Below are 288,358 nucleotides of genomic sequence, written 5' to 3'. Positions count from 1 at the left end.
AAAATACTGTTTCCTTTTACCCACTTACAAAATCCAAACTTACTGTAATCCATTCCTCTGATCAAAAGCAGGGATCATAGAACTGGGATGCTCTGACATCAGAGCAACAAGCAACTGCAAGACATCCATTAGATTGTCATCCTGTTGAATAAAAGTTACAAATTTGAATTAAAAATGCATGTATGCTAGAACATTGTTTTGGTTAAAAGAACCACTACAAAACATTTCAAAATGATCTGGAGAGTAATAGTAAACTAAGAACCAAAACAATTAGGCCAGGATCAAAAGAGCTATAGATCTGGAAGGCAAGTGCAGGAGAAAATATTACCAAAAAAACCCCACTTTATTTTTTAGAGTGAGAAGTGATACATCTGTGTCTGGGATGTAAGCCTTTGACAGGGAATGGACTATGCTATTTCCTTCCACACACATGCTCATCTGTTTGCATGTATATTTCCCTCTCTTTTACTGCACAGGAGCTAGAAATAAACTGCTGCACATTTTCTGGGGCACGGGGTGGTGTTTAATGCAAAATCTCCACTAACAAATGTCCACCCCAGGAAAAAAAAAAATACCACCACCTGCCACAGGCAACATTTAAAATGGGTAATTCAAGCTGCTCAGTAAAGTTTTCCATACTACTAGTCTAAAGCACTCCAAACTACAGTTTATTAATTTTTTCCAAGTTAATTATAACTAAAATAACCTACGAAGTAGCAAATGCAACTGTCTTCTTTTCCCATTTTTTGTGGTATTAAAATGAAAGCTTATTTAAAAAAAAAAAAAAAAAAAAACAAAAAACCCCACACACACTTTCCAACGCTTTTGAACAAATATTCTGATTCTTTCTCTATTAGAAAATCAGTTTTAAACCTCCTGAACAACTGTGTTCACCTGATGATATTATTAGCTTACATTACAGACGCTGTCACTGATGAGTGAGCCCTATGAGAAGGCTGAATTTTACTTTTTTTGTTGATGTTTTTCTGAATTTACAAGTAGATACCTAATTCCATGGGATTCAGCATTCATGGATCTTTTAGACTCGACCATGCAAACTGCTAAGATAGTTAAAATATCACCTCCTCATCTGAAGGCTATATAAAGCTTCTGCTATTTTGGTTTACTCTTACATGTTACCACAAGTCTTATTTTTTACATCTCCATATAAAATAGAATGACTTAAATTGTTTGACCATGGTACTACCAAGTAGTAGTAACCAGCACAGAGAATAAAAGGAAAATATAGGTGTAAACAAAAAAAGAAAAAAATCTATACTGCTTGAAGTGAAGTTCAATTAATTCCTTATTTTACCCATTTCAAGCACCCTTACAGAGATGAGATCAGTTAGATTTATGTCCCCATTTCCCTTGTCTTTGATGTTGCATCTGGCATAAAGTGCCTTTTCCTGGTGCTAAAATATGAAGATGCAGATGTATCAGTGGTAACCAACATTTACTCCCAATTAAGTTTATATGTTTCTCTTAGATGTCATTAACATACATCTTTATTTTTTAATGCATGTTTTCAATTTTATTGCTTTATTTAAGAAGTAAAATAAAAAGGAGAGAAAAGCAGAACAAAAAATATTACTTAGGCAGCATAAAACAAGGTTTTGTCTTTTTTTTAAAGTCAGTCCACCATCTGTTTTTCTGCTTGGTAAATCGGTTTGCAGAACAACATAAGAAACCATTTTGACTTACTGGCTTAATGAACTTCAATCTAACATTGAACATAGTGCTTAAATCACTGCAAGAATATTGGCAATTCAGCATACTACACTAAAGAGTTGGACAATGTTTGCTACTTCCTCTACAGAGCCATCTTGTGGCATAAAGAAGGTAACATTTGAAAATATTCAAATATTTGGTGGTCACAAACAGCAGTAGTAGTACACCTCTCCTCCCACACATCCCCCAAATTAAAAATTACCTCATGTATAGTGAGCAGATAATTGAGGATAGCCTGCAATTCATCTTCTTTTATTCCATAGTCCTTTAAAAACAATCAGGTTTTAACTATCATCTTTCAAGTACAAAAGTACTGTTCCCAAAAGAGTATTATTACAAGCAATGGTTATATACAGAGCAAGTCCCACAAGACAAATTTGTTTTCACTTGGTAGTATAATAGCTTCACAGATGGAAGGTAGCTTTTTCCCTGCCCAAAAAATACCCACTGAAGGTTACAAAAGTACTTTAAGACAAGTCCAATACAGGCATAAAAATAAGCTAGACAGTAATATAGTACATGAAATTGTTAGAGTAACACATGTTAATTGATAGAGACAATTTGAACTGAGAGCTTCCTATTAATAGAAGAATTAAGGTGGCAAAGAGGATTCAAAAGTAGACCTGGATGTTTAATTATAAGCCTGTTAGCTGTGCCTATAGCTGAGTTTGCTTCTTATTTTCCACTACAAAATCCTATCTTCAGTTGCTATCAACTTTGCAGAAATTTAAATCATTTATGGCGTCTATGTCAGGAATATGCCTTGAGGTCTTTTTGGTGAAAATAAAATAAAACCCAACAGTTTAAGTACAGAATGAGGGTAGGGAAAAGCAGGCTTCTTCATTTTTTAGGGCTTTTACTTTTTAAAGCAAGCCTCTCATTTCCCGAAAAGATTTTGCACCACTGTGTACAAACAGAAAATTTGCAGAAGAATCAACCTTTTATGACGGACATGCTTTTTACTGTCCTTGTGGAACTCTATACAAAACTATCCAAGTTACAAATCTCTGACAGAAATTTAAAAAAAAAATAAAGAAAAAAAGGAAGCTAACACTTAATGAAAGTCTTTCAGAGTTTGATAGCTAAATTCTCCCTGATACTTCAACTGCAGAACATCCAATTTAAAGAGTACAAGAGATAAGAGCAGAACTTTTCTGGTAGTTAATCCTCCATACTGCTGGGGCTAAGGGTAGCAGCACAGAGAGCATACTGGTCCCTTAGCAACACAGGGGAAGAAGGGAAAAGGGAGCTATATTCAAACACAGAAAAGTCAGTCTACAGAAGGGAGAGAAGAAGAGAGAGAAGAAGGGAGAGATCAGAGCTTACAATAGGAAAGGGTTAAGAAGAGTCCATAAGCAGTAGAACTGCTAAATTTCAATACTCCTCTAATGTCTAACAAACAGTTGTGAAACTTATTGATAGAGTCTGTCTTATCCTCCTCTGTCCCACTGGCCCACAGCATATAATGTCAAATGTTGCTCTTTAGTCTTTAAGCACTTCTGATGCAGGTGATATTGTTCTTGTCAAAACAAACAAACAAACAAACAAAAGAATCAAATACTTATTTCCCTAGTAGAAAACATGTCTAAGTTAATGACTTAACAGCTCCACTTTGATAAAAACAGCTTTAAAAGGGAGAAAAATGCATCTTTAGCACTGCTGCCTGTGGCAAGAGCCACAACAAAAAGACGCACCTTACATGGTATTTCTATTTACTTGTTTACAAAATTCAACGTGCTTAGAAAAAAATGCTATATTAAGAGCATTTCTTTATGAAAGGAAACTTAGATATGCTATCATAACTTAAAGTTATCCTACCTTCATCACTAGCTGTTTAATGAACATCAACAAGAATGCTCGCAGAGATAAAATCTCTTTTTGAGTAGGCCGTGGCCCATCTACAAAAGAAGAAAAGTAGATATATGAAATGCAAATTGACAATTGTTATTAGCATAGTATGTATTTTCATATAAGGAAAAATAAAAGGCATTTTCTGGGTGAAGAGGGCACAATTCTAAGTAAAGTTATCCTTCCTCCACTTCAGACTACAAAACAGTAATGCATTTTATCAGTGTTTATTAGCAAAATGCCCAACCAGTGAAGTTCTACTAAGGCTTTTATTAAATAGTTTTCTAAACCCCTCTAAATTCTTTTCATGATTTTACCACTTCCTTGTAGTGTCTATGAACCAACTTCATGCAAGGAATAAGACTGATATGAGAACTTTATGTCAGAATTTCCAGATTTCAAATTTTTGCAGTTTACAATTGTTTTTAAAGTTCTTCTGCTAAAGCTCAAAGGAAGAACTACATGGCATTATTACACATTGGCCATATACACAACAAAAATCAATCTTACAAAGCTATATATAAAGATTACCTTGAAAACCATGACTTAATTTGTTAACTCAAAGTCAAAAGGACTTGCTTCTGCCATTCCTGTGTAAAGCAGACTTTCACTGAAACATTTTAAATACTCAAACACTGAGTAGTTCCCAGGAGAGGCAAGGTTAAAAAAACAGGTGCAACCAAATGTCAAAGCCAAGTAAAAGTTTTCATACAGAAAGCAAATGAACTGTTGCAAGTACATTTTTAGGGATAGTTTTTACATTTGCTCATAGGTTCACAGTTCTTATGATCTTAATCATCAGGGAAAAGCAAATCAACTAGCAAATGTAAGTGATCATACAAGTCTGGTTTTATACAGAATAGGCCCACAGGCATATTTGGTTTAAGAACAGTTATTTTCAATATAGACCAGTCTAGTCAAAATAAGCCATTAAAGTGTATTAGTAAGACTATCCTGCACATACACTTGCCTCAGGCTCAATAAATCAGTTCAGAAACTAATTAAGTAAATCCATGTCTTCACTAAAAAGAAAGGAGAAAACACACATGCTTTGCTCCTTACAGGATGCAAAATACTACAAAACAATCTTTGCAACCCTCTAACAGGAAGGGTTGATAATTTTGAGAAGTTGGTGGCAGGAAGTCAGACACATCTAAGGAGCACTCACTCCCAGTACATCTAGCACTCTTTCATCACCTGCTTCTCTCTCTGAAGCACAGAAGGCTCTCCAGAGCCTTTCTTCATTACAGGAGAGAGTAGAGATATAAGTTATTCTCCCTTTGCCAAGGCTGTGTGCCCAACCCCATAAAACACAGAACAGTCGTAAAGTCATACTTGCAAACAGCATTCATTCCCTTATCTGTGCCAGTTCCATCTGCACATGTTTATGTTATGCTGCTGCACATTTCGCTTCTCCCAGTTCCTTTTACAGTACTGGATTTCTTAGTCAAGCAGCTATTCCCTTTGCTTTTTTCTTAGGATCAGTATTCTTGTTCTGTGTTCCGTGTCAGTGACAAGTACTAAACACCCATTCTAAATTTCTTATTACTTCTTTCGCCATGAGTTCGCTGTCTGGATTAAGCATGCTTATTAAGCAGTTTTCCAACAAGTTCAGATCCCTACGCCTGTCAGATAGACTCAGTATGCTTGTTTTCAGCTATACTGCTATTCTCAGTAGATCTTACAAGCTCTTAAAGACTGTCCAGTACTTGAACAAGTTCCATAAAGAGACCACGTTCCCAGGCACAGCTCTACACTTCCAAAACCCTACCATTTCTCTGACCAGTTCTATCTAGGATTAATTCACGTAGGTCTTTCTTTGATAACAGAGGAAATGACTTCTGAAGAAAGTTTCCATTAGATTGTGAAAAAAAGCTTTCAAGAATATCCTATGGACAAAACCACACTGCTCGAACTGTTACAGTGAACCCACCCTATTAAAATAAAATTCTTTCTGAAACATTTACAGTTCTATACATTGTATACAACATTTTTTTAAAACAAACATCAGCTTGTGAGAGTAGAAATGAATACATACCTATACCCTTGGGAGTTATACCACTGCGATCCTGAGGATTCACTACCCAGTAATAATACTTTAGGGTATGCATGACCAAAAGAACTGTCCCAACCCGCCGGATTGCACCATATATGTTAACAGTGCCAATGAACTCAGTAGATAGGTAAGTGTACAGGATCAGCTGAACCTACAACACCCAATCAGGAGATCAAAAATCATTACAGCAAAATTGCAGCACATCAGACAACTGCATTCTTAAATTTCATCTATTAAAATGTTTTAAAGAAATAGATTTTCTCTGCATAGCTCAGTCACAAAGCTCTTAAAACCCTTGCAAACTGATGAAAAATTTCATTTTATTTCTAAAACTATAGCATGCTGTGTTTTTTTTAAGTTGGTCCACACTCATAGGAGCATGAAAGCATGGTATTCACACAATCACAGATAGCTGAGATCAGAAGGTACCTCTGGAGATCATCTAGTCCAACCTCTCTGTTCAGAACAGGGTCACACATGAAGTATTATAGAAAGGTGCTTATTTATTATAGGCTTAAGTATTCGTTATAGGCTTAATTATTTACATATCTTCTTTCCCTTTTTCTTCTGAGAAATAATGACTTAAATAATACTTAATAATTTAATTTAGCTGCAGCAAACATAAATGTTTTACAATAACTTCAACAGTAGCATTACTAGTGCTGTCTCACTTTTTGAAATGCAAAACAAACCCTTACGGAGGGGAGCAAAAAATTTGGTAAGAAGGTTTCAAGTAGAACCAACTGAAAAGTTTCCATCCAAGCTGTTCACTCTCAGAGAACACAGATTCACCAAAATAAGAATACTCTGCAGGGAATATGTCAGTTTAAATGAAGACTTCAAATCTGACACCCAGGATAATTTCTCTTAAAAACTGCTGGGTGTTTGCCAACTAACTCATCCAAAATTCCTTCTCAATCTACAACACTGACTGGGTCAGGGACTCCAGAAGTCACTCCCAACTCTGCTCTGCAGAATGCTGCAGGTTTCCAAACTCCCTGAAAAACCTTGTGAGTCTGCAAAACTTGACAGCTACATGCAGAAAAGCAGTCTGAAAAGACCTCCTGTATGATTTCTGCTGGGGAGCCAGGACCTATAATTCTCAGAGTCCAGGCTTAGTCTCAAAACTCCCAAATCGATACCTCATAAGGTATCATACCTCATACCTTATTCATAAGGACGAGCAATTTTACCTGTGCTGGGATATGAATCCATATTGCAGGATTAAGGAGAACATGATCACACAGCTGCTTCAGCAAGGGCACCCCATTGTGTAAGTTGCTCAGATATTTCGAAAAGGCAAGGCAAAGTTCCAGTACAGCTTGGGTAACATGGGCTTTGGAAGACTGTAAAATAAGATCTGCTTAAGGAAGAGCCCTGCAACAGTCTAGGAAAAGTATTTATCTCAAAAAAATTCAACATTAATGTAAGACATCACGATAGATTTGCTTTACCTTTTCTAGGCTATATCCTATCACAAGGAAGCCCTTACAGGAAAGCATCTGTTCTTGCATAGCGATGGAGTTCTTCAACAACTCCATAATGAAAGCCAATAAAGTAGAACTGAAAAATACAACGTTTAAGTAAAGAAAAACGTTTTAAAGGGTTATAATGAGACAGAAAGTATTCCCAAATTAAGACTTCCATCACACAGCCCAGAGATACATTTAATGTGTTATATAAATGCTCAGATCAGAATTTTTAAAACAAAAAGCAAGACTAAATTTTGAAAGCTCTAACTTCTTGCTTTTAATTAATGCATTACTAACTTGAAATTCTGGATTCTGAGATAACCGTGCAATAGCAAAATTCTTTGGAAAATACGTTCTTACAGAAAGGCAACAGTTAAGCGTGCACTTCTCTCTGCTTCGTATTTCACTTACAAGCTTCTGCAAGATCAGTAACAAATGCCATTCCACTTTCTACTGCTTTCAGATGAGCAGATATTGGAAATATTTTTCTAGACACAGCGTTACTGTTGGTTCAACTCTGTGCAGCTGCCAGAAGGAATGTTCATGCCCCTCCCCTTGTGTCACAGCACTAGTGCCTATGAATCAAGACCTTAGCCAGCTGAAAACCTCCTATTGCCAGGCCAGTTTGCAAGTGAATCAAATCCCTGACTCATCACATAGATGCCCAAGTCTGAGCCAACTCAATAGAGGCTCAGGAATGTACAAACAGGCTGAAGGAACATTGGGACAATGCCTTCTTAGCAACAATACGGATGTAGATCATCTTTAAACAGTCATGAAACTATAATTGCAATGAAAATGAGCAAACTACACCAGTATTCTAAAAAACAAGCCCTTTGCTATGAATACTACTCTTGAACTTAGGAGCTCCACCAGTTTCTGTGCCTGGATGTTTAGAAGTTGGACTGAGTTGAAACAGAGCTGAAACCAGAGGAAAAGCCTGGCAGTAACACTGAATAACAGTATCTTCCAAAAAGTCTGAAGGCAAAAAAACCAAAAAAATTCCAAGGAATAACTTCACGTAGCTGAAAAATTCATCCTTCCTGGAGTTTCTCTTGAAGCCTTCCCCAGTAGATTTTCTCCATGACAGGAATAAGCTCAAGAGAATTGTCTGTAATTCTGTTACACAAAAAAATTGTGAAGTAGAAACGTGTACATTTAGATTGTGTGTGAAAATTTGGTACAAATAAACACTTCACTTTGAGGTCCTGCCTGTAACAAGGCTACCTTTTTGTTGTTAGACATAATTCATTGTTGCACAAGACAATTTAAACCACTATGCCACTTAATAAAGCAAGAGGTAATTTCCTTTACTTAAAAAGAAACACAGAACAGAACACAATAAGAACATGCACTCACCAAACAGTTGTGTCAACGTGGTCTGATGAATATTGCCTATAGTCTAACTGTGCAAAGAGAGGGAAAAGTACCTGCACCCCTCCAATGGAGTGCAGGGCACTTTGGATAGAATGCGTTAAGACTGCTTTCACATCCTGACAAAGAAGAATTAAGAAATATTGAAATCTCCTTCAGAAACTGTTAAAAAGTTTGTTAGAAATAGTTTGAAATATCTTCAATATAAAAATTCTATTGTTACCAAATAAAAAGAAACAGGAAGAAGTACAAACTGGCTGCCACAGCCACACTAAATGCCCAGTCTGGGTGACCTACTGCTTTAGATACAGTCTACAGTGTAGATCCTCAGATGAATATACAGGAGGTGGCTTGCAAACTCTAAAACAAGTCTTTAGTAATAGAGAAACTCTAGAACAGAACACATGAAAAGCTTCTGACAAATTAAAAGATTAAGGCGTTCAAAGCATAGCGAAGAAAAGGGTATCATATCAACCGGGCAACAGACAGGAGATAGGTAGTATCTGTAGGGGAGTGAACATATGTCAGAAATGTGTAAGAAGGATTTTTTTGAAACGCTAACACAGTCTTTGTAATACTGACATTTTTTAGGTTGTAACTTTGATAAAATAAACTTTTTTCTTAGGATTCTTGTGCATCCACATTAACTCAAGAAACAGGGGAGGTAGCAGCAGGGACAAACCAAAACAACTAACCTATCAGCAGTTCCCTATCTTGCCCAAATCCTTATAAAACTTGATTTTTAGATTTTCAATTAGAAATCATTTGTATCCTCCCAATCTATGAAAATGTTGAAATACCTGCAGCATGAGGGCATGTGGTGAATGAACAAAAATAGAAGGGTTATCCTTAGGGGATGACTCTAGACACAGCTGTGCATCTGTAGCCCTTGGGTTGTACATAAAAGCAATAGCACTGGATAGTTTGCCATCGTATAGCAACAATTTGTGATGTTCAGCAAGGAAGAGATCACTTTCTGCCTTGAATTTGAATGTTCCCTGGATTGGGGAGCAGGGTTGAGGAAGGAAAAAAGAAAACAAAATTAGATTACACACATTGAGAACACGGTTCACAACACAACTATTGCCAAAAAATGACTAAAACTTCTCCAATCTAGCAATATTTCAGAAAGAAGGGGTCTCATAAAAGCATTGACTCAAAGTCAATTTTACAGAGTTAGAACTGCAGAAATTTTTTTTGACCCCTGAAGAGTGACATTGCCAAAATGGTGGGTAATGTAAAAGAAACACAATAGCCAGGAAACAGAGTGACAGTCAGCAATGTTCACTCAAAAGGAACTAATAATTGAGGAGCAGACAGAATAGGAACCTTCTTTTTTAGTGTATGTTTGTACAGCTGCTAGGGAATAACAGTCTTCAATTAGTGCCCCTCAGGCTATGACAAAACAAATAATAAATCACCGCAACAAAACTAATCCTCAGCACTAACTTCATACATTAAAAAAAACTGACTACTACAATCAACTATAAAGCTACGTTTCTAAAACAAATACATCATACTTGATCTAAAGTTTTCAGCCTCAATGAAAAAGTGAGCCTAGCCAGAGATAATATGGAAATTTTGAGAAGTAAACAGGAACACAAATTTATTTTTTATAAGAAATTAAATAATTGAATTAATGCTTACTTGCAGTTTGTGAGGTGATACATAGGCTTATAGAAGAAACATGGAAGAGTTTAATAAAAAGATTACACAGTAAGAACATTTTTAGAACCACATAGAGATGTCGCAACATTCTTAAAACCCACCATAAAGAGTCTTACCAGAACTAAACTTTGGAAACTTTACAGTCAATTCTAAGATACCTTATATCCCAGACCAAGCTGATAAATGGCAAAGATCTGAGCAGCATTGAGAGCCTCACTAAAAAGGTAAACGGACGTCATTTGCCCACAAAACACTCGATTGGCATCTGCTGTTTCTGAAGAACCCAGGAAACATTTGTCAAATGTCTGAAAATGAAACAGAACCCAGTAACAGGGTTTAACCTACGCTACGCAAGCAAATTATGCAAAGAATATACATATTATCAGGGAATACTATTTTTACATAAACAAGCATTTGAGGATCTCAGCAGAAACAAATTCTAAGTTCTGAGATGTATAAAAGCAGAATCTACTCCTCTACCAAAAAGTTATTAATTTTATTTCAACATTTTTTAAAAATGCATAAAATGGGGTAGGTTTATTAATAAAATGGCAAAGGATGTCTATTTAATCAATCAAGATGATCAACTATAGATATTAGTACACAGGGAATACTTACATCACTGGTGTTGACAAGCCATGTTATTTCTCCATAAGATGCCAGTTCCCCATTCACATAACATCGAAGTTCACTATTCTTCCAGCGGTTATAGATGTGCACTATAGTAACCATATACCACTAAATGATAAGAAAACAATTGATACAATTCTATAGACACTTAAAGTAGCTTAAGCATTAAAGTGGGGCATAGTAGAACGATTTCAATTATTTATGTGAATTAAATTAAAACTGAAAGATTTATTTTAAGTCGAAAACATTAAGTCATTGGTGAGTTTTCTTGCATAGCTATGTCAGAGGATAATACACCATTTTTTCCACAAAAAGTAGACACAGAAGCTTAAAAGATATTTACGGCATAGAACTCAAAAAATCTTCATGGCAATGCTGAACCAAATTTACACTGAAACCACTGTGTAAATAAGTTTTAAGCTGGGTTACTCTTAGCATGATGGACTACTGCAAATGTTGTCATTCCAAAGAGCAAGGATGGCTCCAGACTAAAGACTTTCAAAGGCTGTGCATGTCAAATTATCACAAACAGAATCCATATTTACAGCAAGGGATTACTGATAAGAAATTCCTGAGGAGGCCTGTTCTCCCACAAAATGTTTACACCAGTTGCTCCAGAAACATTAGCAGAATATCTAATTGAAAAAGAAAACATCTTCAACATAGCATAATACTACTTAATATGCAAGCAAGTCTTGAACATCAATAATAAAATCAACTCCTATTTTAATTCTTACATTTAAAAAGATACATAGAATAAAGCACCAAATGTAAGGAGACTATTTTGTGGACAATCTGAATGAACACGAAGTAAAACACTCTTTCAGGAATGAATCTGTTGTTCTCCCACATGTAAGAAGACCAAACTTCTATTAATAGTCCTAGCTTGATTAGGAAAACAAAATGTGGGTTAGTAATCACGCTTTCTTAAAATAACACTGCATTTGTCCACATCGAGTAAGTAATGACATGAAGGGGAGCCTTAGCAAAACCCTTTAGGAAAAGGAGGAGAGAATGTCTGGAGGTGGGAGAAAACACAGTATAAACAGAGAAGAAAAAATCACAAGCCTTGTAACTTTCAAACTGTGTATATGTACTAAGAGTTCTCAGAGAACTCACACAAGTCTTACAAATTCACTTCTGGTAAATTGCATTTTCTAGCTCTTTCTTATACATTTCATAAGTAAAATTAAAAAGAAATAAGAATTCAGAACATAAATTTATTTTGCTCATTCCAGTGTAACTGTTCTTATACAGAAAGACAAGCCTAATCAATAGCTACAACACTCCCCCTAGGCTACATTTTTAAATTCATGAAACCTATTCGAGAGATTTTGTTATTTTTACTCACCTTTTGTGGCTTGAAATCAAATTTTACACAATGCTGGAAACCTTTTCCCTTTGATTTTATGGACGTTACAATCAAGCAGCCTCCAACAAAGTGAGCAGAATAACCAAGTCCTTTGTTTGTTCGAAAACTAACAAATTAGAACAAAATCAGCACATACACAGATAGAATCAGAAATCATTGAACAATTAATAGAAATTGAACATCAGAAATACAGTTTTACATAATACTCACCAATATAAGTAAGGCTTATCCTTATCGACATTAATATTATGTACAGGATCCATTCTTAGCCAAGTGTGGAAAGTAAACCCATTCTGGTATGGCCACTTGGCTATAGGAGGTAAGGCAATAGCCTAAAGAAAGCAAAAAGTTATTCATGTAGAAAGATCAACATCACAATAGTAAGAGTATACAGCTTAAGATATACACTACAAATGTATACTGATATACAGACACACACTACAAATGTGTACAGTTTCTCTATACTAAAAAAATCTGGCCTAATTTCTGTGATTTTGTACTCCATTGTTAAAATATTTAATTAATCTAAATATTTCAAAACTGGTCTTTGTATCTCAAAGAAGATTATTAATAGTAACCTACACTTCAAAAATTGAATGCTTTAGTGGAAGCCTTACAGCATAAAAACCTCAAAATGCAAATTCAAGTTGATTTGATTTTGTGGTAACCCGACAGAATAATCAAATTTATAAACTTATTTTCACATAGTGTTGGTATTCAGGAAAATAACTGATTATGAAAAGAAGCTGGCCACAAAAAGACAATCATATACATTTCACTTAACAGATTCTTTTCTCTCTTGAAACTCATGTCTATGTAGCCTTCCAGTTAGAATATGACAGACTTACAAACTTCCTTAAAAGAAAGGTAATATAATCCCCACCAGCCAAAATCTTCATATCAAACACTGTGTTTATGTTAGCTCAAAAGCTCTTAAGTTATAAACTGTGTGGCGGGGCCCTTTGTTTCAAACAGCTGGGTTTTATTGTGTGGAGTTTTTTTGTTTGATTGGGGTTTTTTTAACATTACTATTAACTTTCCACTGTTTTGCTGCACAGATTTGCAATACACATTTCAACTAAGACTGCCATAACCTCTGATCAAAGATGCTGTCCAGATGATCAATACCAATGAACAAAAAACATCAAAGAACTTGAGTGTCGCCAGACTCCTTATTACGTTCCCATGCTCCATTCAACTATCCCCGTCCAAACAAAATGCTATAAATCCTTCTCTATACCAGCTAACTAATCAGTCTGCATATCTTTGAGCCCAACTTTTGGGAACTGGTAGCACTATCATTTGGTTTAACTCATAATGGATCTTGGAGTAATTATATTAAATACTTAATTTCTAAGACTACTTAATTTAAAAATATATAAGAATATTCACATTAAGGTTACTGAGGCACTCCAGTACCACATACAGTTGAAGCATTCAACACAATTATTAGAAGTTAAATACAAAACAAGTACATGAATAGCCAAAAGGAACAAAAACATGTCTGCCTATTGCCAAGTTCTGTTGCATGTGATAAATGTATAACTGCAGAAGCATTTTTCTAGTAGTCTGCATTTTTCAGTCTCAAGTTTTCATTCAAAAAAAATTCATTATGTCATCAAGTTGGTGAAATTTAATCTCAGGCCACTGAGGCAGAAAGGTAATGGGTTTATGTGAAGAAAACTGGAGTCATCTGATAATCTTATTCAAATCTTATTTTTAATTAAGCATGAAATTTTGAACATACTATGTCATCCCACGATTTTAGGAGCAAAAGTGTTGATATACTTAAATTCCTACAGAAGATTCTGCACAGCGTTTTCCAACTACCTATTTAGTTTCAAATTCTTTTTCAAGTGAACACCAGAGAATTTAAAAATGAATCACTCATCTAACAATTACGAAAAGACTAATCATTGTTAAATTTAATCCTCTTTCAGTATTATTCAACCTATACATGTCTAGGATCCACGTTTTCTCAGAGAATTCCTAAGCAATATATGTTATTCACATCATCTGATCATTAAAAGAACTAACAAATGGTGCAAGTATGGTCATTTTAGTTCAACACTTCCTGTGGTTTTCACTAGCAAATATTTCTAGATGTAAGGCTGTATTGGGTTTGCGTGGCAAAGCTTTGGTAGTGGGGGGGGCTACAGGGGTGGCTTCTGTGAGAAGATGCCAGAAGCTTCCCTCATGTCCGATAGAGCTAGCTCCAAGATGGACATGCCACTGGCCAAAGCTGTGCCAATCAGCGATGGTGGTAGCGCCTCTGTGATAACATATTTAAGAAAGGGGGAAAAAACTGCTGCACAACTGCAGATGGAAGAAAGGAGTGAGAATATGTGAGAGAAACAACTCTGCAGACACCAAGGTCAGTGAAGAAGTAGGGGGAGGAGGTGCTCCAGGCACCAGAACAGAGATTCCCCTGCAGCCCGTGGGGAAGACAATAGTGAGGCAGGCTGTCCCCCTGCAGCCCATGGAGGTTAACGGTGGAGCAGATATCCACCTGCAGCCTGTGGAGGACCCCACGCCGGAGCAGGTGGATGCCCAAAGGAGGCTGTGACTCTGTGGGAAGCCCGCACTGGAGCAGGCTCCTGGCAGGACCTGTGACCCACGAAGAAGAGCCCACGCTGGAGCAGGTTTGCTGGCAGGACTTCTGCCCCCGTGGGGGACCCATGCTGGAGCAGTCTGTTCCTGAAGGACTGCACCCCATGGAAAGGACCCACGCTGGAGCAGTTCATAAAGAACTGCAGCCTGTGGGAAGGTTCCACATTGCAGAAGTTCATGGAGGACTGTCTCCCATGGGTGGGACCCCACGCTGGAGCAGGGGAAGAATGTGAGGAGGAAGGAGCATCAAAGACAACGTGTGATAAACTGACCGCAACCCCCATTCCCTGTCCCCCCTGTGCCGCTCGGGGGGAGGAGGTAGAGAAATCGGGAGTCAAGTTCAGCCTGGGAAGAAGGGATGGGTGGGGGAAAGGTGTTTTAAGATTTGTTTTTAGTTCTCATTATCCTACTCTGATTTGATTGGTAATAAATTAAACTAATTTTCCCCAAGTCAAGTCTGTTTTGCCCGTGACTGTAATTGCTGAGTGATCTCCCTGTCCTTATCTCACCCCACGAGTCTTTCATTATATTTTTCTCTCACCTGTCCAGCTGAGGAGGGGAGTGATAGAGCAGCTTGGTGGTCACCTGGTGTCCAGCCAAGGTCAACCCACCACAAAGCCACTCTCACACATACTGGATACTAACACAAGCACCATTCCCACAGAAACATGGGAGTGAAAAGCAGGCAGATTCTCCTTACAACTAGATTTAACTGAACCAGTCGGGGGGGGGAAGCCTCATTTATATCCATTCTTTATGTAATAGTATTTGTCCTTCTATAGTGATAATGCACATTTATTGTAAGCATGATTTATTTAGGCATAATGTAGGTGTCGGGCAGAGAAAAAAAATCTGGTTAAAACTCTACGTCTAGGACAATGACAGATGAGACAGAAGAACACCACAAATGAAAATAACCAATGGCTGTAATAGAACAACAAAACGAACAAACATGAGACTTAAAATATCTACATACTGCAGCACTTTTTCCTGGAAAGTTGAAGAAGGCATCAGGTCCATACTTCTGAGGCATGTGTTTTAACACAGACAATAACTTCCCAGCATGTAGTGGCTGACAAAGAGAATTATTACACTTGTAAATAAATAAAACACACCTATAAGAAAGAAAAGACTATACACACAAAAAAATGAATTTTGACACGTTTTAAAGCTTTGCACATGGTTGAGTAATACTCTGCTAAGACACTTAGCACTTTCAATAAACAACATTAACAGAGTCATGGATACCTTCACACAATACGCAGTAGGCGCACTGAAATACAATTAACTGGATAACTAAATTAAGGACTTAAAGGCCAGAGCCACTTTCGTGCAGCATAAACTAAACTGACCCTGAACGTTGGTTCCCGCCTCTATCTGTTCATTCCCATCAGCGCTACTATTTGTGTGGATTTGCAGTGAGCTAAAAAAAAAAAATTAACTGATCCAGCTGAAAACTAATTTAGGAAAAACAAATGCAAACCAGTTTTCAGTTACAGCAGTTTTGGATTGTGGCTGCGTGAAACCTGTGCCAGCACAAGGAAGTTGGGGAATACCTAGCAAAAGGGAGAGGAAGGATCAGCAGACAGGACTATTTTCATCAGGGCTACAGTCATATACTAGATTAAAGTGTCTTTGGTTACATATATTCCTTCATATAAGTCCATGGAGAAAGAGTCAAGTCTCAAGGGCAGTTTGGAGCTCCTAAACTGAGTGCTCAGTTAGTGTGAGTACTTAACACTTCCCCACCATCACCCTAATTCTGCATTGATTTTGTTGTAATACAGAGCAACTATAAACTCCAAATCAAGTATATGAGCTCACAACAACAGAAGTACAGCAAATACTGGTCATAGTGACAGAACAATTTTGTGCGTCTTCTTTTACCATTTCCTAACTTTCCAGTAGATCTATTTCTAAACTACGATTTCACACTTCTGATCTTTTCCTGAAACTGCCCTTTTTCCCCTCTCGTAAGCAGCTACCCTCTAAAAACTAAGCATTGCATGATCTGTTACAAGTATTTCAAATGTACCAAAATTATAGTCAGATAAGCAGTGCTTCATGAATATGAATTAAAATTGAAGAGAAAACACTGAGAACTGCTTAGATGTCTTCAGCACTACAGAATTCAACTAGGTAATTTGTGTTGTAGACAAATACTTTGTATCTTTACAGCACTGCTGATTTTAAGATTTATGGAGTTGTGCAACTCCTTAGCAATGCAACTGTGGCATTTGTCTTTTCCTTTCCTCTATATTTAGTCTTTAATAAAGGAAATTAAATGCAAATAACAGAGAGACAGGAAATGAAAAAGTTAATGTTACAGAGACAACTAGCTCATCTATGGTTAAATACCCTCTGTATGTTCATTTACTAAGTTTAAACCCTCTATTAAGTTTAGAGTATTTTTATTTGCACAAGTTAAGATCTCCAAAGTTATTTATTTCAAATGGTCTTTTAAGATTTGCTATATTATTTGTGCATACTGGCTTTTACATTGAATAATTTTTTTTAAATTATTTGAAGTTGACAGAGACACTGTGCTACCTTTCATCTCCACTAGGCAGAGTATTTAGAGATAACAGGAGCTGAATTAAAATTCAAAGCAGGTAAAACAATTGTTACAATAGTTCCCAATTCCAGCAAAACAATTTTGTGTTAAAGAAAACTTTATCTGGTGGCCTCTACAACTTACACATTTTTACTTTAGGGAAGGAGGTTCTCAACAGTAAAAGGAGATCCTCTTCTCCCTTTCTAGTTCGCACAGGAACACGAAAAAACACGATACAATTTTTCAGCTGGAGCTTATTTCCTTCATTTCAATTTCTGCCACAAATTCTCACCTCTCTAACTAGGTAATTTTTTTCAATTTTCAGGTAAAGAAGAACAATGTGAAAATAGAAGTACACTGAACTGCCTATGTAGACATTTTTTATTTATTTCTCTCTTTTGTCTTAAAAAAATTTAATCCTTTTTCCTTCAATTTACATAACTGGATTTATAAAAATAAAAACATGCATAAAAACACTTGCTTAGAGTCACCATATTATTCCCAGGTGTTCAAAAAGACCAATCCACTCCATAGATCCAGGAGGAAATCTAATTTCATCACTATTCTACTCTATTTTAATTGTTTGCAAGTAGAAAGATTCATTGATATAATACCAGAAAGCATCCTGTATTTCTTGGTACATTTAAAATTTGTTTATTATAAAGGTTATGAAACAGCCTTTTAACTTGTGAACAGTAGGAAAAATACAAGCAACACTACAAAAATGGTTTCAGTTTTGTGTTTTCTTTTACCCATCTCCCTTTTTCTCCTTGAAGCTTGCTGAAGAATAACTTTAGCTCTCGAACTGTCAAGTTATAGCTAGCCAGCACACCCAGCATATCCACTAAGAGATCTGAAAAGGAAAAGAACAGCAATATAATTGCTTAATAAAATGCAATGTCAAATTTCTATCACTTAATAAATGTTTCCATGAGATTTTTATATAAAAGGAATACAGTTTGAGTCATACACTGGGTGAAACTGTACCTGCAATCATGTTGTCAGCTCTATCAATCCTCTTGAGCACTTGTTCAACGAGCCCCACTTCTGTGCATGCTTGTAGATTGCGTATACTTTTCTTCAAGATTGCTGTAAACATGCTCCACACCTCAGCCTGGCAGGTGATGTCACACTTGTCCAGCAAGTCTACCATGCAGGTGATGCCCTCTCCTTCTTGGATGATAAAGTTCATTTCCAAGTCAAAGTGGCCCCCAACAAGCTGTCAGACAAAAGATTAAAAAAACCTTAAGACAATTGTATTAAAGTACCATTCCATGTTTAAAGTTATTCATTCTGCAAGAAGAAAGATATCAAAGATGTAAGCTAAAAAAAAAAAAAGTCAATATCAATATATCAAGTCTTATTCTTCCTCTGTTTCAAGTTCTGTTGAGTAACTTCGACAAAGGTGCTTCTAAGGTGTCATCTGCTATCAGACAATTGCTGCAGAAGAACATTTGGGTAGTTTAAGATACAGGTGTCATGACCTGCCCCATACAGATGAAAAGTGAAGAGACCAAGTGAGTGTTCCAAAACAGGTGAGAGAGCCAAGTCAGCTAAGATACCTTAAATGGCCTGGAGTGGCCCTTAAAGCTTTCCTTCGCATGTGCTTAACACTCCTCAAATAAGAGGGTAATACTAGCCAAAAGGAGCTGATGCACATCAGAAATATTGCCACTTATAAACACTTAAGAGTCATTCCTGAGATACTGAATAAAGCTGATTAAGTATTAACTGCCAGTTTCCTTAGCAGCCACAGGTACTAAAAGGAAGCAACGGCTTGCTGTATTTGCACGAATGTGAAACAGCAGCGCTGTTTGAAGCCTTTGACTACGCTTTGGCTAAGGCACTTAAACCCTGTAATATTTCAGGTCTCCTAGATGCATGCTTTGTTTGAACGTACACTGAGTAACTAACCACTTATGCATGTGCCAAGGAGGTGGAGGGGGGAAGGAAATAACCTACTTCATTCTCATTTGTGTACTCAATAAAATAAAAATTCCAGTTGAAGGAAAGATGGATTGTACTAACCTAACTCCTCTACCCCAGTTCCCCCCTTCCACTTTTTACACTTTTCTTGGACTTTAGAACTGTATTAAATGTAATGCTTGTCATGCTTGCCAAAATACCCATTATATACCAGCATACAAATAGGAATTCAGATAGCATTGACTCAAATGATCAACATGGACTCATGATCAAAAGTATTTCAGCTTGTTCTCACTTCTACAAGTTTGTCTAATAAAAGACATTATTTCTGTCCTATATGGTGTTCCTTTCACAGGCTTTGACCATTAACAGCTTCAGTACTGTCACTTGCCAAAGTCATACCATGTCACAACTTCCCAAAATACATACACTAACTTGCTTCCATATTAGCTCCGACAGCTTCTCTCAGCTAGTCAGGATCTGAAGACAAACTTACCCAACGGAACAGAATACATGCTCTTCATTAACTACTGAATTACCATACATTTTCCTCAAGTCTAAATCTTGTCACTTTGAAGAAGCAATCTTTGGTCTTCTGGGCATAAATCAGTAATGCCAAACACCACAAGAAGCAGAGAAAGTTACTGCTTTTATGACAAAATAGACAATGTCTCATGGCAACAACTTCTAAACAGTAATTTACACTTTTCCATTTTCTCCCCTCTTGGTCATGAAAAATAATTATGCAATTTACTATCAGATGCTTCCTTAATATCTAGGGAAACTGCAGGAACTGAATGGGGAGACTTGAATTATATTCCCAGCTTCTCTATATCAACTCACGCTGTCAACTCAAACAAATCTATCAGTCATTATCATTCTCCAAGCCTCAGTTTTCCCCTTCCATAAGATGGAGCAGAGGCATACCTCAAGAAAGCTCTGTAAGGTAGAATTCAAGGAATAATGCTGAGCAGAACGGATTAACACAGAATTATTGCAAAACAAATGTAAAGGAAAAAGTACACCCCCCTTAAAAAAAAAAAACAAAACAAACCCTGAACAAAACATTTGAAAACGTAAAATACATAACCAATGTTACACTTTATTTTACACTAAATTTATCATCCTCTACAAAACTGAGGTATTCCTCAAGAAGCCACTCTCTTTCCCACCATCAAGGTAAGAAGCAAAGAAAATACTGCATTCCGTGTACAGACAAAATAGCTGAAGGTTAAATTCTAGCCACGAAACACCTGCTAATTCTTAACAAGATATTCAACTCTTTATGCATTTGGTTTTAACTATCAGCCAACCATCAATTATCACACCAAAACCATATACGGCAACTAGAGGTGACCTTACCTTCACCCTATAGTCTACACCACCAATCTTTCATTTTTGGCTAGATACACTATTATCAGTAACCACCCATCCAGGAAGCTGTCAAATTAGGTTTCCAATCTAATCTGCAAACATAAGCATTTCAGCAAGTACATTCTAGAAATAATATGCTATGGTAGAAGTAATTATCATTTTAACATTTCCTTTAAGGGAAGTGAGGACAAAAAAATTGACAGAGAAAGCAATATACCAAAGGCACAGTGCAGTTGATGTACTACTATATGTATGCATACCCATTAGATACACATAAGCACACACACACACCCCACAGTATTTCATATTAACCCTTTCTAATGGTGATTTGAAACTGATCAACCTTCAAAACACAAATTTGTTTCCAATGACAGGGATCATAATCCAGGTCCATGCATTGGCTAGTTATTATCTGAGCTGCAGTAATGGCTGTGCACAGCAAAATGTAATCTTCCCAAATGTCACAGTAAGTTATGAATATCTGAGCAGCTTAATGCACCTTACTAGCCATGAAGTGTGAGAATGTAATCTTATTACCTTTTTTATGGTTGTATTTTTTTGAATAATGTAGCCTTTGAACTGATGTATAGTCTTTCCTTGCACTTTAGTATGATTTGGTCTCCTATGTCGCACAGTACATTTTTCAAAATTCTCCAATTCAACGTATTTTAAGTCCTATGCTGAGCTGCATAAACAATCTTTATAGCAACCTACAGGGTGGCATAACGTTTTCTTTCTTTGGCACGTAAGTATAAGCTTACAGGAATGGTTTTAAAGTGCAGTATTCAAAGTATTCAAATACATCCTCACAAATTTTACATTTTGCCAGTTATATTTACCTTTGAAAAATATATAAACTAAACCAATAGCTCAAGCTTTTTGGTAAAATGTTTCTACACTTAGCTGATTGAGAACAGGGAGAATACTCTATAGCAATTTTTAACTACACACTCAGAGTGGGATTTTTTTTCCCCCCCTTAGAGAACCAAACTAATGAGTATAATTTTATACTATAAAAATACACTAATTTTAAATATAAAATAGCACTACATCACTTCTAAACAGAAGCAAAAAGCCAATTTAAACACATGAAACCTCTCTTTGCAATGAACCTTTCATCTAACATAAAATGAGAGAAGTGATCCAAGATATAAAAGAGATGGTGCAGTCTTCGGGTAAGCAACTACCAAACCACAGTATGCAGAAAATAGCTCAGAATAAACACAGTCAAGCTCCACTTTCCTGAAAGATCATGATCTAGATTATGAATCTAATTTAAAGTCATTTCTCCCAGTGGCAGATAGAAAATATTTCAAAAGCTTGTAAGAAAATGTGAGGAAAAGTATTTCCCTGAACTATAAGAGAAAAAAAGAAATCAAGTCCAAGACCACAATCAGCATTTCTCCTGGAAAAGCCAGATTGGCTGTACTTGGGAGAACTATAGGGCTGGATCTCCACAGTTTTACCTCAAACCTCCAAAAAAGACTTCACTTCTACAGAGCTTCCTCACCCTTCTGGTTACTAGATAACCTACACATAAAGACAAACGTACTTGTTTTGTTCCTGAAAGCCAGGATGAAAGAACTGTTAACCAAGCAAACTGTGACCTCCCTCTTCCTCAAGATGTTGATTTTGTTATTTCAGAATCGTTTCTTTAGTATGTCCAAAACAACAAGTATGGACAATGCCTATCCAATGGAAAAGGCCTATCCCATGAAGAAAAAAAATGCAGTCAAATAGGCCAGCTCTATCTCATTGGAAATTTTAAAAGTTTATGCTTAATAAGAACCTGCAAAGCTCTGTGTACAAAGCTGATAACTGCCCAAAATCTTCTGTTCATAAGAGTAAGGTACTTATACAAGACAAAGATCAAGAAAAATGTGCTGAAGCTAAACCAGTTGCCATTTCAACAATTAAAGGTTTGATATACACCCTACATTTTACCTCTGTTCACAAAATAGCTATGTTATCCAAAAATGGCCCTGTTCTTACTGCAATTTTACATCATGTCAGTCAACCCAAAGTTAAAAAAAAAACAACCAACCAAAAAAAAACCAACAAAAAAACCCCCATGTTTTTCATCCCTCGATGATGAAGTCTGAATGCAGCTTCTGGAGAACACAAACACAAAAAAGATTGATTCATTTTAGCCATTATGCTTCCAAGTAACAATAAACATAATATTCTTTGCCTACATTTACTCTTATCTTCCACCAAAGTAATAACCCAGATCCTGGACTCCATCCCCACTCACGTATTCAAAAACTCAAAACAAATGTATTGATCATCAAAAATACATGCCAAAGATTTGGGAAGTATAAGAACTAAAATCTCTTTAGGGCAAGGATCTCATAGGATCATGAGTGATCCCAAGCCAGTCAAATCCCCTGAGGGCATATGATAAACAGTAAAAGTCAACACCGTGGTACACATCCTCAGTGGGATAAAAAAATCGTTCTGATTTGGAAAGGTCTCTACAGACCAGAAGAGGAAAAAGGTGGGGAAAAAGAATAACTCATACATACTAATTTGCAGCAATCCATTCTCTGCCCCTCACCCCTGACTTTTCTTTGCAGTCTTTTCTATCACTAACACAACAGTTGGAGGTGAGAACATATTAAAATACGAGCCCTAAGAGGAGATTTGGTAGGAAAGCGTGTTGATAGTTTGGGTAAGTATATCAAATGGTGACATTAGCATGAATGTGAAGTCACTGAAATCATGACAAACAGGGCTCAGGCCCAGAGAGGTTATAGGGAGGCAAGAAAGGGACAGAAAAAGCCTGGATGTCAACCTTTTTGTCTTCAATATATTGCCACTATATCAACCATAATGCAACCAGAAAAACTAGACAAAGCACAAAGAACTGTGGGAAGACCCACTCATGAAAGGCAAGGTCATAACCTTCCAGCAAGACGCAGATGATTTAAAGCCATTTGCTACCTTAGCAGTAGCTCAAAGTTTAAAGTAACATGAGACCATGAATACACAAGTGACCAGTGACTCTTTCACAGAAGGAAAGGTTCTACTCCAGCCTCTTCCGTAAGCATCCTCTTTAACGTTGCTCCAACTTCTGAACTTGCTTTCTTCCATGTTCAAAAAGAAACAAAACAAAACAAAAACAACCCAAAAACCCCAAAACAAATCAGACAAAGAGCAAACAGGTATTTCTTGAGCAGAAAACCACAAACTTTTCCTGCTGAAATCTCAGGCTGAAGTCACCAGTTTCCCCCCCCATCCAACACTACTCAACAGTTACACTACAAAAAAAGAATACTAGTAGTACCCATCTCCCCTGCTTTCTAAGGGAAAAAGGATGGTAAGAAAGAAAAAAAAAAAAAGAAAGTACATTTTCTTCTTAATTAGCTGCTTTCTCTCCTGTTGCCAAGTTCCTAACAAAGCTTACACCTTCATTTACCTGGCAAATAAGAAAGGTCCATTTTAAACCAGGCATATCAATAGTGGCATTGCACAACAGCACTGCACCCACTTTAACCTTGATGCTTTCATATGATTCTGTTCACTACTGTTATTAACTATGATCAAAGCTGGATCATTCAGGAAAAATCATTCCCATTGCTTCCCTTCATAGTGATGTAACATGAATGTTCTATATTAAAATAAAATTTCTTCAAGTCTGTCTCTTATTTGGAAAACTTCCTAAAAGTAAATTTAACAAGCACCCACAAGGTGTTAAGAGTCCACTACTGCCACCTAATGTTGTATTTGAAACCGTTAGCCCAGCATTACACAGTTTTAATATAGTGTCTCAGCACGTTATAATTCTCTTCCTCCCCAAGACAGCTTTATATCAGCAGCTTATACCTCATGATCTGTCACAATGAAGAAGAAAGCTGTATCTCCAGGAAATAAGACTGGGTAAGATTTCAAATTAGCGGAAAAGTTTACATTTAAGTATTGGTTTATATAAAACCAGAGTTTCTTCAACTTCACAATTGCTAACTACAGAAGGCACACAATTTACCCAATTTAAACAGGAAAGAGTAGCAAATATCTCCTATCCAGTTAATCTGAGACATAACACAGTTCATTAAAACTTTTCTTTAAAAAGGCACTGAGCTATGTCTATGTGTACATTAAAATTACTCTCCCAGCCAAAACAACAAATGTAAAAAAGTAGATCTTGTCCAGGTAGGTACAATACATCTGAAGCATCCTTATGGTGGTGACATTTACCTATGGGTTTCTCCTTCCCAACAGAAGGGGGGGGGGTTCAGGAATCAAACCGTTTTAGAAGACAATTATGCTGTAATCAATGATGCTGTATTTACCATAGCTAATAATCTAGTATTTTCACTCTGCTTGCAAGCATTTTTACGTCAAATTAGTTCACTAACACAATTAGTTCAGTTTGTAGTGTGCAGTTGAAGCCTCAGTGCAAGCAGAGCAATGCAAGGAAGAATTAGCTCCATGCAATGTTTTTAAGCACAGGGGCAGGGGGAGCAGCACTATGAATTTCAGATTTTATACATTTTGGTGTTTAATCTATTTTAGAAAAAGCTTTTAGAATTTTTTTTTTAAAGTACGTACCAAAAAATGAAATTCAATCTCTATCTTATAAAGGGAATAATTCCAATTTTAAGCAAAATGATTAGCAAAGTTAAATTTTATCCTACAAAAACAAACAAAAAAAGACCAAAAAAGCCTACATTTATTTTATCAGTTTGGTATCCATTCAAAAAAATGATCTCAGTACAAACAGTTCAAATTAAAAACAAATACCATGCTTGAAGTCAAAACAGTTACAGCACTCCATACCATGGTGCACAGTGCTTCTGTCTTCCCTTCTGGAAATTCAACAACAGACTCCAAAAAATGAAAGACATAGACAAGTCCAGTATTAGGAATTTTACTCTCCTCCCAACCCATCAAGAGGTGGGACAGCTGATATAAAAAGAAGGATTGCCAAGAACATGACACAAAACACGAGTACTAGAGGCCCAGGGAACCAAACTCTGACACAGACCAAACAGTGGATAAACCCAGCAAACCTGCAGGCCATTAGACAAGTCTGGAGAAGAAAACAGGAGACAATATAAAACTGATTCTCCACCAGCTTTTGTCCAAAGCACGACACTGAGCATAGAGGCCCTTTGCTCCTGAGGAGTCCATGCGACTATAAGCTTTATTTCAAATCCCTGAGGAAACAAAGGACTACCAAGTGGAATTTTTGCAAATCAAACAATTTCAAGACAAAATTTCAACACACTCCAAATAGTGGCTGAGGGTGTATTTACAAAACCTGGCAGTTTTCTGAGTTTGGCTTGTATTACAGATCTCAATACGTATTAACATAGATATAGACTATATCTAAATCCAGCTGAAATTCACATCTTTCCAGTATCCGTATTAACAGCATTAAATTCTACTTTTGTTTTAATTAACTTTTTTCAGTGTACCTTAACCTGTGATACCGTTTAAGACATACAAGAAAGATATGACTCCAAGAGATGGTTTAATAATATGCAAATTTGTAGCTCCATACAGGAAATGAAATATCCTAAATCTTTACATCACATCAGATTCATATGTGCATTGAAAGCAAATAAATCATTTAAACCATGATACAGAGAACCTTTTTAAATTTGCATTTATCTACAGTAAATACTGCCGTGTTCTTTAATAGCTTGCTAGTGCAATCTTAGCAAACTAATGATTTATGGGTTTGACATTTTAAAAATCAGAAATCTGTCATTTTATGACATCCAGTAGAAAGTAAGCTCGAGTTACATTACTCTGAATTTAAACTCAAATACATGAAATACACATAGCAAAGCACTGTACCATACTGTCCATTTCATTATCCCAGCACTTCCCTCCCTAGCTATGCTTCTAAAAGTTATCTAACATGTTTATTTGAATTTACAAGAATATTAAAAACAGATTTTTCTCAGGATCTAGACACATGTAACTTCATCAAGCACATAACTTTTTGTCAAGTCTGGAAATATCACCCATCAGCAAACAAAAACAATCTGCTATACACTGAGAGAAATAGACTAACCGTATCTCAGTCACCAAGCTGCCCAGGTCTGCATCCTGTCCTATCTTAATCCTTCCTCTCAAGGAAGGAGCCCAAAAGATAACATTTAATACCATATGAATCAACAAGTCCAGAGTGGGGAACAAACCATACGGTCAGGATTGTGCCTACCTCCATCAGTCAGGACATTCACATTGTATGCCGCAGGCAGAAGCAAATTCATTTTGCCCATAGGCCAAATCAGAAAAAAAAACCCCAACTATACAACACTAACATCACGCCCAAGCAAATATAACCGTAAGTTCACATAAACCTAAAAATAAGGGCCCACACAGAAGTTAGACAGGTAGGTTAAAATGAGCAAAGTAGATTGACTCCCACTGGCAGAGAAGACAGTCTTCTCTTGCAATGACTAGCAAAAGAAAAAAATTTCAAGTCTAATAATACGTTTGGATACACCTAAAAAAACACTTACCTGAAACAATTTGCCCAGGCTTTCTTGTCATTAGATTACTTTTTCTAACCTGCTTAGTATTCAGCATCTGAGAAACTAATAGCTAGCTTTTTTTTTTTTAAATTACTTAAATGTAAAAGATTACCAAAGGTATCTGTTTTCCTTCAACCAAACTGGTGTGCAAAGACAGTAATAATAATTCAATAAGAAGATGCTTCCTTTAAATATTTAGTTTTACTAATGATTCAAATAATTAATTATTGAATTTATTTCAATTTGACAAGGAAATCACAGGTGTAGTAAACCCCTTCCAATTATAAAGAAGCACAAACAATTACACGGTTATTCTTATGTATACCACATATACTGAACAGGAATACTTCTAAAAATTTATATATATCCACAACAGGTTACTAATGTACAATAATATATTATATTTGACCTTCTGAAAATTGCAGCTTCCTATGCTAAGAAAACTAGAAAAAATGTAAAGTAAGTAATTCTCAAAAAGTGTCCCAGTGCATCCAAAGTGAGGTACGTGCACTTCAGGGTGTGTGCAAGACAATCCTCTGGGGTGTGGAAAGAAAATATTTTTTGTATCATTACTAAATAAAATTTAAAAATTAAAAATAGTTTTTATTTTATCTTTATCTCACCCTTTTTAATTTCTATTTTTGTATTATTTATAACATACATAATATACTAATACAGCAGTACATGTATATAATTTATAAATAAACAGTTATACATTTATCGGGGTGCATGCTCAAGATTTTTTTACTGATGTGATGTGCAATCAAAAAGGTTTGAAGACCACTTCCCTAGATGCTGGAGAACAGACAATATATCCCAATATTTTTCTACAGAAACAATACATCTATCTGGTATTTTACAGTGGATTGGGGGTGGGTGGAAGGAAGCCACTACTCTTTACAGAATCTGAAGTTTGCATCCTGCAAGTCTTATACAAGCAATCCTTCACATAACTTTATAACTTTTGACTTAAATTGGATATCCACTTTGTAATACTTGCAAAGTACATTATTAAAAAACTGTGAAACAATGGAATTCTAGAAGTAAAACAAGGTTATGAGTTTTGTCTAGGAAACATGTTTGAAAGTGTTTTGCCAGCCTGTAGAGACTAGGGGATAACAGCAACAAGTAAGGGAGAAAGGCAAAAGGGACAAAGGAAATCACAGAAGAGGAACAAAACAGAACATGTTCCAAACACGGAATTGTGTAAGAATAGCAAAGAATAACCTTACAAGAGAATAAAATTAAGCTCAAAAAGCCAAGAAAAGAATACAAGATGAAGTGAGTAATCAGTTTACTTGTAAAGCTCTGGCAGGTTTTATCAGATTTAGCAACCATAATGTTAAGTATTTCCTCTCCTACTGAAAGTCACAGCCCTCATATAGCACATGCTAGAGGCAAATGTGTGCCAGCTCCTCAACTGCCATCACATTTCATAGCTCAGCAGATTAATTGCAGAGAATTTCAGCACAACTAAAGGCAGCGGGTTACAAATTCCAATAGAAACCAAGAACTAGCACATCTGTTTCTGTCATTTCTGACACTGCCTCGATCCAGAACAGCTGGAAAACACCGCACTTGCCTTCTCAGAATTGGCAGAGATTGCTGCCACAGCTAAAGCAGAGACGGTTAAGAGTTTGGATGTAAGAAATACTAAATGACATGCTACAGGAAACGTAACACTCAGCTTTCCCTGTTGCCATTTTTTTATCTTCTGTAGCTGTGATCAACAGGGGAGAACCATGCAGATGATCCTGGCTAGAATAGAAGGGTGCCTAGAATAAATAACAGCCCTTCATTTACCCTTACCAAGAAATGACTTTTTTTTTTTCCCTTCAGATTCCACCTGCCGCCCTCCTCCAAATATGCCACTACATTGTTTAGAGTTTAAAAAAAAGATACTACTGGAAGTTAGTGTATTAAGTGTATTGAAATAATAAGTATCTTAAAGAAGGAAAGCACAAGACTGAAGTGGCATATCAAAAGGATCAAGAGATTCATTTTCTTACCAAACAGTAAATCAGTAATACTTGACTGAGCTCAAAGATCCACTACCAGCACTGGTGCTCAATTCCTCTTTTCAATCTAAGCCATGTCCACACACAAGAAGTCTAGCCAGCACATCCATACTGCTCATGGGGGCAAGAGCGAAGGCAGCGATCAAACCCACTACAGTCACAACTATGTTCAGATGACCTCCACCCACCTGGGCTTTTATAACAGCAAGACTGTCATTGCTAAACTGATGATTTCTACTAACTACACCAGAAGCAAAAGGTGCCTTCGTGAGAACAGACACAACAGTAAAGACTCCACGACTAGCCCATTTTTTCTTTTATTTCTTTCAATTCCCGCAAAGCAATACTGAAAGCAGGGACAGAAATGTGACTCTGCCACTTAATGTTTGTTACAAGTGGCTTACGTTTCTATGTTTGCAAAAACATTTTAAAGCTTCCCCCCCCCCCCCCCTTTACTTGCCACAACACTGTTTTCTGTTTGGTTGGGTTTTTATCCCCCTAGTACAGAAGCTACTGCTATTACTCTAAGGCTCTACCCCACCTCAATTTGTGTCTGTCCCTTTTCTCAGCATATAGGCAATGACTGAACAGAAATCGTCTCCAAGGAATAGTTACAACAGTAAAGAGGGAGGGACGGGGGGATGACAACCACACAAAGAAACAAACAAGGCAAAGACTACTAGTGTTGCATATGTTATCGCTATCGCCTACAAATATACCCTCCTGTTTATAATGTCCCCACTCTCCTCCCGGTAAGTGCTTCTCCTAATAAATTCCAGTTGTTCTCTTGATCACCCTGTATGACAACTCTTTTCCCCCTTGGCTTTTTCCATTTCCATAGAAAACAAGGTAATTCTGACTTAGCTATACAACATCTGCCTATACATTTAGCTAAGCAGCTCTACCTATCCAGTTCATGCCACAGTTTCCCAGTTCCTCTTGGAGAGCCACCTCCTACATAGGCCAGTGTGCAAACTACTTATGCAACATTCCATATGCACAGAGGGGGACTATGTTATGACCAAGCTCATTTTAACTGTTGAGCAGAGCTGCAGTTGAAGTTAGACCTAAAAAGACAAAAGCATCCTCAATTAATACAATTGCAAATTATGTTCTGTTTGATTTTTTTTTTAATTTTGCAATCAAATACTACCAACAGCAACTGTCAGGTATTCTTCAGAAAACCTGGCAAGACCCTCCCACTCCCATTCCCCTGTGACCGACTGCAGTTTAGACTGGAGGGAAGCAACAACTGTTAGACAAAAGGGGTTTGAATTACACATTGAAGCAAGCATTCAGCCAGTAAAGCTAGCATTTGCTAAGGCTTGGCTTCCGATATTTTTAACTTAAAAATAATTTTTTTAAACACAGATTCAACAGATTTGTCAAAAATTAAGACAAAAACACAGCACTAATGGAGTTCTCAACATTCCTTCATCAACATTGTCACGTCATGTATTCGGAATACTAAGGCAAAAAGGCTTATTCTGGAATTACTACACTCGTAAGGATTTAAGAATTTAGAAGGATGCTTAAACACCTTCCCCACACACAAATCTGTGAATCAAAACTAAATTATTATCCACGAGTGATAATATACATAACCTGAAAAAGGCTACATCCAAATAATGTAGCAGTATGTGAAACGGTGTTTCTTAGAATACTCTTTTCTCTGTGAAAACTGTGACTAACTGAACAATAAATCTTGCTTCAGTGAGACAGTGAAGGAAAGAACATCTGCCACTATGAAAAGCTACTCAACTTGAGCACAAAGAACGTATCATTATAAAGGGAGAGGTTAATGCCATCAAAACAAAGAACAGTATAATCTTTTTAGCAAAATCTTCTATTTCATTCCATATCCAAATTATTCTCCCTTTCTTCTTTAGAGTTAACAGCCACTGTAGTCCTACATAATTTTCTCCAAAGTCTATAAGTAGTAAAAACCCACAATAATAAAAGAGCAAGTAACCATCTTCCTAGTTTCTTAAAATCTGTCCCTCCTATAAAAATTATATTTATTTATCAAAACAAGTTTCAAAGAAAACATGTAACGTCTATCATAGTCATGGATTCTGGGACTGCAAGGGTAACTACAGAATTTATAAATAAAAAACCTTTTGGAAATGATTGAGGACTTCAATATTTTTCATCTAAACAAACAGAAAAATATCTTCAGCTTGTAAGTAAACCACTTTGATTTAAATTCTAAACCTGGAGATTCGGTGAAGCCTCTAACAGAGGAGCTATTTCATTTTCTTTCCTTCTACTGGCACATTATCTCTAGAAATGAAGTTTTGCCAAGCAAATTCAGCACTATGGAGAATCACAGATGCATCCCTCAATTTTTATCAAATCAAGCTCTTAATAACAATATTTCCTGTGGCTTTCCACACATGTAAATATTTACTTAAAAGAGATTTCCCAATACAACAACAAAAAAAGTAATTACCACAAAAATCATGAAACAAAAAACAAGTTTCAAGACAGTAACCCGGTAACAGTATAAACTGTGGTCTCTTAGGTGTGAAGGCAAAGACTGGCACGAGTCTCACTGCATACATGAATACATGTGCCTTTAAGAGTGGAAAAAAAAAAGAAAATAAAAAAGGCAAAAAAAACCCAGAACAAAAGCCTTTAAGATTAGAGTTTCCTTTTCCTTTCAATCAGTCTACACATTACCTTTTGTTCCAGTGTAACTGTGGAGAACAATGCCAAAAGAGCACTACTAATTACCATCTGCCCTAGCAAAAACACTGTTGTGTACATATATACTCTTCTGCATAGCTCACCACACTTTTCCAAGTAGAAAGACAACTTTAAAGTAGTAGCTGCAACTTCATGAGATTAAATTACCATTAAACTTATACCAACTTTATCTATATACTAAGCTTTAGTGGGGTTTTTTTGTCAAAGATTAAGACGTATGGCACTGTTCCAAAACTTCAGAGTTGTTAGTGTGCACATTTCTGTATAAAGCCTATCCAAATCCACTAGCTTCTTTCACACCACACATTCATCCAACTTAAAGTACATTTCTCTATTCCCCTTAATTCTGCAACAAAGTATACAGCTCACAGTATTTGTAGTTTTTCCACTCTTCTATTTCTGCACAGAAAACATATGTTAAAAAAAATAGTAATTTGATCAGTACTATTTCTGTTGCAGTTTTGGAATTCAGAAAATTCTTCCCAAAGCCAAGACAAATGCAAAAAGAAGTTTCCTGAAGCTTACAATTCCACAACCTTTTCCCACCACTTTCGAAAAACGGGGGAAAAGAACGTTGCTAACTGAAACTGATACCATCATTGCCACATTTTCTGCTGCTCATCATTGACTGAATTATGAACTTGTCCAAGATAACAGCCCTGGTTTCCTGTGATATTAGCCAGGAGACACCTGAGGACCCTACAGCTCTTGGACTCTTCAGTTGTGAAAGAGTTGTAACACGTGCACTGAAACTGCAGTCCTCAGGACTTTCAAACTCCCAGGCCAACCAGCTACTCTGAAACCCAGAGTTCAGAGCTGCAGATTGCCTGGACTCGGTCTCTCACAGAAGGGAACAAAAAGCTCTCCAAAAGTTTCTATGCTTTTAAGTCACTAGTGATCCATCAGATGAGCTGGCACAAAAATCACAGAAGTATTTGATTACAGTGGTAACCCTGTCAGATTGTCATCACACTTTTTTTCTAAACAGAAACATTTCTTTTTGTCAGAAAAGTCAATGGAACAATGGCTTGCTTCATTATAAAATTCTGAAGTGAAATGGTGAAAATAACTTATAAAAGGCTGTTGCATATTTAAATATTGGCTATTTAAATATTGTGTATTTATTAAATATGCTGTTGCATATTTAAAGCTTAATTTCTATACTTTAAAAAGTGGAAGAATCCACAGTCTCATCTCTACTACTAAAAAAAGTTAAAATAGGTATAGCAGAAATCAACTATCGCAAGCAATCAAACTTTTTTCAAGCTACACAATGTCCTGTCATAGGGAGACATTGCCAAAAGCACTTTTTTTATAAAGTGAGGATGGTTTAAAACGGTTAAAACAAACCTGTATCAAACTTGAGAGATTGCACACAAAAAATAAACTCAAGTAAAAGCACAGCTATCCAGCTCTGCTACCTGTGCTAATTCTTCCATACAAGTGATCAGCTCAAGCTTCTATTTATGCAGTTAAACTGTAATGTGACAGCAATCTGAGTAACTGAAAAGATAATCACTTTGTATTGTAAAGATTTAAAAGGGGAAATTATCAAATTCTATGTAATGTTCTCCCCCACCTCATTCTTCATTAACCAATAATGGTAAGAAGCTTCATCTCATATCCAAATTCCTCTAAAACTTTAAGCAGAAAGTGTATGTGCCATTGTATTTCAAATTTCTATTGCCAACATAAAGTCAGTGCATTTCATTACGTAGTCCCTCTTATTCTTTTCATAATGTCTGTCTTATGACTTTCATAGTGTCTCGACATGGTATTAGTTTAATGACTGCAAATAAGAGAAATAAAAGGAGGTATTCAAAGAATTATTAGTGAAGTGTCACATGTGGTCAAATCCAGAGACACTTTTTTTTTTAAATATTGATTAAAAAGTACTGTACCAGCAAGGAAGAATACAGATTGCAGAAAATAAGTTCAAAGAAGCAAACATGAACCTGATCCATTTACACGCTGTTTGAGGTGTAGGGAAAACTACAAGGTCTTTAAACAGGTTTCCTAAAAAAAGAGTCAGTTTAATTTATATGGATGACAATCAGGATGTAGTACATGAAAAACTGATACTACCAGCATACTATGAACCTCTTTACTTTATACTCATGTTTGTTTTCCTCTATTATAATAATTTATTCACACTTTATCATGAACAATTTTTTTCAGTGGACTCTAACAAAAACGACACTCACTTCTACTTCACCTATTTCTTAAAAGTCACAGTCACTCTTGTCTCCTAATATCATGTATTCTGAACAGTCAGAAAATTCTGCCATTTGAGTTTTTTACATTTTAAACTGATGAAAAACATTATTTAATTGGCAGTGAAAGATCCCCTATCACTTATTCTACACCTGCTTAACTTGATCTCTCCAAAAACTAAACAGGCTTGAAATCAAACACATAGGTCAGATGCCTTCTCTGCTTCTCAAAAAAAGAAATAATTAATGCTGACAGCTGAGTACAGGCATAGTGGTTGGAATGGCAGGTTAGCTGCTGTTTCAATGAGTAATAAAATATTAAATTTCAGGATACTGCCTTCAAAAATTTGTTACTTTTAGTAAGGTAATAATTCATTTTAAATAGTTGATTAAGAAAAGAATAATCATTTGTTGTATCTAGGATAACATTGTTTCACAACTGGTGAACAGGATGGGATTGTTTACTCCAAAACCTATTTTCATCTCAACTACAACATATTATATGCATTGTTTCTCTCCAATGTTTGAATCATAGAAAAAAGCAGTTCTTAGTGTAAAGCAAAACCCACACAGGTACTTCAGCAATCATTTCAGTGTATAGTAGTTATCTTAATGTACAATGAACAGAAAGTGCAAATTAGGTATTTACATACCCACAAAACTTAAGACTTTGTGTCTTAAGTTGTATTCTTAACAAATTTAAAACTTCTATCATCAGCTCAGTAAAAGGTGATTTATTCAGACAATCTGTTTATTGATTATGGACCCACAAGTTTACATACAGGAAGCTGTTTGTTTGTTTGTTTCACATTTTTCTGTCTTTTTTCCATTTGTATGGAAATGTCCATACAAACAATCCTGTGTAAACAGCATTGCATTCTAAGCTGTGTGGTATTCCAAGCTGTAAAACATTCATTTCCCCAGAAATACAACTGCTGTCTTTTTAGAATTATTATTGCAAGACCTCTGGCTCTCTTTACACTCTTCTATGAGAATGAAAATACTGATTCCTGGCGAACTGCACTTAATTTTCTGAAAATATACTTTCTTGGAATTGTTCAAGATGAGATTTGTACTCTTTGAGAAATACCAGTATCTGACAGGAGAGGAGTTTTTCTGGGCCATGAAATAAAAACACTTTTTGGAATATAAAGATTTCTTATAAACATCATTTTTAAGAATGTCAAAGTGTTTTAGGTTCAAGATTTATATTTTTATCATATGAGTTGTAGTCCCACATTCTCCTCGCTCATACTGGCCCTACTTTCAGCTGAGCTATTTTTTTCTGACACCAACACAACAATCCCCAGGATTTCTTTCCTAGTCTATCTTGACTCCTTCCATAATCAGCAACTTCCCTGAAGCACTGTAGCATTATTTCATGTTAAAATGAAACATTCCAAAATGAAATCTTTCAATTCAGTTTTCCAAAATGAAAATTCAATCAGTAATTTTCTTAATTTCCTTTCATAGGAATTTTTTTCTTCCACTTGAAATTGTCTGACCTGGAACTGGCACAGCTTGCTACAAAAAAAAGCTAAAGTAATTCCATGACGAAGTATTTTTTTATTTGAAGAATTAGAAGTATAAAGACATACAAGACTGAAGAGGTGGCAGACAGGAAAACACACAAAGAAGTGAAGGAGAAAACAACAAGAAATCTGAAGACACAAAGAAAAAGGAATTATATTTAAGGGAGAATAAATAGAATGAGAATTACAGACTCTCATCTCAGTGGAACAGTATGTTGAGAAGACTAAATCTGAAAGTAAATTCCCTAGATTCCTCAGAGAGAAGGAAAGTTTGCAAGACACAAACGGTTTCAAGGGAGCAATGCTGGAGTCTGAAGAGGAGAAACTAAGACTGCTTTTCTGGAGAGTTATCTTCTGTTTGTACCTCTCCCTGGTTTCCTCTTCTGTGTACACTGGTACTTACTACTCCTATCTTCATTCAGCTTTTCCATAAATGTTCTTACAGCAGAAGTCTCCTTTGTATGGGCTTGTTTGCTCAGTGTGAAGTAGGGTTAGAAAATCATTTGCTCCTACCCCCCCTTTTCATCCTTAAATCATATCTGATCTTCAAATGCCACTCATTCGCATACATTATCATCCCAACACAGATGATTCAGCATCAATACACAAATGACAGAATTTCTTCTTTCACCATCAACATTATCATCAAGTTGAAAATAGCCAAAAAGACTTTCAGAATCCTCTTTGCTCCTCTCTCAGCCTCCAGTAACTACTATGCAATGCATCATCTTGGACTGTAATTTGGCATCACTTTAAACTCTTTGTCCCACTCACTTCAGCATATCCAGAACATGTGCAAATCCTTCTGTTCCAGGTGAAGTTAAACATTCCAAAATGATACCTTTTAATTCCATTTTCCCAAAGGAAATTCAGCCAGAATTTACATTTTTTTTTCTTTTTCCCTTAAAAAAGGAAGAAACCCTGCTTTTCAGTTGGTACTTGTCTTTAGTTTCCTCTATGTACAGTGCTGCATCCACTTCTGGTTTTGCCTCCATTTTCTGTCAAGGTGCTTTTCTCAAGCACTTTAGTATCTTCTATTCTATGCTGTCCTAATACTGCTTTCAGCAGTCACTGATAGAACAGAACATACAGGCAATCATAACTCAAGTTTCTTATTTGGCCAAAGTTATAGTGCTTTCAAAAAAGAAAAAAAGAAAAAAAAAAAAAAAAAGAAAAAAGCCTATAAAAACACACAAAAGAAACATTGATCATAGCACCATTCATAGAATTTGGAAGGGAAAAGAAGCTTCCAGAGGAAACAGATTTTCCTATGTTCTCTTGGTCTGATCTAATCGGAGCAGCCTGTACAAAGACGATCTTTGTACAAAATCAATCTTTGAATACCTCCGCTAGATAACTCATCAAGTTTAAAGCTGTCCTCATTTTCAGAGGCCTGTAATCTCTGCTAATAATACTTAGTAGACAATTTCTTTGAGTGTTGTCTTAGCTTAGCCAATTATAACACTGGTGCTAGTCACTTCATTCCAGTTTTCATACAACCAACTTTTGTTTTCATACCCATCTATCAATAAAATAACTCCTTCCTTGGGAGTTCATCTATGTCAGTTGTGTCCTCTTCCAAATCTACTGCCCACGCCCGCAGGCCATTCAGGTTACTCCTCTCAAAATACCAATAAGAACAGTCTGAAACAGAATGTAAAATAACACATTTGGCTCTACTGTGCTGCAGCCTGCTATAAGTATTTCTGTAACCTTACTTCAGAAAGAAGACATTATACTCTAATCTCTTCCTCTTATTTTGCTATTTTTCTCCCCATCTTGCATCTGAAGTTACATAGTAAACTCTTGAAAAACAGCACTGGAGCTTCTAACACTCCGAGTCCAGCTCAGAGAGAGTATCCTCCCTGCCTTAGTTAATAAGAGTTTAACATTTCTGCCAAGGCCCACTGTTCTGTGTTGCTTGCTATAGACTCTCTGCATAAGTCAAGGGGAAAATAAACAAATCAAACTAAAGAAACTCCCACAGAAAGACATTACAGAACACACTAGTGGGGATTAGTAGCAGAATGTTTTCTATAAAGAAAACTTTCATGGATCTTTGAAAAAAAACAGAAGGAAACAAAGCAGCACAAAAAGAACAGATGTCTAAAAACTTCTTTATCCTTTTGCTATTTAGAAATTCATTTTTAAGAAAGAAAAATTAAGTGGTAATCCATAATTTGTGTAAATTAGCATCAAATCAGTCTTCCCAAAGATAAGCAGGGATATCAAGACTGTTTTTACACACACTTCAAAATAGTATAGTAATAGGCATTTTGTATATTAATTCAAGATATTGTCAGTTGTTTTTCGTTTTTCTTTCTCTTAGAAAGACAGCAATGCTAACCACTGCATCCTTACTCGTAAGTCAGAACTATGCACAGATCTGCTGCTACACAAAAACAAGACTGATGAGCACCATCTCATGGGCATCTCAGGTAACAGATTTTGAATAGAAAAAAAGAACTTTGTGAATTCTCCAGTATATGGATCTATCTTCCAAAACAAATACATTGAAATTGAATGATACACAAGTACAATTTCAAAGTTTCAGATGCTTAGATGTGAAAATATGGCACAAGTTAAGGACTTCTCTAAAGATTAGTGACTACAAATATATCTGACAGGAACGTTGTCACATCCACACAGAAAGAATTTTAGAACTATTTCGACACCTAAAATAAGTATTTATAAGCAGTTATATACATACAATTTACCCCACCCCCATACCGAAGAATCCACTTTCTTGCACAGGGACTCTAAAATAAGTTTTTAAAAAATAAGATGAGAGCAGTACCAACAGAACTCTTATCTTCCCTTTTAAGCCAGTACATAATTCAAAAAATAATTTAAAAAGCATGATTGCATACTTGTATGTTTTCTTTTCAACTTTACAATAGTCAATGAGATTCTAACCGATTGTTTACATCCATTCCTGCAGATCCTACGATGACTAAAACATGACTCCTTAAAAACTGTCTTATGGACCATATTACTTCGAGTACTTGACATTCGACAATATAGTTCCTCTGTGACCTGAAATTTTACCCAGTAATAGTAATACCTCAGAGAGAACATCCCCTTTCACTTGTCTACTAGTTCAGGTTACAAAGATACTCCTGTTATACCAAATAACATTTTGATCTTTCTGCAGTTAATTGAAAAGTTTAATACCAAATAAATTTATGGACAACTAACCTCATTAAGCACATTTCTGATAACTAAAAGTTTGTTCTTTATGGTTTCTGTAAGATTTATTGGTAAAACATCTTGTAATAGTCAGTCACAGTCAAACTAGTTTTACTCCTTTGAGTGCTAGCTTTCACCAGCCCTGCACATCAAATGAAACTTTGCTTACTGGTTTTTATTTATTGGATACCACTAACAAACAAAAAAAATTCAAACCAAAAGAAAAGATCACAGCATTTTAAGCATCATTGCAGAAATGAAATTAGAGTGAATGCAGATTCTGCTAGAACATACAAAGCTGCTCCTGGCAAAGTACTCTACTACGAAAACGAGATTGTTAATTGTAGAGCAACATCATTTTTTGAAAGATATAAAGCACCATTGTGTCCCTCCCTGCCCTGAACACAATCTAATCTAGCTCTGGGAAAGGCATTAATTAGAACAGCGTGGTCTGCACCTGGAAGAGGAGGCCACAACTCTCCAACGAGACCCTGTATTGTGTCACTTGCCTGCACCACCTTTGCAATCATTTCACAGCAGCTGAGGGTCAAATCAGAGCTAATATTTCAGATGCAGATCAGAATGACTCTGTGTAATCCTTCTGACCAAACCCTACAGTGTTTCCTTGGCTTCCTTCCAAAACTCACCACGGCGATCTCTACACACAGCCTTCTCAGCTCTGAAGCTCAGCCAGCTCCTACTTACAATATATTAGTAAATTAGCCAGTCGAGATCCTCTGGAATTGATACAAAAGAGGATAATATGTTATAAATTCCTGTTACCCTATTTGTCTTGTCACCACATAAATCTCTGTGAAACTATCAGGATCAAAACAAGGTGCCTTTTCCCAAGTTCACTTTGACCAGGACAAGTGTATAAACTCTCAATCAGCTGAAATAATTCTCCTAGTTATGATAGTAGCCAAGACATAGCAACCGACCTGTCGAAATTCACCACAGAAGAAACTACATTTGGTCACCAATCCTGCCTATTAACAAGGGTTACCTGCCTGGCAACAAATATTTCCGCTTCCTCCCAAGATTCACATCTCACATAAAGTTAACACTAGGGCAAGACATATTTTGTATGAAGCAGAACATAATTATCACAGCCAAGACACTTTTCAACATCCTTCTGTTCCTGACCCTATCAGGTCCGTACCAGTTCAAATATCACACTACCTAGGTTTCCAGATTTCCCTAACAAAGATGAGCCATTACTGTAAGGTCAAGCACACAAAGTAAAGTTCCATCCAATGTATCGAGTCAATTTAAGCATCTTTGGTTGGGCTTTCATTAGAGCACTGAATTTTCTTCCCTTTGCAATCAAAGTTTATGCATCATTTATTGTAGTATTTCACAAAAGCCAGCTTTTTTTAGTTAGTCTACAAGGTTGAGCTGCCCTCCATAACACTCAATGGTTCTCATTTTAGTACAGCATTTCCAACATCTTCCAATCTCTAGCAGAACAACTCATACAAGAAACACTTGGCTATTTTTAAGTTTTTGCACTGTTAAACTTACTGCCACTCAAACTTAAATGACTGCAGGCTTATTGGCAATTGTTGTAAGCTGTCCCCCAATCCACTTTGTGAAGATTTATTATTTACATTTAGTCTGTAGACTAACTGCATAAAATATTAGTTGGCCTTATGGCTGATGTTATGCAGGAGGTCACATTAACACATTGATCGCTTGGTCTTATAATCTATACTTGACAGTCTTTCAAGGAAAGCTTTTATTGGCAACTGTAAATTTTTAAGCACTATTCCAAGATAAGCCTTTCAGTATCTGAATTTTAGGAAGAACTTTGCGCTTCTCTCAAATATTTGTATCTTGGTTTTTAACACTTTACATATTTGATTGGTCCACTATTGCAATGCAACAAGTCCTGCCTCGCATCTTTTTAATTCAACCACCACAATCATGTCACAAAATACTATACTTCTTACTTGTACCATGCTGCTTCAATGGAATTCTAGTAACTGGTTTTGTTATACAATATTATAGTTCTCTTATACTTCTATGTAGGACCACAAATTTTAAAAATCCATAAGCATACCTATAGACAGCGTGTGTGCAACACTATAGAGAATAATACTGTTCTTGCATATGGTGCAAGTCTTACAGATGACCAAAAATTGAGACACAAATCAAAGGGACAAGAAAAACAGAACTGAGGTGACACTCAAGAAAAGTGTAATAAAACAGAAGCTGTGAGTAAATAATAAAAAAGATATATACAGTAGAGGTAAGAGGAACAGGAAGCCCAGCAATAACTCATGCAAAATTATCTAAGCTGAGAAATAGATGTTAAAGGTATATATCTCTGCAGCCCTACCGCTTTACAGTATAGCCCTCTCAAACTCAATTGTGGGTTTTTGCTAACAAGATGAATTTAAATAGAAAGCTAAAAAATGTCTGTAAAACTTACTATATAAGTTTTTATCTTAAATTCATAAGGTTTGAAAATAAATACTTTCAAGTGTAAATTGGTATGTCTTAATATGCACTAAGTTCATTGCAGGTAGCTTTTATACACTTCACTGCAAACCTAACTCAGGTTGGTCTCTAAATGTAAACATCCCCATTGTGTTTTCCAGATTCAGTTAATATAAAAACCCAAAGTAAACCTCTCATGTCCTCCTACTGGCATTACAGGTGAGCACACAATTTGTGTTACAGAACATTTCACTTTTTGTAACTGAAAAAATGAAGCAAGAAATACAAATACACGTTTTGGCATATCCACCACATTATTTCAACTCCATCAATTGCTAAGTTAAACAGAGGCAGGTTTTTTGTCTTGCTGTTTTTACTCAAACACTTGCAGCAAGTGCAACAAGGTCCTGAAAATCCAATTAAACTTATAAACCCAAAGTTTTCTGCAATACCTTTAAGATGTTTGGAAAGCAAGGTATTTTCTGCCTAGCAAAGTCTTAATTTTCCTTCTGAAATTCATGATATAGCTGACTTTTTCCTATTTAGTATTTACTGAAGACTGAATTATGCAGTATGAGTAAAGCAGATAAACATTTTATTCACATTAAACCCTCTTCAAGGGAATAAGTCTGTGGAGGGACATCGTGCCTCATGTATGACTACTTAGCCATACAATTGTAGCATTCTTATTTTATATGTTAATATCACTACTTGAATATATTTATACTGTGAAATTGTAGCGTTACACGTTTACTTTCAAAAAATCAGGTTGTTTTGGTTTGGTTTTTTTAACACATGTAAACTGAAATACTGAAAAAAAATCATTCAATTACCAACATTGGGGAAAATACAGTGACAGTGCATGGAAGATGAAAGGAAAAATAGTATGACTTTCTTCATGTATAGTTTTAAAAAGGGGTGGGATTGTCTGCTTTTTAGTATTGGACTCTTTCTGCAAAGCATTCAGCACAGAATACAACACTTGCTTAAGAAACCATTCTTATTTCAAGATGAACCTAAAACTTATTTCATCCTTGCTGCCATTCACCTGTTTTCTTTTATGTGCAATGCTGTCTTTGGCAACACTTTCACCTAAACACAGCTGGTCAATGACAGATCTGGAATATGAAAGGCTGCCGTGATACAAATAGAGACACCATTATTCATAACTTGAAAAGTACTTCAATATAAAAATTTGAACTCTATCTTCTTTCCTTCCTCTCATGCAAATTTTGAGACAAGAGACAGGAAAGGGACTTGTGGAACATGTTTATGTTCAGCACAACCAAATCCTAATGAAATTTTTAAGGAAATGTTCAGGAAGGAAAGGAAAAGTTATAGAAAGAAGAAATTCAAGTTACACTTATTTGTAACTTATCGAAGTATAAAGCTAGTGTCAATCATACTCTGACAAAATATTGTCAGCTAAAGTTTGTAACCTTTGTACAAAGCAATTTACAGACAAGCCAGAAAACAGCTTTCAGCATCTAGAATAATTCTAACAAATAAGCATTTGACTGCAACACTGACAAAAGAATTTTGATAACTATCCTATTCTAGTGATTCTACCAACTCAAAGTTCCCTTTTTTTTTAAATAAGGTAAACAAAGCTTTAAGAAGAAATCAAAACTACTGTAAACATAGTTGCCAACCTAGTCCTTTAGTGAATCACAAGTATCCTGCTGAATGTCACCACCCTTCAAACTCAAAAGGTCATATTACGCAAGGTTCTCTTTTTGTTTTAAAAATTTCCCATTAAGACAACTAACTAGAGTGCTGAGCGCTATATTCATCACCTAGTTTCTTAAACAGTCCATGTGCTGCTTGCAAAAGTTTGGAGCTAATTTAGCTGTTTAACTCTGGAGACTGATAGAACTCCTGATGCCACTAGAGTAAAGAACAATCATCACAGCAATTCTCTCTCCTTCTGTATGTGGGCACCCCAGGCAAAGAGGAGAGGCTGCAGCAGAGGACAGCTAAAGCAATAACACAGTTCTTTACTGAGCAGAAAATACAGATGAAACAGACAGCAACAACATTTTCTCAGAGAAAACATACCAGTGGCAACCACTTCATTGACACCATAGTTCTGCACTGAGAGAACCAAAGAGGAACGCAGTGGGTTATGGAACATAAAGCTACAGATAAAAACCCCTCTCGACATAAGACTCTTAAATTCCTAAAATATTACGTACTTGTTTGCTCAGCAACCATTTTTAATTTAACTGTGTTTATCCTCAGCATCTATTATACTACTTGAACTGTGTTACACATGGCACTACAGATGGTGCTAAATGACTCCAGGTAATCAGAAGAATGCTCTTGTGAGATAATAACATTTAAGAAGTGATAAAATTAGATTTCTTTTTCTTATTATGTTCCAGTCCCATTTCTTATTGTGTTTAATACAAAACTAATTTCAGATTTATAGAGCAGTAATATTTTTGGAACCCAAAAATATGTGAAGTCAGTCATATAAAAAACAAGACTTTATAAGACTGTCAAAAATAAACTGAGAAATGCATCCATTTAAGGGAGAATTTTAAGGAGTTTGGTGGGGAGACAGGAGTAAATTTCTCTGTGTATGCCTCCTATTACCCCAAAAATTAATCATAGTTTTTATTCACACTGCATAAGAATGTTACATTTATAAAATAATCCAGTTTACATATTTCAACATTTAACATGCATTTGGTCCATGAATCACCCTACTAGCATTAATTCTTTCCATCAAATCCACAAGAAGATTCTCATAAATTTAAGATCATCATCTTAGGGGACAAGAGTTCTTAATTTTTTCAAATTAGAAGCACTAGTCCAGTTACCAGTTTAAGGAGCTTTACACATTGGGAGTATATAATATAAAAGCTTTTGTTTCTAGCCTCAAATGGTTGTTGGCAGTAACCGTGGTTATCGCCATCTGCAGCGATGGCAGTGACAACAGCTGCACCCACAGCAAAGCAAGCCAGATACTTCAAATTATAACACATCCGTGCTTCCTCAGACATCATCCTTTGCACTTGGAGTCTGCTGCACAAAACCAGGCAACTTAATTTGTCCACAGCATATCGCTGCCTCAGGTAATGTACCGAACTCCAAAGAGCTTTAGCTGAAAATAGTTACACATTTCTGACTTCAGATTTGAAAATCCAAGAATGTTAATTTCCATCTTGAGATCTTCCTCCATTCAAAGCTTCTTCAGTACCTGCATTCCAGAGAATTAGCAGATAAAACAGAAAAACAATGCCCACTGTCATTTTCAGGGCCTAGCAAGTAGGACCACCTCAGTATTTTCAACATGCCTTCTTTAGTTGCTCTTTGTATTGAAAAATAATTGCTATTATTTCTACTGCTACGTGTTATTCTTCATTTTTTTTTTAAATAAAAAGAAACATTTTGCATTCATACAACTACTATTGCTTGATTTCAAGCAAGTATTACATCGAAGTTCTGAATTGACTTCAGGTTTTAGGACATCCTGCTTCAGAAACTTCTGTCTGCACAACACAGCCTGTCTCCTGCCTTTACAGAAACAAGCCTCTCACTATACACTGCCAGTCATCAAGAACAGCTTTTGTGTTCATTTCCTCTTTCATAACTAAGCATTATGTAACATAGCAGTTGGCAATGAGGTCTCAATATGTAAAGGTGCTAAAATCTTCTCATCGTTCACTGCAGTTGGCAGAAGGTTAACTTTAGGGGAGAAGAGGTTGTTTCAACAAAACACAGAAGTTTGTCATCTTCCCAATAGATTAAAAAATAAAATAAAATAAAATAAAATAAAGTTGTAGATCCTCAGCCCCAAGTCTACCAGAGGACTTGAGTATTTACAAATTTTCTGCAGTGAGAACAGCTGTTATGAGACAGGTCACAACCATATCAATTCAAAATCCCAGACAACACAGCTTCATATTCCACTGTCTAAAGCTGTAGAACAATACCACCCTCACTAGAGCTTTAATATCTATAACCTTATTTCAGGTTTTAGGTCATTGCTGATTCAGCTAAATAATACTTTTCTGAAGAGCTAAAGTCACAGTTGTAACAGTTTACAGACAGCTAAAAAAACACCTATATAGTAAATTATATGCCTTGAAAACTAAACCTCCCCTGCCCCCCTTTTTTAATATAGGGCAATTACAGAATTATGACAACAATGTCCTACTGGTAAACTGGCTTTTCAGGAATATTGTTCTTACGTTGTTCAGGAGGTCATCAATAGAGACACCCAGATTGTCTTAGAACACTAAGTTTAGCTCATCTGATAGCTTCTCAATTTCTAGTTTTCTCATTTGATAGCGTCATTTCAGTTTTAAGACTTTAGTTCTTCATTCTAGTTTTCTCATTTGACAGTTTCACTTGTTACTTTCTTGTTTTTAAGCAGGTTTCTACTTTCTGCCACATACTCTGCTCTAGGAATTGGAAAACAAACATCTAAATGGCAACCTACATGTACCAAGTACCCCTCAGTGGATGTTTCATGACATTAGCTAACAGCAGCGGAATCCTGGAATATATCCTGAAATATATTGACAGATTATCCTGAAATATATTTACAGATCATCTCATTATCATATGATCAGTAAATCATCCCACTTGCTTAAAACACAGGGAGACTAGAAGACAAAACAAGGAGAACCAGCCCTTCATAAGAAGGACAGCTTGTTACTCTTTCAGAATGAGAATCCAGCTTCAGCCTTCTAGCTGCCTGGTAGCAGCAATCCTGCTCTTACAACAGGCTTTGCAGTTGAAACAGAAGGCACTCCTTGTAGACAAGGTACAAGAAAGATGGATGCTGCTGCAATTTTATTATTTCATTCTAGCTTGTAAAGGTTGTGTGGCTATTTATCAGAAAAGTCATGTTCTGAGACAATTAGAGCCTTAATTCAACATTAGCTACCAAATTCAGAAAGGTACCAGCACAATTAGTTTACTGTTCTCTTTCCAAAAAAGATCAAGACTGACACTACTCTGCTTGTGACTTCTAATTAGGAATTGTAACCACTTACAACTTCTAATTAGGATAATTTTTATGCTACAATACCTTTTGGTGAAACACAGGAAAACCAGTTTACTAGGACAAGCACACTGATAAAATAAAATATAATTTTCTCAAAAATCAAATTAGTCTTTGTAATACAAATGCACATACAAAGCATAACTGAAAACACTTTCAGCTGTTTCCTGAAAGAACAGGTTGTTTCCAAGGAAGGTTGACCAGTTCCTTCTCTCAAGCATCAAAAACTAAAATGGAATATGAGGATCCCCTCACTCACTAAACATTTCAAATTGTAAAGATAATTCCATGTCTCTGCACATACGATGAGGATAAAGAGTCCAATTCCCTAAAAAGGGCATTCTCCCTGTCCAAGCAAAGTTGTCTTTTTCAGTACTATTTGGAATGACAAAGAATGCTGAAGTAATGTGAAATGAAGACAGTAGCAGAAGGCACACAGAGGCTACTATTGGCTCATGGAAGCAGTAAAGCTATCAAAATTTTGAAAAATATGACAGGACTTTGGAATGAAACTTAAGTCAGGGTTTGAACCCTTTAAGTGCCACTGGAGTTACAGAAACAAGCACCCCAGCAGGTAACAGGACAAAGATAACATCCCAGGTATCACTGGGATCAGACTACATCATGGTAGGCCCTGCCTCCCTCTCTCTTCTCAGGAGTTGAGGCAACTGCAGAAGAAGGAAAGAGAAACATTAATAGAGCTACACACTATCCCACGAAGATGGCCGTAAGATGCCTGAATTGGATATAATTTCCCTTCTTCCTTTTAAAGGCAAGAGGAGTTCAGGCTTCACATAAAAACACAATGGAAGAAGCATAATGAGGCAGCTCTAGAGCCGGCTAGAGTCTTAACTCTCCTTGATTTCCAAGTAGGAAGCATAGTATAACCTGCTGGGCTGAGAAGTGGGAAGCCCAATATGACTGTCCTCCTTTTCTAGCTCCCAACTCCATTTCCTAGGCACCTGACTCCGCCCAGCAGAAAACACACATTTGCTGCTGCTTTGAAAGCAGCAAGAGTCTGTGTGTTAGAAGAGTTTATCTGAACAAAGGCTGAACCCACACGTGTCTCTGGGGCACAGTATCATACAATGGCTGCAAAAAACAAGTAGAACTTCAGAGAAAATCCTTGAAGATTGCTTAAAACGGAAGACATCAGGTAATCTTAATGTATGAATCACTGACTCTTGAGAGCAACTCTTCAATTATTTTAACATCTTTTCTAGTTTTCATTTTAAAATCCTGAAATTCCATCGTGAGGAACCAAACTGATTCTTCCTCGTGTTCAGAGCTTAATCCTGAAGAGTTGTAATTTAACCCAAGTGATGCAGTCCAGTAGAAGTAAAATGCCATTAACTTATATCTGGACCAGTTCACAGCGAGAAGAAAATGGACATCAGCTTTCCAAATGTTTCTACTAAATAGTTTATTTATGAACTCATAAAAGCTTTTAAAGCCCAAGCTTTTTATTGCCAACACTGAACCTACATTGTAGATTGTAAGAACAAATGATACAAAAATGTGAAGACAGAACTTCTCATTGACTTATGTTGCCATTAGAACAAAGGAGCGATTGTGAAATAGCTCTTGATGGAGCAGCACAGAAAGCACAGTCCAGCAGGAAGGTATCTTCCAATAGCAGTGACTGTTGCATGCAGTTCCCCTGAGGCACTTTAGTTTCCATCACCTATCCAAAATTACCACTAGCTTCAGTTCTGCCAATTCTCTGCAGTCCTATACATGAATGCTTCCAAAGCAGGTAGCTCCTGCACAGTAGAAGTAGCTTTTTCTAGTCCTTTGCTACTCTATGCATCCTTACAATCTTGCAGGAAAATCTGGACCTTCATTCTTCTTCCTAGGAAACTTAAATTTAACTAAATGTGCCGTATCAGTCATGACCACCTACTTGGAGCAAGTAAGACTTGATCCAGTCTGCAGAAACTTTGTTGCACCTAATGGATGAAAAGGAAAGAGCCCAGCCTGACTCTTAGGGGCCTTGCTATGTTTACAGAATTAGCAAATAAAAATAACACTTTCTTCTCCTTGCTTTTATACCACCTATCTTTGATACAGAAATCATTCAAGAAAGATGCATGAATATATCTCAGAGAGGAGCATGCTACTTCGTAATACCAAATGCAGTGACTGTATAAATACCTTACTGGTTCACAGCACCACAACATGGAACCACACCATACAGAGATCATGACTACAGCATTACACATAACAAAGCACTGCCTGAAGACAAAAAAAACATGCCTGGGTAACTAATATTTAATTAATATAGTTGCCATACATACATTTCATTATTACATTTTCTTTGGCACCACAGTTATTTTAATCAGAGATAGTTAGCTTGCCTGCCGGTAATGGACAATAGCTCCTCTTGGCCAAACTATTAACATTTTTAAACAAAGTCATCTTGGCCTTCAAAATTCTGGATGAAGTTTGAAGTTTAGGCATCTTTTAATATAGTAATTTGCACATACGATTACTGCAATTGAGAAATCCTTTACCTGCTTCGATTCCATCATTATAGTGATCGATACCTGTTTCAAGAATCCATATGTGCTTTCAAGCATTTTTTCCAATGCACACGGTAAGGTCACAGGCAAACAAACCCATTTAGAGGTATCCCTGATAAACAAAACTCCTAGACAGAGTTGAGAAACAGAATTCTAACTCTAGCCTCATATATGTAAACAATAGATCTATACAAAATATTAACGCTGACTCTTAAGAGTTGTGAAATTGAGTACTCAACTGGAAGAATATAAATAAGCATTTAAAGCTGTTCATCTTCTTCCCTGTATACCTACCTTTAACAGGAAATTTAAGCATCAAGATCACTTCTAACTCAGTGCTACAGAAGTCAAAAGCACTGCCAACCCACAGAAGACATACAGTAAGTGTATTCCAAAACTGAAGAGCTACTCCACAAAATAGGTGTCACACATGCCAGAAAATGGTCATTAAGCCTGTGTCTGACCAGTCCTATTGTCAGTAATATGCGACATTACTACATTGAAATGCACGGAAATATCCTGTTCAGGATGATACTGGGCTTCAGCTACCAGAGTGGGAACTTCAATACGAACAAGCCATGAAATTCTCATTAAACCCTACACGTCAGTTAGCAACAGCTACAGGACTAACATACAGTGCCACACTACAGAGCAAATGAAAACAGATACTAAACAATACATGACAGAGACAGGACAAGTCAAAATCCAGTGAAATAATTCTCCATCCCTCTGCCTCCAAATGTAAGTTTAGCTTAAATTTCTGGCACTCTTGTGTACTTCAGAGTTATTTTTCCCACAGAAATTAACGAAGAAACACAGAAGAAACACAGAAGAAACACAGAAGAAACACAGAAGAAACACAGAAGAAACACAGAAGAAACACAGAAGAAACACAGAAGAAACACAGAAGAAACACAGAAGAAACACAGAAGAAACACACACAGAATGGTTTGGGTTGGAAGGGACCTTAAAGATCATCTAGTTCCAACACCCCTGCTGTGGGCAGGGACACCTTCCACTAGTTCAGGTTGCTCAAAGTCCCATCCAGCCTGGCCTTAAACACTTCCAGGGAGGGGGCATCCACAACTTCTCTGGGCAATCTGTTCCAGTGTCTTACCACCCTCACAGTAAAGAATTTCTTCCTCATATCTAATCTAAATCTACCCTCTTTCAGTTTAAAACAGTTACCCCTCGTCCTATCACTACAATCCCTGATAAAGAGTCCCTCCCCATCTTTCCTGTGGGCCCCCTTTAGGTACTGGAAGGCCACTATAAGGTCTCCTCGGAGCCTTCTCTCCTCTAGGCTAGACCACCTCAACTCTCTCAGCCTCTCCTCATAGGAGAGGTGCTCCAGCCTTCTGATCATCTTCGTGGCCCTCCTTTGGACCCACTCGAGCAGGTCCATGTCTTCCTTATGCTGGGGGCCCCAGAGCTGGATGCAGTACTCCAGGTGGGGTCTCACGAGAGCAGAGTAGAAGGGCAGACTCACCTCCCACGAACTGCTGGCCACGCTTCTTTTGATGCAGCCCAGGATGCAACTGGCTTTCTGGGCTGTGAGCACACATTGCTGGCTCATACTCAGTTTTTCATCAACCAACACCCCCAAGTCCTTCTCTGCAGGGCTGCTCTCAATCCACTCATCGCCCAGCCTCTATCCATGTTTGGGATTGCCCCGACCCACGTGCAGGACCTTACACTTGGCCTTGTTGAACTTCTTGAGGTTCACATAGGCCCACCTCTCAAGCCTGTCAAGGTCCCTCTGGATGGCATCCCTTCCCTCTAGAGTAGCAACCACATCACACAGCTTGGTGTCATCTGCAAACTTGCTGAGGGTGCACTCCATCCCACTGTCCATGTTGCCAACAAAGATGGTAAATAATACTGGTCCCAATACAGACCCCTGAGGGACACCACTCATCACTGGTCTCCACCCGGACATGGAGCCATGGACCGCAACTCTTTGAGTGCAACCATCCAGCCAATTCCTTATCCACCAAGTGGTCCGCCCATCAAATCCACATCTCTCCAATGTAGAGACAAGGATGTCAGGCGGGACAGTATCAAATGCTTTGGACAAGTTCAGGTAGATGACATCAGTCATTCTTCCCTTATCCACCAATGCTATAACCCCATCGTAGAAGGCCACCAAATTTGTCAGGCATGATTTGCCCTTAGTGAAGCCATGCTGGCTGTCACCAATCACCTCTCTGTTTTCTATATGCCTTAGCATAGTTTCCAGGAAGATCTGCTCCATGATCTTGCCAGGCACAGAGGTGAGACTGACCAGCCTGTAGTTCCCTGGTTCCTTTTTTCCCTTTTTAAAAACAGGGGTTACGTTTCCCCTTTTCCAGTCACTGGTAACTTCACCAGTCTGCCACGACTTTTCTAATATGATGGATAGTGACAAGATCATGACATTTAGACAGTCAGGATTTGATTTCAAAAGTTTCAATTTGAAACAAATAGTTTATAATTAAGTTTCACTACAGCACAGTTACAGTGATTAAACTAAACTGTTCATTTGTGATGTTATTTATAGACAATTTCTTTGGGCAGAGTCAGGTTGCTCCTCTAAAATTTTACCTCTATGTCTATTCATGTGACTGGAATTGAAAGAGTTCCCAACAATTCTTTGCATATCTAATTAAAAACCCCTACAGACATATCCATCTTTAAAGTGCTAAGAACAACAGCAAAGGCATCAAGATTAAGTTAGCTCTCAAGTGAAACTTCAATTTATTTTTTTCCCCAACTTCCACTTTGTATCCAGTTTTCCAGGCTTCTCAATTTGCCACACAAAACCTAGCTGAGGGAAAGCCTGAACTGACCAGTTTCTTTGTTACAGTCATCTACATCATCTGACAATGTGAAAATTATTTTTCCCCCTTTTGGGGGGGGGGGGGGCAGACAATACATGACACTAACTTGTATCTAGAAGTGTTACATGACATTTGTCAGCTTGCTCATGGCTTCTCTCAAGACAGGACATAGAAGTACTAAGCACACTCCTAAAACAAGATCTAGTTGGAAACAGGGATATCACTTTTCTGCAAAATAACAGCACCATCCAGAAGCAAGAAACCCAAGCTTCTATCGCCTAAATTCTATCTTTTTGAAATATGTCTAACCAACTCTGGTGATCTTTCAGTCACCGGACAAACCCCTTCACCTGAAGATAATTCACCTTCCAGGAAGAAAATGAGGATTCTGTACAGCATAAAGGAAACTTTACTAAAGCCCCAACATGTGGGCAAGAAACCCACTGTCTTCCAGCTCCAAACCTCTCCTGTGATATATGACTGACTGGAGAACCTTATTCAAACACCTTAACCACAAGGTCTGAGACTTATTTCTTTCTGTGCCATCTCTCCATACCCATGAATCTGGCATTCTTTACTGTATATGAGCCTAGTCTTCACAGAAGAGGTGTTACAAATGTCCCCTTACAAGTCACTTACAACACCATTGCTATGCACTCCTGGCAAATGGCAATTTGAATCTCTTCCTACTAAGGACAGAAATCAGGGTGGCTTTCATTTCCTGCGTAGGTGAGACTTTACTAAGCCAGCAAAATTCCCAAAGAGCAATATATATTTCATTTTAAAAGCATTACACTGGAAGGGCACAAGCCTTTAGTGCCAGGTCTCAGATGAGTCATGGAATAAACATCTCTTCAAAGGCAACACCCCTGCCAATCAGCTGATCCATAGCAACTGCAGCACACAGCGGCATTCACAGCTCCCCAGCCCACTACAGAACCCAGTGAGTGCTCAGGGCTCACTTTTGCAGCCCAGGACGACAGCAGCAGGTGCCGGCTCACAGAAGTCGCAGGGTGGGTGGGAACACAGAAAGGACAAAGCAGAATGTCCTAGTGTGAGGTTCAACAGTAGACAATCTAGCATGGCACAAGATTGGCACCGACCTTTTGAGGAAGAAATGGGCAAGGAAACACGGCAATCTTTTCCCCATGAGCATTTACTGATTTGCATAAAGACAGGAAGCTGCCGGTACAGTTTCTGTGCCTCAGAACCCTTTTCACAGCACTTTATTGTTGAGTTGGGCACCACTGCTACCTCATTTAAATCAAGGAAATCTGAAGTGTTAAGAACACCATAGCTTCAGAAGGTGACCCTTGGCTATAGATTACAAAGTGGACAGAGAACTTTTTGCAATCCCAATTGGAACATCCATTCCCAGCATCTCAGTGTTCTCCCATTCTGTAACATCAGCAATATATTAAATATACATAGCTCCCCACCTCACCTTAGCTATTTCAAAACATATTTTAAAAATGCAGTCACAGTTACTCCGTTTCATATTCCATATCAGATACCTAAAAGTCAGGCATTACGGCACCTAAATTATACACTGGAACCAAATCCTACAGTATAACTAAGCTCCCATTAGAGAAAGAAAAAAAAAAGCTTGCAAGTTCTTTTCAATCAAGTTCACAACCAAAACTACAGACAAATCACGTGCTTAGTTTCAACAAAAACATTAGCAGGAGGCAGATGCTGACTGGACTGATAGTTTCCATTTGTTTATTTAACAGTCATGCACCATTACCAACATTAGTCATTTGGTTCCTATTCTCCCCCCAATTGCATTGTTTTAAGGCTCATCAGCAATTCTACTTCTGTATCATTGGACATTTTTTTGAACTTATGTGTATGATTCTGCATAAAGAACCTTTTTGGGGTTTTTTTGTTGTTTTTTTTAAACACTACTTGATTCCAATGTCCACCTGAATCATTAATAATCCTGCAAAAAACAATTGTCTTTAGGAACACAGTTTTAATCCTGAGAAATGCAAACAGCATAACTTAAAGATTTCTCTAATAATGGACTATTAAAACTTAAAAGTTGCAGGATCTGCAAAGCCTTTATTCAGCAATTCTACAGCAACAGAGTTTACCTTATTCTACCAAACAGCTCCCACCCACCCCCATCCCAATCACATTTGGGAAAGCAACCAGTACAATTCCCACCCAAAGCTGCACAGTTTGATAAAGGAACCAATTTGTGAGAGATTTATCAAGCAAACATTTAGCATCCTGGACTCCATAATCACATACTTCCCAGTCCACTGCAACATGCTACTGGTTCTCTTGCTGCTTTTTTATAAGAGAAATTGCTCTCCCACTGTAGTGACCATCTTACCTGCTGCTTACTGGTGCCTCTAGCCTTTCAGCATTCCCAAAAGAGAGAATAAATAAGCTACAGGTCACCCTATGCACTGTTACAGTTACTGTTTTACAGGGCTAGTATAGTATAAAACTAGAAATTTGGAGTATCTAAGTGGGGCAAATAGAATAGACTTCATTTCATTAATTTATTTCTGTAACTTCTGTCTATACCACAGAGAACAACTGCTGATGGCAAAGGGGGGACGTGGAGGGGGTTGACACGAACACACATAACACGCTTCCATAGAACAGATGAGTCCTAAGTGGTTACTCTGGTTTTGATTTTCAGTTGCAAAGGAAAGCTAACCTAGTAGCTCTTCAAGTGTCGCTTTCTTTAGTTGCATCAACAAAATATAACAGGTTTTTGCCTGAACAACTCACTTCCAGCTTTTCAGTCACACCGAAAATAATCTGAATTTGCTGTATAGGGCATAGGAAATTTTTTTGCTAGATGCATGTAGAATATAAAAACATTAACAGAACTACTCATATGCAGGCTGCAGTAAAGAGACTTGCAGATCAAACTCGCAGAGCACTTGACAGGAAGCAACAGAGCACATCCTATTCCCACTAGCTATTTTCATTACATATCATCTCAAGGCAGCTATTAACAAGAAAATCGTGCCTGGGACATGGCTGCTCCCAGCTCCCCAGTTATTACTAGAGGAATCCACTGCAATGGAAGGCATTAGGCTTTCTTCTCCACAAATTAGCTTCTATTTAGAAACTACTTATGCCTATTTGCGAAGCTTTGGAATCTAAAGCACTGTAGCAATGCAAGCTCTTCACAAATTACAAGCAGCTTCCAGTATTAGCACAGACTACAGTGTCTCAGGAAAAGGTACAATTGCAACTCATGCAGCATCATTATTTAGCGAATTTGATTACAGCAGTTGTGCAAGGGTGCATCTCGATTGCTATCTGCTCTAAATATGGAGCACTGCATACTGGAAACTACAGTCTCCACTGGCCACACGTGGTATTAAAAAAGCAGGTGGCAATAGTATCCTGTTTTACACAAATTAGAGCCCTCAGATTCCTGGCAAATGGCCAGAGCTCCCAGACAAACAAAGTCTGAAGGTTTCCCAGAGGAAAAAAATGACCAAACTAGTTTTTGGCCAGGCAATAATATGCTCTAGCATGATACCGAGTCTAATAGAAAAATCCAGAATTAGTTAAAGCAGAAATGTAATCTAAATTAGGATATTAGTAATTAGGTCAAGCTAATACCAAAAACCATCATGCAAAATGTTATTAAGAGGCCAGCAAGGCCTCTAGGGGCTGAGGAAGACACCTGAATGGCAGAAAGTTAGCTAAGCTAACTGTAATTAGTGATTATGAACAAAAACTTTCTTCCAGATTGACCCATTTAAAATAAATAGAAGTTCTTTAAAAAGATATGCATAAATTTAATGCATGCAAGACTGAATTTGACAGAAAAGATTCTTAAAGGGTTTTATACACAGAAACACCAAAGGTAGCAAGTAGCTATTTCACATCCAATGACTAAACTGTAGAGCTTATTTAATCTGTGCAACAGATTAAAGCTTCCTCCTTAAGGTTCATAAAGAACTTCATGAACGCATAAAGACAGAAGCTATAAATGCTTTAAGTTACCAATTTATCAAGTTAAAAAAAAGTCAGAACACCATGTCAAGTGGGATACAATTCAGAATGACTGCAGGTTCCCCAATAGGTGGTAAAACAAATATACAGATAGTGAAAGAAACCACAGAGAAAGCTCATTTTTATCTTTCATCAGACTTGAAATCTTAACACAAAAAAACCCACTCAATTTTCAGAAGACTGAGACTTCTCCGCAAGCTTCAGCATCTGAATGTACAATTGACTAGCCACTGAGTACTGAACACCATACCAAACCAACACTGCCTTAAAAAAGAACTAAGCAAATACCTCATCTCTGGTTTTCCTCAATCTCCAGTATTTGTCCAATACAGCCACTTCAAAAAATTTCTCTTTACTCACACTCCTCTTGAATCTGCACACTTTGGTTCATCCCTCCAATAATCTCTTTCAAAGGACACAAATAATTATCTATTTTTATCTCACTCTGCAACATTCAGCCTTTGTAGCAACCTTGACATGCCATCCACTGATTTCCCTGATGCTTTTTACTAATTTCATTCTATTCCCTAATCCACAAATACTTTTCCTGAGCCAGTCCATATGGCCACTACGTTACTGTGCTATCTGCACTACTGGGTCAGGCCAATGGTCCATCTAGCCCAGTATTGTCTGACAGAGGTGACAGAAAATACTGCTTAAAGAGAGCAAAGCAACCACAGTAGATACCTCACTCTCTCTCCTTTGTTACAGGAGATCAACTAGAAAAATCTGTCATTAAACTGATGTGTTCCTCTCTAAAGGGGAATTCTAAAGTATGCTACGAACACATTTTAAACAGGCTTACTTGTAGAACGGACTGCTAATTAAAAAGTGCCTATCAAATATTGCATTATTAAGACATGACATATGTAAATGCCTGGTTCAGCCTTGCTTTTTTAGCTTTATTTTAGGTTTGTACAGAGCCTACTAATGGCAGTACAAGATGCCAACACTTCTGGAAAACACAGAATGCATGTCATTCACAGGCTTTCACAGACACTTGAAACTTCAGATTGGTCATGAGAAGCTGTAAAAATTGGCCAGTCAGAGGATGAGTGAAAAAAACTGAACATTTTCCTGTGTGGTCTTAAGATTTTGTCCTCAATATTTTGTCATCCTATAGTGTGTTTTAAGTTCCAGTCACAGAAGTGAGTTGATACCACAGCCAAAGTACAAATCAGCTCCTCTTCAGAGTCTAGACAATTTTCTTCTAAATTGTCAGCATGTCTAATTCAAGACTGCCATTACCATCTCACTTACTATATTCCACACCTTTCTCAACTGACCACAAAATTTCCCTAAATTCCCACACTTACTATGCAGAATGCTATTTCCACTAACTACAAAGTAATGTTCAAGTTCCCTCAATACCTGAAAAAAAAACCAAAAACACATCACTTCAGTAGTAAGTGTATCCATAACTACACAGAATACATTCTAACAAGATGGATGTCTGTAATTCTTATTTTAAGTGAAGGACAAGTGACTCCCATTACTCAACAATTTTGAACTAAGTCTGGTGAAAGAGATCTCAGCCTCATTTAGTCAGCTAAACTTACCAAAATCATCTTTTACTGTTACCAGATCCCAAATTGGATGTCTTCAAAACCATGAAGATGACTTGGAATCAAGGAGTCTAAATTCGTTCATCAAACTGGGCACAAGCCTCCCACTGTGAAGGGGCCAGCAAGAAGTAAGTTTGCATTTGATGTATTTTATAAAAAGGACATTGAGGCAGATTTGGAAGCATTACAGATCCTTTGCTGAATTCCACTCATTCACCAAGAGTAAAACCATGCACGATCACTAAGACAGCTGACTATCCAATTTACTATGATTTTTTAAGAAAACTACAAGCTTGACCCAGCTAAAGCCACAGATGTACCTTATCATCTATACTGTAAATGGACAGAAGTGACTGAACTAGGATAACTGTAGCCAGAGGTGTACTTACTGGGAATCTACTAGGGAATACTCCATATATTACGAAATGCACAATGTTCAGTGATGCTCTAGAAACTATTTGGTTACTCTCACTTGCCATCAGCGTTGATAAGTTTATATAGAAAATAAATCCTAGCATTCTCTAAAAACATACAGTAAGGTAATGAAAACAATGCATTGTTATGAAGACATTTATGGTCCATTTTTACTACTGTAATACATTTAATTCTATCAGCATTAGCTTTGAGGGTTTTCTACAAGAAGGTACATGCAAAAAAAGTCTGTGACCAGAGATGAAAAAAGCGGAATTTCTACTTCATAAAATCCATTGTACTAGTGTTTCAGAAGCATTCATACCAAATTAGAAACCTGTTGTATCAGCAGGTAATACCGTTTGCTTTCAATATGAATAATGATAAAGACTTTATAGTGCAGAAACCATAGCAATGGAGATATGACAAAAAGAGCAGAAGGCACATGAACAGAAGGCAAACAAGTGGCAGTCCTGGCATTTATCTTAGATTCATTCTATAAAACAAGCCAAGGGGGGTTGGGGAAGAAGGTTACTTTAAGAAGAAGAAACAAGGAAAGTAAACAGTAAGAATTTTAAAAAGTTACATTGATTTTTGTTCGTGGTTTTAGTAAGTCTGGCAGAAGTGAGAGACGTGACAAATGAAGTCTTTAAAGTAATTTTAGTCTTTGCTCCTCAGATCCTGTTATCTTTCCTCCAAAGGTGATAAAAACTAAGATTTCTTTCTCATTTGCACTTTGTCACCAGGGGACTCTTGGTGAGGACCTCATAATCCATGAACAGAATCAGAAGCAACAGCACATTCTCCTCACCAAAGAGACAGACAAAACACTAAAAAAAAAGTCTTTGCAACATAGACTGAGAAGAAAAAAGGAACCTAAACAAATAACTGAATCGATACTATAGTCAATAGAACAATTAGAAGTGCTAAAGTTTTTTAAAACAAAATTGGCTTAGACCAAGGCATGACATTTCTTTAGAGAAGAGCAGAAAGTCTAGAATATCTGTTGTCTCTATACACTAATCAACTTGAGACCTGAGTAACTTCTGGCTACCAACACCACAGAGAAAGACAATAGTTGTACAGTCATCTGCTTGAAGCATAGCAGAATTTTGCCAGAATATCCATTTCCCACTGCAAGCCTAATAATGCAGCATAGTTAACCCCTGCACATACAGCATTCATTACGAACAAAACACTTGTCAGTGAGAGCCCTTTACCTCCAGCAAGACAAGGATATCCAGTGACCTAAGTTTTATATATAAACAAGAAACTTGCAATAACTTGGAAACAAGACAACATTGACATATGATACAAGACAAGCCCGTTTAGAACAGAGTAGACCAGAAGCTCCACCCAGAATTTTCATCTAGAAAAGATTTTGCAGTACCTCCTATATTTCCAATGCAGGCTGTATAGCCTTCAGAACAGAATTCGTTCTCTACACCTGAAAACTTCAGATCCTAAAAATCTTCTCTGACACTAGTAGCACAGTACTGTAACTAATTTTATATATATATATGTTTTTAAAGCTTTGCCAATTGCTGAATTATTTCTACTACTCTATCTGAAAGTTTCTTCATTACTAGGTCAACTTGCCTTTCTGTTTTACTATGAAAAACACATAGCTATTTAAAGTTAGTAACAGATCCCACTGTAAATAATTTATTTTTCCATTCTATCACCTTCTCCTACCAGGAGGGTTTTTATTTTAATAAACTAAGGGGGGGGGGCATGCGGGGGAAGCAGATATGAGGTAATGAACAGGAATTCACCTGATCTGTATACAAAGGAAATTCAAAGAGTTATTGCTGCCCAAAGTCAATTAAAAACATAATTCACAATGCACGAGCAATATATACCCATAGTTTAGCTTACTGTTTGTCAGAAAGGTAACAGAACAGACTAATACTTGAGCAAGAATGTGCTTTCAACATTTTTCACAGAATAATAAGCTTCCTTAAAGTCAGTATTTTCCCTCTTAATTTTAAGAAGTGCTGAAATACACAAAGCCATATCCAACATGGGCTGGAAAACTAGGTTCTCAGAGAATCTTGACCAAAACAAAGCAGATCAACTTGAGTATTTCTAAGAGTAGAATTTCCAAAGACAATAAAATGACACTACTAGGTTTTTGATGCAAGCTAGAGGTGAGCTCACTAAGCATTCGGTTATACTGCTGGACAGAGAAAATGTTATAGGTGGTTCTCAGCTCCAAGATCCAACACTGCTGGACTGAACAAGTTATTTGCTCAAGTAATCAGGACTACAGAAGCTTAAATTTCTTTAAGAAGCAGCAGGTCAATTACTGTGCACTTTAGATTTTTGACCTTCTAAGTCTTTCACATATAAAGCATGACCACCTCTTAAATCCTTAAAGATGAGGAACATCAAGACAGCACTTTGGGCTTCTCTTGACTCTCCATCACAAAGAAAGAAATTCACCTTAACCTCCAAAAGCTACAGCAAGCTTGAAGAGCATTATTAAGAGCAACATGTTTGCTCAGGAAATAAAAATTAGGTCAGCTAATGTCCCTTTTTAAAGAATAAACTCTTCACGTTTGAGGGTGGTTATGCTATGAAGAATAAGTATATAAAAACACCTTCCGACACAGATTTGCCCAGCCCTCCTTTCACTCTGGTCTAAAGATGTCTCACTTCAGTGATCAAAAAATCCCCCAAATACCGTACATCTCCTCCTTTCAAAGTACAAGAAGCGAGCCAGATGATTTCTGCTAACACTGCTGAGGTAGTGCAGTTATGAGTCACCAAACCGTATGAAACCCAACAGGAGAGGATATGTTGGGCTTAACCCCATTAGTAACAACAGATCACAGCATGATTTTCATACCCCCAACTGAACCTGCACACACATGAGTAAACTCACTCTGAAAGCTATGGGGAAACAAACTACCAGAAAAGCCATAGCTAAGAATCACTTTTTCATATAAAAGTTAAATCTTTTCTGCATACAAGCACAGAAAAGTAAGTACAACATTGCTAAGCAATACTTCACATGCCTTAAATTCTGATCAGAAGTATTAATCGACAAAACGAAGAGGTCACAGCTAATGACTGAATGGAGACAGAACTCAATGACGGATGGATTGCTTTGTAGGGAGACCTCATACTCCAGAAAGCCATATTAAAAAGTCAGCTTAACAGTCTTTACCAAAATAAATAAATAAATAAATAAATAAAAAATCTCCAGAAAATAGATGCTCTCTGTAACAAAAACTATGATTTTGTTGGCTGGTTTGGTTTTTTTAAGCATTCCAGTTTTAATAAAACCACAGAACATCGAGACATCTTCTCCTTCCAAATTAGTCACCAGTAGCTGGTATGTTTTCCTGGGACTCAGAGAAACCAAGGAACTTTTTTTTATATTGCCCAAAAGTTTGGATTTTGTTCTCACATTATCCAGGTAAAGTGTCCTTACTACCAAACTACTGGTTGTTTCATGATAGCTATCAATTGACGACTACTGCTCTGATTAACATGGTGCAGGAGCATGAACTTTAGCCTCCCATATTGTAGACAGGTGTGCTAGAACGGTTGGGGAATCTTCTCAGAGAGGTCAGGGATGTTGTTTCACTTGCAGAAGAAGTGAAAACACAGTTTCAAAAATCTCCAGGGCCAGAAACTCTCCCCTACTTCTATATGGGAAACGAAGATCCAGGAGAATGCAGTCCACAGGGTCAAATTCTCCAGACCTCTTAAATCTAAAATCGAGGATTCTCTGAACCAAGCTGAATTTTTCGTTCCTCTCTTGTCCAAAATGTAGCAGAAAAGGAATCCCAGGATCAAGGAGCTTTTACATTTTTAATTATTCTGCTGAACCTCTTTCCACTGTTGCCATAAAATACACCTCCAGTACACCACTCAAAAGACCATGCTAGAAGCAAAGTAAAATTTAAGACGCACATGAACAATTCCCCCTCACACAAGTGTCTTAAATCGTAAACTATTTACCAGAATTTCCTTTTGAATCTCATGTCCATATATCTGAGCACTGGGTTTTGTCAAGGACAATTCTCAAGTGGACTCTGAGTAACTTAAATCACTTTCTCAAACTTGAAGCATCCATGAAACCTCTGATCTGCCCTTCATTTTTGCCAGTACTGCAATTCCTCTGTATTGAGACTTTCATCCAAACAATTTAGAGCATTACATTCTGTTAATACGAAAATATTCAAAAAATAAACATTTATCATAACCCAAGAAGATAACACCAAAAAACATTAAACAGACACAGCACACATAAATATTTAGTGACCATTAAAACTTCCATGTAGCAAAGAATACTACTACCAAAATAACTGAAATGCAAATAGCATCTAAAAAACAGTATACCTTTTGCACCAACTTTCCTTGTTACCGAGCTTTATACTATTACATGCTCTCACTTCCTGGTTTGTCAGAAACCACACTGTTTTAAAGTCAAAGGTGCTCAGTAGAAGGAAGGAGGAGGAACAATGAGTATTTTTAGAGATGTTTTGAGACCTCTGATAATAGCAGAGCATCTTTGTAAACTTAAAGACAGTTTTTCTCCTAATGTTCGGTCTCCTTCAGCAAGCAAACATTAACAACTAGCTTAATTGTTTTAAATGTGGCCCGAGAAGTTCAACAGTATATATTATGTTTGCAGTTTCAACAAGAAAAGTTGTATCCTCAATTTTTAGTGAGATCTGTTACGAAGTATTAAATACATCCATACTGTATTCAAAAAATAGCAGCCGACTACCTAATTCATTAATAAAAAAAGGACATTGAAACCACGTTCTACTCTTCCCAACAAGCAGAGTAAGTAAAGCATTTGAATGAACTGCTCCCTGACACCCCCACCCCCTGTAGACAAAACATGAAAGTTCTGCCTACTTCCAAAGCAAATGAGAAGCAAAAAGGGACATAAACATCTTCATGGGAAAAGTTGTTACGGCTTAAAACAACAACGTGTGTGTTTTGATGACAGTTTGAGTTACTAAATCAACATTTAACTTTCTTGTTGAGTACACTTGTTGAATGTTTAAACATAACAATACACTTCTCAGTTCTAAATAAAGCAACAATTTCTCTGAGGCAAACTAAGGAGGATGCTGTTTAGAGTTGTTTCAAGTTTAAATATATAGAGAGAGGCTCACATGCTTTATTTTCAGCTTTTGTGATAAGTAAAAAGAAACTAGCTGAAATCTAGTATGCTGAAAGTGTAAACATGTAAAAAAATATTGACAGAAAAATAACATCAAAAAAACATGGGATTCTTCTGCACGCATATGCTGTTCTTTCATCTCATGCCCAAAAAGGCAATCAACTTACCAGATTAAATACAGTGTCGACTATGTCTCTGTTGGACACTTCACCAACTTCCACCAGTCCTGTCAGCACAGCAAATTTCATCTTGATACCTCGGATGGGGACTCCTGGATTCAAAGGCTGCAGCACACTTCCCCCTTCAGCAGCATTTCCTTCTTTTCCCGCTCCTCCTCCTCCATCATCACCTGTTGGCTGAACAACTTGTTTGTCTTCACTCGCCATGGCTAGTTCACTTCAGGTTACGACTCGAAACGCCAGCGGCACAGTCGCCGCTCCGGGAAGGAGCGACTTGGGCTCCCGGGAAGGTAACCGGCGGCCCACTCCTCCTCTTCAGCTCCGGCTCCCGAGGAAACCCGCGTCCGGCGGGGGAGGGAGGCAGGCAGGCAGGGAGGACGCGCCCTCGGAGTCCCAGCTCTCTCCTCAGCAGGAGGCGTCTGTCAGCCGCTCTCTGCCCTAAGGCAAAGTATTTACAGCCCTGAAGGACAACCCGAGATATTTTTCAGTTCGTGGAGAGGCAGGCGCTCCCCGCAAGCCCGAGGGTCCCACCTCCAGCCAGCGGCCCCCGTCCCCTGCCCCGCGCCGGGGAGGCAGCAACGGCGGCCGCAGGAGCGCTCACGCCTCTCCCCGCGGAAGTGCTCGCTCCCCGGCAGACCCGCCGCACGGTGAGAGCCGCGCTCCGAACATGGTCGTGAGGGGTTTAAATTTTTTTTTTTTTTTTAAAGGGAATACGCTCCTCCTTCCCGCCCGGCTCCTTGTCTGCCGCGTCTCCGGCTCCTGCCCTTGTACCGCGGCCGCCCCGGCTGCCAGCGCGGACAGGTGCAGCGACCCGCCGCCGAGCAAGTTCGCACTCACCGCTCGCTGCCCGGCGCCGCCGCGGAGGGGGCGCGGGCTGCCCTGACGCCCGGCTCCGGGGCCGGGAGGCGGCTGCTCTGCCCCGCTCGCCGGCTGCGGACGGCGGGCTGCGCAGCGCCGGCCGTCCCTCTCTCCGAAAGGCGCCCGAACTTTCAGCCGTTGCCGCTTCACGCCGCGGTCTCGATCAGCCCCATCTCTTCCTGCCGACGCTGCCGCTCTCTGCCGCCATGACAGCGCTGAGCCCCCGGAGCGCTGTCGGGCGAGGAGTCGTGCGCCTGCGCGGCCGGGCGCGGGCGGGGCGGGCCGCCGCCGCGCGGGGCGGGCGCCGCCGGCTCGCGCACGCCCAGGTGCGCCCAGGTGCGCCCAGGTGAGCGGCGCGCGCGCCCGCCCGCCCGCCCGCGCGGGGCGAGGGCGGGCGAGGCGGGAGCCGCGCGCTCGGCGCGGGAGCGGTAGCGAGGCGGGAGCGCTCCGCCCTCTCCCCTGCGCCTCACGAACTGCTTCAGCCCCGCCGCTCCATCCTCCCTCCCCCCCCGCCCAGCCTCCTCAGGGGGCGCCTTCGGTGATGCTACTCACCTGTGGAGATTCAGCGCCTGTGGGGACCCGGGCTGGTCCTAACGCTGTGTACAACAACTTGCCCCAAACTTTATTGGACTGTTCTATAACTGTTGGAAGTCTACCGTTCCCGAAGCATTTTTTTCTTTTGGGAGGTGGTTTGTTTGGGTTTTGGGTTTGTTTGTTTGGTTGTTGGTTTGGTTTTTTTTTTAAGAATAAAAGAAACCATATGCCAACAGCAGAACCGGCGTGCAGGAACGAAACTGGCTGCGCGCTCTGCGTTCAGGGCCCCAAACCGGAGGAAAACCGCAAGCGGGCGGCACAGCAGGTAGCGCCTTTGCAGGGAGAGGGAGAGGAGATATAAGGGCTCCCGCTACAGCTCCTGCCGCCGCAGGGGGGAGCGGAGCGGCTGGGGCGACTCCCCCGCCCCCGTCAGTAGCGATTCTGGGGCGGCGAGTGAGCTGCTTCCCCACCCTAACCTCCAGCCTGGGCGGGCGGGCGAGCGGGCGTCCTTCCTCCTCCTCCTCCTCCTCCTCCAGGCGCTGCTCTCTGGGGAGCGCAGAGGGCGCGAATATAGGTCATGCGAGACGCCGCCCAGATTTGACGAACTGAGGTAAAAGGGGTGCAAGAGGAGGGAGGAAAACTCGCTCTCTTCCTTCAGGTTAAAAGCCTTTGAAGGTAGCGCTGGTTGTTTCGGGTTGGCGTCGGAGGCAACTCGGTTTACTGAAGGTCTTGCGGCGTCCCCGGGGCTTGCCCCCGAGGAGGCGTTTCCCGGGCCGCACCCCCTGGGCTGGCCGGTGGCCTGGAGGGTGTTCCTCTCAGCCGCTCGGTTTCTCGGCAGCCTGGTGGGAAGAGGCGCTCCTGTCAGACGCGGCTCCTTCGAGCCGCCGCAGGTCCCTCGTGGTCCCAACTAAGGGGGCAGCAATGTTAAAAACCGGCGCCCCTCAGCCGCCGCCGAGTACCAAAGTCCGCTGACAGCGGGACCGTGTCCCGAAGTGGGGCGATCTCGTCCCCGGCGGGCGGGCGAATGCGCGGCCTGCCCTCCCCGTCCCTCGGCCGGGCTCCCGTGCCGCGGGGTGGCCATGTCCAGCGGGTAACTGTCGGGTAAGCGGCCGCGTTAACTCTCCTCCGCTCGCCCAGCGGCGGGTCGGGGGGCCGCGGGCGAAGGGGGATTTCCCGCCAAGCGGTCGTGGCCTGCGCAAGCGGCGGCCGTTGCTTGGTCAGGAGCGGCCGTTGGCCGGCCGGGGCGCCAGCAGCGCCTGGCCGTCAGAAGGGAGTGGACGAGCTGAGGTGGCGGGGGCGGTCGGGCAACGCGGAGCGAGCCTGCGGCTGCCAGCGGCCGGAGAGGAAGGTCGGGCGGGTGAGCCTGGCCCCGAGGTGCCCCTCCTGGCACCGCTGCCGCCCCGGGCGCCGTTCCCGCAGCACCTGCCTCCTCAAATCCCCCTCTTCCCTTGTCCCTCCCATCCCGCTTCTGCTGGGACCTGCCGTGAAGGTGAACTAGTAATACCGATCAAATAGCATCCGAAAATAAGTTGGATGCTCGCTACGAAAGGAGAGTCACGTTTTTAAACGTGGGGACCAATCTCTGGATGCAGTAACTTGTACCTGCCGTTGCGTGCATACGTTTGCACATGCGAATTGTTAGCTAAATATCCCATTGGTAACCTCCACGTAAAACTGCGGGTCCTGCTTCCTGGTAGTTGTAAAGCACGAGAATGGGTGCCCGTTCTGTGCTTCCTTCTAAGGTGACTTGAGCTACAAATACGGGTGTATGTTATCTCAGATGCAAGGAACCTTTTGTTTGACCTTTTAAATAAACCTATTTGTCTGATATTAATCTGAATATCTGGTAATAAAGAATTAAGAGGGTCTGCTCCTCCGAACTCTTCATTCAAGGAGTCTTCAACTCTGCACTTTTAACGAGACTTCCTGTGTTAATAAGGATTATACATCCTTCTAAGGACTGCAGGATCTACCAGCTGTTTAACACGCAAACAAACAAGTGTATGAATTTTTAACAAAGTATCACAGCAACAAAGATTTCCAACGGAAGGATCATTTCAACGATGTGGGCATAACTTGCAGATAGATAGATATAGGAAAAAATATGTATGTGTACATTTTAACGCTTCACAAATATGCTTAACATCCTCTGTGATATAAAAAGCTGTCATTTATTTAATTCTATGGAGGGAAGGGGAATGAATGTTTAAATAGGTAAAAATTTCTGTGCTTTGGAATCTGACTCCAGTGAAACTCCAAAGAGGCCAATGGGTGTTTTGTCTGGGAAATAAAAATTGCACCTTATTCTTGATATTGCACCATGTTTGGGACAGAATTGTTTGCATGTACACCTCCCTCACTGTGTTTACACAAAAAAGGTACAAATGAAAACAAACAACAGTTTTTCTGGAAAATGGCTTTCTGAAGTGACATGCAGTGTTCCTGATAAGCATGCTAAAGAAGACTGTAATTATTAAATATTAACTATTATTCTAACTGGATATATTATTGAATAGTACTTTAACTTGTCTGTGGCCTGATTTGGGAATGCCATACTTTGTGTGTGTTGGTATCAACTTTCCCATGGTTTTTGGGCAAAAAATAAAAGACACTCTGGAACATGTTCCATTATAATGCTTGTTCCATTCCCTTCCTACATAATTTTCTTACATTGTTACATTTATCTATAGAATGTATGTCAAGACTAGAATATTTCGTAGCTGCTTTCCTGTTTGAATTTCCAAGTCCTAAGAAAGGAGTAAGCTCCTTTTTTTTCTTTCTTTCCTTGTCTCCCTTAGTTACATACATATCTTATTAAAAGGAGATAATAATGTCTAATTTGAGTAGCAAACATCTGCAGTTTCTTCCTCAGAATTAGAAATGTTTAGAACTGTAATGCTGACAAGTTCAGCAGTCTCTACAAAGCTACAGTGAGCTTATGTGGTTATACACATGCTGTGTAATCTTGACATTTTAATCTTAGAGTTTCCTGATGCCAGCGTTTCTTACGCATGTTTTAGACTTCTCACATCTATTGCTTGAGCTTCCCTGTCTTTCTGAGTCACCTGTAGTTTCCTGAAGTATTGTCTTCCCTCTTGTAAAGAAAATATAATTTTTATTTGAGCCTTTAAACTGGCTAAGTACACATTTTTGCACATCAGTTTTACCTGCCTGCTTTTAAGTATTCCCTGCCTCCGCAGTTGGCCTTTATCTTTAAGCTCTTCATCAGGCTGTCCGCCACCAGGCAAAAGCAGAAATGAAATAATGTTTGGAATTTTTTCTGTACCTAGTGACTTGGAGTATGAGTTCTATTTGTGGCCTCTCCTGTTATCTGCATAGAATGCAACATTTGTTGTTAATCTTTTTCTGCTTTCTTCTTTGTTTTAACATCACATTAGAAACAAAATAAATAAAAGAAAATGAATTGCTAAAATCCAGCTTAATGGATTTCAGATGTTTTCATCTGAACTGCATACTCCAATAGCCAGCAAATCCAGTTTGCCAGTGAAGACAGCACTGTCACGTTGAATCCTGTCAGATCTTCCTATATTTTCTTACAGATAAATAAATACTCCTTGACTGGTCTTGATTGTTAAAGGCAGTGGGGTATGTGCATCAGTCAAGGCAGGTAGGTAATGTTCAGCAGACTGCCAGTTTAGGGTTCCAAAGACAATTGTTTTAATCTGATTTTTCAGCCAGGTAAAACCAACAGGTGATCTGTTCTCCATTTGGGCTGGTTTTATGTTCAAGCAACCATGGTAGTTACCAAAAACCCACCACCCAAGACCTGGGGAAACAGACTAGGTTAGATAAAAGTTATTTAAAGTATAGCTGAGAATTGGGAGTAAACTCTGTCTTAATCCTTTGCCCTGAGCTTCCCAAGTGTGGTTACAAGTCTAATGCTGGTTCTGCCTTCCACAGTCAAACTGGAATTGTTGAGCTAAGGGAATAAAAAATGACAGAAAGTTTTCTCTAAACCTTACAACCCAAAAGAAAAATCACAAAGCATGGATTAAAAATGAACTTAAACCTCAGACTGGGAATGAACTCCATAAGATTTTATGGGAAGTACCAGTAAAGTCTCTGAACTCGATTTTAAGAAAAATATACTTTCTGTTTAAATGACGTTTTAAAGTATTACCATGTGTGCTGGTTTAGAGGCTCTATTCAAATCTTCTGAACCCTCTATTCAGCACTGATCAGACCCCATCTGGAATGCTGTGTCCTGTTCTGGGCTCCCCATGTCATGGGCATACCTGAGCAGGTCCTGCGATGGGCCACAAAGATGGTGAAGAGACTCAAGCATCTGATGTAGGAGGAGAGGCTGAGAGAGCTGGGACCGTTCAGCTGGGGGGAGAGAAGACTCGGGGGTATCTTTTCAATGTGCATTAATAGCTAGTGGGGGGAGTGAAGTATAGCAGCTAAGGAGTGGACCCACTGCCAGCTTCATTGTATCTGTTGCAAGAAGAGTAATTTTTGGCAGCTGGAGTCACTAACCTTTTTAATTGCTGCAGCTAAATCTGAATAGTGCTCAGGGATCAGATCTTTTACATCAAAACCCCCCATTTACTTCATATAGGATAAGAAAGCAAGTGTCCATAATAACTCATAACTTCCTTCTGCTTACACAGTCCAACTAAATTGATGTGTTCAGTTTTGTTGGGGTTTTGGGGGGGCCTGAAGACATCCAGCAATGTCAGAAAAAGTTTTGAATTAAGTACATTTTAGCAACAAAATAGCAAAAAAATGCCTTTAAGCAAAGTGAGGGAAAAGAAATAATATATAATTTTATAACTTTTTATGACAAAATGCTCCTTGATCTTGAGTATTGGAGAAGAAATGGCCTCAAGTTGCTCCAGGGGAGGTTTAGATTGGATATTAGGAAAAATTTCTTCACCGAAAAGGTTGTCAAGCACTGGAGCAGGCTGCCCAGGGAAGTGGTTGAGTCACCGTCCCTGGAGGTATTTAAAAGACAACTAGATGTGGTGCTTAGGGATACGGTTTAGTGGTGGACTTGGTAGTGTTAGGTTTATGGTTGGATTCGACGATCTTAAAGGCCTTTTCCAACCTAAATGATTCTGTGATTCTATGATTAAGAGCTGCTTTAAAAGTCCTTGACTAGAAATTAAAATCCAAATTAAAAACTGCTTATAAATACTGTTGACCTTAAATATGAGAGGTCTTCTCTGTTTCTACAGAGAACTAATACTACAGAGATCTAATACTTCAAGAGAGCAATGTAATCCCAAAATAAAGATTAGCCTTGCCTAAAGAGGAAGTTTTCTTTTGATTAGGTGTGAAGGTTTTTGCAGTATGTGTTAGATGGTATTATTTTTTAAAATATATTTCAGTGCACTTTTATAATGTAGAATTTTTTTTTATAATGTATTTTTTAAAATGCGTATGGTGAATTTTACTCACTTTTGTTTAGAAGTGTAATCAGTATATCTCTTCATTTGTCTGCACCACATGTTCATGATCGGTGGATTGCTATCAGTGTTTTTAAAAGCACTAAATTAATAAATGAATGCTTAATGAGTCTCAGATAGGTGGCATTAGAAAACGCATTTCCATTCTTTAAGGAAATTATGCTGGTACTGAGCTGAAGAAGCTGCTTTAGCTCATTTCTTCGGTTCCTTTAGCTTAGAAAGGATCTTCAAAATGTCAGTGTAATTCCTTGCACTATCCAAGCCATGTCAGTAAATATCTCAGTCAAAGGAAATATGAAATTTTACCACAGTAAATTCTGAATAAACTTATGAAACAACTCATTGTCCGCTATTAATGAGCACTCCTTACTTTTCCTTTTGAGTCATACACCCTTATTTTGTTAGCCTTTTTTCCACTCCCTCATTTGTACTAAAAGATGTAATTGTTGTTGTGAAAGTCCTCTTAAGAATCCAGTTTCTGGCAGCACTCTAAGACACGTTTACTTTGTTTTCTGCTTTGGTAGTAAGCCCTACGCTGCGTTTGGGCAAAACAAAGGCGTATGACGTTAGCATACGGAAGACATTACCAATCATGTTTCTTCACTAAGGCCCTATTCACCGAAACCTGAGTTTAAATGCCATATTCATCAGATCAGGTATCTTTACACTTGCAGAGTGTGCTGGAGGGAGGTGGCCCTGAGCCTGCGCTTACCTGCCTTGCTGGGCTGGACCCAGAGGGTTCTGTGAGCTTGTGGAAGCAGCTGCTCCCAGCCCGGCACTGGCTGTACCCACCCACCTCCTCACACCCAGCTTGCACTGCAGTCATTTCTCACGTACTGTTCAAACTCTCCAGCCAAACCCGGGTTTGCTATTTAAAAGGCAAGAGTTGAGCGCAAAGAGTCCAAAAGAAGCAAAAGACCTAGAAATTGCTCCATATTAGAGTTTTGAGAGGGATTATGAGTGGTTTTCTGTATAAAACTCTAGTATGACCTCAGAGGATGTTTTGAAATCCCCAACAAATTGCTTCTCGCAGAGGCTGGATTAAGCTCTGTGGAGTAAATGCAGTTATGGGCCTGTGCTACACCACAGAAAGGAATGAGTAACAAAAACTTGAAATATCATTATTGTTATTATTATTATTATTATGGAAACAGCTTACTGTTGGTAGGTATTGTGATGCTTCAGTCTTTCAGCTCTATTGTATAGTTAAAACTACAAAGATTAGAGATGCTCCTGCAATGAACACATAAGATATATAATCTCCCTCTGGCTTTTAGTACTGCTTTGGATCACAACGCTGAAGTCAAAAGAACAGACAAGCCTGAGGATTTCGGCTAAGTCATTGTTTCCCAGAGACTGCACAGCAACTGGTGGCTACACAAAAAGAAAATGAGGGGAGGGGGGTGTCTCTGAGAATTCATGCTGTCTTTGTTTTACTTCTTTTTAAATAGCTTTTATACATTTTGGATGCTGTATTAATTTTGGCTTACTTGAAACTTTTATATTATAACTACTAACTAATTAACTTTTCTTTTAATCTGTCATGCATTTTTTTTATTATCTCATTTTCTTTTCAATATAGCTCCCCCTGAAGAGATACTTGTGTAGGATTCAGAGGGAGGAGGTTCTGTTGGAGGGAGAAAATTTCATAGGGCTGTGTGTAGGAGAATGAGCAGGACAAGGAAGAGGAGGTGCTCTTCATCTTTTGGAAGGAAGGAGAAGGACTGTATCAAAACAGTGAGGTGAATTAAACAGAGAACAGAGCAGCAGAAAGTGAAAGGAATGGGGACTAAGAGACTGTTTTAATAGACAGGGATCAATGGCAAGGAAGTGTACAAGGAGACAGTCCATACAGAGCAGTAAAGAATCAAGGGAATCAGTGTTTTAGGAACGGAACGAAAACAGAAAGAAAAGATTTAGAAGATTGCAGCATTTACCAGGCTCTTCCAAACTGCAGTGTCTTTCATTAGTATATTATAATAGCCGTGTACCGAGGAACATTCTTTTACGTATTTTCTTACTTTAAGAAATCACAATAAACTAAAGTGATCAAGGATTGTCTGAATCGATTAGCTGTGGTATTTTGCATATCAAGGCACTCAAACTGACTACCTCGCAAGGCAGCCAGGTGCTAGAAGACAGTAGCTTACTGTTAAGCATCAGGCACTGTGGAAGTTAGTATTTCCTGAAGATACAAATCTTTTGCATAATCCTTTCTATATTATCCCCTACATCCTATCCCCACTACATTTATGAAACCAGAGATCCACCACTGATCCGATTACTCCAGTTAGCACCAACTGAAAACAAAAAAATCATACCTCCACCTCAAAATGCTGTGAGCCTCTAGCTAACTCTGGGGAAAATAGGAGCTCCGGAAAAAATCTGGAATTTGGCAGCAGGGGTTGGCTGTGGTATTAGGACACAGTAAAACTTTGACTGAACTTAAGAAATTAATTGAGCAAAGGTAGATCTAAACAATTTCCATGGCATTATGTTCACCTTGGTTTGGTAACACTTGACCAGATGGTAATACGTTGATAAGTGTATAGCAATTAATCTGTTGGAAATGCCAATATGGAGCACAGAGCCAGTCACGGCTATTACCTAGATGAATACTCTGTGTGAAATTTATCTTCTTTATGTTAATAGGAGGTGAATTGTGGGACAAGTCGATTGATTTGTGTAGTGACTTAAATATGATGTCAAATTATCACCCAAAACTGTTGATTATAATGTTACAAAGAAAAGCTAGAACACTATATCTCTGCAGCTGCCAGCCACCTACTCACCTGCCTAAGAGATAAGCTGATCTGTTTCTGTTAATAAGGATTAGCCACCGTTATGGAAACTACTGATTTGCATATGTACTGATAAATGAAACTAAACTTGTGATATGCTATTGTACTTTATCTTAAAAAATCAGCAGTATGCTAGCATTTGGAAAGCTTGCAAAAATTCTGAGCCATACTGATATGCTGCAGCCACATTGTCCTGATTGAGTATCTAGAATTATCTTTCATTACTGCTATCTACTGCAGAGTTTCACATACATGCTTAAGGATTGTTTCACTGCACTGGTACTACAACCCTGATAAATGCAAAAAGGCCCCAAAGATGCAGAGTTTTTTCAAAACTTAGTCTAGTGCTTCTCATAAATCCTAAATTCACACAGAAATTTTCAAGAGAAAACTTTCCTGGGAGACTTTGGTTTTCAAATTCATGTCTGGAAGGCTAGAGAGATGTTCAATAGGATTGTTTTAATCAAGGATCTGCATCAGATGAAGAAGCTGTACACTTCAGATCAGTGAAAAATGCCAAAGGAGGAGGAAAAAAAGAGTAGAAGGTTAGCAATGCTGTCGTGGTTTAACCCCAGCCAGCAACTAAGCACCACGCAGCCGCTTCCCCCTTTCCCCTCCTGGTGGGATGGGGAGGAGGGAAAAAAAAGGTAGAACTTGTGGGTTGAGATAAGAATAGTTTAATAACTAAAGTAAAATAAAATACACTACTACTACTAATAACAATATAATCGTAATGAAGAGGAATATAACAAAAAAAAAAGAGAAATAAAACCCAAGAAAAGACAAGTGATGCACAATGCAGTTGCTCACCACCCGCTGACTGATGCCCCAGCAGCAATCCACCCCTCTTGGCCAACTCCCCCCTGTTTATACACTGGGCATGACGTTCCATGGTATGGAATACCCCTTTAGCTAGTTCGGGTCAGCTGCCCCGGCTGTGCTCCCTCCCAGCTTCTTGCACACCTGCTTGCTGGCAGAGCATGGGAAACTGAAAAATCCTTGACTTGGGGTAAGTGCTACTTAGCAACAACTAAAACATCAGAGTGTTATCAACATTATTCTCACACAAAATCCAAAATACAGCACTGTACCAGCTACTAAGACGACAATTAATTCTATCCCAGCTGAAACCAGGACACAATGCACATCTTAGTTTCTTTATTTAGGAAGAAGGTCCGTTTAGGAATGGTAATTTTTCATATGGGAGAAGAGAGATGGGAGAATGTTGCAGAAATAATCGCACAGTTGTGATATTATCTAACAGCCGAGTAGGCACTGGAAATCTTTAGACAGAGCTTCACAAATCGTGGCACATGCCAGTGGTAGCACACAGACCATTCTGAGCAGCATGCCACCCAGGGAAGAGCCAAGAGCTGCTGCTGCAATGGTGGCTTTCAACAGCAGCTTCAGCTATTGCGCTTCCTCCTCCTCAGGCCTGGCCAGGGTCCCCAGAGCACACTACCAGAGGTCTTTGTATAGGTACTTCGTGAATCCTCCTTTGGTTAACACTGTACGTCTGATCTACTTCCAGATACCCCATGTATCTGAGGGACGATTAACAATCCAGGCTATTCCACATTCTACACTTCAATAATTCTGAGGTAAAATCATTATGCCCAAGGTGGATTTCTTTTTCAAGTATAGCTAATGTTGCACTACAATATTTTTATTATTCTTAATTAAGACTTTTGCCTTTTTTGAATTCTAATTTTTTAATTACCCTGTCAAATTCACCACTAATGGGTTCCCCTTAGCATAAAAAAGCTAGCTTTCTTCTTCATGTTTCCATTCCTTTGTTATGTTCTTATGAGCTTGCAAATCTGTAAGCACTTTTCTCCATTTGCAGGCCAATGCAGGGAGGTCAGGATGCTTATAAGGACATGGAATTCCAAAAAATTCATTTTGTATTTTAGTTTTGATTATTGCCACTTAAGCATAATGACAACATCCATCCAGTTAAAAGTTTAGTTTCATTGGAAATTGCTTTTTTTTTCAGTGAACCACTGCTAATCAAAAATGTATGAGCAATGCTTTCATAAGTAAAAAAATAGTAAAATAGTCTCATAAGTAAAATAAAATAAAAAATGGAGAGTGAACAACTTTCTGTTCTAACGTGGCCATCTGTCATTTATAAAGACATCACCCCATTAACCTGTCTAATCAACTCCATTCTTTTTTCAAAGTTGGTTAAGTAAGTTTATGAGGAGACATAGATGTTCTCTTGATTAAATCTGTTGTAAAACGGCCTCCCTGGTGTTCTGCTTTGTGTGCATTTACACATATAAAGGTAATTACAAGTACATATCACTACTGTAAATTCCATGCTTGTCATATTACAGTACATGACATTTTCATTTCCTCCTGGTGAAAATGAAATCTGATATTTTCTGTTCAAGCAATAATGACCAATTAGAATTTGTTATTATTAATGTTTGTCCTAAAGTGCTCCAAGTCATGAGGTGGTTTCCTCCTAGGCAGTTGAATTTATAATGTGGAAAAAAGGGGTTTGACATGTTGCTATACCACCTTCAACCATTCCCTCTCAAGCCTGGTTATTCCTTCAACAAACTGGGAGATCCCTATGGAAAACCCACAATATAGGGAAGAATATTACTGAGTTCGAGTTTAAAGTGGAGAGTTGAAATAACTGATTCTCCTCAGCGGAAGTTTCTGAAGTCTGTCTCTGACCTTCCCTCCCTGACATTTTGCTTTTATCGCAGGGACCAGAGCTTAGTTCTCTTGCAAGTGAACGTAGCTCTGCAGAAGTCAGAGTCAGTTAAGTTGCATCAGTTCTGACGCAATGTGGTCAGCTATCTTCATCGGGATTTCTTCAGTGCCTTCAGATTCTGCCAGTAATGGGGAAACTATTGGGAACTGACCCTTTGAAGAACTGCCCACGGAATGAATTCAAATCACTGTGCTATACCTGGGAACCACAATAGGAAGGCTTCTATAATATGCAGTCAAAGTTTATGTAAATAGCTGAAATGCTGAGTATGTTTTAAATGCTTTACTAGTCACTTAGGTAAGTTCCAAATAGGTTATTTTTGATAAAATGCCAGTTTTATCACTGCCAATTTTAGCATTTGGATAATTTTTTTATTGCCTGATTCTTCTTTTATTTAAAATAAAATATGTGTCCTTAAATCCTGAGATGAGATTTACACATATGGAGAATTTTTTGTAAAGACCTTTCAATGGTGATGTAAAGCACGTTTATTTTTCGAGGAGTACTGACCATTTGGTTTGAGAACCAAAGCTCTTTACGTTATATGTGAAATCTTTCCTCTAGAAACTTTCCTCTCTAGAGGTAACCGGAGAGACAGGCAACACACAAATCCACAGTGAAGAGAGGAGGAAAGACAATTCTATATCATACGTGGAGGGAGAGAGGGTTAAAAAAGAGCAAGCAGTTGGAATTATGTCGTGACACATCATATGATAGAAAGCAGATGACAGCTTTTGGGGTGCTCCATTTGGAAGATGGAAACGGATCTGCTCTACTCGCACTGAAATGCCGTGGAGGAGGCTGGTAAAGAATGGTTGGGGAGTATTACAACTCAGGGAGTGGCCAGCACATCTCTTGACAGATCTCAGGCTATTAGAAATTCAAAGGCAGCCTAAAAAGATTCAGACAAAAAATAAATACCCATAACCTTGTCTCAAGCACAGAGACAGAACAATGGAGAATTCATTTCTGAATCTGGCTGGCCACTTTTTCCTCTTTCCCAGTTCATAAGCACGTGTAGCATAGTCACAGACATAAAGTGGCAGCTGTTTCATTACCTTTTTCTCTCCTTGAAGAAAACTGACACTTTGAAAAACAAGGAGTAAGCTTATGCCACCTTTACAATCTGAAGGCAACTGGATGTAATACCATGCAGCAGCTAAAATTCTAATCCAATGCTGGCAATTTTAAAAATCGAGTGGTTTTGCGCAGTTTGAGATCTACTTTACTGGCTCTTGCCTTACAAGTTTTTTTTTTCTCAAAAGCAAAGGGAGCTAGTAGTAGCAGTAGCAGAGAGTAGAAGCAGCAACGGCAGACTAAGAACTCTGACCTTCAGCTTGTTGGGGCAGCTAGCAGACAGGATCTCATGGGAGGGTGCTCTGAAGGGCAAACAGGCACAGAGAGCCGGTCAGTCTTCGAGGCCAGCCTCCTGAAAGCACAAGGACAGGCCATCCTGAACTGCAGGAAAACGGGTGTACGTAGCAGGCGGCCAGACTGGCTGAACAGGAAACTCCTAACTGAGTCCAAATGCGAAAAGGAAGCATATGGGGCTGGAAGTGGGGATGGGCTGCGCAGTAGAAACAGAATTATTGTGGATATGCAGGGATGGAGTTGGGTGTTAGATGCTGTTACATGTTGCCCAGAGAGGCTGTGGAGTCCCCAACCTTCAACATTTAAAAAACTTGATTGCGTACGACCCTAAGCAACCTGACTGAACTTTGAAAGTAGACCTGCTTTGAGCAGGAAGCTGAAGCAGATGACCTCCTGAGGTCCTTTCCAACCTAAACTCATCAATGATTCTATATTCTTCATAGAATCAAGAGTTGTACAGGCCAACCTAGACCAGTTTGCTCAGGGCACTGTCCATCTGAGTTTTTACTACCTCTACAGAAAGGCTACTTGCAATTTTAGCTTAGACATATGGATTGAACCTAATTTAAACTTAATCCTTACTGTTTCATTTCTGGCAGTCTTTCTTTTCAAATTGTGTGAAATTTATGTACCACCATGTGGGTTTCTTTCTTGGAGGGGATGTCAGTTTTCAAAGCAGAATCTGCATTGTCATGAGGATTTTAAAGATGGAATCAATTAACAGACAGATTTAATGTAGGCTAAAATTGTTTTTCTAAAGAAATACAGACCAGAGGATACCTTTTAGTTGTTTCTTTCTATGTGTATAGGCAGTTTATAAAAGTATAATGTGATATTTTGAAATGAGAGGTACTTCAGGATATTGTTAAAAATTGTCTTGTTTTGAACATTGGCAGTTATAAAAAAAGAGGTTTACAAATATTTTCCGATACCCAGTCACATCAGAGGAAAAAAACCCCCGTGTGTTAGCATAATGAAAAATACATGATATAAGAGTAGCAGGGATTTTCTACAACATTCACTGCACTCTTTATTCAACAAGTTACATACATGGGTCTAAAAATATTTAAAGTAGGGAAGCGGACTAGATGACTTCTTGATGGCATTTGCTGTAAAATATTTCTGTAATTTCTTTGTCAGGATATCACATTATTACAGACCTGAGCCCCGGGTTGAGAAGTCTTTCTGCATAAGCCCACGCCTATTGAAATGCACTGAGGTATCTTTAGTTAGAACATCATATTTAGCTGAAAGAGATCCAAAAAAGAAGGGCTAGGTGCAGAAATAAAGGTTTACATGTTCTGGTAGTGCAGCTGGACTGGTTGTGATGACAATGCGATGGGTGGTTTTTCCCCCCTCTTTTCTTTTGAGTACACTTCCAGTAGAATGGCAAGGGTATTTACCCAGTTTAGAAGGATCTCTCTTTTTCAACTTAAGTTTGTATCTTAAAGAGATACAAAATTAAAATAGATGTTATCATTCAGTTGCATATAACCTCACTGTTTGAATTTATAAATATTGCAAATTGGAGTCTTGCTTAAAGAAAGGAGCAAAAATTGAATAAAGGGTTTGGGATTCAGTTGTAGAAAATAACCGTAAGTATCCACACATTTTTAGAGGCTTGAATCCCAATGTTACAAAAGTATGAATGTTGTTGGGGACTGGATATAATATTATTCTAGTGATAAGTCTATTTTCTGCTTTTTGAAAAAGAATTTTCCACTAAGATTATGACTGCCAGATTTCCTACACCACTTGCTACCCTCAAATATTTTGGAGACTCCCATCATCTTAATAAAAGTTGTAAAAGGGATGACTTGGCCCTAGGACCATGTATCTGCCAGTTACTATGACACTTCAGACAGCTGGTAGTCTGAAGATCACGATTTGAAAACACTTATGTGAGCAAATAACCGTGTTCTCCACTTACTAAATTAATTTAACTAGCCACATTGTAAAATTATACTGCAAGCCACTCATGATCCTTGAGATGAAACATGTTACTCTTCAAATAATGCTTTACAGTGAAATATTTATTCCTTGAAAGGGAAAAAAAAAAATCACAGAAATATGTTAATTTAACTGTGGTATCTGATCTTTCATATTTTTAACATATCCACTTAGTACAACTGATGATTGGATAAATAGACATTGAGACATATGCATTTTAGACAAAAACTTTTCAAGTCACATTTTCTTAATTTGAAGTGGGTGATGGATAAAATGCATGAGGAAAGAGATTTTTCTGCCAACTACAGCATAGTGGAAATCTTCTTGCATAATGAAGTGTTAACTAAGTCATGCTTTTGCAGAATGATTTAAAGTGTGATTCCACCACCAAGAGACTGTAAAAAAAGCAGGGCTCCATGGTGTCTCAGTAATTTCAGCATAAGGTATGCTGAGTTTGCAAGGAAAAAAGGTGGGAATGTTTGGTTTGGGAATTTTTCCCCTCCTAATTTCCAGTCCCCCAAACTCCTCCTTTGGGCTTTTTACATCTCATGCATCATTAGCTGGAATAAATTATCATCAGACTAAATTGCATGATTAACTATAGCTGAGTTGGCAGTAGAGGGAGAGAGACTTTAACCTGCACTGTAGGTGAATTTGGTAGGAAATAACTGAGAAAGAAAATGCTCAATCACCTCACTAGGGCACTTTTACGAAATAATCTTTTATAAAAGAATTAGAGCTTTAATAAAAGCATAATAATGAGATAAACCAAGCTTGTATAAAAAGATGCATGATATCCCAGTTTCAGGAAAACTCACTACAGTCAGAAAATTACCATTTTAAGGATAAATTTCAGACTGTTCTATAAAACACTGGGAAAAAAAATCAGAGAATTGAGAAACACACAGATAAATAAAATCTTGATAAACAATTATTTGTATAGCAAAAAAAAAAGTAGATATTTTGCAATGCAAATATTTTACACAGAAATGTCCTAAAACAGGTAAGTCTGAATAATCCACCGCAGTGTAATCTAAAAGGGCAGAAGATCATAGAGCGCAGACACTAGCTGTCCCCCCACCCCGTTTAATTTGCAGAAGTAAAAAATTAAGAGGCAGCATGTAACATCTGGTCTCTATTCCCGACAGAGACCAGCTTTAATTGTACTTGCATAGAGAGACCATGATTTTTGTCTAAACAGCTTTCTGCTCTTTAAAAACCTCCAGCACTCTCAGAATCTCTCCCATCCACCCTCCAAAGGAGGAGGAGGAGGAAATGAACGGGGATTTTCTGGGGGGAGGGCAGATGTGGCCCATTGGCACCTCCTTTCCCTGCCCGTTCCCCGCTGCCGGGGCAGGGGGAGAGCCGCAGCACAAGGCTGTGACTACAGCAAGTAAGACAAGAGGTGAGAGGGGCTGGAAATGCAGCGTGCTACCCTGTTATTATGAATGCTGGGAAGTGATCCATGCTAGCAGTAGTTTTTTCTTTGTAATTTATGTTATGCCATCATGTTTTGCTACAGTGGGATTCAAACTATTCAAAGTATTTTTAATTAATGAGGACCCACAAAGGAAGAAAGCTGTATTCGCACAAGGAAATAGGACAGCACGGAGGTTCTCATGTGAGCCGAGGTTCTCATGCGAGCCAAGCTTCTAAGGAAAATATTGCCAATGAGGCATAAGGCTGCCTGCATCTAGACTTACACTGCAGTGTAAACACTTAGAGCTAGCTAAATAATGTAAATCTGAAGCAAAATCAAAAGCGGAACATTAAATAGGCTATAGCAGTGCTGCTGAAAAGTATATACTCACCAAGCATGAACTCTGCTGGCAAAGCACTCAGACCCTGATTTTTTCTGCCTAAATTACACCTGAACTGTTGACTAACATTACTCCAAATGAAATTTAGGTTTGATTAATCTGTTCCTTAATATCTGCTTGTTGTAGGCAGGAGAGTTATACAGAACAAACCTAAATATTTTTCCTAAATTAGAGGCTTTTACGTATAAAGTTAACTTAAGTGAATTTGCCATAGAAGCAGGCCATCAGGCTCTAGCGTGCTCTGCAGAGATACGGAGTTGGTTTTGCTTTTTTGCTATGCAAGCTATTTTTGTAGATTTACCTTGTCTATAAGATTTGCTAAACTGGAAGTGCAAAAACTGTTGTAGAAGTTATCTGAGAAGGGGAGAGGGGAATTTAAAACAAAGAGCTTGTGTGTTACTTTACTTGTAAGGTAGAAGCAAAGGGAAATTTAGAAGTAGTGTGTATTATGTAAGCTTTATGAAAACGAAAACAAAAGCAGAGATTGCTTTTTTACATCTAGAAAGAATAATTTTCCTGATTTAGATACTAATTAAAATGCTGATAATTCCTTCCTCAAACATGAGTACATAAATAAGTTATGCAAGAATACTTACTTTGTTGTGCAGTATGTTCATAAATATTAGATAGGAAAAAAAACAGTTACAGAAAGCAACAAAAGCTAGCAAGGTCTTTTGAGTTTTCCTTTTATTAAAATAAGTCAGTAGTCTTGCTTGGATTCTTAAAAATAAGTTATGTCCAGAAGTTAAACATGTTTAAATAAATTGACTGCATAGGTCTTCCGAAGAAAGAAAGGCCCAACACTACAGTCAGATTTCTGGAGAAAGTTTCTTGGCTTTACTCTGGTGGGTTAAAAAGTTTATGTTAAATAAAGCATGATTTCTGTTGATTACTTGATAATAGTTTGTATGGTCTGTGTATAAAAAAAATTGCAGGTTTCTATAAAAGAGGCTGTTTTGGTAGGAACTGCTAGTTTTCACTGGTGGTTTCAAAAAAAAAAAAAAAAGGTACCACAAGGTTAAATTTCTTAGGAACACTTTAAAAAAAAATATCTTTGACACATGTAGCAAGAAGGAAGTGTTATTAAAAGGATGATCATTTAAATAGAATTAATCAATCCATTTTGTTTAGACTGGAAACCTGGAAGGACAAGACCAAACAAGACACTCTGCCCCCCTTTTTTTTTTTTTTTAAAAACAGTCATACCCTGAAGTGTTGACTGAGCTGTACGCTGTTAGCTCTCCTTGACTTTAAATGTGCCCTTCACTTTGTCTGTGCTGTGCAATGAGGATAGTGACTTCTCTTTTCTTCTAACCTGTAGAAAGATCCTTGGGACTGATTTGATTTAGGGAAGCTGAGAACAGGCAAGTTTCTGATACTTACATTGTCCTTATCTTACATAACAATTAGTAGAAAAGGGTACTACAGAACCCCTTCATGTTGAGGAAACTGATTGCAAAGGCCAGTAATGTTGGGTGGTAGAGACAAAATCTCAAAACGGTTAAGCAGTTTCATGGGAAACTGAGAAAGCTAGAGAAGACAGATGTTGCTTCCTCCACATTTCCAAAGATTACAGGGAGCTACATAAAACATCCTGGCCTCTGAATTACAAAACCACATTTATTCCTAGGTGGAGGTTGTAACCCTTTATAAGGAGGGAAATACTCCCTTTTCCCACAAAGCCTTCCTGCTACAAATAGAGATGCTAGACCTTCATAATTAAAGTGAGAACTTCTTTCCATGTATCTTTCAAACCCAGTTCTAGTATGGACAGACATGTCTTTCGTAACCAGTTCTGGCCACAGGAAATTATTTCATTTTACAAGGTGGATATAAAAACCATGTTGCACAGCTCACCTCCTCTTCTTCTGTCTCCTGCCAGTTGCCAGGCATCTCCCTCATGGGCCAGTCTGATGGGACAGTAGACAGAAATACCTCTGCTTCTTACAGTCTCTGGTGAAGCCACCTTGCTTGGGGTGGTACCAAAGCCTAATGATCCTTCCCCTCTACTCAGCACTGGTGAGGCCACACCTGGAGAACTGTGGCTCAGCTTTGGCCAGCGGCAGGTCCCTCCTGCAGCCGGCTGGAACTGGCTCCGTCTGCCATGGGGACAGCTCCTGGTGTCTTCTCACAGAAGCCACCCCTGCAGCACCACTGCTACCAAAACTTTGACACATAAACCCAATACAGAAATACAGAAAGAGAATTTAAAAAGCAAGAGGGTACAAGAAACAAAGGCAAGAATTAAAAAATAGGGACATTGAACCACATAGAGGGAGATGCTGAAAGAAAATTTAAAAAGCGACAGGTGACAAGACACAGCAGGAGGAATTAATCAATGATCTGGATGAGGGGATTGAGTGCACCCTCAGTAAGTCTGCAGAAAACACCAAGTTGGGCAGGAGTGTTGCTCTGCTTGAGGGTAGGAAGGCTCTACAGAGGGATGCGGACAGGCTGGATCGATGGGCCGAGGCCAACTGTGTGAGAGTCAACAAGGCTAAGTGCCGGGTCCTGCGCTTGGGTCACAACAACCCCATGCAACACTACAGGCTTGGGGAAGAGTGGCTGGAAAGCTGCCCGGCAGAAAAGGACCTGGGGGTGTTGGTCAACAGCCGGGTGAATATGAGCTGGCAGTGTGCCCAGGTGGCCAAGAAGGCCAACAGCATCCTGGCTTGTATCAGAAATAGTGCGGCCAGCAGGACTAGGGAAGTGATCGTCCCCCTGTACTCGGCACTGATGAGGCCTCACCTCGAATACTGTGTTCAGTTTTGGGCCCCTCACTACAAGAAAGACCTTGAGGTGCTGGAGCGTGTCCAGAGAGGAGCAATGAAGCTGGGGAAGGGTCGAGAGCACAAGTCCTATGAGGAGCGACTGAGGGAACTGGGGTTGTTTAGCCTGGAGAAAAGGAGGCTGAGGGGAGACCTTATCACTCTCTACAGCTACCTGAAAGGAGGTTGTAGCGAGGTGGGTGTCGGTCTCTTTTCCCAAGTAACAAGTGATAGGATGAGAGGAAAGGGCCTCAAGTTGCGCCAGGGGAGGTTTAGACTGGATATTAGGAAAAATTTCTTCACCGAAAGGGTTGTCAAGCACTGGAATAGGCTGCCCAGGGAAGTGGTTGAGTCACTGTCCCTGGAGGTATTTAAAAGACGAGTAGATGTGGCACTCAGGGACATGGTTTAGCGGTGGACTTGGCAGTGCTAGGTTAACGGTTGGGCTCGGTGATCTTAAAGGTCTTTTCCAACCCAAATGATTCTGTGATTCTATGAATTAAAACACACGGACAGGGAGCTGCAGAGGAGGAGACAGCGGATGAGACATTCACTGCCGCAGTGCCGCCTTTCCGCCACCAGGCGGCGGCAGCGAGGGCGGCGGCGCGGCTGCGCCCATGCGCGGGGCCGGCGCTGCAGTGCCGCGTTCCGCCACCAGGCGGCGGCGGCGTCAGCAGCAGTGAGCACCCGGCAGGCGGCGCTTGCGCGGGGGCGGCACCGGCGCTGCCTTTCCGCGCTCTGCCCGCCGAGCGCCGGCAGCGAGCAGCCGCTGACACCGCACGTGTGGGGCGGCGCCGGCGTTTCCTTACCGGGAGGCGGCAACGAGGGCGGCGGCGTCGCCTCCCAGGCACCGCAGTACCGCATTTGCCGTTACCGGCGGACGGCAACGTGGAGCGCGGCGCCCCACCCGCAATGCCGCGTTTCGGTCGCCAGACGGCAGCAGTGAGGGAAGGGGCGCGCCATCGCGCATGCGCGGCACCAGACCACACCACCCCACCCCCCACCCCACCCCCCCCCCGTACAGCATTTCCGCGGTCAGGCGGGGGGCGGTGCGCGCCACTGCGCATGCGCTCTAGGGGTGCGGGTGCGCTGCGTTTAGGGGCAGGGGGGCAGCGGGAAGCCCGCCGAAAACCACAGGAAACCGGCAGCGGAACTACACCGGGGCCGCGGCGGTAGCAAAGACTACGCCTCTCCGCACACACCCCAGAGCGACGCGACCACCAGGCGGCCAAGTGCCGGAAAACTACACCTCCCGGCATGCCCCGGCAGCCAGCATGGCCGCCCGCAGCTCCGCGCCCCCGGACTACGTCTTCCGGCATGCCGCGGGACGCAGCCTTCCCGGCTCTCCGACGCCGCTGGGACACACTTCCCCGCCGCGGCCCCCGCCGCCCTCCTCGGGGCCCGCCGGTGCATCGCGCGGCCCCGCTACCGGGCCCAGAGCCCCCTCCCCGCCAGTCATCCCCCAACCGGCCCCGGGCCCTGCCCGCGGGACGCTCGCAGTCCAGGGGCCGCGCGGCCCCGGTCACCTACTCCCTCGGTGCAGCCGCAGCCGCGGGGCCGCTGGGCCCGGGGGTCAGCCCCGGTCGGGGCCCGGCCATTACTGACAGCTGCCAGAGCTGCTGACCTTACCCGTTCCCACCGCTGCTCCCTGTGAGAAGGAGGGTATCAGAAACTGGCCCTTGACAGCAACAAGTTAACCTGCAACAGCCTCTAGACTGTCCTGCCCTAACCTGACTTGGAGAAGTGCGTTATTGATGAGAATTGACACATGGAGCTCGTTCCAGCACCCCACCGCAAGACATTAAATGTCAATTGATGCTATTTCATCACCTCCTCGGGGCAGGAAAACTTCCAGGACCCCAAGGCCAAGATAGGAGGCGAAAGGAATGAAGTCACAGGTTTCACAGTGGTCACATAGCTCAAGTACACTACAGGTAGCTTTGCTGGACAGCATTAAGGGAAATAAATACAGCCTGGTCTCTCAGAAAGAAAGATGCTGCTTTTCATCCTACGTTAACAACTTACTGAGAAAGCTTGCTCTGGCATCCTAGGGAGGCACTGCAGAAAAGCAGCATCTCAGCTATTTCTTTTTTCCTTCAGAATACCTAAGCAAGGCAGACAAGTGTTACAGTGCTAAAGGCAGTTCTTACATTTACTCTGAGATACGTAAATCAACTTACTATTATGGTCTTAGTCCCTTTCCCATCTAAGGCGTTGAAAAATTCCTGTTTCTACTAGAGTATCATCAAGTGCTTTATAAACTGCTGCTTGCTACAGAAGCACACCACAACACTGCAGGAGCAGTGTTTCTGTCCTGTTACTTTACTCGCTGGGGAGTTTTGTTCTCCACCTTTCTTCCATAAAGCAGACAGCGCAAGACATGCCATCCAAGCAACTTTTTGGGGCTTACTGCAGCTTCCTCTTGTCTTCATGAGCCAGCTGTGTGGGATGCGGACCCTACGCGTGCCTCCCATAGACCGGAAAGCCTGCACGCAGAGATCACCGTGCAGCAGCTGACCTTCAAGTAGCTTCTTCCCAGGTGACGCAGCATCTTGCACTCACCTGTCCTTAGACTGGTACTTGCTAGTACTGGGTGCGATACAGGGATCTATGCTTCTGGGTCAAACATACATCTCCAAGGATTGGCACGGTATTCCATTCTCCTCGCACCTGTGAGGATGGCTTTGGGCCTGCAGTCCACAGAAGGAAACCTTTTTCAACCTAATCCATAAAAAAATGATGGAAAATAACTACAGGTGGTAGGTACCAGTACTACTCGATATTCTTAAAGTAAAAATGGCTGGTAGGCATGTATTAGTGACCCCTAACAGTCCGTCTCGGCACATCTGTATGGAGTGAAACACCTCATTTCTTCAGGCCAGGAAATCTTTTTAGTCTCAAAATGAAGACCTAGCCTGGTCCACCCGTATGGAGACATTCATGTGGAGGCATGATGGCGTTGGCATGTCTTTCTCCTGGACTGTTTTCTCCAGGATGAGTGTGATACGGTCAGCAACCACCAGCTGGTGCGCAACCTTCCCCTTTCTCAGCAGGTCTGGTTCATGACCACATGGCATCAGCCTACATCAGTCTTGGAGGCTCTAACAGGGAAGCTCCAGGCTGCTGACCCATGAGTCCAGAGCCCATGCGGTACAGAAATGCCCAAGCAGTCAACCCCACTTCATAGGTGGCTCGACTGATGTTTATTTGCGCAGCCAGGCTTTGTAATGCTGAAAGGGCTGCTTGACTCAACATCAGCGTGCCACTTCCCAGCACAGTAGTTTGCACCTCTAGCCAGAATTTCTCCATGGGGCATGGCACAGCACTGAGCTGTTCATTTGGCTTAACACAGGGCATGCGACCTCACACTGAAAACACAGCAAGACATACAGACCAGGAGTAAGTTTCCTACCTAGGAGCCATAAGGGCTAAGAGTATGGTGAGTGCTGCGAGTGTTTTTCCTCCTTCATTACTGAGTTGCAGTTCAACTGAAGCCACTGTTGGACTACGAAACAGGCTCCCTCTCCGGCTATCCATGGGTTCTTCAACATGGACCCAAAAAGCCTGCATGATACAGGCCACAGGTTTGAACTATTTGCCCCCGTGTGAGTCCGGTAATTTCCATCCAATTAAAACGCCTCTTCGAAAAAGGCATCCAATTTCTCTGTGAAGAGGCAGACAAAAGCTGGCATGCATCTGGAATTTGTAAAACAAAAAAACAAGTGAGAAGCTCAGGAGCGTGTAACACAATGCACCATCTCAGCACACACAGGTAACAGACCCTTTGCTTCCCAACCTATCTGCCAGAGAGATTTTAGTATTAAAAGCTTATTACTGCTATGATTAGCAGTACTTAGGGTTTGTTACAGTAATCATGGATTCTGTGACTTTTTAAACATTTGGAATTTTTATAGAGTGCCAAAAAATGCTAGTTTACTCCCAAAGCCAGGATTTTATTTCAAACCTTGTGATGGAAATCATCGTCAGCTGGGCTTTTTGCATGCATGTTCCATGAAAATGCAAAAATTCACAAGTGATCACCTAGTGGTGTTAGCTTTCTTTAAAAAAAAAAGAAAAAGAGTTGTTAGAGTAGGAAATGAAAAGGCCAATGAGCTAGATAGTTTTACCTCTGTAACATTTTTTAATGGGTTTGAGTAATTCCTTCTTTAAGAGATGGAGCAGAAATACTGCAAGTTACAGACTTTCCCCTTTTGTGGTTTTGCAGCAGGCAACTATGCTGAGGAGAAATTGTGGTCTCACTCCTCTTGGGGTGGACTTGCACCACCTCCAGCTGCTCTGAAGGAGAAGAACAAGTCAAATGTTTACATCAAAATATCCCAGAGAAGAATCTCATTTTTGAGCACTAGACAGGTAATCATCTTCTATGAGAACCCAAACCCAAAGGCAAATGACTCCCTGACTGGGCTGGCACTTACCCAGGCAGTGGTCCAAGGCTCTGGTGCCACCAAAAAGCACCACTGCTGAACTTCAGGGATGTTTCTGCTGCACCTGAAAAGCAGCAGGAGCAGGTCAATGCACAATACCGCTTTTCCTCAGGCTTGCAAAACTGATCACAAAATGAATCCCAGTTCAGTGAAGCAGCAGCCAGCAGTGTCAGCGAATGCCAGACATCTTCACTTCGCACAGGAAACTGAAGGAAGTAAAAACATGTTTGAGTGCCTCAAAAAAATCAACTCACATAGGGAAGAGTGAGCAGGCAGTCTCTGACTCCCTTGGGTCTGCTCTCCGCTCTCTGAGGGATCCCGTTTGGACTTGGCTCACCCAGGAGTTTTCAGCAAGCCTTGAGCCGACCTCAACTGTTCTGCTACCTGACTTGGTCTGTCTGTCCCCATAGGACAGGCTTGAGCGCGTCCCAGGACGCAGCAGTGTGAAGCAGCCCGCCTACTGTATTTGGGTGCCCCAGGGGACAGAAATACCTCTGCTTCTTACAGTCTCTGGTGAAGCCACCTTGCTTGGCGTGGTAGCAAAGTCTAATGATTGCCCTTGCACAGATGGAGACCTGAAGCACAGGTTTTGCTGAGGCAGAATTGTCTGAGAGTGGGATATCTGGGAACCCAGATACCTGAACTACTGCTGCCTGCGGGCAGCAGTACTGCCTGTGGGCAGCACTACTCCAGCACCACCCTGGGGGTTTCCCTCAGAGACCAAACTGGAGCAGGGCATTTAAAAATGGGTTTTCCAACCTTTGGCTCCTGTGGCACTGTATAGCAGATCCCTATGAGAGCTGCTGGTGGGGGGAAACCACAGCCCTGGCGAGGCACAGGACGCAACAGCAAAGATCTCGTCTGTCACCCGTGGGCTGCAGAGAGTCTCAGCAGGACTTGGCCGGTACTCGTGCTTTGTGCTCTTTTTCTTCGTGGAGTTTGCATTTGCAGAGTCTTTTCAATAAAAGGAAAATACTTTCTAACACGAATCAGTGCAATAGAAATTGCAATGCGACTTACTTAACTGACATGCAGGTCATGTTACATGTTACATGATTTATTTCTGTACCAGAGTCTGAGGTTATATTTAATGCGCCCTTTGGATTCTCACTGGGAATAAGGAAGGCAGATGAACAGACACACGTCTTTTAGAAGAACTGCTGTTTTCAGAGCTGGGCCCAATGACTAGCAGCAAGACATAAAAGTAATTTTGTCAGTGAGTAATGCATTTACAAAAATACTGCGTTTCCAATGGAGCAGGCGATGACTCCCCTGTACAGACAAGGGCACAAGGGAGCATAGCTCTGTGGGGAGACAGATTGTTGCCCATGTGATGATTCAGGGAAAGCGCATTAGAATAACTTTGCAGCCCATCTGCCATCTCACCCCCAGCTTTTGCTATTGCCCAAGGTGTGTACGAGCTGCAAATACTCAGATACCCCTTCGTCTGGCCTTTGAGTGGTTTTTGCTTTCTTCCTTGTCAAGGCACTTTTGTCTTCAAACAGTCTTCCCATAAAATACTTCCCATAAACTGTGATTTTGATTGCAGCAAAGAGGTGGGCGGGGAGCTGGTGTTGTCCAAAGGTGTGAAGTGGGTGGCTCTAGCACTGCTTTGCCCTCAGACTGCAGGTAAAGCCAGCGGTCTCATTTTGGTGAAGTGCCAGTGACTGGACCAGCCTTCAGACTAGCCAGGGAGCACTTGCTGAACGGGTAGGGAGGCACATGATGAAAAGCTGACTCAATGCCACCGTGGTCCTGCATTTGTAATTCTACGCCTGGTTCTATGAAAGGCCCCAATTCTTGAGAAGAAGGTGCAAGGAGGTCCCCTAACCGCAACGTCCTAACCAAACCTACTCTCCTTTAGCACCCGAGAAGAGACACAACGTGAGAACCAAAAGGCAACATCTTCACCCATCAAGCCTGCAAATAAAACCAAATGGGTAAGTTACCTGAAAATCTCCACAGCAATCTAGTCATTCCAGATAAACACCTGCACAGCACGACAGACAGGTTTTCTTGGTGTCAGGCAATTAAATCTCTATCGAGGTATAAATCAAAACACCAGCTTACAATTCATCATCATAAAACGTTGCTGGAGGTTATGTTTCCCTTTTTCTTTTCTTTAATTTACTAACATTGGATCTTTCTGGAATATGCTCTTTTAGATTTGTCAGAGAGTAAGTCAGAAATTGAATTCAGGTATATGGACAAGTCTTAAAATCTTGAAAATAATATTGTGAACATTTGTTGAAGCTGCTTGTGCTTTCATTGGTTGGATATTATATTCACTTGAAACGGTTTCATATTATTATGTGGATGTATGCACAGACGTAAAGCTATCAATCAGATGTGTTACAGCTACTCATTGCTTTTGCCTTCGAAGTGTCTGAAGGTCTGTCCTGTCAGCTGGATTGTCCACCTGTAACTGATACCCCCCCCTCCCTGATTTATACATGTTGGGACAGTACCCAACAAGGAGCTGGGCCATCTGCAACAGGTGTCTCATGTCTTGATTTCTTACTGTCATAGACTGACGTCTGTGAAATTCAACTTTGCTGCGCTACAGAATTACTTAAGTGCATTACCTTGCCCTTTGAGGCAAACAAATTAAATTTGCTGACGATGACGTATATTGTGTTGTACTGGGCACTCTGCCTTTTCTTTATTCCAGCCTTACAACATCAAAGCATTCATTGAAAGAAGATGGTATCATACTGTCTGCATTAAGTGACATTTTACTGTGCAGGTCACGCTGGAGTCCTGTTAATTTCCATCTCCCTTATGTTGTTTCTAGTCAGATGTTTTAGAAATTCCAGTAAGAAATACGGATAATATTTTGTATGGCTTTGTCAAATATTTTGAATGTAGTTTGTGCAAAGGTCAAGTGTTCCTATGTGGTCAACAAGTGATAAGCGACGCTTAATAACGTGCCATTTAAAATGAGTTAGTTCAAAGACAGTCTAAACAGGTACACTGCCACTGCTGTGGTAAGTGAAGGCCTCAGACAGCGCAGAGGCCAAGCAAAAAGAGACAAGAGGCGCCTGGGGAGAAGAGGAGGTATAAATCTTGCAGAAACAGCAGGCAACTCAACTTACCTTGAATAGGGTATTAATGGTGACCCTAACAGCTCGGTTTCTGGTCTTGGCTCCCCTGAAATGAAGACCCAGGGTCCATGTCTCCTGTGTGCCTGGAGTACTGGTTATCAGCCCCTGCAGAGATCTCTTGGGGAACGGCTGAGTCTCCTTCTCAGCTGCCCAGAGTCTGCTTAGGGACACTGCAGCATGCGGAAAGGATCCTCCACTCCGGCTCTGCAGTTTCAGCCCAGACTTAAAGCAGCATGATGCACTCTAGCATCTCATTCACTGTTCACACTGTGATTTAGGATTGACAGCTGTTAAGACAGAAGCAGTGTGTGTACACGTTTCTGTTTGTTGCCAGGGCGTTTAAAAACAGACCTTGTAAATCCTCAAACCATGGTGGTGATGGCAGGGTGCAACAGCAACACACTCTGCTCTGTGTAAGAGCTCTGTCCAACCACAGCCGGAGCATGATGATCGCAGGGAGGAAGGAAATGGGGCTGGAGAGGGGGAAGATTTAATAAAAGTTAAATGTACTTTCATGGAGCATCTTGGCTGGTTCTGTTCTACGGTAAAAACTTTACTGGTGTCAGTAAGAAAATTCCCATTGATTTTATTGCTATGAGACGACTCCCCCCACGCCCCCAAAAAAAAGAAAGTTCTGGAAAAAAACAGGAGGTACTGAGTGTCATTAATTCCCCACAGAAGTACATTGTTGAAGAAGCATCATGGCTTGTGGACTCAAGTGCTAAATAAAAGCACTATACTTACAGTTGGGCAAGATACACTGGATGTGCCTGACAGTACTGTGTTTTGCTAAAGAACGGTTGCACTTCCGTATGTTCTGCACCTCTCCAAGATCTCACCTGGATGTGGGCCGACCCATTCATGCATTTCCTTATTTGTGGCACCAAGCATAAAATATGTTTTTGCTTATTTCAATACATGGATCAAGCCATATTAGAAAAACAGTTGTTTCACGGTAGTGTAGAAAAAGATGAGATCTTGAATACAGGCTGGGGGCAACCTGAAACCCCAAATGAGAGAGAGAACATAATCATGTGCCGATGCAACTGCACAAAATGACTCACCTGGAAGGCAGAGACAGAATGGGCCGAACAGCTCACAAGGGTCTGCAGGAGCAGAGACCCGAGATGTGTGGAGTTAGGACCTATGAGAACCCATGAGGGAACACTTCTGTTTACCCAGGTTTTCCCAACTGATCGAATAACCTCCAGCATTTCGGTATTCACCCAGAACTACATCTGGGCCAGACTTGCCCAGATTTAGAATACAACAGGTGACAGACTGAATCAGGATGTGCTTACCTCCTTCAAATTAGCATTCCCTTAGCTAGATGCAAAAAACAGGTAAGCTCTGCCACCTCCTGTCACAGTAGAGCCAAGAATTAAGGAGCCATTCTTCATTTTCGTTTTCATCAATACTTACTATCGTATGTGCAACTCTCTTCAAAACTGGCTTCTGAATTACCTTCCACTTGGTCTTGAAAATATTCAAATAATATTCCTAAATATCGTCCTAGATAGTTAATCCTGCTCAGGTGAATAGATGCAAGCGGACTAAGCACAGCGTGACATTTAACAGTGTAACCATGGCACCTCCACTCCTTGAATGAAGCTGAACGTAAATATTATCTCTTTCCTCTCTCTGTGTTGTGTTGCCCTAAAAACTAAACAGGCCTTTTCCTTCAAATGCTGACAATATCATTCATTTCTTTGTGCTGAAGAGATTAGGTGAAAAGGCAGAAGCAGGATTAATTTACCGCTGAGGTAAGGGGATGGAGTCCTGTTGATTTCAGCTGAGCTGCGTGCTCTCTTGCATCAGTGGGGGGTTTGAACCAGAAGCTGAAGATGCATTTTTTAAACTGATCTTCTGAAAACGGTGAAATGTTTCCATAGAAAAATAACTAACTGCATGGGGCTTGTATGACTTGGCCTAGCCATCAGCATATCCTTCCAGCTTCAAAACATTTTCAGGAATTTATTTGCCCATAAACAATCACTGTTACTTACTACCACAATTACCATAACACCTCAAAGACCTGGAAGACCATTGTCTTCGGCACTGCACAGAAGGCCACTCGGAATAAATCCCAAGCTAATGCCTGCTCCCTGTCATCCATCAGGATGAGAGCAGCTCCTTTTTGGCAGTTTTTTCCATGTGACACTATGCCTTTCTAACAGGAAAGGGTTGTCTGGCTGCGGCTGGAGAAGGCTGGGACAGTTTTGTGTCAGTGGGCACCAGGGAAGGATCAGCACAAACGCTGGTGCTCTAGGCAGCCCAAACAGAGGGCAGCCATACACATTAGACAGGGCACTTCTATAATCCTCCTCACTTCTTGAAGAAGACTGATAGCGGCAAGGAAGGTGCCCTCACATTTCCGCAAAGCTTCATATTAGCTATGCACAACGCTGACAATATATGGAGTTATGTGCGATGCAGCAATGAGCTGGCTGCTCAGCCTTACGCTGCTCGTGGACCAGTACCCTCCTCAACAGCTAGTCCAGGAGCTAGTCCAGCTTCTGCTGAACTCATCACAACTGCTCCTGTGATCACCCTCACAACACTCCCAGTGACGCTGAGAAGTCTTCTTGCCCCTGCTTTGCAGATGAGAAGTAGAGATAAAGCCATGACTATGAAGTAAAGTGAGGACTCAGACACAGGCTTGGGTCATTTCACTGAAAGAGCTTTAAGTTAACGCGTCACACCTCTGATATCCTAGAAAAAGAGCTTGTCATTGCAACTGAACTGACAAAATAACCAGTTTATGTGTCTTACCTTAATCAGTAAAAAGTGCAATTCCCCATAAATATTCTCTCAGCGGTAGACTCAGTTCTGGTTGTTCTCAGCATCCTTACTCCATGTGCATCCAGCTGTTTGTCCCTACCATCCACCCTGTCCCCCAATGATCATCATCCGATTCATGCACTAAACTGATCTGAGTTTTAAAATAACCAAAAATGGCAGAAGATGTCAGCAGCAGATAGTCTGCGAGTGCAGAATCACAGCAACTACGCTGCACCCCAGATTCCCGCTAACTGTAATGGGCCCATACAGAAGGTAGATGGCAAAGTAGGCAAAGATCGCACATTGAATGCAGCGGTATGTTGCTTACACCGTGTTTCTACGTGGCGCTCTCATGCCAAAAACAAACAAAGATTACACACTGCTGAAGCTTTCGTTCAATGCTGGATGTGATTTTGAACACATCCATCTTCCTGTGGACCCAATGCAGTCCACACTAAGTCAACATGAGGATTCTCAGAAGTTTCCTTATGCTTTGGGTCAGACCCTATAAGCTGACAGGTTCACTTGTAAACACAGGATTTCATGAAACCATCTACATTCCCAAATGATGCTACAGGATTTCAATTTGCATGTAGGCCCTGTGCTTTTCGGTTTTTTACAAACGCGTATTTTAACTTGAATATTGCCTCAGTTTTTGTCTTACAGAAGAGCCATGGATTTATAACACTGAATGCCTATTATCCTATTCTTCCTGTTTGCTCTTAGGCTGAAGTAGTAACCCTTTCCATAATAGCAGGCAGTGGTTGTATTAACAACAACTAAGCAAAGATGAGCACAGCATCAACAGGAAATAAAAACTGCTATTAAGTACAATAATGCCACAGACTGGGTCACACATGAGCTGACTTCTGCATGATTTCTACCTTCAGAAATTCCTGCTGATTTCTGCCTTCAAAACCACAAACACAAAGTAGCAACCACTGTCAAAAAGCACTCTCTTTTCCTGTGTAAGTTCTAGAAAAACCTTTCTCTTGAGAGTTACAGAAAGAAAAGGACGGCCAAGCAAGAAGATATTCCTACAGAGCAGGCTTACCTAAAGAAATACAAGTACCAGAATACTCTTAAAGGATGCTTCTCAGGGATTACCACCCTATTTTCCAAGTTGCCCGAACAAGGCCACCACAGCCTGGCTCTGAAGGTCAACAGACATGGGCTATTTCAGACCAACAATGCAGTGACTGTCAGAGACGTGGGCACTGGCAGCCTCTCTTCTTCCCTCTTGAATACCTGCTCCAATTTTAGCTCAGGCACAGAAGCCAGAGAAGCTGCCTGGCTCTCAAAGCAACACCCTGATTAATTCATTTAGGAGTCTATCGGTAGGACTGGGCATTTCCCACCACACACAGAAACCCAGACCTCCTGGGTGCCAGGGTAGAGCGAAAGAACTCACCGTACTCAGCGCTGTACATGTTGAGGGCACGGTGGGCAGCTTTCACGTGCTATGCTAGGTCTACCTCTGTGCTTCTGAACAGTTTTAGAGAGGAGCCTCACATAGAGGCTTTGCAGCAACAAAATCCCAAGGTAACAAAGGCACAAAGTGAGAAGGCATCAGGAGAAAATGACTCTTACTCCTTCCTACTCTATGGCAGCAGGAACAAGCTCTGACCTTCCAGCCAGAAACAGAGAGAAGTCTGCCCCTAGAGATGCGAGCGCTGCTGGGGCATCTGATCAGGCTCTCACAGGGCTGATGACAAATGCCAGGCAAATGCCCTCCATTAGGATCACTGTTAAACCCATTTCCCCTGAGCAGCATTTATTTTCTTTAAGATTCTCAGGTCAGTTCTGCTAAAGCTGCCTTAAATCCCAGATGTCCGTAGCAAATAGGGAAGGTAATCCAAAGCAGAATAAATAAATAACTGTAAAGCTTTGGAGGAGAGCAGAAGAGGTGCTTCTTTATATTAAAGACACCTCCTGTATTCTCCATCATTAACCCTGCTAATGGCTTTACGTTCCTGATGATCATAAACACTGAATATGGGATCAAAGGATAAATTATGTGATGCCCCAGACACTTGAGATAAAAGACAAAAAAAAAAGAATATGAGCTGTGCTCAGTTAAAAGCTGTGCTTGATGCCTCTTTAAAAGGGAATCACAAGTCACTAGCATTTTCTTGGGGCCAGGGACGGAGGGGTAGGTGAATGAGAAATAAAACCCCCCATTCCTCACAGTTGCTGGACGAGAGAGCAGCCAATAGTGAGCAGGGCCAGCTCCTCCACCCATCGGGGCGCCTATGCTAGCTCACCACCAAGAGGTGTGTCCTTGCGTGTCTGGAAAAAAGTCTGGCAGGCGGCGAGCTTCCCTCTACGCTCCGGGGCTGTTGGACAGCAAGGAACTGTGCATGACCTGGCAGTGTTTTAAACAAGTGTCTTTAATATCGCGAAGCTGATCCGAACCCAGCATGAAACTTAACAGCATGCGTCAATCTCTAATGAAGAGTGGTTGCTAAGGAAACCACTTAAAAGCCTGCTTTAAAATATTTGCCACATATTCAAAAGCCAGAATAATTTCCTGCTGTCAAATTACAACAGCTCTTCAAAGGTCATTGGGAATATTCTTTAATCATTGAGACAGAAATATGCTTGTGGTTCCTCTCAGCAGACAGACAACTGAATTCTGATCTGGGATATTATCTTTGTAAAACTGAAGTCACGTCACTGAAACGAAATCAGCTGTGCTACTGCGCAGCCATTCCAAAGATCAGATTTTTCAACTACATATTTCTAATACAAAGTTACCATGTCTGACATCCTGATGTTTTGAAGTATCACAACTTCTAGCTTATGATACTTCACAATAGTTCAAGTTCAAGGACAAATTCAATTTGCACAGCTGAAATGCTGTAAATAGAGAACGCCAAAGGCATAATGTGAAGGGCTAGGAACATTCTGTTCTAACTCACTTTTTCCTGCATTTAAAAGGACAGATTCTTCAGTAGGCGCACAAAAAGCTCGACAAAAACCTTTTTTCTGTTTCCAGATAAACTGCCTGAATACTCAAAAGCCATTTAAAGTTTCAGGATAAACAAAACAACCTTTTTTTTTATTTTCAGAAAACATGGTGTATTGGTTCTGGCTGGGATGTAGTTAACTTTCCTCATAGTAGCCCCCATAGTGCTGTGCTTTGTATTTGTAGCTAAAATGGTGTTGAAAACACACCAAACTGAGGAGAGGGAGTGATAGAGCAGCTTGGTGGGCACCTGACAGCCAGCCAAGATTAACCCACCACACCTGGCATCACTAAGTACAGAAACCTGCCTTTTGTTTTAATGACTACAGCTAATCCTCTAGGCATGCTTTTGATCTGACCTTCCCAGAAGGTGTATCGTGTTTAGATATAGGAGTTTATTTTCCATCTTTACCGGGACAGAAGTGAGCCATGTCATCTGAATTGAGAGGAGTCCTGTGGCAACAGATATGCAGCTGACTCCCGTCTTTCCTGCGAATGAGAACTGGTTTAGAGCCAGCAGTTTCTTCTGGGTGCTCCTGTGGATCTGCTCGAGTTGCACCATAACCGTCCTGTTTCAGAATGCCTTCTGTCTCTGTGTAAGTCATAGGTCCCAAATGAGACAGAAACCTGTCGAGTAAGATAACCAGGGGAAACAAGACTATCATATCCTAAAGTCTAAGCACACAAGGGATGTCACATCACCCATAAAAGTATAGAGCATGGGTTTGAGAATTAGGCATTGCACGTCATTTGAACAGTGCCAAAAATCATACGGTTTCACTTTTCTATTTCTTGTTTCTAATCAGAATGCTTATCAGCTTTCTTAGCCATCTTTCGATGTTAACACTATTATTATTTATGCAAGGACAATACCTGGCAAGAGTGCCAAAAAGCGCATTTCCCTGGAAGAAGGAAGCTGCTTTTTACCCACACCTGAGAACTGTGTGCAGTCCTTGCCAGCAAGGAGAAGCATGGCTGCTCCACCAGGGCAGGCAAGCTGGGGATAAGGGTGACAGTGAGGCAGGCAGGGACCTCACTGACAGCCCCACAGCACCCGAACAAGGAGAGCCAGGCCAGCTGGTGACAGCAACAGGCGTCAGCGACAGTCCAAGGACCACCAAGCCTGACCACAGAGACAAGACAGGTTCGAGGTCAAGCCGGGAAGTTACATCAGCCAGGGAAGCACAGGATCAGTGAGGTACAAGGCCAGGCATGGGCATACCTACAGCATAGTTTGGGCAAGGGCCTGAGCTTAAATTTGGCTCCCAAGCCAAGGGACAGAGATGCCCAATAAGCAGCTCCTTTCCCAGCATCAAGGTCTGTGCTGACAGCTGCACCATGCCAGGGCTGGCCACGAGCACAGGCAGCCAAATGCCCACAGCAGGCGTAGAGCCTGTGGAGCTTCTCAGCGCCTTTACACACACGCCTTTCCCACATCAGCTCACCTGATTTTGAAGGGCTGCCTTTAAAAAGTGCCATGAAAAATGGTAGCTGTTGCCAATTATTTGAAGGTCAGTGTTAAGAGGGTGGCTATTTCCCTTCACCACAGCCACGGGATGTTTTCTGGTCTCTTCTGATCTGCTAGCTAGGAGTGTATCATAGGGAACAATGCTTCACTTATGAGGATAGAAAGTATCGTTCTCCCACTTGTAATGTCAGGCATTGCAGAGCACATCGTGCTAGTGAGAAAAGCACGGCGGTACAGAACCAGTTTGCTCTGCATTTCTACCTTGATCTGAGATCTAATACATGGAAATTACAATGGACATTTCTTTTCCACCCACCCAAGAATCACAGCTGGTATGTGTACAGTTACAACACTGGGCAGGACAGCACGCTAGCACACCAGCAACCAACCTCCTCCTGCCCCCGGTAGTTTGGTTTGTTTTCCAGTCACACAAGACAGTCAATTAAGGTTTTAGAATCTGAAGATGGAAGCATGCAGGAAAGAAGGATGAGTGAAAAAGGGAAGAGAGGTAGCAGGAGAGAAATAATCACAGAAAAATATGTGCAAATTGTGAAGGAAAAGGAGAAGAAAATAACGCAGAATGGGCTGCGGGGGAAGGAAAGGTCAGGAACATGATGGAGAAGCAAAACTAGAGGCAGTAAGACAGAAAAGAGGAAGGAAGATAATCTTGCAGGAGCAGAAATTCCTTGTTAGGAGAGCTGGAATCTAGAAAACTTAACTCATCCTTCAGGGGAAAAAAATGTAAGGGGAAGTCCAAATTAACTGTTTGCAGTTGCAAACAAATGTTGCATAGTGCAAGTTCCTGCCCTTCCTGTTTCTGAAATTTTTTTGCCTCCAGTCCTCCAAGTGCTGTCAGAGGCCCCTCAAAGTACCAAGTGCTGCTCCATAGCCTATCCCCCCCCCCCGTGCCCTGATCTGTTCCCCTGCGGATCCTTGCCATTGCGCCCTGGCCTCGTCTTCAAGCCTGCTGCCTTCTCACAAAGCTCTTCTTACGCCTGCTGCCTCTTTTCTCCTGCCACCTCAAACGCCTGCTGCTGCCTCTTCAGCTGCCTCCAACTTACCTTCCAAAACCCTGTAAATATAAGAGTAGTTCCGCGGCACATAAAGGCTCAGCATGAAACATTTATAATTTCCTTGCTGGCCTTCACTGCAAACTATCACGGGCAGAAATTGTCTCTCAGCACTTGTGCCTAATATCACATAGGTCCCTGACACTTCTGGGAAGCCCCTGCTGGTACCGCTCTGTAAACAGCAATACCTGTTTTACAGGTAACGTACTGTTTTCATTCTCAATAAATCACTGCACTAGTTTGGATACACTTCTGTATGGATCACTTCTGCTCAGGAGAACTGCTGCTCTTTGCCTGATGCCAGGAGAGCTGGTTTCCACGGAGCATTGTTTTTCCTTTGTCTCACTGAGGACAAATGGGAACCAGGGAACAACCTGCAGTGACAGATGACAGCGTTGCTATCCCCAAAAGACTCATAGGGTCAAATTTCATTCTAAATGCTGAGTGGGACACCACACATCTGGAAATCAGAACAATCTGGTAGGTGCTACCATGCTTACCTAACTCCTTCTTCTACAAGTAGACCCGTACAGTGAGAGCTCTGAGGGGTTTTCTTGCTGCTTTTCTGGCCAGAAGCCAATGGATTTTGCAGTCAAGGCACATCATGCAGTGGGCACTAGGACTGCTTAGCTGTCCCCTACTGAATACAGAAGGGAGACAGCTGACATCAAGCAAGCTTTGTTCAGAATACAGTAAAGATGACATTGCAGCGGATGATAAATATTAATGGCAGCTTTTACAGATTAAGGATGCCACCTAATAACAGCACTAGATACGGATACATAGGTCCAAGTTTTTAAGAATCTGTACTTACAGTCAGGAGACCAAAGAACTTGGTTTCCTGAAATATTGGTGCCTTTGTGAAGTCCCTAGTTGGGAAATTGAAATCGTCAGTCTGTAAACCTCCAGGTCCAGTACCACATTTTAAAGCACTTTTTATAAGGTAACGTCAATCACAAAGAAAAGTTAGAGGAGATAATACTTTTGAAATTTAAAAAAAAATGCAAACCAAAACAAAACCCCCAAAACTTCCTTACCTCATGAATATCTGGGATAAACTTGACAGTGACCTCTTTAAGCTCCTATGGAAACTACGTCGGCTGACATTTTTCTCTTCAGGTTTCTGTTTTCAAGTACTCGTCTCTAGTGGACAGTATGAGGTCAATGGGAAGGTGTGTTTCCAAGGCTTCTGTAACTCGAGTCATTTGATCTGCCAAATTGCGTCAAAGGTCAAAGACTGTCAGTAGCACAGCACGATGCAAATGATCTCTTTAAACCGCCGTTTGGACACGGGTCAAATAAGGAGGAGGTGGCAGGGTTTTTTTCATAGAAACAGCCGCCTTGGAGCAGCACACTCACCTGTATTTTAAATCTATTGCTCTATTTTTCCTTCACAACATAAACACTTTTTTCTAAGACCCTCCTGAGAAGCCCGTGTGTCGTAGCTGCAGACACAGCCCGCCTGTCCTTGCAGTCGGGCTTTCCACCTGGCCGACACTGGCTTCGCGGGGCGAGGAAGGCGGCGGAGCGCACAGCGGGGGCTGTGCAGGGACACCGCCGGGGCACCCCCGCGAGCCCGACGCCTTCGCCTCGGCCAAGGCCATACCGGTCTCCCTCCACCTCCTCCTCCAGCCCCTCGCCCCTGCGAGGGGGAGGACGCAGACAAGCAAGAGCCGCCTCCGCTGGAAAGGCGTGGCGCGGCGAGAAGGCAGGCGCGGGGCCGCCACAACGCCCGCGGCAACAGCCGCCTCAGGGCCTTGCTCTCCCCCGGCCCGCCGGCTGCCGGCCTCCTCTGCCGGGCCCGGCGGCGCCGCCCCCCCCCGGGCCCCTGGCGGCAGGCGGCTCTCAGCGGCCCTGGGCGGCCCGTCACGGCCAACGGCCGCCCGCGCGGCAAGCGGGGCGGGGCGGGGGCGGCGGGGAGGCTCGGCCGCCGCGGCGGCCGCCATTGGGGGCGGCGGAGGGCAGGGCTGCGGCGGGACGGCCCCCGTCGCCGTCTGATTGGCCCGACGGGCTCCGGCCGGTCGGCGGGGCGGGGCCGGGGAAAAAGCCAGCGGGCGGCAGCGGGGCCCGCGCCTCGGCAGCCTTCGTCGGGGTGAGGCGCCGCTCTCGCACCGCTGGGGCGCAGCTCTCCGCCGCCGGCGGCCGTCCGGGCGCGGAAGGAGGTAAGGGCCGCCGCACCCCCGGGCCGGTCCCCCGAGGCAGCCCGGCGGCCGCGCCGACGTTTAACGCCGGGACCCCTTCACGGCCCAGCCTGCCCGGGGCCTGGGGTGGGGATAAGGGAGGGGAGGGCGCCCCCGGCTGCCGCGGGGAGCGGGGTGGGGATCCAGGGCTCGGAAACTTCTCCCTCCGCTCGCCCGTTTCGGCGAGGGGAGCGGGATGGGCGGCGCGGGGCTCCGGGCGGTGGCTGGGGCCGGGCCGCCCGGCGGGGGGCAGCGAGCCTGCCCTGTGGAGGCGGTGTGCTCTCCTCCCGCTTACCGACACCGGTCCCTTCCGGCGGCAGCGGCAGGTGCAGTCTCACAGGCCTCGGCAGGGGAAGGCCGGCAGTCCGCCGAGCGCGGCGCCGGCTGCGGCTGCAGGGGGAACAACGGGCGGGAGGGAGGAGACCAACGGACACCATCGGCCTCCGGGCGAGCGGCCGCAGGGGCAGCGCCGCGGGCTGCTTGGCCGGGCTGGGGGCTGACTTGCCTTCCTCGCTTCTCTGCGTTGCCTTCTCCTCCAGCTGCGGCTGCTGCGCGGGGTTGCTGCTCTGTCTGCCCGCTGAGCGGTGGCAACCGGGCCTGGGTCCCGGCCTGCGCTCTCGCCGTTAGGCCGCACTCCGGTCGTGCACAGAGGCGGCAGGGGAGAAGTGGGAGTAGGCTCTGACCTGCCCACACGTGTCTCTGCCGACCCCTTCACCGCAGCCGGGAGGAGAAGGCTGCAGCAGAGACACTTCTCCCGTCATGGAGGGGCTTGCGTTAAAGAAGAGATCTGTGCTGGTTACATCAGCCTTTTCTCAGAGGCTCAAACAGCGCTGCCTAACGTAACTGCAGAGCTTTTGTACACATGCAATAAACCCGTCCTAGCTCAGTCATTCGGTCGTGTACTAGCTCATAATTAGTAAATAGCAGCAGAGACCTCTCTAAATTGTTGCTGTCTGTGCAGTTTATTACCCAGGCAGGGGGTGAGATTATATTGTCACAGATTTAAAAAAACCCTCTTATTTAAGACGAGTTTAACATACAGAAACATACAGTACTGCCCACAGCTGCAGGGTTTGGAAAGTATGCAAGACAAGTGCACTTATACGTGTTCAGAGCTTTAAATTCCTTTTTAAATACGTTTAGTCCCCTGGGGCAGCAGGCATGCCTTCTCTTTCTTCCGGGTTTCTTTTTTTTCCCTTTTCTTCTCACAGCCTGGAAAATTTCTATCTGCCAAGAAGCAGCCAGCCTGTAAAAGGGGCACCATGCATGTTGAACTACAGTTTAATCGCTCACTTCATTCGCTTTAAGCGTTGTATTTCCATGTCTGTCTGCAGGAAATATTTCTTTAAATTAAATGTATACAGATTAACAGGATCAGACGGAGTACCTCAAAACAGATTTCCATCTACAACTGTCTATCTTGGACTTTGGCTTTAACACCAGTGCCCCCCTTTTCAATACCTTGGTCTTGTTTTGCCCCGATAAGCCTGCCCTGTGTTTGCAAACATATCAGTTAGGAAAGCACAGACTGTTATATGTCCAACTGAAAGCATAACTATTTACATTACAGAAACTAAAGATCGGGTTCCTACTCCTGACTTGCAGAGACACTTGAAAAGCAAAACTGTCATCAGTGTTTATGCTTGCCTGGAAAAAAAGGCCTTTTGAGAGTTGAATTTGATAGGGAACAAACACATCAATTAGCTTGGGATTTTGGATTAATCCTCTGATTCATGGTGTGGATACTGGGAAATCTAAATATAGCTAACATTTCATGTTCGCCTTTCAGGCTGACAGAAGCGAAACCAAGTGTGGGTTTTGTTAATTGGCAGGCTTTCGATTTGGTCGTACTGTGTTTCACAGAAGGAAGTTAACATATGGTTGTTATGAGTTGAGGGTAACAGAAAAGAAAAAGCAACTCAAGAAAGTAAATCAGTTTTTAAATACCTGTAAGTATACTGAAATAAGGATGTGATGTTGCCGTCACCCCGCAATAAAATGGAAAATCTTAAAATTCCAAGTGGTCAGTTCCACTCACCTGGTGGCCTAGCTCACATTTGTCTGGTGCAGCAACAGTGATTCCCAGTGCGTTTGGTCTTTTATCAAGTTGACAGTTACTCTCTAAGTGCTAAGTAAAGAAACCTTTTTTCATCTAAGAATTGCTTGAAAGGTAAACCAAGAGCATCTAAAGCAACATGCTTTGAGCTGTGAATGACAGGTTTAATGGAGCCCTCCAGAAAGCTCATGTCACAGCCATTTTCTACTAAAGCAACCACTTACTATTTGACTGTGTGTTTTTGCAAGCACCCAGATTTTGTCTGTAATTTAAAAAAGTAGTTTTAACAAATATTTCAGATCTACAGATGCAATTGTGATTGGCATGGGGAAAGTACAAGGGCAAGGCACTCCAGCCCAGAATTACAGCGTCTCTGGGGTACGCGTGTTGCTCTTTGCTGTTTGATTATGTCAGACCACCCTGCCGTCTTTTTTTTTGTTTGTTTTTGGCATTCACCATGACCCTGCATATTTTTAATTCCTTTATTATGGCATATAATACCTTTCACTCGTAATTTTTGCTCTCAGCAAACTTCGAGCAACTAAGTTAGAAATCCCTCGCTTAAAATTTAGTGCGGTTGGTTACAGTGATCTGATGGTCCAGTTCAAATTACTCCGGTGCAACAACATGGACATACTACAAACTGCATCCCAGCCTGTTGGACTTTCATCAAGTTGAGTGTTACTCTACAAAAGGTTAAATAAGCCAATCTTTCTACATTTTTCAGCATGCTAGATGAGTCATCATTAGTGAATTTTTATCTGTGCTGAGCCAAGTGGTGTGTTTAATTTATCTGGGCTGGAAAAGAGGTCTGAGAAGCCAGTAGAAGATCTTGCTTGCCTGTGTTAGCCAAAGGAGCCCATTTCAGGGTTAGGTGGCAGAGAATTTCAGACCAGACAAAACAGCAAAGAGCTGCACGGGGTTTTTTGGGGGGAAGTTTGTGTGTGCAATTGTGTATGTCCATGGATGCACTCTTGGTGGTCGTTCTGAGCCTAAGAAAATCACAATTCACTTCACAGGTCTGTGTTGAAAAATATTGTTCAAGTCCTCAATAAATGTGACAGAACTGAATATCATGTACAGATGAAAAAACTCTTTAAAATCTAAGCAAATGTATTTCTCCTGGCTTTCCCCCCGGGAGCCACAGTGCAGATGTTTCAGCAATTGTTCGAAAAGCATGCATGATAAGCTCATTTTCACAACCTTACCTCATATTTTCACATATTCATATTTTAGCTGACATGGAGCAAAGTCATTATCACTCTCATTTGCTCCATCACAACCTCTTCAACCTTTGAACATTCAGGATATCATTATGCAGGTGGCCAGCAGAAATGCCTTACCTTGATCTCTCTGCAGTACTCCCCACTAGCTGTGGGCTGGTCTGTGTAGGATTGTTTCTCGGTGAGTCATGCAGATAGCTCCGTAGTTTCTTCTAGGCAGTGCTGTGCTATGCATGATTAGCGGGCTCTGAGGGTGACATTGTTTCCTGAATGATGTAACTGAAAATTCACCTTCCTGTACTTCTTGTTTCCTGATCAGTTTTCTCTTTGTTCTCGAAGACATTCCAGCAGCTGCGTATCTTTTATTCCTGATCTTTTATTCCTACAAATCTCCGTGAAGACAAGTTATGTCAACAGCTACTTTAATTAATTTGGTACGAAACGGAGGGTATCAAGTAAGAAGGAGAGCTGTGCTGACGTCCCGCCTCTTGCAAGACGAGAAGCGTCCGACAGCCGCCTGCTACAGCTCCATCTCCGAGCGCCGTGCTTCCCGCTTCGATCCAGATGGGAGTGGGCGACCTACCACATGGGACACCTTTGGCATCTGGGACAATCGCATTGACGAACCTATTCTCCTCCCACCAAGCATAAAGTATGGGAAGCCGATTCCAAAAGTCAGCCTGGCCAACGTGGGCTGCGCTAGCCATATTGGGAAGCGTAAGGAAAATGAAGACCGGTTTGATTATGCTCAGCTGTCGGAGGATGTCCTATACTTTGCAGTATATGATGGACATGGCGGGGCAGCAGCAGCAGACTTCTGTGATAAGTACATGGAAAAATATATTAAGTAAGTGTGCATCAAGTGAATGCATGTCAAATGAATTACAGGAGAGATTCCTTCCTTAGGACTGAAAGGGAACCGGTGGGTCATACCTTGTCGCTAATCCTCCTAGGTTATATAGCCACCTAGCCCAACGGGACAGCAGGAACACCAGACTGGAACAGTCCATTACAACAGATGTGCGATGAACTACTTATTCTGTATGGTGCCTGCCCCATTGAGCAAGCCCGCAAAGACAAGACAGGAAAATACGATTGTACCCACCTTCCAGGAAAGGACTGGGAACACAGAGAGAGTGTGAATTGACTGTTTTCAGATGGGGTCACTGTGATGGCTGACCTACGGCTTGCTTACGCTCTTCTGTATCTCTGTGTCACACCCCTGGGTATTGGAAGAGGAATTTTATCTATTTGTAAAATTACAGGATTATGCTGCCAGTGCAGGTCATTAGTAAAATCATATTATCTTTTCACTGAAATCCAGCATTATTCAATGCATGCAGGGAGGAGATAAGGCTATGGAAGAGATTGATCAAGATGTATATTTCTTGGAAAGAAGTTTAATTTTTTGTTTGCTTGTTTGTTTCCAGAGAATTTCTTGCTGAGGAGGAGAATTTGGAAAATGTCCTGAACAAAGCTTTTCTAGAAATAAACAAAGCATATGAAAGGCACGCTCATCTATCTGCTGATGGTAGGTAAAAAAATATTCTCATATGGGTGTGGAGAATAAGTTTTTTCTTATTTGCTCAGTAGTTTTGTAGTAAAGTGACCAGAAAAATACTTGAAAACTGTTTTACTTAACATAGGATTTTGCTCTGATCACTTACTGCAAATGAAACAATTATGCTTTACCTCCTTAAAATGAAAAAGCTATAAAAAGTCTAAATCAAATTTACTGGGGGAGTTATTAATCTGAATGTTAGCATAATCATCAATGAATTTCTCTTAATGTGATTCTGTCAAGGAAAGTGTTTGTCAAGTTAGCAAAGAGTGATTTAGATTTGCAAGGAGCATAACTTTACTGTGCGAGAAACCTGGAGAGGGGTTTGATTTGGGTTTTTTGTTGGGGTTTTTGGTGTTTGGTTTTTTGGGTTTTTTTGTTTTTTTGTTTTTGTTTTTTTTAAAGCTGTCATTCCTGTGGGTTAAAAGCAACAGTGTCAAAAGTTCCCCTTCCTAACTTGGCTGCTGCACCTGAGGAGGAACGTAAGCCAAAATTAATACAATTGATATTGCTTCTGCACAAACAGAATCACAGGAGTAGCTGAGTGTGAAAGGGAAAAAAAGCAGTGAAGAGGAAACAAGGTTGGCTGTGGTAAGGCTGTGGTAAAGCTGGCACCAGCCCTTTTAGACTCTTTAGTCCTGGCTGTTAATCAAGTTCTTGTATATGTGTCTAGAGACTAAGTACATCTGAAGTTCCAGCAACTGGAGCTTATAGAGAGTAAGTTGGGAAGGGAGATAGAGGTCCCCGTCCCAGTTCTGCCACAGGAGTTTCCTCAGCTATGAGGTACAATTCTAAGAGTCAGTTTAGCCAGTCTTAAAAAAAAAATGAAAACAAACCCAATAAAAAAAAAAAACCCAACAAAAAAACCCAAACAAAAAACCTGTCCCAGTGCTGGTGCAGGTGCTGGCAAAATGACTGAGGTCGTTTCAGAAGAACAGAAACTGTAAAAGTTTTCTCTCCAAGAAAGACTTGAAACCAACAAGCCCTCTAGGGACTGAAGTGATCCTGTATTCTCAAGCTACTTTTCTTAAGCAATGAATGAATACAATCAAGTAATGGAGTGGCTTGCGGCACTTTAACTGCTAGATGAATCTAGGTAGACTCAAAATATTTCCTGGCAGGACAGGCAGCCTGACTGTTGCAGCACTGTGAGGGACACACAACTTTCCTCTTACCTCTGATACCTTAGCTTGTACCAGGTATCAGGAAAAAAGTCTTAAGTCCTGAAATGCGGCCCTTAAAAAAGGGGGATTAAATCTATAAAGCTTATTTCCCCATTATATCCCCCCCTCTTTTTTTTTAATATTGAAATCCTTTAAGAAAAAAATGATGTGGTAGAAAAGTCCAGAGTCACTTTTGACCTTTGGGGTGAGTTTTAACTGAGCTCATGAGCGACACATCAGTAGAGCAGATGTGCTTTTTATCCAAGAGCCTCCTTGCAAATATGTTTTCTTAAAAGCCCAAATTCAAGAAGGCATCTGAATACAGGCTTATGTGCTTCCCTGGATCAGGAGCTTTCATTTTCACTAACGTGAAGGTCTGTTATATTTGTCCCCCTCCCCAGCCCTTTGTTAGTAGGACAGCTCTTGGTTTGGCTCATTGAAGTGACCTCTGTTAAGTGTCAGAGCAGCTCCTTGAGGAGAAGGATTGGGAACTGTACTTGGTATATTTTCCTGTTATTCTGAAAACGGTTTCTGATTATAGCATTTCATACATGAGACTTACAGAACTGGATAACAACAATATGTGACAGACAAGTTGTGCAGCAAGCATTTTGGAACTGCTTATAGGATTTCTTTCATATAATTTAACTAACTGGTGCTGCTTAATGAAATATAATGCAAATGCCATCAAATTTACGTAACTGTTACCAAGATACTGGACAAACCCTCTTCATTAAAAAAGCTTGAGGTCAAGCAAAATAGAGGGCAAAAGCCTTGTCAAACATCCACAGGGGCCACACTCTGGCAAGCACTCAGTGTTTCTCAGGTAGGCTGAGCACCTGCAAGCTCTTGCAGGAGCCAGTGGGATCTAAAAGTGCCCAGTGCTCTTGACTGGTTGGCCGGCGAAAATCAAGCTATAAGGCAAAGAGTGGAGTAGCAGGGTGCAAAGACAAGTGTGGATTTCTGAACAAATTAAACTGTGCATATCTGTTGTCAAAATAATTCAATACTATGTTGACTGCTTGCTGTGGATATTTTTGTTGTTGCTGCTGTTTTGAAAGTTACATAAAATTTCAATGCTTGGCATGTATCCTTGCTAGAAGCCTACTTCCAAACTGATTCAGTTTGCCAGCAAAATTTCTGATTAATGGTGGCTATTCTAGATGTGACAGTCAAAACTGTTGCTAAAGTATCTTGAAAATGGTGGCTGGTTGTGTAACACTGGGTATCTGGGATACGCTGGCTGCTCCCCAAGACTGACCTCCTTTTGAAACCTGGCCATAGCTGACAAAGTGGAAAATAATAGCTTCGTCTTGTTGCAGCAGATGACTCTGCCAGGGTTCACTCCTTTCACTCTTATCTGCAAAAAACCCAGTGCATGTTCAGGATGTCCAGGTCTTTACTAACACACGACCAGTTTTGAAAGTGTTTGCTGGGTGTTTGAAGGAACATAAGTCCTGGGACAAATCCTGGTAGCCAAAATTGCATGGATATTGTTTGACGCATTGTTTATAGTACTATTTAAGGGGTAAAAACCTCATATAATGGCACAAATTTAACAGGACTTAGAGATGTGCCTTGTTGGAGCACTTAGCTATGTCTTCAAGGGCACAGCCCTTTGTAGGTCACTTTACGACTACAGAATATTTGACATTATAGATGGAAAATACATAGCATAATAGTTTCTGTGAGCTTTCAATAAAAAAAAAAGGTATATGTATGTGTTCCAGGTACTGCTACTGTGTCTGGTGTGTAGTTCACTAATGCTGTTGGAGTGCTGTACTGGCCCACTGGAGACTGGTCCAGTATCCCCTCTGACAGTGATCTGTACCTGTTGTTTCAAACACAAGCATAAGAAACTTGCTGTAGGCAGATCTGTAGGCAGAATCTGTTCTCCACCTAAATCCTTTCTAATCATTGACAGCTTAGAGATATGCCTGAGCCCTGAAGCATGGGGTTTGATATCTCTTCAAAAATGCATTTTCATTCACTTCCACACATTTAAATATATCCAGTCACTTTTAAATCACTGCTAAACTTAGGTATAGGACACAGTAACGGAAGCTCACGTCCAACAAATACGTCATTATCCACGGGACAACTGTTAACACAGATGGACAGAATTTTCTGGTATTTTTGACCAGCCATAAAAACTGACATGTAAAGGCTGAATAGCTTTGCTCAGCAAGGACAGAAATAAGGAAGTGAATCATGTGCTTAAGGAAATTTGAGCATCTCTCTGGAGAAATGTAAGACAGATCCTCTCCTGGCCTAGTGCGGTCCTACAGTGCACTGCTACTGCTTCTGTTCACTGTGATCCACTATGCAGAGAAAACAACAGGGAGTCTTTCCATTGACCTCCATGTTCATTGCATCCAACTCTAATCACATTGGCCACTCACTTCTGGAATAGCCATCTAATTAAAACATAGCCAGGTATTAACTGATGTATCTATGTTTGAAAGGCACTCCTGGAATCTTCTTATGCTGAGCAAACAGCAAAAGTTATTTAAAAATAACTAAATTTAAAAAGTAGTGGGTTTTGGTTTTGCTTTTTTAAGTTACCATTCAAACATATGATTTTTATTTCTTTGAATATGTTAACCTGCAACACTGAGGAAAAGGGAGAGCTGCAGAAATTGTACTGAAATATTTCATAAATCCATCAACATTACAAAGGCAGCCTTTTTGTCCAAGGCCCCTGATTATTACCTAATCAAGTTAGAAGATACTAATTACAATATTAAAGGGGTGTTTATTTTGCATATTTTCCCATGGGTCAGAACGATTCATATACTTCTATTCAGTGCCTTTAAGATGGCTCCATTTTAGTTGGCACCAGTTTGAACTCCCAATTTTTGTGTTCTGTATAAATATATATATATAAAAATAAATAACCTTGAGGAAACAGATTGGGCCATATTCTGTACTGAAGATGTTCTCCAGAGAGGCCACTTTTGCCATGTATGAGACAGCTGGCCCTCTAGCATTGATAAAATTCTTTGGTTGATTTGTTGGTTGGTTACTTACCTCCACAGGAAAAAAAAAAAAATTGTAGTATTTATTTTGGCTGAATTTAAACTGGTTTTGTCACACAGTTTTAGAGGGAAGGCGAGAATGGTGGCAATTCCCCAGAAATACCAAGGCTGATTTATCTGTGGCCAACGATGCATGTGTAAGCCTCAACTACTTCCTATATGATCTGCAAAAGACAGTACAGGCAAACCCAAGAGTGACTACTTCCCCTGTTCTGCAGCCCTTATTCTTTCATCTCCAGTGTTGCAGGTTTATTTTGTTTGAACAAAGTCCCTGGGTGAATTTCCTATTTGCCTCTGTGTGCGTGTTATTTGTGGCAGACACTGTACCTGGTCAGCAGCTCTAGAACTGGAGGCCCTGGACACTATATGCTGGGCTTCAGTGGAAAGAGAGATCTGCTTAATTTTGTCCCAGGTGAAGGAGTCTGGCGGTTCCTAGCCTGGACTACTGGAAGGTTCCCACATCCTCTTTGTCACATTAGTTGAGATGACTTGCAGTAAAAGTTGTCCAGTGAGTGTTAAGAACCTATTGAAAGATTTTAGTTTTATAGTGATATTGTTAGGAAAACAAAATAAACTCTTTAATTGTTAAAACCAATATATATGCTGATGCAACGTACTTTGATATTATTAAATAACCTAGCAGCAGTTGTAGTAAAGCATTAGAAATGTTATCCCATCATCATTCCTGTGTTTTTGAGCTGTGCTGGAAATCACATAATGCTTGTAGTCTGCCTACATCCATGTTCTTGCACCCCTACCCAGATCATGAACTGGTTCCAAGGAAGAGAGCGTGAGCAGCGTTTATTTTTCTAGGAGTGCTATTGAACTGATAAACGTATATAAAGCTCAAGTCACTATGACCATTACCACAATTCTGGACAATATCTTGACTTGTTCTTTAGTACCATCCCTTGATTTTATGATAGTGGCTTTGCACCTGAAAGATGCAGATTCACCTGAATGTCCAAACATTTCCAGTCATTTATGAATTAAAGACTACAGATCTTAACTTTTTCAGAAACTGCTTATGTTTGTGAGCATAGTTCCAAAACCAAGGAATGAAATGGGAGAGTAGTGGCATTAATTTTAAAGTCTAAATAAAATATATTTTCTGTGAAATAAAAAGGTAGTTTTACAGAGGTTCTTCATTTCACTTCTTTTAACTGTTGGCTAAAACAGGTATTTTACTGGTTCTACTAAAATTTCTAATCACACTGGTACTTGTTAGCATCTTACTTTCATAATGTGCCTCAAAGTGAGCCTGCACTGGACTAGTCCTTGCTTCAAATTAGAAACAGGATGTCAGTGCTTACCTGAATAGTCAGACGCTACTGGCATCTAAATAGTTTTGAATATCGTAGCCTGCATGGCAGCCATAACGTAGTCCAAGATTTGACCTAGGCCACCATGGTTAATGTTCACGATTGACATGTTGGTTAAGTGTGTAGCTAAACCAAGTCCTCACTGCAGTAATAATACCTGTTTTAAATAATAACACAAGCTTAGTTTAGACTGTTTTGTGGGTTTTTTTGGATTCATCAGCTCACTGCTTTCACTGCACAACAAGGCTCAATGCATCTTTCAGGGCTTTGTGCACTTCAGTTTACTCCCAACCCTGTTTTACTTACGGAGTGCTGAGACCTCGCAGGGTTGGGGAAAGAGGTTGCCAAGAACCCAGAGCACTCGCATTTCTGTTTCCGTAGTACGCAGGAGGTCATGCTGCGTGCATGCCATTTGCTGGCAGCTGGTCAGAGATAGGGCTGGCTGGCATTCCTTGGGCTCAAATGTGCAGTCCTGCGTCAGATGCATCCCACCTCCCTGGGGTCAGGGCTACAGGGCCAGAGGTAGGAGTGCACGTAGTTGTAGCTGAGCTCTGCAGAAGTGGTGGTAGAAAGATCTTTAACTGTTAGTCATGTTAAAACAGGAATATAACTGGGGATTCTCATTCCTAAGTTAGCTCAAAACCCCTCTCGAATTGGCTTGCTTTTAAAACCTGGGAAAACTGGAAAATCGCAGAATGCAGGAGACGTACAGAGGGCCTTTCAAGGGGATTTGCATTGGCTGTCAATGCAAATGTCTTCCGGGCAATAGCTTGTCCTGGCCAGACATTTAGCTCAAGTCGGCAGGAGTTAGTGCTTTCCAGGCACCTCTCACTAGGTTACCTTTGCATAATTTGCAGGAAGGGAAGATACTAACTGTAAAATGGGACTGCTCCTTTCAAAAAGCAAACAAAAAAGGAAAGCTGGACAGTTCTTCTGGCATTTCCTTCACTGCGGATAAAACGGCAGATCTTTTCTGAAATAGGCAGACTTGCATTTCTCCTTTTCAAGCACTTCTTTTTTTCCAGAGCGTTGCAGAAATTGAACTGAGAAGCCCTTAAATTTACTTGCACCAGTTAATCGAGCCAGGTCCCTGAACACAGTCAGTCAGCTCACCTCATTCCCTTACCCTGTAAGAGAAGGAAGACGGCACCTAGCGTTCTGTTTTGCCCTCTAGGCAGTCACTGTATGCCCCGTCAAGTGATCCCACCAGTGCCCAGGGCAGATTGCCCGGAGAGCCACTGCCAGCTGACTGCATCGGTTTGCAGGCACAAGGCAAGGCAGAATCCAGCTTCACCTTTGCGCTGGGACCTCCAGCAAGTTGACAGGGTCTGAAGGCAGCAGCGTCCCTTTCTGAAAAAAGGCAGCGGCCTGCTGGCTGAACCCTTCATCTCTTGGCAAGGCTGGGGAAAGCAGAGGGAGATTGTAACAACTCTGACAGCAACAGGAGGACACCACAGACTGGTGTAAAGGAGCGATCTAGTGTTTCTCATCTGGTGAACTACGTGGAGCTACAATTACTATTACTCAATTGCCCACTTCACCACCTAACAGAAGGGAAGAGCCATCAGCTTTATGGTGGGCTACCCACGCAGTCACTGTGCCCAGGGATAAGAACAATAACCCTGTAACTTGAGGTGAGCTAGTGTGCTGCAACCTGAAAGGAAGCCACTAGCTTGTACCGCTTTTATTCTACTTGCCCTCTTTGCATGGAGCCATGTTGTTGCACAGAAATACTTATCCTTTCCACTTCCTCTCTCTCCACCCAGTCCTACATGCATGCATGTTTGCTGTAATTTTTTTTTATATGTAGATTTAGTTTAAACTTAAAAGCAGTTACTTACTGGTAATGTAGAGCACAAGTTGTCTTAATTTTACCAATTGAAACTGTTGCTGTTACAAATGGTCCCATGCTTCGAGGCAGTGCTAAAACCTCTCTCTTTGATATGACGTTTATAGCAACTCTGATGAACTCTGGGACCACTGCAACAGTGGCTCTGCTCCGGGACGGTATTGAGCTGGTTGTGGCAAGTGTGGGAGACAGTCGTGCTCTGCTGTGTCGAAAGGGAAAGGCCATGAAACTCACCATTGACCATACTCCAGAAAGAAAGGAGGAGAAGGAAAGGTACCTGTCGGCTTCCCAGGGCATGGCCTTGGTCAGGATGTGCTTGTGTTCTGCTGCTGGGTTGGGCCTGGAAGAAAGCAGAGAGTTGAACATAACACCCCAAGACCACCTCTGAGCTGGCAGAAAGCGGCACAGCTCCCGTTAATTCACTTGGTTCCATTTAGAGGAGCAGGGATGTGGAAAGCCCTGCATGAGCGTAAACTGTCGTGGCAGTAAGATCAGCATAGCTAGGACTCAGTACAGAGCCGTGACCACATGGTTCAGACTTGTCCAAGACTGCCAAGTTAGAGCCAAGACCTGAAGAAATGCACTATGGTTCCCAGGTCAGGACTTGGCCCACCGAGCCACATCCCTTCTGTGGAGCCCTTCAAACAGCAAAAGCCAACCCTCAGTCTCCCAGCTTAGATCCTCCATACCCCATTCCACGTCAGTAGCTAGTGACAGAAATTGCAGATAGAGACAGGGGTAACGGTGTGAAACAGTAACTCATACTCACTTTTTCTTTTGTGCCTCTGGACAGGATTAGGAAGTGCGGTGGCTTCGTTGCCTGGAACAGTTTGGGACAACCTCACGTGAATGGTAGACTTGCAATGACGCGGAGCATAGGAGATTTGGATCTTAAAAACAGTGGTGTGATAGCCGAGCCAGAAACAAAAAGGGTTAAGGTAAAAGAAGGCCTGGTTAACAGGGACAGCAACGTTGGGACTAAGGGGCATCATAGGTATTTGATGCAGGTGGCGGTACCCACATGACGTGCCCAGGTGAAGCCTGATGGCCAAGCAATGTTTGTTATTTGTGGTGAAATAACCGGAGACCAATTCTAATTAAGTCATTTCAGATTCACGCTAACAGGACAGAAAAGAATCTGGCCCTGATACTAAATTCCACCAGATCAACTTCTAAATCCCATTTATCACAGTACAATATAGGATGAGGGAAGAAAGATAACACATGATATCCATTACTGAAATACAAGGGAGTTAGTCTGTTTGGGGCTTGTGGTCAGATGAATAATTTTGAGGTTAATACTGATCTAAAACCATCACTGAGAACTAGGTGGGATGTGGATGGGCTGTCATTGAAAGAAGTAGAATACATAGAAGTTTGCACACTTGGGAGGAAGGCAGGAGGAAAGGGCAGTTTGCATGCATCTTGCAGCTCTGTAGTTGTCTGGAAAACAAATTAACCACCCAGAACGAAGTCAGCACAGTCGCCTTCACTTGTGCAGGAAGGCTGTCCTCTCAGCTCACATTCTGTTACTTTTCCCCAATGCACCTCCCAGGGCCTGGGGAATTTATATTCAGTTGGTCCTAATTAAATGCCACCCACTAGGCCTGAGGGTTTAGGGAGATGACTGCAGTGCTATCATGTCTTCCTTGAAATCCTCTGTTTAAGGAAGCATTTTGTTTACTGGGTAATGCATGGATCTGGTCTTTTGGCTTCGGTGTATTCAGTGGGCTGCTTCCTAGAACCGGAAGCCCCTTAAGACGCTCTCCTCCAGTACAGGGAACACAGTCTGTGTGGCTGATGGATATGCTCGAGGATTCAAGGGCAGCCTTTGGCTAGCCGAGGGTTTGGGGGTTCCAGTTAGTCGTTGCACAGGAAGCAGGAGAGCACGCAGCACCTCCAGAAAAAGTGCTTTGCAACAGAGTGTAAAAAAATGAAGGCAGTTAAATTGCCTTGCAACACTCGCTCCATCGTTGTACATACTGTGTGCCTTTATTGCAGTTGCATCATGCAGATGACAGCTTCCTGGTCCTTACTACAGACGGTATTAACTTCATGGTGAACAGTCAGGAGATCTGCGACTTCATTAACCACTGCCATGATCCTGCTGAAGCTGCCCACGTTGTTACTGAGCAGGTAATGCCAGGGCTTCTCTTGGCACCAAATGCTTGTTGTTTTTTGTTTGGTTTGGTTTTAAAAAAACAAGTATACAACCACACATTCAAGTGAATTGAACTATGCTGGCTGAGACATTCACTAGTCCCGCCAGCTAGCCTTTTGCTTACCCTGGGTCTTGCCACATCCTTGCCAGGCATTGTTTCAATTAACTTGCGTAGCTCATGATCCACTGAACTGCGTGGGACCGTAACTGCAGTTTTTATTCCTGTGCTGAATATGTCATCAGCATAGACAGAAATGGCCAGTTTCTCACTGGGGTTCTGGATGGTGGCATATCCTATGGAAAGCTCTGGGGCATACCAGAATGCAGCATCAGGGCTGGGAAGGGGCAAGGAAGTCTTGGGCCTCAGGGCATGCTGTCCCATGTGGAGCCAGACACTTGTTTCCTTTTCCAAGCAAGATGATGATGCTGACAATTTGTTTCTTCTCTCAGGCAATACAATTCGGCACTGAAGACAACAGCACAGTTGTCATAGTGCCATTTGGAGCATGGGGAAAGTACAAGAACAGTGAGATCAACTTCTCCTTCAGCCGCAGTTTTGCTTCCAGTGGGAGGTGGGCGTGAAGACCTGCCACAGCTATCTTTTCCTGCCATAATGTGGACACAGCGTGCTACAAGAGAACACATCCATCTGTTCATAGGTTGACTCAGTGTCTTGTTCATCTCTTCTGTTCTCAGTGTTATAGAAGGTGCCACTGCTCCCTCGGTGCGTAATGCCCCGTTGTTGCTTATGGCTGATCGCATTTTGCTGCGTTTATTTATTCCAGTCGGCATTGAGGCAGCTATTTCTTTGGGTTTGTAGTCCCAGCAGCTCTGCACATCACTTTGTTCACATAGACGAGGCTCTGGGCTTTCACCTAAGGCTTGGAGGTGTTGCACAATTGTTTCATACCTACTTGTATTACCCAGGACCCTTAGTTACCTGGCAGCTGTGTAAGTCTGAGTCTCTGAGCCACATGCTGGCTTCTTTGTACATTAATACACGGGGGAACAAATGCACAGTGTTCTTAGGTAGACAAAAAGCAGGTTTGTTGTCTTCCTCTGCTGTGCAGCCACCCAAAACTCCCCTGTGCTTCAGGAGAAGTGGGTGAAAAATAAGGGAGAAGTTTCAGAAGTGTTTAGGTTCTGATGCCAGTGGCATTTGGTGTAGCTGAACAACTTCCTGAGACAGTGCTGCTTTGCAGGGCTTTATGCTCTCACCGCCATCATCTGTGATCCTCTAGCTCCAAGGAGACGGAGCAGGCTGGAGCCACATGCCGTTGGACAGATGGGAACGTTTCTCCATTGGGTCCAAAGCCTGTACGGTCTCTGTGGACCACGCAGCAGCCCCTTGCACTGTCTTCTCTTTGGTGTGCCAGTGCTTAGCAGGAGCACAGAGGGGAAAAAGCTGCATATTTTTGATATCTAGAGAGTCTCATCAACTTGAATTTTTTTTTTTTAAAAAGAAAACCAGCTAATTTCAAAGAGTTTACCAATCAAGACTCTTTGGATGTGTAAGACAGGAGAGTTTATTTCTTCATAAATATATGAAGATTTTCCTGCCCTCCGCTGAAGGTTTCTTTCAGTTAGTTGTGATCTCCTGTGTCTCTTCATGGTATACAGGGAGCTGTAAAATGCCCAAAGCAAGCAAGCTAGAGAAAGGAGAGAGCATTATAATAGCATAAGGTAATTTTTAAAAGTTTTGGGTATTGTTTCTAGTAGGTGTCAGATATTCAGACACCAGAAGGTGGTTTTATACTTACAGGAAGCGTTTCCACTTCCCTTTCCGGAGGGCGTCTGCATCCAGTGAGGCATGGGGGGCCAGAGCTCTGAGCCAGCTGGTATTGCTGCTGTGACACGGACTGCAGGTGACGTGTTGGCAGCAAGTGAAGATCTGTCCCAGCATGCCTCGTTCAGACCTCCTCCTTCCTCCGCTCCACATCAAGTGTGCAGCTCCTGTGGCCTCCGACTCACCCTGTTGCAATGAAATACGGGCAGAGAAGGATTGGGCTGTTCTCAGGCTGCCGCAATATTTTTCATTCTGTGGATGTTTCCAACAGCACAATTGTAAAAACAAAACAAAAAAAAAAAGTGAAAGAGAAGTTGCCTGATACTAAATCACCTTGCAATAAGGAAAAAAATTTCTGAGATGCCTGGCCTGATTCTCATTTTCCGGTGTGAAGTACGCATGTTCATTACTTTTAGCCCTTTCCTTCTAGCCCAGGATTACACCTTAGGCAGTCATTCCACATGTTTTTCCTTGCCTCTGGTCAAAGGCCTAGCAGCACCCAGCAGAGCACAGTGTTGTACTGACAGCATTAAGTACTAGGTATTTAGAGAGTACGCTGTTTTTGTCCCATCACTTGGTGTATTACATGGTGTATATAATGTGTATATTTGGTTTATAAGTACCAAGAGCTTGTGAGTCGGTATATGTAAATCTCTGTTGTATTGGATGCTGTTGCCCAGGCCTCCGTAATGAGCGCATCGCTGGTTTACAATAATAATCCCTTCTCTCTCCCCAGATTTTCCCCAGGGTTGGGGTTCAAGTCTGCACCTGAGGTCAGAATGTTTGCTGGTTGTGGTCCTGGGCTCAGCCTTGCTTACCTGAGGCAGGGGGGCACTTCTAGTTGTTACCAGCAAGAGCAGGTTCTCAGTCTGCGGCAAGTTTGAAGTTTTGCCACAACCCATTTGTGGCAAAAATGACAAAACGCAGCCTCTCCTGAGCACTTGAGGAGAGGTTGCACCTGACAGAGGTTCAGAGAGCTGCTCCTGGAACGTGGTTGTGACTGGTTTGTGCTGCAGCGTGAACAGCTGACAGCCTTTCTCCTGCCGAAGGAGTGACCTGCTAAAACAGCAAGTCTGATAGTTCCTAGCAAAGGGTTAACCACAGCATGCAGCAGTCTTACTCTGGGCACGGTGAAGGGCTAGAGTCAAGCTTTGGAGAGGGAGTCGCCGTAGGGGGTGGCTTTGGTATCATCAAGTGTCAGACAGGCTTGAGCAGTGCTGCAGGGATTTGGCCGAGCTCCAGTGACACTGTCCTCTTCCAGATGCTGCTCATTTCTGTTCGGCCGGCTAGCCATCTATCCGGACAGAAGATACCAAGGGCGCTGGGGGTGTTCGTGACAAGTACACGCTGATTTTTTTGAGCAGTGCTGGATACTTGCCAAGCTGAAGACATGGTATTAAATGCAGGCTGCTAATGAAAAACACTGCAAATGAAGAGCAGGTGCTCTGAGGAATGACCTGGCAGTTAGAGTAGCTTCTAAACATTGACCCAGATGTAACATGAAATGAGTTTTTCTTCTCATTGGAGGTTTTGGGGCATTTTTTGTTTTATCCCTATCTGGTTGCCTGATTGCATAGAGAACAAAAGTGGTTGAGGGCTTTTATTTCTTCTAACAGAGGGGTTATCCTCTCAGAGGAAGGATCCATCCATAACTTCTTTTAAATTTTATAAAGGAAGGGATAAGACAAAGCTTTGCAAAATAGAAGATGACTAGATAAAGATGTATGGCGGTTGCTATTACTGCCTTTATACAATCACAGAAAAACTTAGATTGGAAAGGACTTCTGGGTGTCATGTAGCCTAGCCTCCTGCTCAAAGCAGGGCTAACTTCAGAATTGCATACTGCAGTGAAGGGGTTTCTCCTGACATGGAAATACAGTGCCTGAAAATGGACGGGAGAAAGAATTTAGCATGCAGTGCGGTTTACCTGTGGAACCACTTAATTGTATTGAAGTTGAAAACTTACCAGTATTTAACAGGCACTTTGTATAGCTACCAATAAATTTCACAAATAAATGAGCACATACATAAAACTAAGATATGAGCCATTTTGCTCTAAGCAAAAGCAAATCAGTAACTGACAGGAGATTACAGAGATGCATTTCTTACGCACAGGTTATTCCCTGCCTGTTCACTCTAGGTTTCTGCATCTCATTCTGAAGTAAATGAGCTACTGATGAAGATGAAATGCTTTGCCAAGCGGCCCAGTAGTCTGCCTGTTCCTCCTTCCATTAAGAACAGAGTTACCTTCATATTGGTTTGTGTGGATTCCCTTACTTCATGCTGCACATGGCAAGACTCTGAGTGCCAGCTTGAAAAGCATAGCATTTTGTAGAAACGCTTCATTACCAGGACCGTTGGTCTCTGCCTCCTGAACCACAATACTGCTTTCTCCTACCAAGATGACAGTGAACTCCCCTAAGATGTAGTGGCAACTGCACCAAAGCTTGTTTTTCTCCAAGAAGTGGGGAAAAACCTGCAATTCCCTGGGTGATGGATTTTTCATGATTTGACACTTCTCACTGGAAAGTCATTAGAACAAGTCCCTGCCCTTGCATTTCAGCTGTGGGGCTGTTTTGACACTGATACCGTGTTGGCACAGTGAGCTTTGCCAACACATTTGTGTGTTGAGTGGGGCATAGGTGTATGGCACTGAATTTGGAGTGCACGGACTATGAAGTCAGTGGAGTAAAGCCATGTTGGGGAAAATGGAAGTGCTTTGTCATAGTGGTACCAGGGGATCGAATTAGCTGTGCCGTGGTAATGTCCAGCCGAGCAAACCTCTTGGCATAGTGTTCTCCACCAGAGTTAGGTACTGCTCTGCTGTGATGAAGCTGTACTTTGTGGTGGGTTGACCTTGGCTGGACACCAGGTGCGCACCAAGGTGCTCTGTCACTCCCCTTCTCAGCAGGATGGCGGGGGAGAAAATAAGATGGAAGAAAACTCGTGGGTCAAGGTAAAGGCAGTTTAATAAAGCGGAAGCAAAGAAAAACGAAAGGTTTATTCTCTACTTCCCATCAGCAGGCAATGTCCAGCCGCTTCCCAGGAAGTAGGGCTTCAGTACTTCAACTCTGCAGTTGCTCCAGAAGACAAACGTTGTAGTAACGAATGTCCGTGTGTCCCCCCCTTAGCTTTTTCTGCTGAGCAGACATCATATGGTATGGAATATCCCTTTGGTCAGTTGGGGTCAGCTGTCCTGGCTATGCGCCCTCCCAAGATCTTGCCCACCCCCCAGCCTACTGGTGAGGGGGGAATGTTGGAGAGCCAGCCTTGATGCTGTGGGAGCACTGCTCAGCAGTAGCCAAAACACTGGTGTGTTATGAACACCTTTCTAGCTACCAATACAGAGCACAGCACTGAGGGCCGCTGTAGGGAAAATTAACTCCATTTCAACCAGACCCAATACATCTAGGATTTTTTTCTATCATCTAGTCAATAAGCCTCCTGCTGCCTATAGCAGCTCTGCAAGCAACCAGCTTTACGCCCCAGGGACCAGCAAAATTCTCTTGCCTAGCAGAGAGCTCTTTTCAACTTGAGGACAAAGAGCAAATTGTTTTAGCAACAGCAGTTGCCTATCAGAGAGGTTTATTACTGAAGGATCACTAGAGGTACCTTACACTTTGAATAAAATGAAACAGAATCTCAGTTTGCTCTCTAGCTCCCTGCCCTTCCCATGCATCTGTTGTTTCAACAAAAAGAATGATATTTTTTGTTTATTACAGACTGAACTGAACATTAAGGGTGAGCTACTGAGCAAACCGTAACAAGCGTTTGCTTTTTCCCTGCCTTTTAGGGATGGATTCTGAACTCCATTGGATCTGGTAAGAGTATTTTCTTGCCTGAACACTCCCCCTGGAGCAGTGGTATCTCTCACTGTACAGGCAGTGCAGGAGGGTGGGCTGTGGGTGCAGAAAGGCGAGAAATGCTGTCCAGCTAGATACTGATTTTTACTGTGAGGATCTGGAAGGCACAAGGGGCCTTGTGTTGCTGGAGGATTTACTAGGAGAGGTGTTGAGACTGCAACTGGAGTTCCAGCTCGGCCTCTCCACCACCTGGAAAGGGGGGTTTCGCACTTTGTAGAGGGAACTCGCTAAAATGCCAGTTGCAGCCTTGATTTAGGAGAGCTGGTCTCTCTGGAAGGTGAACATAGGGCAAGAGATTGAAATGAGGATGAGATCCAACAGTTCGTTTAATACAGGGTCCTCAATACAATCAGTCCCTTTTGGTTGAAAAGCTCAGGGTTGGAGAATAATCATGGAGCACAGTTTGTGGTTGGGAACGGGGGTGTGGAGAGAAATCAGCAATATTACTGCTTTTTATGTACTTGGGGGAAATGAAAATTGTGAGGAACTTAGACTCACCGCAGGATTTCTGCTGACTTCCACAGGATCAGGGTTATCAGATCACCTTTTCTGTCTCAGCAGGTGGATGTGCTGTGGTCAAAGGCATTGGGATTTCTAGTTAAGGGAGAAGCACAAAACAACAGATACCAGTGAAACTGGTTTAATATTAATTTTTCTTAAATAAATTCAGTTGGGCACTACTAGGTTCATTGGTCACTCACCCAACAAGCCGAATGTATGGTATAGCAACACTCCCGGTATTCCTTGGTTCCAAAGCTGCTGTTCTCAATGCAGAGAGACCCAGTGGAGTGTCCTTTTGACCCAGCATATTCAGTGCTTGGGCAGCAGTGTGTGTCACAACTTTCTACAGACTTAAGTGCAATTGTGTACATTTGTTACCTAGTTTGCCTTAGGACTGTGTATAATTCCTGTCGTTTGATGTTTATGTTTGCTGTAATCAGTGTCCATAATTCATCTACTTCTTAATTTTATAGAGGTGTCCATTTTGCCTTTTGGTTTTTTAAATGTTTGTTCGTCTTCGCCAACTCAAAGCTACAGTGGAGCAGATAGGTCTGTACTGGAATGCTTAAAAGATCTTTTAATAAAGAATTGGCTTCTAGAGTTGCGTCGCTACAAATGGATTTTTCTTCTTCCACCACATTGCAAACTACCAGAGAAGTTTCTGCTTCTCAAGCTGTGTCACGACTATCCTGTTAGCCCTGGGCCTCAGCCCCTGCCATAAAAAGCTTCTGATAACCAAGGCTTTACCTACAAAGACATTCACCCAGTGATAACCAGTGCAAAGTACCTTCTGTCTCTGTGCTCCATCAGCGTCCATGGGCTTTGCTGCATCAGGGCGACACGTTCTAACTTGCTGTTTTTGTCTTTCATATTTTGATGTGTTAAAACACCAAGAAATCAGAAAGCCCTCTCTCTAAAACAAGTCTGTTGTAAAAAAATAATTCTTTTGTGAAGCAGGAAAGCACCCTGGGTGGTTGTCATGGTGAGCGATGTCATCCTGTGACACAGTGGAAAGAAACAAACTGGGCCTCCTCAATAAAAGAACGTATTTTGGCTTCTGCGTGAATTCAAGACTTTTCAGTTATCCTGAAAGAAACGATAAGGAGAAAATAACAGCTGAGGGTTTTAAGTCATCCACAGAAGTAACCCTGAGGTCACTATTATTTTTAATTACTACTGCTTTTACAGCTGAACTCAAACCTACTTTTACTCTCTCTCCCTTGAAAGGAGCAGCCTTGACTTCAATGAAGTCCGAGCAGTTTCCTACAGCTGAGCCCCAGCCCGCCCTTTTAGGACTAAAGTGAGTGCTTTTTTATCCTTTGTTGCCAATCCACTTCTCAGCTCAGCTTGGAGCCAATCAGCTCTTAGATATATGCATATATCCCATGGTGGTAAGCATATAGTAATCACTGCTCAGATAGGTGAATTTTAAGAGCTTGGGTAGCGTGTTGGGAAACCCACTGGACAGCTTTGCCCTTTCACAGTCGTTGGGAAATGGCTCCCAGATTACTCTGCAGTCGGAGCATATGCCCTGTAATGAGCGTCCCTCTGACCTGCTGGTTCATGCACGCCTGTGGGAGAGGAGGAGGGCAGCCGAGTCCCAGCAGCACCATGGTGGTTCCCTGCCCAGCTTCACCCAGATGGTTTTGGGAGAGCAGTCAAGCTTTAAGAAAAGCCGTCCGTGCTCTCACATGGGGCGCTCACAGAAGCTGGCCCCCGGGGAAGTGCTGGAAGCTTTTCCTGGAGCTGAGGGCAGCTTGTGTCAACAACCCCCCACGGCCCACCTGCATGGGGCAGGGGTCATGGCTGATGACACAAAGTTTTCATCACTGCTGTTGGGCAAGAGCCTTGCTCTGCATGCACACACACACACACACACAAACCATACATCAGTATTTACATTTGTAACATACTCTTGCCCAGAGGTAGTCTTTGCTCTTGCTCAGCGCTGCAGCGCTTTAACCCTCCCTGCAGCTCTGCCCAGCAAAGCAGCACAGGCCGCAGCGGCACCAAAAGCGGGGAGGGAGCAGTCCCTCCTCCCGGGCAAAGGTGCTGGTGGGACAGCCAAAGGCCCAGCACCTGGAAAACTGGCTGGATTTGAGCTACCACTGGCTCTCGGCAGCCTGGTTTTACTCTTTATTTATTTAATGTGGTCATTACATTTTTTGGTCATTCCCCTCCATGCAATAATGACTTCACAGCTTTTCCTAGATGTTCACACTTAGAAAAACTGTGTCACATCTCCTGCTGGCCTGCCTGCCCCGCAGCACGGAGGGCCTCAGCTGGGGCAGCACGCCTGGGGCTCCGGCGGCCTCCTGAGCAGGCGTGATTGCGCTCACGTTCATCAGTGGCCGTGTTCAAGATCTGGTCCCATTTCTTACAGATTCCCCTTCTCTGGGGCCAGCCACGCACCCAATGCAGTGTCGCTCAGTTCCCCAGGAAGACAGGGCAGGATTTGGCTCCCAACACATCAGTCCCGTTCCTGTGCTCCTCTCTACACTGCATGGCACACTAACCTCACTAGTGAATCAACACCGTGTCCCGACATGGAGACAGACATGTTCCACTGCCAATAATTCTTTAAAAATACATATGCATCTTTTACAATGGTATACAGCACAAAACACTTTGAGCCTAGAAAGCAGGCTCCAAACCTCACCTCTCTGAACTGTCAAAAGCCATCACAACCGTGATGAAAGACAACTTGGTCACAGCAAATTGGCCACAAATTTGGTAACAACGGACTGGGCTATGGCACTATCACAGAATTAAATGCTGCATTTTTTAGTTCATAATAATTCCCGCCCCGCAACCAGACTGCTACAGACCTTCTGTGAACAACAGGCACACCCAGCAGGTGTGTTGGAAGACCCGGCCCCATGAGGTGCTTCTGCCTGGCGGGAGCTGTGGTGGAGCTAGAGCTGAAGGCTGGTGCACTTGCAGCGAGCTGCCCTCTCACGCACAGACTGCCTTGTTTCACTCCAAAACTGGCTGCTGGCCCGTCTGACGCCTGTCAGGGATTTTATGGCTCCAACACTGACATTTGAGCTGCCATGAATTTCACAGGGCACCATTGTTCCTTCTCCGGGACATAGGTTTAGTGCAGGAACCTCCCAAAAGGCTATGGCTTTCCTAATTAACTACCCTTTTGTTTGCCTGGACAGAAAGGAGCCAAACTAACTCTCCCAACAACTGATTTGCAACAGGGACTCTAAATTACACTATCTTAATGTCAACACCGAAGCCCGTGCTCCACAGGGCAGGGATGGGACTGCACTTTCCCAATCAAAAGGTCCGTCAGGACTGTGGCCCCCACCGCTTCCCCACGCTTGCTCCTGGCACTTCCACTCTCCACCATGCCTGGGGGATGCCAGAGGCAGTGGCGCAGCCCTGCCTGCTGGGCTCTGGCCACAGGACTCAGCCTCTGGCTCCACAACTCGCTCGGAAAACTCAAAGGGCAATTTTTTTTTGTTTCATCAAGGCAGGCTTCTCAGAGACCTGTGGAAGGGAGTTTTTGGACAGGCCACAGGCTGGCAGAAGTAGAGAGGAGCACGCGCACATTGGAGCGCTGAGGGCACGAGGGCCACAAAACCACACCGTGAGGCTGGCTCATCTTCCCAAAGCTGGGCGATGCCCTCCATCAGACTTCACCCGCTGTGGAGACGAGGCGCCGCAGTGCACTCTGCAGGCAGGATGTGACGCTAACTGCAAGTTCTTTGCGTCATTCAAAATGCTGTACAAAAGCTAAGCACAAGTTAGCTAACTTGATATGGCACAGATCAAAGAAGGTGGCTAACTCATTTTTTGCCCACGGGAAAATGAGGTTGAAATACTGCATACCAAATGATCCAGCTGCACAGACCAGCCTGGAGCTACTGTTAGGAGGGCCTCTCTCCCCCCAAAGAGTGGCAGCAATGCCAGACCCTACACCCCACAGTCGGCACGGTTTACTGGCTCAAAATGCTTTGATGAAGTTCATTCGTGACCTGCTCAGTGACAGCAGAATAGCATGCTGGGCGGCAGCTGTCAGGTGTCTGCAGGTATGCTGAGAAGTACAGTAATTTCCATGTAACTGTTGAAGAGAAAACATTTTTTTCAGTGTATGAAAAGATTTAAAATATGGAAATCCCCAAGTGAGAAATACTTGAACCTATCAAAAGTGGACATTATCAATGCTATATAACCAAGATATGGCTTAGGAAGGCCATGAAAATTGCTTCTATAACTACTGCTTGCGAGTCCACTCTTTGGGGGGAGAAGTTCCTTTTCTTTTACAACCAAAGAAATCACTTACTGTCAAATACCAAGAATGCAATGTCAACTCTGGTGCTCATCAGCCAAGGAACATGGTGGGCCCCACTGCATCAAAGCCTGTTTTTTAGGTAGAGAAAAACTGTTAGCCATCAGTGTTGGCACGTAATTAACTGCCAACATGAAAACCCACATTCTTTAGCATTACCAGCTTAGAAAAGGGTATGAAAGTGGATTGAAGAATTAGTAAAATATTTCGACATTTGGGGATCTTAGGCTGTTTCTCACCAGATAAGGTCAAGTTCTGCTCTAGCAGTCATTCTCTCCTTGGGGAATATGACTTAAATTGGATTTTGGTACTTCCTCCTCTTCCACTGTCCTTATCCAATATGACTTAAATCATTCTTTTCTGTCTGCTTTCTCTATATTGGTACAGCCTATTCTTCTACACGCTGTCAAATTCTGCTGGCTTCACACTCTACAATGACACTTAGAAAGCAAAAAAAATAAACAGACACATGATTTCACACTGCATCATTGTGGATGACCGTACTCACGTTCAGAATGCAAAACTGTAACAAGTAATAGAAATTTACTCCTGGTGATGATATAGAAACATGTTACTCATTAGTTACCATTCCCATGTTAAAAACGTTTATTCAGCTGCAAATGTTGCATCTTTCCAACAAATGCAAAACAGCTTTTTGGTGGTAAATAGCAAGTATTTATTTGAAATGAAAAAAATACTTCAGTACCTGAACTATTGCATTTAATCATGTATTGTTGTAATTGTGTTACTCTACCTTTTTGCATTGGAGACAAATATACAATGAACATTCAGATATCACAGATTGCACACTAGATAGTAAATCGTCAGGCCTTTTACGTAACCACCAAAAAACAGATATTGGATTCTGCAATATAGTACAAAATTCCACACTCCAGTCTTAGCCAGTTATCTTCAATTTACTCCTGATGCTGTACAAATAAATGGCCATTTAACTAGGGCTTACAAGTTAATAACAGGACAAAAAAAATATACATTGCACTGACACAAAAAGTCAGCTGTGTTAATAGTCATGCAACAAGTAACCAAACTTGCTGAAATTAAAAATACTTTCTAAAAACAGTTTTAACTGCATAAGTATTTTATACACAGTTCATTTACTGAAACAAAAGGAGTCTTTAAATGATACAAAGCAAATATAAGTTTCTACCAATTTTATACATAAGAAAGTGCAAAATAACTTATCTAAAGTGTTTTGCTATTGAACTGATGAATGTCGGCCGGAGGCAGCCAACCCCCTCTCATAAGCATGACATTACAGTTGCACACTACATACAAATGTTAAGAGTACATGAATAAGTATACTACAAAGAACAAGGCAGGAGAAGACATGTGAGGTACTTGCAGAGAATACAGTCTACCAATGTTAGTGTACATGAGTATATTTTTGCTCAACAGATTTTTACATGAAAAACAAAGCAAGTATTTGCATTAGAAGCTTGAAAGAAATGGAAAAAAAACCCACTCCCAAGTGAACAAAACAGTTGCCCACAGCACCAGCTGCCAGAGGAAATACGAGCAAGTGTGTTTTTTCCCCTCCACCTCCTACAAGCAAGAACGTGGTTTTTGGAACAGCGCAACCGAAGAATTAAGTCAGAGGGCTGTGGTGATTTGTTTGCAAAATGTAAATTGGGACTAACCTCTACACTACAGAATTTGTAAAGAATAATGACCTTGAATTTTTTAGTATGCTGCCAAACATCAAAAGCGTAGAACAACACCCGTACAACGTGTTTATGTAGCTGAACGCAGTTGACTACGTCTTCACTGATGGCCCACTATCTTCATGACCCCGCGTTAGTACTACATGCCAACTGTTTGCTTTAGTGTTTAGATTTTATCAGTGTTATGTCATAACCCTTGTTTTTATTAGGGTTTCATTACGTGGCTGTGCAAGTTCCAGTCTGTAGAAAAGATGACTTCCTTAAATTTGGTTTTGATTTGAAATCTGGAGGCAAGGGAAAGAAAACTCTGTGGACTCAAAGGCATTTAAGAGTTGTTAAAAGAGCCTTTTCTTCAAACTGAAAACGTTAAGGCCACTAGCCTGTCTTCTGAACTATGCTGGTTTTGCATCATTTTGGGAAGGGTGAAGGCAACGTTAGAGAGAACAGCTGAACGCAGAAATTCCAGTGCTCCACACATGCTTACTGAGGACCTCTTCTTGTTTTTAGGGACAAATCTGTCAGGGTAGCCATGCAGCGTGGCTACTTTATCATCACTCTTTGGATCCAAAGGGATCTATTTGGGTCAGCTAATCTCAACAAACCTGCATTTACTCAACAGTACGCAAGGGCTCTAGAGAAGCCTTTCTGTTCATTTGGGGACCTAGTATACATACCAAAACAGGAATATATCTCATTTTACAGACCAGCACATACATAATAAACAAACATGTATCAAAATACATATTTAACCTTCAATGCATAAACATGTGATACCAGGGTAAATAGTAAGTGGTCAGGATTAACAAATTATTCACTGCTAGAAGCTCAAATCAAGAGAAGACAGGTGTGCCCCCACAGTACCAAGGACCATTGGGAAGGAGCTCACACCACCACAGAAGGTCTGACATTTTCGATGGTGCAATTCCGATGACAGTGCTAGTTTTAACCATTTGCTGTCCCAGGGCCAGATCATTCCAAGTGAAGGGCAATGTCATCATCTCAAGTGAAGACACTCACCGAAGTACTAGCAGAGCAAAAGCAAGGCCACCTGTCTTCTGTTGGTTTGGGTCATATCCTTACCGCTATTTAAAAGAATCCATTGTGAATATACCTAGATCTACATCAGTTTGTCACCCATTTACAAAATATATACACATACGTTAAAAAACAAAACCAAACCAAACACCAGCCTGCCCCCTGCCCCCCCCCCCGCCCAACCAAAAACCCACTGGCAAGACCTCATTCAGAAATTAAGTCCATGGGCCTATCCGATGCACGTGTTCCAATCCCAGTGGATATCAGTGTCTCTACTTCATCCCACATGTAGTGCAAAATAAATGACAGAGTAGTAAAAAAATACTGCAATTAAATTCATATTGGAACTTAAAAACCATAATGGAAATCTACTGCTGTCCTCAAGTTGATGCCATGTGCTGAAACACGAAGATAGCTCTTAGAAGCATTTCTGACATGACTAATATCACCCTGTTTTAGAGCAATGCCTATTGTTCCAAAAGTTTTTTTGCAAACAAGCTACAGGACAACAGTGGTTAAATTTTATGCACAAGGAATTCATTCTGTACCTATATGCAAGCCAATTGCTATTGACTAAAGAAGGTAAAAGCTGGTTCTTGCACTGCATGAATCAGCTGCTAATGAACATTAAGTAATTAACAAAACTGCAGCTCTGACATATGTATAAAAGAGGCCTTATTAAATATGAACAACACTGAGGTGGTAAATAGTTTGGTATAAAATGCAACACAAGTGTACAATTTAGTTCCTGGTTATCTTACAGCTAGAATAAAATACTCCAAGTCCTATTCTCAAAAATGTTTTCTTTTGAAAAAATCCATGTAATTCTATGAAAAGCCTTACTTAAATTAAGATACCGTGGGCAACTGAAAGAACAAACATGCACAGACTGGATTTTTAACAGAAATACGCATAATGCCTTCGAGTTTTCTGTTTGGTTTTTTTTTTCTTTTTTTTTAAACATTCATATTTAAATTGATAGATGAGATAAAGATGCCACACAAAGTATAGTGGTTAATCTGAAGTCCCATGTAACAGGCAGTTAAGTTCATATTTAGATAAAAAGGCCATTATACCTATTTACAATATACACATTTGCTTGTGAAGAAGGCAGATTTACAACTATCTTCTAAAAAGCCTTCCCCTCCCCCTCCCCCCGATAAAGATGACTAGCTCTACAAAAACAAGACAAGAACAAGTGTTTAGGATAAGTGAGGATTTTCTCGATAGCCACATCAACATAGGTTTAGGGGTTGACAGTTCTATTGGATTTGTGGTTATTAATCACGTCTTCCTGGGCCTTGCTCTTCACTTAATTATGCTGTTAGCCTCATTTACCTTCTGTCAACACAAATCAATTCAATGATCCCTTTTTACTTTTAGTGCTTAAAACTCAGTATAAACTTAAGTGTAAACAGACAATAATTTTCTAATCCCTTCCGATCACTGCATGATACTCTCACTAGTTCTTGAAGTGATGGTGGGGCTGGATGGGGTCTCTGTTTGCCAGGACCCCATCAATTTCTGGGCCCCTCCTCTGAACCCCGCTCATGCTGCAGGTTGTAGAAGCAGTTCTGGCAGACTCTGACTGGTGATGAAATCTTCAGACGCTTGATTTCGGACTGAAATCTACTGCACCTGTAGAGGAAAACAAACATCGCTGTGAACACAGGTCCTCTCCTGACCTCGCCATTTTCTATCCAGGTGTGGAAGTTATCATCATGACTTCAAATACCAGAAAGCTGTCCAAACTTATCTTGACAAAGAAACACAATGCAGTGTGGCAGAAGCAGAATTTAACTTGTATGATCACCACAGAATCAATGCAGTGACTCTGCATGAGAGGTAGCTTAAAAACAGCTGTTGTCACCAGTTTAGACTCAAAGTATAGCTACAGAGATGAAACTAGAAATACCATCTCTGACCCGGTGGACCAGAGAAGAGACTCCCACCTCAGCTCCTGAGTAAGGGGAGCTCACGTACATCCTCTGTGTCATACATTTTCCTGTCTGAGGCTGCATGCTACTGGCTCCTAAATCAGCATCCTTACAGTCCTGCACACAGTTTACATTTTGACCAGGTTGCTTGTAGACTGAGAAGAACAACTAGTTGCTGCAAAATAGTTTTGTTTGGTTTTTTGTTTTGTGGTTTTTGTTTTGTTTTGTTTTTTTTCCTTTGCTAAGCTCATTTCTCTAGAGTTTTTCCCAGATGGGCAACAGGAAGGTTTTCAAAGCTGCAAGCAGATTTCATTCTCTCCTGATACCTGTCTTGCTAACTGGATTTATAAAGGGGCTGGTCTATCTTTTCTAATTCCTCCCTGGAAGTTTTGAGAGTTTTCATGGTTTTTTTCATCAGTTCTGTTTTGGTAAGGGAAACCTCAGTCTTTCAGCAGAGTTCCATGGTACGCAACAGCTTTACCCAGCCTAAAATTCTCTATTGAAAAGAGCCCAAAGGAGACTGTTGGCTGACTTACTTCTGGCAGAAGAGCTGTCCACAGTTCCTGCAATGGTGACGCCTCTCAGTGAGTGAAAAACGGACTGCGCAGCCCGAACAGCTGTCTCCCCCCTCGTCCTTCACCCAGTGATCAGCTGCAGATCGGCCAGGTTGATCGCTCACAGACCAGCTGAACACTCTGCCTCGACTGTCCCCAATAAGAATTCTGCTGTGATCCCTGCAAGAAAAAAGCAAAAGCATTCCTGCAACAACTCTGGCACAGTAACGCGCAGACATCGATGATCAATTTTACATGTCAGAATATGTAATATGTTAAACTACTGGTATAGTAACTAATGCGCAAATTAGCCTGTCCTGACTGAGAAATGGAGCTATAAAAACACTCTGTGTAACATAATGCAGCTGAGTAAGTCTACTTATTTTAGTATTTTTCTTTATCTCAGTCCTTGAACAAGGCTGCCCTAAACAGAAGCACCACAAAACAGCATTATGCAAAGAACAATGGCTGGTTCGTACTGCTTCCTGCTGACAAGACTAAAAAAAAATAAAAAAAATAAAAAAAAAATGTTTTAAGCAATCACTTGCGAGCTACTCACTTAGAGATGCCAAGGGCAGTGATTTCTGCTGGATGTGCGTTGTCTTTGCGATCAAATGCCGTGTGCATAGTTAGTTTGCTTCTAAACACCAACTGACGCTCCCATCTGTATCCTAGAAATGAGTGGGAAGTAGGAGGGGTAAAAGCAAATTTGTTTGTTCTCATTTTTGTTCCCTCCTCCCCCAACGTACCTGTATGTGTGACTTTGTAGAAAGAAAATATCTCCCCCCAGAGATAACTCTCTATGACTCAAGTTTCACTCAGGAAAAACATATTTTTCAGCTGCTCCCCAATGCATGTAAGAAAGGAGAGGATACAAAACAATGCACAGAGCCTCCAATTTCTCTGAGTCCAGTTGGGAGCTGCAGAGAACGGTGACATACACAGGGTAGCCCTGTACCAAAGCCTGACAGGACTGGGATAGCTTCATTTTTTCATTTTTTATTTTATTTTAATTATTTTATTTTATTTTTAAAGTCAAGACTCAGATTTCCAACTGTCATTAATTTTCTTCATAAAAGCTCATATGATGCTGTGTTTTGGGCATGTGACTAAAACAGTTTTGATGACATACCAGTGTTTCGGCTGTTGTTCAGCAGTACTTGCAGAGTGTCAAGGTTTTCTCTTTTTCCCCACTCTGCTCTGCCCCCCACCCCCCATCAGGAGTTTAGAGGTGCGCAATAAGTTGGGAGGGGACACAAGCTGGAGAGCTGACTCAAACTGACCAAAAAGGGACATTCCACACCGTATAACATCATGCTCAGCAATAAAACTGAGAGGAGGGGTTTTTGGGGAAGGCAGCCATTTGCTCAGAGGCTGGCTGGTCATAATTCTGCTTGCGGGAGGTGGCGAGTGATTGCCTTTGCATCATTTGTTTTGTCTTCCTCTATCCTTCCCTTATTAGACTATCCTTATCTCGACTTGTGAGTTCCCTTGCTTTTGTTCTTTCTATTCTCTCCACCATCCTGCTGCAGGGGGTTGTGGTGGTGATGGCTAGTGAGTGGCTTAGTTGCTGGCTAGTAAACTAACCACAGCTTCTCAGGAAAAGCCTGAACAACATGCAACCTTTGCATAGAAATTTTTCTCTTCACTGACTGTTTTGGAATTTATCAGCCAACGCTGCTCAAAGCTGCATAGACAGAGAGAGACTGCCTTATGGGTCAGTGCTGACAGCACGTGTATCTGACAGAGGAAGTGTGCCCCATTTCTTTTACCTGGTTTAAGCTTGCTGTAGTGCCGTGCTTCAGCATAAGTAGGGTGTGAGTGGTTAACCTGAGCATGGGGATGCATTTTTGCTTGTCCCTCAGAATAATTCACAAAAATAAAGCCATCTTTCTCATCCAAGCTGAGCTGGTCTGACCAACGTCTGGAGTCATCAGAGCCGCTGTCTGCTGACCATGCTGCCGCTGCTCTGTTTGACGATGACCTAGGCCTGTGGCTGGTGCTGCTTGGTTGACTCTGGCTCTCCTGCAGTTTTGTGTCCTGGCCTATGCACGGATCATCTGCCTCGGAGTCACTGCTGTCCTCTTCGTGGGCTTCCTGCCCTGGATTCACCCAACAGGAGAGAAGACATTGGTTAGCAAGGCTGCTTATAGCCTGAGCTTCTTCCCTATTCTGCTTCTGCACTACCTACAACCCAACAGGTACCACCACAGCATGACTAGAGGGAAACTGCATGCAGACATCTCAAAGCCTTTGAGGAGATTCAGCTCCTGCCAGGAATCACACTATTCATCTTTTCTGCACTGGTCTGTCAGAAAACAGCACTCCTTAGCTGAAGCTATTTCCTATAATAGTCCATCTGAGGTAGGCTATGATAGACACAATGAGTATTCTACTCATTGTACTCATTTCAAAAATGCTCAAGTTAGCAAAATGAAATCCTGCTGCCTTTCAGCAAAACTTACACAAGTAAGCACAGTCAGCTATGCTGAAACTCCGATTGACTGAGAAACATGATGCAGATTTGTTAATACAAAAAAGCAACTGCTGAAGATATTTATATTCCTAGTGACCCTGAAGAAAAAGAGCTGTGTTTATATAATAATTACTAATAAGTATCATGCGATCCAGATCCAAATCCAGATCATATTTTCAATATGAAGAGGGCAAGAGGAAGACGAGATGACTAAAAGAAACATCCATCAAGCATGGACCAAAAATCTTCCAACAGGGGAAAATGATATGGCCAGCATTGCTTGTCTAAACAGCATGCTGTTCTATCAGTAGATTTTTTAACTCTGCCGTTATGCTATAATTCCATTTCAAAATTTAAAAAAAAAAAAAAAAAATTAGCTTTTGGACAAAGGTAGCATCCATTGGGTTCACCGATAGCAGAAACAACCACACAGAGAAAAGTTCAATCTTCACAGAAAAAAAAAGCTATGATGGGCATGATTTTTTCTTACTCATAGCAGTATGAAACTACCATAAGCAAGGTGGTGAACAAAGAACTCAGATGCTCTATTTATTATGCCCACTGGATGTCTATTGTCTTTTGAGACAAAATCCCCATCGTTCATTCTGCACTCTATAACCGCAGGATTTTACCTACGTATAGCGAAGATCAGATAAAAGGCAAATACGAAACACTTGTCAGGAGACATACCTATTTGTGCTTCCTGACAATCCTCTTGCATTTCCAGCATCTCCACAGGCTCTGGAGCTGGTGTTTCTGGTACTTGCAAAAACTCCATCCGCCAGAACTGGAGGGACAGGGGATAAGCAAAGTGGCACGTACTGAACTCTTAGCTTTCTTCTGAGCGACTTCTAGAGTTAAGATGGCTTATTAGAGCTGTGCGTTTGCACTGGTAGCACAAGAGGCAGGTCACATTTCCACACTAAGCCCTGTTTTCGGGGGCTAGATACTATAAGAGGACATCTGTGTTCATGCCTGAATCACAAGTGAACAAGTCTTGTGCAGTTATTTAACATCTTAGCTGTTCAAAGAAAAAAAAAATCCTCTCCACATAGCTATCTGACCAGCAGGCTCCAGTTAAGGCAGACCCAGGACTGCACACAGCAAAGTACTGAAAATCACTCGCAGTGATCAGAGATGCCACTAAGTTCCTCTTTTCTTTCTAGGCAGCAAAATGAACTGTTCTCAAGGTGTGTAGAACAAAAATGATGAACGAAAACTACAATCTCCAGGCATGAAAGCTGGTGACCAAAAAGTGACCAAAATAGAACAGGAAGGAAAATGTATGCTGTGGACTATTGCTAGTTACCACATCACGACGAGTGCATCGAAAAGGAGAAAGAAAACTGAAAGACTGCATAGGAATGTCAGCTCACTGAAAGAGTTTTCCATGAATCTTCAGTGTCCATCTAACTTGTGGACAGGATACAGTGCACCACACCCTGTGCAAAAATGGCACAGCTGGTTCCAGCACCAAAAGCAGTCTGCATCGTCTACCCAGCCTGGACTCCCTCCTTCCTGCAGGACTAATTGTTCAGGTGGAGCACCCAAGTATAGCAGGACTGCTTTTGGTACTGGCCAGGACACTGGGTTGGATAGACAGGACTTCTCTAACTACTGTTACTACTAAGGCGTAAAATTATTTTTCCTAGCAGTGATTCCTGGTACTTACCCGGACAACTCCGTCCGAATGTCCCGTTACTATGACGTTCTGGGTATCCCACTCATTCATCTCTGAGACAAAGCAACACATTATTTGCTGGCTTCGGCCAGTGAAAGTGTTTACGCTTGCAGTAGGACTGCCATTAATGCTCCATACATGGATGTAAGTGCCAGCACATGATACGATATCCCCCTGCAAAGACAAATAACACCTCCATATTTTAATACAAGTCTCAGGTTTTCTTCAGCAAAAATATAAGCCAGGTTCATTTATAAGCCAATTTCAGCCATCAAGGCTGGCACTTTTCAGGATGTCCTATTCAAGCTGAGTTTGGCCACCTAAACAAATCTTTAGGATGATATGCTTTTTTTTTTAAATTGTACATAAAAAACCAGACTTAGTAGCAACCTATTTGTTGTATTTACAGCATATGAGTAGACCAATTCCTCCACTTTTCACAGCATAACAATCCAATAGCGTATTTTCAGTACTTTCCCTTCTCAGTTTTCAAAGACTCTGCTCATGTTGACTCCGCTCTTTTTCACAAACATGTACCACCTTAAATTTCATTTGCTTCCTTACTGGGAAAAGAGCAAGAGATGGTCCAAACTAGTGCAGAGGGGAAATGGGAGCTGCAGTCTAAAACACTGGCAATGCTACAACCACCAGACTACTAGCAGCTAACAAACTGTGCCTCTTGCTACCCCCTCCTTGCATTACAGCCCCATTTTGTCTTGATTTCAACCACTACATCTGCTCCAGTTGCAACATGGCCCATCCAGCCCTGATGGACCTGCTACATAAAGTTTCAACTCTGGCAAATTCTTTGATGTGCATGGAAGCTGGATAAATGGCAACTTGTAACTTATAGGACCTCCAGGGAGATAAGCTTTTAGGGTACGTCTGTTTCTGCTACAATTGTCACTGCAGCTTCATGCAAGGTATCTTCTGCTTCCTTTAAGTTAAGCGTAAGAGAACAGAAGTCAACCAAGGTCACATATCAAAATGTTTTCTTAGCTCCTGGGGCAGGTTTGACAACCCACTTTGAACGCCACACTAGCTATACTGCTGCCAGCACTGTTAATAAGCCCTTCTGAGCTCAAGCCACTCTGCATGGAATAAACCCACATGCGTCTCTGGACAAAAGATGCAAATTATTCCCTAAACCAGGTAATTAGTTTTCAGATGAGTTATACAAGTTTTGCCAAACTAACAGAAGAGTCTAGTTTGTTTTTCTTCAGTTTAACAATTTCTGACTCTTGCTACTGTTTCCACTGCACATTGGTGAATGGTATTTGGTTCTTACCGTTAATTCATTTATACAGAGTGCTGAAACTGGAGCCCTGTGACCTCGAAGTTGTGTTAGAAAAGAGAGTTTATTCAAATCCCAGATGATGCAGGTGCGATCCCGTGATCCACTCACAATTATGTGATAAGCTAGCGATGCTGTTAAGCATGTGACAGTGTCAGTATGACCCAGTAATGCCTGCAAAACAAAAGTCAGGAGGAACAAGCTGCAATCAGGAGAGCACAAAAATTACTACATTAAACTCACTTATCTGAAAAGATTCAGATAATGTAAACTTGGATATCCTATCAGAAGATGCAACTGACTTACAAGTATTCAGTTGGCAACTATTTTCACAATTGAAAATGATAGGAGTAATATTTTTTTCCATTTAAAAAGAATTCCCACAAAACCAAATTTCAAGGATCTGATGTTATATAGCCTTCTACTGAAAAAAAAAAACCCAAAAATAAATTTCCAACCCATTCTGAATCCTCCATCTGCATCAGTAGCCTATTTATAGGGTCAGTATGCATTCTAGGCTGCACCTGAAATTACATTCTGAAAACGAATTCTTTGTAAACATAAAATGGCTCCTATATAAACTTCTGTTGATGTTTGAGAAAAGATAAAAGAGACAAGAAAGAGTTGCAACCAAAAAGGCAAAGTCAATTGGAAGGAGGAGAAAATTACAAGCATCTCCTTGTATTAGGCCCTGCTTTTACATTTTAGGCCTAACCTAACCATAGGAACAGGAGTCTGAAATACAGTCAGATTATTGCAACTTACTCAGTTACAAATCATTGGCTAAAGCACAGTAAATGGCCTTCAATATGCTGCCCTGAAATTCAAGATACAATGTTTTATCTTGCACTGTTCTTAACTAACATGCTTTGGAAACACAGCTTTGGACAGTTGTTGGAGACCATGCAAGGGAAATTATTAAATAACTCTCTAAATTTCTTCTCTTAAGTTTGAGTGGAAGCTTTCCTCCAGAAAAAGTCGTGCTATTATGATGGTAACAGGAACAGTAACACTTAACAACCTCGCTACCTATAACAATGATACACAGCTTCTAGAATATTTTGAGGTAGTTGGGTTTTTGGGGTTGTTTTGTTTTGTTTGTGGGTGGGTTTTGTGGTTTTTGTTTTGTTTGGTTTTTTTTTTTTAGTAAACACACAAGACTTATTCTGCACTTAGCTGCAACTGACTTTAAAGCATGGGTGCTCGTTTGTTAAATTAGAACTTGATGTTTTGAATTAACAAAGCAAGAACAACTTAAGGTGATCCTGAACAAGTATACTCTGCTCCACAAACATCTCTGCCAGAAAGAGCAAAGTTTTACACAGAAGTGTAATTTAACTGTATACATTTTTAAAGAAAAAAGTAATTTAAAAAAATTTACAAAGGAAAATGAACCTTTAAGACAGTCTCCTTCACTGCCCTCCCTGACACAGTTTTCAGACTGTGGTATTTTATATACAACACTACAATAAAGCAGATGATTTCACAAAACACACCTGTATAATTTTGTTAACATCACTACCAAATTCCCCATCTCTCCAAAAAGCTCCTGGTGATCAACTATCCTTAAAAATGATGCAATTTTAAAGACGCATTTTGCCCACTTTCAATGCAGATCAGTACCTCGACTACTCAGTTCTCCAAAGGTCTGTGGGACTCATGGCTTCAAAGCTTACTTAGAGTAATACTCCTTTCATAATCCCTTTGATCTTGTAATAAAATTTACATAAAAGGCATCTTTATTGTATTTTACCTGTTTCAGTGTGAGGGCTTTAGCTTTTTCTTTGGAGATGCCCATTTCCCACACACACACCGCTGTGCTTGTTCCTCCAGTGATAACTAGTTTGGGGTTGGGGCAAATGGCACACAGTATCTGACCCCATTCTGACAAACATTCATAAACAATTACTGCCTAAAAATAAAGAAAACAAAGGAGAATTACTTGCAGGCTTAGTGTTTGGTAGGATAAAAATAAAAACCTGAGTGTCACCCTGCACGCTGGACCATTAACTAAGGTATCGCCGCTACCCCTTATGCAGTTTTTCCTCAAACAGAAGCAATTCCAGCCTCTGCCATAAGATGCCTCCCAAGAGAACACGAGAGGTGAGCTTTAACTGCAGAGATTTAATTCATTCATGTTTTGCGGACCTGGTAAAAAATTATTATTAATTGGTTTATGTCATTCTGCCAGCGTTCTGATGAAGACTGCCAGATAGGGAGCAATAAAATATATGCAGTACAGGATTATTTCATTCACATGTGAAATAAATTTCCATTGTTAGATTTTTTCACTATTGAGTACTAATTGCTTTTGGTACATTCAGCACTGAAATAAATTTCAGATTACAGACCTTGTCCGACTCATAGGTACCCAGTCTACAGCTGAGGTCTGCATAGCCCCAAGCAAAAGTTTTATTCCATGTAGGTGGGATGAGAACCTTATTCTGTTCTACTGCCAGAATGCCTTTATCAGTACACACGATCTGTCCCACAGGCTCCTTGAGCTCTAAAAAAAAGAAGATGGGGTTATGTTTTATTGCTAGCACAGACAAATCCCATTAAATACCTGATGCTCTGCAAAAGCAGGATCTCTGTGTTGGCTACGTTACACAAATCTTTGTTTCAACTGCAATGATGGCAACTTTTTCTACATTCCTAACAAATGCAGGGCTAAGCACCATCCGTAGTGGTGAGAACACCCCAAGGATCACAGATAGCTCTGATCCCACGTGCAATGCTGCACAAGGTGTTCTTCAGACAAGAAGTCTGTGGTCATTAAAAGTGATTGTACCATTTTCAGCACAAGTAAAAATAAGTTTTTCGTATCAATTCCAACAACTTGGCCAAGCATTCCCACAGGCTACATTCCTGACTACAGCCTGTGGTGTTCTACCTGTTTTGCCCCAAGCTTTGCAAATATAGATTAGTGCTTTCTAATTTCCTGTCTTACAGCATAGCCCTGCTATGTCCTGTGTAATAGTAGGTGCTTCTCTCTTGACAGCAGGCAGGCACAGATTCATTTAATCAACTAGGAAAGAAATCACTATATAGCATTTACCTGTCTCACAGACAATTAACTTTTGTTCAGTCCAATGTCAGATATGAAGTCAAAAACCACAGTTTTTTGTCTCAGTGCAGCTACCAACACCACCCTTTCCTGCCAACATTTCTCAGTATTTCTTGGCACCATGATAAAGAATTCTTCTGCTACAAAAATCACAAAAATTGAGCCTATCGCAGGCTCAGAAGCAATGTACCCTGAATATTGTTTGTTAAATTAAAACTTTAAAGGGGTGCTTGGGCCCAATTTTATCCCTCTATTTTAAAAAAGTTATATTAAACTGGCACAGATTTGGTGCTTCCCAAGCACACTTTAAGGTAGCTAATAACATAGTCTTACAGCATCAGGATATTTTAAATTTGTCTTTCTCACAAAAGTACAGGCATTAAGAACATTAGAACTAAGCAAAACATGGAAAAGGACAATCTTGCTGAAACTCTGAATGCTCTGGCAAAGAAACAGGAATAATTACTGTGGTTTTACAGTTTACCTTTCACTGGGGCAAGAGATGGCCGCAGGTTGTCCAAATGATGGAAAAAAATCTTGTCACTTGTGGAACCAGGGGGCACAGAGGTTCCCACAGCCTCTCCATTCAGTCGGCTTCTAACACGCTTCGGTGGGTGTGGTTTTTTAAAGAGCTGAAATTCATCAAGAAATCAATTCTAATCAAAAAATACAGGCTTACAAGAGCACAAGCTTAAAAAGATCATCAGTACGTCCAATTTACTTTCTAAAAATTCTGCAGGTCAGCAAATGTTACTTAACTGTTTCAGTATTCACTAATAACTTACGGCAACCATTTCAATAAGACTTCAACAAATAATATGAAATCCAACAAGGATATAACAAGCAAAGTATTTTTAAAGCTACCTCCAGCTGCAAAAGCAGCTGAAGTAAAGCAAGCAAAAATCCCAAAGTTGATGCATAATGCGGTATTAAATTCTAACCTAGGACAAACAGAAAGCTAATTTTTGGCTTTGAAACAAACTGTGTCCCACAAACAGCAGTTCACGCACTTTGAGGCAGCCAGGCTACCAAAGAACAGAGTAACAGCATGGGTGGGCATGTAATTGGACCACATATGACAATCACGCACAAGAAATGCATCTTAGCACCTGATTATCTTCTGCTTAGCTTTTCATTACAAGTGATTGAATTCCCATCTTACTGCTTCAGTGACCATTCCTGGTATCTCAGACAGTGTTAAACAAGCCGATCATCGCTTCTAATAAGCCGTGATCATCAATGACACACACTAAGGTTTATCACATGATAAATTCATAATAAACATCTTGGATGGTAGATGGTATGTATTATTATATGTCAATGACAAATATAAACATTGAGTGATATTTTGTAAGATTTCGATTACTCTTTCGCAGAGAGGCTAGTACAGCACTGAAAGGAGAACTGAAATTCCAAGGCTGAAAGTTATTTTCCTTACAGCCCTTTGAGATGTGTTAGCTGTTGGCCTATCCAAAGCAGAGGGAACATGCATAAGCCTGAGGTAGCTGAGCTATGAGCATGCACACACATTTCTACTTCTCGCACCTACACTCTGGGTACGATGGGTAACAACAGGCCTACGTGCCACAGCTCTCCCTGAACTACAGCATGCCTTCCGTCTGGCTGGGCTATGAGAAGATGGAGAGAGAAGGCACATCATACAGTGTTCACATGGACAACTTATCTCAAAAAACGCCAGTTCCAGCCTTTTTACAAGGGCATGTAGTGATAGGACAAGGGGTAATGCTTTAAACTGAAAGAGGGTAGATTTAGATTAGATGTAAGGAAGAAGTTCTTCACTGTGAAGGTGGTGAGGCACTGGAACAGGTTGCCCAGAGAGGTTGTGGATGCCCCCTCCCTGGAAGTGTTCAAGGCCAGGTTGGACGGGGTTTTGAGCAACCTGGTCTAGTGGAAGGTGTCCCTGCCCATGGCGGGGGGGTTGGAACTAGATGATCTTTAGGGTCCCTTCCAACCGAAACCATTCTGTGATTCTAAAGAAAAAAACCCACAACCTCCCTTCTCCTTTGAGCAACCGTTCCTTTTGCTTATTCATTCTGCTCTGCCCTCCCAGGCTGTGGCATCTCAGGACCCTCGCAGAGCCCTCTTCCAAATGCAGCACCAGCTCTGGAATGTTTTGCAGCACAACTTTTTAAAATGGGAAACAGAACTACCAGGGGCATTACTGGTGGAAAAGATAGGATAAAGAAGATGTAGTCCTCATGTCACATCTCCATGCAGCAAAGGAGTGAAAAACTGCGCAACAGCCACATCACTGAGATAGCCTGCCCTGTGGAAAGTCACAGAGGGTCATAGCAAAACTCTACAGTTACATAAAAATGTCCTCCAAGAGCACTCACCACCAAAAATGACTTAAGGAAGGGGTTTTGAGTTTCCCGAGATTATTGCAGTCTGCCTATTTCCTCTAGCAAAGCATCATGCAATTTCTGGTAGATCTCATCATAGGTTTGTACCTAACAGGCATTTGAAGATTCAGGCAGACCTTCGGACTCAGCTGCAATGCTCTTCCATTGCCCTGCTCTCAGCCCCAGTCTTTATCTGTTCATCTGGCTTTAGCTGGGCCATGTCTGATTATCATCACAACCCAGTGATTATTACTTAAGAGGAGAAAACCCCAGAGCCACTACATATCTAGATTATTGAGAGAGAGGAAGGAAGGAAGGAAAAGGAGAAAAGCAGCCACAGAGGATAGGTGAATAGTTCTCAGCCTTCCTTCCAAGCAAAGAGAGACAGACAGCTGTTAGTGGGTCCCTACAGGAAATATCCTGTGGCTGTCCTGAAACATTATGTGCTGCTGTAGTCTAGAGTTCCCAACATGCAGGTTGGGTTCCCAGTGAATTGCTGAAGGTATCTGTGGTTTCCACTAGATCTAGTATTGGAAAAATGCACCGATGACATTTAAAAGTTTCACCGGACAGCAAAAAAACCCTAAAGAAATGCCTAATTAAAAAAGAAAGAAAGAAAGAAACCCTCAAACCCCCCCAAAACCTAAAAACCCACACAGTAAAACTTCAGATTTAATACTACATTTAATAATTTAATGTAGTCTCTTAAAGAGAACACAAACTTTAAAGCTGCACCAAAAATGCGTCTATATAGCTTCTTAATTATAGCTGTCCTACAAGAGTCAATCTTCTTAATTTAAATTTTGAGTTTTTTTCAACAGATTCTTCAAATAAAAGATGTGGCCAAGCCCTGCAGAATGCCAAGTGACTGGTGTAAGAGAAAGGAAGCATAAGTTATTACAGAAATTATTTTATTACAGGATAAGTTAAAATACTTAAACACTAGGCATTACTTGGAAGTTGCACTTTCACTGCTCCCCTCTGACTTTGCAGCAGGAACATACTTTTTTTTTTTTGATGCTGATTTTTAGAGTTGAACCATAATTCATTTCGCCTTTATTCTAAGGATGCAAAGGGGGGGGGGAGGGGAAGATATTTCTAATCTCACAAGCAAAGCCCAAAGTTGATCTTCATTGCATTTATGATGGAAATGTAAATTATTTCATATCACTGGAAGAATATATATGGAAAGACACTCCCAAGGAAGTTTCAATCCTAAAACACTTTCCTGTTCTATATTAATACATTTCAATTTGAGTGTTATTTGGCAAGTAAGAATTCTACAAAGGGTATACCTGCTTTGGTATCTGTCCAAAGTTATTAATGAATCCTATGGTTGCTGTCTCTTTTAATGGATCATTGATGTTATATATGTCCACTTGCCCCTCATAGAAGAGATGGTGAAAGACATTTACAGCTTCTACTGCAGCAGGACCTTGCTGTTTATAGCCAAAGATCAAGTCAATCCACTCATGCAGATGTGCACTCACAAAGTCACATTCCAGAGCCTGAAATTCAAAGGGTATGCATTAAAACTAGCCGTATTGGTCATTGGTTGAGTCTACTATGCCTGCCACAAAGAAAAATGCAGAATATATTTTGACATATTCTTGTTACGTTTTGATAAAGCTTTTCACTGAAACAAGTCCTTCCCCCTCCTTTGGCTATTCCCTAGCCAAAAAGGAAGGGGAGGAAACAACAATTCTACAGCCCTTTCCAACAATTAGCCATCAATGCAGAACTCATGGACTGGCTAGTAGCTGTGACTGCACAAATCAAGCTTAGATTAATATGCAGTGGAAAGTCCCAACTGATGTTTTCTATTGTCATTATTAAAATGCAAATTACCTCCCGATGAACTCTGATAAATTCACGAGGATCTCCTTTTGCCCATGGGGGGAGTATTACATCGCCAAGTTTAGTGCCATTTTGTTTGCAACCTATTTAAAAAAAAAAAAAAAAAAAAAAAAAAAGAGAGAGAGAAAAGAAAAATTTGGAGAGAAGCACTGAAACTGCATTGCAACAGCAATGGTGAAAATAAAATAAAATAAAATAAAAAAATTCTAACACCTTTCCTTTATAAAGCAAGCCATTTCAGTCTTTTCTTTAAAATACTGTGTGTTTTTAAATGTCGGGCAATAAAACATGAAAAATTCTGCCTCAGTTGTTCATGTAAGATTGCTCGCAGGAGGAAGAGTTCAAATATTCCTTGCTAAGACTTTTGAAGATGATGATAGTGTTTCAGCATATGCTCTTCAAAATAAACATTAACCTTTTAGATAGAGGTGTTGATTAGACTACTCCTTCTCAGTGTTCACAACTTCATAATGTACAGTCTGAACTCAAAAGCTTCATGTTTCCCCATTAAGTGCTCTTGGAACATGATTATTTTGTCTTTATTTTTCTATTTAAGTATATTTCTGCTTTTCTCTCCCCATCATGAGAAAGACCCACTGCAGTGCATGAAAGTTAATGAAAACAACAGTCAGTAAAATAGCCTTATGCAATCATTCCACAACCAGAATCTTGTTATGTCAGTTTAGCTCACACCTAAGCAGCCAGCCCTGCTACCGGGAACTGCTGCCATAGCAGCTGTCCATTTTGCTCCCAGAGGAATCAACACAGCAAGGTTCATTTTCTTATCTCTTTTCAACTTCCTTGTTCTTATTCTATGAGGAAAACTGGAAAAAAACTGGAAAACTGGAAAACTTATTCTATGAGGAAAACTTGTGCTAGCCCCAATTTAAGAGAAGACATAACTTCCTGTATTTGGCATCTGTTTAGTATGTACATAGTAATGGCATGCCAATTGAGTATATTTTGAAGAAAATAAATCGCAGTATGAGACAGCGTAACAGCAAACTGTACTGAGAAGCCTTGGTGGAACAGTATTTCATCCCAGGATTTATCTTCTTCACAATACAAACATTCTGTATCAAGGAATGGAATTATTGTTTTACCCATGAGAATGGCTACACTTCACAGGGGTACAGGCTAAATACTCATTTCCTAACAGTGAAGAGCTAACTGGTATCCCCCCACAAGCTTCACACCCAAGGACATTGGTGATTCCCCTGGGCAAGGTCTGGCCACATACATTCATCTGGGTCCCGGATAGCCCTCTTCCCACTCTGAATATTAAATGGTGGCATGTTGCAATTACTAAAAATGTATTTGTTAAGACTTCCCAGTTATATTCTTGTTTTGTCGCTTGTTGCCAAGAGACAATTCCATGCTTCCTATTAGCTCAGAGGAACACCAACAAATTTCCAAGTTTACAGGGGTAGAGAAGTACTAAGTACATTGCTCCAACAGAAACATTGCTTACATCACCAGACTTTGAATCTTCCTCTCTTTATCTGGGGGGAAGGAAAGCAGGACTGCTACAAATTAACACAATCAAAAGTATCACACAGTGTTTGACAGTTGTTCATAACAAAACCTTTTCTACTGTTGTTCCAAATGCTCAATGAAGAATTTCTAGGACTCTGATGGTCACAGTCCAAAATTATCAGATACGGAGCTAAGTGGACAAGACCTCAACATTTTTCTGGTAATGGCCATACCCTTCTGCGTGAAATATACTTGGGAGAGGTTTTGCAGGGTGTTCTTTTGGTTTTGCTTTTGGTTTTGTAAGGTTGTGCTTCCAATCTCTTACAATACATTTTGAACAAAGGATTTGAGGCCATTAAAACCTACAACTTGATTAATCTTTATTATTGCTATTAGAGTCACAGTACAGAGCTTAGAAAATAAGAGCTTAATGCCACTGTTAAGAGTGACATACATACCAAGGAACATGTATCTCCTATGGCCAATAGGTGTGAAATTTGACTCCTGTTGAATAATCACTCTCACAAAAGCTAACTGCAACATTTCAACAAAACCTCTAGGAATACTTTAAGAGGAAGTTCTAAAAGTGAAGACTGTCAAACAGATTTTGCAAAGCTTAAAAAAATATGCAAAAAAGATGGTGAACACCATCATGGAGTTGCAAGTTACATGGAGAAAAATGCAAACCAGAGAAACTCCAAGTAAAATATGATTATCTGTGCATTTTGAACTGGTAAAAAACTAAGTCAACTAAAACACGCCACTCCAAGCAAAGATCCTTTTTGGATGTTTCAGTGTCCTGTTCAACAATTCTCAGAACAAACTTTGCATTAACTGCTTAAAATGAGCACTCACTGCTTGAGAAAATATCTTAAGTCTGGTAAGTCTCAAAAAATAAATCTGAGGTATCACAGAGGAAATAAGAATTCCTGCTACTCTCTTCCTGATGAAATGATGAGTTCTGAATCATTCAGACTTTCAAATATAATAATACTGAATAAACATGTAGTATCAGGAAATACCAGAAGTAGTCCTGCTTATGCTTTCATGTCAGAACGTGCAAGTCATCTATCATTTTCTCATGCAGTTAAACAGACCTTTTTCTGTCCGTATTATGAGACACTTTTCTCATGTCAGACTCTCTGGCACTGCTCTCACACCCATAGCAATGCTACTAAGCTCTTTCTGCCTACCTAGGTCAAAATTGTTGGAATTGAGCAGGAACTCGGGGAGGTAGAAGAACTCTGGGATGAGTTCCTTCACATCTGCCATGTTGTGCTTCGACGCTGAATACCAAGCCTCCCGTACGCTGTGAAACATTCGGTCAGCCAGGTCAAAGTGACCGCCCTGCGGGACAGAGCGAGAAGCACGTCAGCATCAGAGTATCTCTCAGCACAGCAGATTTTGCCAAGAAGACAAATCAGAACATCCTCTGCCTAATAAAGACACTATAGAACGTAGCATGTTTCTTCCTCTAACGCAACGGATTTAAACAGCTGCATTACTTTTTGATACACGATAATAGTAAACATAAAGCACTGAGATAGAGATATACAGAATTTTAAGAAGTCATCTAGTCCTATTTCAAAGTTTAGTCTCTTCCAGAGAAACACAAATCTTTTTGCCTGATGGCTTCTGTCTAGGAAAATATTTGACATACAATGTTACAAATCCCATTACCCATCAAACCGGTAAACAATTCCAGGCTCTGCAAACGTTTGTTTATTTTGACACTCAGTACTAAAATAACTCTTTGGATAGACATATTGGTTTAAAATAACAATCTTTCAACACCTCCAGCACAGAACTAAACAACTGGCGCATGATTCTTTCAACAACAGACAAATAAAGCATGACGAGCAAAGTATTTTTCACAATAAAATTTGCTTTGGTTTTTGTCTGCTGATATTTTGTTCTGCATACATTTAGAAAAATGTTCAAACTACAAGAAAAAAAATGTGAATTCCATTACATCTTTTACAAAGAAACATCAAAAACCTCCCAGGCAATAACAACTCTGCTAAAAATATTTCTTCTGCCATGTTTGATGAAAACTAAGCTAATTGATCGTATTTTTCACTTAGGTCTCAAATGTACAGCAGGAAAGAAACACAAAGTAAGGTGATGTAATTTTTACCTGTAACCGTAGGAAAATCTGAGTAAAAGGCTCCATCCGGACAAGATAGGAAGCCACTATCATGGCCGATGAATAGTGGGTCCCATAGTGATAAGCTGGGGTTTCCCCTGCAGAAGATTAAAAATCATAAACATAGAACAAATAAAGCAGTTAGGTGACAGAATCAGTACTAACTGAAAAAAAAAATTAATTAGTGTTTCATTTTAATTACTCTGTGACCTTGGACACATTTAAAATTGGAATTTGTAACTTTCCCTCTCTAGAATATGAAAGTTTTATGTTTTGTCATGGCCACCACTTGCATTTTGGCTGCAGTCCAGTAGCCCTAATTCAATGGGCTTCTGCAGAGCCGTACTGAATGGTTAGTCATTTTTTATTTTAACTAATTGAAATGTTGCAGTGCAGCTATGGTGATTTCTGCTGAAGAAACATTTTATTTTTTTTTTACTTTTAGTCTTATTGGTTACTGTGGAATTAAAGGCTTGGGCAGAAATACGTCTCAGAATTGTTGGCTACAGATTTTGTACAGCTTTTACTTTCTTAATTTCCTGGCAAAAAGTCTGCATAAATACACTTAGAACATACTGATTCATTTCTAGAAATGAACATCTTTGCCACCTGCTGTTGTTTGATACAGAACAGCACTGCAGTAGTTAAACAGGCTTGTGTCTTCAATAAAAGCACACAAGAAGAAATTTATCATATAATAGCTGCCTTGCCAAACGCACAAGTTTTATTTTCAATATATAAGGAAGCTCTAAAATCAAGAATACGTAACTTAATTGCATCTCATTCTGAGGTTTTTTTTAGCTAAGAAAATGCTGTTTCCTTAACAAAAAAAACACGCATTAAGACAAGAAATGAAAAAGCTAGAGTACTGCTAATGCAGAAGTATTCCCCTTCCTTTGTACAACTTATTTTCTTGCAGCAGCACTCAAACTGTATTAGTAGAGACAACTGGTTGCGTGCTTCATGTGCCTGCCCATTGTCTAGCCTTTACACAATGTTAAACTGTGCTGAACGTGCAACTGTTTTGTCTTTATTTTTACATATTAAAAAAAGCTGTAATTCGGATTTAAAACAAACACCACAGCAAGAAAACCAACGCCCCTTTGCTCTAATTTAGTATTTGTTGGAGAGTCACTAAAAACCACGGTAGAGTTCTGCATATCCACTTCCAGACCTCTTGACCTGTAATATAAAAATCCATTACTCCCTCCCATCATGTGACAGGCACATGTCCCTCTGCTCTTCCTGCAGGATGTATCATTACTTACCATTGGGATCTTCCCAATCTTTGTATCGCTTCTTGTACTGGGCTAACCTGTCTTCTGTTTGAGCTCCCATGGGCTTGGCCAGGTTTCTGAATGTCTTGGGATTTGTAAGATCCAGTTCCTTTAAAAATAAAACGGACACCAATTTTATAAAAAAAAAAAACAAACCAAAAACCAAACAAAGCCTTTCAACACTGCTGATTACCATATTTAACACCACATACCTCCTAAGGCTGTCATCTTTGTTTTCTACACACACACCAGGTGCAATGTTGGATATGTTTAAAACAGTCCTTCAGTCTGATCTAAGAGAGTCAGTGTTTTTTATTTTAAGTCACATCTGGGCTCCAGAAAATTTTTGCCCTGCTCCCCTCATCCTGTTCCCCAATTCCCCCTAATTCTGTTCTTGAACACTCAACATGCACCCTAACGATATTTTATGTTACAGTCTGGCTGGTAGGAATGGCTGCCCACAAAAGCATTAATAGGATGTTTCATCTTTTTCAAAAGCAAATTCTTCACCATGGGGCCAGATTTCATAGTAGCCCCGACCACAGCCTTCTGGACAAGTGTGCTTTCTCTGTGAGCATAACGTCCTTCAGGATATTCAGTAGAAAGCTAATACAAAGACTTACAGGAACTGCTGCGACATAGAGAGGTAACTGCCTTAGAACAAGCTATGTATCCCGACCCTCACCTGTGCACAGTCCAGTAACATCTGTAAAGTCAGTGCAGGCAAGGACCTGCCCACATGGGATGGCCAAGAATCTCTAATATCTTACCCACTGGTAAGTGGGAGGAACATTAAAAAATTGATGAAATCAAACAACTGGCAATAAAGATAAGCCTCAGTTTTACCAAGGCAGTATGAGCCAGCTGTAATATTTGCAAAACCTCCAACATATAAAAGATTACTGACAAGGCTGACAAGATATTTTATTTACCTCTGAATCATAGTCTGCGAGGATCCAGGGAAAGACAGGGTACTGCATGAGATCATTATAGGATCTGCCCGCCAGAGTGTTTAAGTGCATCAGGTACTGGAAGTTACTGATTTCTCCTCTCTTAAGGAAGACAGATAACAGCACTGTAAAGTGTTCACTTTAAACAATCAAATATCTATGCTGCCAGACTGTCAAAGTGTTCAGCTCTCCCCAAACATACAAAATTTACTTCAGTATTACATTGCTCACTCTACTTTTACCACAGTCCCTCCCCTTGCATTTTCAACGGTAGAACCATTTCCTGTTTGATGATATCATGAAATACTACAAACTAAAATGCTGAGATACACTTTCTATAGTAGTATATTCCACCTGTTCGAATAAGAGGATGCAACTTATGTGCACTGATTAATTACGTATCACTACAAAATGTGGAATTAAATACAAAAAAACCCCAAAATTTTCATACTTACTTCCCATCTTTGAGTAACAGATTTTTCTCCCACTAAAGTGCTAAGCAAGCCAGACCTAATGGGAAGAAGGAAGTCCATTTTCTGACTTTGCAGTAAGATCTGGGTTACATCTTCACAAGACAATCCAAAGTTTTAAGATTAAAACTTGTAAATTGCCACAGTTAGAAAAACAGGGCTTTGTTCCTTTTTGCTTTAGCAGTGCCTTTTCTTATTTCTAAGCACATACTGTTAAAATTATGCACATTAATTATGCAATTCAGTGCAAGTACAAATGTATCTAACAGGCTGCCGATGAGCAAAATATCTTGAACAACTTGGACAAATCTAATGGCTTTGGCATTCCAATTCCTTTCAGAACATGTCTGTATATCGATAACATTAATCCTGATAGCATATATTAATTAGTAAGAAGATTACCAATGCAGCCAATGATATTAGTACATTTTAAATAACTGGAGCACAACATCACTAGTTATTTATTTTGGTAATGCCCAATTTTAAATTGAGGTTGCAGTACTCTCCAGTGAATCCTGACCTTAATGCATCATTTATTTGAAACTGATGAGCTACAGAGCTCGTGAGGAACAGAATCACCTACCCTTGCTCTACGCTGGTGTTTGGTCTCTGCCCAGACACCGACTCCGAACTGTCAGTTAGAGATGGTACCACAGCCAAAAACCTGCATCAGCAGTTAAAAGGAGATTAAGATTAGTGTTTCTGTCCTCGGTATGTCTTTTCCTTAGAAACAGAGTGCATTTAGTACAGTTACAGACTTCATTTTGAGCAGCTACGTAATATCTTCAACAAAACGGAATGACCCTTTTCTCACTGAATGCATACCGCAAGTTTTGCATGCAGGCATTAGCACTTCCTAGTGGTTCTTTTGTGCAGCACTAAGTTGCTAGCAGGTTATCCACTGCCTAACACCCATCACTCTTCCAATCTGCTTCTGGTTGTTAGGTCACTGTAGGCTCAAATATGGCTCAACACGGATATTTGCAAATATTCAGATTAAATGTTCTAACTTATTTTACAGTACCTTTGATAAACTTTGTTTCTAACCCCTTTTTGGAAAGCTAGAAGATAGTTCCGTCCATCTCCTGAGAAAACTTCAATTGCAATTGGCTGAAAACAAAGAGGACAAACCCATGTCAATGCTAACACATTTGATTGTTACCTCTGAAGGTCAGGCGCAGACCAGTTTAGTCATACTGTACTACATCTGACATCAAATTATGGTGAAGCAGATTTTGCTTAGTGCAGCCAGATGTTTTATTTTCGGAACACTAAAATTCACTAATACACCAATAAACTAAACCATGGTAAGCCAAATGTTCAAACAAGGATACCCAACTTAAGTACTTCAATTTCAACACAGTGAATAGCTTCACTTTCCAAATACTGATCAGTTATGTATTTATTTTACTTTTAAAAAATTACAACATCGTCAAAAAATTCCAAATTTGGCTCCTCAAGCCAAATACAGTGTCCAAGTTACCTGCAAAAGGTATCTCCTTTTATGTACTTCCTTAATATCTTCATATGCAAAAATGCTGCATGTTCTTTTGAGTTGACTTGGACCTTGCCTTGCTCCCCTAGGTATGATTGGCTCATGCATCCTGTAAATGAGCATAAACAGGTAAGAGAGAAGTGATTGAAAAGATAAATTAAAAGAATTATTCTCTTAATTCATATGAGAGTCCAGTTATAGGAACAGCTGATTTTCACAATGTACCATACTACATTAAGCAATTGGTGAGCACAGAGGAAACTGCTCCTGAGGTCTTTCTGAATCTGACATTATTTTGGAGTTGACTCCTCAAAAATCTCATTAAATACTTCTTGTTCAGCTATTAAAGATTGAGGAAACTATTAATCTACTCACTTTGGGGGCAGTGTCTCAATATCCCGTATTTCTCTGGTGGCTGTCATGGTAAATCCGTCAATGACATAGAAGTGCTCTTTCCCAAAGAGAAGCAGCCCTTCGCTGGTGTCAAGACCCTGAACCCGAGCACAGCGGTACATATGCTGAATCTGTAATGAAAAGCAGACACTTAGCAAAAGCAGGTTAACGAGCTCAGACTCAGATGGTTGCTTTGTTAGAACAAGCCCCAGACACTGCTTTATCACTTGTAGGTACAGCAGAAATTCTGCTATTTTCCTCCTTAATCAGAGTTATACCTAACGCCTGCAATTAGCAATTGGGAAGGGAGCTAAGTAAACCCTCCTCTGTATAATATAGATCTATATATTTACCAACTTATCCACTCGCGCTATGCTTCCTGAGCATATTTTAGAATCTGTAGCCCACTTGACTGTGATCACAAATGTATATACTTCAGACAGACAAAGTCTGAAATACCAAATACGCAGCACGGTCATTCAACACTGTTCATGGGGATAAAATACTAGTTATCAAGGTTTTTCATTCTAATGAAGGGAACAATTAATTATAGACAGTCTGCCAAGTTCACTATTTATATTTTCAATATATATTTTCCGTCTGGACTCACTAAGCCGACAGGATAATAATCCAAGCATGAGATAGCTCATAGCTTTCATTTCAGGACAGGTACTTTTTTCCCTAGCAGGCAGAAGGAAAGAAAACGAATGTTTCCAGTACAGGGTTTTCAGCTTCGAATCTCTTTGAACCAGAGCACACATTTGATTTCAAGGAAGAAGGTGACAAAATATTAAGCAAATTCAGACCTGTAGATCAGGGAAGGTATTTAAGACATTTATTCATGCTTGCAGCATGGAATGCAGAAATTCCAATACAGTAAGTGCTTAGTGTAGTTTGAAGTACACAGTACCTTCTCTCCTTCTTCAAGAAGTCGAAGCAAAGTTGTATTGTCAGTCTTCTCTTCTTCATCAATTGAACTCCCCTCAACAATTTGATCCTGTGATTGGTCCTGGTTCTCATCATCTCCTCCGTCAGGAGCAGAGCGAGATCGTTTCAGGGGAGGCTTCACCAGGCCTGGAAAAGAAGAACAGAGATAGATAAGTAAAAACCTGACACACAAAAAATTCACTTCACAAAACCTATTGAACTTTGAAATTACTGATCCAATACTAAGACAGAAAAACAAGAGTCCTACAGGATCCTTATGCTTGTCTTAATCCAAATGCATGAGAAGATATAAAGGAAGATAAATTTAAAGAAAACAGTTCAGGACAGAACAAATGATCTAACCTTTGACTCTTGCAATAGTGTCCTCCCCATGTTCTGGCTCCTGCTGAGTTGTTTCACCCACTGTATTCTCTTCTATAGCATCCTGAAAGACTGCAGGGTTTCCAGAAGCCAGGCGCATGTAGTACTCCTTACTGTCATAACTTATAGCTCTTCGGTAACGAGCAGGTTTCTTAGAAATAATTGAAGAAATTGCTTGGTCAGTCAACTGCTCACTCACTTCAGTGAACGTGTTTCAGGAATACTGTGTGCAGCACAGTGCATGCCCATCAAGTGTTTTGTGTGTGCTCAGTCATATACCAACACATACAGAAACAGCGACTCTTCAGTAGATCTAATCTGTCAGCTAATTTGCAAGGGAGTTATTCAGCCACTCAAGTAATAATGGGGTTGCAGAAATGCCTGCAGATAGACCTGCAACATGGGAAGTAAGAAGTGTGGCCACTATGTTATGAACTGTCACAAAAGGCTGGGATGCTTGTACTTAAGATTGGTAGATCAGCTGGCCATTTTATCATCTTTCATAACTCCCTACAACATATGCAGCTTATTCGTTAGCCAGCTGACTTCTTTGCTAGGCAATAGTTTGAATAAAAAATTGCCTCAAGGAAACATACAGATATGTGGAAGTTGATATGAACTAAAAGCAGCCAGGGACTGGCTTTAAGGCTCAGAAATTCTTAATTCATTCAGTTGTTTATTTTTTAGTAAAGCTTCTGACGGTTTGTGGGCAGCAGACCGGCATAAGAGTATCCATTTAACCAAAGTAATTCTTCAAGCACTGTTTGTACCTTTGGGTGACAACAGATTATGATACATTTTGTTATGGTGGTGGTTTTTTGGTTTTGGTTTTTTTTCTTTGTTTTGTTTGGGGTTGGTTTTGTTGAGGGGATTTTTTGTGGGGTTTTTTGGTTGTTTTTTTTCTTTTCCTTTGTCCGTCCTGTCCCCCACCACAGGCTAATTCTTATATTCCTCTACTTGACTATGGAGGTAACATTCGAAATAGAAGAATGAACTAAATGAGGACAATAAATATCTCAGAATGATCACAGGAGCTATAGGTGAAGATAAAAGAGGTATTAAAGAGCCAAGAGCCTTTCCGAAATCAAAACACACTGATGCACATGGATGGATGAAAATCCATTGATTTTATACCACAGTTGAAAATTTTCTTCTCCAGCTACTGTTTAACCTCACCCTCTAGAAAGCTTTGTGAATGTGTTCAGTTCTCCATCACAAATAATTTTTTTTTGTTTTGTAGCATTATTTCCCATGAATTTCAAAATTAGGTTGGGATAGTTACAAAATAGTATTATTATAAATCCAGTTCAATGCTTTACATTATGTAGAATTGTAGAATGTCACTGCCATTTCAGTCCAGATTTTCCCTTGTCCACTTCTGCAGTAATAACAGGAAATACATAAAATGTACTTTTTTTTTGGTTCATCTGTATGATAGTATAGTGGGAAACTCAATGACTCATAAAATCAAACTAGCCTTATTACAAGTGGATGCTCGGGATGACGAAGAGATTAAGATCAGCAACACAGAGATTTATTATTTCAGGTCAAATTGGCTGCCCCCAAAATCAAAAATTTAAGGCACTGTGATCTAATTTGCTCACTTACATTCAACTAAGTCTTCACTCCTTATCACCACAAAAATGCCACTTAAATCATGCTTAAAACCTCTGTGGAAACAACTTATGTATAGCCTACAAAGAGAAATCCTAACCAGCACTGCTAACACGAAGAAAGGAAAACAGTAACAATTTATATTAGATATTCTGTATAATAGAATTACTTTCATTTATATGTATCAGTTTATTGTTGAATGTAATTCAAAATGAGTGAAAGCACATTACACATTGTACTTAGTGATGGGCAAAACCGCGAATGTAGTTAACAGAGAAGCAGCATAATACTGAAATGCTTGCAGAGCAGCCACTTCCAAACAAGTCTGTTATTTTCAGGGTAGGATTCATATTTTTGAAACAAATGTGTGTATTTCATTAATAGTAAAAATGAGAAGAAGAGTCAGCTAAGACACAATTAATCTGGGGTCTAACAATAGTAGGCCTGTTACAGCCCATTATGGCCAAAAAGGAGAAAAACTGCTCACCAGATCCTCCCTTAGAAAGAAACACTTACTTTCCCTGTAAGTGCTTCCAAGTGATCGTGTTGCCCATTACTAAACATGTTCCACCACCCATTAGTTCAGATCCCAAAGCCACAACACTTCACACAGTGAGAACAGTGATAGCACAGCCCAACACAGCCTGTTAGTGTGCAGCAAAGAAGGTAAGATCTACAGAAAGTTTTATTAGGTGAAGGTTGAGGAAAGCACGGTAACATCTTCTAACGTGATTACTGAAAAAATCTTTAGGCCTGGAAATATTTACTGAAAGAGCAAGTTGAAAGCCAAACGTAGAAGCCTTGTTAAGATTGCCTAACATGCAGAAGGAAAAAAAGTATTTCTTTTACATTCTTTCAGTCAGTGTACTTGTTTATTTACCTTTTGAGGAATGGTATCATCAGATGTCTCAGGAAGTCTACTTGAGAAGTCAGACTGAAAACAGGGCATCAATTATATAAGCATCAGAGAAAGAACACTTTTGAGAAGAATGTATGATGGCATGTTCTCCACTTCGTGTGAATTAGACTGTCACTACAGCTATTGTGTGTCAGATTGCAAGCAGACAAATATACCTAATGGTTTAAGACTGGTTGAATGCTATTTTTCGTTTGCTTACGTACTTTGACATTCAGCTTAATTTGAGGAAAAAAAATCCTGCATGCATACACGCATGCCTAAAAAGACACAATAAAGACTGCTCCATTTCTTAAAAACAGCGTACCAAAATTAACAGGAACTAACTGCCAAGCTTTCAAAGGCCATGTGCATTTCTGCTACACAGCCCACGTTCATATTTGCAGACGGATGAAAGTATATTTCACAAACACACCCAAACCAAGGCCCGTAGCCTGTTTGGTTTTTTTCTTTTTTTTCAGATCACTGTTTACCACGTTATCTAGCATAAGGCCGAGAACTCTGACTGAGACCCCCCATAGTTATGGTACTTCTCAGCCTCTAGAGGCTTGTGAACATGCCTCTGCTGTTCACTGGCATGATCACTTAGCTGATGCAAGCACACCTCATCTTATGTTGCAATTGCTAGTCTTCAAGTTCACTTAGTTTTGAGCCGAGTGATTCAGTCCCTTCCCTAAATATACTATAAGGAACAGCTGGACCTTACCAACCATTTAGGACATATAGACAGAATACCAGGTAATATCAACAGAGTAAAATACGCTTCTTAAGAAAAACTTATAAAAAAATACGGATTTTACAACAGGGCATAAAATCACTCATCACAAAATCTTGAATACTTACCAGCAAGTTTGTTTCTTGCTCAGCTTCAGGCATGTAGGGATACTGAACATAAAACATGTCATTTCGCACCATCTTTTTCCTCATTCTGCAGGGACCCTCAGTCATCTCCAACATCCACTTGTCAAGATGGGAGCCAATGGGGGGACCCCACAGACCTCGCTCTCGTAGTAACTCGTATTCAATTTGAGACCACTCTTCTGTCACATATTTTAATGCATTCTGCTGACGCTGAATACAAAGACATTTGTATATGCATCAGGAGTGATGCTTTTAAGCCAGTCTCTGGAGTAAGCAGAGACATTTTCACTACGTTACAGAAAAACCTGTAATGATAATTCTAGTAGCATTTTCTAGTACACCTCAATGAGATTTCCAGTGTCAGTTACCATAAAAGCAGGGTTCCTATTGTATTCTCAACGAAAAAGGAAAAAAAGGAAGGTAAAAGCTCTGCTTTTGGTTTGTATCGTTAATTGAATGTATTTCTAAATGGCAAATGTGAAAGAAATGTAACACTAATCCACTGATTTTGAAAAAGGATTTTAAGAATGAAAACAAAAATTGTTTTGGAGGCCTTCCCTGCCTGTATTTACACTGGAGAGAGAAGTTAAATGAAGCAAAGTTTGGTGGTTGGTTTTTTTTTTAGCTAATTGCTTTCAATGACTTGTTTCTCTCAGAAGCTGATTTCTTAAGATTTATAGCACGCAGCTCAGCAACTAGTTTGAACCAAAGGTCTTTGGGGATGTCTGGAAGAAACCACAGGGTGCACTGATTTCATTCTGGAAGGCACAGAGCAGCCACTTTCTATCACTGCATGATTTGGGAGAGGTACCATAAAATTTTCTTTGTGTTACTATAAAAGTAGTGTTTGTACACAATGCTTCTTTGCATCTTCTCTTAAGTTTTTGTACAATGTTTTAGAAAGACAGCATATTCTAGCATAGTTCCAATCTCTCTTTTTTCTTTTTTTTCACTTTTTTTTTACACTTCTAAGAAAAGACTACTTAAGCTTCTTGAAAAAAATTAAGATTTAACATGTAATATTGCTACAAGAGTTTTCATCTACAACCACATCAAAATGAGTTTCCTCATTTGTTTATTTGACTGCTTGTAAAAAACTCTTAAAAAAACAACTGTATCTAAACATTCAAGCATTTCACCAGTGACAACCTAATATTTTACAAGCCCCATACTGAGAAATGGGATCGGTATAACCTAACAGGTCAAAATATCAGTGTCAGGTAATTAATCCTCTGAACCATACCTCTTGATATTCCTTATACTGCATATCAACCAGGTCCCGAACCACTGCAATGTGAGTAAACATCCACTGGGAAATTTCCTAATACAAAGGTAAGAGGACAGACAGAATGACACTTTATAAAAGAAGATTTTGTTTTAATGAAAAGCCTATGAATACATCACCTTGCTAAACTTGCTCACAAAGTATAGTTTCTAAAATAAAAAAAAAAAAAAAAAAGACTTAGATGATGAATTTCAAAATACTGCATGCAACAGTATTTAAGGTTTTGTTTGGTGTGCTGTTTTCTTCTTTTGTTTTTTTTAAAGAGGCAGTAAATTCATGTATAGGAATATCCGTTAAAAGAAACTGGGAAACATTTGGAAAATATTCCAAATGCGACTAACAGTTCAGAACATTCCCAAACAGCCTAAGATTGCACTGACAAATATTACTATTTTTCCCTATTTCTTTTTAAGTAATATTTTTTGGATGCTGCCTAGTTTGTGGGAAATCCTCAAGACACCCAGCACTCCTCACTCTGTATCACAATATACCTGTTTTCACTTATTGCTCCCTCTACTGATACAGCCAGCAATGGTTCCTGTCAGCTCAATTTGTGAGTTTCTTCCTTTTCATTTTAATGTGTATGCCTGCTCACCAGGAAAATGACTGAGAGCACTGAGAATTCGTTATTTTATCAAAGCCACTGAGTAATTTTCAGATCAGAAAGAGAACTGGCAATGTATTTTTTTCCACAGGACACAAACTCCTCATTAAGTCAACAGGAGTTACACATTTCCTTGTGGCAGAATATACCTGGCCCCCTTGATCCAACATGCCCCCAGTGTTTCAAGTGCTAAATACAGTAAGAGCTCAATCCTCCAAAACTTTCAAACCCCTCTCTTTCCTTTGTTTCCAATGCCTTAAATACTTTATACTAACTCCTTGCAATGCCCCACCAGGTACTGTCCTACTGAGAGCACCACTGCTGTGCTACTCCAGTCTAACTTTTTTTTTAAATTTTATTGTTTTTTTTTAAGCAAGCAGGTTTGTAAAGCAAATGTCGAGTTCTACCATCACATACTGTTTTGCTGAACTCTTCTCTGTAGTACGATAAAAACAGTGCAAAGCAGCATTTGTTTAGTCATGATACATACATGGTCATATAGGGATTTTCCTAATCCACATAATCTTGGGGGCAGGATGGAAAAAAGGACAAGCATCTATCTCACAGCTTCTATTTCAGAGCAGTATTGCAAACCGAATTTAAGACCCAGACTAGCAAAGCAATAAAGCATATATGTAACGAGAAGCAGCTGAGCAGTCTCACCAACAACAAAGAGTTAATGTTACAGAGATGCAGATACACCTACTAGATTAGGACACACAGAAGCAAGATGCCCAGTCTGGATATTCAAAAAGGGGACAGAAAACCAAGCACCAGATATCACTTCACACTCTGCAGGATTCCTTACATTGGGATATTTACCACAAACCCTGAACATACATTGCTGGATTTTAGACTGTGTGTTATTAATTGACAGAAATTACCTGTGTAGAGAGGTTGTGTTTACTGAGCCCACTCTCCTTGCGGTTTCTCCTGGAACCAGTTAGTTTAGAGAGGCCAAACCCACTGCTAACTCGTGAAAGTTTGGACTGTGTGGTTGGAACCAAAGCCTCCCCTCTACTGATGCACTTCTTCTCATGAGCTGAAAAACAAACAGAAAGTGTTAGGAGTACTTTTTAGGTGGGGTTTTTTTTTCCTCCCCCCATTATAGCTGTTTTTTTTAAAATAGAATAATCTTTGCTGCCGCTTGAAAAAGGTGGGTGTTTTGGGGATTAGCGGTTGTGTGTGGTTTTTGTTTGTTTGGGGTTTTTTGTTGTTATTTGTTTATTTTAAGAGTACCCAGCAGCACTCACATTCCTGTCAAACATTCATGACTTGCATGAGGAAAGATCCCCAGGTGAAATCTGGGAATTGCTTGCATTTGAAATGAAGCATAACAAACAGATTTAGTTACTCCTTTTACTGATTATCAAAATCGGGGTCCATGAGCTATGAATTCTGTCCTCATCTGAAGAGGTGACCTGCTATGTATAAAAAAAAAAAATCATTACCTAGCCTCCCTCTACCCCCGCCAACTTTAATTTTGCTGATTTACATCCCTTAAAGAACAAGTGGGCATTCCAAAGAAGGGAGACAGTGTCTGGAGAAATATTTTTTTCTCAAAACAGTTACAAAGATAACAGAATTTATATCATTTATGTTATAAACTGTAGATACTAGCAAAAAAACCGCAGCTGAGCACCGTACCTCTACTCAAAAAGGAGGTACAACATGACCCCACTAACCAATCTGGCAGCAAAATACACTGTATTGAGCGGAGAAGCTAGGTGGGCCTACTGCACCTTTTTGTGCACATACAGCCATCCCAGTTGATAGTCAAGTCCACAAGACTGGTGTGCTTACCTTAAAACTGAAGTAAAAAACATCACAGCTTAGTTCAACTCTCTCAACAGTTTAACATTCTCCCAATATTCAGCTAACAGATCGTACTGTATATCAGTTACCTTTGATTTAGAAAGTACATGCTCATGTTCCTCACTGTTTCTTTAATTCACTCTACCTCTGAGCCTTCTTTTTCTTCTTTTAAAACCACTACTACCTTCTTATAGCAATAATTTCTCCAAAGATCCTTCACTCTACTCAAAACATTTCTGCAAATATACTGACTATCAGGGAGATACTGGAAACTTGAGCAAACATCAGCCAGGAACAAAGCACATCTAGAAATACAGAGACTACAAAAACAAGTATTTCAAGTTTCCAGAAATGCTTTCTGTACATCCAGGTTAACCTCAATTACTTTAGAGCCGTGTAATCATCAAAGGAGTCATATCTATGGAATTTTATTATCTGCTGTCTAAACTCTCACTAATTCAGTCCAGCAACAGTTGGCCTTTTTTATTACACAGGTGCAGAGCTAACTTGTGCTTAACTTGTTGTCCTCCAGGATTCCGAGGTCCTTTTCCTGCAAAGCTGCTTCCTATGCTGAACAAATTTCCCAGCCAAGAAGAAGTCAGAGTATCACTGCTGCTAGAGAAGGACTGCTCAGTCACACATTTCCAATCGTATCACCAGACAGAGTTTGCAGGCTGCACCCAGACATGCTCAAGAGGGGTCCCCCTCGCTGCCTGGCACATCCAATCCTGAGAATGGTAACACAGGTCACCCCAATCCACGTGTTCATGGGAAGGAGCTAAATGACTCCATCACTGTAATCCACAATACACTACTTGGTGCATGCTGACTCACAAACATAGGACATTGTTGAGACCACCAACAGTGTTGAATAAAGGCCCTGTGTTCAGTGGAGTGTAAGTATATCCTATACACAGTATAGTTTCTGAATGAGAGATGTTAAACGGTGACAGTTTAGAGTACTTACTGCTACACAAAAGCTAAGCCCATATTAAAACATCCAGTGCATATGGTTCACTTCAGGGAAATCTACCATTCAGGACAGATAAATCCTCAGTTACACTCACCCAAATGATTTTGCCAACACTTTAAACTTGCTTCCTCAATAAAAGGTCTTGCAACAGTTATATCCACTTGGCCACGATCATTGACAGGTAGCGTCACTTTGAAAACTTCTTCTAAAACCTGTTTTTTACTATGGATCAGCTCTGTCCACACTCTGTTTATGGCTTTTAAAAGAAGCTGGCGACCTGCATAGGTACAAGATCACAAACAGCAAGCTCTCTACCATGCTTATACAATTGGTATTTTTACAGTAGTGAACAGAATAATTTCTGCAATTATACTCTTGTTTCTTCCCCTCTTGCATGACTTGTGAAATGCCTTTGGCCAGACTGTCTTTTTTTGCCATTTATATGCTATCAGAAAGTATCTAACAGTTAATTTTGGCAATTTTTTCTCTATGAATCTGAAGCACCGGCTCTGATTAGTTGTGATTCTTCTCCCATATCCATCTATTAACAAAATGAGACTAAAAATCTTATAGAAGTATATGTCTATAAACACATATATAATTCCATACATATATTATGCTTTAATATTTTTACATATGACCATGTGCATAAGTACACACCTGCATAAATATTAAATATATACATGTAAGAAAAAAAAAAATCACTGAATCCTTTCTTCCACAGCTAGTTCATAAATTTCCTTTGAGTAAAAGATCCTGAGGATGCCACTGAATAATAATTTTACAGCTTATACCAATTATTTCTTACCTATGCTCATGTAAGATCCAGCTGATACAAAACCATGGTGCACACTTAAAATGACCCATTCCTGTTGCATTCAACTCAGTGCATATAAAGCAGTATTTCTAATTCTGGTGCATGTCCAGGAAACAATGAAGAGCTCTTGTTATTTTAACAAAACAGTAACTTATCCTGGATATGTCTGTCTTGGTATTTTGAAGCATTTTTTCATCTATTTGTTATATATTTTTATACACCCCCCTGACACACACACACCCCCAGCCCTAATAGTAACTGAGGTAAAAGATTAGTGATGACAATACAGAAGTGAAATTAGCAGACATCTGTGGCTTTGTCACTCTCAGATTACCTTCACTGACATCTTGATTGTAGACTCCATCTGGTTCTATATCAGAGGGGATCATAATGTGCCAAGTTGTCATCCTGGCTTCTGCTTCCAATCCAAACCCATCAACATTGCTACAAATACACAATGAATTAACAACAACCAGAGCAAAAAAAAAAAACCCCAAGCTAAAGCATTTGATTCCCTGTGACAGTATCACAAAGATTAATATGTGCTACTACAGCAACGTATCTTCACTTCTGTCCACTTGAGTTCTGATAATGTGCGGTCACAAGCTGAACCAAAGGTTTATGAAAAATGACATGCCATGGACATGTCACTAGAGGAAGACGGTAATATTTGAAGAAACACAAAACAGACAAGGCCACAAATGGAGAACATTAGGATTTCTGCTGATGATGCTTCCCAAGTGTCTTTGGATGAAACACAAGTTGTACATCTTTTTGGAAAGAAAAAATGAAAATGCCAGGCAGGCATTTGCAGCAATGCAGAAAAGCAGGTGTCTACAGCATTTGTCATGGGCATCTGATTTAATGCCTGACTGGACTTATTCAATGCTATGCATCCAAGTACTAAGATATGGAATTTGTATGAAATGATTCAATAGACAATAAATCTAGTGACAGATCCCTTTGACTATTAACTACTTAGCACCAGTGGTTCTTTCTACCTTGAAAACATTTCAAATTATCAAAGCATAACAACAAAATGGTTAGACAAGCACTTGTGTTAATATTTTGAAATACCTCTGTAAAAGGAGGTAAAAATGTTCTCTATACCTGGGCTCTTCAAACCTAATTTTGTTTCAAAATGAATCACTTCGGCTTGCTTGCATTTCACTGGCTGGAAAGTTATAAACAGTCATCCAGAATTTGCTGACTTTGTCATTGCTGAGAGAGAACAGGTCATTTTAATACTTCACAGCCCTGGTTCTGGAATGCACTTCTGTCTGAGATATTTACCTTCCCACATGCAGATTAATCAAGCAGTGAGCTAGGCAGCTGATGAACTCTTGATCATGATTTCCAGGTCCCAAAATTAAGTTTCTGTTCACAGTAAGGACCCTTAGGGAATCAAGGAGAGCCACTTGCTGAGGAACAGTTTTGTGCGCCCTTGAGAACTGATACAAGATGGTCCTGTTCAGGCAGTGATAAATAGCATCCAGCGATAGTCCCTGAGATCTTCTTTTTGACTGATGTGAAGTAAAAAACCATGATCAGACAGTAGCAGAAAATCAATTTACTGGCACACAATCTTACCCTGAATTGACCCATGCTCATTTTTCAAAATCGGTATTTTACTAAAAGCATCAATTCCATGAATTTCAAGGACCGAAATGACATTAATACATGATGATACACTTACAATTTTAACATCTATAAAGCCACTGCTGATTTCTAAAAGTAAAAGTCTTCCAACTATCTGCAATAAAAGTGCATGAGGAAGCTTCCCAAAAATGTCAAGGAAATCTAGGAAGCTCCCCAAAATTCATGTGAGGTAAATGTCATTGTTTATTTTTGGGGATTTCTAAAAAATAATGCCATCTGAAAGCAGTTTTTACTCAACAGCCCCATATTAAACAGCCCCACTCCACACTGACAAGATGTGCTAGGTAAGCTCAGTAAAGAGAGAGAAACCCTGGGGAAGAAAAGCATACTTCTATGCTGACCTGACACGCACCACTAGCAGGTTGCTTAGTGACATCACTCCATGGATTTTAACGTAACCTGCGAAAATGTTTTTGCAAGCAGACTAATAGAAGAACACCGTTACCTGTGCAATGAGCTGGATTATGAAGTCCACAAGAAGTTTGGATTCTTTGTTGAACATGCCCTGCCAAAGCTTATCTACTACACGTTGTGTAAAATAAAACACATTGTTCACCAGCACTTGGTAGCTTCCTCCACTTGTTATAGGCAGAGATGCATCTTCCCCTAGGTAACAAAAAACCCCAAAGTTTTCTTTATTTATCAGAAAAACACATCTGCATACATACATTCACATTAGTCTGTGCTTTCTAGACTTCTGTAAAAGAGAAAAAGACTCAGTTAATGAAAAGGCTAAAACCTCATGGCTTCCCTACAATGATCTTTGATGGTAAGTGAACATTTGAAATGGACAGGGACAAAGACCAAAAAAGGAGGGGACTGGGGCAGGAAGAGTCCAGAAGAAATGGTACTCCTGTGATCCTGAGGCATCATATTTATGTACAGTCCTCCTTTTCAACTGGAGATGTATGTGTGCAGAACCACCTGTAGCTTTTTAAAATTATACCTTTGCTCTTTCAAAAAGAAAAGAACCTTTTTAAACACCTTGACATGACAAGTGATATCAGCTAGCATCAATTCTCCCTCACTGTGCTTCGCTCAATAAAACTGAGTCAATGGGCATCAGCTGCATGTGTCCGCATGTACGTAAATGTCAGTCCAGCTATATTAAGAGGAGCTTGAAAAGTGCAAATGCTTTCATTAAAAAAAAAATCATCAGTGGTGTCAATTTTTCTGGAAGTTCACCTACATTTAGTCACTTGTCGCCTCATCTGCACATAAAGCAACTGATAGCATCGCACCTGGAGGAAGCTGGCAAAACCTCGAAGAAGGAATGCCTGGGGAAACCAAAGTCCTGCTTCTGGGCTGCACAGAAGTACTTGTAAGGGCAGGAAACTCTTCCGAGAACCTGACCCAAAGCTTCATGTAACATGATTCTGGATTTATTTTAGTAACGCGCTGCACCCAGAGAAAGACAAATCATTGCTGTGGCAAGAAAGGGGGAGCCTTACAAGCACTTTTGAACAGAAACGCATGCTGCCCCATGACATCTAGGATGGAGACAGAGCAGACCAAGAGCTCGTGGGAAGTCTAGCAGGCCACCGTGAAATCCAACTGGGCACCTGAGCAGTGATATTCCTACAGGCCACTTCACGATCATCTAAACCCATGCTCTGGTGGGACAACCTACGCTACTGACATCCAAGTTACAAGCTTCTAATTCTCTTCCTGTCCATTTATTAACTGGATCAATGGAGTGCTAATCCCAGAGGTTTTTTCAGGGGTGCTGCATTCATAATAAAACTACAGTAGGAGGAAATGGAAACAAAGCTAACTTTTAAAAACCAAAGTCCCACCCATGATAAATTGACAAAAGCTCCAGATCCCCTACCAAGGCAAGAAGGACAAGAGAGATGATGCAAGATCCAGTTTCAGTTCTTTTTGATGTGACTGCAATTTGTCTGGCTTACATAGCCAAAAGATTCATGCCATATAGTTTTTCTGAATAACCTATTTTACGGCTTTGGCACAAACAAGATAGTGAGAGAACATGCAAGCACAGCAACACCATTTACACATCAAAGGAAAGGAAAGGGCCAGGGGAAAAAAAAAAAAAATAAAGACAATGAAGTTGTAACAAAACAGGACACTAATAAAGAAAAAGTTAAATAATCAAAACCTTTAGCTCAAATCAATAGATTGATAATTAAACTTTGCTATATTACCCAATAAAACATCAGCTGCAAGTAAGTGGTCCATCACTCCATCCAAAACATATGTCTGAAACTCTTTCTGCTGTGTTCGTGTTGATCTTTCAGGGGAAGCCTGATAAAAGAAATACAATGTTAAGATAATTAATATCTCTGAGTGAGCAAAAAGAGGGAGGGAGAGCGTGTTCTAGGTGAATTTCTCTTCTCTCAGCTCTCGTGAACTATGGTTTTTTTTCTCTCTTAACATTCTGTCTCGAGTAAAAAGTCTTGGCTTTATCTAAAAATTTAAGTATGCATGTTGAGTATACATTGGCTGTATGCAGTCTTACACAGTAGGCATTGTTCCTATTTAAATCAGTAAATTTATCTTCTGCCATAATAGGAACTGGAAAAGAACACATTCCAACAAGGTGCACAGATCTCTAACTAAACATATGGTTAAACTGTGATCTCCTCAGTTCCCACAGTCACCTCCTTCAGTAAAAAACGAATAAATGAGACAGATCAAACATATAAGTTGATCATCACTTCTGTGTGGGGTTCTGCATATTACTACAGCAGCCTTAGTATAGTCATATAATAGATGGACGTGCTAAACCTTTCTAATTTCCTTTGCACTTAAAGGGGAAAACCACTTTATCACCTTGTGTTGTTCAATGCATACATAATCATACCTAACTGAATGATCCACTTAAACAGTCCTAGAAAGCAATATAACATTAAGTCAACCTGCTTTGTCTTGCCCTGTAACAGTTTAGCAATGTGTACACACCCAATTCTCTGTTTATGCTAAGGGCCAGTAACATTGAAGAGTGATAACAGATTAAAACAGCAGTAAAGCAACTTCAACCGATTGAACATGGCCTCAAATATGCTTCCTGATGTTTGTGTATAACTGTGTCTCTTGACAATTCATTTTTAGCTTTGTGACAGCAAAGAGATGCCCAACTGCCCCAGGAAATCTGTTAGGAAATATACAAGCACGGTCCAAAATTCCTGCAGCTATCAAAAAAATCAGGGAGACTCACCAACACATAGACGAGGTAACAAATAGGAAGGTCAAGGGAGAATATGAATTGACGTGAACTGAACATTTCAAAATACATTGTCTGAAGAAGGTGTGGGCAGTTAAACAGTAACTGAACTCCTCACTCCCTGCCTCACCATTAACAGAAGGATGCTTTCTGCAGGTGTCACAAACTTTAACAGATAATTTACAGGAAGATAACACAGTTATTTTGTGAATTTTTATAGCATATGGCACCATATGTCCTGCCACTTCTTTTTATCTAATATGAACAAACCAGAAACCTTAACATTTCTGCAGGGATTTTATATTTTCAACAAAGCTAATACAGCTGTCATGGTCTGAAAGGTGTTTAACAAATGGATCATACTCCACAAAAATAAAACTTGAAGAAAGCTACAACTTCTTATACTGTACTGTTGAACATCTAGTGTTGTGATCCACTACTTCTGTTTCCAGACAAAAGGAGGTATTGGCTAAGATGCCAAAACAAGATTATGGCTGCTCTAAAGTGAGGACAAAATAGAAATAAAACATTGACACCATGTGCTCAGCCACTAACAGAAGCATTTGACTGGCCAAATGAAAGTTAAGGAGCCTACAAATAAAAGCCGTAGTAGGGCTGTGGTGTGGAGGGGAGAACAGAGCACAGCAAGAAAAAAGTCAGGTAACCGACACACAGACTGTCAGCTCAAGCACCTGAGATGGTCACCAACATACACAAATGTTGGGGGGGGGCCCAGGGAGGAGAAGTCCAGAAAACATTCTCAAAGGAAAGCTGAGATAAACCCTCTGCATTTGCTGTCTTCTTAGGTTTTCCAAGCTGTTAAAGAAAGGTGAGCAAACTACTATTTATGAGACACTAGTGTTCCTTTTTTTTTCTTATTTCAGGACAATTTAAAGGGTTCTACTGAATCCCAGGTCATCACTCCTCTAACTTCAAAAGGTAAGTAGAGGAAAACATTTTAGGGAATAAAGTAACACAATAAATTCAATTAATAAAAACAAAAAAACCCACAAGAACCAAAGAAACTGTACCTCCAGCAGAAGATCTACCAGTGGAGTCTGTTTGCTGGCTGGTGTGAGACATAAGTTATCAATTATGAGCACACGCATAAAGTCAAACACAAACTTCTTGGCAGGATGGTTGGTTAGGTACGTCTTGGTGCCAACATTGCAATATTCTGATTGGCTCCTGTTCATGCCAGAATCAGCTGCAAAGGCTTTAAACTCTTCAGCTGGGGACCCAACTTCATCATCAAGATCAGTGACCTGTGAAAAACAGCATGTTAAAACTCTAGAGAGAGATCAGCAAATTAACAGCAGTCTTTTTGCTACTCTATTCTTTACTTGTCTTTCTAAGGCTATTCACATCACATTTTGCTTCTTAAGAAGCCTTTTTACAAGATTATTATGTTCAGGATCAGTTCCCTAATACACAACAGGAGAAACATCCAAATTCTAGTTTCAGATTCCCATGGCAAACAATAATCAGTGAAGACTGGCATGAGTTACATGAGCTAGAGACCACATTTCACGTTCACTTACCAACAAGAAGTACTTGGGCAATTTCTAGATACTTCGTAAAAATAAATTTTCTCATTGCAAAAAAGAAAAATTTTGAAAAAGTTATTAACTAAAGCAGTTAAAATCAAGACAGAAGCCAACTAAAAAAGGCTATCAAGCTTATATGACAGAAAACAAAAAAGGAACTGAGCCTTTTCTTTTTTTAATATGATACCTTCATCAGAGTGCAGTTATGGATAAGCCAGTTTCCCAAAATCTCTTAAAAAGAAAAAAAAAAAAGTGTCTCTACAGCTTTCCTGTTTCTGACAAACAAGAACCTTTGAGGGGCTAGCTCTTAAAGAGGACTGTAACAAAAGCACAAACAGTAATGAAAGCTGTCAAATCCGAAAGACTGACTGTTTTTATGTAACGCCCTCCTCCAAATCCAAGAGGAGACAATATGATTTCCCTCAACAGGCTTATCGCATCACCAGCTTACATGTGAAATAACCAAATGTTTTGAACATTTGGTCTGCTTCAGTAGCAGAGTTTTCCCAAGAAATTAAGAGAAGCCCGAATGTGTACTCTTTCTGGTTTTAATGGCAATCTCAGAAAGGCTGAAAGATTAGTTAAGAATTTTCTCTCAAGGCTGAATTTGGGTTATAGTGTTTTGTTGCGGGAATCTGGCTGTTATTCATGTATTTCACAAGGGATTGATTAGTTCTACACATTTGCGCAGAGGGAAATGCTGGATGAGTAAACCAATTTGGAGTCAAGAAAGCCCTCAAACAGTGACAAGCTCAAGTTGTCAGGCAGCTACACAAAGTTTCAAGGGACCTAGTAGTTAAAGTAAAACCTGCTCAGAGACACAAGGCTCCTCTAAAAACTCTATACAGCTGAATGCCAAATCAGCATTACCAGTTTATAAGTGGCACTGAGAGAGAGAGAGAGAGAGCGCGCTCCTAGCATCTACTTCAAGTGCAAGTTTAACTTAAAAGCAAAATAAATTGTCTTTATGAGAGACTCATCAGCATGCACCTTTAAAAATTGGTCTCCCACTATTACTGACAACAAAAGGATAGCACGCCATCAGTATTTCCTGAAGTATTTTATCACACCCTCCCTACTTCTAGCATTTGTCAACCTGTAGCCTAACTATCCTTCCATGTTCTTAGTAAAATTACTTTTAGATGTTGGCTAACAATAACTGTTTGTTTCCTTTCAATTCATATTCTAGAAATAGTATCATTTGTAAATGACACTAAGCTCAAAGAATACTTCAGGCAGCAATGCAAGCAAAGTTGAATTCACACCCTCTCCTGGCTTGAACTCAGTATTTCCAGGTAATACAAGAACACTCGTGGTTAAGCCACAAAAGAAGAAATGGGAAGTGGGAGGAAAAAGAAGTTTTAGATTTTATCACATCCTCCAGAGCAGAGGGCTGAAAGCATAGGCTGACTCAGTCTCTTTTGCTTTTGTAAATCTGAGCTAACATTGTTCATATGATTGAAAATAATGGTCCACTGGAAAACAAACCATGTACATTCCCCCTAAAATGCAGTTTCAGATGTCACTGCACAGCAACTGCCCTTCAGTTGAACATGCATTTATCTCAGTTCTAAAACCCAAGTATAAAACGTCCAGCCCAGCCTTTACAGCGACCTCCTTCTGCAGGGTAAGTAGAGCTTTATCTTTGTATGACTGTGAATTGGTAAATCCTCAAAAGTAACATTCAGGGGAAAAACGAAACAGCTAACTAGTTGGATTTCCTACCATCTCAGAGTAAGGTCGTATGTTGAAAGGAAACACTGTTGCCGCCAGCGCACACAGGAACTCTGGACTCATCCACAAGGAAATGAGGTCTGGCACATTGTGATACAAATATCGAAAGAACTGCATCAAGGTGACTGGATATTCTCGAAGCCAAGAGCCTTCTTCCTCTGATTGCCAAGGCTGGGTTGAAAAACAAACAGCACATTAGCACAGATGGCACTAATTGAAGAATGCTCATTTCAGAAAGGACCTGCAGGAAGAGGAGCTGTAGGGTCAAATATGCAGTCAAACACATTGTCAAACATGCAATGAAACACATGATCGTGACACATGATCAAAGATGGAGCCAAATGTGATCAACCACATGGACAAGCACTTGTTCAAGCAGAGCAAGTGACTGAACATGTGGCCTAGCACATGACCAAGTGTGAAAAACACATCCAGAACATGTCAAATATGTGTTGGAGCACTTGTCAGACCAAACACGTCTAGAACATATGACTGAAGACACAGTGTCCAAACATGTGACCTAATATCGGATCAAGTGACAGAAAATGTGTTCGAGCACATCACCAACATGTGACAAACCTGACCCAATATGACAGAACACGTTTGAGCATGTCACCATATGATGAACACTTGACTAAACATGTGACCAAACACATGGTTAATCTTGCCTCCAGGATGTGTGATAATTGAACAAGCCACCAACTTCTAACAAACACATAAACCACATGTCCAAACCATGTGCCTGCAACAGGTGACAACAGAACATGTGATAAGAGAACATGTGTCCAAGCCATCACAAACATGTGACTGAACACACAGCAGCATGTCACCATATCATATTTGCATGAGAAACACGTAGCTGAACATGACAAACATTACAACAGGACATGTCATGATAAAACAGGCTGGAACAAGTTGCAACCACATGATGAAATATAACCAGACACATGACTGAACATGTGATAAATCCACAGCAATAACACATGGCAGCCTAACACATGACCGTAACCTATGCCTGAGCATGTGTTTGAGCACATCACAAACAGGAGACTGACCACATTTACAACACATGGCTGACCACAAGACAAAACATGTGTCCTAACATGTAATGATTCAAAATATATTGATAAACATGATCTGACTCATGTCAACCCAAAATGTGATGGCACATCTGAACATACACCTGATGACACAGCACAAGACAGCAAGGCAAGAGACAGCACATCTCTGAGCGTGTCACAAATGTGTCCAAACAGGTGAGGACCAAACACATGACAGAACAGGTCACCAGCAAGAGACAGAACATGTGACAACAAGAATGTGTACTGAACATGTAACCAGTACACATGTCCCGAAGACATTTCTGAACATGTTAACATGGGAGAGACATGCAAGCAATGCTTCTCAGAGCATATCACAAACACATGATGACCAAACAGACGACAACCGAACAGGTACTGCTTTTCAAACGTTTCATGAGATAATTTTCAGCAGACAACACACTCGGGCTCCAAGGAAATACAAAATTTTCCCACTGAGAAACCAACTTTCACTACTCTTGACATTAGATTCAAAGATGAGAAGATGATACATTTTTCTGGCAGTAAATTCGTTTCCTCCAGCATGTGGCTATTAACAGTCAGGGGACTTCTCTGCATGTGGAAGGTTCATGCACGAAATCTGCAACTCTTATAGCTCTGAGCAGATGGGATATAGTCTCAAACATTCCCCCACGATGTTAATCAGGAAAGAAATTCAATGATCTCTGCCAAGCGCATTTTATCCTTCTGCTTTCTTGTTTTGTTTTAATTGCAGCAAAACACAAAGCCCAGCCTTTCTATGAAAAAGCAGCGTTCATTTTGTAGCCACTAATATTTCTACAGATACTGAAAAATAAAGTAAGATAGAATAACCCACTGACAATGATGGTTTTCACCCAAGTATTACGAGCCTAACTCACAGCTGGGTTTGTCATGACACTAACAAAACCTCAACTTTTCTAATTTGGCTTTTGACCACATGGCAAACTCAAACAATTCTGTATATTCAAATACAAGCAAAATTTTTTATGCTTACGGAATTCAGCATGCTCCTCAGCATTCCCAATAACAAGAAGGCAGCTTCTGTGCAAACACTGTGTATTGAAGAGGTAACGGTGCCACAGGAGGCAGGAACTCCAAATATAAATGTCCAAATAGAGTCTAAATCAAACTGTAAGACGTGAAAGAGAAGAAAGAAGACACGAAATAATCCCCTTCTCCTGTGCAATTTGATACTGCTTTTTATTATACCTACAATACACTTATTTGGCAGTATCTAAAAAATGAACTGTTTCATGTCCTCCAAACTTTATCCCCAAAAGCTTCATAATAAGGTCACGTGTCACTGAAGAAAATTCCTTCTAACCATGGGCTAATGTAACTGCAACTCTCACCTTCTCAAAGTGTTTAGGTGTTTTGAAACAAGAAGAAACCTGTCAGCACAAGTGCTGCACAATCACCTCAGTTTACTTCACTCACATCTAGCAGTAAAACCCACATGGTATCCCACAGAAAAAAAAAGTAATGAACAAAACAAACAAACCAAGTTGTATTTTGCAGCAAGTCCAAAAAATTAAATCAATTAAAAAATAAAAAAGAACAAAGTGCCCACCTCTAGCATTAGGAGTGCTACTGCTAAATATTTTAAGTAGTTGAATTTAGTTTCGATTTAGCAGTGCCATACTTCAATGCTGTAAGCAGTAAGTGAGCTTCCATGCCTCTACTTCACTGTAGCACAGTGCTGAATGTGCTGTCAAGTATTCCTCTTGAGGAAACAGGCAGACAGAATACCTTCCGGTCTGAAATTTTTACTTTCCAGTTCCCACTGATAAATAAATGTTAGCATTGCATCCATTCTAAACAGCCACCTTGTCTATCTGCAGTGTGACTTTTCTCCATAAAGCACTATACTAAGGCTTCCTAGGACTCTGTTGTAGACCATGTAATATCTACTCATTTACATACAGTTAAGTCCAAAATCAACCTGTTCAGAATAAGAATAAATGTTTTCCAGCAGCAGCTGAGTTGCCTCCCTACAAAACCACAGAGACTTTCTGAAATAAAAGTGACCTTGTTTTGTCTGTAACCTCGTGAACTCTCTTTAACACAGCAACTCCCCACACTTTTAAAAAAACAGAAAAACAACAACAAAAAAAAAAACCCAAAGAAAGTAAGCAAAAAATTATGCCCCCTTCAATGCCCACACCATGCCAGCTCAAACCAGGGATCTGCTTCTCATTTGACCCCAAAACAGACCTGAAAGACACCAGCGGCAGCTATGCCATAACAGGCTGGCTTCCACATACTCCCATGGTACCTTGTCCTCCCACCCCAAACAGCTCCGCACTAAACACCACATCGTGACTGTGAGTCAGCTGCAGAAAAGGAGGGGGCCTGGTTAATCCATTATTTTCTTTCATGACAGACAGAATTACATTTACATCTTACTAGATAATCCCTACCTGGCAACCCTGATTACATTGGCTGCTGATGACAGGTGCACTGACCTGCAGGTTTTCGGGCAGTTCAGTGACTGGCTGCTGCAGGAAGAGGGCCATGAGGAGGAAATACAGTGCAGGTACATTAGTGTGTTTCGGGAGAAGGGACTGCAGAACGGGAAAGCCTGGGAAATGACAAGCATCCCGGTTAATCTCCCGGACCGTCGATCTGCCACCAGCACTCCTGCCGACATTGAACCCTAAATGAAAAAAAAAAAAAAAAAAATACAAAAAGCCAATAATGTTAATAGGGAAACGCCTGTGAAGCTCTCTCTTATTCACGTAGTGAGCTCAAGAGGGTACCTCCTCAGAAATTAACGCTGTAAAAAATGGATGTGTGCATATAGACTATCACACACATATTATGCAATTCTGCTTCAGATGTCTAATTTTTTTAATCAATTAAAAAAAAAAAAAGGAAATTATCACCTTCCAGTACCACATAGATGACACTGGTCCATACAGACTGCCTAATGCTACTGCATACACACACAGATCCATTTTCTGTCCGTGAACACAATTTCAGACTTTTAGAACACCCAAGCTTCTGAAAAAAAGACATTTCACTGGCTGAGAGGGAAATATCACCTTAATTTCAGTTACAGATTTATATTACCAAGTAGCAATCCCACGGCCCATTTAAGTCAATGGGCAGCTAATTTGTTTCCAAAGATGTCTCAGGGGCATCTTGTTTCAGCTGTTTTGTTACTGATTAATCAGCTAGTATAAAGCACTAAATGCTCTTATTTTATCTTAAATGCTGCCAGAGGCACAAAACTCACCTTTTGTGACCCTGCTTCTACCTAGGTATTTCATTTTCCTATTTAAAAAAAAAAAAAAAAAAAAAATACACTGGGACGGTAGAAGCGCTTATTTTCAAGTGAGGAAGGAGGCAGGAAGACAGTTTAGTCTCTGCATCAGCACAGACAGTGAGGCATTCTGACACTGACAGAGATCAGGTTGTTTTTCTGAGGCTCTAATACAGATATTCTTTCCACCAGAAATTGACTTTTTAAACAGAAAACATCTACCAGGAATCAGACTAATGAAATCTTAGCCACAAAGTTGCAGGAATTCCATCAGTAATCTTGAACAAAAATGGCTCATATTTGGTTTCATGAGAAATCTTGGAGCCGATGTGTTGTAATTTATTGAAACACACAGGTATGAAAATTTCTGTCACTATCATTTGATTAGACACAAGTTTAAAAATATGTTTGGTCACAGTCTAGCTTGGATTCAATTAAAGTGATACTATAGCAAGAAAAATAGGAAAACTGCACAAATGCCCTCCAAATGTGATTGTAAATCAAAATCTTATTTAGAAAGATTTTGTGACTGAAGAAAATTTTTATGTTATTGGACATTTAAAGCGGATACTGCATAAACAACAGTCAATTCCCTAACATGTCAATGACTTTCAAATTCTAAGGCACATGCATGCGAGGCACATGCATGTGCAAAAATTGGTTCTTAAATAAAATACAGGACCTTAATCAGAATTAGCCAAACCACAGATGCTACAGTATGTTAGCAATAAATGTTTGCACGTGTAACATGGTTTCAGAAAAACTGTTTTCCTTAACCTTCCCAATTCATTAATAACACAAAGAACCATCCTATGTTCCTAGCTGAATATCCTGAGGGATGTATTATGGGAAACCACTGTAAATACACAGACTTAATAGACAGCTTTATTTATGCAAAAAATAACAAGATAGCATAAGATACTTTGATAGATTTCAAAGAGACAAAGCAGAAAAAAAATGGACTTTATATTTTCATTTCAGGAAAAGAAAAAAATTTCTTACTTCTTCCAAAAGTAAGATCACTTCAACAACATTTCATGATTATTTCCTTATAATAAATCAATTTGGAAAAATCTTTAGTGCAGAAACAGATCAGATACTGCTGCAACACAGAGAGGTGGCTCCTTGTACAGTCATTTTAGGAACAATTAAATTGAAAGTACTATTAATACCATTGCCTTTATCTAAAGCCTACTCAAGCTCGTGAAAGACTCCCATTTAACGTCAATGGGCTTGCATCAGGGTCTGAATAAACATTCATCTGAAAAGCACTCATTTTGACGAAAAAAACCAAGTCCATGGAAAATCGACTACACCACTACATCCACTACACCTGTCTACACAGAATCGACATCTGTTATTTCAGACACTTGGAGATGCATTTCAGACAGCTTAGAGATGCTCAAAATGGGTCCTGTAGCACTAAGCCTTATACACTGAATTCTAGATCACATGGGGTAACAGAAAGGTCTGATAAACTGAATAAATGAGGCTTTAAAAACCTGCAAAGAAAGTCTTTAATAAGAGAGAGAGTGCAAGCATGCATGCATGCAGAAGAACGCAGGAGAGCGAGAGGAAAAGAAAGGCTGAGATGATACCATGAACACAGAAATTCCCAAGACAGCAAAAATCCAAACTAGTAAATCTAATTGGCACAGAACTCACTAGACAAAGCAGCTCAGGTATAACACCGCATGATGCTCTAACTAATAAAAGTAAACAAACAAGTAAATTTTACTGAATCTTTATTAGCTGTGTACATAAGCTGCTACGCTATGCTACCTTTGCATCTAGCTCAGATGTGCCTGCCCATGAGACATACTTAACCTTACCGTGATGGTAACAGAAAAAAACAATTAGCTACACAGGCTTCGTGCAGATGATGAGGTAATACTGAACTACAATGAAATCTGTGTAACATCAACTGAAGGGCAGTTTTGTAAAACTGCTCCCTTTTGCCTAGGAAATCTAACTCTTCGTTGTAAGAAAAACAAAGTGCAGAGGCATCTGATCGCAGCACAGATAACAGTAACAGAAAGGATGCATCTGCCAGACAGTATTCATACAATAACCCCGGCCTCGACACACAGACACATGCACGCCCACGCAATCCTTCAGTCACGAGGGGGCTGAGATGCCATACCTAGCACAGTACCAATCTTATTGGTCAAGACAGAATCCGTCTGATCAAGCCAGCCTCCACCACTGAGACCCTCCTTAAACTTGATAAGGATGGACTGATTACTCAACAGGACCACAAGAATTCGCATGGCTGCTGTGACCGTGGTGGAATGCAGATGTTCTTCCATAAACATCATAATCCAATCAAAACCCAGTGTCTTGACCAGTTCTTCACAAGCCCTAATTAAAGAGGAAGAAGAAAAAAAAAAAAATAGTCGTCACATTTTACAGCATTTAGTCCTACTAGATAGCAAAAATCAGTGTCCTCCACTACAGGGCAAACTTCAAGATCAGAGAAAATTCAGGTCTATCGAAGAGTTCTTAGGTAAGTTTGCTACACAACAAGAAATGTTGCTCACCAAATCTTGTTAAAGGGAACACGTACAGTGTATTTGTTTAGCAGAAAGGGAAGACTAAATACAGCTCCTGGGACTATTCCATTGCATGAGATTTCTCCAATTGCTGCCTTTGATAACAAATGTGGAATGCTGAACTGGAAACGTTTGTCCACAAACTATAATTTCCAAATAATTTTTGTTGACCATACATAGGTGGAGAGTTTTCACAGGCTTTTTAATACACTGGTATTAAAAAATGAAGGTTGTTTGGTTTTGGGGTTTTTTTTATTAAGAGAAGAGTTACTTGGGAATATTTGAAAGAATTCCCCTCCCCTCCCCTCCCCCCCCCTTTTTTTTTTAAAGCAGTATTGCTGAAAAGCTCAAACAGGTTCAGGTTGTATGTCAACCAACACTCAGTCAATCACTCCGTAATCTACATATGCCATACATCCACAAAATGCCTCCAACAGACGCAAGACAGCCTACCGGGCAGTTGCTTGAAAGTTATATTTTGTCAAGGTTTAGCTTGACAGTGTTTCAAAGTCTCTTCTCCAACTCACCACATGACTCAAGTGCCTCATTAAACTATAACATCATGTTCCCTCACATGCAATTTAAGGAACAAAGGGGCACTCTACGGTCAATGATCCTAACGATAACCCCTACTGAAGCCATTTGATCTTAACCAAATGAGAAGTTGACTATTCCACTTCTCTAAAAACACAAGTTTTCTCTTTTGACAGATTTTATTTTCTCTATAGCCACGCATGAAGTTATGACAAAACAGCAACAAGAAGTACACAAGGAGAACAGAGGGTTAAAGAACTGGCTCTCCAGATAACAAAACTTAATAAAAAAAAAAAAAAAAAAATCAAAGTAGCCAGACAGCCACACTTGTTCCCATGTGATCATCTGTCCCTCAAAGTTTTAAAATTAACGATTTTACAAACACTGTTTTTCTTCCATGAAGTAACAATAAGAAGCAAGCAATCTCCCCCAAATCTACTACGTATTTTCTTCTCCTGCTGATATTTACTTCTGTTGTTCCTAACTTGAAGCGTAAGTTTCTACTAATGCTGTTAATCATGGTCTTAAACTTTTTTTTCCTTAAAGATTCAAAACAAAACCCAGTTAATGCAATAGCTGAAAGATACAAGTTAGTTACACCAGAATCTGCTTAGTACTATCATTCTTGCTACCACTACTGACAGCATACAACTCAATAATCATGCATTCCGTTTCTGCTAGCATACCCAAAGCTAATTCAGTGACACCTGCATAAATCATTCAATAGTTCCTATAAAACTATGCAATTCAACTAGTGAATCGAATGGGGGCTCCCCCTTGAAATAAAAAATTATATCCTTTCTCTACCTCAAGTTTTTTTGTACTTACTGCAAATTAACAGTTGTCTTTTCTTTAGATGTATATAGAAGTTTCAGGAGGATATCTAAAAGCCTGTTCCGCAGTAGAATAAGATTAGCTGAAACAAGTCCTCCAAAATCATCCTCTGTTCCTAAACATAAAAAAAAAAAGGGGGGGGGGGGGGCGCAAAATTAGGCTTTTGGAACTCAGACATTTTAAAGGCTATTCATAAATTCCATACATAAGCAAATGCAACCTGATCCCACTCAGGCTGTGAGGAAGCCATGCTAAAGTGCAAGCAGCCTGCTATACGCTGCTGAGAAATGCTTGGTGCCCCATTATCATCATCACACAGAGTTTGGTCAGTTTGAAGAATGGGTAAAAGGGAATCACAGCTTCTCAGACAATAATCTAAACTAAGGTGGTCCAAATTAGCTAAGCTAGTCACTCCTGGCAGGTAGCGACATAAAAACAATCAAACACTGCCACCCTTCCCCCATCCCTCCTTCCCCGCAAAACCCCACAACATGGTAGTTAGATAGACATTTTGCATTATGCAATGGCGTGAGGGTGGGGAAGTCCCAAGAAAAAAACCTGATACTTCCCAACTCCCTCCAAATCTAAGAAATGGGGAGAAAAATTAGTTTCCTTTTCATTCGACAGATCCCCAAACTCATCATCAGCTGAAAAACACATCTACTGCAAAACAAGCCAATACATGCAGCTCAGGACTTTACAGTTATTTTGCGAATCCCTCTTGTTGTACCTTATGCTGTCAAAGGAGGACTGTGTTTTAACATTATTTAAAAAAAAAAAAAAGATGATCACAACTAGAGGCAACGTGCAAAAATGAAGACAGATAAATGGACACTTTCTGGGCCAATGTTTTGTGCACAAGTCACAGACTCGAACACAAATCATCTCCTATGGCAGAAATACAGCAGAACAGGCAGAAATACAGAACTGGTGAAGACCAGTAACCTAAAAATCTCATGTCCTTTGCCTCAAAAGCTTCTCTCTCTCCATTCCGGCCACAGCCTGAATTTCTCCCCAGGGTTGTTCAGTTCCCCAGGTAGGCAAAAAGCAGCTCAGGCTGTGGTTAGCCTGGGAAAAAAACACGGTTGGCCTGTAGTGAGAACACCAATCTGGATCCCTCTCCAATACCCACTCCCTCTTTTTCACTAAAAAGCTTGAATTTAATCATCTTTGAGACTGCAATAAGCAAAAGTATTCAGAAGGAATAGGAGAGGCACAGAGGGATAATGATGAATGTGCAGACTGCCTAAACCTTCTTCTTTGGGAAACCAGACCAATAAAGCCAACTGTAAAGCAGAAACACTTCTCTGTCACTTGTCCCTGTGCACCAGTATATTCCCAAGATACATAGAAACATAGGATCTTTGGGCACTCCCTTCTAGTTATTTGGGTGACACCCACTATGGGGTTAAAACATTTCTTTTCGGGAAGACTGATCAAAAACACAATTGCATAAGCCTTTTTTCTTTAGGAAAACAAGGATAGAAATGGTCTCAAAACAATTCAATATAAGCATTCTTGAAGGACAGTAAAACTTCTTTTTTGCCTAAAAAAATAACTAGGCTGTCTTAGTTAATTCTTTCACTTCCTCCACACCTGGAGGGCAGATGCACCTAGTAATCCATTTTTCTCTTTTTTCTCTCCCCATAAAGAAGCAGAGATGCACAGCTGATTTGAAGGAGCAAGTGGAGGAAACAGAACAAAACCATGCAGTGTTAAATGAAGGAAAACAAAAGAGGAGTACATGGGTTTTGCACTGCTTTGCATGCAATACTGAAAACTAAAGTACCACAACTAACTGGCAGCCAGGTTATAACAAAATTACAATATTGCTAATGACACTATTTCTACATTTTACATATTTAAGCACAGAAGAGATCACAAAGTATTTCTTTTCTACTGCTTCTAAGCCATGCCATCACTTACCACTGTCAAGCTTTTCTTCATTGTTTATTTCCATGACTACAAACTTCTCACAGACTGCAAATGTAGGTAAAGTGGAAGAGATGAACTGTCCGAACCTTGATGTATACAGAAAAAACATCATTCATTGATATGACAGATGCACTCTCATCTATCAATAATTCACCTTAAATATAAAACCATAACACTAGTGAGAGGGAGATACCCAAAAACGTCAACTTTCTCACATCTGAAGATTGAGGAAAACAGTCTCCATCTAAAGTTACTAGCCAAAAACCAAATTAACATGTAGTAATTAACGGAATCTTTGTAGACAAGTCTGCAGATAAGAGACCCTGAAAATGCTAGGATTCAAGAAAGGAAACTGGGAGATATCGCTGAGTCCTAGTAAAAGGAACACCACAAGTTAAAGAAAGGAGAACAAAACATTATTCTCAAACCATTACAGCTGAACAAGTATTACATCAAAAACAGTGATTACTCGACTCTGGTATAACATTTATGCCTATAGCTTGAGGTGATGTAACACAAGGTCATGGTTTTCCAAGACAAGACAATGATGTGCTACCCAAAGAAAGGAGATGCAATATATTCCTCTTTCCTCTGGAACTAACCTGAAATGGTCCCTAGCTAGTAGAACTTTTCCGAAGTTATACAATATTTTTCATTTTTATTTCTAGGAAGGAGAACAAGGAACACTCAGATAGGCATTCTACAATCTGATCTGTAACTATTTAAGCATAAAATCAACAGTTTTATTCTTGAATCTTTTTTTTGTCCTGTATAATTAAAACAAAGACAGGTAAGATGTTCAGGTTAATGCTTTTCATACCTTTAATTGTACTTAAAGTGAGAAGCTGAAAACATGACCACTTGTATGCAAAGAACTCCAAGCCCTGCAATATTTTATCCATTTCCATTACAATGAAATGGAAGATGAGAAAAATTAAGTTATCAAGGAGTTGAACTCATTTAAAAGCATTTCAGATACTCCTGTACATATGAATTGCAATTACATAACTTTCAGTCAGAATTAATAGTACTATATGTGATAGCCTTAATATTTTTTTTTTTTTTTTTTTTTTTTTACACAGTGATGATTAAGAAAAAATCTTGAACTAAACCTTTCATGCAGGAGAGTAATCAAAGCTGTATTTTAACCAGAAGTATCATTATACTCCATCTCAGCTAATATTCAATGGTATTTAAGAAAAGTGCTCAATGCTTCACATGAACAAGGGAGCTGCAATGCAGCACCTTCACTTTTCGCCTGCAAAACATTAAGCCAGTTTAATCATTCAGTCATACCTGGTTAGATATGAATTTAAACTGAATTTAAATCAAGGTATTAACAAAATTATTGCCTATGTCTAGTTCAGTCTAGTTCTTAGAGGAAAAAATTCAGTACATGAGCATTTCATGTTACTTACTCCACAGCAGTACGACCATTAAGTATTTTTGACCAAGATCACCAACATAATGAAAACAAGAAAGCCAGAATTATCACAGGTGTGGGCTACCTGAGCAAGTCATAGCTGTTAGGAAAGCCTTGAAGCAAAAAGCTCAGCACATTACTAATCGCAGCAATAGTAGGCTGGGACAGAGACATATCTCGAAGAGTCAAGAGCAGTCTTGGGATGAGTTGAAATTCCCTCATTAACTTTGCATTCTTTGCCGCTTCGCTGGAAGAAAGAAAGAAAGGAGGTGGCAATTTAAAATTGGAGCATCCTCTACATATTACCTAATCTAGTCTCATTACTAGGCTGGCATCGGCTCATACCTTGACTCAGTGAGAAGTTCGATGAAGTGCTCAAATAAAGACAGATGAAGCTCATAGGGTGCGTGAAGCCAGACCTGAAATACAGAATAAACAATACATTTTGTACACAAATCCACTTTAAGATTAAAAACTGACATTAATATACCAAAGGTTATGAAAGGCTTGAAGAGATTAAAACTGTTCATCTACATGACTATTTACCCGGCCATTGTGCTCAAAAGCTCACTGCAACGTTCTCAATTGGTTATTCTTCAACTTCAGATAAGTATTAAAGATACTAACGAAGACTAAAGAAACACACATTGGTACCAAACATATTCTCTGTAAGTTTATCATGCTGAAAACTTTTTAAGAGTTCTAGGTAAAAAAGTTACACGCTATCTGGAATTTCTCTTTAAACAGATGGTGCAATGACTTCAAAGGAGTTATTGGGGTTTACAAGGCTGATGCGAAATGCCACGTTAGGTTTATTTGGCTTAAGTGAAGATTTTCTCTTTGTAAAATTAACTTACTATCTTCTGCCAAGATTAAACTCAAGGTGTTCCCTGATTTTAATTTTTTTTTATTTTTACCCAGCATTTCCTGCACACCATTTTAAATGATTTAGATCCTCAAAAAAAAAAAAAAAAAAAATCAGTTGTTCAATCAATAGAAGTAATAAAAGATATAAAAGCCAGAATAGCTCACAGTTATAACTGCAAATCTTAAAATTGACTTGCTATTCAATAAAGCATAATTAATACTTGTGCTCTGGTGTATAAAACTGGCTTAAACGAAAAGCTTTCTAGCTTTTGCTTTTCTTCTAATCTTATCATCTAAAATGATCAGCACAAATCTTTTCATTTCCCTGTTTAGCATAGGAGTAAGAACATCTAATTTATCCAATTTAAGTGAAATGTTTGGGTCACTGATTTCTGAATACAGAAATAAAATAAATAATTAAAAAAAAAAAAACCAAGCCAAAACCCGAGGCTTTTGGAAAGTTTCTTCTTAGTGACTCACAGATCTATTACTTGCACATTTTTTTATTTTTTTAGTCTCTTAGGTGTATTAGTTCTCCAGTTGTTCTTGGTCTTCAGGGGAAAAAAAAACCCAGACAGACAGACATGAACTAAACAATATGAAATTGGACCTTTTGTACAGTAGTTGCTGTCTGAGTGACTATATACCACTGATGAAATTTCTCAGCTGGTTCCTTTATGGGGGAAAGAAAAAGAAAGAAAAGAAAAGAAAAAAAGAGAGAGAGAGAGAAGAGTATTCTTCAGCACAATTCATGCCTCACTGTAAAAGGAGGGCTGTGATTCACACTCTTTTCTCTGCAGTTCATCTACCTTAAGAACTCTACCACAAATATTACCTCTTGTAGATGTAATAACTTCTATTAAGTCTATGTTTAATTTTCTGAGCACATAGGAAGCATTATTGTAATTTAAAAGGTTTGTTACAGAATAACTAGTTAAATGATACTGAAGAATTTACGTTTAGACACAGCACAAACTTATTTCTAGTTTTAAGATTATGCCTCAAAAAAAAAAAAAAAAAGAGGAAACTTTGGTGGGTGACAAATTTCCTCTGTATTAGAACCCCACAAAGGTTAAAAAAAGAGGCTTAGGTCTGCCCTTTCTATTTCTTCTTTCTTTGTGCCATAATTATAGCATATTGTTGATCTTGGCAAGGCAGGGGGTTGGGTGTATTAAAGACCTTTAAGCTCTCGAAAAAAATGAAGCTAACAAGGCCAGTTGATTTTATTAAAATAAAGGCTATAGTAAGCAGCAGGAGTTTTTTCATAGACAAGACCCTTAAATAAAGTTTCCAGGAATGCTTTGAAATACTTAAATAGACACCTAAAAAAAGGAAATGGCTAACTCCATAAAGCCATTTGTGCAAGACAGACTCGTGCTATTAAGTCAGTAGCTTACAGCTGGATCAGTAGCAGTAGTAGTATTTTTACTTATTTATTTATTTTAGTATATGTGAATCAGAATACTTTTACTCAGTCTGTGTCAGGTACAGATAATGCCAAAGGAGCAAACACTAAACGATGAGTTTACGCATCGTTTATCAGCCTCCGTTACGTTAGTGTTTCCTTCTCAACTTCTCTACTTTCCTCAGTTTAACACAACGACACTTAAATATTTCATAGGTCGTGCAAGTAGAATTTTAACTGCCTTACTATTATCATATGTCTCCTGCAAAGTTAAAGTGATTCCTATACACTATGTTGAAAGTTTACCTCCTACTGTTATTTTCAGTACGTCTTTCATGCCTCGATATATGTACTGCAGTAGAACACACAGGTTAAAAGAAATTGCTGAACAGAAAACTACAAATAGTATCTTCTAGAACAACAAAAAGCAGAAACATCTGTGGTACCCATTGTTTCTACAGTGATTCAAGCCATTTCAGGAGCAAAAGTTGCTGCTCAGCTGCTTTACTGTACTATATATGAAATAGTAAGTTCTTAGGATAACAACCTAGTTTGCTGTTGTTCAATATTTAAGGTATGCTATCAGCATCTGACTTAATCACTATGCAATATCATCATCGCTTTTCTGTGCAGCTTTACATACTTCAAAATCACAGAGCAAATCCTGGAAGGCAGCAGAATTTGGAATAATGGATGTCTCGTGCCCGCTGTCGACAGTTCCCACCAAGGAAAAGGTCAGATGGAGTATGTGGCTGTTCAGAAGGGATCGTTTCTTCTTTAACAGCATTGCCAGCAACTTGAACAAGTAAACAGAAAAGGAATTAGTAGCCTATGAACAAACAGCAACGTTGTCTAAGCACAAAGAAACATAGATGAAATGTCTGTGTCTCTTTTGAGAAGGTCCTTAAAGTATGTCTGATAGTTGATACTCCTGATGAAAAAGCTTGAAGGTAGCATTACGGTTGATTAGAAGAGGGGCACATCCAGGACACCCTCCAGCTCATAAAACATCTGTTCTACACTGCAGACAGTATCTAGGCCCTGAGGATTAGGCACACACACACCCCACCACCTCTCAGCTCTCTAGTAGTCAGTCACAGTTTAAGACAGCACATGATACGTTCTCAGATAGTTGTGTTCCTGGACAGCAACCATGGACATGGCAGACTTAAATAGAGCACCCCTAGAGTACTGCATGCACAAATGAGAAGTATTCTGGCACTGAAGAAAAGTAGCCATGACAACATAAATCTGAATAAGCCTGACTTTCTTTTTTCTTGCTATCCTTTGTTGCCCTAGGCATGACCGTAGATGTCATCCTTTCAGTCCTCATTTGTGCTCTAACTTTTTATAACCGGGGTTGGGAAAGAACAAATTGCCAGATGTACTATTACTATTTCTTGTCTTCTGACGCAAACTTGTTAAACTCTCAACATACTGGCCTGTTCAGCTTCACCATCCTCCTTGAAACATTACTAAAGAAATACAGATTTCTGGGAATCTCTCTCAAACCATGCTATTTGCTGAGGTCAATACAAGTGGAACGTAAGGTCCTATGTGATGATCCACTGACTGCTTCTGGTGCAAGGAGGACACTGTCTAGATTTGTTTGGTCAAAGTAAGCCAAGGTCTGCAACAGGCTACATGGAATAATATGTGTTGACATAACTATACTAGCCATTAGCATTACAAGTTTTGTAAATACATCGCCCAAACCACAGCATGAACTTTCCGTTCCAGTAAAGGAGTCTTCATGAGAAACATAAACTGCATTGGTCATGTGAAGAACTTTTCAAGTCAGTCAACCAATCCTTCTGCATAACTGATTGCACTTTCCCCGTCCCGATGGAGAATTAAGAAGTCTTCAGCTTGAAAGCAAACAGCATCACTGACTATAAAGTCTGTGCAGTCTCCTCAAAATGTCATTCTAGGAGCCCACTTGTTCGGTTTTCTTCATGTGTCCCTATCCTCCTCTCTTGCTGGCAGATCACGGAGACAGAAGCTCCTGGGCTTGCAGGGGTGGGTTCACAATCATGGGAAAAGGATCATCTAAGTGCCATAGTTGTGCTCTTCCTTGCTATTAAAGAAGGCTCAGTTTCAGCAAAGCAGCTAAGCGTGCACAACTGCTTAGCAGAACTTTCAACCCTCTCCTTTAAAAGCCATCCTAAATAACTCGTTTATGCTAATTAGCCAACAGCTCAGTAAACTTAAGAGCAGAAACTCAGGTTAGCGCAACACAACAAGGAATTTCCATGGGAACTGCTAGGGCAGACAGTGAAATTCAATCAGCCTGGTCTGTTTTAAGACATTTCTTACATACCTGATAACCTCTGATTCTTTCCATTTCTTTGCTGGCTAGTGGATTGCTCTTTACCACACAGACCAAGGCCTTCACAGCTGCATACAACCCTTCTACATCTGATGCCATGGCTACAAGTCCCAAAATAGCAGCAGCTCCACCAATGTACTGCAGTGTAGTGGCAACAGGCTTGGGGACAAATGTTCTTACTCCTGAGCACAGGCAGAGAAAATAAATTAAAATAAAATCAAATCTAATCCTTGTAGGAAATCTTTGTGAATACATGCAAGTAATTTGCATTCTAGCATTACTTGAATTATGAAAAGAATATCACTAGAAAAACTATGACACCTCAGAAGAGGAGGTGAAGGAAATATTGCACTGGAAAATAGTTTATGACCTAAGGTAAAGTAATTAAGTATATTTTCATAATGATAACTCATATAAACTGAAACAAGCATCCCATCTTACTAAAAAAAAGATAATAGTATGTCCATAAAATATAAAAATGTTAAATAAATTTAACAATGTACCATTAACATTCATCAATTACATGATTTATCTTCTAGATCTAAGTTCTTATTGACAAGTAATTAATCATTTTTAAACATAGTAATTCTCAAGTACTCAACTCACCCAAATATCCTATCAAAGCTGCACCAATGGAGCGCGCTGGTCCATTCAAATGCCCTGCTGAGTTATGTAGCAGCTTCACAGGTGTGGCATTTTCATGAGAAGAAATTGCCAGCTGACCAAAACAAGAAAAAAAGCAGGGGCTAAAGGGAAGAGGTTTTTTTATGCAAGCCTGAACATAACTCATGTATTTTCCTCCTGTGATAAAGAGTGAGTAACATATAACAAAATAGAACTATGCTAGAGTCATTAAGACATTCTCGAAAGTAAGGAGAAAATTCCAGGCTCCAAAGTTTGAGGAAGATGAATCTAACTTTACAAATAATCCCATTGGATCACAGAATGGTTTGAGTTGAAAGGGACCTTTAAAGATCATCGAGTCCAATCCCCCTCCTGTGGGCAGGGACATCTTCCACTAAATCAGGGTACTCAAAGTCCCATCCAACCTGACCTTGAACAATTCCAGGAATGGGGCATTCACAGCTTCTCTAGGCAACCTCTTCCAGTGTCTCACCACCCTCCTCGTAAAAAGTTTCATCCTTATGCCCAATCTAAATCCACTTTCTTTCAGTTTAAATCCATTGCCCCTTGTCCTGTCACTACACGCCCTCGTAAAAAGTCTCTCTCCATTGTTCTTATAAGCCCCTCATATGTATTGAAAGGCTGCAATAAGGTCTCCTCAGAGCCTTCTCTTCTTCAGGCTGAACAACCCCAACTCTCTCAGCCTTTCTTAGATAGTCCTTTGAACAAACAATTCACTGACTTTTAATGTACTTTGAAGAAAAATGTAAACCAATATTCTGGTTTCCAAATCTGAATCACAGTCAGAGGACTAAGCTATCAGCTTTGTTCATCTGCAACAGTAGAAATATTGTTCAACGGTATAATCTCAACTGTTTTTCAACAGGATTACAACAGCCATCTACATTAAAAAACCGAAATACTTCCAAAAGGCGTTAAGATACCTAGCTACTAGTAATTTCAAGAATGCAAATAAAATCTAGGAATATAATCTCTCTCAATTTTTTTAGGTTTTTTTTTTTAAAAACATGAAAGTGATTATGGGCAACTCCTCTGACAAGTACATTATTGTTCCTGGTTGCATTGAGCAAATCGCCTTGAAAGAAGTTAAAAGAAAGGAACAAACAAGTAGTACACATTAACCAACATATTTCCCAACATACCTGTTTGGCAATAGCTTTACTATCCAACTTGTTGTAAACTTTCCTTATTTTTGCCACTGTAAACGAAGAAACTGACAGCGCATAGAGACCAAAAGAGACCTTCTCTTCTGGTACCAAAGATACTGGAGATGGGTTGATTCCTTCAGACTTCGAATCTTTGCCTTAAAGACAAAATAGAAGTTCATTTCAGTAATAGCATTGTTTTTCTTTTCAGTTTCAAGAGTAAAATCTTAAGCAAATTATACTGCAGGATAGGTATAGAAGAAAGGTTTTACAAATAGCTGAGATGTGATATTGTCTTTGCATACTTGCTTGCTGTACCGAAGAGTAGTTTGATAGCGTACAAGTTGTGGAATAAATCTGCTATTTAAGATAAAAGGGCAACGCACAGCAAACGCTTCCTTTCAAGAAGGTCTATGATATTAACCTGTAATGGCAACTGGCAGCCTGTGGCTTGGCCAAGCAATAGAAGATGTGGTGCTTCCTCATCTGAATTTTTGGAAAGCAACATTACTCCTGTACTCAATTTGTGGACAGCCTAAGCGCTGTTCACTTCCCTTTCCACCTGAAGAAAAACAACGTAATCAAAAAACAGAGAAGTATTTGGTACACCTGCATCTTTGCCTGTGACAACAGGCTTTTTAAAATGGTTTGCTAGGAAAACAGCCTTAGAGAATGGTACAAGAGATGCAAGACTGAATAAAGACCAAAAGGCCCAGGCATCGAAGAGAATATATAACCGTATCTTTAATATTTTGTATCCACTGCTCCGAAAGTGGATGCTTCTTGTGAGACACTGCAAACACTATGATTGACAGCTGTCTACAACGCTCAGAGGAAGTGGGCAAAACTCAGCACCTGAAAGCTCAACACAGAGATTCACTTCTGCATCTTTGTTCCAGGTCAAAAGGTGTCTGCAACTCCAGTGAAACACATTAACAGAATTAAAAAAGCATGAAGGCTTCTCACCTAACACTGAAACAAGTGAGAAGCTGGGTGTCTACATAATTTGTTGAACCAGGGTCAAGTCTCTGTCAAGTCTCACTTAAGAGAGAGTTTCAGAAGTCTTGGTTTCCCCATAAATGAAGTCCTCATTGGATCCTCTGCTCACACGGATGTCCTGAGAACATTCCTCCATTTCAGCAAGCAGACAAAGGAATTCCTTCTCCTGAACTAGTAACTGCTCTCTGAGGGGTCTTTCCAAGACTTAAAGAGCATCAGGTTTTTCATTTTGTTTAAACACAGGACAAATTCTCAGAAGATGGCAATCTTGCTCACCGAAAACAGGGTCAAAACTTCCGAAAGAAGCATTGCACAGGCAAATGGCAAGTCAGACACAATTTCCCTGTAAAGGACAACAGTGGAAGACTGCCAGGGCTCTTCCCTTCTCCAGGATTCCCACAAATAATCATTACACTAAAGAAAAAACAAGCATTTTGGAAAGAGGGGCCACAATAAAATGGTAAGATACAGAGCTCATACTGCACCCCCTATCAAACTCCTTAGGGTTTGGCACAGTGCACATGACATGAACAGAAGCTTAGCCCCAAATAGAAACGCGCCCTTTGTTCTGGAGCAGACTTCTCCTGAAATACAACGAACTGAGCAAAGCTTGTGTGGGAATACACTGCCACACTGGAAAAAGTATGTTAAGAAATGAAGAATTCTTTTAAGTTACTGTGGGCTTCCTCGTGAACATTGCCTTAGCATAAAGGCAGGAAGACCTTTAATTCTCGGAAGTGAATGAACAAATTCACATTCATGGAATTTGCTTTGGCTAATTCGGTACTTAAAACTTGCACACCGCCCGTCAAAATGCCTTCCAGGAGAAATTATAATTGACTAGCAGATACCTAAATCCAGGGTTGCTTGCCAGGTTTGTCTAGCTGTCAAAAAAGCAAGTACGTGACACAGATCTGTACATGACAAAATTCAATTCTCTAAAGTTTTTCACTCAGGATGGGCAAGGAAAGCTACCTTCTTTTTCATACTTTACTCTTTCACAGTCTGAACATCATCTACATTTGGGCGGTGGGCGTGGGGGTGTCTGTCACCACTCTAGGGAAAGCTTTCACTAGGAGAAGTAAGACTCTGTGCACTCCCTGTACATACTTTTGTTTTCCTACCACTCTCATCACTCACTGCCTCCTTCCTTGAGATGGTGACAGTTTCTCTCCAGAAGAGCTAGAGAGCATTATGGTCCTCATGGGGAAAGACAATGCAAGGACAAGACGACTTGATACGTTCCCCATTTTTATTTGTTTTTCACTGAAAAGCCCTGTGATAGCCAGGTAAAGCAAAGAGCATCTTCTGATGTCATACTGATGGTTAGTGAGGAGGTACTCTAACTGCACAGGAAGACAGGGAGCTCTCCAGAACAGGAAAATCTTGCTAGTGACAGTGCATCTTACCAGAGCTAATGAAGAATCCGTTGTCTGAATATTTAAAAATAGGGCTATGGACACACATTTCTAACAAGGTTATTCACATCTTTTTGTGTTGCACTCTCCTCAATTAAAACAAGAACACTTAAAAAATGTAATAGAATTGCCCAGATTTGTTCGCAATGAATGCTTAAAGACTCTCTGCTGCACCATAATCCCTCCCTGTTTGATTTTTTTTTCCTCAGTTGACCTATTTAGGCCCTATAAGCAATGCCATTTCAAGACAGCTGTGTTTAAAGTACAGAACACATTGCAGATTTGCAAATGAGTGCTATCACTAGAAACTGACAAGTTAAAATGCCTTTCCAATTTCACTTTCTACAGATAAATATAATACACAGTATGAATAATGACAGCTTTAAGCATTTCTAACTGGTTTAAAACCACAGTGAGGAATACAAGCACTTATCATATCTCAGTACAAGAACTACCAGAAGTATCTTAAAACAGTAATTTGAATTTCTATCATCCTCTTCAATAGCAGCTACTAATCTTCTTCCTACGAACGGCTAGCTTTTCCTCTCTGCTACCGCATACTCTCCTTTCTCACCTCTTCTGCCGATATGTACACAAAAGATTCCACTACACCCGAGCCAAGTTTCTAGCTGCCATTTCAATTGTACTTACATGGTACGTATACTGCTTGAAAGCTTCCGACGTAATTTGGTCCCAGCTCATAAATGGTGCTAATACCTGGGGCAGGCAAAACTTCCTCCAGGAAATGCGTAGGGCCCAAACGCCACACTAACGAAGAGAGCTGGCGCTGTGCAGGTGGCGTGCCAATATAGGCATAAACAGTGCTGACTACAGGTGGATTGGCAGAACCAGACCCACTAGGACTACTATGAATATAGTGAAGCTGTAAGGGAGAAAAACACGGTGAAGTTATTGAGAGAGCATGGGTACCATGAAAAGAAAGTAGGCAGATCAGAAATTTGGGAAAGCGTTTTGCAGAGGACATACCAAATGATTGCTATGTAACGCACGGTATTCTGATACCATACAGCAAAATTCAGTGAAGAACATTAACCAGAAGGTAAATGCAAAGATCAGAAGTTAAGTGGCTTTCAAAAGGTGAAGGTGTGTATGGAAACACAGGATGAGAACACGTGAGTTCTGTACATAAAAACGCTAAAGAATGAAGCTGTATCTTGATTCTAAAAACATGGTGCTCTATGATGGTCATTAGCTTTTGCAAAAGCAATATGACAATCTCATAAACTTGTGTTCTTTCTCCTCCTTTTTCAGCCAGTGAAAACCTGCCTTTGGTAATTATACTGTTTCGAGCTAAAGTGCAAATGTGATGAACTCAATTTGATAAGATTTTCAGACGGCAATAAAACAAATACACGAGTAAGATGCTGGCCTATATATAATGACAATAACAATCTCTCAGGCATTTTCTATCTACCTTGTAAAAATTCTGTTACCAGCTATTGAATGTAGTCACATATGGCCAGATAGATGGCCAGATACATGCTCATGTATTACAGCTATTAGCATAACAAGTAAAGTTACTATAGTCCTCTTTCTGCAAAAGGAATACTGAAAGGTAAACTTTGAAAGTCAAAGTATTGTTTTACCTATAGCAGTACAGTAACACCAGCTAATTTACACCCCACACCAGGTTTAGCTTACTCCCTGTCCTGGTTTCGGCTGGGACAGAGTTAACTCTCTTCTTAGTAGCTGGTACAGTGCTGGGTTTTGGATTTCGTGTGAGAATAATGTTGATAACAGGCTGATGTTTTAGTTGTTGCTAAGTAGCGCTTATCCCAAGTCAAGGACTTTTCAGTTTCCCATGCTCTGCCAGCAAGCAGGTGTGCAAGAAGCTGGGAGGGAGCATAGCTGGGGCAGCTGACCTGAACTAGCCAAAGGGGTATTCCATACCATGGAATGTCATGCCCAGTATATAAATGGGGGGGAGTTGGCCAGGAAGGGCGGATCACAGCTCTGGCATCAGTCAGCATGTGGTGAGCAATTGCATTGTGTGTCACTGGGGTTTCCCCCCCCCCCCCCTTTTTTTAATATTCCTTTTCATTACTATTATTATTATTATATTTCATTATTATTATTGTTAGTATTATATTTTACTTTAGTTATTAACCTGTTCTTATCTCAACCCACGAGTTCTGCCTTCTTTCCCGATCCTTCTCCCCATCCCACCGGGAGCCCGGGAGGGGGCGGGGTGGGGAGTGAGGGAGCAGCTGCGTGGTGCTTAGCTGCTGACTGGGGTTAAACCACGACACTCCCTTAAGGCCCACACCTGCCAGGTGCCAAATGCTCTTTGGTTATCGGTTACAGGTCAGGAATGCTTTGTGCTCAGTGGACAGGTCCACAGTGCTCTTCACTGCTCTCTGCTTTTGGCCTCCCAGTTTCTTCCACCTAGCAAAACATTGACCTTTACAACTAAATGTGTTTCATCTACAATCAACTAACAACACCACTGGACATCTCAGTGGCTACCACTGACAAGGGGATGCTATTTCTGGGGTGGCAAGAGGGCTGGGAAAGGAACCTGAATAAATTGGCAAAGCTGTCTTAATCTGTAATCTCCCTATTATTCGAAGTTAGATCTGCTACATGGTCCTGGGATAAGTCTTCTTTAGCTTTTTATGATCCTTCTAATTCACCTAGTCAGCAGCATAGCCGTGCCACACTTGCCTCGCATTCAATGCAACATTCCCACTTCACTTTAGCATTACTATTGCTCATGCCTGAGAAAGTATTTGTTATCTTCTCCCCTTAACAGGACTAGGGCTGGCTTCAAGCTGTGTAGTGAGCAAAGACCCCTTTTTGCAAGACTCCTCATTTTGTGGTTTTTTTGTTGGTTTCTGGTTTGGGTTTTTTTTTTAGGGGGAGAGTGGTGTGTTCGTTTGTTTTGTTCTTGTTTTGTGGGTTTTTTTGTGCATATATATGCTCAGAGAGAGAGAAATCACTCCAACCAGTAAAAATGAGGATTTAAAGATTTATTTTACCTTAACAGTGTTAACAAGCTGTCCATCAAGGTAGAGCGCAGCTGTGCTGTTCTTTAGCATGCCTTTACTCATGACCAGAACTAGGTGATGCCACTGGCCTTCCACAATGAGGTCACCACAGCGGAAACGGGCACAACAGGGAAGAATTTCATAAAATGATGATTCCTCACTGAAGTCATCGACTAAAGGAAAAGTACCAGTTAGTGGGCACCAGTAGAAGTGTTACATGAAGCTTAAAACAGATGAATACGTCATTAGACTTAACGCAAAACAACCTACAGCAATACATTAAAGACAAATTTTTAGAAAGCACGTAGTTAACAAAAATACAATCAACCAGATATGAATAAAGTCATATGACTAACAAGAATGACTTTAGACTTTCAAGAACTGAAAGAATGAAATCAGATTTTTTGAGAAAGTGTTCAGACGAAATTGTCACAATTTGACAGGCTGAACATCTTTAAATACCTGCACATTAACAAACTAGTATAGCTTTGGTAGTATCAACAACAAGTCTCTTCTTCCTTTGCCTTAATTCTTCTCTAGGAAAATTCTCAGGATACTTTTAGACTTTTGACAATTAAGTTTTACTTCTCCCCTTCTACTCTCCTTTTGAAATTTTAGCTGGAATGACTGGTTTGCTCAAGTTTCTACTAACTTTCTCATACCACCATGCAAGTCACAGAAAGATCTTTTGTTGTTTTTCTAAAAAAGTTTTTACAGCAATAGTCAGCAAGAAATAACAGATGTCTCTCCAAACCTACAGAGCTATTTTTCACTTTTCTCAGACTGTGGAGAGAAAGATACTCATACTTCCCAGACTTTCTCCTCATACTCTTCCCGGCTCCACCGTGGTCTCCTCCACAGGACCCACTACCTGCTCCGGTGTGGTCCTCTCCAGGGGCCGCAGGGGACCTCTGCTCCAGCGCCTGCAGCACCCCTTCCCCTCCTTCTGCTCTCACCTTCATGTCCTCAGGGCGCTTCCTCTTACATTTTTTTCCCTTACTCCTCACTCCATGCAGTGTTTCACCCTCTCTTACATGTGTTTTCCCAGAGGCACCACCAGCCTGGCTGCTGGGCTCAGCTGTGTCCTGCAGGGGGTCTGCTGCGGAGCTGGCTGGAACCGGCCATGTCTGGCACGGGGCAGCCCTGGCCTCTTCCCACAGAAGCCCTCTCTTGCCCCCCCAACACCTGGCCACAGACATGCAGTATAAGCTTGCCACTATCTTGCTTAAACAATTAGGTCACACACAAAAGAAGACACAAGTAAAAAGATTGCCTTTCAAAGCATCTGTGTCAGAATCATGCTAAACTATAAAGCATAAGTGAAGTTAGAGATGAGGTTGAAAGCCTGAGACTTTTTTTCCTTAATAAAAACTGCAAATATGATGTCTGGCTAGCGAGACACATCACTAGCTAGACATCAAGCTAGATGTGCTAGAGATCAAGCACAGACCAGGGGTACTTGTAACTCAGGCCTCAGCACAGTGGCTTCTCTTCTTCTCTTTTTGCAGTTCTAAGGAAAATTAATTTTCTGAAGCGCTGCTACTGAAGGGGTGACTCAGGGCTGAGACATTTCTGCCCAAATCAAAATAAAGACTTCACGACATCTCGTCCGTTCCATTTCAGTACTGTAACCACAGCAAGTCGCCCTTGCCTTCCCTTCACCGTTTCCGCAGTGGAGCCTGGATCGTAAGGCCGCTGACCTGATGCGAGCACCAGCTGCTGTGGGGTGAGGTGAGCTGCACCCGTGGCTCCATCAGCCACCCTCGCACCAACAGTGAGAAGAGTCAGAGACAGATGCCTGCCTTCCAGACACATGGCCAGAGGAACCCACTCCCAGCCTCTCCGCAGGGGCTGCAAACCACAAGCTGCTGACTACCCGTCCCCAATTCACCCACCTATACTCTTCAAGCATTTCCCAGGTCTTTCTTTACTAATGGGTGCTGAATTCTCTTCTGAATGTTGAAATACACTTTAGTTCTCAGCACACAATTTTTTAATTTCTCTAAAAGGCATTCTTTGACTTCATACCAGTGGGCATGATCAGTTTGCAGGTGCATTAGCTTCTCCATCGCAAAGCAGAATGACCCACGCTCTACTTGAAAGCCCGCCCCTGTCCCCCTACCCCCCCAAAGACAAAGCTCAAAAATTCTCCACCAGGGAACACGTCAAGAGAAAACAGGAGCTTTTTAGATCTCTCTTCATTCTTTCATATTGAAGGAAAAGAAACCACTAATTGTCTTACCTCAACAGCCACCTGCACAGGGAGAACACTCATTTCTTTAGAAATAGCACAAGGAAAATGATAAAAGCAGAGTACTTGGAACTAACTTTCAGTTACAAAAATAATCTCAAGTTCTTTTTTGCAGCCAAACACCTTTGAGCACAATTCTCACTCACAAGAAGGATCCTTAAACCACCCCATTTATTCTTACAATAGACCGTCAGTACTTCCAGTCCCCGCACTGGTGGGCCCGCCATCTCAGTTCTTCAGGTACTTACCTGCTCAGCACTTGACGGTACACCACCAACCATGACTTAGCCACGACAGGGTGGCACTCCAGTAAAGCAAAGTATCCCATTCAATTAAAAACCAGTCTTTGTAGTCAGAGACCTTCAGATCTTCTCTGACAAAGCCTCTTCAAATCCAATCTCATTTGAAGAGTTAGATAATAGGGGCTTACAAACTAAAACCATACGATCTATAGCTCTAGTGCAGGCTAAAGCAATTAATATGAAGATAAACTTATTTAATTCTCTCTTATAAGAATTTGGTCTTCTGAGAAAGAAAACACTGTCAATATCTTTGAAATTTAAAAGGTTTAGTTCCTCCCTTATAATATGGGTCTTCAGGTCTCAAGTTTTAGGTTTTGAACCCAACTTCTACTAAAAGAAACTACTGCAGTTAATGATGCTAATGTCCACTTATCATGCAAATAAGGAATATTCTATAACAGTCTGCTTCGCTGTTTGGTTTTTTTTTTTTTAAATAATAACAGTTGTATAAATTCTTTATTAATGCCTGCTACTCAAAAGGAAAGAACAGAAGCAGGAAGAGATTATCGATAACCACTTGTAACCCAGCGTGTTGGTCTGGTAAAGAGCTAAGCCTGAAACATAAGCAGAAGGCTGCCCTGCTCCTCTCAGCTCCTCCACAGCCATGGTGCATAAACGGCCTGTCAAAACTGACCATTTTTGGAGGCTCTGATGGAGGACAAGGCAGGAGAGAGGAGAAGGCTAAGCCTGAAGCCCCTGACCGCACTGCTAGCTCTCTCTAGCAAATTCGCTGGCCTCACCAGCTTCACTTAGATCTTCACTGCACCTCCTGTAATTCCACCTTTGATCACAGATACTGAATGAAGCTACAAACTCTTCCTGAAAACTGATCACAGTATTAAAACATGAAGTGAATGACTGATTGCCTTCAAATAGCCCTCCAGCGCTGGGACTATCCAGATTGAAAAAGCCTTCACAACCTGTTAGTTTACTATTTCCAAACTTCTTCAAAGCAAAGATAGTTAACATTTGCACCTCAAGAGATGATGTCCAAAATGAACGATACAAGATAAATAAAAGGCAAAAACCTTCAAAAAACAATGATGTAATCCCTCCTTCAAATCTATAATACTTGGGGTTTTGGCAAAAATTTTTCTTTACATGCAGATATCGAATCTTCTTTGGAAATTATAAAAGCTCCTTAATTTCCACATCAATGTTTACGTTTTGCATTTTTCCATTGTCAAAACGCGTTAGAAGCTAGTGAAGCTGCAACTAAAGTTCCATCACACACAATTCTTCTAGATACTAGGTTCAAAATAAACTTGCTGCATCCCCATAATGTTGTCAGGATTAGCTGATGACACGACACAACTCTTACCATAATTTTGAAGCAATTCCTCTTTAGTTGAAACAATCAGTGACCGGTCTTTTGCTGAGAGGACAATGGCAAGGCATACATAATGCTGCTCCGAGGAGTTTGCACGCCGCACTACAGTAAGAAGTCTCACAGGATGGTTATTAGGAGGTGTACTAAAATGTTCAATACAAAACCAAGTTGAGTAGCTTAAACCAGATGGCGGTGGGAAAAATCTTTCACCTAAAAACAAAAATGAAAGCCCATTACATAGCTGCAGTAGCTAGTACTTAGGATACCTACTTATTCCTGTTCCTTTTTTCATATCAGCTCAGTTGATACCAGCTGCGCTTTCTCAAACTTTTCCTTCATGGACTTCAATGTTACTTCTTTCATTTCTGACTCAAGCTTGGAGGAAAAGCCACGTAAAGCTAGCTCAGAGGGGTTTCTTTCAAAACAAAGTAAAGCAAGAATTGCATGCTATTCCCTCCTATTTCTAACAACAAAAATCAACTCTGAAGCTGTGTTTGTTCACAACAACCCAATTTCATTTCCCAAGACAAAAAAAGTGAAAATGGATCAGGCCCTCAAACTGCTCATGTCATGATGAGATGCTTTTCCATAGGTGTGACTTGCTGAAGAAGCCTTTGTTGAAGAAGATCTCTCCACAGCATACACCTGACTCCATTTCATCTCCTGGGGTGCTCCCACAGAACAAAGAGCTCACAGACTTCAAGTACTGTCTAACACTAATTCCGTGCTACTGCAGTAAACCTTCAACTTAGTTTTTAGACTTAACACCTTTTTTAACTAAGTGATCATGTTCAATTAGCCCTGCAGCACACCAGGTTCCAGAAGGGTGAACAGCCTACAATGGACAAGTATAAGGGGTAGCAAAGAATTTAGATGGGATTTTTGTGATGATGTGTGTAACTACACCTGTAATAAATTCAGTCAAGAATTCAGGAGAACAAAGCCACAACTACAGCATTACAATTCATTCCACTTTTCCTATGCTCTTCACACTACTACCTCAACTTGTTCTTAATGCATCCAGGTTCATTATTCATACGCTTCTCTTGATTACAATTTAACCTTTTGCTGAAAGCCTTGTATTTTAAAGCAATCACACATTTGTATTTTATATTGCTTTTTGTTGACTTGGGGGTAAAAAGCAACAGAAACACACCCACAAAAAAAGACACAAGAAGTTCTCAATTATGAATGTACAACGTCCAACACCATACTATCACTTCACGGCTAACAAAGAAATATAAGAGAACTAAACATCAGATACAAAACACTGCTAACAGTCATACTCAAGTGCTTACCAGTTCCAATTCCACTGACAACTGCACCGTCAATAAGTCCTGTTGTAACAGCATTATTTGTAGGTGCATTATGGGGAGCCAAACTTGGCAAGAACAGGCAGCTGTTAAACAGAAGACCAGTAACACACTAGAGTTTATGAAAGTCAATATAACCGGAGTTCAGTACAAAACAAATATAGCCTAGGAAAACATACCATAAGCACACCATCACTCTCCTTGACTGTACATATTCATGAAAAGTAGAAATGAATTCTCAGCCTTGTGAGGCTAAATTATCTCCAGTGCAAAGAGCTTTGGCAGTGTACGTCTTTGGTGCAAAGGCACAGAGACTTATGCTCATGTAGCTCCAAAGTGTTAAGATGCTCCCTTGTGGGCAACCATAATTCGCTGCAGCCTTTGAGATGTTCTGGACTCTCAGAGACTGGATTAGCTAAATATTCAAAGGATCTGGTAATTGCATACTACGGTGTTCTTATTTTAAGTATGTACACTCTCACAGTAACATAATATTTCACCAAATGAGCCACATTTTGTCCTTACAAGAGCCACCGATGCTGTGGACACAATGGAAACAGATATAAGGAGTACCTCCGTTAGGTACTAAAAGATTTTAAGAGCCCAGACGGTTTCAGTGACCAGCCTACCCGAGGTCGAGTGAACCCCCATAGGAGTTCAGCTTCCAGTTTGTATAGATTGTCCTACTTGAGGCAAAATGATGGCTCTTCCACTTCCTGAAGAACCATCATTTTGTTGACATTTACACTTGAGCAGGCTAGTTTAAATATACTGTAGCTGAGTTGGCTACCAGAGCAAGGAGTTATTTTGTTCTCATGTAAGCCATAAAGAGTTAACTTGACCACCCATCTTGAAAGCAACAGCAGTCCATGGTTCTGGTCACTACGATCTTCCTTTTGATTACAGTTCTCATTATATACTTCTTCCTCCCTCTTGAAAATGTTCTTCTCTGGGTGAATCACCCATGGTCAATGGTGTTACAAGCACATTCTCTCTAAGCAGGTAACTTGCAAGGGTCCGCCAACTGTTGAATTCATTAAACACCCTGGCACTTTAAAACAGACCAAAAAGATTTTAGATTTTTTTAATTGATTATAGCAGCCTTCTTAGGTGACTTGTTGGAATTACAACAAGTCACAGCTGCATTATGTGGATTACTTTTGGACACGTTACCAGTACCTACAAATCTCCTGGAGCAACCACAGTGACAATTCATTTTGCTAGCCTATTTCAAATTCTTCTTTGGTTCAAAACATTTTCTTTTCTCTTATGAAGGATGTAGAACAGAGCTTTGAGCACCATTTGTTTTCAAAGAAAAGTCTGTCCCTGACTATATTGGATATGAAGGCTAGATGCAAAACCGGCGCTGCATCCTTGCTTCGCAAAGCTGAAAAGAGAATGCAGAGCAGCAGAGCTCCCAAATATCCAGGCTGGACTCTGTTCTCAGACCAGCCATCCCAAATAAACTGGAACAAGTGCAGCAAGATGCAAGTGGCTCTGTCGAAGGTCACATCAGAACAGAAATAGATTTAAGAAACACAGTAGTATAAATACTAGGTCTGCAAAGAAAAAGACAAGATGAACGATTCTGTCAGGTGGAGCTGTTTCTGGTTTTATGAAATTGTGGTACAGCCATGGACAACAGATCATTTCTACCTCTTCTCACAATTTTTTTAAAAAGAGACTGAAAAAAACCCATTGAGGAGCTACTTATCTCATACAAGAATTTGTCGCAATCTTTTCAGCTTCACAGCAGTTGTCATTTTTGGTGGTTTGTGTCACTAAAAACCTTTTAATAAAGCTTCTAGTCAAGGTTTTTAAGCTTTTAACCAAGCTTCTGGGAAATTCTGAACAATTATTTATCATTTGAGGTGCCATTCACAATTGTCTGACTTGCATGTACCTCACAACACTGCCCTCTCTGAGATACTGGCTTTCAGCCTATTTGTGAGCCTCTGTCTATGGACCAGTCCATAGACAGTTAAGGAATACCTGTTCCTTATACTATTGGTCTGAATTTTTCTAGCAATTTTTGAAATATTTACCCCTTAGCACAGAATAAAATGAGTATTTTGAGGTTTTTCTATTCCATTTTTATAACCAAAAAGACAAAACATTTTCCTTAAACAGATGCTGAGAATGGTGTCATGTTTTCATCTTCTGAACAGTCAAGTTAAAACATATGACGTGATCCTCATAAAGTGCCTCACTTGTCAGGTGTTTAATTAGAGAGAGAAAAACAGTAATTGAAGGTGATACTGGGTGCTAAAAGAAAAAATGAGTTAAGCATTATATTCAGGCTACACCTCCAGTTAATAATAATTTTTTCCAGTTATTTGGACTCAACATAGCTGCCTTCTCTACTTTACTGGTATTTCCGATTTGCGCACTTCCGCATTTCCAAGTTCTTCAGCAATTTTAAGTGGGTTTCAGAGCATTTGGACCATCCAAATGTCACACATAAATCTAGCAACTAATGAGTTTCTGCAAGGGTATGTTGGCGTTCCTTCGTTTTAAAAGGCACATGAAATCCAGAACTGAGAGGGTACCACCAACGTTTAGATACATACCTACTTCTACTTTCATACACAGCAAGCAAGCACTTGGCTTCAAGGCATTAATGAATGACGGAGAGGAAATTTATGTGGCTTGAAGTATTCCTTTTTTTTCTTTAAAGAATTCATTTGTTTCTGGTTTGCAAACAGTCCATTAAAAACTACAAGTATTTCTTTGAAATAAGAAAGTAAGAAAACATTGCACTGTGCCCCATGTTATTTGAGAGTACTGTAGGACCTTACCCAAACCCTTCAAGAGATGTGTCAAACTCAATGAATGCTGGCGTAACTGATGATCCATGAAGCCTGATATCATGTGGGGTTGTCATGGAGACCAAACACTTCACTCTCGTCAGGGGTACTGTGCTCCCTTCCGCTGGCTTCAGCAGGCTCTTGCTTATCCGATAGTGGCTGTCTTCATGCAGACCGAAGACGCTGTCAGAACCCAGACCTTCCATTGAGGTAACCATGCTATCTACAGTAGAAGCCAAGAAACAACACAGCATTGCAAAAGGGAGGCATTTTCAGGCTATTTATTTGGACTTTTCAAGTACTGCTTCCAGTGCAATAGCTGAATTGTCAATCATCGTCGACTAGTTCAGCCTCTCAGTTAGAAGATTATGAGTTGGGAAGTATTGCTCTCATTATAAAAACGTTCAACTGAGGCAGAGAGAGGAGCACCTTGCACAAGGTATTACAGAAGGTCTGTAGTAAAGCCAAAAACTGAGCCAAGAGGCCATCCCATTACCTAACATCAGGAAAGTGTCCCTTTTGCAGAGGCTCTGTTTCAGGCGCATTCCTGCTACCTGACTTAACAGGCAGGAAGAACTCTGCTTCATGTTTTTCAGATGCAGTAACTCTGAGCTAAAAGTCTCAGAGCTCTCAATAAGCAGAAAGGCTCAGTAAGCTTAGCTTAGGAAATTTAACATAACTTGCGGTATTCAGAAGCTAGCTTTGCCTTCTCTTTCCTAGGTTAAAAACTTTTCAGACTTACATTTTCACACTTTTCATTGTTTACTTTCCCCCGTGATAATACCCTATTAAAAATAAATAAATAAATAAAGCGCTGGCCAAGAGGTAAGTTGAATCTCTCCTTCTCTCCTCTTTTTAAATGTACTGAACCTGATGACATAACATGAATTCAGTTATTTTATTTATTTCATTACTTAATGCTTGTAATTCAGTACCATCCAGGATACTTTCTAGTTCCTTTTAAATAATTCAAACATTTCAACTACGGTATTTTTAACTATGTGTTACAACTGGCCATACAACGACTGAGTTGACATGTAGAAATAAATATCACATGCTTTGGAAACTTATCAATAATTTCCTTGTATTACCATTTACTGAGACTCTCCTATACTACATGAACAGCTATTCCCAAGCTCTACATAGGATAATAATAGGAAAGAGTACGTGTGGCAGAGAGGTTCGGATCGGCTGGAGGAATCCATCAGTTACCGACATTCAGTGCAGTTTATCAGACTGATTCATTAAATATCTGGAAAACAGATGTAACTTTCCAGTGTGAAAATCAGAGTTGATGTGTAATTGCTGATAGAATATGAAGTATTCTATCAGATGGATGAACTTCCACGACAGAATGCCACACAAACGTATAACGAAAATTTCCACTGCATACACGTATGTATGTGTATCTATAATCTAGGAATATCTAGTGAATATCGTATCAAAATACATTGTGAATACCTTCCCACAGTGTTAATTCCAGGACTAAAACTGAAACTGAGTTGTTGTGGTGTCCTTCCCCCGCCTTTTTTTTTTTTTTTTTTTTTTTTTAAAAGCAATATAAGTCTGTCCTTTTTCTTGAAAATTTTTAAGTTACTATGGGCTCATAATTCAACACATACTTACCACATACTATTAAAGATTTCAATTTTAATATACTAGGAAAGTAAATATACTGAAAGCGAGCAATGAGTAAAACCATTGTAAATATTTACCATGAAAAATTAATGAATGGTTAAAAAGGGACTGCTGAACTTTAAATAATTAAGAGTGGGTGTTCCAACTCCAAATTCTACCTCTTTATAAGAGGAATGATTATTAGATTGAGATTCTGCCAGATTAGGTAAATTGTGCTTTTTTTTTCTTTTTAATTCTTTCTATTTCTTTCTCATTACTAGTGATACTAATGATGAGCTGGGTTCTTGAGTCTAGCTGAAATAAATGGAATTATGCTTAAGTGTAGGAATTTCAGTTATTTTATCTGACACCTTACTGAGCCCATGAGAGACACTACATAGATTTAATACGTGATGTGCACGTGAAAGTATCTGAGAAAAATTTTTTTCTTTTACTGTTAAATAACTACAAACTCAGGATCTACTCAAGACTTAAAAGCAAACTACTATCATATTTAATAGTTATGTTCCTAAAATAAAAAATTATAATTACCTCACTGGATATATATTAAATACAAGTACCACATTCCCTCTGCTTTCAGAACTTTTTCCAATCAAACTGTTCTGATGATTTCACATTCATACAAAGCCAGGGTGAAGTTAGGTTTTTACGGATGCTTATCTACAAATTTTACGTAAGTATGCAATTGGGGGATGTCAGTGAAGCATTCTTTACGCAGATTTCTAGCACTTCAGCACCTACTTCTCATTTCCGGTTCAAAACTCAGTGAGCTGGGTTTGTGCACTCGGTACTGTTTCAACAGCTTTTTGTCCCAAGCTCCGCAATTCAAAGGATTTCCCAAGCGTAAAAATTCCCTAAGAAAGAGAATAAAAAATTTACAAATAATTTTGTCTATTTATTTGCCTAGAATGGCACCAAACCTAATAACACTTTTAAAAAAGACAGTAATTACTTTTAATAAACATAACCTTTAACTAAAAAAATAAACTAATGCATAATTACAAGAAACACATTTGATTCATTCGAAACTATTTAAGTTTTGAACACATGCTCTCCAAAGTTACTAATCAAACAATTTTGATAAAGCTCCCAATTCCCTTCTCAATTCCAAAGACTTGGCAGGAGGCTGCCGCATCCTGTAGGAGAACATCAGGACACTCACTGATGCACGTTCAGCAAGCTGAACTTATCTGGAAAGGCAGACCACAGGCTGAAGTAAGTGACCTCAGCTTTGTTTTATCTGTGTGTCCTATTTGGCTGGGGGATCGTTTCACAGCTATCAACATCTATATCTATAGATAACTATAGTATCTATATCTACAGCTACCTAGGCTATCAGTATCTATGCTTAGGGAAGCTTAAGTCCCTGCGATGCGACTACCAGCAAGCGTGCTCCTTGCAGAATCATTTCTGACACAGCTACATGTCACTGAAGTGAACCGAGCAGCTGTCCTGGCTGTAGGTCAGCCAGTCAGTGATCCACAGGAGATAACACAACTAAGTTCCTTATTCCAGCTGATATCACAGGATGGTTTGGGTTGGAAGGGACCTTTAAAGATCATCTAGTCCAACCGCTCTGCTGTGGGCTGGGACATCTTTCACTATATTGGGTTGCTCAAAGCCCCTGGTCCAACCTGACCTTGAACACTTCCAATGACAGGGCATCCACAGCTTCTCTGGGCAACCTCTTCCAGTGTCTCACCACCCTCATTGTAAAAAAAGTCTTCCTTATGTCCAATCTAAATCCACCCTCTTTCAGTTTAAAACCCTTGCCCCTGGTCCTGTCACTACAGGCCCTGGTAAAAAGTGTCTCTCCGTCATTCTTATAAGCCCCCTTTTTATATTGAAAGGCCGCAAGAAGGTCTCCCCAGAATCTAGCAAGCAATCCAAACCATCATACAACTGCATGGGTATTTAACAAATGATTCAAAATATGCTCGTAAACTTTTCAAGCTTGCTTTTCTAGTACTAGCATAGATGTACAAACCTACTTGCATTAATATGCAGAAAGATCAACTTTCTAAAGCTATGCATCCCCAGATTTTTCCAGACACCTCTTGTATCACATTCCTACATTTCCTTCACACAAACTGAAGTGCTAAATAAAACTGCTGGCCCGAAGCTTTTCCAATCTGAGGTATTTAACATTGCACAGAGAAGTCAAGGAATCCATCCTCGTGTTTCCTCTTCCTGAGGACCTAGCCAGGAATGGCATTTTTGATAGCCTCTCAAGATTTGCAGGAAGAAAGCAAGCATTTAAGTACAATCTCTGTGAAAAACACCAAACAGATTTCCCTGCTTCACACTTCTTCTTCCTCCCCCGCCCTCCAATTCCCAACTTCTCCAGGGTTACATGCTCATTAACAGAAGCAAGACAGTCTATTTGATGAGAAATAAAATGGGATCCCGTGCGATCGCTACCACACAAGGTCGCTTATGCTCTCTACCAATCCGAGCCATTTACAGCCAGCCAGCAACAGCACAGGCAGCAGGGCTCATCTCAACTGGACTTCAATGCTATCTTTCTGACCTCAGCACCATTGGCTGCAGTGCCTGGGAGGCCAGCCTTTCAAACATCCTTTGGAGTGGCGGATGCAGCGAGTGGTCCTCATCAGCCAGAGCAGCGCTGCATCTTTGTAGAAGTCGTGCATGGAGCCCGGCTTCACACATGACTTGCTGGTTTCTCTCTGTGTGCACTAGAGATTGCAGGATATTGGCCACTGCCAGCTGGAGATCCAGTGCATGCTGAAAAAAAAAAAAAAGAGCACACAACTTGAGAAGACACAAACTGAGAAGGCAAATAAAAGAAAGCCCTTATGCATAGTAATAAAAAGGAAACTACCATTAGCAATAGATACATAAAACGTCCTATACTTAAATATATGTGCATATGTGTGTGTTGGGGGTGTGTGCGCACATGTGTGTGAAGAGACACTTCCATCTCTTTGTGAAAAAGAGTAATAAGTTATATGAAGGATTACCATGACCATTGTAAAGAAAAACAATTCAGGTAGGGATGGTTAAACTAACCTCTCCTTTTTACCAGCAGAAGTGAGTCAGTTTAGAAGTTCTATGTGCTTAGAGTGTACTAAGAACTTTTATTTTTGTGACTGCTAAGCTATTCCTAGTAACTTAACATAGAATCAGAGTCATTCAGGTTGGAAAAGACCTTTAAGATCATCGAGTCCAACTGTTAACCTAACACTGCCAAGTCCACCACTAAACCATGTCCCTGAGTGCCACATCTACTCGTCTTTTAAATACCTCCAGGGACGGTGACTCAGCCACTTCCCTGGGCAGCCTGTTCCAGTGCTTGACAACCCTTTCGGTGAAGAAATTTTTCCTAATATCCAATCTAAACCTCCCCTGGCACAACTTGAGGCCGTTTCCTCCTGTCCTATCGCTCATTACTTGGGAAAAGAGACTGACACCCACCTCGCTACAACCTCCTTTCAGGTAGTTGTAGAGAGCGATAAGGTCTCCCCTCAGCCTCCTTTCCTCCAGGCTAAACAACCCCAGTTCCCTCAGCCGCTCCTCATAGGACTTGTGCTCTCGACCCTTCCCCAGCTTCATTGCTCCTCTCTGGACACACTCCAGCACCTCAATGTCTTTCTTGTAGTGAGGGGCCCAAAACTGAACACAGTATTCGAGGTGAGGCCTCACCAGTGCCGAGTACAGGGGGACAATCACTTCCCTAGTCCTGCTGGCCACACTAGTTCTGATACAAGCCAGGATGCTATTGGCCTTCTTGGCCACCTGGGCACACTGCCCGCTCATATTCACCCGGCTGTTGACCAACACCCCCAGGTCCTTTTCTGCCAGGCAGCTTTCCAGCCACTCTTCCCCAAGCCTGTAGTGTTGCATGGGGTTGTTGTGACCCAAGTGCAGGACCTGGCACTTAGCCTTGTTGACTCTCATACAATTGGCCTCGGCCCATCGATCCAGCCTGTCTACATCCCTCTGTAGAGCCTTCCTACCCTCAAGCAGAGCAACACTCCTGCCCAACTTGGTGTTTTCTGCAGACTTACTCAGGGTGCACTCGATCCCCTCGTCCAGATCATTGATAAAGATATTAAACAGAACTGGCCCCTATACGGAGCCCTGGGGAACACCACTTGTGACCGGCCGCCAACTGGATTTAACTCCATTCACCACCACTCTTTGGGCCCGGCCATCCAGCCAGTTTTTTTACCCAGCAAAGAGTGCACCCATCCAAGCCATGAGCAGCCAGTTTCTCCAGGAGAATGCTGTGGGAAACTGTGTCAAAGGCTTTACTAAAGTCCAGGTAAACAACATCCACAGCCTTTCCCTTGTCCACTAAGCGGGTCGCTTTGTCATAGAAGGAGATCAGGTTAGTCAAGCAGGACCTGCCCTTCATAAACCCAGGCTGACGGGGCCTGATCACCTGGTTGTCCTGTATGTGCCACGTGATGGCACTCAAGATGATCTGCTCCATAACCTTCCCTGGCACCAAGGTCAGACTGACAGGCCTGTAGTTCCCCGGATCCGCCTTCCGGCCCTTCTTGTGGATGGTTGTCACATTTGCTAACCTCCAGCCAATTGGGACCTCCCCGGTTAGCCAGGACTGCTGATAACTGATGCAAAGTGGCTTGGTGAGCACTTCTGCCAGCTCCCTCAGTACCCTTGGGTGGATCCCATCTGGCCCGATAGACTTGTGTGTGTCTAAGTGGTGTAGCAGGTCGCTAATCATTGCCCCGTGGATTATGGGGGCTTCATTCTGCTCCCCATCATCATCATCTCTACAAAATTTAAGATATATGCAACTTAACTGCCAGATTAATGCCCTGAAGACAGAAAGTTGCCACATTCATCACCAGTAGAGGAAAAGAAAGAAGAATCAAGTCTAGTAATTCTTGTAAGCTTTCAGAACTTTTTTTTTTTTTTTTAAATAAACAGTGTTCTTCAGGGAAGACATCTCAAACAAAAAATACTTAAGCAACTTCAAAAAACGTCCAACAAGTCCTTTATACACAAACCACCAGTAGAGGTTTTGGGTTGGGAATTGCAATACAAAGCAGGCAGTACAATTTTGGAACTAGAACATATTCCAGCTATTTCAAACAGCACGTATACACCAAGCTATAATGCCCAATCCTGTGTCCTCCTCGTACTACGTGTTAAAACCTGATACATCAGGGAAAACATGAATTAATCACAGCACTTGAAAACTTATCTGACGGCCACTTCAGACATTTCTTTAAATTTACATTGTTGCCAGGAGTTTGAAAGAGACAAACAAAACAAAACCTATGAAGTAAAACAATTTCTATCAGACCTCTATGTCACCAGTTAGTCAACTCAATTAGTCTGTGAAACGTATTAGTTTCTCAGCACAAAACGAGAGGACATCATCGGTTTTCCTGTTTCCCGTAGCCATCCTTTTTCCTCAGCCACTCTCAAAGCTTAAGACAGCAGAATTTTTTTCCCTACCTCTGGGTGTGTAGCTGATCCAACAGAGGCCAGAAGATCCAGCATCGCGAGCATAGCACCAGGGTGGATAATGACCGCATCAGAGCTTTGTATGGATGTGGGTCCTGTTTGGAGTTTCACATCAGCTATGTTTTTCTGAGGGCAAACAGGAGGTGTTGAAACAGAATGATATGCGTGCCTGCAGGACAGAAAACATCCCATGGTTACAACACCCATCTATTATGAGCTTTGCATTTTTCAAACAGCTGTAAAGTTGAACTGGCCTATAGAAGTTACTCCCCTCTCCTTTCTCTTCCCTCAGTTAGATAGACCAAGTGCTTTCCTCTTCTCAAACCTGTTGGACATGTTTCCTCAAAGACAACCTTGAAGGGTTTCAATTTCTTGACTATGCTAGAACTCAGAAGTCTTTTCCCCAGGTGCTACACAGTTTGAAGAACTTAAAGGTTGCCTTTATTGCCTCTCTCTTCTCATTCTTGTTGCTGTGGCAGCACACAGCAACAGCACCATGCAAGCTACCGCTGCTCCTGTTCTTGGGACAAATTCAGCTTTGAATATGTTTCTCCCCATTTGCTTTTCATTAACAACTGATTATAACACACACTATCACAAAACTCCCTGCAATCTTTAATTAGCCTGCAGGAACAGAAAGTTGGTCTCAGTGTACACTTCTGCCAGCAGTCTGCATGCTCTCGGTCTTTCCATGACTGCTACGGCAATTTAGTTTTACATTAAGCTGCTTTAGTCTGACCCAGGGAAAAGAGGCTTTGACACACTGACTTAGAAGTAACCAGTTGTGCTGACAGCTGTAAATACATTTCTCATTGAAACTCTCGGAGGTATCAGCTTGATGCCATTCTTCTTTCAGCACAAGATTCAACACACAAACAGCATGAGCAGCTTACTGAACATATGCTTTCAAGATGGTACTTTAGAAGCAAAAGATAGCTCGAAAGCCTCATGCTCACCACAAACAAAAAAACCACAAAAACCCCCCAATCAAAACCACCTATATTCTCACAGTATTTACCATATATACTTATTTGTAAGAAGAAAACAAACTCTATGTAACAATTCTTCTTGAAGATCAAATTTTAGATCTGCGTTTTAGAAGTGAATCCAGCTAAAAGCGGGTCTCTTCCTATCAAATCAGTTGAAAGAGGCATTTCCTCTCTCCTGTTCTCAGTAACAGAGATCTACCTAACCACTAACCCTAACAGAAATAACACTTGGAGACTTGCTGTGCCTCACCCATTAGGCCTGTCCAACTAGGAAATCTTTTCTCCTGGGACATAGATGGGAGATGAGGAAGGCTGCAAGTGCAATTCTGTCCTAAACACTTTGAAGGTTGCGTCTTGAACACATACACACACCCCCCAGCAAGAAATGTCATTTGTCAGGGAAGGCTGAGGCAATGGATTATTTAGCCTAAGACAGGACACCAGGAAGTACAGCACAATCTTCTTGTGCTGGCTGGAAAATGGGCTGGATAAATAATGTTCCAACAAAAGTGTTCCTATTGAAAAGGCTCATGGCAGATCAACAAAAACTTGGCATCTGAACAATCCAAGAGCACTTTTAAAAAGAAAGTTTTTGAAGAAAGATGAAATTACTGATGCTTTACTCATTCAGCTAATACTTATAGCAAACATGAAATGGCATGGCAATTGTATTGTAACCAACCACTAAGAAAAAAATCTGCCCAAATCAATTTTTCTAGTGTTTTTACAAACCCTCTAAGCATCAACTTCCTAAACTTCTCTAGCAGACTCACTGATTGAAACATCTGGCAGGTAAAGAAAGGCTTCGTTGCCTCTTTGAAAATTAAATGAAATTAAGAACAACAGAACAACTGGTAATCCTATCACAGAGAGATGTTATATCAACCCTTTTCTCTGTCTTAATACAGAGATTGAAATATGGGCAGTTGTTTCTCATGCATCCTAACAGCACTGCTCTTCATCTGAAGCAGAAAACTGCTACCTCTTTCCAACGTCATCTTGAGCATCTCAATGCAAGTTTTACAGGATACAGTTTAAAAACTAAATATCCATTTGTATTTAAGAATGCTCTTCAGTCTAGTGAAATTCCACTCCCCAAGACATTCTTGAAGATCAAGCCTACATCCACTTTTAAGCACAGATTTTACTTTTAAGGATCCTGATCTGCACTATCACATTGACCTCACTAGGTAAGCTGTGAGGTTATAACATGGCAGCACAGGGAGAGCCTAATAAAAACCCGAGCCATTGCTCAGTATGATTCACGAACAAGCATGTGATCCTGGCCTCAAACGGCCTGGACTTCAACACTACATACAACAAACTGAAAAGGGGATACAGTCAAGACTAGGCAATTCACTTTTCTGTTAGCAATCTAAGTAAAAGTTATGTCCTTAAAGCATATATTACTGAAAGTTTTTCACATCATTTTAAAATACCGTCTATATTTAGTTTTTCCATATAAGGAGTACTTGTATCAAAACAACGAAAAAAAACCCAGTTCAAAAAGCTTTCTCTAAGCAGGGAAAAGAAAATAGATCCTACAAAATCCTGCCAATGTATTCATCTAATGTTACAGGTCTATGGGTCAGTGCAGAACCTGCAATAAATTAATTTAGCCATGCTTATACACTCTTTATATGATCCCTTTAAGGGAGAAGAAATGAAGAAGTGGACAATGGAAAAAGGCAGTGTACCAAAGGTGACACATAGATCTGTCTAATTTAACAAAAAATAAAACTGAAGAAAAATTCAAACTTAAATTATATAATTAAGTACAACTCTTGATGAGAATTATAACACCGTTTTCATCTGGAAAAAAATAAGTAAGATTTATTGTAGATAAACCCTCTGCATATCATTCCCCAAGAGTGACCACCATCCAAAACTTTGTAAAAACAACAGCTAAAAGTATTTTAAAGCTACATTCTGTTCTCTACTTCACCCTGTCGGGCCCAAAGCATCCTCTCAAAAAAAAAAAAAAAAAAAAAAAAAAAAAAATTATGAGGACACCCTGTCAAGGTAAGTTTTTTCTGCCAAAATTTACAGCAATCAAACAACTGGCAAAGCTGTAGTTCTTGATTCAAATTATACAAGAGGGGTGGAAGAACAATGCATTCCAGGTAACAGGGAGGACAGCTATGTACTGCCATCCCAATGCATGTGCTGGAGGAGTCCTACTTACTCTGGTTACATAAAGGATAACACTTGGAGGGCACCACTCCTCAGGGAAATACAGCTTTGAGAAGTGGCAGGCATGTCTGAAAGAGAATATTAGCATATCTATGTATCCAGAACCATTCTAGACTGCGTGCATCACAACCAGAACTGTACTACTTTTGTTTAAGAATTATTTGTGTGCACAGTGTCTGCTTGCTCTTTTAGCCAAACAACACAGGGCTCTGCCTCAGGCACCTGTCTTACAAGTAAAAAGGCAGAAAACCAGGCCACAGCAACAAGGGAGATCCTGGGGAAGCATAGTAAAGGAGACCAAAAACAATGAGAAGAGCAAACACTTCTCTCAGAATAGTCAACTTCGACAGAATCTAACATTTAAAAAGAGAAAAAAAGAAAATCAAATAATACTGGACCACAAAACTCAAGTTGCTTACTTTCGAAAGTAGGAAGATCCCAGCTACTGGCACTGAATTCACTAGGAATGACAAATACGATGCTGAACAACCGTGAGAAAGCAGGCAGCTGCTCAAACAGACTTTTTGAAAAGCCTAGCTCTGTCTTTTTACTTGAAAACATGCTTTTACAGAAAGGATCTGAAAAGTCACCCAGGCCAACACGATCATTCTTTCTGTCCACTTTTGCTTTGAGTCTTACACAACTTGTTTTCATCCAAAGGCCTTTTTTGTTTGTGAAGATCCATGTCAAATGCACTCCTTTACCTCAGCAAGTAGCCACGTTACTATACTGGTGCTTACCTGAATTGCCCAAAGCACCCCACAGGGATACTGAATTCTTAAACTATCCAATCTTTACCTCGCCTTATACTACACGGTTTTCAAATAACTGCTTGCATTTTCAGCACTACAAAAAAACAAAGGAAGCCTAACAAATCTATTCATATATACATATATTTATATTTTAATTACCAGGCTGTGTCAACTACCCATCTGGCACGCTTTTATTCATTACACCCTGGAATCAGCTCCTGTTTGGCAGGCATTGCATGTGTTCTCCTGCAAGCATTCGCATACCTGTTCGTTTGAGTAATTCAGTGAACCTGAGCAGCCATGCCAGTTACACCTGGGAGAACAGCAAAATGTAGTAAAGGAAAGGGCAATCCATAATGCTAGAGGTTAATATCGGGGCTGAAGCTGTAAAAAGCCTCCACAGGAAATGCTGTTTTCTTTCAAGTTTCTTCAGAGTAAATGAGAGGGAAAGGAGTTTCGCAGCTAAGGTTTTTCTCTGTGAATTGCAACTGCTACATTTGTTCCTAAATACCTCAGTGTTAGAAAAGAAAGGAAACAACAGTCTAAGAGGTTCTGGATTATTGGGAAAGTGGCCTTGTCCAAGCCAGTCCCTGCAGAATACCCAGGTATGACTTGGGTAACGTCACTCAGCAAGACAGAAAAAGGCTTCTCTTTACTAACCTGCTTGAGTACAAACATTTCCTTGCAAAGCAGTTTCCAAAAGCTCCTTTGGTTGCTTCCCTTTGCAAAATATTTTACATTCCAGAAGTGAAACTTGATGGCATATTTTAAGCCGTATACCAAGCAAGAATGACCGTATTTTTCACACATGGCACCTGCACCTCAGATAACCCATAGTCTTTCAAATGTCTTTTTAGCCTTCAAAAGCAAATCCCTGCCTAACCTGCATCTTCAGATAACAAATGGCTGCCCCCTTCCCTGGGGGCTCGGGGAAAAATCTCCTTTTCATCATTTGCACAGGCTGGTAAGTCACACTGTTGTTTAATCAGTAAACTTTTTTCTTTTTTTTCTTTTTTTTTTTTTAAAGAAAAAAATAATCTACCAGACACTAGTAGCTTGGGAGGGGAAGTGGGTGCTACGATTTCTGAATTGTGCCATTTGTGCTTTCTTTCCAAACCTTTTAATTTAGCATGCCTCTACATCATTTGGTAGTCAAGTACTGACAGTTTCATTCTTTAATTTTTATTCTGTGCAATTACTAACAAATGAGCACCGTAAAAAGCCATCCACTTTCCTACTCAAAGTACCTTTTCTTGAACAATTAGTCAAGAAAAAAGAAATCCTGCTGTATTAATTGATCTACTAGCATAGTCTGAACTTCTCTGAACTGCTCCTGAGAGTGTCATTTATGCCTCCCTTAGATCATTTCTTATACTAGACCTTGTTTGTTTTTCAATCATGAACTTAAAGTTAAGTGCTTAAGGAGTCCGGAGACATCTCTAATCTCATCCACTAGCATCACTACCTAGGATTCACTATGAAACATACCTTTACATTTATTTTATCCAGTAAACACACAAGTGAAAATGCACACCTCAGAAAAAAAAATAGCAACTTGAGAGAAAAAAAACCCCAAAACTAAGAAACACAACAGTGAAAGAGAAATCAAAAGCGAGAACAACTTCTCTTTGAAGGGTTGGTACCTTTTCCTGGACAAAGCTGGCGTACCCCAGGGAGAGGGGAGAGAAGTCTCATTTGTCAGGCAAGGAGGGATCTGTTCTGCACGACTACAGACAAAACAGACAGGGGTAGGACAGAGAGGTTAGAGAAGAAACCAGAGGCCGTAAGCTTGTTAGTTCTACAAAAGTGCCAATAAAATCATTACTAGGATCCATTCTTCAGAAACAACATGGACAACAAAGGATACTACTGAACGACACACATCAGGTACACACGCAGACATGCAAAGTGTGTACTTGTTTTATGGTATGAGTCTGCAGTGCTTGTTCATTACTCCACAGAGGTTTACTGATATGACCACAGTAGCAAAACAGAACATTTTTCAATGTTAAACAGCGGAAGTTGAGAGGAGAAAGTAAAGCCTCAGTAAATGAAGTATAACCAACACGGGTAAGAAACAAAATCAACGTAAACTTTACAAAGAATGATGATCAGAAAATTTAAGAAAGAAGGAAGAATGCAGTCACTGAAGATGACAACAACAACAAGAAAAAGGGAACTTAATGAGGTAGCTTATGCAACAACACCATGGCATTTACTTACCCCATTGATTCTTCACACTCTACTGTTAGCCAGCGTTAAAACTTCTACAGTACGTGCAACACATTCTTAATACACATTTTTCCTCCCCCTGTCTGAATGCTTTAATAATACTTTAAAATGAGATCAAGTAAATTGATTTCTGTACTTGGCTTTTGTTTTTTGGGGGGTTTGTTTGTTTGTTTTTAAAAAGAGAAAAGCATGAAGATTTGCTGCTTTGGAGGCAAAATGTTCATTAACAAAAAAATGAAGTTTGTACTTTACTAGTCACCTAGTTTAAGAAAGCCTGACCAACTGGCAGCTCTATTAATATCTCAACATACACAGCCACACCTTCAACACTTGGAAAATCAGATCCTGTGTTTGACTAACTAGGTGGCCCATCTTACTAAAATAGGGTCACCTGCATTAAATAGCTGGGGTGCAGAAGCTCCAGGGTGCCAGATATGAAGCTGAGGTCTGTTTTTTTACTTTTTTGTACCTCAAATTATGGGCAAGAACTACTTTAAGACAAGCCAATCTTCAACACATACTTCAGTAAGTTTTGTTGTCATTTTGAATCAACCTTAAGACACACATTACTGTTCATTTCAAATCTCAAGTATAATTTAAATTCCAGTTGTTTAACTCTGGGAGTGTCTCCCAGTTAAAATTAAAAAACAATAATTTACAGACTAGCTAGAACTTTACAGAACATGCCAATCCATCTAAAACAAGATGTCTAGTCTAGACGTGTTTAGCCTGGAGAAAAGGAGGCTCAGGGGAGACCTTATCACTCTCTGCAACTACCTGAAAGGAGGTTGTAGCGAGGTGGGTGTCCATCTCTTTTTCCAAGTAACAAGCGATAGGACAGGAGGAAACGGCCTCAAGTTGCACCAGGGGAGGTTTACATTGGATATTAGGAAAAGTTTCTTCACCGAAAGGGTTGTCAAGCATTGGAACAGGCTGCCCAGGGAAGTGGTTGAGTCACCATCACTCACCGTGGAGGTATTTAAAAGACGAGTAGATGTGGCACTCAGGGACATGGTTTAGTGGTGGACTTGGCAGTGTTAGGTTTACGGTTGGACTCGAAGATCTTCAAGGTCTTTTCGAACCTAAATGATTCTGTGATTCTAAATTCGCCATGATATTATCTAATTACTTACTTTGAAGTCCCATATCAAAGGAAACATGAAGTAAAGGTGTGACATTCAACAACCAATTTTTCATTTGACTTAATAAAAGCATAAAAATCTAGTAGTTCTGTATGATAAAGCAACCAGACAGTCTGCCTATCAACCAACAGGTTGCTTCAACACGTGAAATATAACCATAAACTGAGATCTCTAGCTTAATTGCTGCCATGACAAAAAACATTCAACATCAGAGAGGGTGCTGCATACCCTGGAGAACACCAGCAAGCTAAGTCAATATTTGGTCAGATGTTGACACCTTATATTCCTCTCACTGGAGTGAAGGAACAAAGAAATAGATTTAAATGGAAATACAAAAGCTTGCAATGAACATATCTGAAGAAAACTATTTTGGGGAACACCGGGGCAGGCAGGTAGGGCGGGAAGAGAAAAAAAAACAAGGAGAAAAAAAAAAAAAAAAGCAAATTTCATACCTGTCAAAAGAATCTGTTGCTACCTTGTAGAGGTAAATAAAAAGTTTGCTGCAGTGTCTTAGGGTAGGTGACACAGAATCCAGGGATATTAGGTCATCCTCCAAAAGTCTTTGAAATAGTTGTGTATTTGAAGGGAAGACATTCAAGGGACTTATTTTTCTCATGTCTGAGAAGCAGCCAAGTAATCGAACAGCATCTGCCAGTTTTTCATACTGGATCTCTGTTTTGAAGAAATGAGAGTTGGCTGGCTCATAGCGCATTGCTGCAGTCAATGTGCAGAACACAGTGTGAAGCAGTTCAAACACTTGATTCTGGTTTACTTTCTCCCAGCCATTCTTAGGCGGTGAGCACAAAGATCTTTCCATAGCAACGAGTAAAGATGTGACATACACAAATCCACCAACTTTTCTAAAAACAGTTCTTGTGCGGTGACTTTCTCTCAGCACCGAGAGTAGGGCCTATGGACAAAACAAACAATCAAAACAAAGAAGAAAAAAAAGTAGCAGCATTATAAACAGCTTGGAAAAAGGTAGGAACATTTTTGTTTGATATGCTAGCAAAATCCTCATGTCATTTGTCAGAATTTGGTAGTGCCTGAAGTCTCCAAAGATCAACTTTGTACTGCAAGAGTCCCCATCCTCAAGAGCTTACAAAATAAAAAGAGAAAGAGTGGGGGGAAAAGTAAAGCATTGCCCTTAATTTAGAAATAAGAAATTAAGGAGATAAATAAACCTGCCAATAGAAAAGACTTGACCAAGCCTAGAATGGAAATCAAAATCCCCAGGTAATTCCCTTAGTGATAGGGAAGAGAATATAGCTATTGGAAAGGAATCTACTCTGCCATCATACTGCACAAATGATTTCAAACAAGAGAGGGCAAACGACTGCCTGTAGCAATGAGAAATCTAAACCTTGGAGCATTCTAACACAGGTCTCCCAAAAATCTACAATGCATAAGCACCTGGCAGCTACAAAGCCACAATAGCACTCAAAGATAACAATGGCAGCAAAGAATTAGCCCAAAAACCCCACTTAGTTCTAGCCTTCCTCTATAATGAAACCCATAAATCTCTGAATTGAGTGAAACTTGATTTTAAGAGTTGCTGTTCAAAAATAAGCCTGAGAGAGAAACAGAAATGGATAAACCCTTACTTGCTGAACAAATGCAAAGCCACAGCATAAACAGTGGAAACTACAAGAATCTAGGTACTAGAGAATAATACTCATTTATCTGTGAAATTAGGGGGTGGGGAAGCCCATCCACCCAACCAAAACCAAACAAAAAACCAGCTGTCATGGGAAGTTTGACCCACATATGAATATGGAATATAGAAGAAAGTCTCTCTACACAAAGCATCACAAACAACAGAAAAATGTTATTGATACAGAAAAATAGGCTAGGGGGGCAGGGGGAATCTTTCATGACCAAGAGTTTACTTGTTCAGAATCATGCTTTTCTTCTTTTTAAGCACTCAGAAGATGGGTAATGAAATAGTTAGACTGTCATTCCTTTGAAGGCAGTATCTCATTTCCTGCCAAACCTGGATAAACACTAAGAGACACATCACTGCACCATTCTGGGCTGTCAGTTCCATAACCAAAACTTCTGAAAACAGCACCGATGGAAGACAAATACAACAGGTCAGATGAAGGACAGAAACCCTGACTTTGGATGTTAAATTCGTTGGGGAACTGCAATATCCTTTCTCTCCCCTTAAGTATCATGAAAGAGACATGCTCAAAAATGACTGAAGACCTTGACAGACAAAACATGTCAAATGAATCATTTTATTACTAGCTTTCCTTTCTGTCTTTTGGAATAATATGAAGCTGCTCATCTGCCAGAGAAATATTACAGCTCCTTTTAACAGAGATGAACCTAGATGTCTCAGAGTTCTCTCCGGTAAGACTCATTTACTTATTAATACTTGCCCCAGCTTTTCTACACTAAAATAACAGTATTATGTCAATTTACAAAAATAACATTAGCTATTCTGAGAAGAAATTGTGGGTCTAGATTAGCAGCCAAAAACCCTAATATGACAGAAAACAGATGAGAGCCTTCTCTCTTCCTCCTCTAATCACAGCCTTACTTTCCTACCTTTCCACTATTTTTCTTAAGCAAGTAAGTTCTTCGGCTTTATCTTCTACTATGGTCACTACGATTTACATTTATATTAACTAATTCAGCATCTATAACTAAAAAATTGGTAAAATAAAGTAAGTCTGCCACAGGAAAATGCAAGCCAGCACTGAAAATAAACTTATGTGTTGCATGCTTGCTTTTTTCCCCTCATGTATTCTCATTATTTTTAACTGAATAATACTCCGCCAGGGAAGATTATCATAACTGTAGAACCTCATTTCCTATCCACTGAGGCTGATTACAAGTGATGATGCTAAAAACACATGCTCACTCACTAGCCTTCATCTCTGATTCTGAAACCTACCATGGACAGATGGAAGAAAATAAAAACCGTGCATCAAATGAACGCATTTCAACTCCAGAGACAATCTACATTCAGTAGCAAAATACTATCCATCCAATCCAATCCAATCCCCTTCTCAGTGTTTTCTCTTTTAAAACTGTGGCTTAGGAGCAAGAGTCCTGAGCAATACTTCATTTACCCTTAAGATGTCCGTTTTCAGCTGCAGTTCTGTAGGTGGAGCGGAGTGCATCAGTCCCAACAAAGTGCCCATATCATCTTCTCCACTAGGTGATAACACCAACTGCTGGATGATCATCAGGGCGTGCTGTCGGCACTGGGGATACTTTACTATGTTGTGCACGCATCTCGCACCACCAAACTCCCTGAAAATACCTACTCAGAAAGGGGGGGTGGGGATAAGCGCATAAGGTGTATGAAAAATACAATCAGTAACAAATAACAACAACAACAAAACATGAAAGGTGTTTATTTTCATTTCTACAGATTGAATGGCAGGGTTTTAGCCCTATGGATGTTTAATGGCTTACTACTATTTTTCCTCTCCTACCACAAATAAAAATAGAACTTGAACGATATTCTTCTGACAATATGTTTCACCAAAAGTGTTGAGTACAAGGATGCAGGTCAGTTCTAAGAATTTCCTCAATAATTCTGTTACTCCAACAGTAATTATTCTTTTCATGCTAGAGCTCAAAGAGTCATAGGATGAAACAAAGAAAAAAAATATAGCAAACCCTCCATCTTTACTGAAGACTATATGCTGTTTTGGTTAAGGATAGTGTTTACATTCCATTTAGTTCATTGCCAAAAATGTAACTAGGCTGCTTCTGGACAAGACAAGCAAACTAGGAGCACTGGTTGAGAAGTGATTCGGTCTATCCACAAAATTTGTAAGATTCTGCAGAAGTTTTCTTGTGGCAAGACCTATCTCTGTAGAGATAAAGCTTAAGTCAAATAATGGTTCTCAAGTTTACTGGATACTCAGAAGAACACGTGCAATATTAACTGAAAATTAAATGAAAATTTATTCTGAAAACATCTTAAAAACCAAACCGGAATATATAAGGCACATATAATGTGTGTTTAGTATTGTGTCAGCACCTAGCGTACTGCCCTATGTTAATTATTGAAGATGAAAACAGAGTAGGGAAACGGACCAATGCTGCATTACTGCATCAAAAGGGATCATTGTCCTTGTAACTATAAACTAAAAGAGCAGTTTAAATGACCAAGTTCAGGATTAACAAGCTCATCAGGACAATGTTTATTCCCTCTAATGTACATATTCAAACCTTAGTCCCATTATCCATTTCTGATTTCCTGCCCCCTGCTTTCTCTGACGTTCTTTGGATGAGATATGGACTTGGACAAGGCAAAAGCAGAGGCCTCAGACCCTGAGACAGTTAAGTTGGGTGCATCCTTTACAGGCAAAGCACATCTCCTCAGTGGTCAGGTCTCTTGTTTTCAGAGACTGAGGTAACATTTTATACTTTTCCCACTCAGCCAAGATTCTCAACTATCCAGTGAACCTGTCTGGGTCTGGACACCCAAATTTCTTGTTTGAAATTCAGTTATCAGTTATGCAATATTCAGGAAACCTTATCAGAGATACTGGTTTAAGATCAGAAACCAAGGTCTGAGTGTGGTATGAAGCACTGCAAGGCTGCATAATGCCTATTTATGCCTCTCTGAGATGACCTAAAACCTCTGCTGGCCTCTGGATACAGTGCCACTGGGCTCACATCCCAGTCACGCTGCACAGACAGCAACCACAACTTTTTTGAGAAATGGTTTCTTAACTCCACCTGTACAGCTCTGTCACGCTCCTGAACTTGGAGAGCTACTGATGAAACGAGGCCCTTGAACTCTCCAGGAGTCCTCAGGAACAACATCTGTGGTGTCATACCACAGTCCTGATGCATTTTATACTACCCTCTGCTGTTTCTCTGGTGGATACTCAGAGATTAACTCAGTACTGAGAAGTCGCAATGAGGTACTGATGGCTGCTTCAGGCTTCCCAGGTGAGGTCAGGAACGCCATTTAACAGCAGCCAAGGATTTGTCACAAGTCAGGTGGACGCTACCACGGTCAGATCATAATCCATACCTCACAGGAGCAATGCTCAGGTACCACAGACCCTGACGCCACACAGGTACATATAGTCCAGTCCTGTGAACCAAGACCTGCCGCTTCTAGAATATGAGGCAGTTCCAGTCCTTCAGAGATGTTATCATCACATACTTACACCTCCTCTCATTCATCCTTAGAAATCAAATAATCCTGTTTTTTGGGGGGTGAGGTTGGTTTTTTTTCCCCCCAATTTCTCCTTACATGGAAGCCCCCACATGTACCTTCGTGTCACTCCTTTCTGACTTGTTTCTAATTCTGCCTTTTCTTACATGGCAAAACCAAAGCTGAGCAATAAATGTACAAATGTGTAGTTGATTAATGTAATTAATCTGTAATCTATACCAATTCCTCTCTCAAACCTCCTTATTTCAGCCTAATTCACTTGCTTCTTGGTTCATCATTGAACAGATTCATCCAGTAAATCAAAGATCATGTTTTTTTCCTTTCCATTAACAGGAGAGGTAGCTTGGTGGACAAAAGGGAAGTGGCAAAGGACACACATCTCAACTTCAGCAAACCTTCTGGCAGTGTCATCCACAGCTTTCTCATAAGCAATCCGACACAATGATCTAAATGCAATCATGACAGACTGAATGTATAACTAATTGAAACATCAGCTTGGAGTAACCTCTTTTCGCTGTAATGCCTTTCTGTTTTGACTAAGGGCATGCAACTGCGGTTTATCTCAAGTGCCATGAATAATGCCTTTCCTGATGGAATGAAGAACTTACTTATCAAGTACATGGACAAAGCCAAGCTGGCAGATGTTATAAATGCTCAGTGGGCAGAATTCAAAAGCCATCTTTGAAAGTGGTTTGAAACCACAAGCTGAAACGCAACAGAACTTGAAAACAAGCGCAACAGTGAAATGGCATAGACAACACTGGAGGTTACTCCAACACTGGGCCTAAATTTAAATAAAAAATTTGCCCAGGCAAAAGCAGAGAAGAAGCAAGTTACAAGCTTTACGTCATTAGCCCAGGAACTAAAGTTTAAACAGTGAACTGTTAACCAAGCTGGACAATTTTCAGGATTTCATTCTTAAGCATTTGTCACAGATTGTAGTTTCTCCTACTTAAATGAAAACAAACACAAAACCAGAAGTAAGAAAACACCAGTCAGAATTGAGAAAAAGCAAAAAAAAAAACCCTGCTGAAATAAGGATGTTTCATGGCCTCCAAGGCCAGAAACTTCCTGGTTCCTTAGGGTGGTGTCTGTTTCCCCCACCTGCTCATTTTCTTCTTCATCTAATAGAACTGACAAAAAGGGTTTAAAACCAGTTATCATCCTTTCTCAATCTGTTATTTCAAGCTCTCAGAGACAGCTTTTACTAATATGAGATACACATATTGTCTATTTCAATGTCACTAAGTCTTGGCTAAGGAAGCATAATATAAACCTGCCTGATTTAGAAAAGGACACTCATAACAGAGCCCTATTTATACATTCTGACTGGGAATATGCCTTTAAAAATGAAAAGCCATCATTCACTAAAGATGCAAGCATTATTAATCACATTTAAGTAGATGTAACACTGTCAACAGCAAACTACATGTCTAATTATACGCTTAAATTTTTCGATATACAATCTGTGTTACAAGCCCTAATACAAATTATTATAGTATTGTTGGAGAATGATGGGGCGTGGTGGTTGCCTTCAGGTAAACAACAGCAAAGAAACTCAAGTTAAAAAGAAACGCTATCTTGTACTCCTTTATTTTATGCACTCTAGTTTATTCTGCCTATTCTCTTTTCTGGAACAACTTGGCAGGAGAAAAAGTATATTTCGGTGTGTTTGATTACTTGCCTGAAGATAGAAAGTCAAGACTACTTTGCTTTCAGGCATGATTTTTTGAGTTACTTTTTTATAAATATTTTGACAGCAGTCTCTCTACTTACCTGCATTTGTGTTTGATCCTTGTAGTAGTACTGTCAAGGTCTCCATAACCAATAAAGCCAGCTGCTTTTGGTCCTCAAATGAACTGTTTCTTGAATCCCCTAAAAAATAATTTCAGCAGCCAAATTCATAGTAAAAATCACTCTTTTCTAAGATGTTTCTTGATACTTTCCCCTAACACTTTTATTTTCTTTGCTTCCCCAGAGAACACGCAGCCTAACCATATTCCAAAGCAAATTAAGATTTAGTCTACACATGCATTCCTGGGAAAGCTTAACTATGAATCGTTTGAAAAGTTAATTTATAAAGACAAGAATTTAAACAGAAGCTTTTGAGCACTGTGAGCTCAGTGGCTGACACTGCAGCTGTATGCGTAGTTTCATATCCCCAACTGCTGTTTCTTGAAGCCACAAAACCATACCGTAGTTGAAGACTTAACAGGATCTGTTCTTGTTCAGTATTCAGTACTTGAAAAAAGAAATTCCACACAAAAGCACAAAACTAGATTCACATAGTTACAGTAAATGTGCTGATGATTCAACAGGTGTAACAGACGAACCAACAGTCCAAGTGGCATCTTAAACACAGAGTAACACTCCAGAAAAAAACCATTTTTTTTAAATTACTCTAATAAGAAGCAAGCCACAACACAAGGGCATGTGCACCCAGGTAGCACCCTAATCGGATGACAGCTTGCTCCATTTATTTACAAGAACGTGAGAACTGATGTGTTTTTCAATGGAGTTGCTGGCAACAAAGCTTTCTAACTTAAATTAACTGCTACCACTCACTAATGAAGCTTCAGACAATAAACCCACGTGAAACTTCCAACAATTGTGATTTTAAAAGTGTCACTGATGCACACTAACTCGATTGCAGTTTGAATAAAGAAAGTAAAAAAAATTCTCTGTGTGTGTATGTATGCACATATGGCACTTGGCAGCACCTGCTTTGCAGGCTAAGTAGCTATGTAGCTTATGTCTGAGATGTTCAGTTCTGGAGATAACTAATTTTTTTAAATTAAAAAAAATGCTCTTAGAAAAAAGCAGACCCAACTTGTAAAAAAGTCTGCAAACTTTAATACATACTGCTATTAAGAGCTCAGATATACATTCTATAGTATTTTTTCAAAGCTAGGGCTAAACACAATGAAATGCACAAGTACCTTTTGTAAGGAAGAGTATAGATACTATGTATTACTCCTTCACTTGCTCTTTTCATGTTAATTAACAAATATTAAACCAATACATCAAAAAAAACATTTAAAAAGGAAAATATGAACTCCTACTATTTTGCATTCATACAGCATCTTTAATTAAAGCTTGCCTCGAGCTTCTCGCAGGATGTTAAGAAAGAAGCAATTCCAATGAGCTTTTAAGATGGCACAGCAGCCCCTGGCAGAACTCAGTCCTTGAGATACATGCTCAGACTCTCTCGTTCCTCCTCTTAAGTGCTAGCCTCCACCATTCCCAGCCAAAAAAAGACACGTATTAGTAAAATGGAAGAGCACACACTACCTTGATCATTCAGTGCCTGAGTGGGATCTTTCAGAAGGGCTGCATATTTATGAAGAAGATTTACCATCACCTCCAGAAGTCCCACTTCCCTGAAGACATCCTTAAAGATGTAGTCATGACGGGTGAACTTAAGGAGTGTCTTCATGGCAATGATGCTACACTGAAAAGAAGTGCTGGATTTTAAAAGGATGCTCACACTGATCAGTTCTTTACAGGGTATGTAATTCAAGCTGAAGACAACAAATTCCAGCATCTCAAAGTATTTGGTCTGCACTTCTGGAAGTTTAGGAATTTTCTCTGCAAACTGAGACAATGTGTGCTGCGATTCCAAAATGAAGTAGTTGGCATTGTCCGCCATATAAATATTCATGATGGCATCAAGGATGATTTGTGCTAGATAGTTGGTTTTTGCTCTCAAAAATGCATTCTGGAGGACTGAAAATGCTTGAATATTCCTCACACTATGACCTAAATCAGGAAACAGAGCGGGATGGGAGAAAAAAGGAAAGAGAAAATTCTTAATCATCATAAACAATGAGTACACTTATTAATAATGATCCATGCATTTTAATAAGTGTGAATAAAATAACAGCATGTGTCATGTATAATAAATATTTTTATTAAAACTGAGTCTTCAAAAAAGCCTCTGCACGATCACTTACATTGCAAATCCTACAATCTACTGTTCATTAAGATGGCATCTTCACCTTTGAAAGTAAATGTTTATATTAGCAGCTAAGTGAAAGATCATTTGTTTAAAATAGGTAAGCAAGCTGACCTATTGTTAAAACATGCAACAGGATACAGTTCTAGAGACAAAACAAAGCCTGCCTGTCATCTACCCAGGCCATAAGAAAACTCATTACAGCAACATGTTCTGTATTCCATAATGCAGAACGCAACTCTGTTCTTGTATTGGGTTTGCGTGGCAAGGTTTTGGTAGTGGGGGGGCTACAGGGGGGGCTTCTGTGAGAAGATGCCAGAAGCTTCCCCTATGTCCGATAGAGCCAATGCCAGACGGCTCCAAGATGGACCTGCTGCTGGACAAGGCTGAGCCCATCAGCAACGGTGGTAGCGCCTCTGGGATAACATATTTAAGAAAGGGAAAAAAAAGTTACTGCGCAGCAGCAATTGCAGCCAGAGAGAGGAGTGAGAAGATGTGAGAGAAACAACTCCGCAGACACCAAGGTCAGTGAAGAAGGAGGGGGAGGAGGTGCTCCAGGCACCGGAGCAGAGATTCCCCTGCAGCCCGCGGGGAAGACCATGGTGAGGCAGGCTGTCCCCCTGCAGCCCATGGAGGTCCACAGTGGAGCAGATATCCACCTGCAGCCCATGGAGGACCCCACGCCAGAGCAGGTGGAGGCCCAAAGGAGGCTGTGACCCCATGGGAAGCCCACACTAGAGCAGGAGCCTGGCAGGACCTGTGGAGAGAGGAGCCCACGCTGGAGCAGGTTTGCTGGCAGGACTTGTGACCCCGCGAGGGACCCACGCTGGAGCAGTCTGTTCCTGAAGGACTGCATCCCGTGGAAAGGACCCATGCTGGAGCAGTTCGTGAAGAACTGCAGCCCGTGGGAAGGACTCACATTGGAGAAGTTCGTGAAGGACTGTCTCCCGTGGGAGGGACCCCACGCTGGAGCAGGGGAAGAGTGCGAGGAGTTCTCCCCCTGAGGAGGAAGGAGCGGCAGAAACAACGTGTGATGAACTGACCACAAGCCCCATTCCCCATCCCTCTGTGTCACTGTGGGGGGAGGAGGTAGAGAATTCGGGAGTAAAGTTAAGCCTGGGAAGAAGGGAGGGGTGGGGGGAAGGTGTTTTTAAGATTTGGTTTTATTTCTCATTATCCTACTCTGATTTGACTGGTAATAAATTAAATTATTTTTTTTTCCCCAAGTCGAGTCTGTTTTGCCCGGTACTTGCTGAGTGATCTCCCTGTCCTTATCTCGACCCATGAGCCTTTTGTTATATTTTCTCTCCCCTGTCCAGCTGAGGAGGGGGAGTGATAGAGCGGCTTTGGTGGGCACCTGGCATCCAGCTAGGGTCAACCCACCACAGTTCTCTAGAAGTACTCGGCAGGCTAAGTTTAGAATAACAGCCATCTGTATCCCCTCACTCAGAGCAATAAGCAATGACAAATCCTCGTCAGCCAGGTTCAAAGCTAGACAACATGCATGGCCTCCAAATCATCCTCTTGCTTCCACTCTTTGGCAATCGCCTGCGAGAATAGCTATGTGTAGAGAAACTCCACAGGGCAGCATAAGGCCGGCAGTTGCCTTCCTTCCACAGAGAGGCTGCTCTTGCTCAGGTCTGGATGAACTGGTGTGAACGACCATACCAGTATCAGAAGGTGGCACGGGGCTGGCTTTGAGAATCAGGCCCGGGAATAAGAAAGCTTTGGCAGGGTCCAGTACTTTTAATGATTACGGAATTAAAACAAAGGGAAAGAGTTATAAAGCATAAGGTAGCTATAATATTAGCACATAAAGACCTCACATCTTTAAAAGCTCGTCAAATTTCTTCTTGTAAGTACCTTCAAGTTGAATAAAATCTCATTCATTTAGCCAAAGAATGCATCACTTATGAGCGCTTCCTGTGGCCCCAGAATTTTCTATGGGCAGATATTATTTTTATTCTACTAAAAAGATGCCTCAAAGCCAACTTTTTTAACTTCTACAGGAACAGTATAAGTCATGGTGGACAAATCCCATGACACAGAAAACAACTAATGGTAAAAATAATAAAAAAAAAAAAAAAAAATCAAGAGCGAGAACTTGAAACACATTCTAAACAAAGCATTTAAGATGCTCTAACAATAAAATCTTATTTTCAAACAAGCTATAAGCAAACCGTTAACCTGATTTAAAAACCCTTTCATAAACAAAGAATCCTGATTTATTACATATGCTCTGTGGAATGCTACTCTCTTCATTGTTTATAAACTAAGTTGTCCAATTTAAAAGTAAATTCAATTATCTTCGTGTCTAGCCTCACCACCTTCCCTGCCAGTATTTCTCCAGAAGGCAACAGGAAAATTCCTTGAAAACTAACATGGAACAATTTCACACACTGGAAGAATATTAATGTTACATTGTAAGTCACACTCATTTGTTTCTAAAAGGATGTTTTTTACCTGCTTTCTTTACAATGAACAATGTTGAAAAGGGGATTTAGAGCTTATTAAATGCGACAGGAACATAGGTAGTGACAGATACAACTATTTATATTTAGTATCAACAGTTGTTCCAGGCAATCAAGCAGATTAATAAATTATCTTTGATTATTATGAGGACCCCTGAAGAAACCAAATCTTAACCAGCTCTTCAGAGTTCAAGAACTAAAAGGATTTAAATAGAAACAGTTAAGAAAATGAGCTAGTATGGTCTTCATAAAAAGACAACTTGCCAATGTAGTGAAAAGCAGGTAAAAGGAACTGAGGGATATCATGACAAATACCAGAATATTAAACAGAAGAATTCCTTTGGAGATTGCAATAGGCCATGCTTCTCTCATACTATTATATCAGAAAAACTGATTAGCTTAAGCAAAAATTAGTATGTTGTTATCAAAACATGGAGAAGTTAAGCTCTGAGTGTGACTATCATCATCTATCTCTATTTAGTGCAAAGGGAAAACAATTCCCATGAACAATGAACTCTCTCAATACCAGAGAAAGGAAGTCATTGTCCAAGGAACCTAGATATACAAGAGAAACACTGAAAGTAAATCCATTAGTCTATAAATCTATAAATGTAACCCTATCACAAAAGTTTTTCTTGTATCCCTGGTATTCCTAAATCCCATAAAAAGTCCAAGTAACAAACTAGCTCCACAGTCACTATTAAATTCCAAACTCCTTAGTTACATACAAGACTTACCTGAATTTCAAGTTTATACACAAGACATGAAAAATAAGTTTATTTTTATAAAACCCTTTCTCCCCTCAGAATTCCTCAACCTTATCTCCATATCATAATTGACTGTGGTTGCAAGCACACCACAGATTTCACCACTCTGTGAACACTGGTGATGAAACAACAGATTTCATCTCACAAGTTACACTTGCCTAAGCTGACAAAAGCTAACAGAAAGGAAATCTGGAGGGGTAGGGTGGGAATCAAACCAGCACATCAGCCTTTCACATCAGTTTAATAATAGCAGCTTAAAAGACCGTAAATCAAATCAGTGCATCTCTCCATTATGATAATCTTTTAAAATGTCCATGTAGAAACTGTCAGCTTTGCAGTGAGAGATGTTTGACTCAGCCTTTTGTCCTCAAAGACAAAAGCCCTACACTTTCGTCTTTGTGTACCAACCCCAAAATAGAACCTTTGAGACCAACAGAACCAAGTATTTGGTATGCAATCTTAGTAAAAGAACCTAGACTCAATTGCAAATGGTTTGTGTAGTATACAGCTTCTCTGTATTTTGTTGTTTACATTTAAAAAACAAAAAAACAAACAGAGGGAGAAAGAAAGCACACTCACCTTTGCCTGCAGGCTGTGGGACTGCAAATCCAGGTAGTAGGAAAGGTACTCCAGTGGTAACACCAGCTGGCTTTAATTCATTGACACCATATGTTGTTAAGGAAGTTATCAAATTAACTAAGTCCTTCAAAGCATCCTTAGATTCAGCCTCTTTTGCCTGTTCTAATCTAAAGAAAACACAATAGATCAAGTTAGCAGCACTAGTTTATTTCAACTCGAATCACTTTAATAAGATATCTCTTCCATTTTACTCTGTTAGAGACCACATTTTTGCTGCCCTGTTCCTGTAGTATTTTACATGTTCTCTGTTCATATTTCATACCATTAAGTCAGTCAAACCTTATTGGATTTATGAGAGCATACATTTATTTGCCATAGAAATTCACCTCATAAATCTTTCCTTGAACTCAATAGTCTGCTAAAAAGCAGCACAGACATGAAAATTACTTTTAAAATCCTCTTACAAACATGAAGCTATTGAACAGGAAAATACCTAGATAGTCTGTCATTATATAAATCCATAATTAACTTGCTAGATTATATCTGCCACTTTGAGAGTTAATATTCTATGCTAATGAAATGGTATCTTGGTAGAAGCCTAACACTTAGAAGCACACAATGAAACATCTTCATTAGAACTACAGTCGCTTACCTTTGAACGCAAGAGGGTGGAAATGCTAACATCCCATTCCAACCATTGTTTCCTGCCAGCAGCGCACCGTCAGACCAAACCCTAAAAACTGAGTCCGAACCCTAGAACAATCCTCATTTTCCTTCTACTTCACCAAAAATTAAACCACGTTTAACTACTTACTAACTCTATAGTCTCTATAGATCTCGGGAGAAAGCTGGGGACCACAATCTCCTATTCGCTCATGCAATGCGAGCTATATTTTTCTTCTTGCTGACAAGTGACCATGGAAGCCCTTAGAAGCAGCTCAATTCCGCATCCTCCATCTTCTTCTCAGTCAGATATGTGGCTGAACCTCCTTCAAACAGCCATTACGGAAGCACTTAGCTCACCTACTGCCATTCTACTAATCATGCACATGCCCTGCTCTTTCACATCATCAAGGTGAAATTACATACTTGCTCCTTTGGTCCTTACAGACCTCCTGCAATTTCTTATTAAGTCACCTCCTTCACATGTCCTTCTGCATTATCAGCTCCAAAGCCTTTCTTCTTTGCAGCTTGAGGCCCAGTGTCCAGATTTCATACCCCCACGTGACAGTCATCTTCACAATAATGTCATAGAGCTGAACAAGTCTCTGTCAGTAGGTTTGAGCCAAAACATGTCCAGGGAGAATACATTACTGTTGTTCATCACTGACTGATACATAGGCTTGTCCAAAATGATCATTTTTTGAAACAAACTATGTTTTGATTTGAAGATCAAATAAACTAAAACTTACAAGAAACAGCAAGAGATATGGCCATCAAAACAGCAGTCATGTTTTGAACCATCTTCCATCTCCTCTACAATACACTAATTGCTAACAAATACACCACATGTTGGTGTGCACTGTTCATCTTATCCGAGGCATTTCTGCAAGAATCTTTGCAAGTTTTCTAGAACCACCCCGGGAAGAAGTGAGGATAATGCATTCCTACACTTTTAACCTTTAGTGATGTCAACTGAAGAACCCAGGTGCTCTCCTTCTTCAATCAGACATGCAAACCTCTAGTCTTCCTATACCTCTGTCAGGGATCCCCCATTCTTTGATTTAAAGGATAAGCAAGCTCAGGAGAGAGTTTGTTTAAAACACTTGATCTACAGAGGATCACTTTTGTACCTGAAAATGAAAGTCTTAATGACAATGCGTTCCCCTCAAATTCCACCTAATCTCTGGCTGACAGTTTCTGGAAAACAGCTGAGTTTGAATTACATTGCTTTGAATGAATGCGTTAGTAAATGTAACATACTCAAAAACACCTTTTATACTACAAGAACAATAACAATTCCTTAATAGGTGTTTTAGCTTTTGTGGCATAGAAGATAATTTATGAATAATTTTAACTGTGATTAAGAATTTCAAATGCCATGTCTATGTCTGGTATCCATTTAAAACAAACAAACAAAAAAACCAAAAACATACCACGTAGTAGAAAATTCAGTTCAAATATTTGGGTGCCAAAACCTAGCATCCAAAATGAACGACTTGAAGAGGGAGATAACAACATTAACACTTCTCATTAATGGCCATTACAGCACCGTTGTAAGCGTCTTTGAGCCGAGTATACTTCATAAGGTGTACACTCATAGACATCATTTCCCAGTTTCTGTCTTGAATTTGTAAAACACATATATATTTCAACAGCTAAGCATGCTTCTTCAGAACTTCATATCCAAACAAAGCAACACAGACTGACCACAGATTTTACACAAATAATGCAGCAGACATTAATTTGCTGAGTGAGAAATAAAAGAATGAAGTTTCTTTCATGGAAAGAAAGAAAATCATGGATGGATCATACATCCAAGTTTCGTTTGGGCAGGCATTTTCATTACCATATTTTGTGATGCATTAGCAAGTTAGCAATACCTTTAATAAAAAATACAAATTAAAAAAATATATACATATATACACTGATTCCCTAGTAACATGAGAGTTCTCTCCAGCACTCTGGTATTAGAGCTTCTGTACAAAAATGTCTCTTCAATACTAAGTAGCATGCCTTCAATACTAAGTAGCATGCATCATATTTACGTACATGATTTTTCATTACGATAGTATGTTAAAACAAAACAAAAAAAAACCCCAGCCAAACCCAAAAATCACTAGTTGCAGTAAAAATTTCATTTTCTGAATTTTTTCTACATTTTTAGTACCTGTTGTTTTTAAGCATCTGCTTTCTTAGCATATACAGAAACATTTAGTAATAAACCAGTACCAATGAATAAAAAAGTTAAACAATGCAGTTTCATAAATGGAGAGAAGCACATAATTTCATGCTTTGGTCCTAATATCTTCATTTCATAATAACGTATAATCACTTATTTGTTCAAACCTATTCACCTATTCTTTATTGAGAAATCTTTTCAGGAAAAGCTCACAGTGATCTGTCTGTATTCCTTCAAGCACTTTTGCATACCTGAGGAGGAGGTCACAGAGGAAGTTGTATCCTTGCCATATCCTAAAATCATCCAACAACGTTTGGGATACATCACTGGAATCTTTGAGGAAACAAGAAAGTCCAGCAAACATCTCAACTATTTCTAGGGGAGAAAGGTCATCAGACTGCTGCATGTTCTGAACACACGTGGACAAACATTCCTTTTCTGAAAAGAATCACAATTAAGAAATTTAGGATTTTACTGACATTAATCACAAGAAGCATGACTAGTACAAGAATCATGGCAATAAGGTAACTGTTAATTATCTCTTATCACATGACATTTACTATCACAGAGCACTTGAAGACGAGTAGAATTCTCAAGTGGCTTTGGATCTGAACTCTAACCTCTTTTTGCCAACCCCTTCCTCCCTTTTATAATCTTTACTCTTGTAAGGAGGAGACTGTGTAGACAAATAGGGTTTTTTTACCTAAAAAGTTTGACCGGATAACTCAGCAGAATAAAAAGACAAATATGGCAACTGTAAATAATTCTAAAACATCTTTTTTTCTTTTAAAACACAAAGTTATACAAAGCACTGATTAAACTGTTACTGATGCTAGGTAAAACCCTACACATAACCCTTTATATCATGCCTTCTTATTGCTACTTTCGTTAGCATTTCTTTGACTGGCATATTTGCTTGCCCGATAAATCTTGATCAAAAAGAGACAGCTCATCTCATTCTGCATACCTCTCACACTCCATCAGTTCATTGGTCAGTTGCAAAAAGCTTTCCCAAATCTATAGTCAGATTTTAGGTTGCACTCCTGTTTTAAAGATACTCCCTTCAATTATCTGCTATTTTAACTTCGCAGCATGCGCAAGACAAGTGCAAATCTTTCTAACTAGACTGATAACAAAATTTCCCAGAGATCAAATCAAAGCATGAGATAGTGAAAGGATGCTCCTTTGCATATGATAAAATGTCTTAACTTTTTTCCTGAATATGAGATGAGCCTCTTGACAGATGTTGTTATCTCTTAAGTCAGGTTCATTTTTTTATCAACAAGCAAGACGGAATGCCGACTGGTTTTCTTTTTAAGATTTTATTTCACTTTTTAAAGAACCTAGACTACCTTTTGATGCACCAGCCTCACTCCTCTGTGGATCAAGCCCATAGAGAAGAAATAACGGTAGTAGCTGCAATATGCCAAACGACACAGTCAAAACTCGTTTTTTTCTTTATTGCGCTTCATAACGTTTTCACATATACACATACACCTTCTACACTCATCAAAAACCCACCAGAAGGCTGTTACAGATGCAGGCAAAATACCTATCACCTTTTAAGTCCTATCTGAAAATACTTAACTGATGACTATTCTGTGCTTCCAAGTGATAGTGTACATTCACCTCTTTCTGACTGGAATTGGAAACACGCTGCTAGCACAAGAAAAAACACAAACTGAAATTTTCTGTGAAGAATGTGGGAGTAGGGTGACGTATTTCATAAACTGTCAAAATGGTTTTCTGAAGCCTTGTAACTACTTGCTTTCCAGGGTGTGAGGAAACTGTGGGTTTCTTTCTCTCCAGTAGGTGTACACTGCTAAAATGTATAATAAGGATATTAGTTCACTTCAACAGTCGTTCCAATTTAAAAACTACAAATGCTTCTATGTGGTCCTACAGTCTAAAAGCCCTAAATATAATATTAGAAACATATTCTACCAAATTTCCTACCTCAAATCCTATATAGCTAAACATCCATGCAGTTTTAAATTAATGCAACACAAGTATTTTGTATGCAAAGCTGCTCCCGGGCAGCTAATATCCTCTCCAACACTGGTTTTCATCTCACTTTGCTCTTGCAAATTCTTTGTCATGAACCAGCTTGGCAGCTGCCCTTGCTAAGCAGACCTTAACCAGTCCCTTGTAAAGATATATGATGAATGAAGTACTTCTTATATTAGCTACCAAAATCTGTAACCAGCTACAGAAATACCTCTGTATGCTACAGTTTCCATGCCTGAAACAGTCAGGATGCTATTTGTCTCAAAAAAGGATAGGAGATAAAATGGAATGATTCTGGCTGCTTCAGTCACTTGGTGGCTCGCAGGCTGGATTAAGCCCATGAGATGATTTTATTTTGGCCTTCAGGATGCACAAAACCTGCAATCTGTAAGCTGTATGGCAAGGTAGGGAAGACAAGGACCTGGCAGAAGAAATGCAGGCTGGCTGAACGGTCAGCAATCTAGTCAGTCAGCCAACAGGGAAAACGCAGGGAGCTGCAAACCCATCCAGCAGCCAGACTCTCCCCAGCTGTGTCCCAAAATCTCCGCACTTGGTTGTGACACAGACTCTAGGACAGGCTACGTGTAAGCTTCCTAGGACCACTGGTACTGAGAGACTGCCTCCTTCAGGCATAGGTGTGGGTCTCAGCCAAGTGAAGGAGAGCCTCCCTGGGCCAGGTCATAGGGACAACGTCCTTGGGTTGGGGATCCCGCAGGGAAGCTGGGCTGGACCACAGGGGAGGAAGCCAGTTGGCTATTCCATCAATCAGCACTTGGAGGTTTGCACTCAAGTGTTTCTGTGCCCACACACCATGCTCCCTCGAGCATTTCCTAGTGCCTGTGTTACACAGGTTTTGCTGTTATCAGGGTATGCCACCCCCGATGTCCTGGATAATGGAGAGTACATTGTAAACAGTCCACCACAGAGGTGGTTATAACAGTCTCACCCAGACTCCTCCTGCAAAAGCAAGATGTCTGGGAAAAAGAATCTTCTCCCAGCATACCCAAATTAGCTCTCCCCAGTTTGTGTAATGCACCAGTATTTACTACAGGGCAGCAGCCTTCATGGGCTTCTAATAGCTCAAACTGCGTCAGCAGAACACATGGAGCTGGTTCCTCTTCCTGCAGCTTCCTCAGGCATCTCCACATTTTTATTGCCAGCTAGAGTGGTGCCCAGACAAGTAGCTGTAAACAGGGCACTGCTAGCTTGCCTCTACAAGGGGCTGCTGCTGCTAATTCAAACACAGGACCACAACCAACTAACTCTCATTAAGAATTAATGCTCACAGCAAAAATGACAAACTTATGCATCTTCCCAGTGAATATTTTTCAATACAAGCAGTTAATGAAGTTACTGAAAGCCTTTCCTTTTAGTTATCATAAACTCTACACCAAAACATGGGGGGAAACTCTATCCTCCAATGTTAAATTGAAATGTGGATGAGGCAGGCTCAGCTACAAACATCTCTCTCACTACACAAGTGCTCTGAAATTTTACCTGTATGTAAATACTTACACGTCCAAACAAAAAGCCTGGAAGCTTTCCTTGATCTATTATTTTCATGCCTATTTCCTAACTAAGAAGACTATGAAAGAAGAAGAACAGAAAAACCTGATAAATAATGTTGGATAAAGACACATACCATGAATGTATTTCACTACATTGACACTAAGGCCATGACGCGATATGGTCATCAGTACTTCCCCTGCACTCTTCCTCCAAGGCAGATTATAGGGAGGGCACCATGAGGTTATTGCACTGAATAGAAGCTGGAGATCATCTTTTTGAGCCAGTTCTTCCGCCGGGGACACAAAACTGCACAATTTTACTAGGATCTGAAATAATAAGTCATGAAACATCTAGCATTAATACCCTGATCATTGCTATTTTTGCCTAGACTTAGTAAAAGGTGAAAACATTATTTCATTTAGCATACACATTAAAAAAGGTAATGCGCTGTTTTCCCTTTGCATGTTGTTTCTGTAATTTGAATTGAAGACAAGGTTATTCAACACATGGTTATTTCAAGTCCCAGTTCAATTTGAAATGACTAACAAAAGATTAGCAGCAGAGTTTAAATCTCTTAGGCTGACACAGCATACTTGTATGGATACCAGGTTATTCCATTCCTGGAGAATCTGCCAGTTACCTAATTTACAGGTCTAAATGCTGCAGTGGGGCAGAGGCTCTGCGAAGCAAACTGTTGTATCCCTTCCTAATGCAGGAAGAAGGCTGTCGATGGGTTGTTGGCAGAGTAGCATCCATAACATGTTGGCCAAATGAAAACAGCCAAAACTGTGTGTCAGGAAAGGCTACAGCAACACTGTAGACCTACCTGGATAACTGGCACCAGGATCTGAATTTCCAGATTACCATAAACAAGACAAAACGCAGCCATGCAACTAAAGTTACTATGTTGTGCTCCCTTTTCTGCATGTTTTGAGGACATCTCATGTCCATTTTGTGTGTTGTGCAGGAAAAGCTGAGGCTCCCTCTCAGGAAACTGGAGGAAGACTTTTGCAAGGCTGTCTGCGTCCAGAGGAGGAGGTTTGGAAGCTATCTGAAACCTCACCCATTCCAGCCAGCTCATTTGAGAGCACCACTTTATGGCCCTTGAAGAGGGACAGAAAAGAGCTGAGTGGTAGTATATTGGGGGGGACTCTATGTGGTAACACTGATCATTTATTAACGCTGCTGACAAACACAGCAAAGCAATTTCTGAAAGATAGCTCACAGCACATCATGATTTCTGTTTTGGAAGACAGCCTGTAGTACTAAGACAAAAAAAAAAAAAAAAAAAAAAAAAAGAGGCAAATGGCTATCTTCTCATATAGTGACTGTTACTGGGCAGACATTGTGGCTAGTAATTGTGGGAATAAGGCTCATCTTTATTTCTGTAGTGCAGGTATCAAAATGCCTCTCAACTGTTATGCTTAACAAATCTTAGCACTGCCTTCAAATCCCTGAAGGATGTGATTGCTGACAGACCTCTATGGTTTTGCATATGTGACTACAATAACCCTACACAGAGATGCATGCAATTTGCACGGGGAAACTGGCAGTATGACCACTGACCCCTTTCTAGCAGTAACTGTCAGCTCCTTCTAAAAGTTTCATCAGGAGAACATATGGGAATTTCTTTGCAAGATCTCCAACTGAAACTTCAGAAAGCAGGAGCAGGTCAGATGGAGTCCCTGGTCTCCCTGGGAAATCTGGGGGATAATTGTAATAGTAACTGCAAGCTCAGATGGTTCCCAAATTTAAATTATTTTTTTCCATATTCATAGTTTATTTCCATAATTAAAGGGAAAATAGCATATATTAAATTAATTCATAGATTATTATCAATACTAACGGTTTTTACTATGTCTATTTCAACCAGTAACAGCCAAAGATACCAAAGACTAGGACCAGTTAAATTAAAACAGAATAATAGTCAACATGTTGCTCCTTTCAAGCAGCTGCGCAGAAGAGCTGCATGCATTTTTGTGGAGGAGATATTTGCCAAGGACAAAAACCACAGGGGGAGTGGAAATTTAACCTCAACTGTGCTTGCAGGAAAATCCATCTTACTCTGAGCCATCAGTTTGTCAAGAATCAAGGAAGAGCAAAACCCGGTTCAAGTGAAAAGTTTCTGGACTTTTCTCACATGAAGTATTTCCATTTCTCTTGCAAATTCCATGACCTATTTTACCTTTCTTACCTGTACAAAGACTTTCTGTAGTAGTGCTCGGCGCTCTGCGAGAGGTAGTTCATTCTGTGCTCCTCCAACTACCTCAGGCACATGTGGAAGGTCAAAAAACAGATATAGACATTTGACAAGTGTGGAAGGCACTGACATTGTAGTCATGCAGTCCACAGTTTTCTGAGGAAAAAGAAAACAGAGAAAAAAAAAAAAAACAGTTCAGCATATCACTATATTCAAAAAGTCATGCTCCTATAACACAGTTGACTCAAATGCTGGTTTTTCTTTCTCACACCTTTGGTGAGGTGTCCACACAGCAGTACAGATTCACCATTTATTCTTGAATGCCTACCTAAACAGTAACCTTAAAAATAGGATCATAATTTATTTACATGACAACAGCATCTAACAGCCACAGTTTGGAGCAGTCACTGCACAGGACAAAAAACAAAAAACTGACAATCTCTGCCAACAGAATCTTACAAGTAAATTACAAGACCTTCAGCCAAGCCCTTATTAGCCATCTATTCTTTGTAGCAGTAGAATGGGAGTGGGAGGAGGACTATTCAATTTATGCTCTCACTTGGCAACAAGGTATAAGCAGGCATAAGGAGCGAGGTAGTAGAAAACATGAAAGCATCAATGGGAAGAAAAGACAAACTGGGGTGGAGGCTGGTGACATACTAAACACAGATAAGATGATGTGCTGAATTATAAAGGCAGATTAGAGCAGAAAGAACAAACCGCGCAGCTGTCCAGTACATTGCCAGAGATCAGCTCTCTGATGGAGGGGAGGGCTGCCCCAAAAGCAGAGGCAGTAAAGATTCACAATACCACCCGCTCATCACTGCTGCTGGCTTCACTTTTCGCAACTGCTATTGCCCTCCTTGAATGGGGAGCCCAAGATCAAAGTCTAAGTGATTTAGGTGCTATATGTGACATGCATCTCATAGGGCACTAAGCAGCAGCATGCAAGAGAAGCTTTTGGGGAACAATAAAAGTTGTGTGCATAATTCAAGAGAACATTATAAATTAAAGTTCCAAAATTATGATTTTTTTTTTTTTAGGCAACTGAAACCACAAGGAGCTAAAGCAGAAGTTCTGTGGCAGTATAACAGAAAAAGGATCTTAACATAGAAAGCAGAATATAGTTACAACATCTTTTAGTGCGTGTTCATGCAGTTCATTGTTTTATTGCTTTTGTCTCTCCCACCCTACAATTTATTTTTAGCCTTGCTGTTTAAGACTAACCTGTCCTGATGAAGCTAGTAAATTGATTGTGGTGAGCAGCATCCAACCTCTACTTGCTTCTTCACTTTGATTGACCTCCAGAAACTGGACTATGGCACGACTTGCAGCCTCTGTAGGGGGGGCAGTTAAAAAAATATAGTAAGAATTCAGTCTGATAGTCTGCAGAAGGAAACATGTCCTCTGAGCAGTCCCGAGCACTGATCATGAAGTCACCTCTGTAGCACTACTTGAAAAAAGGACTAGGCTTAGGCCTACACTCTCCAGACACACATTCCAGTCTTACACACACACTTGGCTTTGACACTAGCAAGGCTGCAAAATGTATGTTTTTAGGTCATGCATCGTCCTTTAAACCAGCAGACAGATTTCAGTAACATGCAGCAACTTTTGTTTGAGTATTTTGGCTTTAACAAATACAACATACTCTTTTCCAGGGACATGAAGTCAGCATCATTTAGTGGTCTCAGTGGGAAAAGCTTATATTCAATTTCTGAAAAAAAGCACTGCACTGAAACAACTGTACAGAGGATAATGGGAAAAGATTGGAGGGAAGGAGAGGTGCAGAAAGACAAAAGGAATAAAAAACAGGAACAAAAGGTAAAATTAAGACTAAGATCAGCAATTACCACATCCCCATCCTACATTTTTTGGGAAATGAAAACACTAACAACTTATGGTTAATTCTTATGATCCGGGAACCACTTCTGGAATTAGATGCTATTCCGTATCAGTCAGAGCCAAAGATAAATATTCAGCCTAGTAAACAAGTTATCAGGCTCAATAAATAAATCAACAGAAAATGCAATCCTATTTCACTCCTGTCTGAATACACACTTATGTTAAGAAATCTATAATGCCAGTCATGATGACTGTCCACTACCCTTAAGGGAAATCTAAAAGCATTTTTCATTAATAACTGCATATCAATCATCTTCAGTGCTTTTAGTGTCAGCTAGGACAGAAAAGGAAGGTGCATAATATTGCTTAAAAAAGGAATTACAAAGGAATTACTAACGGAGGAATAAATCAGCAACTGAAGAAAAATCCAATTTTAATCTTGTTTCGTTTGCTTCATCTGCTATTAAGATTCCCCAGCACATACCTGTGAAGGACTTTGTTCTAAAGTAAACACATTTTATACAGCAAAGTACTTATCAAACTTCTAGCACTGACTACACTGAAAAGATAATTTTCTGGAGCACCAGACTGTAAGCTGAGCTGGACTAGTAAACCTACCAAGTAGATGATCCTAGAAGATGTCTACAGTTGTTTGCTTTACATTCCTAACTAACTTTTCCCAAGAGAGACTATCACCATACAGAGCCACAGCCATCAGCCACTGGTGAATCAACATAACAAAAATCAAGGTGTAAAGAAACACTTTTATCAACAGGAGGACAGCTGGTAGATGAAGCAAAGTGATTACCCCCCTTTGCACAACACTCGTTAGATCACGTGTGGAATGCTGCGACCAGTTTCAGTCCTAACGCAATACAGGGAAGACAATGATCAACAGAAGTTCAGCCGAGGGCCACCGAGATGTTTGGGGGCTGGAGCACCAACCCTGTGAGGACAGGCTGAGGAACCAGGGCTTGCTCAGCCAGGAGAGGGGACAGCCTCAGGGGCACCGAACAGCTGCCTCAGTGCCCATCACGGTGTGGGGAGCTATTGAGAAGTCAGAGCCGGGCTCTTCACAGCACTGCATGGCTGGAGGGCGAGAGACAACAGGCTTAAATCAAGAGAGGTTCAGACTGCATATAAGGAGAAATTTCCAGCCACCCCGAGGACAGAGATGCACTGAAACGGGGCCCAGAGAGGCTGTGCTGTCTCCAGCCTTGGAGGTTTTCAAGACACAACAGGATCGAGCCCTGCGCAACCTGCTCCCATCTCACAGTTGATTTGGCTGTGAGCAGGAGGTCAGACAAGAGACCTCTCTTATTCTACAATTTTCTCTCACACGGAAAAAGTTCTATTTGATGTCTCACTCATGGGGATTTCACATCAGCCATGCTGGTGTCAGTTTCATTCCCTTCCAGTGCAAAGAGGATGTATTTTTCCCTAAAGCCCAGAAACCCTTTTATAGTCATAATCCTAGAAAAAAGATAAAGAAAGAGAGACAGATTTAAGGCAAAAATCCAGATTTGGTTCATTTGTGCAATGGCTGTTTTCCCATGTTTTTGTTTTGCAGCCTTATTCCCATAACAGGTTTTTGTACAAACCACTGGCTTTTCCAATTCTGGTGCTGAAGTAAGGAGAGGCACCTACCAAATCCCTGCATGAGACTGACTGAGATAAAACAAAGCTTGAAATACCAAGGTGAAAGGTAAGGCAATTTTAAAAACTCACACAAGTGCAGACATGCAGCAACTTCCCAGCACGCTGACCTGAAGTACCTGGTGGGCACTTTGTTTTCCAAAACCATCGGTGCAAAACATTGGCCAGATGGTTGGGTGTATGAGCAGACTAGCTTAGAAAGCACAACAGCCATGCCACAGCCATAGCTCCTACACTAGAAGCATACACAAAATGCCAGAATTCCTGGCAAAAGCCACTTTCCTAAATTCTGAGTGGCAAGATTGTCTAAAGCATGTGCTGCTTCCACAATGACAGTGCCCCACCAGCCCATCACTAAGTGCTATTTAGTAGGCCCGTTCTCTTTCTATCTGACCACAGACAGCTGGGCAATCAGTCTCTGACTGTAAGCAGGTATGACTGGTACCAAACAGGGTGTGCACAGCCTCCTTTGGGCATAATCTCCCCAAAAGCCACCTGCAGAACAGGGGCTTTTTTAGTCATCTTTGAAAGTGAGACTCAGGGGTTAAGTACATGCTTCTGAAAAAGTTGTCATGCTGCTGGCATCCTAAATGGCATAGCAGTTGAACACTATAAATAGCAGTTTCAAAACTGTCAGTCTTAATTAAGCACTACCTAAAACACAGACAGCATTTTAAGTGCAGGAAGAAGTTCTCTTGTCATCTGCTCTGAGCAAATTTGATAGCACTATCATTTAAGATTAATTTCTATCATCAGCACTAGTCTTAATTTATTTCTTGTACCTTTTCCGTGGTTTTGAAGTGCTCAAGTCATCTTTTTAATATAACATCCTCTGTGTGCCCCACTCAGATGTCCTTAGCCCTTCAACTTCTGCAGAACTAACCACTAAATCTAGGATTGGGATATGCTAGCTAGCAAAAACAGCAAAAAAGCAAAGAGAAAAACCTACAAAATAATATGTAAGCATACATATCTTGACAACTGTGCAAGCATGTATGCATAAGTATGACCACAATTATGTGGTTACATGGTTAATACACAGTAGTCAGATTTTTCAGCATGGATTCAGTATATATGGGATAGAGGCTTGGTAGAATAAAACACCAGAATTTGTTTCATATGTAAGAGATGACACGGGTGCTTTGCATCCTGGACTTCAGAAAAGCAGCAGATGGAAAGCAATGGGATTAGACCCATTCAGATTGCTAGCAAAAAGCAGCACTGCATTACAAGCAACGTTATTGCCTATAGCAATAGCACTAAGGACAAATTCAGTACATGAAGCTTTTAGTTAGATGTTCTAGTACCATAAACAGCATATAATAGTATCATCAGACTTTTGTATAGCTTATTCTTATCCTAGAGTGAAATATTAGTGAAAAAATATCTGTGCATATGCCAAAGGGTGCGGTGGGGGAGTGGGAGGTATTGGTGGGTGTGTCAGGTGGGTGGTGGGGAGCAAGCTGAAGTCAGGGACCCCTTCTCTAATCGAGCCTTCAAGAAGTCTCTACTACTTCTTGTGGGGAATGCCTGGAAACACAGTCAGATACCTAAAGAATACGAATCGCTCCAACTGCCTAGATAGTAAGAGAGAAGTATCAACCCAAACAAAAACTGGATGGCAAAAAGTCTTCCTTCAATCATCAGGAACAGTGCAGTGCTGTCATCACAAGCCGCAGATATGAAGCGGCTGATGCCTTTGCAGCGTGCAGAGATGGAAGGCTGCTCATCGAAAGATAAACAACTCAACTGTGCCAGCATTTAGCCTCACTAACCCAGTTGATTGAAGAACAGGCTTTCTAGGATCTCTTGGAAAGGCACTATATTGCACTACACTTGCCTTGCATAAGATCTGGTAAAGACCATCAAAAATAAATTGAAAGTTAACCAAAAGTAACAAGATATAGCAGTTATTGATCAGGACTGACTCCTCATGAATAGCTGATAGGACACTGCTTCCCTTTCAGAGCAATTTCAATAAATTCAAAACAGAATCACCGTGTAAAGCAAAGTCACCCACAGGACAGGAAAAACATATACATATAATGAAAAAACCAAGACGTGTAGTCACAGCATGTGAGATCATTTCCAACATACTCTCTTCTCAACAGAAGAAGAGTTAACTAACATACCACAAAAGTCTGAAAGCAGTCCCTAAGTCCACTTATTTTAGCAAAAAAGATCCTCAACTCTTCAAAGAGGAGCAGACACTACAAGTAACACTATCAGGAAGACTTCAGACTTCATTATAGGAGGTGCCCGAAAGGCTATTTATTAGTAGAAGATAAGAAGCTTCCTTTAACTACCATCAGTAACTTACCCAAAATGCAAGATGCACTTGAAAAAATAACACTAACTCTTGTGTATTTAAGACAAACATAAAATTAGTTCTGCTGATGTGATAGAGGTAAACTGCAATAAAAAGGAACAATAAAAGCAGAGTTTGCAGATTAATGGAATTTTAAAAAGAGTAAAGGTAGGCATTGTCAGAGGCCAAATACAAACCACTGCTGTGGTTTTCGGCAATGGTTAAACCTGATGATGATGAATGTTTACCAATTTGGTCTCCCAAAGTGGTTTGAAGATGAGATAATGATAGTCTTTCAGTAGATCTGTTAGAGAAAAGCCTAAAGAGGTTAAAAGCATTTTCACTGGTGAAACAGTTTGAGTAAATCAGTGAAATTAAGAGGAAGAGAAAGAAAGGAGGGGGAACTCAAACAAACAAACAAAAAAAAACCCCCCCAAAAATCCAAACCACCACAACATTCAGAGGGTATAAACAGTAACTGAAAATGTTGTTTCTGGAAGTAGGAGGGATTAGCTGAACAGTCTAGAGATATGGTAAAAATAAATTTAGCATTAAATAGTAAAGACTGAGACAACGACATACAGAGAATCTTGCAAATACGGAATGAAACATTGACTAAAATCAACGAAGCAAGACACAACTAAATTGAATTTAAAAGGTGCATAAAACAGTGATGTACACAGACTAGTACACATGAAATCATAAAAAAACCCAAAACCCAAACTTTTGAAATTGACCTTGAAAGGAGGTTAAAATGTTCCAGCCCTGTGATGAACCATTTTGCTTTCTCGTTCTTCAATTTTCTACCCTTCTGCACAGGTTTCACGGAGTGTCCCCACAAACACTTATTCATATTCTGACTGGGGAAGGACCTTCCAGGTTGCAGGATTGCCTATCACTAAGGGAATCACTCTGAACCTCCCTGTGACATCAACTGTTTATATATCCTAATACATTAAATAATGGGAGCTGTCAGTATGTCATTTGGTGTGCTTGAGATGCAGACAACATAGGACTGAGTTAGAAACCAATTTTAGTAAACATGGAATAACCACTACAAGGTACCAAATCACAGGTCTGCACACCTTCAACTGCTGAAATATGAGCAGCTGTTAAGAGTGAAAGAGAAAGGTGTACTCTGTACTTGCCCTGTTTCTTGCATTCTGTTTATTAGTGACCGCAGCCAGGAACCCACCGCTCAGTTACGCAGGTTCACGGTTTGATCCGGGCAGGACAGCTTTATGCACTTACCTTTAATTTTGCAATGTGAAACTATTCAGTAGTTGGGATTTCTCATGTACAAGGTACAGGTACTCACTGAAATGATAAACCAAAAGGTCCCAGGCTATTCAGCTCATGGCACCTGTGGCATGGAGAGAGCAGCTCTCCTGCCCGCCTACCTGCACACCAGCCACCTCCACACAGAGAACTTTGGGGACCACTCTCCACCGTGCATCAGCCCAGCTAGACACCTTGAAACCGCACACAAGTCCTGCTGTCCGTACCAGAGGGATCGCCTGAACTAACCTTCCCTGCCGTATGCTTATCTTTGCATTGGGTCTAAATTATGATGATGTGCCAAACACTCTAGGACATGCTGTTGAAATATGTGCAAAATCACAGAGGAACCAATTACACCTAGGGTATGTCTTTTGAAAAATACATAAAATAAAAGTGTTGCTTCCCCTCCAGCATCAGTAGCCAAAGTAGCCATTAGTAGGCACATTTATTCTACCAAGATTCCAGCTGTCCCTGTCCTTTGTTTAAGAAGTCTATCCTTTTCAGCCCTGAGCTCGATGCACTTGCTCCCAAAAGAAAGGTTCATTTTGGAACTGAGACTATGCCAGAAATAGATGTTTGCACATATATTTTAGCATAGTACTACCACAACTTTTTGATCAATTCAGACACGAAATCGGATTTATTTGTGGAAAGTTTGGCAGCTAAAAATCTCAAGTATATAGAGCTATCTCAACCATGACCCCACCATCTTCTAAAACGGACTAGATACCCCAGGGCAAGGGAAACCATGCACTACTCCTCATAGATATGGTTATTGCTGTCACCTGCAAGTTATCACTGTTGTACAGCAAAGACTTAAACATTCAAGATAATTTAACTCAGTTTTAACTGCTTCATTTTTCTTACTCCAAGGTTACATCCATACTAGAGAACTAAGACAGCTGAAATTGTAGTTGAACACATAACTACAATGGCAACGTTCAGAGACTACTTAAGATAGGGTGCTGGCACAGTTACTACTAAATCATGAAATGCTGTTCTGAGAAAACTACTACAGTCTGCCAAGAATAACTGAGATATGCCTCCATGATGGCAGGCATTATTCACATAGCTATTAGCATAAATATTCAAAGGCTTAATGAAAAAAATTGCCCTGTGCTCCATTATGAGATGGGGGGGGGGGGGGGGACGGGACACACAAAACCAAACAAACAAAAACCCCAACACACCAACAGGTAAGATGTAATCATACCACATTCCCAACTGCAAAATACTGCCAACGCATTTATGTCTTTATAGATAGAAAGCAAGTTCTTGTAAAATTTCTTCCCTTTCGTTAACTATCTAAAGTTGACTTTTGATAACGTTTGTATGGAAAGCCTGTCTCTAAAACAAGCTCAGCAATTTTGTTGACTTAAACAGAGCACTTCACGCCATCAGGAATTTGTACTTGGATATTACCAGAGACATTTCCTGCATATAGTCCTTACTGAAGCTTTTCACTTTTAAAAACATGCTAGGAGATATAATTACCTGTTAATAGCTATTAAGATAGGCTGTGTCTTTTTGTTTGGTACACAAAAAAGAATGGAAGGTTTAAAAAAAAAAAAAAAAAAAAAAAAAAGAAAAACACGCAAGAGCCTTCACAATCCATAGACACAATATTACGTCTTTAACATAAAGCATATTCTAAAAAGCCAAGAATTTCTATTATTTTTTTCACTATCACAGGAAATGCGTATCTAGCTCTAAACAGTTTAACACAGAAGTCTGCAAACTATGAGTTTTAACAGCTTGTTAATTGGTCATTTCTGGAGAGCAAACTGCAACTCCCTGGTCCCGCCAGGAGTCACAATGCAATTGCAGAACACAGACCTATCAGGCCTTCTTATGTGAAGTCTGAAAAGGGTTTACTGACCGAAGTAATAGCAATCTTGATAACGGAGGAAAAATGACTGCTTTCCATTTTAATAAAAACATTGGTACTCATTACGTTAAAGCTTAGAAGAGTACCAAACTGTCTTTTAAGTCATTGTGGTTAAGTTTCCAAGTAGAAAACAAGAAACCCCCCAAAAACCACCACCAATAAAATATACCTCTGACTTGTGAGGTTTCAAGGATGACAACTGGATTATCTTGGAGCAACAAGTAGAGGTATGGCTTAAGTAATAAACACACAAAAATGGCCATTCTTAGCAGAATCCAACTGACTAGCAGGCATAACAGATGTTCCCCAGGAAAAAAGGTCAAATGAACACCACCATTCTGCCAGCACGGCTGTTGGACATTCATTTCCCCTAAATACCCAAAGAAAAGACATTTTGCGCCTGTTTACCCATAGAGAACAGGTTTTGTCTACGATATCTGTTTAGCCATCTGGAATGTTTCACTGTTAGTCACTCTACTTAAAATGGAAAGAAATTGTAATTGGCACAGTTTGTGACTCCTGACTTCATGCGTAATAATTTGCACAGCCTTTTCCAGCCCGCTATTTCCTTATTTACCACCAAATCCAAACTGAGAAGCTACCACAGATCTTAAAATTATCTAGTAGACAAAAACTTGATACTTCTCAGAAGTGCTCCTCTTCAGAAGAGGAAATCAAAAAGGAAAGCTAATGAAACATGCCTTCTTGGTGCATTGTCCTCATTTATGCAACTCCCAATACGTGGTCAGGTTATGACACATTCAGGGTTCAGCAGAACCAAGTCTCACTCTGACATTTAATAAACAGAGCAAAAGAGGAGTCCACCAACATTTTTCTAGTGCTGGCGTTGTTGGTCCTAATGTGGGACTTGCTGTACTTTCACATCTTATTAGCTTCCAGGCCAACAGCTAATTTAAAATGCATGTTTTTGGAATGTTAACATATCCAAGGGACAAAACATACCACCAACAGGCACCTCAGGCAAGATACAGCAGCTGTCCACATGCATGTTCTTGGTCTCCTTCTATTAGTAGGTGATACAACTTAGCTCACTCCTCTTTGATGTGTTGTCAGGTTTGTGGAACTCAGCTTTCTCCGTAACCCAGGGAGGAAAACTCTAGCTGCCTCCTCCTCTCTCAGCCCAAAGAAACGGAAGACAACGCATTTTTTGCTGTGAAGACTTCAATTTCTGAGCCTGCACAGTTGCTGTGGATGGCAGCTCATAGTATTCTGACTGATCTGAAATTCATGATGCATATCTCACAAAGCCCAAACTTGTGCCCTATGCAATACCTGTGGATTTATTCGATGCTCTCCGTCGAATTTCAGTCACCATCAGTCGTGACACTTGAGTAGTAAACTGCAGGAGGTCAGAAAATTTTTCTGTCATTGTACTTGGAGGAGCATTTCCAAACACCTAAAACAAAAGAAAAATGGATGCATCAAAAAGTCATTCAGTTTACAAGGATCACTATGAACTACCACCTTCCTTTGCGAAGAAGGAATATTACTATGGAGACTGTAAGTTTTTGTTTTCCTGCTGCAGTATTCATCACTGTACTGGTTTTCACAGTGCATGCTCTAAGATACATTCATAGTTGGAATTAAGCCATCATTCAGGGAGGTAAGATCTGATGAATGAAGGGGGGAAAAGGAATCATGAGTTTTCTTGCAAGATGAAAACCCCACAGAGCCCCAAAAGACTGAGATTGCACGTAATGGGGTAAAGACTAGATACCAGAGCAAATTCTCCAACAGGAGTTCTGTTTTTAAGAGCAACTCCTTTACTATCTGCTGGACCTAAATATCCCACAGGAGTGAACTGCATGTACAGAACGATGTGTGTAAGATCTTCTAGAAGGGACTAGGAAGTAGAACTGCCCTGTTAAGTCTTCTCTTGATAAACTGATGATACCAGGAAGCCTCCCATGTTGCTGGCATCCCAAGGTCTCTCTTGAGATCCTCCTGAACATAACAGCAGTAGTTACTAGGGAATTTTTTTTTAATAAATTGTCACTTAATTCTAGTAACTTATTCTTCATGATTAAGCATTCATTTGGTTATTAAATTATTGAATCACATTTAACAGGGAGAAATGCGTTAACTCAGGTGGTATTGCACTAAGCTATGGAACACGACATTATCTCAAAATGGATTAGCTAGTTGTTGAGGTAATTTACTTTTCATTCAAGACTGCACACAAAAAGCAGTCTCCATCCACACTTGTGATGTAAACCTTGCACTAAAACGGTCACAGTAAAACCATGATATTCATTATCAAAGAAAGCACGCAATCTGAATTCTGGTATCGTCACTTGTGTCAGTGCTGAAAAAACAGAATAGCCTGCTAAACACCTGAAGGGTCTCAATAATTCTCTGCTCGTTTACATTTTTCTCCCTCAGGGCTATTTACTATTTACGTAACCTGCAGGACTGTCACCGATGAGCCAGGAAGCATAAAAGATTACAGTATTTTTCTAATAAAACTTCAGTTCAACATGTTATATTTGCCCCTCAGAAAGAGGATGCAGTACAATTGATTTGGACTCAACAGCTGCTTCACCCTCGTCTCCTTTCCTTGGGTGACTCACGATTACAGTTATACGATTACAGCTGAGCTGCTGACATACTTGACTGAGGTCACTCTTAAGTCCAGGGACATCCAGTGAAATCCACAATATTGCAGCCAACACAGATGCAAGATAATTGTGGTGCTGACTTCCCTTAGAACCCCAAAGTTACTGAAGAAAACTTAAAAGGCAGAAGACAGAATAACCTTTGTCTAAGTTTGACTTCTTACTCCCATTAGTATCAGTTGCTCTGGCACATTACAGAATAGCCAAAAATATTTTTCCTGCCTGCTCGCATTGCAAAGTCATGATGAAACGAAGCCAGAAATACAACATTGAAATTGAACACTCAGTTTCCTCACAATAAAAATGTTTTTCACCAAAAACTTAAGCATTTCTCATACAGGAAATTTCAACCACCATTATCAATAAAGAAAGCAAACAGGAGCCCAGATGTTACAGGCAGACAACTGTTTTTGGCAAACCAAGAAAAACACCCCTCATTTGGACTAGAGAGTATGCAACATTCCCAGTACAGACAATCCAAATTTCCCTAAACCTTTCACAAGACCTCCTTTTGCAGTTGTCTGTGTCAGCTCCCAGTTCATCCAAGAGCCTCTAACTTCCACAAGGCTATTAGAAGGAAAGAGGGCCTCAAGGCTTGCGTGTTCACTGGTATAACCTAAGCAAGATTATCTACACTAGAATGCACACTGGCAGAGCATCTTGCCATCATTAACTGTTTAAAGCTCTTTCACTCAAACCAAGGAAAGAGGAAAAACTAATAGCCCTGTTACCTGTCCGGAGCTTGCCTAGGGTTGTCAGCAGATCCCAGGAAATGCAGAGAGCTCAAAGTTACAGTAAAAGGTTGACTGAGGTGAATTAGTTTTTAATTAGTTGCCCCATAACCAAGTTTGCACCTTTTAGAACAAGCATCTGCATTGGATATTGATATACTCTTTGACTAAAGGTGGTAGGAAAAAACAGGACTAGGATATGAAACATTTTACCAGGAAAATATCTTTTTAATAAGGAAAAGCAAGGCTCTTTCAAGAAAATGTAAACAATGTACCATTTATTCAAAACCAGCCTCTTCATCATTCCATCCACTTTTTTCATATACTGCAAAAGCGTTACTACCATGGCAGTAGAGCAATGCTTCCACGAACGCATCGAACTCTGAAAGGAGCCTTTTGAGTACTCTTCCAAAGGGCCAATTTTTTGTTAATTATGCACCGATTTAGCTTTTCATTACTATGTGATTCATAATTTCATAAGACTCCTTGAACAATGAGGAAACAGAAATGGTCTGTAAACTCATTCATTACCAGAACTAGCAAGATGGTTTACACGACAGCGTGTTTGAGACATGCTGTATCTATAAACCAAAGTTAGGAATGCTTTAGCTCCTCTGGATTTACTGATTAATAATCCTCAAAATATCAGGAAGAAAATGGAACTGCATTTCACACAAAATTTCAGATACCTCTGAAGAGAGAAAAAAAAAACCAAAACCCCCCAAAACTCATACATGGTTAAGCAAGAAAGCCTCACAAGAGCTCCCAGATACACTGGTTATTTAACTGGCTGCCTGTTGCTGGTCACTTGGATGCCCATGGGAAGCAGACTTACCTTCCTCACTCTAGATTTCTGCATTCAGTAAAAATCATGCTTCTTCCCGAACTATTTCCTGGATTTCACACACACACACTCTCCCTGCTTCCAGCCAAACGCACGCAGCTCCCACTTCCAGCAGCTCACTACTCTGTACAATAGACATTCTGAAGTACACATCAAGGTGTGGTATGGAAGTCTTGATCTGAGCTCCACAGTTTATTTGGGGTTTTCTCCTCCTAACACACACATTCCAATCTTGTAACAGATAATGCTTCTATGGTACACCATCATGGACTTTGCTTAAGGCAGTAACACAAAAAGTACTCAATCTCACTTAAACCTGTTCAACTAACTACAGATAACTACCTATGCAAAGTAACTGAGGGATTCAGAGTCTGAATTTGAATCAAGTTATTAACTGATAGCTTAAAACATTTGCAGCTAAGGACTATGTTTGAGGAACGAAAAAAAAATTTAAGAACGAACTTCTAGCAATGTTTTAGTGTTTCTTGTCAGCAAAAGTAGGTCTCAGAGGAAAGTCATCTCAGAATTTAGAGTGAACCAAGATTTAACGTATCTCCCACTGAAAATCTTGTATAAGACTATTTGGAAAATTAAATATTTCTCCTGTCCTATTTTTTATTCCAATCAGTTTCAGAGTTTGTCTTACTCTGGCTCGCAGAGTTAATAAGCTAGCAGGATTGTTCCAAAAGAAGCTGTACCACAGACGGTTGACACTCCAGAAGACACAAAACTAGACAAGCCAAGGAAGCCACAGCAGACTTTATATGTAAGTCTCAAAAGAAGAAGTGGGCATTAACCAGGAACCTAAAAAGGTAAACTGTGGAAGTAGAAATAAATATGACATCGCAACCGCTCAGCCTCTTGAATGCAGGAAGACAAGATGCATTTATATGAAATGCAAGGAAAAAAATCCCCGTGTAATAGGGACAGATGAGACCTGACTGATCCAATAGAAATCAGTTTTGTTTGTGCTACACTAACAGTTCATTGACAACTGATAATGGTTATCGAGGACTGCGAGAAAGGAAGTGAAAGAGCGCAAACAATACATGCTTCCCTCAGTGTGCCAGAGTACGATTCAGATTTTAGAGGCTGGAAACTGAAGTGACAACATCTGGCAACAGCCTGTATTTGTGGCAAGAAGGACAACTCCAAGAAGGTCACATATTAAAAACAGCCAGAGTTTGCAGATAGTGATGTTAAAATCAAACAAGGAAACAAGAGGGAAGAGGAAGAGAGACTACCACAGGTAGGATCCAAAAGCAAAACATTCGGCAAGCACAGAAGAATGTGTGTCTTCAGCACCAAGTTCGCCTCAGTAAAGAAGGGAACAAGAGAGTCTCTAGGATTTAGAGAAGGGAAAAGAGCCCATCCACAAAATCAGATGGACTCTGTAAAGAATAGAGACATGGGGAATCTGGGGAGGGAAAAAACTATGATAAAGAAGTGAAAAACTGGGATCTACGAGAAAAGAGTAGCCATAATGTATTCAGACAGATGGAAATCGCAGAAACCATTCATCTTTTCAAGAAATCTAAACGGTACCTGAGACTAGTTAGGCGACAGCTGATTTTGACAGAGTAAGAACAAAACTTGGGGCTACCAGGTCATTTTTCAGAATGCTTCAACACACAAGCTGAATGACGGACAGTGAGAGAGAACAAATGGTGCAAAGACATGAGGCAACTACAACTAGACTTCAACAGGGTCAAGTGGAGGGACCAAGAATTAGGACAAAGCCAGCAAGCAGTGTAAAGGAGAAAAAAAAAGTATAGTAAGAAAGAAAGGGGGAAAAGAGAAAAGGGAGAAACAACAGAGAAATTAAAACTTAACTGTTCTTTTTCATCTCTGAAGTCTAATCAAAGTCTAAGGAAAGACCGCTGTACAGAAATAGGACATGCATCACTGCACCAGTTTTTCTTAAACCCAGTTATATCACCAATTGCGATTTCCATAGATACAATGCTACTGCAAGTAACTACCACAAGGGCCAGGAAAAAATTTATTCTCCACCTGCAGATTACAACTAAGTGCTGAGGCAGCTGTAGTGGGTACCTTCCCTTTTTCAGAAGCATCAGCCACCTGTAACCACCAGAGGGAGATTTCTAAGCATAACTGCATCAAAATAACCTTCATGGGCTCAAGCCAAGATTAAGATTCCATTCTGCTAATTTGTAAAAACAAATTAAGAAAGTCCATAACTAAAGGGCATACAATCCAAGCAGATAAATTAAAGAAGAAGCAGATGAACTGAGCTTACTTCTCACAAACTCACAAAACAGGTTACCAGTAGAACTAGGAATAAGACCTGGGGCAACAGAATGACATTTAGGGGATCTATCCATTAAAGCATGCTATGTAGTAGACTGAAAATCCTATTAATACTATGCCTTGACTAGGATTAATTTTTCTACGCAGCATGTAAGCAGTTCAATGTCTAACACCATCATAAGCCATACTTTCAACAAAACATCAATCTAAAGAAGAGAAAGCTGAGTTGATTTTCCTATCAAGTTTCTGCATTTTAGTTTTGGGATGATTCCAGTTCTCCACGGTAGCATATACAAGCACAAATCCATCACCCAAGAAGAGCTTCAGGAGCAAGGGTTCAGATCACAGCAGGAAAAAAAAGGAAAGCTAGATCTGTACCTACTGCTCTTTCAAGACCCTAAAACTACCATCAAAGTTATTATTCACAATGAAGCAGCAGAGTAACTGAGTGACATAAGACGTCAGGAGGATTTAGCTCCTATTAATTCCAGCGACAGTTGTCATGTTCCTGCCTTCAAATAAAATCTCGGTGCCTGAGCACAAGGGAGTAGTGAAATATGAATGGAGTAGTGAAATATGAATGGCACTGTAAAAGTGTCTATTACATCTTCCCTACAGATTGCTTGTTCAAAATCCCCCTTGTCCAAGAGGGATTCAGACTCAATACATAGGAAAAGGGCTACAAGGGCGATGAGAATATAGAAAATTTATCACAAGAGGAGATTAAAATTGTTCGGCTCGCGTAGCCTAGCAAAACCAAATCTGACAGGAGATATTATGATTGTTATCTCTAAATATGCATCAGTACAATAAATGCAAAGAAGGGAGAAGAGTTATTTAGACTCAAGGACAGTGCTGTCACACAAACAAGTGGGTATAAACCTGCTATGAGTAAGTTTAGGTTGGAAATCAGATGATTCAGTAATAACAGCAAGCTCTGCAGAAAAGCTCTGTGACGGTCTACATGCAATTGTGGATTGTACTTCAGAAAAAGCAACAATAGAAGGAAATCTCCAACGGCAGGTTTATCCACTAACACAACACTATGTGAGGAGAAGGGGAAAATTGAAAGGATGCCAATGGAAGAAAAGCTTCTGTTGTGCTAGGACCGAAGGTCTTGGGAATACAAAACATGAGCAGTCATTTCAAATAAAGAAAACACCTCTTGCAGATTCTCTAGCTTACCCTGTTAAACACCGGCAACATCATGTAAAGTTTTTCTTCTTGTTCTTTCTGGGTCATGTGCCGTGGAGGATGACAGAGCTCTGTGAAGAGGCGACGCAGATGCATCAACCCCAGTGCGTTATCCTGGGGGCTACACTCCTCCTGCCGTGGCCGGCCCATGATCCTCTTCACCATATTCATCTTGACTGACTTCTGGAAGCCCCCTTGTATCCTGTTCAGAAAGGAAAACGAACTTACTGAGTACAACAGATTGAGGCATTATTCCATCAAAGCCTTTAAATATATAGCACCCACTCTCACAGTAAGTACCACACCGCAGTTAAGAGCATTAGCTATGCTAGGCATTGATTAGTACATGCCTGGAGGATTTAAAGCCAACAACTTGAAACAGGAAAACATCCGATACTCTTTGGCACAAAGCACGACTGACCAGGCCTTGAACATCGCAAAACGCTTTGGTACTTTTTATTAGATGATTTTTATGATTCTCTGGTGCACATTCCACAGCATTTACAGCAGTGTTATCTACATACTGCAAAGTATTCTCAAAATAATTCTAAAATAAAATTAGTACCAGTTATTTACTTTAAAATCTAATCAAACAAGACCTTCAAACTCTCTTAGATATTGGCTTTATCATACAGAGGCATGCTTAATTTTTTTCCTGACTTTCCTATGGCAAATAGACAAGGCTATCCAATGGACCTATTGTTCATCTCACACCTCAGCTATTGGGTCTGCAGAAGAACACCTTGGTCTTCTCCCTCCTGAAGCACAAGAAATTTGTTTTAGAATCATAGAATGGTCCAGGTTGGAAGGGACCTTTAAAGATCATCTTTTCCAGCAGACGTCAGGGTGGCTGAAGTCCCCTAGCAGAATCAGGGCCTGCAAGTGTGATGCTTCCTGTAGTTGAAGTAAGAAAGCTTCATCAACGTCCTCCCCTTGATACGCAGTCTGCAGTAAACACCAGCCACGAGGTTTCCTTTGTTGGCTTGGTCTCTAATTTTCACCCATAAGCTCTTGACCTGTGCATTGCTGTTTCTAAAAAAGCACTGTGCAATCAATCCATTTTTTAACATAGAGGGCAACACCCCTCACCTTTCCTTCCTTGCCTGTCCCTCCTGAACAGTTTCTAGCCATCAATTGCAGTGCTCCAATCACATGATTCATCCCACCAAGTTTCAGTGATAGTGGTAGATGACAGCTTTCCAGCTCCTCCTGGTTGTTACCCACGCTGCGTGCATTGGTATAGAAGCATTTCAGTTTGACTGTCAACTCTCTCACCTTTTTGGTGGAACCTTTTTGGAGGGTTGGGGCACATTCATCACTGCTCTGGTAGGTGCACTCATCCACCCTGCTGCTTGTGAGTACACGAGTGTCCCAGCTTTGGACCCCATCCCCCAAACTCATTAGTTTAAAGCATGATTCGCTACGTCAGCCAATCTGCCAGCAAAGATTCTCTTTCCTCTTCTAGGTATGTGGATCCCATCTCTCCACAGTAATCTGTATTCATCGAAGAACGTCCTATGATCACAGAAGCTAAAGCCCTGGTAATGACACCAGCCACAGAGCCAGGTGTTGATCTGCATGATGTGTCGACCTCTGCCTGCACCCCTATCTCTAATTGGCAAAATAAAGTAGAAGATCACTTGGGCCCCTGTCCCCTTCACTCATGCCCCCAGGGCTCTGAAGTCCCGCTTCATCTTGCTGAGGTTCTGCTTTACCATGTCATTGGTGCCCACGTGTTTTAAAACATCTCACAGATATGGCGTAACATCTGTATTTAGCCCTGTATTAGTCTTCAAAACAACACGGACCAAATCTTCTGAACGTTGAGACTGAAATCTATCAAGCAGGACCTTGCACAAGAGTTGAGAGGGTCAGAGCAGATAAACCCCTCAACAGATGTAGCCAATTGGACACTGTGGCAAAAGGGACTATTCTCACAACTACATTCAAGTAAAGGAAGGAGTAAGGGGGAAACAGGGAAAGAGTTTCAGCTCCATACATGAAGTTAAAGAGGCCGACAATGAAATGCTCCACAGAACTGTAATGTCTACCTCTTATCACTTAAAGGTGATTGGAAAAACGAAGGTCAGTAACAGCTTTAACAATTATTCAAGGGTAGAAAATGCCTCACAGCAAGAAACTTAAAGAACTTAATTATTTAAATTATCGAAAAGAGAGGTTACCATGAAGGGTCAATTATTAAAAGAAGAAGTGATGATTCCAAAGGTGCTGTGATTAGAATAATAGAGGGAAAATACCCATTACTGAAAAACTCAAACCCAGAGATTAAGTTGTGAGGAAAGACAGTAGTTGGGTGCTAAAGCCAGGAAAATAACACCAGCTACAAACAAGGACTACACTTTTAAAACTGAAGATAATTAACCACTAATAAGAAGCATTAACAAAAGAAAAATATTCTCTTTCTAACCCAAGAACCAAATACCTTTCTAGAACGTGTTCACAAAACAGCATTTCACTAACATGCGAGGAAAAATTAGGAACTGATGCTAACGAACATTTTAGTACAATGCAAAAAAATCAGTTTATGAAACGAGAAGTCATCAAAAAAGCTAAGCTAATCTACAAGCCAGCAACTGTCAGCCCATGCTGGAGAATTTGCATTGGCTTTTCACATTTGAAGAAAAATGAGACAGAACTGGATGTCATCTTTTAGCATATCATCCCTAAGAAATAACAGAGGTAACAGACTCCAAATCAGCATGATTCACGCAGTTAAAAAATGAAACAGCACAGTTTCTGGAGGTGTTTCCTCCAGAAACCCACACCTTTTCCCAAACTCTTCAGTTTGGGAACTCTTCTTTCACTGTAATAACACATAAACTAACAGAATACCGCATCTGAGCTCAAAGAGCCAAAACTTCACTGCCTAAGCAGCAGGGAAAAAAGTCTATATTTTCTTTTTCATAAAATCTTTTAAAGACAATATTTTAAATTTCTTTTTATGGTTCACAAAATGCTGAGAATTCTAAATCTAACAGCCAAAATGCATGTTGTCACTGAATCCACCACTGCTGTAGACTTTTGTTAGTGCAGCCAATTTTTCTTTTAAATCCTATTGCTTTATTCAGCCTAAGTGCACACCTAGAAAAGGAATTTGCACTGGTTCAGCCACACAGTTGTAGTTCCAGATCTGACAATTTTCTTATAGTCAGAGAAGTCCAAATAAAGGTTATGCACTATTTTCCCAGTGTCACAGGAGCCTGCTAGGATGGCTTCTCCAAAATGGTATCCATTTACCTCCACTGGGGCAGTTTTAACCCAGAGGGATGACAAATGCAGAGAACAACTGAAGTAGTCCTCACTTTCTCAACACAGTCATGGTCCCTCCAGCCTATTCCCCAGCACAATCACATATTCAACCTCAGCGTAAGAGGTGGGGCAGAGAGGAGGGGAGAATGGATGTAACATAGTGTAAATAACATCCAAATTAATTTCATTTTCTTTTTTTTCCAGAAGTAACCAAAAGACACTACAAAAATTGATATATTCCATGTGTGTACTTAATTCAGTTGGAACTCCAACCCCCCAAAAAAACTCAAAACCAAAAACAAAACAAAAAAAACCCCAAACTAACCCCAAACCCAAACACCACACCAAAACACCACAATAACACAGAAGTTCAGATTTCTGTCCCAAAGATGTGCCTGCAACGCTCAAGAAAATCTTCCTAGAAGACACAGCTTTGGGAATATCCTTTACTATGAAGTATTCACTTCCTTGATGTTTTTCACAGATACGGAGTCCATGTTGCACTGTAAAAAGTGAAGACAGGTGTTGTAACACTGACATTTACACGTGGAGATCTTTGCAATATATGCTGCTTTTCTTCCATGATGTTATCTGCCCTTTGGATCAGCTTTTTCTGGCAGTATTTTCCACTCATTCTCAGTCTTCAGAATCATGTAAAGTCTACCCTCAATTCCACTGCAGATCAACTTGAAGGTACACAATATATTAATTTCAAGCAGAGTAGATACTACTTGTGGAATTATTCCAGAGTTGAGTCCTACTGTGTTTCTGTCCTATTAGAAAAAAGGCTAGTGTGAGCTCCATGCAACATCATCTGAAATGTATTGTACATGAAATCTGAAAGAACTTCTGTGATTTATTTTTGCCAGTCCAAATGCTGTGATATTTTTTCTGATTACCATAGCACAGATTATCTATGGAAATACAAGGAAGACAGCTGTGGGCTCTGGGAGCTCCAGCATTAGGCCCAAATCTTAGACATCTGAGAAGGATTATTCATGGTTTACAGCAGGCAAAAGCTTCCTCATTGTGAATCTCAGTACCAGAACTTACTTATCCTATGAAAACATTGAGATGTTTAAGCTCATCTAAAATAAAGGAAAAAAAAAACCCGAAACCAACTAAAATCTTCGGAGGAACGATACATTAAATATAACACAAGTTCACTGAGTGAAAGGACAGTGGTATGTTGCTGCTATGTCCTGTATAAATATTTTGACTGAGGTTTTCTTTGTTTAGGCTTAGGCCTGTGGAAGAGAAAGCAGTACACCTAAACCTTTTACTACAAACAAAAAATATCTAGAAGAAAGGACCTTCCTATTCTACTAAGTGAAAGCATCTGCACAGTCTTCACAGTCAGCTGTAACAACCACACATGACTTGAATTCAGCATTAAGGCCTGGCAGTCTCCTTAATGCCAAAAATGAAAGTATTCCAGCATTTTCAGTAACAGTCAAGTCACCTGTTCACAACTGCTTGCTTATAGCACATGACAATCAAGCGCCCTGCACAGCAAAAGCCTACAGTGAAAGAACTTTAAGAGAAGCAAACTCACAAGTTAGGGAACACCTGTCTTGCAATTGCTTCTAGAGCTTGAATTTGCCCTGGCTCTGCGCATGCATTACAGTACAGTCTTAAATTGCACGCTTACTTCCTACAGTCCCCCAAAGGGCCTCCTGCCTCTCTCAGCAGACAGGCTGGACACAGCCCTCGCTTCACGAGCAGCTGCTCAGTATTTTGTTACTTCATCCCTCCGAGCATGATGCTACACCTTGGTTACTGCAACCTGGACTGAAAGCCTGCTCTGCACACACAGCGATGCACTTCCTCATGGGTTCTTCTCTCCTGCTCATCACTGCCAGATCAGAATGCCTCACAGCTATTAAATCAACTTATTTTCATAAATCTGCCCTACAGCACAGGCGTGTTAACAGCCTTAATATACATACAATGAACAGACACACACAACTTACACTAAAATTGGTGGTGTCTAATAATCTGGATATCTAGTTTAAGAAACTTTGGAGAGTAGCTAATCCTACGTGGCATCTTGTAATGCTTGAATCTTTCTTCTTGCTTGCGTTGTATCCCTTAGAGACCAGCTGATGTCCTTCTCCCTGTCAGCTTGTGATATCGAAGCAAGACGCCCAGTACACAAAGGATGCAATTAGACAGCAGCTCCAAAAACCTCATGAGGAGTTTTGTGGAAGAAGCAAGGACAGAAGCTGGTTCTCAGGAAAGGAAGCTCTTCCCTGCCTCGCGTCCCCTCTTCCAGCACGTACACCCTGGTCCAGCCACATGTTCTTTACTACACAGCCCTGATGAGTTACTTCCTCCAGCAGGTCCAAGCAGGCACACTCCTCACAGGGAACCTTTGAGTTGGACAGTCCAGTTGTTGAGTCTTTGGCTTTTTTAAGCTGAGTAAGAAGTTAGAAGTTATTTTGAAAGAGCAAACTAAGCAAGTGGAAGCTCTATAATGCAGCCTCACAATGACAGGCACATGGTTTATCAGGTGAGTTGAAGCAGTTTGACCCACTGCACCCAACTTCTGCTACTTGAGCTAAAAAGGTGAATTAATGGCAATTGCATATCATCATGCTCTGTATAGACTACAACTAAAATAAGACACTTGATGAGTAGATTTCAAACATGCACAAAGACAGCAACAATAAAAATGTTCCTCTTGTAAAACACATTGCTGTTTTCTCCTAGTGGTAGAAGTAGAAAAGTCTCCATGCAAAGAAATTAAGCAAACAGTAAAGGCACAGCATGAGCACCCTTACTTAAACAACCCCTTCGCTTTCTTCCACTGGCTGTCAGATAGCTGCACATTTTCCCATGAGCATAAGTGAGGCTGACCCGTTTGAGCAGCTCTGATATAAACCCATTCACCAAGTTCTTCACTTTTCTGTTAAATTTATATGGGAATCCTACAAGCTGAACCCATGAGATTCTCGAGAAGTTTCACTGGAGTTAGTGCAAAGAGGTTACTTCTACCCTTTAAAATAATATTTTAAAGTGTTTCCTACTGTTAGTGGAAGATGTTGGACAAATGATCATAAATCGTGTTACATAAAATACCAACAACTTACAAAGTCAAAGACAGTCACTGCAAGAAAAACATAACACACACACATAATCATTAACACAAGTTAGGGTATGATAATGTATGGGTAATACTGCTGGAGCTATCAAAACATTTGTGAAGGAAAAAAAGTAGACAAGACAGAAGCTGCATGAGACACACTTATTTTCACAATAGCTATTACAGGTCCAAGCTGTGCATCTAGTTCCAAAAGGGTGTTATTTAAATAAGCAGCTAGGTAATTATCTGCTTCGTAATTACAGTCACAAGTGTTTCTCTAGGCACTATATTGGTATTACATCAGCAGCTTAGCAGTGAAACAGGAATCAATTTCTTTCTTTGCAGATTATAATGGGACACCAGTGCACACCTCCACCCCAACTATCTCAGGAAAATGAAACTTAAGATAAGTCTTGTTGCTACAATGAATCACAGAAGTCCATTATGATCATTAAATACCACACCTGTTATTTCCCTCCACACTACATCTGTTATTTCTTTCCTGATTTTAAGATTCCCTACCCATGTAGTTAATACTAACATTCTGAAGATGATCATCAATATGCACTATTAACAAGGATGTTTTCTGACCTTCAAAAGAAACAATAAGGAGCTGTTACAGGCTAGATACACATCCATTTGTCCTTAGAACTGAACAGGAATAATAAATTCTCTTTGTAGGCAAAAACATCAGCAGGAGGGGAAGCGAGGAACACAACTACTTCCTCCCATTCCCTCACCACCAAACAAAAACCAGCTACTTACACACAAAGAAAATCATGCACAAGGAAGCTGTGATGCTGAAAAGGAAGCCATCAGCTCTCCCTGATGGACTGAACTAGCACGCGCTCATTTGGGGAATATCGCCTGGTCCCTGTAAGACAGGGCCTGGAGCAAAGCCAGCGTGCCGACTCAGTAATAAAAGTGCCTATTCCTGTACTAAGTTTTCCTCTTGTTAAGCAGCTAGTCACCCGGTTAAAACAGGAACTATTTCATTAAGAAATCCTCCCAACAAGAAAACACCATCAACTCCCACTCCAATTTTTGTATTGCAAAGTATTATTAAGGAAAGTGTGCAGACAAGGATTTGCAAGGTCGCAGTATTATTTCAGGGTTGTGGCTTTTGTGGTTGTTTTTTTTCCCTTTGCACTGAAATATTTTAAAACTTATCTCAAGGAACCTTATGTTATCACCTGAAAGCTTAACCTTCCTTCTTTTAGATGAATATAAGTGCAGAGGCCAACCTAATGAAATACTGTTTTGTTTCTACAGGTTGAAGAGATGCTCACAGAGGTCTCTCTTTCAGTTCACAGGTCATGTCCAAACTGGAAAATTCAATGCAGTTATTTTTTTGCTTTAACATCTCAAAAAAGAAAGGGGGAGAAAGGAAGGGAAGGGGAAAAAAAAAAAAGGGAAGGGAAGGGGAAAAAAAAAGGGAAGGGAAGGGGAAAAAAAAAAAAGAAAGGAAAAAAAAAAGGCTTGCTGTCCTAATTCAGGACATGTTTTTCCTGTTCTCTGAACTCAAATCAGATGAGTAGTTAAAGATACAATTCCTTTGTTACTTGCAACATTAGAAATGCTATTCTTAAGCTCAGTCTGACCTTAATGCCTTGACATTGCTGCAAACAAAAATTCTTAATACTTCAACGAATATGAAGAACTTAACTGGTTAGTGAGAAAGATACAGATATAAAACATAGACTATCAGTCTTCTTTCTAGGTCCATTTCCCACAAATTATTCATGATAATGACACATAATAGCAAGTGCTGATAGAGTACATTTCCTGTGGTTTGTACTCTCTTGAAGGTTAATGTTTTATATCCAGTGAAAAAGAAGGACAACAATTAAATAAGTGACACTTTTGACCTGTGCTGCAGGGATGGAGGAAAGCTGCCTCGCTAAAGAATAATAATGCATGTATTTGTTATTTAGTATTAACTTAAACTGAACTTCAGTTATATCAAGTTTTTGCACTTCATTTTGTTCAAATAAGAAAATAAAGTACTGCTTTTTACTTCTGCATATAGCCTATTTTTTCCTGACTTACTAGTGTATAGCTTATGTCTAGAAGATAACCCTATAATTGCATTTTCTAATTCTTTAATAGCCACAAAATCTTATTTCCCAAAATTACTACCAGTACTTTAGTATTTCCAAGCTATAAACATTTCTTCCACCACCTCTGAAACATAAGCCTGTAAAACAAAGTATTAAATCCTACCACAGCTGAAAACAATATGTAGTACTTCTCCAAACCACAGTTCAAGTTGCATCAATTTTCTTCGCTTCTATTTCCGTACACGAAAAGCACAGACAACTAAGATCTCAAGTGCAGACCCACCATCCATTATGCCCTTGCAACTGAAGAGCCTATTTCAACTTCATTTTTTAGTGCAATAGCACAGAACAAGTTACCTAGCATGAAGGACTACCGATGCACATGTGGAGGTAAAGGATGTGATTAAAATCATTGTTCATAGATATTTAGGGATGGTACTCAAAGCTCCTAGCTTTATCAAACAGGAAGGAGCTACAAGTCAGTTTTACAGAGAGCAAAGAAGAGACAGCTCATGAGGAAGCAAGCACGTGTGCCGCCTTTTCCTAGCAGGAGCAAAACTGTCCACATAGCATCTAGAACATGATTTTTGGCTGGATGCTGATAAAATTGCTTCCTACATCTTTATTTAGCACACATTAGGATCTGTCATCAGCACGAACACAATTCTCAGTACCGCTTTTCTTTAAGCAAGCCTTTAACAAGACTTAAGGACTCCCATTTTTCAGCTCAGTAATAAACTGATAATCAAGCTAAAGAATTGCAAATGCCCACAAAGCAAACTGCCAGAAAGCTCAAATATAGGCTATTTAGACTGACCACACATATTAATTTAAGGTTTCTGCCTTTGCATTTTTTACTCTACATCTTTTTCAACTAAAATGAAAGATGAATTCTCATTTCATCTTGAACTACCATACACTACCCCGAGAACCAAAAGGTAATTCTGCTTTTGTAAGCACTTGAAGAGATACATCCACCACTTGTTTAAAAGTGGCTTTTGAAAACGGTCAGGGAAATTTCATGAGTAATTTTCACATTTCAGAAGCCAAATAGCATGTAATAAATATTGCATCAACGTCCAACTAAGAGGTGCAGAAAACCTCATCTTTGAGGTACCTATAACAGTATAGACTGTCCTTCGTCCCTTCACAAAACAAGACCAAGAAATACAGTCCATCCCTAAGGCTACCTGAAATCCACATTTAACTGCTGGGTTCTACACAGCTTCACCTGTGAATTTCAATGCAAAGTCTTTAATCACTTCATCTGCATATAAACACAGATCTGATCTCCAAAAACCAGTTCGGATTTGCTAGCCGTGAAGGAAGTCTGGAATTCCATACCTCAAACTGTTTGCTCCATGGCATCTCCTTAGGTTGGGTAAAAAAGGTAGTATTTATGCCAGAAGAACGTTTTAAATTATTTGTGCAAGGCAAAATATATTGCCATTGCAGGGCTGAAGACCAAATAAAACTCTTCATGTGTAAAAGAAGACTTTCTGCTTTAGGAGATGAGGAATGGTCACTCCAGAAAAAAAAAATCTTACCATGTTTCATTAACCCTAATGATCAGTTACAGTAAAGATCAAAGCAGTGGCTCTATATAGGTATTATGCTAGAGACACCTGCGTTAGCACGTTCAGGTGGTTCATTCACAGACATTCAGGCTCCGAGAAACTATTTGCTCATGCTTGTGTAATCATACTGCTGTGGTATTTTTTGCACTCCTTTGACCTGTTCCAGTGTGGTCTCAAGATGGCAATCCAACCCTGACTGCAACAAAGTCTGAACTAGTTCTGGGCATACAATTCCTCCTCTCCTTCAAGGAGTGCAAAGGACACTATTTACCAGAGAAACATGGTAACTGAGGAGACAAAAATGTGTGCGATGCAAAAATCCTGACAGGCAGAAGAAAAGTCCAAGTTGGCTGGAGCACAGACACAAAAGATAACAAAAAAAATAGGAGAAATTTCTCCACTGACATGTATTTTTGGAACACTCATTTATAGGAAAATTGTGCCTAGTAAGCTAACAGGTTTCAGACGGAGAGAATAAAAGTTCTGGTTTTCAATGTTCTCATACATAACGTTTCTCATAATGTTTGCATACATTATAAACACAGCAGATTACTTATGGAAACTAAAATTTACCAGATTGGTGTTAATCTGGAACTTTGTAACTGGACACTCTTGCAGGTGTGAATGATCCCCATTCACATCTGCTAGCTGGCAAGACAACAGAAAAGCACACAAATTATCCTGCAAACCTCAGTACTGCTATTAACACCTACAGCTGAAAAACATATTGGAGGAAAGCAAGTACTGAAACATCGTTCTGGTTTTGAACACATGCTGGAAGAATTGAAACATCTCAGAAATATTTGCACCTCAGCAAAGTCAGCTGAAATGGAGGAACTGATAGATTATTCAGAATCAGAACATTACACCAAAAGCTTATAAAACAACTAATCTATGCAATATCATGAAAAGTTTGCTGAATACTATAAAGATAGGTAACAACTGGTTAAAAAAACCAAACCAAAGAGAACAGGCTATTTGCTTCCTCAATATTTTTGGAGAGAAAATTCTAATTAACGAGTTCTTGCTATGTTCCATGGTAAAATATCTTGAGCATCTTTGAATGCCGTTTTTCTTGGGGTTTTGTGTTTTCAAAAGGCTTGAATAAACTGATTTGCATTAATTGGACAAACAGAATGCCAGTTACAGCCCGTTGGGAACAGAGCAGAACTGAAATTTTACTTTGCCAACCTGAACTGCATGGCAATGACTAAACCTTGCCATTCAGGAGAGGAAATGCTGCTAAGAAGCCCATGGGGAAAAAAAGGGGGGGGCAGGGGGGCACAAAATAACAAACAAACAAAAAAGCAAAATAATCTGGGATCTGATGAGATAAGCGTGTGCTTGGTTGGCATGCAGACGTCAACAAAGGCATAGGAAAAAAAACCACTGTTCCAGAGGGCGGCTCTTGCATTAGCAGTAAACAAGCGAAGTAAAAAAGCCTTCCTAGAAAAGTTATTCTACTAGAATCAACAATGAAACAATGAGCCGTTATTAGGAATGGGGAAGAGTGCTTTGGTCTGTTTGCCTTTCCAAGTAACAGGCAAGGGGCAGATGGGGAGGCAAACCTGTGAACTTGGAACAGGCTGTTACATCTAAGCAGTAAGGCCATGCACTGAACACGGTAGTCCCAAACAGCATGTTCAGTAATGACAATAGTGAGTCTAAGCACAGTTCTGATATTTAGCTAAAAAAGCCACCAGATTTTTTTAAAAGGAGCGTAGTATTACCCAAAGTGGGCCCCCGTTTGTTGTGGTGGTGGTGGTGATGGTGGTAGTGGTGATGGTGGTAGTGTTGTTTCTTCCCAACAGCTATCTAAAGCATGAACTTCCTCCAGCCATGTAAAACAGCCATTTATATACCCAAAAGAAGAACATTTCTTCTGCCTTTAGGAAATATACATATGAAAGAGCAGTAAGTAGAAGCCCATTACCTGTAAAATTTGTCTCCATAGAGCTGCCATTGTTTCTAACAACCTGGATAAGAAAAACAACAAAATGATCCTACCAGCACATGCTTGGCTGATGTAATAAGATTCCTCTCTGCTACCATCTAGTCAGAAAGAGTGCACCAGAAACAGCAGTGTATCAGCGTTAAAAATCCGCATTAAACCCTGGGCGCACACACTTGCTTATTTCTGAAGCAATAGGAAGCAAATAAGGGTGAATGATCACTACCTCTTTTAAGTTGCACATTCATAGTATTCCTAAGTGCAAAACAAAACGAAACAGCCCAAGACCTTATAATTAGCAATTCAGACCAGAGATGTATGGAAAAGCAGTAGAAATGCTTGCATACACACCACTACTGCCTTTTAGACGATAACCGATCTCTTCCAACTACTGCATTATTCCACTGCGTGTTTGCACCCAACAGGAAGCTGCTGAACTTGACCACCCCCTACACATCCCCAGGCAAAGGCCCCTCTATAAACACCATGGGGAAGCTGGGCACCGTGGACAATGGCATTTAATGGACTACTCTTGAACTGACTTTTCTTAGATAGGGTTCCCCTACATTGAAACTAGGATGGTCCAAAGACATCCACTGAGCTCCACTGGAACCAAGTGCTGCATACCATACAACATAGAATCATTTAGGTTGGAAAAGACCCTTAAGATCATCGAGCCCAACTGTAAACCTAACACTGCCAAGTCCACCACTAAACCATGTCCCTAAGTGCCACATCTACTCGTCTTTTAAATGCCTCCAGGGATGGTGACTCAACCACTTCCCTGGGCAGCCTGTTCCAGTGATTGATAACCCTTTCGGTGAAGAAATTTTTCCTAATATCCAATCTAAACCTCCCCTGGCACAACTTGAGGCTGTTTCCTCCTGTCCTATCACCTGTTACTTGGGAGAAGAGACCGACACCCACCTCGCTACAACCTCCTTTCAGGTAGCTGTAGAGAGCGATAAGGTCTCCCCTCAGCCTCCTTTTCTCCAGGCTAAACAACCCCAGTTCCCTCAGCCGCTCCTCATAGGACTTGTGCTCTAGACCCTTCCCCAGCTTCAGACACATTGCCACTGGGAAAAACAGTAAAGATTCCTATCTTTCATGTAACTAAGCAAGTATTGTAACAATGGGGGGAAAGCACTGTCTTTTCTCCTCACCTTCCCTCTCTTCTGCTCCTCCTCCTCCTCCGCCCCCTCACTGTTGGGTGGTGGAAGATCCTCTTGGGATGATAGCCACAGATTGCAGATCCACCCTTCTCAGTCTCATCTTCAGCCTTCAAACACCACATTGTGCCCTGAGGACTTCAGGCAGAGCTAGACTTCACCTTGGGCTCCAAGCCCTGGCTTTGGAAACAGCCTCCCCACATTGCACATGGAGACACTTCTCAGGAGCTTCACACAGAGTGAAGAGTAAAGACAAAATAGCCGATTGTGAATCTTTCCTCACAGAAAACAGCTCAAAACACCCCACACCAAACAAGCCTCAAACCACAAACACAAACCTACAAAGCAGACTAAAACTGCAGACTTTTAAAGCAACATTAATTGCTCAAGCGAATGTATTCTTCCTGTTCTCCCCAGTTCTTCAATCAAGCATTTAGCACTGCTGAAAATTTTTTTCTGGTGTTCACTAGCACACTTATTAAATGACCGGAGTGGGTGTAGATATTCTTGGACATTAAAGTTGGTGTCTCTCATACAGGGACAAACCTGCAACATCTTCAAAAATCCATGCTTATTTAGGTTACTTTTTATTGCCAGTAATGGGGTTGGTGTATGTATTATTTACCATAAATACTTCCAAAACTATTTTTGTTTTCCTCTCCATTACCCATGTTCTATTCTTGCTTGGCAATAATGCCAAAATGAAAGCTATATTTCACAGTGAATAAATGCTTTCTTGACAGAAGTTTATACAGTATACTGCAAGAATAAATAGGACAGCTAGAAATCCCCAAAAAGTGAGCTTCTCTTACTCAAAGAGAAAAAATGAAGCCTATAGCACTCAAGAGACAGGCAAATTACTATTTTAATATGATGCGTTCTTCTCCAACTTTGCCACATTTCCAAGAACATTGTCTAATATAAGTCGATAACAAGCTTGCTTCACAGCAGAACTACCACACTTGAGAAGACTTGTATTAGCTGTATTTTGAAAACTATGCACATGACAAACTAAAATCAATTCTTTTCTTCCTTACGTGGCATGACAAATGTGATCTGCCTATTTTTCACTTATTTCTGTACAGCCAACATCCTAAACACAGAAAATTATGCACAATTACTTACATTATTCAAAATATCACTATATTTTGACTAAATCTCAGCTTGTCATTTGGTTCAGTTTCTCTTTATAACAGCAAGTGCAACTCCAGAAGTGTCTGACAACAAGAAGTACAACTTCACAGAAGCTATTCATGTAATTAAATGTTAGTCTCGGGGGGAAAAAGTATCATGCAAAGAAGTACAAGTAGTTTGTACTCATTTAGGTCTCATCCTACCTCGAATTCTTGAACTTCAGTGCAAGCATCTTAGGTTTCAAATCCTCTCCTTGTAAGATATTACTAATAGGAGACGGCAAGTTCCTCTGCCTACAAGCCACTGCCAGCCCATCGTTAGTAAACATCCTTCTGGCAGTCAGGCAGGCCTCCCGAGCTTTGCGCCGCCATCCCCCAGCGCCGGCTGTACCAGCGCCTGCTGTACCAGCGCCCGGGCTGGTTTGATCATGGAGTGCAGCTGGTCCCTCCCGGCCAGCATGGGGATGCGGGAAGGGGAGGAACTGCAAAGCTGAAGGGAAGGGATTCCTCCTTCTGCCTTACAACGCTCAGGCCACAATAACTGATACAGCTGCTTTACAAAAATAAGTCAAAAATCACACAAGCAGCAGAACGAGACGAAAAACCGTATGCTCGAGTAAAAAGACATCTGGTCTGCAACACAGTCACTGCAAATGAGAATGATGTATCACAGCTTACAAATGAATTTGTAAGACAACATTTTTCCTGCTTTTCTTATCTCATAGAAAAGTAAATTTGTTTAAATTTCAGTTACAATAGAACTAATTATTCTGGAAAAATAAAAGGAGTGCAAGAGACACTTCTCACCAGAATCTAGATCAGATGCAATGTGGGTCTTCCTAACTTTAAATTTTCTGCCCTTTTTTTTTTTTTTTTTTTTAAAGTGTTTACTATTCTAGCTTGCAATGCTATTTTCATGCACAGCACCACACAATATAGAACAGCTGGTTCAGATCAACACTGCCAGCTGTTTTGTTTTAATAACAACAACAACAGTTCAGAAGTTGTAGGATTTCCCAAGGAAATCCATTCTCAATAACTATGGTTACTCGCATGTTATGTCTTGCCACTATACTAGCCCCTTTCTCCAGTAATAACCAAAGGTACAGAAAACAAATTAGGATTGAAGCTGCAGCTCTCTGAAAAAAATTCTCCCAGTGCCACAGAAGGATGCTCAAATGATTACAGTGGTCACTGCTTTTTAACTAAGGTTATCCCAGAAAAGAGCCTGAACATCCACATAGTAAAAGCACAACTACTGAAGCAGAGTTTATTTCCATTCTCCTCTTGGATTCATCTACACATACATACAATACACACACTAAGGAAATATCCTTCCTTGCTGGAGGAAAAAACAACATCAACAACAACAAGCAAAAAAAACAAAGACAGTAATTGTATATCAAATGCGCTGCAATGTCATTTACAGCTACAGAAATTACTTACTACTTATTTATTACAAGTCCTGGCTTCTGCAGTGCATCTGTGAAAGTGTCTGGACTCACTTGGACATCCTGCACAGTGCTTGGCCATTTCTGGATGCAAAGAACCTGGGGACAGAACTTGCTCTCCACAAGTGAGAAGACACAACTTTTTCAACGCTATCCCTTTTCCCTAGTTTCGTGTCCCTTTTAAGCTTTGACAGTAAGCAGTGCACAGAATGAGGATAACTACTCTTGTTTATTTTTAAGACAAGCATGATGCAATAAACAGAGTGAAAGCCAGCAATATGTTGCCAAACAAAAACACATTAAAAAATTAGGTAAATAAATACTCAATGCTAGGATTTAATTGCAACAATAGTACCACAGCAAAGGGTTCTTCTCTTATATGTTCATATATTCCTTTACATTTTTAGCATACATTCCTTTCCCTAATTTGATTTTACTTCCCTGTCAGAATTTGCAGATGTTCCCTCAAGTACGCACTCCAGGTTGCTCAATCTAGGAACAAGGAGTGAGAGAAAGAGGAAGGTGTTTGGGCTTTTTACATCAACTTATTCAGTAACAGCCGTTATGTGAACAAAGAAAGGATGCTCTAAAAGCTGAGTAATTTACACAGAGCTCAGAGGGGTAGCAATATTCAGGTACCTGAAGTAAAGGGATTTATTCACATACTGCTACATATTATATAAAATGCATACAAACAGACACGCACATTCCCACAACCCATCCGGATAACAAGAGCCTTCGGCACAAGAGTGTATCCCGCATGCTGAAAAGTAACCACACAGTCACAGTGCCGACTTCACTCTTGTTACCAAGTTCAAGAGACGGCATCATTCAAAAGAGTGACCGGTTCAACTCTGACAAATTGCACAGAAGCAACAAAGTCAACTCACTAGCAAAGATGCACTTCAGTGTAAGGTACAGGGCCTTTCACAGTAGCTGTACATTCCCTATTAGAGGAAGTATTTGTGCAGGAGTTCCATATTAGAGGACTAAATGGAAGATGTAGTAAGATATCCATCACTACCACAGGAAAAAGTTTCATCATCCTGAACCATAGAGCAAAGCAGACAGTAGTAGCCTCTTGCTAGCACTTCTCTCACGCAGGTATTACAAGGGTGACTTTTTTGTCTTCCCTTTTTTTTTTTCTTAAAAAAGTAGTAACCTTTTAGCAACACTGAAGAGTAAACAGTATTTCTAACAGACTCTTGCTGCAATACAGCAAGATGGCAGCCCACTTCTCTATTGTTATTTCCTCACTCATAAAAATTGCTGCACAGGGTTTTGTCTTCAAGCACTTTCAACAGTTATTCCTGCATCTACAGGAACATGTCTTTGAGATTTCTCCCTGGCAGCTTTTTGAAGTTATAATCAAACGAGAGAAAGTTCTAGAACTAGGTTTACTATGCCTCCAGTTTGTTTCAATTCATAGGACCTAGAGTCTTTCCAAGGGACTGCCTAAGGCTTGCCTTTCACAGGCTATCACATATCAGTAGTAGCTCTTTCAATACCCTCTGTTTAGTACATAAGATGCAGCATGAAACATTCACAGCATTCTTGCTATTCCAATTACACCACTAGTGCACCAGGTGTCTGCTGCTAAGGTGTATCTATTATCAACTTAATTTGTAGTTTTGCTAGAAAAACATTTGCTAGGATACCAAAGAGCGAGAGCCATACTCCAAGAAGTCAGGAAAACAGCCGCAGGGATTACAGAACCAGAGAGCAGCATCTCCACAAAATTAACCTCAACAGAGATAATTTTTTCCCTCGCTACGTTTCACATCCATAAGAGACTATGGCATCACCAACAGATGGGAACATGTCAAAGGGAGTTTCAGGCGTTAATCTATCTCTAGCAAAAATTATTGACCCAGTGTGAAATATTGGTGCTTACCTTTAAGGGAGCCAGCAAATCAATCTTTCACTGTAATCTGACAACTACGGGAAGTGCATTGTGTATGCAAAAGCACGGCACGCAAACATCCCTTTCTATCACAGGGAGCTTAAAACAAAGCAGTATGTCAGAATTCTCTAACGCCATCCCAGATGACAATTATTTCTACATTCCATATCTTATTTTACAAAAGCTCTTAAAAAATACAGTCACACCTCCCTACTCATACATTTTCTCTCTGTGGCAGACTACAAATAAACAACCATTAGGGCAAAGTCCTGCAAGGAAAAAAGCTTGAGGTGCTGAGGGAAGCACTGGTAACTCCTCCAGCAACCTAGCAAAAAGGATACAAAAGTTATTTTTCCCTCATGTACATCTTCAACAAGCCAAAAAACTGTCCACATCATGAACTTCTCAAGCACTGCTTCTCCCAGCCCCCTGCCCGAACCTGAACCTGAATCCTTCCTGAACCTCAAACAGCCACTCAGACAGCAGCGTATGTTTTGGACTGTGCACACAGAAATGCAAAAACAGAAGAGGGGCTGCAGGAGCAGCCTGCTTTCAGAGTCCAGCAAGCTGCTTAAGCTGCATTACGGAGACCAAACAGAGGGAGGCAGCCCTGGTGTTAGCTGCTTAACTGGATCTGTTACTATGCCATCGGTGGAAAGGTAGGGAGGTGGCACTGCTAGAAGCCTGCAAAAGCAGCTGCCTACTCCACAGTGCCTAACCTTCTGCTCCCCTCCAGCACAAGAGAAAAATCCTGGGACTTTCCAAGGGTGTTGCTAACCTTCCACATGTGTAACTCAGTGGTGTCCCAAGACCTCAAATCCAGATACACCATTTTTTAAGGTAAGAACCACTTCCCTTCAAGTAATAGATTTCAGTGCTGTAATTTTACTAAAGGATAGAAAAGTACCACAAATAAAAGAGAGTGTTCAAAGAGGCCATCCAACTCAGTAAGCTCAATATACTTAGGTTGTATACACTGAGTTACTATGGTATAACAAATAAACATTGGATGAGTCAGGTCAAACGAACACACACAAACACTTAGCTTACCCCAATTACAAAGTCAAACACCTTAATATAAACCCTTTGTGATGCCCATACCGTCTACTCCCAAACTGACATCATTTGCACATTTTGTAAGTAGACTCTACTCCATCTAAAACACGGATGCCATTACTGACAAATCCAGGCACAGCAAGCTAGTAAGGAAGCCTACTTCAAATGCCTTTCCAGGTGATCCCGAATCTCTGTTAATAGCTCCACTGAACCATTTTTAATAAATTTTGCTCCTGCAGTATGGCGATTTAAGGAAGATCCCATTTTTTAAAAAATCACTACATGTATTACATTCAAAAGAACATCCTTCAAAACCTTATACACTTCAAGTGGTATCACTTCTATCCCTTCCCTCCCTTATGCAGTAATCAAATTAATCTGTCAAGGAAGCGAACTGATCAGCTTGATATAATTTTCTCCCTGACAAATTCACGTTGATTGGCTGTCTTCCCTTACCTCATTATCTTCTGTGTGTTTATAAACTGCATCACGACTTTTACTATTATCCATGTAGCTGCAGGTAAGTCATGCTACAGCTGGAAAGAAACTCAACATGGCGCCACAGAGAGCCTAACTGAATCAAATATAGCACTCAGGTCTGAAAGGAATATAACCACAGCAGCGCTAAACCCAAGCTAATAAGCTCTGCCAGTTCTTGCATGTCCTCGGAACTGGAAGAACAGGATGCATAAAGTGCCAAGGAAGTATTTCCTACATAAGCATCGGAACAGCAGATCATGATACTAATAAGGCAGTCTTCACAGATTCACAAAAGAGTCTGCATTCAACAGTCTGCTTGAAACTAACTGCTTTTACTAAGTCAAGAGGGAGACTAACGGGAGAGGAGATGAGCCTTTCATCTTTTTTATTCTCCATAAAGTAGAATATATTTTAAAAAAATAAAATCTAAACACAATAGGTTGAAGGGAGCAAGGTATTATCTATGAAAGTAAAAAAAAAGGCATATTTCTATCAGACCCCCTTGTGGACAGAATTTTTTTTCATTAATAAATAAAAGATTGGAGACTAAAGCAGCAGCACATAGCTAGAATGAAAGCATTGATGTTGGAATGTGGGATTTCATATGGAAGGATGTGTTTTGGGGTTTTTGTCTTTCTGTGTGCTTTTGTTAAATTAGAAGCGATACCTCCCCTTGAACATTTTACAACTCTCAGTTTTATATCAGGTAGGATAAAGATGGTGAGAACATATAAATAACTAAAGCTCTCCATAAGAAATGGCACCACTTACAAGAACAGTTGTAAAGCTCTACATGCCTCAAAGAGCAAGGCCACCTAGCGCTTCCTTGTACTAACGGGTCTTTTTCCACTGGGTAACCTCTTCATTTTCTGTGACGTGCTGCAGCATTTTTTTTCCACTGTGTTTTTTTTCTTTTTGCTCCAAAAGGGTCTATATGTTAAAGGGTGTCCTAGCAAAGCTTGGACATTACTCTTCAGTAGCCACACCACACACATCTATGCTTTTAAAGTAAGCTAACAAAGATTAGAAATCCTTTACAGTAACCAGACAGGTTTAACAGATTTTAACTCAACTGCTCCTATGGAAATTGACTTCTTTGCTTAGGAGCACTTCAACATGCCTACTTCTTTCCCCCCACCCCGTTTCATGAAATTTTACTTGCTACATTCATTTTTCATCAGCAAAACAAAGCTTTACTGAATTTGATAGTTATACAAGCTTTTTTGACTTCACTAATTAAGAAGAAATCCATCAGGTGATAAATCCACTTAATCCTCTTTAGCTTTATAAAAATTTGAAAGTAAACTAGATTGAATATTCTATTTGCAAGAGGAAGCCTCTTGCAGGCCATAATATTTGTAGCAGGACTATATAGCTATTGGGAAGAACACTCACAGCAAGCAGTCTACCCAGCTTGTACATAATCCAAAGAAACTAGGATATAAAACCAAAATACAAGTCACTCGAGGCAAAAGTAGAGATAACATTACCTTTGTGTGAATACAAATGGACCTGTCCCAGCCTGTCATTCTACTGAAAAGCAGGAGTATTCTTCTCTCAAAATAAAAATGAGAGACTTGAAAAACTCAAAAAATAATCATGTATTATGATCTCATGTATTATGATCATTCTCACTTTTTTTTTTAAACTTATCAATTAAAACCTCCAAGTTTAACACAGCTTGACTCTGAGCATGCATCACACCACACAACTTTCTGTGACCACCCAGCTATGTATTTCTACAGCTTCTACACAGATAAACAAAACCCTAAATTTTGTTTGTGTAGAGCAATTTTAAACTGACCATGTTCTGACAGTGCCTGAATTAACTCTCTTCCTGTGACAGGCAAATGAACTGCTTCACACAGAATTTATTAAAGAGTGTGCCATTTACAAATCAAAAGGCAATTTCTACAAAAGCTCTTAAGCATCCACATCACTAACCTCTACCGCATTCCTGGGATCAGGGCAAACAGCTTCAAGAGAACAGGGCCCATTCCTTTCCGAGGTTTCTCTTCAACACCAAAGCTGTTCTTGCACTAGGTAAAGTAAAAGGGAAAAAGGTTAGAATATAAATGTGACAATAAAATCACAGAGCTTTGCCATTTTGAAATAGAAGAGTAGTCACTCCTATGACAACTGGACTTTCACAAACCTAAGAAATCTTTTAAATAGCTCCTGGAAAAGCAGCTGTAGCAAAATAGAAATTGACACACAGCATTAAGCTTAAACAAGCATTATCTTCCCAATTAAATGATACTCATTGAGAGCACAGGAACTGCTAAAAGTTACTATAAAGTGCAATTCCCGTAATTAATGCACTGACAGCCTGTGATCAGCAAGTGCATCCCTCCGAGGAACTAAGTGATTTCTCATCATTATAGCAGGGGAATAAGAACTAAGCTGCATTGACCCCAACCCAGCCAAGCAACAATGAAGCTACTGAATGTGCCTAGCTTTCCCTGGCCTCTCCCCTAGTTTTTCTGCCTCTTTTTTCAGAGTTATAAAATGCTTATCTTAGAATTTGCAAGTGGACACACACAAGCCAACAAGGGGCACCGAGTCTGAGCTCACTTCAGCATGACTCCATGAATCCATCACGACGAGATTCTCCAGCTAACCCAAGGCAGGTGGCAGAGACAGCAAAAACAGCACTATTCACTGTTGGACCTAGCAAACAACTAGGTACCTCAGTGAAATGCTGCACCTTGGTTAATTAGCCATCAGATGGCAGACCATTATTTTACCTCTGATTCCCAGTCAGCCCCATTCGGCACTAGTAGTTCAGGTGTTCTTACACTACGGTGCACTACATAATACAGGCATACCTAAAGCAACTGGGAAAAATTTATAACATAATTCACGTCATTTGTTGTTTTATTATTTTGTACATTAAAAGGAGCAGGGAAGATTTTTGGGGGGGAATCAAAACAAGTCAAAAAAAGCAGCAGCGTATCAGGTACCTTAGGCTTTGTGAGAGAGATGGCACTAATGTGACAAACTTGCTCAGAGAGATGTTGCAATGCTTAGTAACAATAAAACATTTTGTTACAATGTTGTTGTATGCACTAAAAACTTAAGTAACTTGCTGGCAAGTGCAAGAGTTCAGCATTAACAGCTAAAGCAAGAAGTTCTCTTCTAACTTCATCCTCCATGACCATAAAACCCTCTGCTACTCCTAGGACAGGGAAGGCAAGTCAATTAACAAAGTATGCCATTTGAGACTCTCAGGAGTTTTTAAACTGTGTTTATTTCATTGTAAGACTAAGGGCCCTTGCTTGTTGAGTGAAGCCTGCTTTTAGAAAGAATACTCCTATTTTAATCTAGGAAATTGGTAAAGGCATCTGAGCAAGAAACTAGAAAAATATACCAACGCCCCCCAGTACAGAGGACAACGGGCTAATGAGTTTGATTTCCAGAGGGATCCATCCACTCAGGCACTTCATGCGCTCACCCCACGAGCATTCTCAACAGCATCTTCACTACTTCAACTCACCTACCTCTCCTACCCACAGGCCACACAGCATCCGCTTACAATTATTTTCTCAGGAGATTAGCTCCAGCAACTCACCTGCAGTGGTCACTGTAACTAAGATAAACTAGATAAACTCAGACCAGCAGATATCCTAGAATCCAGCCTCAAGTGTGTCACTACATCCATGCCCATGATTTATGTGGTATCTTAGATGCTTCTTTGCCAGTGCAAAAATCCAGGTTCATACCAGGCCTGGGCAACATACTGCAGGCCCATGCTGCCACGCAGAATCACCAAGCCCAGAGAACCACCCAACAGTAACCTTGCCTTATTCAACACGACGTGCCCATGGAAAGCCTTTATCCTCCGCTTCTACCCATCTCTTCTCCCCTTGCTTCCATCTCATTGTCATGCAACTGTTCATGGGGAAAAATAAGGAGTCAGCAGCCAGTACCAAATACTGCATGTGTGCACAGCATGTGAAACAGTAGAAACTGGACCGCGAAACTCAAAGTAGGGTGAGCACTTTTATTTTTACCTCTACAGAAGCAAGTAAATATTTAAACTAAGAGGATAAACAAATGGTCCTTTTGTCATAGAAACAGTTACTGGGACTAGCTTGGCAGTAAACCTCAACACAAATAGGGAATTGTAGTTTCTGCTACCTTCAACTGCATTTCACTTTATAAAGAACTTTACTATATCACCAACAACCTCTCAGGTTCAAAACGATAGATTTTTATTTTTAAATACAGACAACGGAAGTCTCAGGTACGGGCTCCAAATCAGATCAGACTGCAATTAAGCCAAACTTAATTAACATTTACTATATTTGCAAAGCTCAAATGACAAGTTACACTACAAGTACTCAAAACAAGCCTACTTGAGCAGAAATCAAAGGGTAGTATCAGCATCTTCTCCAGCTAAAATTGTAAAAAACACCATTAGGAAGTGAAACCCTGACAACAGCTTGCAACTCTCTTTCATATGTGTTATTTACTTGCTCTAACAGAAACTAGGTGCAGTAAAAAGAATGAATGTTGCGGGAGCACCAAGGAACCATGCCTCCAACTGGGTCTTTTGGGACCTGAACCATCTAGTTTATCTATATTCCCACAGTACACTTGGAATGCCTTGTCTCTAAGTCTTGATTCCCTCACATTTATCCTATTTCCATATTTTAAGTTTGTTAGGGTCACAATGGCTTGAGAAATACTTCATCAAAAGCATCTGCACAAAATTAGTTGTTTTGACTTGCAGTCTCAAAACCAATTAACACGGCGGGGCAGGAGGTGCTGTTTAAACATAGTTAACAAGAACTAAATGCCTTCCTTGGTGCCAAAAATAAACCACTCCTACTTTACTTACATCAACCAATCTTCAGTATTGCCCAAGCTTAAATTCTCCCTGTGGTCACCAGCTGAGTTACCAAAAGTGGCTGCAAAGCCAATAGCACACCCCATTTATACTACAGCAATGAGAAAAAGGATGAAGTTTTCAACCCTGAATATCCCAAAAGACTGATATCCTCCAAAGACATATAACTACACTAAGTAACAAAATAGCTTAGTTTTGAACCCACTGGTCACAAACAGAAAAAATTCTGGAAGCAGACAAGACAGTTCGAGCGACACCAGTCTCCTCGCATGCCCCAGCCTAGTGAAGGCTCAGAAGCATCCCACGCAGAAATGGCAGCTAGTGTATGTCCTCCAACTAGCTACACTTGGACAAAAACCCTGCTGCAAGTTCTGAGAAAGGAGAACCCTTTCTGGCCAGTGCCAAGGGCACGGCATAGCTTGGTGACCTCCCACTTAATCGAGTCTCCACTGTAAAGGAGAAACATGTCTGGGAAATATACTAGTGTGTTAAACGCTGAAAACAAAACCCTTCCTCTTCGTGCTTGAGGAAAGGATCTATGTTTTCCAGACAATCAAGACTCAAATTTACCTTTCCTAGAAGATTTCTTAGGCCATTCACCCTCTCGCCATCCGAACTAGGTTCCTGACTCTCCACAGGGACAACGGACCTCCTGGTGGCACGCAGGCACACAAGGGACTCCATGGCTGTGCTGCCTACAGGCTTCCTTACCCATCTCTGTCCACTGAAAGGGTGCAGAAAGGAATATATGTTCACACTGAATCAGACTGCACCTTTCCAGACATGCAGTGAGAAGACATGCGGCACCCTGCTCTCTGGCTAATGGCTTTCCCATTTGCCAATCCCACACTATCCAGAGGCTGCTGAAACCCATAATGGAAGAGAAGCATAGCGAAGAACCAAACTACCCATTTCGTATTAGGTGTCTTCTCATGACCATTTCAAAAGCATATCAACTGGCAATTACCTCATGAAAAAGTAAACGACAAGTAACAAATATAACAAAGAGTTGCCATGTTTCCACTTGCTGTGCAAAACAAATATCTTCATGATTTCTCATCCACCAGAATACATCTGCACTGATGTACATACAGGCGGCGTGTGATTCAGCAGACGCCAGCACAACTGAGAAGCCATGCTGCTGGCTCCCAGCTCTGAGTCACTTCATTTTCATGACCCACCACTGAACTCTGGCAGCAGCCACATCTATTATTTTCCAGAAATCAAGTGTCATTCAGAAAACAAGTTTCAGTCACCAAAAACACCCCCACCCATGGCTTACATAAAGCTCCCTGCTGCACTGAAGGGCTTCCTTTGGTTCGAAGAGTTAGAACATGTCATTTGCAACTATTTTTTCAAAACATAATATTAGGGTGGCCAGCTTGAGCATGACCAACAAAAACATAAGTGACACTTCACAGCATACCAAAAAGTTTAACAGACATTTTCTTTTTCAGACAAGTCCCAATCTACAAGCATTTCTTGAAGAGTTTATTTACATAGTTTGTATAATTACATAAGATTATAAAAAGTATTTTTCCATCAAATGAATAAAAGCTTTTGGTTTTTTTAACTGCATAATACATTGGGTCAGCATATATGTTATAATAAATGCACTTTTTTAATTATAAACATCTTTTTGTTAAGATAAAGGATATAGTCAACTGAACTTTGACTACTGCTTATCCAAATATTCTTCTTCAGAATTGATGCTGATAAGTTTAAATCAATTTCTAATAACATGTATGTATGATTTGAATAATTTCTCTTAGCTGCCATTACTTCTTTGTCCTTGTCATTTAAATAATTTGCTCACTGTAACATAAAACATTTGCACTCCTGCATCCCACTAGGTATTCCACCAGGAGTTTTAGTTAGGTCTCTATTTTTATTTTGACTGAATATCTCAGTACTTCTAGGCACTGTTTCTAGAGCTTAACAAATCAAATAGAATTTGATTGCTACCCTCACCAGACATCCCACAAAAAGTGCTGAATAACAAATCTCAGCAATCACAAACCACTTGGTTCCTGCAAAGAAGCAAACTGATAAATTAACACCATAAAATCTGCTTTTTTGTATGTCTCATTTCTAAAAAAGAAATACAAATGCCATGCAGACTTCCAATTTATCTGCATTCCCCTCATTTAAGATATTTTGCAAGTATTCCCCTGTGGATAAACTATGTTCATCAAGTTTACACATACCATACTGGTGCCATCAGCACATAAATAAATGAAAGCCCCAAAATAGCATCAGGTTGCTTCTGTGCTACACACCACAGGTATTCAAAAGAAACCTATTCAGACCTAACCAGCCATTTTCCTATCTGTTTCCATGTTTTGCAAAGTTACAAAACTCACTTATATGTTGTATCAGAGAGAAGTCAAGGAAGACATTATGTACAAAAAAAAGTTGATCAGTGGGAGCTGAACAAGGCATGGATGTTGAAGTCCAAAACAGTTCTTGCTAGGAATTACACTAATTCAGTGTTAGTACTTACTCCACGTCCAATAGAGATAAAATCCTGCTTCTAACTGAAGGAAATCAAAGGGGTCATAAACATTACGTGACTCAAGTCCAATTTCTGTCTTTTCTAGTCGAGATGTGTGCTTAGCAGGCATTCTCTAGATCACTGGTGTACTTTCAGGTGCACTACAAGGGACGTGAAGACAAAGCCCATCTTTAGCCAGATGAGGCAAGAGGTCAGGACCATATACCAGCAGGAGCTGATATCTGAATTCACACTGTCTACAATGATAAGTTAGGTAACAATACATTTCTGCTGTACATAGAATTTGAGAGAAGGAATACAAATGTGGGCAATACCTTGTCTAAGTACCTCCAGCTATTTTAACAGTAGGATCGGGTTGAAAGAGCCAGATATTTCCCTCTGACAAACACAAGACCTTAAAAGCCCACAGAAGGGTCAACCTCATTTGTAAAAAAATCAAACAAACAAAAAAACCCCAGGTAGAGCACTTCAGTTTCTGGCTCCCTCCAAAGCCCTCTTTCTTTACTGTTTCTTATTTGCTACTTCTGCTAAACCAAGCTCTAGCATTGTAAACCTGAACGCAGGGACAAGTAAAGCTACCACATCTGTTTTTTTCAATAAAGTTCACAACTCCAGCAACCTGGGTACTTTCTTCTCCTCACAGGTATTACTGGATTCTTTTGCTTTTTGTTTTTAAATCCAACTACTGGCATTCTTGTCATACTTCCAAATGAATGCATACTTCCAAGTGAAGACTCCATTAACCTCCTCATGCTCAAGAAAGATGAAGAAGGAAATGCATTAAGGCACACACTTCACCTTCTCATAGATCAACCCCAGAGATTCACAGTAGAGAACAGCAAAAGTGACCCAGAGAAGTCTACCGACACTTGTCACCACAGACTGCTTAAAAAATTTCCACCAACTATTACTCCATCCATCTTCAACTTAAACCAGAATATGACCATCCATAACTTGGTGTTCTTGCTGTCCCCAAGAGCAAGTGTAACACAGCTTGGAAAGCAAGCAACACTAGAAAGATGATACCAGCTGGGGGTGGGGAGGAAACAACACCACACCTTAAACACAACTTTCTGGAGGTGGAGGGAGAAGATTTTATACATAGTGATCTAAATTACAAATGTGTCTGCTTTGTGACTATTTAAGAAAGCACAATTCAGGGCACAAAATTCTGCACAGATGATGTCCTGTCTCCAAGCTCCAGAAATGCACGTAAGAACAGATAAGCACTGTAACCAGATGAAACCTCTACTTCTCATACATAATGACAGACATGCTGTTTGAGCAGGCAATCCCAATCATAACCAGGCTAAAACAATGTGAATGCTTTAGCTTATATTCCCAACAACTAATCATGTTTAGAGGGGTGGGGGGGGTGGGGGGGGAAGGAAGATAACCCACTCTGTGAGACAACGTGCAAAGTCCCATGCCAACCCTCAAAACATAGACAACTTCACACTCAACAGCAAAGGGGAGGATCCTCACGAAAGGGGTCATAATGACACATCATTACAGCTACCTTACCAGATACAACTCTTAAATGTTGCTCCTTTCTACTGAAGTCATCCAAGAGCTAAAAGCAATCAAACTACAGAACTCTTGACAGATGATATCTCAGGCACCATGCACTCCTACACCTTTCAGACAATAGTCCCTTCTTACCTGAAAAATTCTAGCCTTTAATTGGTTGCATTTCAGCCAGATTCTTCTCAACATAACAAAGCACCAAGAAGATATATATGCAAAGTGCCAACCAGGTACAATAAAAGGAGACATCATCCTAGAGAAACTGCTCAAGCTGCAGCTGCATTCATGTCTCCTCCAGAAGCATCCTATAGTCCGTGTATACACAGAGAGGCAGAACACCAAAAAAGAACTTCAACAATTTGGCACTGGGTAGAATTTAAAAGCAAGGAAAGTTAACACAAGCAACTCAAGCTTTTTTAAAGAAAGACAATGAAAGTCAGGGAAATAAATCCAGTCTCATTTATTGCAGGCAAGCTCTGTTGGAGAGTCCAAGTCTTGCTTCAGTGTTACCACAGCCATTTGGAAGAGTCAGGAAGAATTAACGCAACCCCTGATTTTTATGCCACTGGAAAGAAGTGCTCCATAAACTGTGCATTTATGTTAAGTCAAGGCCAAAATTAGACTGAAAAAGGAACAAGAAAATTGTCGTACATGCTTGATATTACTTCACTCTTTAATTACTTCCTAATTAAATTTGCATGCTTTGATAATATCTACTGTTATAAGTTGATGCTCCAAATGGAAATAAATGCTAATTCCTCTCTTCATATACATTTAAATAGATTAATAAAATTTATTTCAAGTTGTCTTCAGAATATTCTCATCTACTGTACTCAATCCTCAATTTACAAAAGTCTTTGCCAAGGATGCATTAATCCACAATCACCCATAAACAGTCTTCTACTCTTAACAGCAAAGAAACACGCTTCTTGTAGAAATAAATCGCAACCTGTCAGCATTAAACTCAAGATACTCCCTACATAGATATGCTGAACTGACTTGCAGGTCACCTGTGACATGAAATTTCATTAATTACATTGCTTGGTAAGAAGCACTATCTTTTTACATAGAGGTTTTCAAATTAAGTAATTGGGTCTTAATGTTACAGCACTATGATTCCTATCATAGAAATACTGGATGTTGTTTCCATGTAAGTACAGAACAATATAGGCTGGAAGGCGTCTACGAAGGTCACGTGGCCTAACCTTTGCTCAGCACGGGGTCAGCTTAGATCAGGTTGCTCAGATGTCTAGGTGAGTTCTGAGCATCTCCAAGGGTGGAAATCCCATTACCTCTTTGAGAAACCAACTCCAGTGTTTGACTACCTTCATGGTGTAAATTTTTATCCTAGTTGCAATTTACCTTGTTGCTGCTTGTGTCCAGTGCCTCTCATCTTATCCCTGCGGATCTCCAAGAGGATAAGGATAGTCAAGCTTTCTACAGCGGTCATCTCTTCTAAAATAAAGATTAGTGACCACGTACATACTTTGTAAGTTGATCAAATATCAAAAGACAGGGCCCTTAATCAGATCAGTCAAATACACATTCAAATAGTGAGTCTGTACTGTTTATACAAGCTATTATTTTATTTATAAAAGAATAAAATAAACCTTTGTGAATACATGTAACATTTGCTTCATCAACTTGGTAACAAAAACTAGAATAATAGAGAGGGGTTCTCTGTTTATTTCAGGAAGCTAATGCCTTGCTAGCTCTCCACAGTAATGAATAAAACCCTCTGGATACAGAGACAAACCCTGATTATCTAAATCACTGGTATCTAAAATTCTGAAATCCAAAGGTCAGATACCCCCCTGGAGGACAGATGCTCTGGCACTCCTAAGAACAGATCAGCTACCTTGATGATGTTCGGAGGCTTGCAACACAATTTTAAGTACTATGTTCAATTGCCTCGGTGGTGGGGGAACAGTTATTTGTTTCTTTTACGAAGAGAAGTTGTTCCAAATAATACACTCAAAAGTAAATAAAGATTTTTCCCTCTTAATTAGAGTCTACATGCTAGCTTGCTCAATATAGCTACACTCACTGATGTTATATTGCATAATGTAATCAATATATCACTATGCTATCCCTGTCATTAATTCCAAGCTCATATTCATTTTTATTTACTTTAATTAATCACAAAGTTACAATTTCCTAACAAGGACTGAAGTCTGACCTATATTAAAAGGTGCCACAAGCTACTGGCAAACCAAAGACAAAGCCAGGCTTTTCACAGCACTGCATGGCAGGAGGACAAGAGACAACAGGCATAAATTGATACAAGAGAGGTTCAGACTGCATATAAAGAGAAGCTTTTTTCCCCCACCGAGGACAGAGAGGCACTGGAACGGGGCCCAGAGAGGCTGTGCTGTCTCCAGGCTTGGAGGTTTTCAAGACACAACAGGATCAAGCCCAGTGCGACTTGGTCCCATCTCACAGCTGGTCTGGCTGTGAGCAGGAGGTTGGACTACAGGCTTGCCGAGGTTTCTTCCAACCTGCGGGATCTTGAGAGGTTCTTTTCCCCACTGTCACATATATAGTGAGTCTTAATCCCAGCGTCCCATTCTAACATTTAATGTGCAAAGTCAGTTCACTTACTGCTCTGCTTTGCCAAATCTCTCAACTGTATGGATTCTTTTAACTCTGATCAACAGCCTTCAGCTTCCTGCCTATTCTGCTACTTTACAACAGGGAAGGTAATCTTTCCACCAGTGGACATAATTTTCTCTCCGGGCACCTGCTTGGGGGCCACAGTCATTAAGTCTGCAGTAAACGAAAAACAGGAGGAAAAGAACAGAAAGTAGACATACTATAGGACATGTTGGGCAGAGTACAGGCCCTCCCAAGCATACAGACCTCCTGAATAGTAGAATCTTTTGTATTTGACTCGCATCCAGCCCTAGAAGATCCAAGCAGGTTCCTCAAGAGCCGTTCCAGCTACCATGTCCTGCAGCATGAGTCCTGTGACAAGTTTTTCTCCAGCATCCCCAGCGTGGGGGCAACATTTTGACCTGTGCTAACAACCTTCCTTAACAAGGATCACAGAGAATCATGGCATGGCAACATTTCAGTGGTCCTACCTGGAGTCAAGTAGAGTCCAGGGTACTGCCCAAAAGCAGCTGCCCTGGTGAGCTGCCTTTGACAACAGCACAGCTATTTGCGTGGTGCTGTACTTCAGGTAACATTTTCATAAGGGTAAGAGCTGACCTTGCATCAAGTTAGCTCTTGCATCTGTGAATCTGTGGGTTTTGTCCATCTGCGACATGGAGAAATTGCCCCACAGATAATGGAGAGATAGCTGTGCTTCCCGGCCAGCAGCTCTAGCCTACACACATTTCCTCAACAGTGTCCTCACCCAAAAGCCTAGAATAAGGCTTCACAACATGTGCAGCGCCAAGCCACTTGCTCAGTGTGTGTTGAGTGAAAGGAAAATTAGGGCAGCAGGCAAAGAGAAGGCAGCCCTCCAGGTAACTGGCCAGCCAGGCTGCACACATTTCCCACCAGTCCTCCTGCCCTGGGCTAAGCACACTGTTTTTAGGCTGCGTGCTCACAGCCAGTGTCCAGGTATTCCCAGGGATCAGAAGAAACAGATTTGCAGAGGAGGTTTCATTTCGGGGTTTCCAGCTAGCTATTTCTGTTCTACAAGAACCCTTTTCTGGTCACCAACCTTGTACTCGAAGCCTTGAAGCACATGTATTCCAAGAAATTGTTTCCTCTCTGCTAAACTAAATGTTACCTTTCTCAGAAGGTCTCTGGGTCACATCTCTTTTTGCTAGAAAATTTTGCCAGCTCAGACAGAGTTAAGGCAATAAGCAGCCTGACCACCAAAAGTACAGATCAGTATATACTTAAACGTTTATGAATATCCTAAAGATTTTGTTCAACATTGCAACTGAACAAGTCAAAGGCGATGATATACATAAATCCTAATAATAAAGGTTTACTTCTTTATTCTATCACACACTACACCAGGAATCTTCAGCTCCCCGCGTCTGTTTCCAAAGCACATGTACAGCTATAAAACGTTTCTGTAGCTGTTGTGGTGCTATCTATCACACTGCAATTTGCTAGCCTTCACCTCTCAGAAGAGTGCTGCAGAATTCCGATTCTCATCTCGCAGAAGAGTCTTTTTACTCAGTTCCTCGAACTCCCATCTGTAACCAGTCATTTGTACTCTATGCAAGACTAGCATATACTCAGACAGCTCTCTCCAAGTCCAAGTCATTTCTAACTTAACTGAAGTAACAAGGTATGTTAGAAAAGGAACATTAAGACAACTATTTCCATAAATGTCTATTTTACTGCACAGTTTACCAGCTTCTGATGGTAAATGAAATGATGCCTTATTTCAGTAGCTACCTGGAAACAAAGAAATCCACTGAACTACTACTACCATCCTGATAGGAGGGAGACCTTCTGAATATTGTCCTAGATTATTTACTGTGTTCCTGGGAAAGCTTGTTCTGCACTGCCTGCAAAGTCCTCGCAGCTTTGGGTTCTGCCTTCTTGACAGCTGCCAGGGATCTCATTTCAAATCAAACTTTTCCTGTCTTGACTGGCTTAATACAAGTGTTAGAAATAAAATTTTTAAAAATCCCAACAAACACCAACAGACTAAAACAATACTGAATATCCCAATAACTGTTTCAGCCTGCAATGTGAAATCAAAGAGCATCCAAAGTAAAAAGTCATCTTTTCATTTAGTGACCCCCAAGTTGAACAGAAGACAGCCATATGGCGGGGTCAGACCTCCCCATGCGGCTCACCACTGGCACTTAATATACTAAGCTAATTGATTTTTTTCCTTTTTCTTGAACCAAAGGGAAGCTAAGGTACTGCAGATCAAAGTCCTAAAAAGAAATAAGTGTCTAAATGGAGTCAGTCTTAAAGTCATCTGCAAAAATTATGACCATGTACTTCTTTCTCCTTTTCCAGAAAGTAGCACTCAGCACTTGAAACACACTAGTCTAAGTTTCTCAAAAGGACTTTACTTTGCAACTGGGAGAGCTCAACAGAACGCTCAGCTCATGGGCTTTAATTTGTTCAGGCATCATAGCTAAATTTTCATTGTGTGCATATTTAAAATATTTCCACACAGTGGATCTCATGCTGTTAAATTCACATTCAAAATTCAAACCAACTTTCCTCAGTGTCTCCCCAGACAATCCCTTCGTTCCTCAGTTCATTCATTGCTTTTTCCTCTCCTTTCTTCTGAGACGTTAGATCTGAGATAGAGATCACAGGCCAACAAAGATATCTCATAATACACACTCCTGATCATTATTAACTTGAATCAGATTCAGACTACTAAATAATAGCCATTTTTATCCCCCAATTAACAGTGTAACTTGATGTATTGCCTAGCAATCCTAAGAAGTTGAAAGCAGAAGAATGCAGATAACAGATTTAGTTTTCAATGTTTTCTTTCTGTCCAAGCATGTATTCCACACAAAGAGAACTTGTTCTGCCAAGACTTCAGACATGAAGTCTTTACACAAAAGAACATGGGTGAATTAAAGCCTTCCCTTCGAAGCGCAAGATCTGTAAAAAGACTCAGTAGGAAGCAAGTTTCAGATCCAGACCATTTCAAATGGGTAAGTTTTAACGCACACAGGAAAAAAAAAAATTAAAGACACTGAATGACTTAAGGAAATGTCACTTGCCAACATGAAATGGCAATGTCTCTTCAGTCATCCAGTAACCTCACTATTTGAGTGGTCTGTATGGTCAACCATGAAGAAATATCTTAAGAGAAAAGTATCAACGGATCATAATTTTAACTCATTTTCCAGCTATCCAGTTCTCCCTGTTACCATGGGCACAGAATCATATCTTTATTAGTAAATATTTCTAACAGATTTGTAGTTATTGAATTTGCATATGCATGAATTTTAAGTTTCCATCT

At 40.4% G+C, this 288,358-nt stretch overlaps 3 protein-coding genes and 1 long non-coding RNA gene across 4 annotated transcripts in view; 1 reads left to right on the top strand and 3 right to left on the bottom strand.

The window, feature by feature from the left end:
- The window catches only part of LRBA (LPS responsive beige-like anchor protein), a 432,278-nt gene extending 368,545 nt beyond the window's left edge, over positions 1-63,733 (bottom strand). The window contains exons 1-17 of the mRNA XM_050895295.1: positions 63,702-63,733; positions 62,853-63,324; positions 18,303-18,534; positions 18,068-18,168; positions 15,738-15,833; positions 12,362-12,483; positions 12,131-12,257; positions 10,768-10,887; positions 10,308-10,454; positions 9,282-9,479; positions 8,467-8,600; positions 7,090-7,198; positions 6,829-6,981; positions 5,618-5,786; positions 3,550-3,629; positions 1,934-1,996; positions 44-141 (exon numbers count right to left, since the gene is read on the bottom strand). Coding sequence (XP_050751252.1) covers positions 44-141; positions 1,934-1,996; positions 3,550-3,629; positions 5,618-5,786; positions 6,829-6,981; positions 7,090-7,198; positions 8,467-8,600; positions 9,282-9,479; positions 10,308-10,454; positions 10,768-10,887; positions 12,131-12,257; positions 12,362-12,483; positions 15,738-15,833; positions 18,068-18,168; positions 18,303-18,534; positions 62,853-63,071 — 2,168 coding nt within the window. The 5' untranslated portion in view covers positions 63,072-63,324; positions 63,702-63,733. The remainder of the gene's footprint in view (positions 1-43; positions 142-1,933; positions 1,997-3,549; positions 3,630-5,617; positions 5,787-6,828; positions 6,982-7,089; positions 7,199-8,466; positions 8,601-9,281; positions 9,480-10,307; positions 10,455-10,767; positions 10,888-12,130; positions 12,258-12,361; positions 12,484-15,737; positions 15,834-18,067; positions 18,169-18,302; positions 18,535-62,852; positions 63,325-63,701) is intronic.
- A 21,294-nt stretch (positions 63,734-85,027) lies between these two features.
- LOC127016183 (uncharacterized) lies at positions 85,028-89,987 on the bottom strand. Its single transcript, XR_007766446.1, has 4 exons — positions 87,560-89,987; positions 87,088-87,419; positions 86,536-86,819; positions 85,028-85,844 (listed from the first exon to the last, which is right to left on the bottom strand). It is a non-coding gene; the product is annotated as an uncharacterized LOC127016183 (long non-coding RNA).
- An 11,101-nt stretch (positions 89,988-101,088) lies between these two features.
- PPM1K (protein phosphatase, Mg2+/Mn2+ dependent 1K) lies at positions 101,089-118,185 on the top strand. Its single transcript, XM_050895354.1, has 7 exons — positions 101,089-101,121; positions 104,758-105,265; positions 105,849-105,949; positions 113,459-113,624; positions 114,145-114,289; positions 115,353-115,487; positions 115,963-118,185. The coding sequence occupies exons 2-7, from the start codon at positions 104,826-104,828 to the stop codon at positions 116,092-116,094; spliced, it is 1,119 nt and encodes a 372-aa protein (XP_050751311.1). The 5' UTR covers positions 101,089-101,121; positions 104,758-104,825; the 3' UTR covers positions 116,095-118,185.
- Positions 118,186-129,837: 11,652 nt separating this feature from the next.
- On the bottom strand, positions 129,838-275,547 carry WDFY3 (WD repeat and FYVE domain containing 3). The gene is made up of 66 exons (XM_050895386.1): positions 275,501-275,547; positions 254,413-254,623; positions 248,039-248,162; positions 238,995-239,104; positions 237,762-237,923; positions 235,701-235,893; positions 232,303-232,489; positions 229,210-229,376; positions 224,729-225,196; positions 223,214-223,312; positions 219,363-219,556; positions 216,735-217,192; positions 214,552-214,635; positions 208,966-209,143; positions 206,045-206,259; positions 204,252-204,368; positions 201,868-202,095; positions 199,055-199,155; positions 197,748-197,966; positions 193,865-194,046; positions 191,517-191,748; positions 188,446-188,606; positions 187,265-187,376; positions 186,650-186,840; positions 184,973-185,125; positions 182,403-182,476; positions 182,143-182,304; positions 180,626-180,720; positions 178,694-178,814; positions 176,923-177,140; positions 173,935-174,170; positions 172,509-172,643; positions 170,424-170,603; positions 168,183-168,416; positions 166,133-166,232; positions 164,413-164,573; positions 163,602-163,831; positions 162,643-162,752; positions 161,586-161,768; positions 159,588-159,745; positions 158,058-158,135; positions 156,797-157,024; positions 155,918-155,971; positions 153,406-153,574; positions 153,026-153,189; positions 152,098-152,246; positions 151,711-151,831; positions 151,252-151,337; positions 150,811-150,891; positions 150,213-150,267; positions 149,740-149,859; positions 148,799-148,916; positions 147,522-147,628; positions 146,578-146,731; positions 143,900-143,991; positions 143,347-143,559; positions 140,173-140,320; positions 138,973-139,127; positions 138,375-138,533; positions 136,616-136,795; positions 135,319-135,501; positions 134,337-134,433; positions 132,943-133,272; positions 131,730-131,841; positions 131,153-131,350; positions 129,838-130,317 (listed from the first exon to the last, which is right to left on the bottom strand). The coding sequence occupies exons 2-66, from the start codon at positions 254,590-254,592 to the stop codon at positions 130,197-130,199; spliced, it is 10,584 nt and encodes a 3,527-aa protein (XP_050751343.1). The 5' UTR covers positions 254,593-254,623; positions 275,501-275,547; the 3' UTR covers positions 129,838-130,196.
- Positions 275,548-288,358: the final 12,811 nt, after the last annotated feature.

This window comes from Gymnogyps californianus, chromosome 4 (genome assembly GCF_018139145.2).
Source record: "Gymnogyps californianus isolate 813 chromosome 4, ASM1813914v2, whole genome shotgun sequence".
Classification (NCBI taxonomy): domain Eukaryota; kingdom Metazoa; phylum Chordata; class Aves; order Accipitriformes; family Cathartidae; genus Gymnogyps; species Gymnogyps californianus.
The sequence above is the reverse complement of the archived record's forward strand: the minus strand, read 5'-3'. Positions and strand labels throughout refer to the sequence as shown.

What these genes read in the sequence shown, in the direction of transcription:
- PPM1K (XM_050895354.1), top strand. Translation starts at nt 104,826, where the DNA reads ATGTCAACAGCTACTTTAATTAATTTGGTACGAAACGGAGGGTATCAA. An exon ending in AGAAAGGAGGAGAAGGAAAG is followed by an intron (nt 113,625 to 114,144) that starts GTACCTGTCGGC and finishes GCCTCTGGACAG; the next exon opens with GATTAGGAAGTGCGGTGGCT. An exon ending in CAGAAACAAAAAGGGTTAAG is followed by an intron (nt 114,290 to 115,352) that starts GTAAAAGAAGGC and finishes CCTTTATTGCAG; the next exon opens with TTGCATCATGCAGATGACAG.
- WDFY3 (XM_050895386.1), bottom strand. Translation starts at nt 254,592, where the DNA reads ATGAATATGGTGAAGAGGATCATGGGCCGGCCACGGCAGGAGGAGTGT. An exon ending in TGAAAACGGACATCTTAAGG is followed by an intron (nt 217,193 to 219,362) that starts GTAAATGAAGTA and finishes TTTTGTCCATAG; the next exon opens with GCCCTACTCTCGGTGCTGAG. An exon ending in ATTTGCTCTGTGATTTTGAA is followed by an intron (nt 182,477 to 184,972) that starts GTATGTAAAGCT and finishes TCTGTATTTCAG; the next exon opens with GTCTGGCTTCACGCACCCTA.